This window comes from Thermobia domestica, chromosome 2 (genome assembly GCF_964235325.1).
Source record: "Thermobia domestica chromosome 2, izTheDome1.hap1.1, whole genome shotgun sequence".
NCBI classification, from domain to species: Eukaryota; Metazoa; Arthropoda; class Insecta; order Zygentoma; family Lepismatidae; genus Thermobia; species Thermobia domestica.
Genome location: NC_137455.1, coordinates 134,450,563 through 134,731,464, shown reverse-complemented (window position 1 = coordinate 134,731,464; position 280,902 = coordinate 134,450,563). Strand labels below are relative to the sequence as shown.

Below are 280,902 nucleotides of genomic sequence, written 5' to 3'. Positions count from 1 at the left end.
TCAGCTTTTTGGCAGGTCCTGGGAACAATGAGGTGCTTTCTTTCTTTTCTTCTTTTTTTTAAATAGGTTTGGGCCTGGAAATGTTTCTTCCATGTTTCTCAATTTTCAGCTTCCTCTTTAACTCCCAATATTTTCTTCTATTTTTCAAATCGTCGTTCAGTTGTGTTCTTCTTCTTACTCCTCGTTTCCCTTCCACCTTTCCTTCTATGGCGGTATGAAGAGGACAACTTCTTCGCAAGATGTATCCAATTCAATTGGCCTTCCTATGAAGAATGCAAGCTAAAAGCGTCCTTACTTGCTCCTATTCGTTTTAAAACATCTTTGTTTGTTACTCGCTCTTCCACTTTATCTTTTCAATCTTCCTCCAACACCATATTTCGAAGCTCTCTAAATATTTCTTCTCTAACATCGTAATGTTCAAGTATATAAACCATAGACTCCTATAGAAAAATATATTCCATATATAGCATTTGACCAACTTCTTAACTAACTAACTCTATGGCCTATGGAACTCGGAGGTTCAATGCCGCGTTCACAAAAGCTCTCCACTGACTTCTATTCTTAGCCAACTAGATACAGTTTCTACTTTGTATTCCTATTTCTGCCAGGCCCGTATTTAGGTAAGTGCTATTCTGTGCTCGAGCACAGGGCAGCAGAATTTAGGGGGCGGCAAAATTTTGGATATTTTAAAAGATTCATAATAGTAATATTTAAAACTATAAAGGTAACTAAGAAAGTTCTGTCGCTTTTTTTGTGGGAGTATGTGTTCAATGGGTCCTCACACCGTGGGTTGAATGCGAATAGTGATAAGGCGAAGGTAAGTTGTTGGTGTGGTTATATTTAATACTACTTGGTTCTGGCAGTTCATCAGTTACACCGTGAACTTGCGTAAGGATAGGGTGAACATCGGACGTCCACAGAGCGTCATAAGGGCGTGTATGCTGTACGAGTTCAAATTGAGTCAAACGGGGTGGAAGATATGCCAGGCTTTTGGTGAGGGTGTCGTGACTACATGGGCAATGCAGTGGTGGTTTAACAAGTTTAAGAACGGTGACAAAACACTCGAAGACGCACCACGTGCCGGAAGACCAATACATGTACAAAATGAAGACCTTCAGGCAGCAATTAAGGCGAGCAGTGGCTAGACATGTGAGGAACTGGGACTACAGTTCAGTATGAGTATAGAAACCATTCGGCAGCACCTCCATCAACTTGGGAAGCACTACAAGTTGGGTCGATGGGTAACACATGATTTGACTCCGGGCTAGGAGAAAACGCGAGCAGACACCTGTGTTTCTTTGATGTCTCGTCTAAGGAAGGAGCCATTTCTGGACAGGGTGTTGCCATGTGATGAGAAATGGGTCCTGTACGAAGCTCCACGACGCTGTCATCATTGGTTAGCATCCCATGAACCGGTTCCAAATCAGCCGAAACCACCACTGAACCAGAAGAAGGCTCTCCTGTGTTTTTGGTGGACTGCTCAAGATATCGTGCATCGGGAACAGCTACCAACTAGTCAGAGCATCAATGCAACTGTGTACTGTCAGCAGTTAAGCCGTGTTCAAGAAAAACTCAAAACTCTGTAGACAGCACTTCTGAATCGCAAAGGGGTCCTCCTGTTGCAGGACAACGCTAAGCCCCACATGGCTAGGATGACGCGGGACACCATTCTACGCCTTGGATGGGAAACACCATTGCATCCGCCATATTCCACATACATTGCACCGTCCGATTATTCTCTATTCTATTCCTTGGACTTTCACCTTAGAAGATGCCAGTTCAAATCTCTAGTAGAGGTGCAAAATGCACTTAATACCTTCTCCGCTTCACGGCCCACCAAGTTCTACCGCGATGGAATCCATAACCTTCCAGATCATTGGCAGAAGGTCGTCAATGCTGATGGGGACTACTTTTGGTCTTTTAGGTACGTCTTAGATGATATAGGTACACAATGTTCGAATGTGTTCCATGAAAAAGCGACATAAGTTTCTTGGTTACCTTTATAGCGTCCCGCATTGTCCCATGAAAATGCGAGAAAATGTTTAATTCGCTCTAATTCCAGTAGTTACTAACTAGTTAGCTTATCTGATTATTATTTTTTAAGGCATCCTCTTCCACCCCCACCTCAAGGGGTGAGGATGACATTGAACATCATGAAAACTGATTGCGTTAAACTCAGCGACCTTGAAAACCATGAATTCAACATTAACATTCTCGTTTTCGATTACTTTTAAAATCTCGCCCCCTCCCTGGGGAGTGGAATATGACCTTGAAGTTGAATTGGATTAAAACTGTCACTATTCATCTGAGAGACCCCAAAAACTATGAATTCAATTTTAATATTTGTCGTTTTCGATTATTTTAAAAATGCTCCAATGTTAATTTTGTTGGAACTTTGCACCTCCATAACTCAGCCCAGTAGGAATATTGGAGTTTGTGCTCAAAAGTAGGAGAGGTATTAGAACAATGGATAGCCGACAAACACCATTGTAATCGTAGCAGATGTTTCTTTTGGAGCTGTCTCGTAATTTCATCATTGTGTCAATTAAGGAAGTAAGAAAGTGTCACTTAATTATGAGATATGGATGTTGCACAATACTTTAACTGTTGGAAGGCAGAGAGACACGTCAAATAAATTTTAGAAACATGAGAAACATGAAAGAAAAGGATGGAATTTGAAATTGACAAGCTTTTTTGTAACACTGTTACAAGTGGAACCTTGTGTCATTAAAAGAAAGAATATATTGTCAATTTAATGTGACATATGGGTGTCTGAGAAAGTTTAACTGTTGGAAGCCAGAAAATAGTGTAACAGCAGGACGTGAGAAAGTCATGTAAGCTAAGAATGGCGTAGGAGGGAGAGAGCCCTTTGATGGGTGAAGAGTAACGAAAGGAACATACACACCTGCTTGTATGTGTGTGTTCCAGGTTTTTTGCAGGTGGGAGCGAAGTGTACTCTCCTGGGGGAGTAAAAGACACTGCTTAATTGGGGGACTGTAACTTGCACCCTATGGAGAGATAACAGACATTATACTGAAGGAGAGAGAATGTAAGAAATACCTTGAAAATGTTACATTGCCACATACTGAGAGACATGGCACAAGATTGCATAAGGGAAGTGTAGTGTCCTTTTGAGCAAAGGACCAGTTTAAATTAACGTGGGAATAGTTAAGGAATTTGGCATGTAGAGTTAAAATTACTACAATAGAAAGCGAAACTTTTTTGTGCAGATGAGAAAATGTCATGTTGGTTGCGACACACCTGTATGTCTAACTCTTTTTAGAAAAGAAAGAAAGAATTGAAATAGTTGAAAAAAGATCTTTTGAGTTGTTAGGATGTAGAAAGTTATCTGAGAAAATGTATGTGACATTTATTGTTGACGGTTGAGACCACCTGTAATTTCGAGTTGAACGTAACTCTTTTTAGAAAAGAAAAAAAAAGATTTTTGTGACTTGTTAGAGAGAAAATTGTTTTCTACTCCGATAGAATGAAAAAAGAAAGAAAAGAAAAAAGCCCTTTTTCTGGAAAAGATTCTTGTTAACTTTAAAGAATAGCTATTGTACTTGTTTTTGTGAAAATCGGAAGGGTGTGTGTGAACGCTGGAACCACCCAGGTTAACGAATATATATATATATATATATATATATATATATATATATATATATATATATATATATATATATATATATATATAAGGAAGTTGAAATGAGACCAGATTATATAGTGTACTTTGGGCGTTGTGGAAACTTGGCTTCTGTATTTTTTCTGTGACTGTGTTGTTTGGAGAATAATTTTGGAATTACGTGAAGGGAAAAGGTAAGTTAAAATTTATTATTTATATAAATAAATAAATATTGAACTTGGATTTTAAATGTATTTACATGAATTAAAATGACTTGTGTTTGCTTTTATTTATTGCATAAATGTCAGATAGAACCGTTGTTACGGGAAATTTAAGATAGAAATACGCAAACCAGAAATGCTGTGTATTTTCTGAATGGTTTTTATAAGGGTTTACCTACAATTTAAAACCATAAGAAGTACATAGGGTTACTTACCTAGCAATAAAAGTATGAACTGGAACGTGTAAGAAAGCGAAAGCCAGACAGAGAGGGAAAAAAAGAAAAAAAAAGTTTGCTTGAGTGCAGGCTAGGGATCGCAGCGGAGGTGTTGCGGGAGGGAGGTGTTTTTGTAGTTTGAAGGAAACAGTAATAGAGACGTGAGGGGAGTTTAACGACAAAAGTGCATGCGAGAGAGAGAGAAAGAGAATGTGTGCAAGGATGGATCAATACGATCGGTGCGTGAGAGGAGAGGAGAGGTGCGGGGCAGTTTGGTTGAAAGAGCAAGAGAGGTAGAGGGAAGCATGCATACGTGCGCTGGTGAGCGGAAGAGAAGGGGAGGGGTGTAGTTAACCTGAATGCTGCTTGAGGCCTTTTTTTATTCTTAGCTGAATGGAATGGAATTTACAAGGAAAGAAGCTTGATTTTGAAGCCATGAGAAAACGAAAACGAATAATTTATCTGTTGATATCAGTGGCGTATATGCACGCGTTTATTAAGATTCTAAGTGACTATTTTTTTAAAAAAAATATATGTGTCAATTGAAATAATAGAAATGGATTTATCAGATATACCGATGTAAAGCTACATTATAATGTTATGATATGTACTAAAAAGTACATGTAAAGTATAGAAATGTTAAAATGTTGATACTTACCTAGGATAAATTGTTTTCTCTGATGTTTGAAGCACATACGAAGCACTAATATATGGCGGGAAAAAAAGACGGGAAACGGCAAAATGATTTGTCGGTAAGCGTATGAGGAAATGCCGGTTGTAGAAATAAGACGAGACCGATACGGATTGATGTTAACCGCACAAAAGCATGTATGGTACTGACATGTGCTGGTATATAGGTGGCGTTGATGCAAAAAGACTAAGATTTTTCCGTATGATAACTTTAAATGAACATAAATCGTAAACGATTGATTATATGATAAAATGGAATACAGAAATTGATTTGTCAGGTCAAAATCTATATAGAAAGACACCCTACATGATACATTTGAACAATTTTTATTTTTTTTATTTTATACAGGGTGTTTCAAAAGTTTAGTTTTTTTATTTTTTCGCTTTTTTGGACAAACTATTGGTCGTAGAAACAAAAGAAAAGTATTTTCTTAATTGTTAGGACCTAAGGAACATTACTATACAGATTAGAACAATGTAAATTGAAAATAATTTTAAATGGTCATAAATCGTAAACAGTTGATCGTAGGTGAAAATGGACAACAGAAATCGATTTATCATGTCAAAATCTATATAGAAAGACACCCCACATGATACATTTGAACAATTTTTATTTTTTTCGATTTTATACAGGGTGTTTCAAAAGTATAGTTTTTTTATTTTTTCGCTTTTGACGGCCAACTATTGGTCGTAGAAACAAAAGAAAGGTATTTTCTTAATCGTTAGGACCTAAGGAACACGACTATACAGATTAGAACACTGTAACTTTAAAATAATTTCAAATGGGCGTAGCTCCTAAACGAATCATCGTAGAACAAAATGGACTACAGAAATCGATTTGTCAGGTCAAAATCTATATAGAAAGACACCTTACATGATACATTTGAACAATTTTTATTTTTTTCGATTTTATACAGTGTGTTCCAAAAGTAGAGTTTTTTATTTTTTCGCTTTTGACGGCCAAGTATTGGTCGTAGAAAGAAAAGAAAAGTATTTTCTTAATCGTTAGGACCTAAGGAACACTACTATACAGATTAGAACAATGTAAATTGAAAATAATTTCAAATGGGCGTAGCTCCTAAACGAATCATCGTAGAACAAAATGGACTACAGAAATCGATTTGTCAGGTCAAAATCTATATAGAAAGACACCTTACATGATACATTTGAACAATTTTTATTTTTTTCGATTTTATATACAGAGTGTTTAAAAAGTATAGGTTTTTATTTTTTTGCTTTTTACGGCCAAGTATTGGTCGTAGAAAGAAAAGAAAGCTATTTTCTTAATCGTTAGGACATAACGAACATTACTATATAGATTAGAACATTGTAAATTAAAAATAAAAATTTAATGAATTTACATAAACAATATGGCGTCGATTTTTTTGAAACTTTGGAAATATGTTTATTAAAGGATATATTTTTATATGAATAGATAAAATGAATAATATTAGTAAAATAAATACCATTTTTACACGTTTTTTACCGCAACCGGTGCGCGCCGCGCGTTTTTTACCGCGACCGGTACGCGCCGCGCGGTATTTGCGCCCGGAAAAAGGTTTTCGCGACGCGGGCCGCGTAAAATATTGATGCCCGGAAACTGCGCGGGGTATTGCCGGTTATAAAAACAAACAACACTCGGTAACTTGCTATGGCACATGTACACACACGCACAGTCTTATACACACTAATGTGAATGTTATGGTACAGGTGGCGTTGTTTGAAGAAACAAATATGGCGGATGAATTTTAATGTGTTTTCTTTGCATTAATCTAGTATACATTATTTTTAAAACACTAATAATTAAAAATTTAATCAAGTTAACACGAACTTAACCGAAGTTTCCCGAACATTGCCGAACATAAACCTAAGAGTTTATTTAGAATTTTGTACATATTGGTTAATGTACCATACAAATGATTCCGAACTTAACCGAAGTTTCCCAAACACTCCCGAACATAATCCTATGAGTTTATTTACAATTTGTGTACATAATTACACAAACATTAACAAACTTAATCGAACATAAACATAAAAAAATGTATTATGATTTACCGTACACGTTTTGTATACGTATACTTTGCATGAAATATAATTTAATTACCGTCCCAAATAATAATTATAATATTAACATGAAATATAACACTACTACCTGTATAGAATGTAACACCGTTTATAATCTCGTACCCAAACGCATTTCGTTTTTTGTAGTCTCGTACCCAAACGCATTTCGTTTTGTAGTCTCGTACCCAAAAGCATTTGGTTTTGTAATCTCGTACACAGGTGCTTTAACATATTTTAAATTTAGTAACAGTAATATTACATAATATGATGTAATTTGTACCTTATGTTAGTGGGTTTAAAAATTCCTTTGTTAGTATTGCTAGAAATTTCTTTTGTTTGCTTTGCTACAGGTGTTTAAACTGGTTTAAACTGGTTTTGTTATTTTTTCTTAACAGAACATTCATAGAGTGTGATCGTATTTAAATTGCTAAGCAAACTCATTATTTATTTAACCTCTCATATATTTTATTGTATCGTTTCCTTTGGAATTTTAGTTGGATCGTTTGTTACTCAAACTCATTATTTATTTATTTGTTTCCTTCCAGCGTAAGCTCTGTTTATTTGTTGGTTCGTTTGCTGTGCAAACTCGTTGTTAAATTTGATTGTGAAAATATAAAAATTGCTAAGCAATCTCCTTATTTATTTAACCTCTCGTAATATTCACCGGATCGCTTGCTAAGCAAGCTCCGAGGAATTATGTTTCGAAAAATACTAAAATGTGTGAGCATACCAAAGATCATTACTGGTATTTGAAGCACAAAGGGTATCACTGTGGTATAACCCATGTACATATAGATATATTTTCACTACAACAGTATTCTAATCCTTTACTTACTTCTAAGATGCTCTTTCCTTTGTAAAAACCATTATGCCGACAACATAATTTCCAACTTGGGATCATTTATATGAAGCATAGGTATTCTTTCTTTATCTTATATAGATTACAGATACTGCGTATGATATCAATATTTGTTTGGAGGAATAAAACATAATATTATAAATTGTAACGCTTTATTGTATTTATATAGTCTACAATATTCTATATTGGTATATTGATATATATATTTAAATAAGATATTTACATTATATATACGTAGAAGTACCAACGGATAGGAAAACTTATGGACATATTTGATGATATTATAACATCATGATACCTTTAGACAGTCTACTATTTACATATATACAGAATACCAATCATTTCACGCACTTAATACTTTGATAACCATATGGCAATGTTCTATAGTCAGTAATACTGTTATGATTTAATCGTCGTCTTTTATTTTGAACTTTCTGATATGTTTTAGTTTCAGACTTGGATACGATGACAAACCCCGGCTTACGAACAATTCTTCCTGGATTGTGTAACTGTTTTTTGTCAGCTTTATCTTGAACTAGTTGATAAAAATGATCAAAGTTAATTTCTTGTCGTGTACGATGATTTAAAGTTATTCCTCTAATTTTAAATACATAATCTACTTTTCCTGTTTGAACTTCTTTCATTCTATAGGCATAATTTTTTGGTCCTAAGCCTATAAAGGCATCAATTTTCCAGCCATCAGGAACTTCATTAGTTAACTGACCTAAATAGGAACCCAAAGAAAGTGGAGGCTTTTCATTACGTTGCTGCACAAACATAATACTATCAGTGTCGCAGTACAATACACGCTCAGAATCTATAGCTGTTAGTAATTCGTAAAGTTTTAGACGCGCCCAAGAGGTGATAAAGGCTGCAAGGACAACATTGGAAAATTTCCATATCTTGTTTTTATTTTTGGTGTTCTTATATGTTGCTCTCCAATAGGCAATACAGTTTGTACCTCATATTGTGGTGCCCATAGATAACTTAAAAATTTTTCTGGAGTATCTACAATTACAGATTGAGATAAATCTGTTCTTTGTCCCCATTTACCGTATAATGAATTGAGAAATATTTTGGAAATATATCTTAAACCAGGATTTGATTCAATGTTATTTTCCGTTAACTGAATGCATTCATGTTCATAATAGTCTGCAATATATTTTTCTTGATCTTGTTTACTTTTGCACCAGCTAGGAAATCCTGAAGACTCCTGTTTCATTTTTAAGAAGGAATTGACATAATCTTTAAACAGATTATTTTCTGAATCGGATAATTTGAATTCCCAAATTTCGATAATTTGTAGAATTTTGTATCCGAGATCTAAAGCCATATGAAGTTCAGGAGTACAGTATGTACCAGTAAGCACACGCTCGGCATCATTATGCATACACTTGTTGTCACTTTGTTCCATAACCCAAACAAAAGGCAATCATTACATGTATATGGTAAAATTGGAAAATATAAGTCTTTGGGAGGCAAGATACTACATTTCACTAATCCATGAATACTTTGCACTTGTGGAAAGTCAGGCCCCTTGTATATTATAGGTTTACCTATAGGCAATGGCTTACGTGCCATTACCCACGGATAAAGACTGGTAACATCATAATATGACATACTCTTCACTGGTACATTCGTACAACGCATTAAAACATTCCCCCATGAAAACTATCTTTAGGTAACAGATGATCAATACTTTTTTCAGTATTTTTTATTACTTTGTATTATGCAATTTCAACTTTATAACTTTTGGCATTTGTAGTACATGTTTACTAAAAAATCTTTTTTGTTTTCACTAATGTAATACTTTTAGGGAAATATTAAAATAAACTGTTAACGAAAATATCAATAGCATAAACCAATAACGTTCATAATTTCTCGTGAACTTTTTGTAAACGTTGTTTCTTATTTTTTCATTAATAATTATTCTCTTGCGTAATAAAAAGTCATTGTAAAAAACTTGTCCTAACAATATTTGCGTGTACTAAAAAACAAACTCGTTGTTAAAAATTTCTTGTTATCATATTAAAGTATTAATATAAACATTAGTTCTTTTCTACTTTCCTTTGAAAAGTTTTTTTCTATGTCTGTATTTCAAACATGATTATTTTTATTCTTTTTTTTCTTTACAAATGTTATTTCATTTTTTATAATTTACCTAATGATATTAAAATAATTATGTAATTCAATTTTATGCACAAATATAAAATAAATTCCAATGCATTCAAATTAGAACTAAATCCGTTTGCACATAACAATGCAAACTATTTGTGCGTACAAAAATTACAAACTAGGTATTTTTTTAAAAAAATCAAATAAAAAATAACAAAAATACTTTTATAGAAATAATATTTTTATTTTTCACATAATTTAAAACTGATTACATATAAATAAAAAATTTGTTTCAAAGTATATAATATAAATAAATATGTAATGTTATATTCTATTTTAATTTTAAATTCATATACATGCAAACAATTTCATCATACTAAAATTTTCTATTTCAAATTATAATAAGTATTGTTTTCAAATTTATTGTATTTACATTGTATAACTTTTACTTCGTTTACCTATATCACTAACACATCAAACAAATTAAAAAAAATTATAAAAATTGTAAGCAAAATCTTTTTCTAAGAAAAGCTCTGTAATTAAATCAACATAATTTTTGTTTAATAAAATATTATATAACATACTAGCAGCGTTCACCCCGCTTCGCTGCGGTCACCCCGGAACGCAATAAACTTTGTTACTTAGATAATTTTTACTTTTTCGCTTTCAAATTGCAGTATATGTTAACATTATAGCGCCTGTCATTTATGTTAACCCGCCGAGCGACACGGTCATGCGGGTTGCATATACATACGTTTATTTTTATACCTATGATGAACTAACAAAGGATTTGTACGTATGGACACTTGAATGGTCAATTATCTCAAGACACTGGTAATTAAAAATTAAAGTGATATGATAAAAACCATCTAGGGTCCAAATCCTAATAACCCCCCAAAAATGAAAGAAATTGGTCCAGCCGTATTAGCGTGATGAGGGAACAAAGGATTTGTACGTTCTCTTTTATAATATAGATAAACAAAGGTCCAATCATCTATTTCAATATCATGATATGATGAAAAAATTTCATACAGTTCATCAAAAGTACGCCCTCGTACCATAACACGCCACGCATTAAAGCACATCATTTCATATTCACAAGTAATACAATCATGGTGTTCTATAATATGAGAGTTTTCGAAACATCCTTCACACACAAGTTTATATTCTGGATTCCATCTTGAAATACAATCCAACACGCACTGTTCATTCACAAAAAAAGAAGTGCAATTATACAGACACGGTCTGATTCCTGTAGACATTTTTGTCACTTTTTAAAAACACTTCCACTAACTCAGAAATATAAGTATCACAAAATGTAAGTGATTCATATGATAAATTAAATCTATTTAAAAGCGTTTTGTTTTGTTTGTAATTATCGTCTAAACAATGTTTCTTCAAATACAGTTTAAACACTATGTCACGAGTTGTCTTCTTAATTACAAATTCCCACACAGCACGATTCAATCGATTATTACATGCTAATAAACATAAATGAAGGCGCTCATCTGGTATTCTTAATGAACATGCAGAACAAAGTAGTGGTTCATTCAGTTTATAATTTTCAAAAAGTTCTTTTATGCACAACTTACTTACTTTAAAGCGATTGCACTTACAGTTTACAATATCTAATTCACGAATTTCAATATCTGTATTAGGATACACTTTTTCAAATTGTATTTCATCGTCATTTCGATAAAATCTTCTAAACGAATTACAATGTTCTTCATTAGGATATAATAATTTCACTTCACAAATAACTTTCTTCCTATTAACAAGTTTAAGTTCTTTCTCTCGTTGCGAAATATACTCGGAATGGAATACTTTTCTACTACACATCTTCACAAATACTATACTATTTAAGTATTGTTCCTGTGTATACATAAATAAATTTGCGCATGCGTATAAACTTTTAACAAATGCGCATGCGCATTACAAACTTGGTATTTACTTTCCATTGGTTAGCACAGCTTTCAACTGCATTATGTGTTTTCCTTTTTATAAATAAATTTGCGCATGCGTATAAACTTTTAACGATTGCGCATGCGTGTTATAAGTTGGTATTTTACTTTCCATTGGTAAACATAGTTTCCATTGGCTAACAGAGCTTCCAACTGCAACATATGTTTTTTACTTTTCATTATGCAGGTATGTATGTATGTTTACATGTATTTTTAAAGTATACTAACATCAAACAAAATAAAATTGTGTTGTATATCCAAAACAATAAATATTAATATATGTTTTGCACATTTTATTATTTCAAATCAATTTTATTAGTTCACACAACATGGTCGTATAATTTATTACGCAATGTTAAATAAATACTTTTCGTAAAACAATTCTGATAATAATATGTAAGTTTAAAAATAAAAAATTAGTTAGTAAAACAAATTCTCCAAACATTTTCTACATAATACAAAAAAAAAGTTTATCCAAAACAAACAATAAAATACAAATGTAAAGTTTTGTTTGCAATTTTTAACACGGCAATACAAAGTGTTCAAGTAATTTAGTATTTTCAAAAATCAATTCTTTTTAACATAAATTATTTAAGTATTAAACTTTTATATACGTATATATTTTATTATTATTTCTATTTATCTTTAAATATTTTCTTAAAATGTAAAATAATATTATGAAAAATTAAAAAAATGCAAACGTGTGAAACAATACTAATTGTAAAATAATATAAGTAAATGCAAAAGAAAATAAATATCAAACAAATGTTACTTGCAATCATTTTCAAATTTTTCTAATTATTTATTTCATTAACCATTTTAAAAAGAAAAACAGCAAAAATTATTATAATGCATAAGTTTATTTCTTTATATTTTCATCACAATACAATACAATAAAATTACATTAACAAAAAAAAACTTGATGTTATTTTCATTCAATACATAAAATAATAATTATTATTTCTTCTTTGTATACAATACAATTAATGTTATAAAAAATTTTAGATATTACAAAAATATTTTTAATACATGTAATTTTTCGACACCTTTACAATAAAAGGTTGTATCTTGTTTTCTAACAAAAAACGTAACTTCAAATTCGGTGTTCACGCATTTTACGTGTAAAGTTTATACTTGAAATTTCACTATCATGTTCTTCATATAAATCAATCAAAGTTATATCATTGGATAAATATTCTACAGGAAAAGTTCCAATATCATAATGAAATAAACATTGTTCACAAGAAATATTATTATTATTAAAACGTAAGTATGCAGTTGTATGTTGTTCACTATACAATACACAAAAAATTATTTTCAAAATACGTAATATGTATACATATATAGTTAAAAGTTTAAAATTTAATTCTTTCTTTCACTTTTATATGTCTTTACACAAACACAAACACAAGGTTCACTTTTCATATGTAGATCAGTTCACACATGTTTTCTGTCTTTCAGTCTAAAAATTTCAATTACATCACTTAAAAATGTCTTATCCCTTTCTTCAACCAAATCATAGTATAATTCATAAAACAATTCTTGAGTACATATGCCTATTATATGCGATTTGGCATATGTATAAAACAGTTCTTCAACTTCTATATCTATTAAAGTTGATATGGCACGTTCCATCAATTCTTCATCACTCATAAATAAACACTCATCGCCCATTTGATTGTTAACACTATCATAACATCCGCTACAAATTAACATTTTATCTGTTTCCCACTCTTTAATCGATTTCACAATGCACTTCATGTCCACTTTATAATTATTACAGCGGCAATTCAACCTCCAAAACCTTGATGTCCTCGATAATAAGGATGGTGATCCTCCCACAAATTCTTCATCTTCTTCAATATCAATATCATCATCATCCGAAGATGATGATAAATAAATAGTTTTTACACTGTCTGGAGAGTCTGCTCTGCTGTTTACCGATAAATTGCTATTCTCGGTCTTCGGGTTATTCTCCACACATGGCGCAGAAAACAACGTCTCTTCATCCGCGTACACAAAATCTTCTTTCTGTATAGCAGCCATAGCTAAAATACATACAACATTTTCCAAAACTCTCGTATTTAAACAGTTCAAACAAACAAGATGGCGTCCTCCAGTACCATCAAGTTCATACAACTCACCTATTCCTTTTCAAAACAATATTTAAACATGTCAATAACACAATACAAAAACATAAAAACTTTTCTTTACATTAACAAAAAATCCCAAAATTCTTTTCATATATATATATATATACATTCAAGGTAAATCGTCCTCTCTTTTACTTCATTTTCAAATTTATTACCATCCACGCCCAACCGTTCGCGCCCGCACCTTTTCGCGCCGCGTCCGCGTTTCCGCCGCCGGGTTAAAAATCTTTTTATAACAATCCGGTATTGTTCAACACCTAAATTATTATTCTTTAACGCATACAGCTGCAATGTTTCTCTTTACATACACCTGCAAGGTTTCTTTTATTATTCTTTATACCCTTGTTCTTCAATTTTCCCAAGGTTTCTCTTTTATTATTTTAAAAGATACACCTGCAAGGTTTCTCTTTACATACACCTGCAAAGTATTCTATAGTTCTATTATTTCTTTATAACAAACTAGCATTGTTCGTTAATTTTCCAAGGTTTCTCTTTTATTATTCTTTACGTACAGCTGTAAGGTTTCTCTTTTATTATTCTTTATAACAAACTAGCATTGTTCGTTAATTTTCCCAATGTTTCTCTTTTATTATTCTTTACGTACAGCTGTAAGGTTTCTCTTTTATTATTCTTTATAACAAGCTAGCATTGCTCAATTAATTTTCCCAATGTTTCTCTTTTATTATTTTAAAAGATACACCTGCACGGTTTCTCTTTACATACACCTGCAACGTTTCTCTTTTATTATTCTTTATAACAAAACACCCTTGTTCATTAATTTTTCCCAAGGTTTCTCTTTTATTATTCTTTACATACACCTGCAAGGTTTCTCTTTTATTATTCTTTATAACAAGCTAGCATTGTTCAACAAGTTTCCAAGGTTTTTTAAAATCATTTATCTTTACAACTTTGACATCTTTTATTATTCTCTTTTATGTCAATACTATACATAGAATAGTAGAACAGCCATTACCTGTCATCATATATCATTTAAACAATACTGTATTTCTATACAACTATACTCTCTACCCATTGTCTCCCGGCGCCCCGCTGGTGCTTCTCTCTTACCAATACAATAGGTTCCTATTGTCTCTTCCCTCCCCCAGTTTTGAGCACATAATCCAATATTCCTACTCAGCCCAGGTGTAACTTAGATACCTGGAAAAAGTCATTTGGATAATTTCTCTGAGAGCTTTAAAACATTAAAATTTCATGTTTCTATCTATTATGGTTGTCGAGTTGAAAAGTGGTACAGACAGACACCTTATTGTATTAACATACATGCTATTAAACCATTAGTAACGATGAATAATGTAACAATTATTTTTTTATTATTGGTGTCTCACAGTAACGTCCACCAATAGTCACCTACCTTCGGGCAGAACACATCATAATCATCAGTGAGAGAATTATGCCACTTAAAATTACGTCGTTACTTTTGTAACTTGTAATACCTAAATTGCTACGAAACAAGAGATAGTGGGCGGTATTCAGAGAGAATTCGTTAATCGAGGGTTAGTCACAGAATAGTTAGTGGCATACCAGATCTTTACTAAGGAAGGTGCACTTTTTGGTATTCAGAGTATATTTTGAGTACAACTAAAAAGTTGATTTGGGTATGATTAACTTATATAACACAAATGCATCGGGTGAGAAAAATAAATATGGCAACTACGGAAAAGTAGGCCTACATGAGCGCATGGCTTGTCTGTAAAAATGAAAACACATGAAATACGAAATGTGTCGCACACTAAACTGCGGGTAAAAGATTAGCCTCTGCTCTAGTTAATTAGTCACATGTGATTAACTTCGTCAAATACTACGTCCTAATGAGAGACTCTGAATACAACTTTGATAACAATCCGTTAGTCAACCCTGTAGTATGGCGTTAAGCAGACATCGAAACGACTCTGCATAAGGCCCAGTATGTCTGCATAATCACGTCTTGTTTTCTTATTTGAGACAAAAGAGTGTGCGGGGAGAGGCAAATTATTTAGAGCACAAGGGCGCACAATCCATAAATACGGGCCTGATTTCTGCGGTCTTCCCATCTGCACCTAGGTCTTCCTAATAGTCGTTTATCGATTGGTCTTCCAGTGAAGACTTCGAAAACGTTCCTACTTTCTTCCATTCTGGCTACATGACCTGCCCACCTAAGCCTCCTAGATTTGATGACCCTAACAACCTTTGAAAAACCATATAAATTATTTAGTTCCTCCATAAATTTATCCTCGAGGATAAATTTTGCTCCATCCCACTTTTTTTTTTTATAAAATAATTTTAGATATGGGATGTTCAGAGCACAAGGGATCCAAGTACATTTTCAGAAAGGTTTACTTTTGCTCAGCAGACGTAGTATCTTCGTAACCAAAATACGAAATAATGAAACAAAAACCACGTGAAAGGATGTGGGCTAGAGTTTTATAGGACAACCGCTAGACAAGGGCGTTAATAGAATGAGGGAGAAGGGCTAATTTCCACCCTCCTTGCTCATAAATTTAAAATATTAACGTTATATGTGTACGCTGCAGCTTGGGAATAATTAACAAATTAACCTCCGAATATCATAGTCAATGACGCATAATTTCGTTATATAAATGTAGGGTGTGACCAAAAGAATACACCTACGGAAAACGTCATATTTTCACAACCACGAATCCGAGATGAAAGAAAGAAAAAATACATGACAAGATGCAATCTAGAATTTTATATAATTACCGCTAAAGAGGAGCATTCGCCTAGAGATCGTCCACCCCTTATCCTGTATTTCAGGTTTTGGCGAAAGTAATGCAGATTTAGAAACCTTTTGCAAAGTCAAACATAAAAAAATTGAAGTCCTTACACCAAATAAAAGCGGATTATGATCAGTTATAATCCATTTCCATTAGTCGTAAGGAGCTATAGGACTATATTGCTCTCTTGTATATTTTTTGGCCCAAGGATTCCAAAGGTGGATCTACTTTCGAGTTTCGGGCCTGCTTGAAATTCTGGAAATTGGGCTTAAGCAACTTTTTAGTTTTAGTCATCTGTATGTTCTCCGTATTTATTAGGTGTAAGGACCTCAAGCTTGTTCTATTGGACTTTGCTTATCAAAAGATTTCTAAAACTGCCTTACTGTTCCCAAAATCTGAAATCCAGAGTGGGGATTGAGGCGGTTGCCCTCCTGTCCCACTGACGCCCCTGTCTAGTTGCTGTAATATGAAACTATCCTACGCCCTTTCGCATGGTTTTAGTTACATTTGGTTTGGACTCTTGACTGCGAAGACATTACGTTTTGAAACAGAATTAATTTGCTGAGCAAAACTGAACCTTATTGAAAATAGATTTGGATCAATTGTGCTCTGAACGCCCAAATATTACATTTCTTCAATAAATTATTGACTCAAAAAACAACCAATTTCCTAGGCTTGCAGAAAATATTCTAAAGTTAGCACAACATGAAGTGTGCTTCAAACATTACTTTTCGAAAATTTATTATTTTAAAATAATTTTATTAGCATCAGTGTTTTGAAATAGTAACCAAATTTTGCAACAAAAAGCTCACCCGCCTCCACGAAACGCGAGCTTATCCCCTAAAGGCTAACCAGAAAATTTTCAGAAGCAGTAACTCCGAAATTACTTGCTTTAGGGATGAAATAAGCGCACAGCCCTATTTCTGGTAAAATTCTAGCCTTAAAACATGTAACATGACTCCCTTTACATTTGAAATTTCGAATAGTAATCAAAGATGTCCGCCATGATGCTTGATAGCACCATCTAATGTGTCAGACCACTTGCAAGTTTCATGATTATCCCTCAACCCGTTCTCAATACACAGGGATGGTGAAGACTTTTGTTTTGCCATGTATATTGGCAAATTGTGTGAAATCTCTATAGTAAGTAGATTTTAAAATCTATGTAAAAAGCTTATTACAACCATGAAAGTACTTACGAGAGTCACTGGCAATAGGGTGTAATAAAAGGGGGCCGTGATATGAAATAAATTGAGAATTAGTAATCTATACTGAAATATTCTGTACTCAGCACAGTGTAGTCTTAACGAGATTAAAATAAATGAAAAGATCGGTTGCAAGAGCAAAAAAGTCTTAATAAATACGTTATTACACGATTTTGAAATATGTTTAAAATAATGTTTTAAACTGTTTAAAATATGTTCTTATTCGTATGTGTTTTAAAACATGTTTAAAACATTTTGAACACCTTTTTTATGTTTTAAATACATGTTTTGTTCTTTTTGAAAAAGAACTATTTTTTCCAACCCTGATTCCTACAATACTGAATCCATTTATTAACTTTATTTTAGTTCAAATTGATCTGATCCCATGTAAAAGATAGTGAATTTTGTTTAACATATACCAAGTACTATATTGTAATATTATGGAGTGGATGTTGTAGTAATTGATAGGGATAGTTGAAGCTAGCACCAAAAATGTATACATACAGAATTCTCACCTACATCGTTAACCCTACAATTTACTTTCGCCCCAGCCTCACGGGAGTTCTTAAGTTGACATAACCACAGCAACAGGACATGACGTCACTTAATGTCGTCACTACCCTGGAACACTTCATGCGCAGTGTATCCATAAGCAAGGCAGCTCTGTTGACAGTATTACTGCTGAGATATGCCAAGGTGGATTATAATTTAAGACATACCTGGAATTTGTTCGTATACTGGTGGACAATAAAAAAACATTATGTCGTTACAGCGGTTGTGTGAGCTGCGTTTTACATTCAACAAACGAACAAGATTATACACAAACAATGCACTGAATAATGCGTAAATAATTGCGGCTTGTCCCATCAAAGGCGGGAAGAACGCCGGGATTTTTTAAAAAAATCTCATTTCGTGCTGCGCACTGATACGTGTATCAAGATTGAAATTTCAGGTTTCCTCAGTTATGTTCTATTTTATAAGTGTTCTGACATTCATGATATATCAATTTATTTTAGCACCAAATGAACTCTTGTAGGTTTAGTAAGTGTTTTGGAGTGGCAGAAACGCGATTAAGAATACGTGGACATTTTTAAAATTACAATTTACAAGTAAAAGGTGTTAATTCAGAACAAAAGACAAATGTTTAGCGAATTTATTTATGAAGGCGCAGAATATGTAAGTCATCTGTGAACATAGATACAGCAATAAAATGGTGCTTTAATTCTATGAAACTCTCCATAAGGGCGTTATTCCAGGGCTGCAAACTAATGTACAAGGGACTTGAAATATGACTATTTCGCTGCCTGCACCTACCCTAACCTAACCCAAACTACTGCTACTCTACTGCTACTAGTATACTATTATTACTACTACTACTCAACTACTACCATTACTGCCTTACTATACTACTCCTCCTCCTACTACTAGCCTATTATTATACTATCATTGCTACTACAAGGGCCGAAACCAGCTACAAAGGTTTGGGAGGACCGTGAATATGGTACGGGGGGCCAAGTCTTTAAAATTATCTTATAAATATCTAAAGTGTGTTTTTTGTATTAATAATAAAATTTTGTATTGAAGTCTGGAGGGGCCACAAAAAGTTTAGAGGTACCTGGCCCCCCTCTGGTTGCGGGCCTGGCTACTACTAAACTACTACTCTACTACTACTGCCTTACTACTACTATACTATCATTACTACTATTACTACTACTAAGTGTGCACCCATAAATTAAAAAAAATGAAATTTTTGAACAATTATCTCTTGTAGCGCCCCTGAATTTTACCTGTTCCTGGTGGATCACTGGCATGCGCCAACACATGTACAGTCTAGAAGGCGTGATGACACTATTTTCATCGAGAAATGTGGGTTTCAAACTAATATGAATTTGTCCACGTATTATTGATCTGAACTGAGGAAACTGCTCTATCCCAATTTAAGGATGCACATTAACACTGATGTAATAAAGTAATTATGCAGCATATACCTAAGCTACACGAGGTTTAAGTTTATGCACCCACCGTTTCAACTTTTGAAGTATTTCGTTTTATTAGCTTATCGACGTCGACCATACCCTAAACGCCGCATGGACAAAGTCGTACATAGTACGAACTATTCGCAAAATCAAAGTAAGCGAATCACTTATCGACAATTTTCGCATTTGTTACTGCCTTAAAATGGGGAGGTCCTTAAGTGAAATGAATTCCCGCCTATATCTGTGTGCGTTGTGGATTACACGCACAACATTTAATGGATTTATCAAGAAATACTGAACCCACAGGTTCAGCACCCACATAACTGCATTACTTATGAACAAGGGCGCCCATCAAGGGGGGCAAGGTGGGACGCTCGCCCCCAAGAGGAAATTGTACTTGGGAATACTGAAAACCCAATAGAATTTTTTACATTACTTACATCAAAATTTGAAACTATATTTGAAACGTGGCTTATACTTGCCCCCCTTGGAAACCACAACTGGGCGCCCTTGTTTATGAACTGCACACTAAGAAAAATCCGTTCTCCGGACAGCGGTATATAGTACAAATATACGAAATCATCTTGCTTACTACAGAAATCAGTATGGAGCATATGCTACATACGCACTGCCCTTAGATGTTACGGTACATCATGCCATTGCAGGATGTCTGACATCTAACAGTTTTCCGTATATCACCTATGTTACATTCTTCAGCTATATTCTATTCTACTATGGACATTCTGCGTCGATTTGTATGAGATCCTGACCGCCTATATTGTTTCATACGGAAAGTACGTATAGATGGAACACTTATACGGAAAGTAAGTATTATAAAACATGCGTTTTTAGTTATACGTTTGCTGTACGTTAAGTCCAAAAACTACATGAATTACGCATGGAACCTACCGTTTTGAGTACGCTACCTACAACTTTTTTTTTCTCAGTATGTGCTTTGAAAACTAGGCATATGTCGGATTACTGGGAGAAAGCATTTTTTGTTGAAAATCATTGCTGTTTTCTTAAATGTTTTTGAGGTTAATCTACCTAAAGCCAAACATACCACTAACTAAAGAGTTTCAGACAGTATTGCTGAGCATGAGTAGTCGCTAATGCTCTCGCCTTTGGTCCTGGGCTCGATTTCCTGCAGGGTCAGTCGGTCGAAAAGGTGTAACAGTTTTTTCAGGCTAGCTATCCTATGAGGTTTTTCCTGAGATTTCCTCATTCACACCAGGTAAATGCCGGGATGGTATCTAATTTACAGGCCTCAGGCCGCTTCTTTCCTTATCCGTTCCTTATATCCCTCCGCCGTACCGTGATTGTGTGCTCGCCGAGGATGTCATCCTTCCAACCTGACGTGCTTAAGGCCATAGATGCCGGTAATGGCCATGACTTGTATCAATAAATAAATATTGACGAGCGAGCGCCAGCAAGCGAGGTCGGGTTAGAACGCCGCAATGCACGTTATATTTGTCCATTCTAATTAATAGCAAATAGTAATTGCAAAATTTTCCATTCAGCACACGGCATTTCCAGTCTACTCAGTTCACAAATTACTCACATAACAATATCAATTATCTTACCGCAACATGAACTCATTCCACCTATAAACATTGTGTTTTTACGTAGTTTTGGTCTCCCGTAATTCTACAGAACCCGAGGAATATATTACATACTTCTTTCGTAAATTTTGCAAATTCAAACTCATAAAATAGGACAGCACAATCGTTTTTTACATACAGTAAACGTTATATAATTTTTAAAAATTAGTAGTACAGTCCTCTTTCACACGCAGTCATTCATTTTAATCATAAATTATTATTTTTATGTTTATGTATTCTACACCTGCATCCATTTATCCAGCGCCGTAACTTAGATTGTTTTCTAGGGAGGGGGGTAAGCATTAATAAGCGTATTTGGTGCTCCTAGAAAAAAGTTGTTTCTCTAAATCTTGGGCTCCCTCTTTCCATCTTTCTCTTACTCTTTATGGGCCCGGTTCGTTAGTTACATCTTTGATCCCGTTCCATACATGGCAAATGAATTAAGGGGGCAATATTGACAAATATTAAAGCCATACGAATAAACATTACTTCTAGGGCCCTTAATAGAAACTTTTTTATTGAAATGGGCCCACGACTCATTTTTGTTTTATTTACCTTTTATGTGTTGTTTTGTTTATGTAATATAGTGAACATATTCGATGCTTCATTTATAATTTCATGTTCGTATCGTATACGGAGTAAGAAAATTTTGTCTTAAAATGGGTCCCCTCGAACGGCGGGGAGCTTCCTTGGGGAAGCATTTGCCCTCTCCCTCTTCAAGTTACGGCCCTGTCACTTATCACATACTAGGCTGGTAGCCAGCCCTAAAATCTAGGGGAAGCCCGGTAGAAGTTTGGGAGGGAGTCCTGATCCAAACGTATTATAGTTAATCATCATATTATAGCTCAGCGTACAAATTTTCGACTAGAAATTTAGAGCTGGCGACCAGTGTTCAGTATTAATGGTTTCTGCCTGAACTCACAGGGCAGCGCATTTTCTGTTTCGTAAGAGAATAATTGTCACTGAGTGAGAGAAAACACGGAATGTGAAGTCTTTCTTTGTCAAACCAAAGGCCGTTTGGGGGGGGGGGGGGACATCTCAATTTGTACGTGAGAGATACTGGCGACCATTATTTTTGGATTGGCGAGTGCGTCTGACTTTGAAATTTTGCACCCTGTTATAGTTCATTAGCAAGCGTACTGTGAAAATTTTAGGAAACCAGTACCGTAAAAATTTAGAGGGGCCCGCCCCCCTAGACCCCATGGATAAGGGCCTGTCACATATTAATACGATGTAGACCTATCATTAATTTTTATGTCAATTATATATTGTGGATCTCCAAATTTTTTGTGGCAACAAATCTTTCGCGGAGAACATCATCAAATATCGCGTGTGGAAATGCTATGTTTTCATACAAATATACAAATATCTCTTTATGTATATTACTTCATTAACAGATAATCGTTTTTAAACATATTTTCTTTACCGGTCTGTTACTCTAGTATAAAATTAATAAGTTGACACCAAATCAGTTGCAAACACTGCTCAACTTACTATCACATTTAGTGACGTCATATTGTGTGGTGCTCTGGTTTTGTCAACTTAAGATCTCCCCAGCCTCACAAATGAACAGAATGATACTGTGAATAGGCATGACTAAGGAACAGAGGGAGAAAAGCCAAGCTGTTATTTTGTACCTCTATACAAATCCTATTGATGTGTATCAATCGTTGAGGAACCGTGCGGCTTCTAAATCTACTATGAGAAATTGAGTTGCAGATTTCCAAAAGTGTCAAACGTTCATTGAGGATGAACTTCGCTCCGGTGCACCTTCAACGGTGTCTTCCCGTTCTGCCAGCAGCACTTTGTAGAAAATATTTTTCAAGATCTTATCTTTAGGCAGAACGGGAATTCCCGTTCTGCCTAATTTATTGAGACGAGGAATTCTGTGCAGTGAGGGATCTTTTCTAGAGAATTTTTCTTTAGTAATTCTAATAGATTCTGTAAGAAGAATAAGGCGTGCTATACACCACGAGATCAATCCTAGGAAATATCTTAGGATTTATCTTCGGAAAAATGTTATGACATATCTTGTAGGAAATCCTACCCTTTTGTGCCATACACGTGAAGAGTTTTCCTGTCTGACCGAATGACGTTTATCAACATTGTGAAATAGTTCTGCTTAATAAAAAAATAAAATTGAAGAATTACTATGCTAACCATACTGCACATCCCACTGATATTAATAACAGGCGTTATATTGTTAAATTGGATACCTCTAAAAAAGAACATAAATGTCAGAAGGGTGCTGGTATACTTTTGGTGTACCACTTGTTAGCAGATTTACAAATAAAATTTAATACTTTGCATGAAAAGATATATTTATAAGGATCAAATTTCTGCAAACAACAGAATTAAATACAAAGTAATACACCTGTATTTTATGTTTACAATTGTAGGGTTACTAGTGTAAAATTATTATAATTGTTTTAACGACGGATAAAATAGGTGAGAGACAATATTTAGCAGAAAGGATCCAGCTAATTTTTCTAAGAAATGTTACAATTTCGGTTGTTGCTATTTACATTAGTTTAGTTTAAGCTGGTTCAGGTTAGTTACGGTTATGTTATATCAGATTGTATTAGTATATGGCTCCAGCTAATTTTCAAAAAGTGATAGAATTTCGCTTACTTCTATTAATATTAGGTTAGTTTAAGTTAGTTAATTTCATTAGGTTAGATTTGGTTAGGTCTAAGTACTTGCATCTTCCATTTCTCCTGTAAATTTTGTATGTTTTGCCTACTTTTGGACCCCTTCTGCGAAACATTTACCTAAGCGAATGCATATGAAAGATGACCGGTGATACTATTTCCCACCGCCGATTTATTTCTGTATAGTTTACAGAAGCTATAGTTTAGGTTTAGAAGTGGAGCGCTACCACCACGATACCATGACAATTCCTATTCAAACTCGTATCATTGCCGAAACCCACTCGTTTTCACTACATTAACTGACGCGCCTGCTTCCTTCGGTCATTCGGAACTTTTCAGATTCCACCTAGCACAATTTGGTTAGCGTTTTCTGCACTATAGTTTTTATGCTATATATCCGGACCCCGTATTTGTGCGCAAATCGTAAAAGAATTGTAGGTTATCATTAATTGCTTTTGATGGTTTTCTTGAGGGATTTTATTTATGCTATGTGAATGATTTTCATGTCGGTTAACGTAAATCATTTAGGAAACAGTGATAAATTATAACAATTATTTCGAGTGGTACACTTAAAGTTAACCTGTACGATCAGACGATACCTCATCAGTTGTGTTGTCACTTGTTTTGTTTTCACTTTCTCTCACCTGATGTCGCTTAAATCGAAATCTTACGAATTTTCTTTCCGAAATAGAGCGTGCTCTAAACAAGAGAAATCTCATAGGATCGTTCAGAACACAGGAAAAGACATGCGATCTGATGTCATACACGTTGAGATTTTGACTCTAGGACAAATCGTAAGAGATTTCCTAGGATCTATCCTATAATGTATAGCGGGCCTAACTATTTCTTCAAGTTTCATCATATCTTTTAGATGTTATTCTACTTGTTCTCGGAAAAATGACTAGGTACAGTTCTGTTATTAGCAGCGTTATTCACGTCTACTTTAGTAAAGATATGATCTTTTAATACTTACAGAGAAATGGAAAATTAATTGATTCAGTTACAAGAAAGTCGTTTGACATTGTAACTGAAACGAACATAAAATAAACTTATTTTGGTCTGATATCAAGTCATTTCACAAACAAATTTTATTCAGTTTTTCAGTAGTTCATCTCCACCATCCTAAGGCTCGCAGTACGTAAAAAGTGCTACAGTTCACATCCTCAAGATATGTTCAACCATATATTAAACAAACAATGCAAGAAGATGCATAATTCGGTTTGTTTTCTTTTTCTAAAAAGAGCCTTTGTCTTCTACATCACAGTTCTATTTCCGGCATCACCTCTATACATAATCAGGTGCTTTCTCCTCTATACATGATTCTGTATTACACGCAGTATGTCGTTCTTATATTGTCAAAAAAAAAAAAAAAAAAAAAAAAAAAGGCCGCGATGGCTCAGGGGTAGAGCATTCACCTCTGGTGCATGGGGTTCATGGTTCGATCCCAGCTCGAACCAGGTGAGTTTTGTGGTGGACAAACACCGTGTGCGTGGGTTTTCTCGGTGTTCTATCGTTTCCTCCCACTTCCCGCTATTTCATTCATTTCTCATCACCGTCTCCTATAGCCTAGCCGGCATTACCGTGAGCATTACGTAAAACTTAAAGATTTCATTTCATTTCATTTACACTGTCAATGTAAATACTAACAATACTAAATACCACATATCGTTAATATAGCCAATACAATTTAAATAAAGATCTCATCATCACTGTTCTAAATTGTAAACAGTATGCAACCACTCTATGTAAGCCACCAACCCTATTACACGTGAGTCCAGCCTTCTTCTGAATGATTTGATTTTCTGTTCAACTCGCCTATATTTAAGCTTCGGTTCCTTCGGCTTCTTTCCTACCTCCAATATTAACATAAAAACTTCATGATCTGAACGCTGATTTGCTACTGGTGGACCCAGTAGGCAATCACCTTCAAAAGTTGCAAATTGAAAGAAAATCTTACAAATTCGTTTCCCTTCTGACCTTTTGATTTGATTACAAGTCTACAAAAACATACACGTATTTCAATATGTGATATTGATATTTTGTATTGCTGCTATATACAGAATACAAATCAACTGATAAGGTGATGCCGAAAAAGGAGTTGTGATGTAGGGGACTAATACTTTCTTAAGGGCCGCCTTATGGATCCTCTTACATTCTTTGCTTAAATATAACCAAACAAATCTAGAGAATATAAACTATAGTAGGCTATATTTAAATACTGCGAGCCTTAGCATGCTGGAAATAAGTTAGTGGAAATCCGAATAAATTTTTGCTGTGAAATGACTTGATAAGTTATTGTTGTGTTCGTTTCAGTTACAATGTCAAATCGTTTTCTTGCAAAGAGTCAATTTTCCATTTCCTTGCAGGTATTTTTTTTTTTAAATCACACTTATATCTTTTGTAAAGTAGATACAAATAACACTGCTAGTCACAGGAGTGTATCTTAGTCATTTTTTTTCGAGAAGAATAAGTAGAATAACATCTAAATTTATGATGAAATTAGAAGATATAGCTATTCTTCTTACAGAATCTCTTAGAATTCCTAAACAGATTATTACGAAAGCAGGAAAACATCTAAGAGGACAAAACCAAGGAAAATTCTGACAGAACGGACATCATTCAAGAGACAGAATCATAGACACAACCTAATGAAAGGATTATTATTTTTTCCTCAACTATCATGCATGTAAAATGTTGTGTAATTCTTAACTTTAGTGAAATAACATTTTTTTTAAATACTGAAAACCCAATAAAACACGTAACAGTGTTTTAGTAAGTAGCTATATATTTCACATTTTGATCTTTACTTTAAAAAAGTTGATCAATATTTCAGAATTAAAATAAGTAAATATTTATACAACACTCAAAAAACTGCTATATGCTACCTAGCGTAAGGATGAAAGTCCTCAAAAAATCAAATAACATCACAGTTACTTTTTGTAATGAAAATGAATGGTCAGACAGTGATATGTTGAACGTATTTCAAATGTAATATATGTATAATAAATAAAAGTACCCAGAATTTATCATATATGTGTGTGAAAGTAATTAAAGCCAATCTACCCTTTTTATTATATTGGTTTTAATAGGTTTTCATTATTTTTTTTAAAAAAAAAAGTTATTTCGGGAAATTGAAAAATTACAGATAACATTTTTTAGAATATATGACAATTGAAGGGAAAAATAATCATACAGGGTGCGCACTGGTACATCCAATATACACTCCTATGATTCTGTTCCTTGTATTTTTTTTTCATCTCGTCAGAATTTTCCTTGGCTTTTGACCGCTTGGATTTTGTCTCCGCCTTCGTTATTACAGCCATTATATACATGAGTTCCAATCTGCATAAAAAGAGCTAGGAATCAAGCATTTTGGTGCTGCATTTCCCTCAGAGATCCCTCCCCGCATAAAATTCCCTGTCTCCAAAGATTAGGCAGAACGGGATGTAGGCAGACGGGAATTCCCATTCTACCTAAAGATGAGATCATTCAAAATATTTTCTACAAAGTGCTGGAGGACCTTTAGGCAGAAGGGAAATGAATATCTTCAACAATACTGAACGAGAAACCATTGATGTATCCATGACATGGTATATCAGAATCGCAGACCTTCGGTGTGTTATAGAAATTATAAATTACACACACCTGGGCTTATAACATAGATGAAATTCTATATCTTCCTTAAATATATTTTGTACATATATTTCAAGTCACTGTATGTTAACTTTTACTAATATGGGAACAATATTAAGTAATTTTCGGGGTGTGAGTTCGCGGACCATGGTGGTTAGCATGGAAAACACATAATATCAAATATTTTTTTCTAACTCTCTATAGTACTCGCGCCCAGTCGTGAAGCTTGGGCTCTAAACCAATCCCAGCAATATTTTGCTTGAGCTCCGATGCATCAGAAAACTTCGGTACAATTCGCGGAGCCGCTTCCCGAGCACACATTTGGGGAAACGTCAAACACCTGAAATTCACCAACAATGTTGCCAAACTTTGAAGAGATAGAAAATGAGTATTTAAAAAAGCATTTAAAAATTACCAATAATAACACTGCACAACAATAACCACTGTAACAATTATTCTAAAACGGTAACAATAACACGAATAGTCACAACGAAAATATAACGTAACAAAAAAAAAAGTAAAAACGGAACTTGGCGCCAATCCGACAACACTGTACTCTCGGGAGATGTTTTCCGTGTAGTGCGAGAGACGACACTGACAAAATTTGATGGGTGGGGGTTGACGACTGGAACACCCCCTCGCGTTCTATTGGGTGGTGAAATCGGTAGATCTAGGTCAAGCTTCACGACTCGGCGCGAATACTATAACAAAACATACAAAATACTTGGTAAAGTTTGGAATTTATCTCCAAAGTTACAATGTTTGTGTATACATCTCCGTATTATGCATATCTACAATACATCGTATAGTTTATTACCAATATATTATTACAAATATAATTCTACGAGTATTATACTCATACTGGTGAAGGAAAACGACTACTTAAATATATTTGGTTTTGGGGAGAAGGGAAACGAGTCCTAAAACTTAATTTTGAGATTGCTGACAATAGAATGTTGTCCCTTAATATTTCATATATACATTGACTAGGGTTGCTATAATTTTTCGATCCAATATACGGACAAGCCTTAAAATGACGACCCATCACAGGTGGCTGCCATTTTGAAAACGGTGACTCATATGAACAATCTTTTGTCACAACGCTGTTTAGTGTATGAAGATCTATCAAACGAGGTATCACTTGACTCATATTTTCGTTTAAAATTTCTAAGTTGGGCCTGTGCCCCCATGGAAGGCAGCCCTGGGGGACACCACGACAATATCATTCGATTTGCACCATGGCTTTCCTATCTGAGTTCTTGTTTGGTTCATTTATGTTCAACCGTTTTCATAGGAGTGGTACTGGACGTTTATCTGATACAGGTAACATATCTTGGTGGCCATTTCGAATACGGTGACCGATATGAAAAATCTTTTGCCACATCTCTTTTTAGTTTTTAAAGATCTATCGAACGAGGTGCCACTCGCCCCATGTTTCTATTTAAAATTTTAAAGCTGGGCCACGGCCCTCTTGAACAGTAGCCCTGGGAGCACCGCGACATCACCATTCGATTTGCCCCATGTTATTTCCTATTTGAGTTTTTGTTCAGTTCATTTATGTTCAACTGTTTTCGAGATATTTCCGTGGAAAGATTAAAATGGGCTACCCTCTCCCTTCTCCCCTCCCCTAAGTTTCACCATCAATGTGAAATGATAAAATCCGTCCTAGGTTTGAACTTCATCTACGTGGCAAATTTGATCGAGATCGGTCTCATGGTTAAAGAGTTATTAAGTTATATATATATATATCCCCTCCCCTACGTTGTATCGTCAAAGTGAAATGATAAGAACCATCCCAGGCCCGAACCTTATCAATGCTGTAAATTTGTTCAAGATCGGTCGGTGGTTCAAGGAAGACAAAAACATAGTCGCTTTCATTTTTATACAAACAGATGGATTGAAATAGCTATAGTAGTAAAATTACATAAAATTAACACACTTATAAATAAATATATAAGTGCATTTTATAGAAAATTATAAAACATTTTGACGCTGTAATTGCCAGTGAGTTTGTAATGGCATACTAAAATCTAAATACTACAATTTCTGTGATATATGCTTTGCACATTCGAATCAATGGTAAATTTCTGAAATGCTCCATTCTAGGCGTTCATATAATAATAAGTATCTTTGTCGAGTATTTACCATTTTTTCATTAAATTTAATTAGACTCAAAAACAGCGCCGTAACTTAGATTTTTTCTGGGGGGGAGACAAGCATAATATGTGTATTTGGGCCCAATAGAAAAAGTTTTTCTAATTCTTGGGCCCCTCTTTCCATCTTTCTCTTACTCTTTATGCGTCCCCGGAGCCTGTGGGACCTCCCGCACGGCAAGGTCTGCGGGGCCGGTAGTTACGCCCCTGGGCCCGTTCTATATATGACAAATTAATTAAGGGGACAATATTGACAAATCTCAAAGTCATACGAATAAGTATTACTTCTAGGGCTCCTAATAGTAGACATTTTTTTTTTTTTACTGAAATGGGCCCACGACTCATTTTTGTTTTATTTACCTTGTGTGTGCTGTTTTGTTCATGTAATGTAGTGAACCTGTTTAACGCTTCATTTATAATTTCATGTTCGTATCGTTTATGAAGTAAGAACATTTTGTCTTAAAATGGGTCCCCATCGAATGGTGGGGAGATTCCCTGAGGGCAGTTGCCCCCTGGCCCCACAAGTTGCGGCCCTGTTCAAAACCGAATTATATTCATATAGAGCTTTAACCAGTTGTTGGGGGCTCCACTAATTTCCTACTTACTGTTTTCTAAATGATTTGTGCTGAACGACATGAAAATATCTCACATGGCATAGACAAAATTCAAAGGGACAATCAAAAGCAATTTTTGAAAAACTAGAATTCTTTTACGATTTCTGTATAAATACGGAATTCAGATGTATAGTATAAAAGCTATAGTGCAAAAAACACAAACCAACCTGTGCTAGGTGGCCATTGAAAAGCACGAATGCTATCTAACCGAGTCAGCGCAGGGCGAAGCCGGGGCCCAAGCGTTAGCGAGGTGGTGCGTCCGAAGGAAGCAGGCGCATCAGTGACTATAGTGAAAACGAGTGGATTTTGGCAATGATACGAGTTTGAATACCACTGGTCATTGTATCATGTTAATAGCGCTCCAGTTGTAAACATAAATTACAGCTTCTGTAAACTGCGCAGAAATATATTGGTGGTGGAAAATAGTACCACCGGTCATATTAGGAAAATGTTTCGCAGAAGTGGTCCAGAAGTACGTATAAAAGACAAAATTTACAGGAGAAATGGAAGATCCAAATACTTAGGCGTAACACAACCTAACCAAATCTAACCTAAGGAAACTAAACTAACTTAAACTTTCCTAATATTAATAGAAATAAGCGACATTCTATCATTTTTTGAAAATTTTGGTGGACCCCATACTAATATAATCTAACATAACCTAACCTAACCGTAAATAACCTTAACTAAACTAATGTGAACAGAAACTACCGAAAAACTAGGTAACACTAGTAACCGTACACTTATAGACATAAAATACAGGCGTATTACTTTGTATTTAATTCTACTTCTTTCAGAAGTTTGTTTTTTATAATAATGGTTTTTTATGCAAAGTACTGAATTTTGCCTGTAAATCTTCTAAAATGTGGTGCGCCAAAAGTACACCAGCACCGTTATGAGTTTTTAAAAATATGTATCCCATTTAAAAATATAGCGCCTGGTATTAATATCAGTATAATGTAGTTAGCATAGGAATTCAATTTTGTACTTTTATCAAATAGAACTATTTCATAATATTGAAAACCGTTAGACGGGAAAACTCTTTACGTATATGATACAGAAATGTAGAATTTCCTACGAGATATATCGTAACATTTTTCCGAAGATAAATCTTAAAATATTTCCTAGGATTTATCTCGTAGTGTATAGACGACCTTACTAAATTATTAAACAAAGCTTTGTTAGAATCAACTGATCGAAGTTTGCTGCATTTCTGGTAACAAAACCTGTTTGTATGCACATTTTACTGTACAATCCACGTGATTATTGAATGCTTATTTTGAATCCAATATTACACCCAAGCCTTAATATAATTTATCTTCTGAAGTAGCTGTTTATGCTTGGTACTACTAAATACAATATAATTACACTTCTTAACATTAAATTAAAGTCTATTTCTTGCCGACCAGTTACGGTATATAATTGAATAATATCTTTGGGATTTTTTTTTACTTCGATAAGTTAATATCATCAGCGTACACTAGACAGTTACATATATAACCGTATTAAAATATCATTAATATATAATATAAAAAGAAGAGGTACTAGATTCCATCCTGAAGTCCTTTGGTTTTACATCTATACTCGAAGTACTTAAATTGTTTGTGTAATAGATATTGCTTTCGATTCTAAGATATGATAGAAAAAGTTGTATATATTCTGAACATAATCCAAACTTATCAAGTTTAATTCTTTGAAAAGTCAAAATAGACTGAATGGACAGATGAACGCCTATGAAGAACAGTATATATGTACTGGACGTAATTTATTAAATTTGTTCTGTAGATCTGCCAGGGTAAAACCAATGTTGAAACTCTGATATATAAGGTTTGGCATGCTTTAAAACTTGATTAAATAAAATCTGTTTAAATATTTGTGCTATTGCACATAATATTACTGTGAGTCTATTTTTTTTTGTTATTTTTACTATCTCCAGATTTCAATACAAGACATATCCGAGTTACTTTCATAATGTTGGGAAAACACTATAGTTTTTATTAATCATATTAAAGATAGTGTATGATGGATTGATAAGTAGTTCAGAGCATGCCTTAAGTATATAAGGAAGTAACTCATCAGGTTCACCAGCCTTTTTTGGTTTAAGTTTTTCTATAGTAATTCTATATTCATTAAAAGATATAGTATTTAAAGTTTAATAGATTTAAACAAATATATTTTCACTATCAATAGTGCGTAAGGCCATAGGGTTGGAATAGGTCTCATATACAGGTTGAAAGATTTGGGCACATCGATCAGCTATACTTTATCAGTTTTCAATATGTTATTTTGATATTTTAATATACTATTATTATGTTTTTCCCTTTTTGTTCTTAACTAAATTCCAAAAAGATCGAATATTACATCTAAGGTTTTCCTTCATTTGCTTTACAAAATCAGAATATTAAATATTTATCATTATCTTTAATTCTCTGCTAGTCTCTGCTAACATAAATTAGTATGTCCAAAAAATATGGTTCTTTATAATACTTTTTAATTCTAATTTATCTATAACATTCTTTGTGAACCAACATGGATATTTCTTTTGAGCATATATCCTTTTCTTGAGAACAGTTACATCAAATAATGAGTTCAAACTCTGATTAAAATTATAAATTGCGTCCTCTACACTACCATAGGTTCTTACAATATTAAAGTTAGCTTAGGAATTAATATGATTGCATAAATTCCGCTCTTTTAAAATTTCATTCAAAAGCATAATCATTTTTATATAGTTAATTACTATCTTTTATTTAATCTCTATAATTAATGGAGGGTGGTGTTTAACAAGTTTAACCGTTGCGTCATTTTCTTTGAGGTTATCGATTATTGGTTCAAAGTAAGCGTCAATGAACCACAAAATTACTTCCCCAAAATGTATTAAATCGCCTATATGCGTAATGTGTTTACATTAAGGTGAGTCTAAAAACGCATTAAACAAGTAAAAAATGTACCCCAGGGTGAGCGCGAACCATCAACCTTCGGATTACTAGTCGCGTACTCTTCTGACTTGGCCAGGAGGAGATGAAGAGAACATCGCTTGTAGAGGGATAAATTGTTGAGGTCTTTTGAATTTGGCTAATCAGAGTGCTCCTTTAACCGCGTATGTTCGACGATAACCGTTTGGGATCAGATAAAATCTGCTTGCCATGTAATTTTATAACAAAATGAGTGTCTATTTACTTTATTTCATGGTCCTTCCATATTCACTTTCACATGATCGGCGACAATTGCCATCTAATCAAGTTTATGTGTTTGTTGCTTTTAGTACACAATCGTTTAGGAAAAAAGCAACAAATGTATCAAATGCGGGAGATGAATTTAGAATACATAAATGGCGCATGCCTAGCACATCTTGTGTTGTTAGGGTATCTGAAACAGTATATACCTAAAGGACGTATCTAGAACATGACAGATATATGTCCCAAGTGACGACATAAAGACAAATGACCTGGCACAACTGAGCCAGGTATATAAATGCTATATTTGTGGTAGATAGTTGCAAATATCAATTAGGTGTAACAAGTACCTAAAACTATAGGTAGCTGAAGTACACACTTAGCACATGAATATCATATGTGCCAAGTGTCCGGTACCTAAAATGTAGCTGGGACACTTAAATGACACATGCCTACCACATCTGTGCTGTTAGGGCTGTAGTAAGATCATAGAATCAGTGATTAAAGGAAGACTCAAATCTACACAATTACATTTCCATTAAATCATTTATAACTTATTTCAAACAAATTATAAAGATATGTAACTTTCAATTTCAGATGCTGAACAAAAATAAATTCCAAAATGTAATATACTTGGTGGCTTAAAACTATTTTAACACAGAGAGCTTCATTTTCATAATCCACATCAATTCTATAAGACACATTATCCTGTTTTACTGCAGTCACTGCTCCACCACCTCTTTTATTTAATATATAATTTCTATAGACTTTATAAGAATCAGTAAATAGTTTACTATTTATAACACCATCATGGAATCACATTTCCGATAATACAATAATGTTATATTCACAAGACAAACTATTCAGATAAAACTTATTTAGTATTCAAACCATTTACGTTTTTATAATATAGATTCAAGTTATTATTATAATCCATCTATTATATATTTAAGACATCTTCAAGTGTTTCCATACTAATATATTCTTATCATCGGCCCTTTTTTTAGTTTCATTATACTTGCATCATCCATCCACAAATAAGCATAATCCTTTTCCCCTTTAACTTTCCTAGTTTCTCTCATAATGTCCTTTTACACAAAGTTAAACTTTGATTGATATATACGAATTACTTCACTGAAACCAACCTGAATTGAGTTTAAATTTCTTTCAATCTTCCGTTTTCGTAAGAATTCTTCTTTATTAAACCTCCTAACAAACTTACCAACAATACCACTTTCAGGCTAACTTGGAGTCTGTCAACCTACTACATACATCAATGTTCCTTTCTTTTTTACATCTATATCCAAAGCACATGACCGACATTTTTTACCGGTAGCTGTGGAATTCCATACATTTCAATAGTATTTATCCTATTATATTGATCTACATCATCAAGCAATAAGCATACTTTTACTTAATTTTCCTGCAGGAAAAAGCAGGTAATAAGCATACTTCATTTTCCTTATATTGAGCTGTGAGCATTCGCCAAATTTACAAACACTCCAAATTGCTATAACAGATCGCTCTCAACTCTAAGCAAAATGTTAGTTTTTTCAAGTAAGTTTAGTCACTATCCTGAATACACAAAGTACAAAATTGCAACAAATTAATATTTACAATATGAACAAGTATCATTTCATACGATTTTATAGCACATTTTGCTGTTTTATGCCTACACTAAAGGCACAAGTGTTCCTTGTCAGGAATCCTAATTATAAAAGGGAAATATGTCAGTATATGTGTCACACTATCCTGAAATGTTATACAATTATGTTGTATAGAGGGGCGAAGAGTTGGTTGCAAATACTATCATATGTAAATTCAAAAGATCGAATAGGAGAAAATCATTATTTTTAAAGAAAGTGAAATATCTCGCTACATCGGAAATTGTATTGTGAGTTTGCAGTACTGTTTGCTTAACTTACAGTGCGGCATAATGAATGGTAAGTGCTTTTTATATATTTAAAATTATATACGTTTAGTTTTGAAGTTTAAAGCTAAATATTCTTAATCAGAGTGCTAAATCATCTCAGTCGACGTTTGTTTCGACATAGAGAGTTGACTGGTACGTTTGATTATTCATAATTATTATGACATGTTTGATCATTTATAATTATTACATGAAATTGTTCAACACATGATAATTAACTCGAACTTCTTGTCCCATCCCATTAGCTCACCTGCTAATTTCATACGAAATACACACGAATTACTGAAATTAGACTGCGAAATTCTGACATTAATATCAATTTATTCACATCGGCTTCAGAAACTTTTTAATAGGGATAATTTTATTTCAAATATATTAAGTAGGAAGAATTCCCTCTTATCCTCCCAGGAGTTCACATCCTGCTCACGTCATAATCTTTACACTTATTTTGGGTAAAAGATTTCTTTGTTGCAGACCTTCATTTTCGAGAATAGTAAGTACGAATTCATTGGGAAAGAGAGACAGTTTTGAAGTTTTGCAAGAAGCGACAAGGATTGTACTTTATTATCATTATAATTATTATTATAATCAATCAATAAGACGTTACCCGTATCTTATTTCTTTTAATATCGGTAAATAAGATGTAATTGAAATTGCGTACTTTTAAAGCAGATAATTCACATGTTCATCTTGAGCTCCAAACGGTAAATCGAAAGAATAATTTCCCCCAGAAATGCCGTGAAAGAAACAGTTAATCCTATGACAAGCAAAATGACACTGCCAACGATATCGTAAAATGACAATGGACGCAATGGCTCATTTTCTATTTGATTTTGGTTAAGTAACGGCAATATATTTTCTTTTGGAAGAAATTGATTAACAACTTCCTTTTCCCATTGTGCAATTATACCAGAATCACGCAGTCTACTTAACAATTTATTAGCATTGTCTATTAAAGGAGAACTTTTAGGAAATGTTAACGCGACCAAAATTTTGAGAATACTCTGTTTCATTAAACGTAACTCACGAAAAACATTTAAATGAATTAGATCTGCGTTGCTTAGGTGTCCAGAAAGAAGCTTTTCCACAACTACGGCAATTTTTCTCTTTTCAAGTAATTCGTTAAGTTTATTATAGTCATTAAAAAACAGGTATCTTTCATTTATGGCACGTACTTTAGAATCAATGGATTGATTAAGAATTTGTACCCAAACCATATCCCCTATTCCCCATTGCAATTTAGACGCCAGAAATTGATCCATATTGTCTATAGGTGTTTCATATATAGGGAAAGTTAGAAACGAGACTAGATTACTGTCATAGGCTGTAATTAACAATGTTGAAGTAATTTCAAAGCATATAATCAAATGCTTAAGGGAAGGAAAACGGCCGTTTGGAATTCCTGCTCCCACTATTATACCAACAGAGTAAAGAAGGGAATATCCGTAAAGAGAATATGGATTTCTTCGCATGCTTGGAAATAAATTATGATATAAAATAGAGAAAGAGAACAATAGTAAAGAACAAAGTATAATGAAAGCTAAAATCGTCAACCACAACGAATTTTTGAATGGTGTGAATATTGACCATAAAAATTGTTCACGTTGCGGTTTCGGGGTAAGGAAATTAATTCCACATTCTGAGAAGAAGACAGTAGGTTCAAGAATTTCAAAAGCAACTCCTAGAATGTATCCAGCTGGTATTCCTGCTTGATATTTGAGACTTAAAAGTTCCGAGTAAAAAGTCAAATTGGAGTCTAAATCATCTGAAGTACCCCACAAGGGATCTACTGCATGGATGTTCCATGTAAAGTTATGCTTTTTAGAGAATTCATCTATTACTCTGTAATCTATTCCCTCATAAAATCCATTTTGTATTATTACACGAGGACTATAAGGAGCAACAAGTAAATTTAAATACTTTCCATTTAAATTGGATAATTTATCGACCATAAAAGACGGATGAGGTATGAATGTATCATTTTTCAACTTCGCGACAACTTGAAGATTATCTGGTTGCAATCGGTCACCTATAGCAAACGATAATATATTGTATTCACCATTTCTTATCATTTTGTTTGTTGTATTTGGTATAACAAAGTATAGAAAAGGAAAACATGTAACCCAATTATATCGCCTAACATCAACAATGAAATCACTGACATTTTCAAACACAAAAAACAGCTTATTGTTTCGCCTTTGAATAGCATTTGTAGAAGCTTGGTAAATGTACTGAAATATTTCGCAAGCATGTGTATAAGTAATAATAATAACAAAGGTGTTGCAACTTCGATCCATTGCCTGGAGCAACAATTCGTACGGTTTTATCGTCTGCAAAAAGCTTAAGTTGATAATTATTTTTGGTTTGTCGAAGTTCAAGTGATTTTCAGTTTTTATAAATGAGGAATTATTATCTTCAATAATAGTCACACAAAAGTCTTTTTCGAAATAATTTTCTGTGAATATTTTAAGAAAATGTTCTATTCCCACATTTTTCAAAATTGAGAATGGGCGCTGATGTGAGGTAAGTACAAAGCAAACCACAAAAATAGACGTTCCTTGCATAAATATTGATGTAGAGAACAATCTGAAAGAAAAAAAAAATAGTTGAGATGAATAGCATATCTAAAGTACAACACATATTTTAAAGTTTATTTTTAATTTACATTTACCAAACTTAGTCAACCACCTGTACTTACAATGAAAATATAGGGCTGAAACTAGAAATGCATTAAATTTGTACTCAGAATGGGCTTTTAAGAGGTCACTGAATATAAATAATCATTCGCCTTTCTCGGAAAACAAAATGCAAACCGAAATATATTCGGTGCAAAGTTGGGAATCCCTGAGAACATAACTCCTTTAGTATTTCCTATGTTACGGTTATGAAACGTACATATTAAGATTTACAGATCTTCATTTCACATGTTTTCAGATCACTCTTAAATATATTCTAGCGCTAAAATAATACCGAGTTAACACGTATTTTGGCTTCACAAAATAGTTTATCTCGTGCTTTAAAAAAAGCTCCGAATTTGCATGAAACCTATTGAAATAGATTCGGTTTTAAATTTTTGGTTGCTGAAAGGCACGTCTCGGGAGTGCACGTGGATGCACAGCTTAGCGATCTTGCTCTGAGTCCGTGTCTTTAAAAGGTAGCAACCTTGAACTTCAGTCTCAAGCAATAAAACAAATCCAAAAATTATCTCAATTTTTTCTTACTACTTTTTGTCTCTTCATAAATATTAAATGATTAAACTTTTAATAATATAATTAAAGAAAAGTTAGGCTGCATAGCAGGCTTTTGCTAACTGTTGTTCTATAAATGATTAAAACAAGCGAAAATGAATGAGAAAAGTTAATTAGCTGGTTCCTTATACATAATAATAATAAAGGAACTTTATGGCTCAGCGATAAAGAGCTCACCCCTAGCGGAACAGGCCCTGCTTGGATTAAAGCTCTTGCTAAGTGGATTTTATTGTGATAAGCACAGTGTTAGTGAGGTTTTTCGGTGTTATCCCATTTGCTCCATTTTCTTCATTCACATTTTTTTTAAAAATTATCATAATCACTTTGTTTCGGAGCATATTTGAGGGGGGTAAACTCGAAATAATAATAATAAAGCAAAGAAAAAGTAAAGTAGTAATATGTTGAACTATATTAGGTCTATTAACCTAAAATATTTAAAAAGCCAAACAGTTTAAACATTCACCAGAAACTCGCAATTTCATTTCTTTGAAAAATGTCACTCCGTTTTTCTTCTTGGATGCAATGGCTCACTAGTGCTCTCTACTGATAACATTTATGCCACTACATAGCCACGTCTCAAAACTTATGACTGAAAATGTGTTTCATCCTTAGCAATTGTCAACCAGTGTTTCAACATATATAAAAATTAAATATTATATAATAATTATTAGAAAGTGCAAACACACAATGCAAAATTTCACATCGACATCCAGAATCTAATCAATCAAGAGCATTTTACTTCCTAACGGAAACGTCTGAGAGAATAAAATTGTAAAATTGTAGGAGTAAGAGGAGTTTTATGCATTAGTCAACACGTCTGAAAGGAACATGTTGATATCCTGATACTTTTTTTTGTTTTTTTTACATTTTCCTATTAATGTTTGCTCAATGCTAGGATCTTTCCTCTCCAAAACTACTCATTCTCTTTCCTACCCCCTACCGGAAACATTTACATGATCCCCAGTAGCCGATCTAGGTAAAAAAAAATGGAGGGACCTCCCAGAATCCAGACTATGATAGATATATAATGAGTTTACTATAAACTTTCAAAAGTATTAATTATTTTTGTCAACCAACCCCAGGCTAGATCCTCCACTGATGATCCCTGATTCAAAAGTAAACTCAGAAATTGACTATAAACTTGTGTAGCGTCCGCAAATATCATTCAATATCTGTCCCCTTTTTTCTTTTTTTCTTTTCTTTGCATTTTATTGTAACAGAATTCGCTTCTCATTCACTTCTTTTAAACTCCGAATTCTGTTGGGAAGTTTTGCTGTTATGAAGCCAGACATTCTGTCTGCCTTCACGTCTCGCCATCGAGTTCCCCCTTTCTGACCTGTAGGTCAAGAGCAGTTAAGATAAACATTCTCCCCTATTGGTTCTATACAAAAGCCTGTTTCTTTTTCTATATTTATGTAATCTTTTAACAAGTTAGATTATTATTATTATTAGTGGTAGAATACTGTTAAGAAAACCCATATAGTTTTGTGTATCTTTTAAATGTCATTTTCTGCTTCTAAAAAGAAGATTCTTTTTCGTTCTTCGGAACATTAAATATATATGTATGTCTCTGGTCGAAAACAAGCAGATAAACTGTCGAAGGGTCTTGAGTTCATTATGTATAAAACCTTTCAAGTTTATTACTTGAAATCTTTTACGTTTAGTATATGTTTTATAGTTTAAGATACTGTTTGTATAATTCTCTGTAAAATCTAGATGTAACATCATTCTTCCAGAGAAAGGGGCTCACACACCTAAACTCAAGGACTACACATCACACGCATACGCATGCGCACACCCAAAATCTTATCTTTTGCCTGGCTCCGCCCAAGGCACCTTGTTCTAGCCAATCTAGATGTTAATGGCATGGCTTGTTCCAATAGCTAGTGTCTCCACCCCTCAGAGTGGAACTCTTCCGAGCACTTATGCACCCAAAATCGTGTGCAAAACCAATAATCTTCCTTTTCAGGACACTGGTCCCCCTCGGGCTCCGCCCTAGGTACTTTTTACATCTCCACGCATGCTCAACCTCTGACCTTACGGTCTTGGTGCAACGTTTGCTCACTTTACTATTTTGCACACAGACCGTAAATTGGTGCCGGTTGCACCTCCGATCGAGGCCCTTAAAAACGCATGTTTTGGGCTCTCTCATCGGACAACGTCCCTCTCCTGAACCCCTCAGAGACGTGCGGCCTACGAGGAGTACGCAATTCGTTAAGTACGTCTCAGTTCAGGAACTTATCACGAAGAAGTCTCTAGTTGTCCAACCCTCTGCCTTCCAACCTCTCTGCCTCCACGGAGGCCTGCCTACTCACTCTCTTGGTTACCTACCTCACTCTCTTGGTTTACCCAGTACTTGGCAATCTGTTTCTGAAAGCTCGATGGCTCTGCCAGGGTTCTCCCATAATTGCTGGTCGGCTTAAGAAACTGACGGTCAAAGTACTACCCTACCTAATCCTCACGGTAACTTGGCAATCTGTTTCTGAAAGCAAGACGGTTCAGCCAGGGTTCTCCCATAATTGCTGGTCTGCTTAGGAAACTGACGGCTAAAGTTACCTCCTTCCGAACTTGGCAATCTACTTCCACAAGTTTCGCTACAGCCCGGACTCGCTCCAGAAACTGCTGGCAAGCTTAGGAAGTTGACGGCTAAAGTTCTGTCGCACCCTATTTGATGTGTGTTTTGACAGACTCTAAGTTTATTGCTTAGCTGGCCTAAACACACGGGTAATCAAATAGTTACACCCTGTTTGATGTCTGTTCGCAGACCGGTAGATCAAACGGTAAACCCTTACACCTTCCTTGTTTGATGTCTGTTCGCAGACCGGTAGATCAAACGGTAACCTTAATTCCTTCTGGTAACCAACTTTGTTTGATGTCTGCTTAGCAGACCGGTAGATCAAACGGTAACCTTTACACCTACCCTGTTTGATGTCTGTTCGCAGACCGGTAGATCAAACGGTAACCTGTTCCTAACCTCTGGTAGCCTACCCTATTTGATGTCTGTTCTGCAGACCGGTAGATCAAATAGTATACCCCTTACCTACCTACCCACTAGGACTGATTCGTGCCCTCCCAGTCTAGTGCAGCTTTGTTTTATTTTGTCAGTGGAGTTATTTAGTGAGTTTATTTAGTGAGAACTATCTTTGGAACACCGCCATGTAAGTTAAACTCTTTTTATATATATGCACAATACTTACACTATCGCCCCGGCTCTGGTTCTTGTAATTTGCTTAGAGCCAATAAACTGCAGGCTTACTGCAAGGAACATATTTGTCGAGTTTTGTTTCAAGAGATATCCCAAAGGATTGTTTGGTTATCAAACCTTAATCAAGATAACGATTCCATTGTTTCCACTAGAAGTTAAGTCTTGGCCCAGGCCAACGCTACCGTATAATACTAAGATTCTTCAGACTGTTTTGTTAGCTGAGTTCCTGTTTCCAGTATAACTTTGCCGCTCGAGTTATAGTTGGTGTTTTGCAGAAACTTTGGTTGACTAATTAGAAGTATTTTGGTAAATTACAAAACTCTCTTGTGTGGGTGCCGGTCTACGCAAACGCCTACCGCCGGCCCGCCACACTTGATATTAATTTTTATATGAGAGATCTGTATCTAATCATTTGGTTAGCACATAATATATAGTTAACACATACACATACACACACACACATCCAAATACACAAATTTAACTTACGATTTTAGACTACAAAACCAACCACGCTCACTTTCACCTTTAACAGTGTGGACAGACGCTGATATTCAGTGATGTAACTAGGAGCGAGGCAAATGGGGCCTCTGCCTCGGGCGCCGGATTAGAAGGGCGCAAAATTGGGCAAATATTTGGGGGAGCGTTTTGGTTTGGTTGGTCAGGGGGCGCTAAAGCGAGTTCTTGCCCCGGGCATCACTAGCGTATTTTTGTCGCTGATGGTATTGCGATTAAACAGAAGCTGAACCTAGATCGTGGAAGATGTATATGAATTACTGGTATCCATAATACTTTTAGCAATTGTTAAGGTAGTTGTTGAATTTAGGTTTTTGTTTCCTATTTCGTAATAATTTTCCTTGAAATATTACTGTATATCTAAAATCAAGAGTGAAAAGTATGCTCGATTTAAAATAATATCATTGGACTAAGATCTATCAGATTATGTCTGCTAGTGAGAAGCCACATAGCCACTTACGCACGTCACTTTCATGTGGAATATCCACCGATTTGTTTGGGCCACGTTGAGAGAGAGACATACGCAAGGGCGCCCATCAGGGGGGCAAGGGGGCGCTTGCCCCCTAGAGAAGATTGTACTTCAGTATATCGAAAATCCAATAGAATTTTTACATTAGTTACAGCAAAATTTGAAACTATTTTTGAAACGTCGCTTATACTTGTCCCCCCTTGGAAACCACAATATGGGCACCCTTGGACATACGTAGTATTTCTTGATGTCTCTATGTAGCCTGTTTAACAGAAACAGAACTTTTGCTCCCTGCTTTTGAAAAATAAAATTATTTACAAATTTGATTCTACCTATTGCTATTAACCAAGCTATTGCCCACCCTATTATTTCTATATTTTTTCTACACGAAATGCATATTGATTCTTATTAATAAGGAAACTCAAAACTATGTTCTTTTAATTTGAAAGGGTAAACAGTGTCTCAATGTCTTATAGGACTTTACGCTACTGTAAAAGGGTTAACGTTACTCAATCATCAACATCCAGGGCAAACTACTATAGCGTGTTTCTGCCTAAAAACGTGAAATTTAGACAGAAAATCTTCCTTTGTTACGAAAGGAAGTTTTTTTCTTTAATTTTTAAACATGTACTTAAGGACATGAAACTGAGTTTCAGTTTGTTTACCTAAATATACTATCTCGAGAATCCCTGAATTTAGGGAGATGAACTCGGCTTATAATCTCCTCATTACAAACTGAACGAGTGATACAGTCCGTTTTCGAAAATCCCGTTTCTAAAAACAGGAAATGGTGGCAATTTTTACAATTTTTACATTTCCGGTTTTGCATTCACTAAACCATTTTTTTTTTCATGCGAAGAACGGGCATTTCTCCCAGTAACATTCGTAAATTTTAAAAAGTGAATTTTCTTTAAAAGGGTTCTTCGAATAAAACTTTTTTTTTTCCTTTCAATCATTCCAAACTTAGAAAGTTCCAATCGCCAAAGCTCCACTTATTCGTAATCCATTTTGTTAGGATAACAGTGTAAGAATCTTCTATTTTTTTTTCAAAAAATCCTAAATACTAAATATACAAAATAACAATGAAACAAAGTGCATCAAACATAGTTGTCCAATCTTTGTGTATCAAGTATACCTACGTATTGTATATACTTTATAAGAAAGTTCATGCATTTTTACGCCTCAAGCAATTTTAAACCATTTGATTACGAAATCTTTGAAGAAAATTCGGACGCTATTTACGTTAGACACATTAGTATATATTCGTTGAAATACTACATACAGCTCTTCATCCACGATGGTTAATAATTCTAGAATTTTGATGTTTGAGGTTAGCTTCATGCATTGAAGAGTCGTTAACCGTATCTAGTAGACTAATGCGACATGGCCTGGATAAAATAATTTAATAGTAAATAACACTGGAAATAAGAAAGAGAAATTATTTTACATGTGATATTAATATTTCATTCATATTGGAGTAAGATTAACTCACCTCATTACGCTGGTATTTAAAATATTTTTAATGAAGTGAAGTTCAATTGTAGAGCTTCAAGGAATTACAATACTTTTACTCTTCTGAAGCTACACAATATGCAAAGCTGGACAGTCTACTCTATTTTCATTGCACAATAAACTGAGAGATGATAATTTATTAAAACCTGACTCAACTGCATCGACAAACAGGAAAACAAGGTTACAAATGCTGTCTTCTCGATCCTACTAGAAGTTAAATACGTTAACAACAGGAGTCGTTCTATATATATACCATTCCAAATAATAAGGGGGTATTGACATGTCTCTAATCATTGACAGAAAGATAGATATACTGTATGACACACACACATATATATATATATATATATATATATATATATATATATATATATATATATATATATATATATATATATATATATATATATATACACCTATGACAAAATATTACTCTCTTGAGAATTCCAGACCAAATGTGAGCACGGAAACGCCCAAGTTTAAATAACTATATCTTCCACGCTGTAATTTTGTTCCTTCATTGTGTTCTATCAAGTTTTCTGGGACAGAACGATTCAGCATACAAGGTTCCTCTTTCCCTACACGTAAATATCAATAATCACTCAGTCAACAAAGAGTTCCTGTCTTATAATGTGACCGGTTAATTGTTCTGTATATTCGAACGATGTGTTGTGTCTAGTTAAAGTTGTGTTAAAACAAATTAGAATTGTTACGCAATTTTAGTTATAATTTCTACTGGTTTCTTCTTATTCTTCTTTTTAAAAGTATAGTACTGTGATAAATGATTTCAGTGTAATTATGTGTGTGTATAAATCAAACATATATATGTGCCAATGCGTTAATGTCTCCATTAAGTAATAAACAAAGCGTTACAAAGTCAAACAATACAGTAGACAGAAGTTAAAAATAATGCTTCCAAGTTTTTTAGTTACATCAATACTAATTCTTTATTTCAGGCCGAATGACGAGTTTTTTAATGTAGTAAAACGTTTTACGTTATGTTTTAGACATGTTAATAAGTGTAACGGTCATTAAGTGCTATTAATATTATTCTATTATTAACTTTTGTGTATCTGTTCGTTACAATAACTAGTAATTGGGTTGTTTAAAGCACAAGGGACTCAAGTCTAATTACCAACGTTAATGAGAATAGGAGACATAAAGTTTGTATGCTTCGTTTAAATACATGGAAAAGTGAACGGCGTTTCTTTCATTATAAGAGTTATTTACAATATCTGAATATTAGAGCTTCTCCGTGGCTAAGCGGTTAGCGCACGCGCCTTTGGCGTGGCAGACTCGGGTTCGATTCCCGTCGGGATCTCATGTGGTTCGGATTCCACGTTAATCAGTAGGTCCGCGTCTCATATAGCCTCGCTGCGGAACGGGACGTTAAACCGAAAATCAACTCAATATCTGTATATTAATCCTTTAAGCACAGAAAGTAACTTCAGGCAAAGATCTTAAATATGCCCAAAATGACCAAAAGTGGAGTTGAATTCTTTGAGTACTTAGCCTAACAATTGTTGATTCCGGAACATAATGCCGAAGGGAAGGAGGAGCATGGTGCCAAATACGTAAGGAATACTATTCCATACAATCATTATCTTAAAAGGCAAAAGAGAGTCTAAATTATCCTGGATTTTTGTGTCTAAAGATGATTCCCTTCATTTTGTGTACAGAACTACTAAATTACCCAAATTACCCAAATTACCCTTGTTCCACCGGTGGAATTTCGATAATTTTGGTAGCATTTTGTCTCGTCACATACTACAAGAATCAAGCGAGGGGCCTAGTTTGCTTCCTTCTAATCAATACAATATGCAGTCTTATATGGAGTATTTTCTTCCTTTTCTTTTCAGTAACTTGTCTCTCTTCCTACTCGGAACACATTGCGCTTCTTCTAATACTCTCTTAATAAAGTTTAAACGGGCCCAATAACTTGGCACCCCCACCAAAGAAAATCTCAAATATACCTATTGCATTCGTTTGAGTTAGTTTGGTCTGAATTAAATAATATTCTAGCGATCAGCTTTAATTAAAGTGGGATGTTATGTTAATGCTTTTGAATTTTCGAAATTTAATATACGTAATCATTTAAGCTGGTTTGAGCTAAGGAATTAACTTTTGAATTACCAGCCTCGATTTATGATTTGATTTGATTAGGTATTTCTTTCATCAGCGAGGCTATGTGAAACGTGAACCTATAGCTTAACGTAGGATCCGAATCACATGTGTTCCCGCTGGGAATCGAACCCGGGTCTCCCGCGCCAAAGGTGTGTGCGCTAATTGCTGAGCTATGAGAGAGCTCTTTGTTCACGATTTAAACTAAAGACTATTTCAATGCTGGCACCCTCACTATTCAATTTTCAAAATCTGATATACACAATTGAGGTCCACTTGAGTTGGTTTAAGCTGATGGAAATACTTTTAAGCTATCAGCCTCAGAGAATTATTCACGATTTTAAGTTGGGGTGTTAAGTTACTGCTGATATCTCCACTTCTCAATTTTTGAAATCTAATATATAGAATCGTTTGAATTACGTTTGAGCATGTTTGAGCTGAAGAAATAATGAACCTAATAGAGATTTTTAAATTTAAATTGACATACTAAATTAATAGTTCATAGTCTGATTGCTGAACTTTCTCGGACAATGGAAGTCACAGGTGTGCGTGAGCGATTGCACTCTTGAGGGTGAAGAACTTCTGACGTCCACATTCTACTTTGTCAACTCTGAGTTAACTCCCTTCTATGCTAGTATGCTAGATGTCTCTCTCATATCCAATTCTGCTTTATACAATTTACTTGTAAAAGAACTTTTCTAGTATACTTAACATTGTCATCTATCCAGTGGTAAAAGTGGATCTGAAAAGATAGGGGAGCGCATGACATCACGCCATTCCCCGTGCCTATCTTTACTCATTGTAATTTCTTTAGAAAGTAGGGGACGCCACAGAAATTTTCTGGAAGTTGGGAGACGGCTTATAAGCGCGTTCCCCCTCACTTTTACCAATGCATCTATCTATATGTGTGTGTGGAGGGGGGTATAAACGTGATTGACACAAATTCGCTTTGCCCAATATGTGAAGAAATACTTATGTTCCTGTATTTACCACTTATGTGCCATAAACCTTTTACACTGATTTTCGGCTGCATTAAAGCTCTTCAGTTGCGAATTAACAGAACCTCATCATAAACTAGCTTTATGGCTGGTTTGTTTCTTTTTTTAGTCATCATTGTCCATACAACTACTAGATGCTGAGCACATGACGACAGCTAATCAACAAACAACGCTAGCTAATCTATATATATAAAAGAGAACGTACAAATCCTTTGTCCGCTCATCACGCTAATACGGCTGAACCAATTTCTTTTATTTTTGGGGGGTTATTAGGATTTGGACCCTAGATGGTTTTTATCATATCACTTTAATTTTCAATTACCAGTGTCTTGAGATAATTGACCATTCAGGTGTCCATTACGTACAAATCCTTTGTTATAAGTGAAAAAGTTTGTAAACAGAACGCTGCAGCCTAGTTGTTGCGCACCTAATCCTACATTTCCCCACTCCCTTCTCCGCAACGATGATGTTTTGCAGTGTTGCAATCTGGAGGGAGCGGAATGGTCTGAGGATTTTCTACGACATTTAAGTGTAAATGCTGTATATTGACTGCACTAAATTTTTAATGCATTTTAATATTTTCTCTTTGAATAGTAAATGAATTAAGTATGATTAGGGGTATTCCTTACCAATGTAATATATGAATTAAAAGGTGGAAAATTTCGCAATGAATCTTGAAAAATAAATAAATAAATGATAACAGAAATCACCTTCTAAATGTTTTCCATTTCTCCTTCAGTTTCACTCTCCCACTCATCTAAGTCTGTATCGGCCGATGAATCTGAGTCTGAATTGGTTTCACCAAATCCAGTTATCAGTTCATCTACACGCTCATCCATAAGTCCGTCTCTTTCAAAGTAAGAATCTTCAATTTTTTCACGTGTTCATAACATTTTACCCATTTCTGTGGTGAATATTCATTAAATACTTTCCCAGTAATTCTTTCTTTTCATCCAGTGAATCGGAAATGCATTGCCTTGCTTTGCTCTTGATCCCCTCCCCCACACACAAGTTCAATAGGATTTAAGTCTGCGTGGTAAGGTGGAAGTCTTACTATAGTGTGCCTCGCGTTTATAAATTTCTTGTCAATCGCGTATTGTTTCACATAAGGTACATTTTGAATTCTTAAGAAAAATTGTCTTTAGTTCATTCTCCACAATGTATTTACTCTATTCTCCGCTTCAATTTCGGTTTCGTTTAAAGGTTTGTCTGTCGCTGATAGCCACTGTATCATGTCGCTTTTAAGTGAAGACATAGTTGGTCTTTTATTGATTTGAACATTGTGATAACTGGCATTATCAACGACAACAACGCTGTTTTCGGGAAGATTAGGAAGTAGTTTTTCATCGATCCATTTTGGAAATTTTCTACTGTTCATGTCATCATGATAATCTCCACTTTTTTGCTTAGATTTGAACAATAATAGAGCATTATCAACAAACCCAAATTCCCCTCCTGCATGGACAATAATAAGACGTGGCCCTTTTCCAAAAGTTTCTCTTACACCTATTTCACTCTTACTTTGCCAACACGCCGGTACTGAATGTGATGCGTGAATGTAGGTTTCATCTCAGGCCGGGCCCGTGAATTAATAATGTAAGGCCCGACTCGAGTTAGTATTTAGGCCCGACCCATTGCAACTACACCAACTATTTTGATCCGCACTTCTGGAAGAGGAACTAGCTGAAATAAAATAAATCGTTGAACAAAGTTTTCTCTACTAGTTATCAGTTGTTATAGTTTTTTTTTTTTTTTTTAACACAAGTTGTATCTTCGGCCTTGGAAGTTGAATAATTATTCATTCTTACTCAGAAGGATGGGGGGCGCAAAATGTTAAACATTATAACACTTGAGACATAGTTTGTACTAACAATAGACTGAAAGCAGCTTATTTGTTGTCTTATATTGACAAAAATACTTTTGTCAACTCGTCTCATTGAAGTAAGACAGAAATATTTCTCTTTCAGAAAGATGCGCCTCCCGTTCTGTATTCGCCCCTGGTTCAGTATCGTAATGTTCTAATAGGCTCGGCTGTCAGTTCAGTCTTTAATGTGGAATCCAGAAAATTAAGCCATTCGCCTTTTGGTTTCTCTTCGTTATAAAGCTTAATAAGGAGCATACGCAGAATATACTACCGTAGAATACAAAGTGCTACCACCGCAACGCATTTTCAAAAGCGGGATTAAATGAAATGGACCACTGATATGAGAATTACGAGTCGATACTGTAACGCTACATGGTAATATTTGTCATTTATTTTAGCAGGTGATATTTGTTGTAGCATAAGTTTGCTGAGTTAGTATCACTGGTACTTTCAAGGCCAGATCAGTGGATGGAAGAGTAGTGGGGAGGGTGGTGGAATACGAAGTGCTCCGCAGCGATCTGCGCATCTTGGTTTGAAACTTGTCGAGTTATAGTTCATCATAGGTATAAAAATAAACGTATTTATATGCAACCCGCATGACCGTGTCACTCGGCGGGTTAACATACATGACAGGCGTTATAATGGTTTTTATCATATCACTTGAAAGCGAAAAAGTAAAAATTATCTAAGTAACAAAGTTTATTGCGTTCGGGGGTGACCGCAGCGAAGCGGGGCGGGTTAACATAAATGACAGGCGATATAATGTTAACATTTACTGCAATCTTCTATGGTTTTTATCATATCACTTGAAAGCGAAAAAGTAAAAATTATCTAAGTAACAAAGTTTATTGCGTTCCGGGGTGACCGCAGCGAAGCGGGGTGAACGCTGCTAGTCTACAATATATGAATCTTTTTAATAGCGACTGACTCTATGTCCAATATAGTTAAGGTATGGGTCGCTCGCAATCTTATATCTAATATGTAAGTCTTATGAAGGAGATTTGATCAACCTTATAATATCTTAGTAGTGTAGGCAGGGAGAGGGGCAGTCGTACCTAAATACACATGAGCCGATATCTGCAACCGACTACTGCCATGAGGTAGAGGTCAGCACAGGCCGGAATTTTTAGCCAGAAAACAGCCCGGCCCGTGAATTTATAATGTGAAGTGCGATCAGAGTCCGAAATATGTTTTAGAGTTTAGACCCGAACCCGGCCCGAGTCTATGTGATAATCAAATGAGCCCGAAATAAGCCCGAATTTCAGAAACTTAATAATTAGTGCAAAATTGTATTTTTATATACAGCTATTAGAGGCTTAATTTTATAGTTGTGCTTTAATGTTCTTCAGAAAGAACGATCCGATAAATAACGTTGTACAGTATATTTACAAAGTTAGGGCCGAAAAGGCCCGAGAAATATGGTTGTATATTTAAAAATTTACGGCCCGAGCCCGAAGTGATGCATGCTTTATAGAGCCAAGTCCGGCCCGCGGGCTCGGCCCGAGCCCGCAGACCTCTACCATAGTCCTTAAATGACACAGGCAAACTCATTATGATTATTTTTTTTAAAATCTCATTTGTACAGTGCTAGTATAAAAGATTTTGAGAGTATACTAGCGTTCAGCAACGTTATTTATTCATTTGGATCAAGTTTGACCTGAATCTCCCTCGAAGTAGATATATTCAGTAATATACAACTCCTAGTACATTTGCAACAATGGAGCTTCTGTTGTTTTATCGTCGACAGCGTCACAAAGTGTCGTATCTCAAAAAAATCGAAAATTGAGATATTTTACTATGTAGTTGTATACACTGACTTCTACAATTTCCCAAAACGACACATCTGTAATGTGCGTTGTTTAGACGGTGGTGATGACGTCACTGTGTCGTATCTTAAGATGAAGCATATAAACCATTCTCACAAACAGTCGTATCTTGAGTTACGACAGTTTGTGAGCAACAGATATTTCGCAACTGGACAGATACGCCTATATTCAAAGAAATTTGTTTATATATACAAAGTGGCCCAAAAGTAGGTATACAGTCCCGTACTGATAAACTCATTGCTTTTTATATCATTTCTTATGGTTATCTATCAGGTAGACTTAGTTTCTTTATCATTTGTTCCTAATGTATTTTTACTTATATCTTAAGCTCGGAACAGCCGAAGCAAATAAACTTATAAGCTAGAATGTTATACTTGATCAATGCGGTGCTGTATACATATATATTTACACGGCATGGGGCGTCCTCAGGTTACGGATCGACCTGACATGACATTTGTGAGTTTTACGTCCCACGGTTATGCCGGTTAGGCTAAAGGAGACGGTTATTATGAGAAATAAATGAAATGATGGAATGAAGAAAGTGGGAGGAAATGGGCGAACCTCGAGGTAACTCACGCACACGCTGTTTGTCCACCACAAAGTTCACTTGACGGAGCAGAGTTGGACCCCATAAACCAGAGGTCAACGCTCTACCACTGAGCCACCGCGGCCCCAGGTTGCGGATCGAGGAGAAAGCCTTTAGATATAGAGGTTAGCTGCGAAGATAATGAATAAGCAGTCGCGGGCACACAAGGAGTGGCCCTGCAGCTTGGGGATTTGGGTGAGCCTAACAAACTCATCCTGTAATAGAAAAAAGACACCTTTTCAGAAACAATCACAGAAGCCTCGGACCAAGACTGATAACTTGGCACAACATCAGCAAAAGAAAATGGACATGAGATTTGGAACATGGAATATTAGAATTCTTTATAGGGAGGCGCGTTAAAATCCGTAACGAATAAGTTATAGAAATACAGGATGGACCTAGTAGGAGTTCAGGTTGGTTGCTATGATGGGGTATGCGGTGCAAACACGTAAGAACATCAGAGAAATTTCTCTCCGATTCTTTGAATCTAGGCATGGACAAAATGAGGAATCTAGGCATGGACAAAATGAGGGAGATTCAGTCCACAGTGCTATAATTACATCTATTAAGCACTGTGGCAGTAATTTTGTACCCTCGCAACTTGAACCGATTGTTAAACTGGCAAGGAAAAAGAACTCATATACCGTTCATTGTGTTGACAGAAGCGATGTATGAGACTAGATCTCTGTCCCAATGTCTTTGTATTCTGTCAGTTAGACGTGACGAAAATGGAGATCCAATCAATTGGACGGAAATGCGCAAAGTGAAAGTGAACAAAGACTATCCAAACTGCATTCAGTTTAAGACAAGTCGTTTTGAGGACACTTACATAACTATTTCCCTGAAAAGAACGCAGATTGAATCCACCAGATAGAAGTTCCTACTTTGCAGACTTGGCAAAAATTATCGTTCCAGAGAAGTACGAGGACTCGTTTTGATTGATTGATTTTTAACGTCCCTTTCAGCAGCGAGGCTATATGAGACGTGGACCTACTGATTAACGTGGATTCCGAACCACATGAGCTCCCGCCGGGAATCGAATCCGGGTCTCCCACGCCTACGAGGACTCGTTATCATTGTGTCCGGGCCCAACTCCAATCATTCGAAACCCTGAACATATTCTTTACAGAAACTTACCACATTAGCCATCCTTCTCAAGTGCAATATCAAAGCATGCAATTTGCAAATTACTTTGCAAGATTTTGTATATTCTGGCAATGACAACTTGATAGCATTATTTTATGTTATGGTTAGTATGCTCTTAAGGGAATGTCTACCCACTTGCAAGTGTTTCAGGATCCCTATAAGATAACACGTAGATATTTCTATGTGAATATTTAACAAGATATTGCACTTACCGTCTCAAAATTTTCCATGATATTTTCCAACAGCAATACCTATATGTTCATGGTTTCTGTTTTTGATTTAATGCCCCAGATCAATTTAGATTAATTATAATGTATACTTCCGTTTACACTTGGCAACGTAGAGGATAGAATTTCTCCAGGAATTGAGAGCTCTCTGCTGAACCTCTAGCCCTAATAGTCTTCGCGTCACGTGGTAGTGATTTATGAGCGCTTGTGGCTAAAAACAAATGTTGTCTCTCTTTCTTCCTTTTTTTTTTTTTTTTTTTTTTTTTGTCAAAAACTTGTTTTGGGCAGCTTTGTCCTCAGTTTTGTCCACTGCTTCTATCGAGATAGCAGTTATACAATGGAGATCGTTTGCAGATCTCATAGCAGATAATGTAACATTCTTTGAAGAAACTCGAAGACTGACATACGAACCGCGTGACAATTTGGGTAGGGAATCTGGAGCGTTGCAATTTTGTGTTCTGAAGTCCGCCTTATCACACAAGACGAAATGACCATAAACAAGAGACTTGTGAAGGAAGAAGGAAAATGTTCTTAGTAATTGTATCCAATTGTTTCCACATTTTTCACCTTTCCCCCCGAAAGATCCCTTCGAAAAGGGAAAGAGGGGAGGGTGATTTTGTGACCCTTGAGTTTTAGAATAGTCTTGAAACGAACTGCAAAGTGCACTTACTGGAAATTCTACTGTCGTTGTGCTATAATATCTGTTGCAAGAAGTGTGACAAAATGAAGGGATCAAAGAGGAAAAGAATTTGGTACTCTCTCCTTCCAAAAAAGAAGTCTCGCCAAGCTAATTCATATGTGTGGTCGATCTCAGAGTATGGAGTTCAGAGACTGGATAGTTAATATTTACCATTCAGGATTACCTTACAACCAATTAAATTCCATTTTCACCTAGCTTGGGCTGGGTTTGGGCAACTCCCTCTTGTGCAGTCGCCTGGACCCAGATCAGGCTCGTATTTATGGACATATGTCTATTTCCGGATCACTTCGGAATTGATCCTTCGTTAATAACCATTCAAGTTCATTACTATATTTCCTGAATTATCCAGTAATCCTTTCTCCTCCAATCCTTTATCTTTCTTCATTCTTTCTCTTTTTCTTTCCTTCTCTGCCTCACTCTGCTACTCTTCTTTCTCACTCTTCTTTTTCCTAACACTAACAAAACTGAAAAACGGTGTCGTGACGGGGAGTAGTCGCTATCAGCACGGTCAATAAGTTGTTTCGATAGTTTTTTTTTCTTCGGGAGTCCGATATGGAATGATTAACTCGAAAATGAACATATACAGAAAGAATAATAATAATAAAATTTATTCATGATTTCAATTATCAGATAGGAGAGTATTGTATTTCTTCCTTACTTCGGGCGACTCCTCCTTCCACCCACGAATAAAATTACCCGTATACATGACAATAGGAAGGTATTTCGTTGAAAAATATGCTTTTTGTAGGATCATTTTAATTTCAGGCATATAGTCATTCTACTCCTTTTCATAATGTAATTAATATAGATGTATGCACAGTATAAATGTAATGTGTTAGAGATGTAATAAACTATTTCGTTGATAATTGTTTTTGGTAGAATCATTTGAATTTCAAGCATAACGTCATACTAAGGGGTTCCATAGTCTTGTGGTTAGAACTTTTGACTCCTGTTCGCGTGATTCTAGGTTCGATTCCCTACTAGAATACTCAAATCATTGGCGTTTGCTCATCGTTGTGAGCCAAGCTGGGGAGCCACGTGATTAAAAGACGTGACAGTCTATAGAATTAATATAAATGTATACAGAGTACAAATGTTGTTTGACAGTAGTAAGGTATTTCGTTGATATGTATATACTATTTCTAGGATGTATACATTTCTTTGTATACGACTTTTATAATGTATTCTTATAATCAAGAACGAAATTTTAAAATTATTATTATTATTATTATTATTATTATTATTATTATTATTATTATTATTATTATTATTATTATTATTATTATTATTATTAAGTATTCTGCCTTTTGGCCGGTCCTGGGACTGATGAGATTTTTTTCGTTTCTTCTTAATTTTCAGTTTGGACCTTGAAATATTTCTTCCATGTTTCTCGATTTTCAGCTTCTTCTTAATAATAATTAATTATTAATGGTTAATAATAATTAGGTATAACAATGTTAGAAAACTGAAATATTTTAACAGAGCAGTTGATTTCCACGAATGTCTAATAACAAATTTTACCACCCAAGTGAGATTTATACCACTTGACACTATGGTTCGGAACTCATGACAATAGGCGGCGATTAGGGGGGGCAAGAGGGGGCAGTTGCCCCCTCACTTTTTTAAAGTGACCCTTAAATTACATAATTTCATTTGGAAATGTAAAGTTTGTGTATATTACTGCTTCATAGAAAAAATTGCGCCATATAATATTTGCCGTTGCGTGAGTACGTATGGGTTATTTGTCTTCCCATCGAGTTAAGAAAGCTACACAAATTCCGTTTCAATTGCCACGAAAAATGACCCAAAAACAGCGACGTAACTTAGTTTTTTTTTTGGAGGGGAGGCAAGCATTAATACGCGTATTTGGGCCCCCTAGAAAAAGTTTTTCTAATTCTTAGGTCCCCTCTTTCTATCTTTCTCTTACTCCTTGTTGGACCCCGGAGCCTGTGGGCCCTCCCGCACGGCATGGTCTGCGGGGCCGTTAGTTATTCCCCTGGGCCTGTTCCGTACATGACAAATTAATTAATGGGACAATATTCACAAACCTCAAAGCCATATGAATAAATATTATTTCTAGGGACCCTAATAGTAGACAGTTTTTACTGAAATGGGCCCACAACTTATTTTTTGTTTTACAGTATTTACCTTTTGTGTGCTGTTTAGTTTATGTAATGTAGTGAAACTGTTTGATGCTTCATTTGTATTTTCCATGTTCGTACCGTATATGGAGTAAGAAAATTTTGTCTTAAAATGGGCTCGCATCGAACGGCGGAGAGCTTCTCTGGGGAACAGTTGCCCCCTGCCCCCCACAAGTTATGGCCCTGCCCAAAATTTAACCTATTGGAGCGCAACAATTCCTTCTTACAAGGACTCCATATGTTAACCGCTTTGAAACTAATTGAGAGAACATTTCGCAAAAGAAAAAATAAGTCGTTCACAAGTTATTCTTAAATTGCACAAAAATCGACAGTTCCTAGAATGTAATTCTTCATTACTATAATTAATATTATTATTTCCATTTATTTCTTTTGCAAATTTGTTATTAAATAATCTGATCATACACTTTTTCAGACAGAATTTTAATATGTCCATGAGCAAGGAATCAAATCTCTTCTTACACCTTCGTTGTTTAGACTACAAAGGACTAGCACCTATTTGGGTTGCCCTTGCCAATTTACTTAATAAAATATGAAATACAATATACGATATTTTAATTGAAAAAAAGAGAGTATCCTATTAGTTATGCAACATTTCGGCAAACAAAGTATTAGAAACAACTAGGAAAACTGACGTTGATTTACAAAAATTCAGATCAGATCTTGCCCCCCCACTTTTAACGTCCATTCGCCGCCACTGCTCATGACTATCATATTTGTGTTACAAGGTTATTTTCTAAAGACAGCTGTTTATTAGTCTAAAATCTAAACTCAGCAATACAGCCCATAGGGGCCTGGACATGCCAGCTGGTAAACATTCACAACCTAGAAGATCGTGATCAGTGCAATGACATCAAACAATCCTTTCGTCTTTCTTGGCCAGAGATCGCTACCACTTTATTCGGATAGTTCTCCATTTCTTTCACGATGTTGACAACTTCGGAAGTTGTGAGCTTACACTGGCAATCGAATCCTATTCTACGTACAATGGAGACACAATATAACGAGATTTAGCTAAGGAAAAACTCCTAAATAGTCATTAGTAGGAAAAGAAGCTGAGTACTATTCAGGAATGAATTGTTGATCATCTCTTAGGGGGAGGATATTTTCGAGAAAATGTACGCATGGAAAATAATAATAATAATAATAATAATAATAATAATAATAATAATAATAATAATAATAATAATAATAATAATAATAACACAGCTACACAAAAAGAATAAAAGTTATGTACACCAGGCCCCAGGGTATGGATTCAAAATATTTTGGTACCCAGAATCCAAATTTCGAAACCCCAGGACGATTGACCGTGATATTTTTTTTAAATGGGCGATAAACATAAGCAAACGTAAAACAGCACTTACGTTCTTCGCCCATAAAACAAAGTTGACACGGTCAAATCGTCCTGGAGTTTCGAAATTTGGGTTCTGGGTACCAAAATACATCGAATCAATACCCTGGGGTCCAGTGCACAGAACTTTTATTTATTTTGTGTGGTTGTGTAATAATAATAATACTGTATAAGGAAAAGGAATGAAGACGTACTAAAGGAAGCTAATGAAGGACGACAGATCATGAAGATAATAGGGGAAAAAAAAGAAACAGCATGCTTGGACATCTTATTCGACACTCCGATTGGATCACCGTGTTGATAGGGGAAAAGGCAGAAGAAAAACCAGGAAGTGGAAGATCAAGGATAGAAAAATCTATAAGTTTTACGTCCCACAGTTCTTTGTAGGCCCGAGCACGTGCAGACCTCTAGTGCAGAGGCGTTTCAAGTGGTGGGCGACTGCCCACGGCCTTGCATTTTGAGGGACCTCGCAAAGACCAACGAGCCTAAATCGATTTAGCACTCACTTTTGTCGATGCAACAATAGAAACAAATATGAATTCGAACTTAATTACAGAAAAACAATACGCTTCAAACTAACTTTTCATCTATTCGTATATATTAGATCGCTAGCATACGCGACAGGCGGCGAGTTTATTTTAAAATTGCAATAATGAATGTGTATAAGTCTTTATCGTTGAGATGAATTGTTTTCGATAAATTTTATTATAATAACCTATTTTTAAAAAAGGGGACAGGAAGGACTCGTAAACCTTATTCGCCTTCTGTGCAGATGGTATGGTAAAAATCAATACTGGATAATGAAAGTGTAAGTGTAAAGGCTAATATGGAACAGAGAAACAAAAGAGAACTTCTTCAGAAGGGAATTGGGAGGGGAGGGGATGAGAGTACAATGCTGTGACACTTAAAATGCGTCTTGATTTGTATACTTCAACAAACTTTTCTTATTAGATTACGCAATTTCTAGTTTCTTACTCCGATTATTCAAAGTATTCAAATGTTCTCGGAGGGAGTGACCGCCCCTCCCTTTAATCCGTCCGTGGTGTCATTCAGTTTGGCTTTTCGCTACTAATTCAAAGTGCTTTCCGAAACAAGTTGTCTTCTTGTGACAGCAGGGGGTGGAAGAAACAAACAAACCGTGAAAGGAAGAAAGAAGAGGTTTTGGGCTCTTCCAGTCCAGACCATTCTAACCACTGAGAAGTGAGAATCACAACGTGATTTTTCTGGTAAGAGCGTCCTTTTAAAAGCAGCTAACAAGCAAACAGATGGTCAGCCCTCTCCCCTCTGCAGCATACTTTTTATTCTCTGTTGCCAAACTTACTGAAGAATATATTGCAATTAATATAACGCATGTAACGTAAATTGGAGACCGTGGTTGGATTTATATGGGTCTTGTGTATTTGTATTAAAAATTTCAAGTTATTGCCTGCAATACTTTGTTAGAAATTACCATATTAAATTTTACATGTTATCAAATGGAGAGTTAGAAACCTAAGCGGAGATGGTAGAAGATCCCCGGGAATGTCTACCCACTTGCAAGTGTTTCAGGATCCCTATAAGATAACACGTAGATATTTCTATGTGAATATTTAACAAGATATTGCACTTACCGTCTCAAAATTTTCCATGATATTTTCCAACAGCAATACCTATATGTTCATGGTTTCTGTTTTTGATTTAATGCCCCAGATCAATTTAGATTAATTATAATGTATACTTCCGTTTACACTTGGCAACGTAGAGGATAGAATTTCTCCAGGAATTGAGAGCTCTCTGCTGAACCTCTAGCCCTAATAGTCTTCGCGTCACGTGGTAGTGATTTATGAGCGCTTGTGGCTAAAAACAAATGTTGTCTCTCTTTCTTCCTTTTTTTTTTTTTTTTTTGTCAAAAACTTGTTTTGGGCAGCTTTGTCCTCAGTTTTGTCCACTGCTTCTATCGAGATAGCAGTTATACAATGGAGATCGTTTGCAGATCTCATAGCAGATAATGTAACATTCTTTGAAGAAACTCGAAGACTGACATACGAACCGCGTGACAATTTGGGTAGGGAATCTGGAGCGTTGCAATTTTGTGTTCTGAAGTCCGCCTTATCACACAAGACGAAATGACCATAAACAAGAGACTTGTGAAGGAAGAAGGAAAATGTTCTTAGTAATTGTATCCAATTGTTTCCACATTTTTCACCTTTCCCCCCGAAAGATCCCTTCGAAAAGGGAAAGAGGGGAGGGTGATTTTGTGACCCTTGAGTTTTAGAATAGTCTTGAAACGAACTGCAAAGTGCACTTACTGGAAATTCTACTGTCGTTGTGCTATAATATCTGTTGCAAGAAGTGTGACAAAATGAAGGGATCAAAGAGGAAAAGAATTTGGTACTCTCTCCTTCCAAAAAAGAAGTCTCGCCAAGCTAATTCATATGTGTGGTCGATCTCAGAGTATGGAGTTCAGAGACTGGATAGTTAATATTTACCATTCAGGATTACCTTACAACCAATTAAATTCCATTTTCACCTAGCTTGGGCTGGGTTTGGGCAACTCCCTCTTGTGCAGTCGCCTGGACCCAGATCAGGCTCGTATTTATGGACATATGTCTATTTCCGGATCACTTCGGAATTGATCCTTCGTTAATAACCATTCAAGTTCATTACTATATTTCCTGAATTATCCAGTAATCCTTTCTCCTCCAATCCTTTATCTTTCTTCATTCTTTCTCTTTTTCTTTCCTTCTCTGCCTCACTCTGCTACTCTTCTTTCTCACTCTTCTTTTTCCTAACACTAACAAAACTGAAAAACGGTGTCGTGACGGGGAGTAGTCGCTATCAGCACGGTCAATAAGTTGTTTCGATAGTTTTTTTTTCTTCGGGAGTCCGATATGGAATGATTAACTCGAAAATGAACATATACAGAAAGAATAATAATAATAAAATTTATTCATGATTTCAATTATCAGATAGGAGAGTATTGTATTTCTTCCTTACTTCGGGCGACTCCTCCTTCCACCCACGAATAAAATTACCCGTATACATGACAATAGGAAGGTATTTCGTTGAAAAATATGCTTTTTGTAGGATCATTTTAATTTCAGGCATATAGTCATTCTACTCCTTTTCATAATGTAATTAATATAGATGTATGCACAGTATAAATGTAATGTGTTAGAGATGTAATAAACTATTTCGTTGATAATTGTTTTTGGTAGAATCATTTGAATTTCAAGCATAACGTCATACTAAGGGGTTCCATAGTCTTGTGGTTAGAACTTTTGACTCCTGTTCGCGTGATTCTAGGTTCGATTCCCTACTAGAATACTCAAATCATTGGCGTTTGCTCATCGTTGTGAGCCAAGCTGGGGAGCCACGTGATTAAAAGACGTGACAGTCTATAGAATTAATATAAATGTATACAGAGTACAAATGTTGTTTGACAGTAGTAAGGTATTTCGTTGATATGTATATACTATTTCTAGGATGTATACATTTCTTTGTATACGACTTTTATAATGTATTCTTATAATCAAGAACGAAATTTTAAAATTATTATTATTATTATTATTATTATTATTATTATTATTATTATTATTATTATTATTATTATTATTATTATTATTATTATTAAGTATTCTGCCTTTTGGCCGGTCCTGGGACTGATGAGATTTTTTTCGTTTCTTCTTAATTTTCAGTTTGGACCTTGAAATATTTCTTCCATGTTTCTCGATTTTCAGCTTCTTCTTAATAATAATTAATTATTAATGGTTAATAATAATTAGGTATAACAATGTTAGAAAACTGAAATATTTTAACAGAGCAGTTGATTTCCACGAATGTCTAATAACAAATTTTACCACCCAAGTGAGATTTATACCACTTGACACTATGGTTCGGAACTCATGACAATAGGCGGCGATTAGGGGGGGCAAGAGGGGGCAGTTGCCCCCTCACTTTTTTAAAGTGACCCTTAAATTACATAATTTCATTTGGAAATGTAAAGTTTGTGTATATTACTGCTTCATAGAAAAAATTGCGCCATATAATATTTGCCGTTGCGTGAGTACGTATGGGTTATTTGTCTTCCCATCGAGTTAAGAAAGCTACACAAATTCCGTTTCAATTGCCACGAAAAATGACCCAAAAACAGCGACGTAACTTAGTTTTTTTTTTGGAGGGGAGGCAAGCATTAATACGCGTATTTGGGCCCCCTAGAAAAAGTTTTTCTAATTCTTAGGTCCCCTCTTTCTATCTTTCTCTTACTCCTTGTTGGACCCCGGAGCCTGTGGGCCCTCCCGCACGGCATGGTCTGCGGGGCCGTTAGTTATTCCCCTGGGCCTGTTCCGTACATGACAAATTAATTAATGGGACAATATTCACAAACCTCAAAGCCATATGAATAAATATTATTTCTAGGGACCCTAATAGTAGACAGTTTTTACTGAAATGGGCCCACAACTTATTTTTTGTTTTACAGTATTTACCTTTTGTGTGCTGTTTAGTTTATGTAATGTAGTGAAACTGTTTGATGCTTCATTTGTATTTTCCATGTTCGTACCGTATATGGAGTAAGAAAATTTTGTCTTAAAATGGGCTCGCATCGAACGGCGGAGAGCTTCTCTGGGGAACAGTTGCCCCCTGCCCCCCACAAGTTATGGCCCTGCCCAAAATTTAACCTATTGGAGCGCAACAATTCCTTCTTACAAGGACTCCATATGTTAACCGCTTTGAAACTAATTGAGAGAACATTTCGCAAAAGAAAAAATAAGTCGTTCACAAGTTATTCTTAAATTGCACAAAAATCGACAGTTCCTAGAATGTAATTCTTCATTACTATAATTAATATTATTATTTCCATTTATTTCTTTTGCAAATTTGTTATTAAATAATCTGATCATACACTTTTTCAGACAGAATTTTAATATGTCCATGAGCAAGGAATCAAATCTCTTCTTACACCTTCGTTGTTTAGACTACAAAGGACTAGCACCTATTTGGGTTGCCCTTGCCAATTTACTTAATAAAATATGAAATACAATATACGATATTTTAATTGAAAAAAAGAGAGTATCCTATTAGTTATGCAACATTTCGGCAAACAAAGTATTAGAAACAACTAGGAAAACTGACGTTGATTTACAAAAATTCAGATCAGATCTTGCCCCCCCACTTTTAACGTCCATTCGCCGCCACTGCTCATGACTATCATATTTGTGTTACAAGGTTATTTTCTAAAGACAGCTGTTTATTAGTCTAAAATCTAAACTCAGCAATACAGCCCATAGGGGCCTGGACATGCCAGCTGGTAAACATTCACAACCTAGAAGATCGTGATCAGTGCAATGACATCAAACAATCCTTTCGTCTTTCTTGGCCAGAGATCGCTACCACTTTATTCGGATAGTTCTCCATTTCTTTCACGATGTTGACAACTTCGGAAGTTGTGAGCTTACACTGGCAATCGAATCCTATTCTACGTACAATGGAGACACAATATAACGAGATTTAGCTAAGGAAAAACTCCTAAATAGTCATTAGTAGGAAAAGAAGCTGAGTACTATTCAGGAATGAATTGTTGATCATCTCTTAGGGGGAGGATATTTTCGAGAAAATGTACGCATGGAAAATAATAATAATAATAATAATAATAATAATAATAATAATAATAATAATAATAATAATAATAATAATAATAATAATAATAATAATAATAATAACACAGCTACACAAAAAGAATAAAAGTTATGTACACCAGGCCCCAGGGTATGGATTCAAAATATTTTGGTACCCAGAATCCAAATTTCGAAACCCCAGGACGATTGACCGTGATATTTTTTTTAAATGGGCGATAAACATAAGCAAACGTAAAACAGCACTTACGTTCTTCGCCCATAAAACAAAGTTGACACGGTCAAATCGTCCTGGAGTTTCGAAATTTGGGTTCTGGGTACCAAAATACATCGAATCAATACCCTGGGGTCCAGTGCACAGAACTTTTATTTATTTTGTGTGGTTGTGTAATAATAATAATACTGTATAAGGAAAAGGAATGAAGACGTACTAAAGGAAGCTAATGAAGGACGACAGATCATGAAGATAATAGGGGAAAAAAAAGAAACAGCATGCTTGGACATCTTATTCGACACTCCGATTGGATCACCGTGTTGATAGGGGAAAAGGCAGAAGAAAAACCAGGAAGTGGAAGATCAAGGATAGAAAAATCTATAAGTTTTACGTCCCACAGTTCTTTGTAGGCCCGAGCACGTGCAGACCTCTAGTGCAGAGGCGTTTCAAGTGGTGGGCGACTGCCCACGGCCTTGCATTTTGAGGGACCTCGCAAAGACCAACGAGCCTAAATCGATTTAGCACTCACTTTTGTCGATGCAACAATAGAAACAAATATGAATTCGAACTTAATTACAGAAAAACAATACGCTTCAAACTAACTTTTCATCTATTCGTATATATTAGATCGCTAGCATACGCGACAGGCGGCGAGTTTATTTTAAAATTGCAATAATGAATGTGTATAAGTCTTTATCGTTGAGATGAATTGTTTTCGATAAATTTTATTATAATAACCTATTTTTAAAAAAGGGGACAGGAAGGACTCGTAAACCTTATTCGCCTTCTGTGCAGATGGTATGGTAAAAATCAATACTGGATAATGAAAGTGTAAGTGTAAAGGCTAATATGGAACAGAGAAACAAAAGAGAACTTCTTCAGAAGGGAATTGGGAGGGGAGGGGATGAGAGTACAATGCTGTGACACTTAAAATGCGTCTTGATTTGTATACTTCAACAAACTTTTCTTATTAGATTACGCAATTTCTAGTTTCTTACTCCGATTATTCAAAGTATTCAAATGTTCTCGGAGGGAGTGACCGCCCCTCCCTTTAATCCGTCCGTGGTGTCATTCAGTTTGGCTTTTCGCTACTAATTCAAAGTGCTTTCCGAAACAAGTTGTCTTCTTGTGACAGCAGGGGGTGGAAGAAACAAACAAACCGTGAAAGGAAGAAAGAAGATGTTTTGGGCTCTTCCAGTCCAGACCATTCTAACCACTGAGAAGTGAGAATCACAACGTGATTTTTCTGGTAAGAGCGTCCTTTTAAAAGCAGCTAACAAGCAAACAGATGGTCAGCCCTCTCCCCTCTGCAGCATACTTTTTATTCTCTGTTGCCAAACTTACTGAAGAATATATTGCAATTAATATAACGCATGTAACGTAAATTGGAGACCGTGGTTGGATTTATATGGGTCTTGTGTATTTGTATTAAAAATTTCAAGTTATTGCCTGCAATACTTTGTTAGAAATTACCATATTAAATTTTACATGTTATCAAATGGAGAGTTAGAAACCTAAGCGGAGATGGTAGAAGATTCCCTTAATATTGTGTTTCTTGTAAGTTCTCAGGAATTTCGTTTTACCTTCAAGAATCTCAGGAAGAATTTGTTAAATTATTTTGTGTAATAAACACGAAGTTTTTCAATAAAAGTGCAATATATTCCGATTGTTCATCTATTAATGTAGTACTCAGTATAAAAATTATGCGTCTTATCTTTCATACAAGAGAGGATTACCATCGTCACAAACTGTCGTATCTTTTTCCCGCCAAATTTTCCACAAGCTTTTACAGCCAAATTCCATAAAACTTTCTACACTGATTTCTGATGATTTAAGTTATAACTTGGTAAATTTTCTCTCCTTTCGGTAAAATAGATTTTGAGTTATGGCTATTCAAAGTTGTGTGAAAACCTAAAAATCGCTCTCCTGAAAAGTTTAGAAAACTGAGATACGACAGTTTGTGACGCTGTCGACGTTATGTATTAAGTACCTTTTGCGATATGCGACGGATCGTTCTCATATGTTTAAAACACTTTCCTTTCAGCTTGAGTTTCGAGAGAAGTCCAGGGGAACCAATTTTTGTGAATGAGTGGCAACGCTAAGGGGAGGCATGGGGGCGGGCGCCCTCCGGTAGTGTCGACCATCTCTCCTTCGACTGTCCCCAGACATATTGTAATGAGGGTCAAATAATATGAAACTATTGTTTTTTATATACTGAAAAACTGCGTCCTCAAGAAAGCCTGTCTCTCAGTCTGCTCCCCAAGAAATTAAACTGATGTCATTGGGTGATATCAATAAAAATAAGTAACTACTCCTGAGAAGTCCTGCTCGAGAATCGGAGTAACTACACCTGGAGTAATCTCCTCCCTCAATTTCGTATCAATAAAACAAGCCACTACTCAGGTCTAGTCTGCTCCAGATTTATGAACGTTTACTCGCGCTTCCTCTGCACGTAGCACTGAGTCGTATCAATAAAAGAAGTGATTACTAATTTCTTCCATTCATCGCGCAGTCATTTCGTTGTTTTTAACCTATGGCGTGTATCTTAAAAGCCATGAAACGGGCAAATAGCAACGATAGCTTCAATCAAAGTGCATTTGTGGATATTCTAAAAGAGTTTCCAGTGGTACTTTCAAAGTCACAGCTACCAGGAAGTAAACGAAGGAAAGCCGAAACTTTGAAGGTAATTACAGTGAAATGCAACGAAATATCAAATACATCTACGACTGAGACACAAATTCAAAAGAGAATCTTTAATATTCGAGCGAGAATAAAACAAAAATAAAAAAAGAAGAAAAGAAACGGGAAAGAAGAAAGTAATATTGAAACCATGGGAATGAACCTATTTGAGCTGACGGATGTTGATTGGAATCCAGCAATATCAAGATTAACACGACAAGCGCATATCACGTGTTGTCCAAGGTCTTTGTAGATTGTTTGGCTTTAAGAACGAAATCAGACACTTGGCTCCTTTGTTTTCTTTTTAATAAAGTCCAGCCACCCACGTCATAAATCACGTCCATCTGATTGCGTTTTCCACACCATACGTGTCCCCTTTCGCCTTGACATAAACAAAATACATTCTCATGTATACACCCTTTCTATCAACGTTGAGTTGAGTTGATTATTAGTTTAACGTCCTTTTCAGTAGCGTGCTTATATGAGACAGAACCCACTGATTAACGTGGAATCCAAACCTCATGAGCTCCTGCCGGGAATCGAACGCGGGTCTCCTATGCCAAAGGCATGTACGCTAACCGCTTAGCCACGAAATAGCTCTTCCTATTAACGTATTACTCTCCAAAATACTAGGTTTCTTTAATGCCACTTGTGTATAGTCAAGTGCTCCGATAGCACCCGGAAATGTATATTGTTCTTGCCACTCTGCCTTTGCTGTTTGTATATTACGCAAACTTCCGGAAACAATCCATTTTCAGGTAGTCATAGACAGTACTTTGAGCCACACCAGAATCCCCTGACATTCGACCTTGAATCCCGGATCACTCACGTAACGCAAGAAAACCAAGGGCACCGATTTCTCTGTAAATTGGGGGGGGGGAGGACATTCAGATGTAGAAGGTATATATATCAGGATTTTAAGACAAATTGCACTCTAATTATGCCAAATATTGTATATTCATAAATACAATAGGGGGCCCACATGAGCTTTGGGGGGTCCGGATCCCCTGGCCCCCACAGGACCGGCGCCCTTGAAGAAAACCCGCATCTTTTCATCATTACGTAGTCCACCACCCCGAATTTCGGTTGATTCTCCTTAAAAAATGTTGTGCTAATCACTACATTTTCTTTCATAAACTTATAATTCTTTTTGTAATCTCCATTTCCAACATTTCTATACAGTTTATAAGTTTTTCTACGTAGTAAAACAATCATATACTCTGTCATATTTCGCACGGAGTCACCTATTTAGCTTGCTCCACAAATTTGGAGAAGTTACTAGCATCATAGAGGAGTCTTTGATTTTTATTGATATCAAACGCGTAGTAGTTACTCGGCTCGAGAACAGAGGTGTAGTTACTTGAAAAGGGCGGGGCTTCTTCGAGGTCAGCCGAGACGACTAGTGCTCAGTTCTCTTTTTATTGATACCAATGCGAGTAACTACGTCAAAATTAGGCGTAATGAGTAACTTCTCCGTTTTATTGATATCACCCATTGTGATGAATATGCTGAATGAGGAAGGATGGTCATGGTGTCAAAGCCGGAAAAACTTTCGAACGTTCTGTAAGAGCATTTTTCGTGATGAAACATGGAAATTTCCCTCGCCGTGGTTCAACATCTTTTGAACTGAAGGGCTTTCCTCAAAAGACTCAGAAAAGTAAAACTGGAAAATAGAGGTTGAAGAGGTGATTCTATAAGACGAAACACAAATTGTACTCGATTCTAGAAGAAAACGATAAGAATGTCTTTAACGCGCTGCTGACAGCTATCCTTCCTTCTACACCTGCTAACCTGTAGACGAAGATTCTGACCGAGTTGGCCACTGGGCGTCTTTCTCACACAATCACGTGCTTCAATTTCAATGCAGTGCATATTAAAAATATTGAAGTAATTTCCTGAAGCAAAATCCTGAATGATTCTTCGGTAGTGTTCATGTATAGGTTCCCTACACACACGTAGTTTTATATATTAGTATAAAGGATAATATAATTGTCATACATTTCAATTTTGTATAGCGCCGTACAAATGCACGTGTTGAACATAAAGCCGGTCCTGTATATAACTAATACTTTGATTTCAGTTAATTGGTTCTGCTACATAAAATTTGCAGCACCCTTTTCGTTTTTGTGTGTCATTAGAGGTCATTTGTTCACAAATCGTGAACGGACGAAAATTTAATTTGAACCAACGTTTACAAACGGTAAGCAATCGTTCTGGATATTTTATTTTATTTTATTTTATTTTTTAAAAAAAGTGTTCTGCTACGTGAAATTGCCTAGGTGCTTTTCTTTTTTGTATAAATTCTTTACAAATAGTAAAGAGACGGAGTGTTTATGTGAACAATCATGAATAAACGATAAGCAATAGATTTCCATAGGGGGTCCACAAAATCTGATCCAAGCCATTTTCTCAGAAATGTTAGGACTTGGAAATTTCTACTAACACGTAGTGCATATACTGTGTGGGTCGACTGATTGAAATGTTCGTAATAAGTGAGCCTGGGAGCAGGGATCATTTCAAAAATTTCAAATTGAAAGAATGTCAAATTGTATGGCATTCGAATTCTCGTAAAAGAATTTTCAACCACAGAGTACATTATAATCAGCAGAAGCTCTACTCAGTAAGTAGTGAACAAATCGCATCCACCATTTCCAAGTTCCAGTGTAGGCATCAAAGGAATTATTTCTAGTACGTGCTTTTTTTCTCTCTTTCTTTTTTGTCAAAACGTATTGCCGTCAGGCACACACACGTGCTTGCCAGCACACTTACACTAATGTCAACTCGAATTTATTTGTCAGTTGTTAAGTTCAAGAGATAGTAAAATCTGAATTCAGTTGTAAATTTAACCTTAGGTTAATTTCACGGCAGGCTAAACCCGTCTGAAAATTCTTGCACTTGGTAGATATCATTCCGTTGGTGCCTACATAGGACCTAGGAAATTGTGGATGTTCTTCGTTCATTACTTCCTGAGTAGATTTTCTGCTGGTTAAATGTACTGTATGGTTGTTTATGCCGACATTCTTTTGCGAACTTTTGAATGCTATCAAATCCAATTTGGCATCATTTTTCATTTGCAATTTTTGAGTTGTCCCCTGTTTGTAGCCCGAGGGGGTTACCCACTTACCACAACACTAGAAACACTGGTCCCCAAAGTACTTGCACGTGTTAGGAGAAATCTCCAATTCCGAACCGTTTCTGAGAAAATGGTCCGAGGCCAGACTTTGTGGACACCATGTATATTTTTTAAAGAATAGTTTCTGCTACTTGAAGTTGGCACCTTTAATTTCTTTGTATATATTATTTATAAATTGTGAACAAATAAAAAAATATGAGGACAATCCTAAACAATGATAAATACTGTATCTCCATATTTTATTTTTGATTTCTAAGAATGTTATTCGACGTTAAGTTGGCAGTGTTCATTTTGTTTTTAGTATAAATTTTTATAAATTGTGAACAAGTGAAAACATTATGTAGGCAATCGTGAACAAATAATGAACAATCAATTATCTAATTTTCAAGAGTGACTTCTACGTGATGTTGGCAGCTCCCATTTTGTTCACGAATCGTGAACAAACGAAATTTTTATGTGAGCAATCGTGAACAAACGAACTACTCACTTTATTTCTTATTTTGAAAACTGGGTTCTGCCAAGTTTACACACGTGGATTTTAAAGCTAATTAAGGATAGTTCAACAAAGTTACAACTAGAAACATATGCAATACAATAATCCATTTTCATTTGCTGAGATATATTTTATTTATTTCCTGTATATAATGATCAGTTAAAATAGAAAATATAGTTAAAGGAGCAAGAATATAAAGTTTCTATTGTTGGCTTGGCTGCGGGAATCCTCTATTTGTGATTACTTCTTTGTAGAATCGAGCAGAATCCTTTGCTGTTCGAGGTCTTGCTGGGTCATTGAAGTCAACATGGTAAAGGCCATATCTCTCACTGAAAAATAGTCAGGTATTCTACTATAAATGACTACAATTCATATTATTTCAAATAAACCAAGAATTACACACGATAAAACATGTAATTTAAGAAGAAGAACTAAATATACAGTAACTAAAATAACATTTTAAAGTTAGATAAATTTTTATATAGATTAAAATAAAATCACGATAAAGTCTGCATTGCACTTACGGCGGCAATGTGTATTGTACGTCTGTATTGTACCGGACGCACACACTACAAATGCATACAAAATTTTAATTATCGACAAGACTACTTAGTACACTTCACCAGCACATTTTGATTTTAGGAAGATTGTCTCTGAAGTCTCACGTAAAATTAGCTGAACGTTTATGTTTGCTATTTTTGTTTTCTTTTACAAAGATTATTTCTGACGTCTCAACAATTTTGTATGATTTTTTCTTTATTTTATGAATCAAAATAATGATATTATTATTTTATATAGAAATTTTATGTTGATTGCATGTATGAAATAAATTCATGAGCTCGGTTTAACGCATATTGCAATGATTTTATAGGTAGAGATTAAATGACGGTCGGGGCTAGTCTGCCTTTCACCAATTTATTATAAAAATTGCTAATTACAAATATCTTTGATTACAAAGATAAAAATAGTGTCTATATTCTTATTGACCAGATGAGAGAAAATAGCTGTTTTGCACGTGCCTCTTCTCTCAAAACAGTCTCCAAGGCACCTGCAGGGTTCTGGCGAGTCTTCAAGGAAAGCCCCCTAAGCCCAAGGCAGCTTCGTGAGGCTTGGTTGTAGTGAGGATCCCTAGCCCAATGCGACCTCGGGTAAGGATAGGTGTACCCCTAGTCCAATGCGACCTCAGGGCAGGTGTTGGTTAGTTGATCGGTTGGTCGACTGATGCCAGGTCCTTCGAGGGCTGGGCTTTTATTTGTCCTCTTCGGGTCCTTTCGTGAGGTCCGTCTTCTTTCGGCTTCCCTTGTGTGTCTTCCGTGTCGGTTTCTTGCCTGCTACACTGTTTACAATCAATAACAGTGTTGTATTGACATGTGCTTCTGTTATGATGTGGGGATCCTTACACCCCCTCACTAGAAAAAGATAATCTCCAAGATTATTTTTGAGAAAAATATATAATAGTTAGTAATAAAAATTATTTGCACCACAACACTGATACATTTGGAGACACTGTATAGACACTATAAAATACTATAATGCACTGTAAAATAACTATGATATTTTGTTGTGATATTTATATGTATAGTGCTAAACATTATAGTTCCGTCCCATCTAAGCAGGATCAAAGTAGTCACTATCGTTTCCCTCAGAGTGAGTAGAAGTGTCATCACTGTAATTAATAAATATAGACTAGTTCATTAATTGTTGGTTTCTATGTGTATGTCACATCCGGTGTTTATAGTCTTTATCGGTTGGGTCTCGCTTTCGTAGTATTAGGTGCTGACTGGTTAAGTTTTGTTTTGTAAGGGATTTATGAAAAATGAGGCACAAACTAATTGTTATTAGAAGTAATGAAAGGATAATAATTAGAAACTTTTCTTTTTTAAAAAGAGAAGTAAATAGAGAATGTGAATATTTGGTCACTCTGTATAATGTTATTAAGAGCCTGATTTTATGAACATCCTGTATAAGGAGAAAAATGACGTAATAAGCATTCATGTACTTTGTATTGAAGAAGCGATGTTGGAAATAAGAAAGCATTGTATTTTGACCTTGCAAGGATTAATGACTTTTGAAACTAAAAAAGAGAAAAAATGTTGATCTTGCATTTTGCGAGAACGGAAATACTAATGTAGCGAAGTTAAATGACAGAATGAGATACAATTTAAAGTTGAAATAAAGAAGTGCGATGGTTGTCAGTGCATCTTTTTTTTTTCTGTTGTTAGTTCATCTTCTGTTGTCGGTTAGTACTTCGAAACTCGTTATATTCCTCGTCGTCCATTTGTGCCTCTATCTTCTTAATTTTGTGTTCCCTCAGTTTGGTTTCCGTAGAATAGTTTCAAGTGGTCCACCGCAATTTCTGGAATTATTTACTTGAATTTAGGTGGTAATTCGACTCGATACAAATTTGAATTAAGCTTCTCTACAATTCGAGCTGGCCCTGCGTAGTGAATGATAAAGTGTGCAGGTAAACGAATCTTTCTTGTGGAGTAGTATACTAAAACAAAGTCCCCTGGTTTATAAGTTGTCTGTCTATGGCGTCTGTCATAAAACTACTTTTGTCTGTTATATGCCTGTTCCAGGTTATTTTGCACTTTCTTCCTGATGGCTGCTAATTTATCTCTGTCAACTTGTATATGTTGTTTTGATTCGAGCGTACATTCTGTCGGGATCCTAGGTTCTATCCCAATAATAAAAAGATTGCTGAATATTTGGTCCCTCCTTGTACGTAAGTATTAATGCCAAAAATAACTTGCTGTAACCATCTCTCCCAATCCGTATGGTGTTCTTGTACGAAAAATTTGAGACAATTTTGAATAATTTTGTTGGTTTATTCTTATAATCCTATTGAAGCATGACTATATGCGGGTGAGTATTTATGGGTGAAATCTTATTTCTGCGCTAAATGTTGCAAACAAGTTGCTCCATATACTGGGTGTTGGTCCCAACACTGCGTTGTAAATGCTTCAAATTTGAGAATAATATCATATTCTAAAAATTTATCTATATTTTCCGCATTTATTGCGTCCACCGTTTTTGCAATAACATAACGTGTAGCTAATTCTGTGGCTACTAGTGTATACTTATTTCTTCCTTCTTTACTTGGGAACTGCCCGAAGTCGTCATATACTCATGTTGTTGCTATCTCACCCACCGGGTGCTGTAGTAGTTCGACCTGTTTCTTTTGTGGTAGCTTCTTTAGACGTTGCCAGCTCTGGCACGTAGTATTTTGTGAGGAAGGTAGTTTTTGAGATGTGGCATATAAAATTTCTTTATGGCGGTTTTATACGATTTTGAGAAACCGAAATGTGGGCCAGTTGCTTGGCGGTGGAAGGGTGTGAACCACAAGTTTGCTAACGATTTTGGTATGCATAGAAGATGTAATAAACCATAATCAGGATGGTTTTGTTTTCTACATAATATCTTGCCGATTTAACTGTAGATATTTTGTTCGGTTCTTTCCATTCTAAAACAAAAATTATGTTCTTATAATAGTCGTTCCTACGTTGCTCTATTGCTCATATTTTGGAGAAGGTTGTTATTTTCTACCTCTAGAGTATTAACTTAAATTCCAGGCAAGTGCTGTGCAAAGTCGTATGCGCTGCTGACAAGGTCGTCCGCAAAGCTTGTAATCCTATCTGGTAGGCCTTCGAAAATCATCCTCGTCGTGATACTGAGACTTTGAGAGCTCGTCTTGTGCTCCATTGTGCATTTCAAAAATTCGAATGATTTTCTGTTATGATTGAGTTCGAAGGTCATATATTTGCGGCTCTTAGGATGCAGCAAAATTTGGAAGTATGAACTGGAGAGATCAATAGTTGTTATAAAGGTTTTCCCCTTTATAGGGTTCAGGACATCCTCTGTAAATTGAAATGGTACCGATAAATACTTGGTATAACTTGTACATTTCTGTAGACTAAGAACATTGGAGAAAGTCAATTCCTATAATTATTGGCATTGTCCTGTCGATTACTCGAAAGTAATGAGTAAATGTTGTTTGACCTAGTTTAAATGTTATCAGTGCTATTTGATTTAAACAAATATTTTCCCCGAAATTCCTTTTACAATCGTCTAAATGGAATGAAACTCGTCCCAGGGGGTAAGGTATCGGACGGCCAGGCCGATATCGTACTTGCGGTGTCAATTATTCCATTTTGAGGTCTGATTTGGTTTTAATTGTTTAATGTGACCGGGTATTTCCCTCTTCTAGGGCGATGTTTTCTCTTCTCTCTGCCAATTGCTCTGATTGCTTTTCTATCATAGGAATTTTCTTACGCTATGTCATTGTTGTTGCTAGTTTCTCTTTGGTCTTCATGTTTTGGATGCTGATGGCTGTAAGCCCGCTTGCCAAGGCGGCCTTACACGTTTTTTTGACGCTTATAACAAACGGACGCACCGTGTCCCTGCTTCCGGCATATCGCACATACTACAATTTGATCCTCCCTGGGTGTGGCCTGCTGATTGTTCTGGACTTGGCCCTGTTTTTCTCTTTCCGTTATTATTGTTATTCCTCTTTCTGCATCCCTGATTTCAATTCCTCGGTTGTTTTTTATAACTTGTCTGCGCTATCGCGAGTGACAATTCTGTCATTTTATTGGCCAAGGTAGATAGGTCATTTTGTGGAGGATTTTGCTCGTGGTGGAGAAGGGTCTTTGGTTCTTGAGTTGTGTTCTGATGTTCTTGGATGTTCTTGGGGCTTTGATATGTAGGTACATAACTGCGCGTTGATTGTGTGACAGGTTGCGTTTGTACAGGATAGGCATGGTGATATAATTGTTGTAGAGGATACACTATTTTTGGTTCCGTTGACAATTCATAGGATATATTCTACGGCTTAGGTATAGGATTTTGGCCGTATAGCATGTGCAGTTTTTGCGATAGCTCTGTGTGCTCTCTTTTTCTTAAAAGGTCATTGGCGGCTTCCAATGTGTTTAATTTAGTTTGTAAGGCGTCTACTGTTGCAAACCTCTATCTTATTAAGGAAATCCATTTGTAATCCTAAGGATAAATGATGGATCTTTTGTTTCTCTGTCGCTTCCGGTAGTAACTGCCTGATTGCTCAGAGTTTACGTAAAAAATATGAATCTATAGACTCCTCTATTTCTTGTTGGACTTCTATTCCAAATAACTCCTGTTCCGCTTTATACGATGGGACCTTCTGCCTACTTAATGATACTAATTTAGATTTTAAAGCTTCATAGGACATCGTTTCGAATTGATTTTGGTTTTTAAGCTGCAACACGAGATCTAGTGCTGTGTTTTGTAGATATATATTGGTAAAATTTCCTTCTTCTTAGCTGGTGACCATGCTTGCATGTTTGCCATATGATCGAATAGCATGAAAAATCTGTCCGGGTCCTCGTGCTTGTGTCCCGAATACTTCGTCAAATGTGGCATGTTAAAGGATATATTAGATGCACTCTCTGTCATATTTGTATTATTCTCTCCTGATCTATATGTTTGTTTACCTGATCTAGTTTCCGGGATAAATTGCACACGGGAAAGGTAAAAGAAAAGAGTGGAGGGATAGCGAAACTTAAAAAAATTTTGATACTGATCTTATCAGTGCCTGCTAAAATGTTAATAAAAAGAGCGCCCCGTACAAAACTCCGATGCCTATCACCATGTAATGATTTTATAGATAGAGACTAAATGACGGGCCGGGATTTGTAGTGAGGATCCTAGTCCAATGCGACCTCGGGTAAGGATAGGTGTACCCCTAGTTCAATGCGATCTCAGGGCAGGTGTTGGTTAGTTGATCGGTTGGTCGACTGATGCCAGGTCACTCGGTAGTTGGGCTTTTATTTGTCCTCTTCGGGTCCTTTCGTGAGATCCGTCTTCTTTCGGCTTCCCTCGGTGTCTTCCTTGTCGGCTTCTTGTCTTGTACACTGTTTACAATCAATAACACGTGCTGTATTGACATGTGCTATGTTATGATGTGGGGATCCTTACAATATAAATGAAGTTTGACATTACACTTACTACGTGCTGAAAATATCTTTTATAAAAAAGTTTTATGTGTCAGTCATTATCGAAGGATGATGCGATATTGAATTGAGTTGAGTTTGAGTTTAATGTCCCTTTCAGCAGCGAGACTATATGAGACGGGACCTACTGATTAACGTGGAATCCGAACCACATGAGGATACGGTATTGAGTATGATTATTTCTCAAATACAGCGCTGACAACCATGTTTGCATTTCATTATTGGTACTAGTATTATATAGAACTTACGTGTAGCCTGCCCCCCATTCGAAGTTGTCGATGACACTCCATGCTGTGAAACCTTTTACGTTACAGCCATCAATCTTGACTGCCTTCAATAACTCGTCAAGGTAAGACTGAAATTTAAAATAAGAAATAAAAATTAGTGAAATGGAATAATAGTATATAGGCATGCTTTAAAGATGCAACACTTACATCTTTTTCTATCAGAAGTCCTTCTTGCGCTTACGTGACGTTATACCAGCGCTCGTGTGACATCATTTTCACCGTCCTTTTGTTTTTAATAATTATACCGAACGTTAAATGATATAAGTTTGTTTCTATTATTTTTATTTAATTTTTAGTTTAGCATCCCTTTCAGCAGCGAGATTATATAAAACGTGGACTTACAGCTTAACGTGGGATCCGAACTCTATAAGCTCCCGTCGAAAATCGAACCCGAGTATCCCACGCGAAAGGAGAGTACGCTAACCGCTTAGTCACGAGCTAGCTGTTTCTATTATTATTGTTCAAGAGATTGACAGATGTTACCTTTAAAAGATGTGTATTAATTCTTATAGGTGAATGATTTTTGACACATTGAATTGTAAAAAAGACTAACTGCCAAAGAGTATTACTGTATGAATTGGTAAGCGGAAAAGAGATAGCACCTTATTTTTGGAAACTCAACTAAAACTGCTCACTAGAAATAGCGTTACTCACACAAAATATTTGTATAAGGCATTTCTAGCGTATGTTAAATCCTTTCATTTGTCAAAATACCATAAACGTTATGAGGTTGGATAATTAGTTACATAAAAATTGTTATTGCGGAATGTTTTCCATTCTTTTAAAGATTACCCTTTTTCCACTTACGGATTCACAAGCTACCTTTGTTGCTTTCCCATCTAGTAGTAAGAACATTCTTCGAATGCTCGCATGGGAGGCATTTACACTGCCTTTCCAGAAATAAATACGCGCAGTGTTCCACTGGATTGGCTTAGATTGATGGATATCCGGTTTTCTCTAGTTGACTATTAACACAACAGATAATGCTGACCATGTTAGTGAAAGCAAGGATGTTGAGTAATCTTGAGTTGCAATAATTACTAAAAAGCTGAAAATTCTTCCGCTGGTATAGCGTCACTACACGGAAGCACCCGAAGGTTGACATGACATATATATGTATTTGTATTTGTCTGTCTGCTCTACGATAATTTTTCTGAAATTTATAATGTTTTAACGAACTTCTCGTGATTTTTATTTTACACTTTTCAAATAGTTCTAGTGGGGGTTGCACTGTAACCGCTTACCAGATTTGCTCCTGTCATCCAACCATTGGATATTCTTGAAATATCTTACCTTCCTGGTCAAAACATCGAAGAACATCTCCAAAAAGGAATTACAGAACTCCTACCTGGTCGTTCTCAGGTCTCGATGATAAACGAACATGAAGCATCGAGAGGTTCGGATATCTCGTTTCAAAATCCTCGTGGACGCCCAGAGGATTGCTCAAAGCATAACACGCAGAGATACTATTAACACATGAAACGAAAACATATTAAATAAAAATAATAATACACTTATTTATTAGATGCACTAAAAATTATGCAGAAGAAAATAATAACAACACGAAATACCTGTATTAGTGTGGATAATTCACTACTTCTACAAGCACTAAAAATATACAAAAACTTACTTCACATCTCGTTAACACTAAATAGCCCTTTTAAATTCTTGAGATATATACACGAATAAGAGTTTATATTTTGAAGATCACTGTATGAGCTTTTCTTACACCACTACATAATTCACACTGGGGGTAGCACTGGGAGTAGTCCCACAGAGTATGTTTTAGGTAGTTACTGCGCTAATCCAACAAAAATATTCACAGTAGTACTTCACTAGAATAAATGCTTAAGTTCACTAAACATGGGACTGTAATTAGTTCGCAATGTAGAAATCCAAACTGCTTATGTAAACCGATGACTATATATGCACTTGGTCAGAGGACCGGGGGATTAGCTGAATAGGGTTAGCCGCTAATAGAATCCTTGGGCGACTATGTTATAAAGTATGCCCCTTCATGCAAATGTATAACGAACCAAACGAGCATAGTTGCTACGTAAACGTATGGAGTAAAACTCGTCGAGCTGATGTACTCGTGGTAGAAATTGGACTAACCAACTGTTCAAGATTGATAGTTCATTTTAAACTGTAGTCTGGTTTAAATAACCTGCATGAACATGTAAATCAAATATTAAAAGAATTTGCGTTAACACTGGCCACAATATAGAAGAAAATGAAATTAATTCAAGCCTGAGAACTTTGAGATAAGAAGCTGCTTATCAATATTGGCTGGCGTCTAACAGTCTTTCGGTGCACCTGTGTAGTTAGTATTTCCATATGAAATCGAAGAAACACATAATTTAGTTCTTAATAATTATTTAGCACAGTTTATGCATATTAATAAGTAAGGAAGCAACACTGAATTGTCCAAGCAGTCGTAGCACAATTTTCACACATGCAGTTGAGAAAATGGATTTTGCCTTTGTTATTCACTAAAATATTTTCACTGTGAAATAATGTTTTGCGCATATGTATTGGTGAATGATGAAAAGTTCTTTTGTTCTTGCTAGTGGGAAAAAGTCAAATTGTCTTCTGTTTCCATCGAAGAAAAGAAATGAATTTTGTTGCAAGAATAAAATGTAAATCGAAGAATGATTTCTCTTTTAAAAATATACAGATGTCCCAAAAATACTTATACAACCCGGCAACGGCTATAGCAGCAAAATTATTTTCCACGATGACTTTCCTAAAATTTATTTGATAGTGATGAAATACGACGTATGTTTCCTTTGAGGCTCCTCAACCACACCAATGCTTGAAGTAGAGAATAATTTTATAAAGAACCAGGGTTCCAATCTGTGCTTCGGTTCTGAGCGCAGCTCTGGAACACACAATCGTGTTTAGAACGTGACTGGCACTAAGTGATTCAAAACAAAGCGTCTCGTAGGTAAACCCGAAGTGTATATTTAGGCTTCGTCTCAATAGCCCCACTCATACAGATACTCAGGCTTGGGAAGATCTGGGTTCGTTCCTTGACGATATCTTCTTGAACCAAATCACAAGTTTACAAATTCATTGCAAGCACAGGATTTCTAACTCCGGTGGTTTAAAGTTGGTGTGTTTACTAGCCCAGCAAAATGACTGAAGAATAATGGTATCAATACTCCAATAGGGCATCGAACTGGACACATATATAAATCACTTATTATCTTGAACGTCCATAGCTTCGCATAGTAAGATCTTACACTAACATACACATGTAAATAATATTTTACACACACATAAAATTAAAATATTTACGTGCAAAAAATAATAGTAGAACGAAAATGTGTCAAACAAATGGAAACCATTTAAATTTTCCTATAAGATTTTTTCTATCATAATTATTTCTATCTTATTATTATTATTATTATTATTATTATTATTATTATTATTATTATTATTATTATTATTATTATTATTATTGTTATTATTATTATTGAATTATTCAATATAGAACATCACAAAATTTTCTATCGAATGAAAATTGTACAAGTATTGGTATTATTAATTTCACATGTTAATATTATTTATGAATATCCAGATAATTATGAACCTACTTTTGTTAGCTCTTTTCGTTATAGATGTGCCCCTATATTGAACATGCAAGCGGGCCACGTATACGACGAATTTTGAGACCAGACAAAACAGGTTAAGATCCTTCGAAACTACTAACATAAGATACAGGGTGTTCAGAAAGTAACTATGCAGTTAATAACTTGCCGTATTTTATTTTCCATAAACCACTTTAAACAACTGAAATTAACTCGAAGCTAAACTTTAATGTCATGGAAGTTGTAAGAGATGCTAGAATTGATCCCATTGCACTTGAAGACACAGTTGTACACGTTTCTGCATGTTCTTGAAGACGTTGTGCAGAACATCGGGAGTGATGTTCCGAATGTGACGTGTCAGTGCAGTTTGGAGTTCTTGCATTGTGTGCGGACTGCCTTCATAGGCCTTTCCCTTCAACGTACCCCATAGAAAGTAATCCAGTGGAGTCAAGTCGGGTGAATGCGGAAGCCAGAGTCCTCGAGAGATGATGCGGTCACCGAAGATGTCCTGCCTTGTGGAAGGTATGTGCAGTCGCCCCATCCTGTTGTAACCAGGCATTCTCAATTTCGTCCTCATCCAGTTCACCTAGGAAGGGCTCCAGAATGCAGATGCAGTACCGTTCTGCATTTATGGTGTCCTGAAAGAAGATGGTCCCAATGATGCGTTTACGAGTCAAGGCGCATCAAACACCAATCTTTTGATCATGCAGTGGGGACACATGAAATTCATGCGGATTCTCCGTACTCCACACACGACTATTCTGGCTATTCACGTAACCGGAGAGGTGAAACCATGCCTCATCTGTGTAAAACGTTTTGTCAAGAATCCCCTCACCATTGTCCTGCAGGAAAGACGGAAACCAGTTGTAAAAGTTCACAAGCGCCGGGCGATCGGTGTCTCTCAGCTCATGCACGACCGAAGTTTTGTTCGGATACATGGACAGTGACTTCCGGAGAATCCTGTGAGCGGAACCCACGGACATCTGGGCCTGCTGAGCTAGTCGTCTAACCGATTTCTTTGGACTGTGCAGCATCACGTCTTGCACCTCCCCACCTTCTCTGCGAATGTGGTTGTGGATGGCCTTCCTGATTTTGGAGCATTATGAACGCTTCCGGTCTTTCGAAACTTGGTGATGAGGTTCTATACGGCATTGCGGTTAGGTATCTTTACTCCTGGGAACTTTGCTCAAATGCAGCTTCTACTGCTGAGGTAAACTTGTCTCCATTGCGGAGCACATGCTCCACAAGAAACACTCTTTGTTCGATCGTCAGCATGATGACCTGGATCCCAATGATGTCACACAAGACGTTGGTCTTCAATCAAACTGGACCTATGAACAAATACAAATACCTGGTCAAATATGGTTTAAATATGTTTCAAATATGTTAAACAATGGAAAATATTGTATTACTAAATGACAATCATATCAGTCATCACTTAGTACAGCACAACACGGCACTGCATAGTTACTTTCTGAACACCGGGTATTATAGATTTATTGTAGAACTGTGTGATTAAGCACTGTATTCTTATGAAGGAATACGCAGGATCTTTTTTTTTTTTTAATGATGCGTCACTTATCACGAAAACCAGTCAATTCCATAAGTCTAATATAAATTATTATTTATTCATGCTTTCGTGTGGCTTCGTTTGTTCTCTACAGGGTGCCCAATATACAATGCAAGCCGGAGTTTGGGATAGTAGAACTTTTGAACCGGAAGCGGTACGCAAATAATGGTTATACCAAAATGAAGCCTTATTCATGCATATATTTTTAAACTAGGAACCACACAGTGTTGCCAGATGCAACCAAAGGTGTAAATCTTTTTTTTTTTTTTTTTTTTTTTTTGCAAAACATACATTGACTCATAACTCATACGTATAGATGTTCTGTCGTTAATTTTTAGCTCGTATAGTTGGAGTAGCTTGGAAACTATGGAATGGGAAAAATATTTTTTTCATTTCCACCGATAACTGATTGGATGAGGCCTCTGTAAGCGGTTACTAGGGAATATGTGGTTTTCATAAATTAACATTCTGAATTGGCAACAATGCTGATGTTTCAGTACATCAAAATGTGTGTTAAGGATCTGTCTACATTATGCAATTCCTGAAAACAATGAAAAAGAAACTTTGAAACTACCGTGATAAAACTTTTACTTACATGCACCCGGCACACTGTTATTCATTGAATCAAAACGGGGACACTTCCAGAACCTGCCGTAGAACTGATAATTCAGTTCGTGATGAATAGCAATGTTGCCGGGTGCATGTAAGTAAAAGTTTTATCATGATAATTTCAAAGTTTCTTTTTCATTGTTTTCAGGAATTGCATAATGTAGACAGATCCTTAACACACCTTTTGATGCACTGAAACATCAGTACTGTTGCCAATTCAGAATTTTAATTTATGTAAACCACGTTTTCTCTAGTAACCCCTTACATAGGCCTCATCCGATTAGTTATCGGTGGAAATGAAAAACTCTTTTTCATTCCATAGTTTCCAAGCTACTCCAACTATACGAACTGAAAATTAACGACAGAACATCTATACCTATAAGTTATGAGCCAATTTATGTGTTTTGCAAAAAGATTGATTTACACCTTCGGTTACATCTGGCAACACTGTGTGGTTTCTAGTGTACTTCAATCGTTGCTTAGTAGTTTAAAAATATATGCATGACCAAGGCTTCATTTTGGTATAATCATTATTTGTGTACCGCTTCCGGTTCAAAAGTTCTACTATCCCAAACTCCTGGTTGCATTGTATATTGGACACCCTGTAGTATTGACTGTTCTCTTCACGCGAGGCGTATTTCCAAGTTCGTGTGTCAAAGTGTGTGAGTGACTTGGGTGATCATCTGAATAGGGACAAGAGAGAAAAACTCTTTTAGTTTACACCAGTGAAATATAAAATAATACAAATATTATTTTAGTTTGTATGGGATAACATGCACATTATTACATTATACTATTTATTGGATAACCTCTTACTTATTTTATTTTCCACAAACGCACTATTTTTGCATAACAAATCCGTATCTTGTCTCAAGAAAATTGACTGAACTTTTGGGACATCCCCTTATTAATTTCTTTAGTTTTAAAACAAGAGGTGGTACGACTTTTGGGCGATTCTCAGCGTGGCGCACGGGACATTTGTACACAAAAACTGCTTTTTCAAGCAAAAATGTATTTTCAAATAAAATAAAATGTATGTCAAAATTAGGGGGAAATTATTAGTGCACAGTTAAATAAAATTAAACACTGAAAACAATTGCAGATTTGAGTTATAAGCCAAAATTAAGCGTTACGGACGGGACTCAGACAAAAATCTCATTTGACAACCTCAATTTCATTGAATATTCTCTGCGATTTATGGCATCATTTTCATTTTATATGCCATCACTTATGTCCTACATTCATTCTCCTTACTGTGCATTATATTTTTAAATTGGAAAATAGAATTTAATTAGCTTCACATTATGTTTTCTTTTTTGACTCACCGTTACGCACGGGACAGAAAAGTAACCATGCAATTGTTTGGTTGTTCTAAGACTGTTATTATGCAATATCCTTACTAAAGAGATTGATATTTTAAGATTAACATTTGGACATTAACAAGCATAAAAAAATTTGCATCTATAATTTAATTTGAATGAATTAAATTACATTCCAAAGTATCAACTAGGAAACTCGCCTAGTGTTATTACTATGTCTTTGGGGTATTTGTCTGAGCTGTGATTTGTGGCGTTCAAACCACATAATGTTGCGCAACTGTTGAGCTGCTCAATCCTCTGTGCTACCTACCAAACGTAGAGTCTTTTGAATGTTGACATTGTCAGGTGAAATGCGGGAAAGTGAATTGAAGGGAAACAGTTGGTTTTTGGTTATTTGGTATTATCGATTATTACTTCACAGTGAAGATTTGCTTTAGTGTGAATTTTTTTAAGTAAGTAATATATTCACAGGCAAGTCACTCTGTTCCAAGTAATATTGTCAGTGATGAACTGAATCGATCAATAAAAGCAATAAGTGACGCTGAAAGGGCTAGAAAATTTAGACTTAAACATAGGAACAAGGTGAGACTGAAAAATAAATTGAGAATACAGTGTTATAGGCAAGTTAAAAAATTAACTCTTTCTTCTCACGCCCCTTTTGTGAAATTCATTCCGCATTGTTTCGTTGTTGACCATTTGGAAGAGGAAAACACACTAAAATGTGAAGAAGAACAAGGTAATTCAACTTAGATTGGTTCAAGGAAAACGAAAAGAGTGCCAGTGTGATATATTTTTTATTAAGTGATGAGAGCGACATTAATTCAGAATACAACTTTGAAGACGATGTTGATAATGATATTCCAATCCTCTAACTGTCGTGCTCAGAATAGGTAATATTAGAGCAGGTGTATTTCTCCTAGTGAATTTGATTGTGGTTCTTCCAGAAATAGGATTAAATAGTGGTATGTGTGTGTGTGTCTGAAAGTGATGTAGAAGAAGATGAGGACACTAGAGTAATAAATCTGAAATGCATGTACAATAGATGTACAAAGTCTTGTTTTGATGAAAAGAATAGGTCTTATGTCTCATTTGATCAAGTTTTAAATATACTTCAAGCACCTAGTTTGTTGATAAAGGGTGAAAGAATGTACTATAAAGTTCTAGAACCAATAGCCGTTTTTGTAAAGAGCTTTGAAGAAAATCATTTACCCGCTACAAGACTGTCAAACCAACTTAGATATCTACCTTTCAAACGAAAAGAAAAAAGTATAATTCATCATGATAATTTGTTTTTAAGCCACGTGGTAAAGGTTTCAATGTAAGTTAACGTAGACGTTTTTGGTAGTTATGCTTGCTTTAGTTTCTCTCAGTAAATTCATGTTTCTTTGAGTTAATATAAAAGGTTATTGTTCATTATTTAACCTCGATAACAATAAACAGGTATTGAAAGCTTAATTTTATTCATTTCCTTGCATAAATCTGTAAATGTCCCGTGCGTAACGTTAAGCACGGGACAACATTTCTATAGCTCACGAAATAAATAAGGAGGAAATAAACAAATTTAATAAGTACCACTAACAGGCTAATAATAATTCTACTTTGGAGCAAAAGTTTCAATACTTTATCTTCTACAATTACAAAGGAAACACGAAAAATACATGTTTTCCGTTACGCACGGGTACAGCAAAACATGGCATGAGAAAACTACGATTTTTGCCTATCAGAATAAAACATTAATTAAAACAAAATTGACAAATTTTTGCCAAAGGCGCACTTCATATTTTTTGCTATTGTTCATATAATTATAGATTTAGAATTGAGTTTGAAAATTATTTGAAAATTGGAATATATGAACAGCAATGAGCATGGTGTAGAACAGTTAAAGTCTATGTGGTCAAAACCTAGTAAATATATTTTACAAAAAGATTTTAAATGTCTCAGTAAACATCATAGTTTCAAATTAATTTTGAAAATTTACTGACAATGGACCACTTGCCAGAGAATCGCCCTTTTATATATGAAGTAACTGCTAAAAATAACTTCGAAGGATCACAGAAACCTTCTATAAGGAACACATCTTTTTCTTCACAGCTTGCTGAACTACTTGAAGCATGTCTAAAGCAAAGAACGAAACAGTGGCGTAGCGTTCAATGAACCAGAAAATCACATATAGCAATTCTACATCGTTATAATTTATACCATCTTAATAAATAAAAATGTATGTTCCACGTCAATTTAATAAAAAAAAAACAATATCCTATGGCTCAGTGGTAGAGTGCTTACCTCTGGTGCGTGGAGTCCCTGGTTCGATTCCCGGCCAAGTAAGCTTATGGCGGACAACATCGTGTACTCTCGTTTCCTCCCACATTATCATTCCACCAATTCTTCCATCATCATTCACTCCGTCTCAAGGGACATAATCCTTAAACTGAAAGATTTCATTTCATTTCATTTTCTTCCAAGAGAATATCATTAGCCGAGAAAAAGATGAGTCATAGATCTTGTAATATTTTCACAATCCAAACTGCAAGCGCGTATATACGCCGTGACCGACAGTAAGTACAGAGTTAAGCTGGCTAAATGGTCGTGTGGCAAACGAACTATTTAAAACGAACGCCGCCATTCTTTCGGTATTTTAAGAACACTTTGTAGTGACCGTGACGATGAGTGATTAACAACGTCGGATACGGATAACCTAAAACATTAGCCTAATATTACATTAGCCATAATAAATTTATTTTTTAACTTCTTTTCTAAAATTACAATACTTCCCATGTAGGAAAATTTAATCTTAATAATTTAATATTCTGTATTTAGAGGAATATTATATGCAATGTATTGACTGAGAGAATAATGCCAATAAATAAATAATAAACATAAACAATACTCACTCTCAAATAGTCAATTCTGCCAGTGTCATTCAACTCTCCTCGATCAGCATATCCACACTCTGTTACGTAGACTAATGGATTATTGTATTCAGCTTTAATCCAATTGAGTAATCTTCGGAAAGCCCACGGAACAACCTAGGCACAAAATTAAGATAATAATATCAGTCTCACAATTATATTGACTACTGATTGATTCCTGAAAAGCAAATAACACCATTTATCGTCCCTTCCAGCAGCGAGCCTATTTGAGAAGTAAACCTACAGTTTAAAGTGGGACCCCAATACATGAGCTCTCTCTGGAAACTCGGTCTCCGGAATCAAAAACACGTACTCTAACGATGTAGCTACAAGTGAGCTCAAAAGTAACAAGAATAATATATAACGGAACTGTCGGGAATGTTCCAGAAAAAAAAAACTTGTTTTATTTAGTAGAAACTTCAAGTTCGAAATATTCATATGTATGTAGTGATATTCAATTATTAAAATATGCTATGAAAACGTTCCAATTATTTGAAAGGATAAATAAATTGTTACTTACATAAGTTTATTTAGAAGGAAAAATGTTGATGACAGTAAACTTAATTTATAACTATTTTATAATTGGAATCTTAGTGTGTGGAAGTCTGGCAACACTGTTCATATGAGTAAACTTACCCTAAGCCAACCAGCTGCTGATCCTGGCCAAGAAGGGTCAAAACTTTGTATGTGAGAAGAATCTCTATCGTAGCTTGGGTCAGCACCAGTCACTCCGGCTTCTACTAGATACGAAGTATAATGGTTCAGACCGAAGAAATCACCAGTACCTGTCAAAGCATAAAGCTCTTAATGTCACAAAGCACTGAGTGCTCGTAGGGAGAAAGATGGGAGAGACCAAATCAAGAATTTAACACATTTTCTAAGCATAGAGTAGATCAGCGTTTCCCAACCTTTTTCAACTTGCGGCACACTACGGGTGTAACTTGAATTCTCGCGGCACACTCATAGATATTATTATTATTACTATTTGCAAATATAAAATACCATGTTTTTTTTGTGATTACTGATCTTCTCACAGAGATGAAAGCTCGATCACTGATTTTCCCCTATGCTAATTCATTATGTTTATTTTTTTATTCTAATTTTAAAATAGAAAATAATTGCAATGAAATATAGGACTCAGGTTTTTAAAAATACACTTTCTTTTTCGAAAACTGTATCCAACCTTTCACTAAGAACGAAGATTACTAAATAACGGACGAACAAAGAAATGTCTTGTACTTTTAATTTTGCTGTTTTAACCAAAGCCGGTGCATATTATTCCAATCACACAGCTTACGATGCCTCGGTCAAAACACAGCTGTTGAACAAAGTGTTGTTCTGTCTTTCACGTGCGAATGAGTGTTCTACGAATTTTCATATGACGCGTACAGTACAAGTGCTTCCATTTCTCGGTGTTAGTATGACTCTCAATTGAAGCGTAACATAGTAGCTAACGGTGGAAACGTGTACGAGCCGAAATACTGTCTGCTACACAGTAATAGATGTAGAATAATATATTACAATTACAGTATTTTTTTCCATGGTAGGAATTCATAGTAATGTGAAATACAAAAGTATACATTTTTTCCTATGTCTTGCAATTTGGTTGCTATAGAATTAATAATTTTGTTTCGATTTCCTCGCGGCACACCAGCGGCCCATTCGCGGCACACCAGTGTGCCGCGGCACACCGGTTGGGAATCGCTGGAGTAGATTTATGCATAATATTATAGGAGAAGTTTATTTAATAACATATGGTCTGTAATCTTTTATAACATCTATTTTTTCAAGCTACTTTCTGATCTGTTTGAAGATATAGGTCTATCCCTATATTTGTCATATATTGTTCTTTGAATTAAAACCTGGAGAGTTAGTTATCTCTTAAAGTTTATTGGTAAATATAATTACATGAGGAACCAAAACCAAATTAAAAATATGGAATTCGCAAAAATAGAACAATTGTCATCTAGACTTCGTTCCGCTTCAGTTGAATTCAATTCGTCGTCAACATCAGAAGTCGTTTCGGTAACAATAATGCTCGTTGAGTCATATACAGGGTGTTTATGAACTATACTGACAAACTGAAAGACGTGATTTCTCATATCAAATAAGAAATGGCCAATACGATATATGTTACTGGCAGGGGCGTAACTAAAGGTTTGGGGGCCCTCCCGCAGACAGTGTAGGGTGGGGCCCCTTTCTAGGTCCCACTTCGCAATTTGGGCCCCTAATTGCTGGCCCCCCGCAATGTGGGGTCTGCGGGGCCCTTTTTTACGCCCCTGGTTACTGGGCATTGAAACTGGAACTTGGCCTTGAATTTTTGAAGAAGAAAAGTTGTTAATTATCATATTTAGAACAAGAATTAGCAGAAAATATGAAACAAACCTGTTAGTTTCATATTAAATATGAAATAAATGCAATGTACTGTATACTTATAATCAGGGGCGGACTGGCCATAGTGGAGCTGTGGAGCTTTCCAGAGGTGCCGGTCCATTACAATTTCAAGGGGTCGGTAGACCTAAAAGACTTTCAGACAGAACAGAATGACCAAATCAAAAAATTTAGGCTATATCTGTAAAACATTTTTAAAATGTAGACCTATTGAACAGTCAAAATAATGAATTTCTAAATTTCCAATTCAAAAATTGATTCTTTTCCTGAGGTAATAGGCCTCCACTTTCGAAATACAACAATGTTCTTTATTTTGCATAACGCTCAGGCAAGAGCTGTAATATAAAAAGAAAGAAAAAATAGACTAATGTGTCTATACTGATATTTTATCTCGAGTCAGCGGAAAGAAGGTAAACGTGGGATGGAAGCGATGAAACCCTTAGAACATATTGGAGTTGGAACAATTAGAAAAATTAATATTCGATAACAAAAAAAAAAAAAAAAAAACTTTTTTCTTAAGGGGCCGTTTGGTGGAATTGTTCCACAGTGAAAATTTCATCCCAGTCCGCCGCTGCTTATAATAAAGATTTGCTAAAGTCAATGAAAGATTTTGAATTCTTTCCGTAATCGTGAAATTCATTAGTAGTTTCTGACTCTATTTTAAAGTAACTTAATTACCTGTTAGTACTTTACTTTTGGTAATCGTCATTAATTCAAAAATATTTCTGTTCATATATGCTTTGAAACAAAAGATCACTCATGTATATTAGGGTGCATCGAATTTCCACTTTTTTTGAAATCAGCTTACCCTTAGTGATATTTTTTGCGAAATGGCCTCCATATAACGTGTAAAAAATTGCAAGTCTATTGGTCAATATCTTTAGGTGCCACCAACGGCCAAAAGTTTTAAAATTTTGTTAAAAATTAAATATTATTTTAAAAAAATGTAAAATATCTAGTTTTATGAAATATGGTTATCCTATGTGGTTTTGTTTCTGTAAAAGGTCAATATTTTACGTGAAAAAAAATTCAGCTTGATGAGTCAAGTCATTCAGGTGCCACCTGTGGCTTAAAATATGGACGAATGTGTCCCTACTTTTTCATTTTTAAATTAAGTTGCATTGTTTGTGATTTATCTGGATCGTTAATTAGATAAGAAAGATTTTGTTTTACATCTGCAGCTATTTGCTTATTTCCAAACGTTAATGATGGAAATAACCCAGAACTCACCATGAGGAGGTGGCTGTAGTTCGAGTTCTGCCCACCCGTATATACTAATGTTGCATATGGTAGTGCAAGTCATATTGTTACTCTTTTACCTCAAACTGTTTTTCTTTTCTTTTTTGTATGACATTCTGGTATGTATTTTCTTGATTGTAGTGTTGATAGGACAAATCTATGTCGTGCTTCTTGCCCACATACCGTTGATGCCGCTTCTGTCCCCAAATTCACCATTCTTTCTACCGCGCGAGTGTGAAAGGGTAAGGATGTAATATATTCATTAGCCATTGGAGCCTTCTTTACATTTTCTCTTTGCTTCTGCACGCTCAAGTGTTGTGTCAGTGGTGGCTCCGTCAGCGTCATGTTGACCAATTAATCATATCACCAATTAATCATCATACACACGAATGAGCTCCCATTTCGACATTTGATTGAATTTATAGACGGCAAATCTACTGGACCAAATACATTTAAAGGACCGATAGGATCAGCACTTCCAATCTGCGAAAGAGTTGTCACTCCAGATTTTTCAGCCCGTTCCAGTAGACTGGGATCTCAACTTTACTGAGGATTCATTAAACACGGATCAAAAATATATGCTGAATATCTGCCAAGCGCTTTCTTCAGGAGAATGGCCTATTGAGTTAGCTCACATGAAGCCTGGTAAAATTCATCAAGTCAGATGGGTAATTACAGCAAATAGAGTCTTACGTTTGTGCGTGGGAACAAAAGAACCCACGAATGAACCTAAAACCATCGTCCAGTACATCATGATGGTCTACGCGTCACTCTGGTTTGCTGTGATCCGTAATACATCGTGTGCAGAAGAAGCTCGTCATTTGTGGCAACTCATCACGACTTCTCGCCACATGGAAGCGAAATACAGGAAAATAATTGATCCAGTGTCCGTAGAAATGCGTGGTACGGTCATCCTGAGAACCTACTTCTATCAGTGTTGACTGACCAAGATGCTAACGTCGAGAGCTCGGCTGGGGGCGAGTCCTAAAAGCAAGACAAACGACTCAATCTGGTGATCGCGTACCGGTACGAGAATTCGTCATCCCTGAAATCAACTTAGAAGCGACAAACTATGTTGATATGATTAATTGGTCAACATGACGCTGACGGAGCCACCACTGACACAACACTTGAGCGTGCAGAAGCAAAGAGAAAATGTAAAGAAGGCTCCAATGACTAATGAATATATTACATCCTTACCCTTTCACACTCGCACGGTAGAAAGAATGGTGAATTTGGGGACAGAAGCGGCATCAACGGTATGTGGGCAAGAAGCACGACATAGATTTGTCCTATCAACACTACAATCAAGAAAATACATACCAGAATGTAATACAAAAAAGAAAAGAAAAACAGTTTGAGGTAAAAGAGTAACAATATGACTTGCACTACCATATGCAACATTAGTATATACGGGTGGGCGGAACTCGAACTACAACCACTTCCTCTTGGTGAGTTCTGGGTTATTTCCATCATTAACGTTTGGAAATAAACAAATAGCTGCAGATGTAAAACAAAATCTTTCTTATCTAATTAACGATCCAGATAAATCACAAACAATGCAACTTAATTTTAAAAAATGAAAAAGTAGGGACACATTCGTCCATATTTTAAGCCACAGGTGGCACCTGAATGACTTGGCTCATCAAGCTGAATTTTTTTTCACGTAAAATATTGACCTTTTACAGGAACAAAACCACATAGGATAACCATATTTCATAAAACTAGATATTTTACATTTTTAAAAATAACATTTAATTTTTAACAAAATTTTAAAACTTTTGGCCGTTGGTGGCACCTAAAGATATTGACCAATCGACTTGCAATTTTTTACACGTTATATATAGGCCATTTTGCAAAAAAAATATCACTAAGGGTAAGCTGATTTCAAAAAAAGTGGAAATTCGATGCACCCTAATGTATATTTATGCAAAACGCTAAATGGGTTGCGTACCAGTCAAATTAAGTAGTAAGAATATGTAAAGTATTCACATAAGGAAGAACAGTTTAATTTCAGGACTGTACTTTTCAAACAGCGCAAGTACATAGCATTAAATGTTGTCTATTAAATTTTTTATGGGCGTTCTAGCACATGCATACCCTTCTGTGTAGTGTTTATAATTCAATAATTGGACATCTACAGATCCATTTGGCGTTTAATACTTTTTTTTTAACCTTCCTTACATCCCAACTGTTGACTTCTATATTAGACTCTCCATCAAATTTATTTGGAGAGTTCAGTTTAGTTCATTTAATACGGAACAACAACAATCCATTCTCACCTCTAATATATTCTACTTCCTCTGGAGTGAAAACCGGGAGACGTGATCGGTTTCTTCCTTCGTTGAAAGAATTTTGGTCGATGATTTCTCTCATTAACGCAGGGTAATCTCCTTCTTCACTGTAAATTGGATGTGCATACCAACCAGACTACAAAGTTACACAAAAAAATAAATAAATAAATAAATAAATAAATAATAATAATAATAATAAAACAACTTATACAACATGTCACACAGTTGTAAATATGAATTAGGAGCTAATGAAAATTACCAGATACAATAGGAGAGATTTGTCAAATACAAATAAATGGAACTGGCAGGCAGGCACGTAGCCAGGATTTCGTGAGGGAAGGGTCCGTGACATGAAATATTGTGTTCATCCACCAAGGGCTCGATCATTCTAAACTATTTTACTGGAACATATATTGGTTCGTTTAGCCAGGATTTCGTAACGGTGGGGGTGGGGGGGACGTGATATGAAATTCTGAAGGCTCAGGAGCTTTATCAATGTAAACTACTTTACTATCAACATATATTGGTTTGTGAGGACAATAAAATGAGGATATGTTGGTAAGTATTTTAATAACAAAATATGAAGAAATCTCGAGTAATAAAAGAATAAAAAAATATTGAAAAAGATTTTACAATATATACGTTCCTTTCTTTGTTAATTCAAATATAACAATTTGCCTTTCATTATGATCTCAATTATTATGAAAAGTACATATTCACTATTATAAAAAAAGTACATAGCCCTACTCAATAATGTCTTGTAAAATATTTTACAATATCTGCGTTCCTTTCTCTGTTGCATCAAATGCTAATAGAACTTTTCATATAAATTTTTGTTTTTATTATTCCGTCAACTACTGCCGGTTCCAAATGACAGGTTAAAGGAGCAGATGGAAATTGTTTTTGAAATAACATGTTTGATTCTGCAAGGATGCGATAAAAAATGTCCACGTTGTTACTTAAAGGCACTATGCTTTCGGAAGCTTGAAATCTCCCTGACTAGTAGCAGAAATTCTGTGAATTCTGTAACTTTTCTAGAAATTTCAAATTCCCTGACTCTTCCAGGATATCTCGCTCACCTCGCCACCATGTATCGCAAGTAATACGAATCTCCTCATAAGAAAGAGTAACCAAAAGCTACCTGTAGTTTTTTTGTTTTTAATTTTTAACGCTGACCCTTCTTTTCTCATTTCATTTTGTTTCATCCTTAATTTTTTCATTTCTGGTGTCGAAGGGGGTGGTCCGGACCCCTCCCTCTTGGCTACGTTCCTGCTGGCAGGAGAATATTGAGCATAAATTATGGTTGATAACGTATAAATGTAAGAGGGTGCTTCTGGGATGAGAAACAGAACATGAATATCAGGGAGTTTGTTTAGATGGTTAGGGAATCCCACCAGATATAATTGCTTATGTGTTCAGAGAGAGAAGTGGACATATGGTATGAAATAATATTAAAGAATTAATCTTAATTTTGTCAAACTTGTATTAGATACAAGAATGCTAATTTCACAACAATAGACAATCGAATTTATATTATTAAAATTTAACTTAAATTAACTTTAACTAAACATACTTAACACTTGCAGTTAAACAATGTATTTACAGCTTCATTTCAGGATTTTTCCTTTACGAAAGAAAACCAGAAAGTTCTTGCCCTCATCATGATAGATATTAGCTAGGAATCTGCATGTTTGGTGCTCGGTCATGTCTACATATTCATCTCGTATTGTTTTACACTTCTCACATCTATGGATCAGTCCCTTAATACTATATGCATCAAAGATTGGGGAGTTGGAGGAAAACCAGGATTCCACTGATCTTCTTCAAAACGCCTATCCCGCCATTGTTCATTTATATTTGGGAAGAATCAGCCAGAGCCAGATAGGATGAATGCAATAGATGAGGCGAGAGTTAGTAGCAATATTGTCGCACAAAAGTGAGTGTTTCTGTTGTTTGGTGTGCCTCTGCTTTGTCTGCTAGCAGCAATACAACTCTGGAGATCAAACCCCGTCTTTTTGCTTTGATAACATGCGTAACTTTTGAAGCAGATTTCTGTAATATGTTCCTGTTATTGTAATCCGTTTTTGTAAGCAGTCAGTCAATATCACATCTTTATAGTTATAAAACATGGATAACGTTACCTACCTGAATACCTGCATACATGAGGGTAGGATATCTGCACATTTCAACCTTTGGAAAGTGAGGGAAGACCATGTGTGTGTTCCATATTTCACTCATTTCTCTATTTTCAGGATCAAACAAGTACACCCAATATACATCTATAGTCACTGCACTGTTTACAAAAGCACCCTTATCTTTGCAGTAAACCTAATGTTTTGTACAAATTGCATATATAGCTGTTTCTGAACAAGTGTCAACTACCGAGGAACCACCTTGCTACCATTTTGCTCATATGCAAAATGTCATGTAATTAATGTGAATGGATTTTCCACTAATATTCACCTCCCTGACTAAAATAATTAAAAGTCATACATCTATCTTCAAGCACTAGCTGCTTAATTAAATTTGCCACCACATTTAAATCTGTAGCCGTTGAGTGACTATATTCTCTTGGGTCATCCTGTAGATTTGTGCAACTACATTTGAATTCTCTATTCCAGCGTTCACCGTGTCATAAGATGGGCATTCCTAATCATACACAGCTAACGTCTTTTCGTGCCTTTTTTTTTAAAAAAAAAAAAAAGATTGACGAAACTAATTATAACTCTGTATTTGATTTTGACCAACATGCTGCCTCCACCTAGTTTTCTGGTTGTAACATCAATTCAAGAGGACCTAATTGTTTCGATATAAGATACACTCACTCATATTAGTAAGTTGCCAATCTTTCAAATTTTTACATTAGTTTTCTCATGTTGAGGGTAAGAACTTTCTGATTTCTCCTTGTATAAACAATATTTGTCTACTTACAGAAAATTGCATTGAAATTTCTGCAGCATGTATATCTTCTTCCGAGTCCGTTTTGGGCTCAGACCATCCAATTCCCATTGATATTCCAATAAGACCTGAAAAGAAGTAAATTATTTAGCATGTGTTTTCTGGGGTATTTTTGTAATTAAGGGTCTAGTTAACTTTTAAAAGACAATTTCAGAAACCCCTTTTGTTGAAAATGATTTAACATTTAATAGGACAGTACTATTTATATTAAGATACAGCATCAATGTGTATAAAGAACGTACACATACAAACGCATAAACACATATACACACACAAACATACATATATATATATATATATATATATATATATATATATATATATATATATATATATATATATATATATATATATATATATGGCCGGATTTAGGGGGTGCACAGCTTCGTTGCAAATATACACCATCTAAAATGAGAAGCTAGTAGTAAAAACAGCAACACTTTCCGAAACTTTCTGCCATCATGTTTTCGTTTGGGGCTTAAAGAAAAGAGTTTTGCAAAAGGTATAGTTAAAGTTGATTTTCTAAAGGTTGAAGGAAAAGGATTCACCAAGCAAAGCAATATAACTTTTGCCTAGTAGGGAAGAAAACAGAAGCCAGGATGAGAAAACAATTTTTCCTGCATATCACTTGCAACCTCCTTGAAAATACTCCCCCCGGTCTATGTATCAATTGTCAGGCGTAAAGAATATTGTCACATGTCACTTTGAAGAGTTTCAATGAGACTGATTATTTTGGTAGTTATGGTGCACCCCCTCAGAAAAATCTGGATCCGTCCCTGTGTGTATATATATATATATATATATAACCGATAAATGTGGTGACCCAGAAGGATTACTTGTGGATAAAATTAAGGAAAAAATCAGGGCAAAAATTTTCTACATTAAACAAAACGAGATGAGACTAGAAAAGCTTTTTATAGAAAGTCGAAACGAGACGAAACTTAAATAAATTTACAAGACGAGACGAGTAATCCTTATTTCTCATCTCGTCTCGTGAGCAACACTATAGATAAGAAACAAGTACTCTCAGTTGATAATTTAAGAAAAAGTACTTTCATCTAAAGGGACTAAAGTGACAATTTATAAATATGTGAAAAGTAGGAAAAGTAATTATGTAAGCTTTTGAGCAATAGAAAAAATTGAATCACCTGTGAAAATTTGTGTAACCAAAATACTGAGTATGTCAAGCTTTAATACTATGCAAATAGGTTGAATAAAGAGTAGTGGCAACACTGTTCTAACATCAGAGAGCTGTGTCCCAGTACTATATACAAGATTTGTATAGCTCTTAAGTAGGGACGTACGCAGGGGGTGGGTCCTGGGGGTCCGGATCCCCCCTCGAAATTTCGACTTTTGTGTAAATTTAGCCTAATTTTAGGGACAATTTTAGGAATTTTAATATAAAATAACCTCATATTGAGTTTGGACCCCCTTCCCGAAATAAATTCCTGCGTACTCTACTGCTGATAAGGGAATGTTAGGTGATGAAGTGTAACAACTCTGTGTTATTCAGTCAAAAGCAGCAGTGCTATAAAGTAGAGAAGGAATGTGAAAGCTCCATAACAATATTTTTTCTAAAGACGAACAACGTATGTGGATCAAGATTGAAATAGCGCGTTGGCAGGGCTGGATTAACCCATCTGGAGGCCCGGGGCTAGAAAAAAAATTGTGACCCCTGCTGACTTTACCTAATACATTTCTGTGAAAGTACAGTAGGAAAGTTAAGGAAATATGTTTCATACTTTTGGTCATATTTTATTTTATGATGACGATTGTATCTTCATGGTTCTTTTTAGATAGATAGTTGAGATTTTGATCTGAATGGAGACCCTTGTCAACCTGGAGGCCCGGGGCTATAGCCCCCCTAAGCCCCCTCAATCCGGCCCTGATGAATTATAACAATGTTGCTATTACTTTTTATCCAGTCCTTCTAATTCACTTTTACTATCGTTATTATGTTTCAGTACCTTGTTGGCTTTCCCTGAATTCTCTGTCGTATAGATGATATACGCGTGCGTGTCCCTTAATGACATTATGACCCACAAGGTATTCCCCAATGCCATGAGCATTCAGCGCTGGCGCATGACCGGTACCTCCATACCCAAATACAGCAAATGTTCCTGGTTCGTTGATTGTTATCCATAGTTGACCTAAAACAATACGCATAACAGTGTTAGTGTTATTTAAATGCAATTTAGAAAATAATAATAATAATTGAACTTATATATATATATATAGTATATTGCGATAACTTTCGTAAAAAAAAAAGTATAATTAGTTCTTGATGAAATATGGTGAATATTGAATGTTTCTTGAAGCTTCATGATCATCCCCACTACTTAATCAAGAACGATAAAATTAATTTATCTCCTCCCTCCCAGTTTAAAAATAAGTTCTACTATAACTCTCCTAAAAGTTACAATAATTAGACAAAATATGACGACTTACTCGTTATTTAGAACTGAAACTAGTAAGTTTGATCGCTTACACATTGCATAGAATTATTAGTAATAATAATAGCATATGTTGTGAATGTTCCATACATTATGGATAAACTTTAAGAAAACAGGGTTTGATTTAAAGAAGCTCATTATAACAGTATCTCGGATGTTAAGAATGGATAATAAGGTTAAGAATGGATTTTTCTTAGAATTCGAAAATTTAACTTCACTCTCTGTCTGCTATGCGCAGTTACCACGTTATTGCTATAGAGTTAACAGTTATTAAAGAATATCACACTATTCACTCACTAATTACTTTAAAGAAGCTACATACGCTCAACAACTAAGCATTGATAATTTTCACATACAACTCATGCCAGTCAATGCATAATTTGGCTTCATGAACGACACTCATAGAACAATTACATTCTCGAGTCTATTGCATTAACATGTACACCCATCCGCAAAAGTATCTCCCCCCGTAAGTAAGTGCTCTAATTCCATTACTTGCGGTCCAGGTAATTTGCAGTTGTGAGAACACCTAGACAGATGCAATCCAACTTACACTAAACTTTTCTCGGCACTGACAGCAGCTGGTAGCCCTGATCCAGGTGTTTATTCAGGTAAAATTATAAAGTAGGTGACTAACGAAACAGTTCTCCATTCTAAGACGAATTTCTATGATATGGATCGTGTTTGCCGAATAACACCATATTTTAATCTCAATATTATTGTGTATGTAATGGATTATTTCTTTATATACTGTATGTTTAGAGAAATAAAAATACTGACCACGCATGAATCAGTAAATGCTTGAAAGTAGCTGAAAATATCAAATCTAGAACAACTACTGGAAATAAGTTTGTAAATGATTGTCTCCATTGAGAGACCGTCTCCTCCTTCCAACATCTTTTTCTTTTTGGACGAGAGAAAATCTTGTTTGTTACACTTGAAATAGAAATTGAAACATTTGAAAAAAATTGAAATTGGCCGGGATTTGAACCTGGGTACGCCGAATAGAAGTTCAATGCCCTAACCACTTATCTACCGAGTCACTTCAACTTCCATCTAAATTATTAGCTAGTTAAAATCGTTACATCGCTGTCAATTAAGAGGGGGAAAACTTGGTGTGAAGTGTCTTAAGCAAATTGCACGCTTTTACCATTTCAATATTGTAAAACTCTTGTTTCGATTATAATAAAATAAAGAGTGTTATGTAGAAATAATAATCAAGAGAATTCAAATCTAAATTGTCCAAGTAAATTGTTGAAATAAAGGATTGAAGTAGTATTAGTGGATGTTGTTGCAACATTTAGGTAGTTTAACGTCCTGCTTGAGCATCGAGGCTAATGTTATGTGAAACTACAATTTAAATATATATCTCTTTGAGTATTTCTTTAAAATTATATTCTTTCACGAGCCAGTAATAAACATTGCAGATTGACGAGTTCAACGTTTTATCCACATTACTCGATATTGAGGAAATACAACTCTCTAATTGTTGGTCCTCTAAGACGTGATGTGTGGCCTGAACACTCAAACGTATTTTTATATATTTTTTTCTCTTTATTACGTTATTTTGTATGGAAGTTCATTTGTGAAAAGTAGAAAAAGAAAACTAATAATGTAAACAACCTGAAACTCAAGGTATCCCATGCTGAAAGCGTCGGTGGACCAGCGATGGACAACTAGCGACCTCTCGGCAAACATTAGATGCTCCGCAGCGACGATCCGCTGTGGCCCTACTTCCGTTTTGAAAATTATACCTCCAGCGTTCCACCAGTGGCAGAGACGAGACGAAACGGCAATGAAGCACAAAATTACTCCCCCAAAATATGTTAAATCACCTATATGCGTGATTTGTTTACATTACAGTGAGTCTAAAAAAAAAACTTTAAAAAAAAGTACCCCGACGCGGGCGAGAACCACCAACGTTACAATCCGAAGGCGCGTGTTCGTCCGACTTCGCCACGAAAGAGATGAAGGAGACGTCGCATGTAAAGGGATAAACCATTGAGGTCTTTTTAATTTGGCCTATCAGAGTGCTCCTGTAACCGAGTATATTCGACGATAACCGTTTGGGATTAGAGGAAATGCGTTCGCCATATAATTTTATAATAAAATTACGTGCATCTATTTACTTTATTTCAGAGTTCTTCATATTCACTTTCTAATGATCGGCGACAGTTGCCATCAAAATTCATACTATTATACGCACTCATCTCAATGTTTTTCACTTCATAATGTAGAGGCAGGGCTTACTCCTGCCCTTGGAGCTCACTTTAGAAACAATTCGTCTGGAAAAGTAATATATAATAATAACCGCATGCACGTGACTGCCACAATGACTTACTCGAGATTTCCTTCTTTAACCCCAAAACAAGATATATAGACGTTCCTCAATGAGGAACATATCAAGAAATATTCTTCAAGTTAAGGCTACGTCATCGGTTTCAGGGATGGTTCCGATTTACGTTACAATTCTTCTGTAACATAACCTCTAATTTCAAAAGAAAAAAAGACGGTTGAAATTATATTTACATTCTTTGAATTATATCAAATAGAAATAGTGTGTGCTATGTTTATCTAACATAACTACTAGTATATTTTTTGTCTTTGTATGAGGAATTGATGGCAAAGTGTGAAAGCAAAGAACTGTCATTACAGCGACCCGCGTTCGAATCTGTGGTGACATTTATTATTTTTATAGGAAGGTATTGTTTACGTAATTGATATTGTAATTTTGTTTTTCCTTTATTATTATTATTATTATTATTATTATTATTATTATTATTATTATTATTATTATTATTATTATTATTATTACTAGTGTAAAGTCGAGACTTGGGCACATATTTTATATTTTATAAATTCTCTGATTGGATTTCAAGTCTTTTTGTCGAATAATCAACACACTCTATTGTAGGGCGTTTGGGAGAGGGAAATATTTTATTTGTTGCTTTTTATTTGTTTACATGCACGCTACACCAAGCCTGGATACTACATTTCACCTTTCTATATCTATGGGAAGTACCCTAAAGGTTGTGATGACCATAAGAGAGTAAATGAATAAGTGATGAGGTCAATGAACTTTGAGTATTAACAACAATTTGCGTGTTTCGGTAAAATATGACAAATGATGATTTGTGGATATACTAGAGTTATTCGGATCATGCAATAGTTATGTTATGAATAGTTAAGATATTGAGCGTTTTGCGTATTAATATTGCTTTTTGGTTTGGTTTTCAGGTTTGGCAACACATAGAAGATTGAAGTCCAAAAATTGCATGCTCAGCATATTTTATTGTTTTACTTCAGGCAAGGGATGAACGTGTGAATAGTGTTTGTGATTTTTACTGTCCTCAATGTTTCTGTGTTTTCCCCTGTTGTTAAAGAGTTACTGGAAACACTGTAAAAGTGAGTAAAACGCGTAAAAGTAGGAAATATAAGGTACTGAGGAAGGTTCGTTAAATTAGTTAACTTTTTAAAAAAATAATCCAGTACCCTGAAACACCAGATTTCAATCAATATGAGTATCTGTCCAGTGCCGTTCCGTAAAAAATCAGGGCCCGAGGCGAGAGCATATGGCTGTGACTCCGTACATATGAGTGAGGTCTCTAGAAAAGCTGGGAAACGCCACCATGATTGTCGTAAGAAAATTTTCAAAAATAAATCCTGTTTTTCCTTGATTTTGATCACTTTTAATACTTTTCCTCCTTTTCTTTTATTTATTTCTCCCGAATTTGGCACTCCCTTACTTGGGCGCCCGGGGCGATAGCACCGCTTGCTCCCTTCACGGCACGGCACTGAGCCTATCAAGGGTCCGAAGCACTCTAAAAGCCAATTTCTCCTTTATGGCCTTGCGTGTTTGTACGTCTTTTTAGTTGTCAATATAAAATTGAATTCTCTGGGCTGTTCTTTGTGCATAATATTTTACTATTTTATTATGACTGAAATCAGAAAGTTTCACCATTATTAAAATTGGAATCGTAAAAGTGTGTAAGCACTGAATTCACTGCACATCCTTCTCTTAGAAAAGTGATGTCTTAGAATAGTGGTTTAAGCGTTAGTTTTGTAATGTTGGGATCGCGGGTTCGATTCCGGCTGTGACAGTTAGGGGATTTTTTTATAAGTTGCAATATTGATACTTTTGATGTATACTAACATGAATAATATTCAATTTCTCTGGATCTCAGAGTTGAGACGATTTCCTTCACAGGTGAAATGCCAACAACACAAAATTACGTTATCCGTTAAACCTTGTTTCGTACTTTCTGGGAACGCAACTTGTTTGGATAAGAATTGATGAATACATAAGGACCAAACACGTTCTTATTGCTGCAGTATGGGCCAAAAATGAGTTCCTAGCTGTGCACAAATTGAAAATAGTGATCGAACTTACAACTCTAGTCACGAGAATGATCCTATTTAAGATGTCACATCACGTTTCTACCTGGACGAAGGGCGAAACAAAATGCATTACTGTTATCAGCTAACAAACATTTATATTTCATTTCTTGTTGTCATAAAATGATATATCAATCTGTAAATCCATAAACGTAATAATATTATTGCGTTCATGTGTAAACCTAAGAAACGTCTGACATACTGTATATCTTTTCTGTTCCTATGAATAGCTTCGACTATGACTTTCTTTCCTCCTGTGGTAATACTAATAATAATAATAATAATAATAATAATAATAATAATAATAATAATAATAATAATAATAATAATAATAATAATAATAATAATAATAATATAAAAGAATAACAGAATTACAATACCAATTACATAAACGTTACCTTCCCATACAAAAATTAATAATTACCACGACGGGATTTGAACCCAGCTATAAGCTTGCATTTATAGCTGCAATGGGAGTTTGCTGCTTTCACATTTTTAAAAACAAATCGCCCCAACCGGCGTATTGTTCGCCACTGTTACCTCATGTTCTTTCGACGTATTCCAAACACTACAGAGACACAAACACAGAATTACCGAGGACAGTTAAAATTCCGACCTTGCCCTTTAGGGGAATTCGAACCCCCAGTGGATTGCGACTCATGATCTGAAGCCGAACGCCCGAGATCACTCGACTAGTGCCACATGCTCAATTTGCCACAAATTTATCATATGACTATAAGAAAATAAACTAGTAGTTATGGAACATAAACATAGAACTGTCTATTTCTATACGTGTTGATACAATTCAAAGAATGTAAAAATAATTTGTCTTTGTTTCTTCTTTGGAAATTACAAGTTATGGTAAAGAAGAATTGTAATGTAAATCGGGATCATCCCTGAAACCGATGACGTAGCCGCAACTTGAAGAACGTTTCGTGATATTTTCCTCATTGAGGAACGTCTATATAACTTGTTTTTGAGTTAAACAAGGAAATCTTGAGTAAATCATTGTGACACTCACATACGCATTAGTATCTTATGTATATTTTTCCATGAAACGAGTTTAACTAAGTATTAGTTTGGGTGGAAGATGAAGTAGGGCGGTAGGTAAGTGGTTAGCACATTGAACTTCTATTCGGTAGACCTGGGTTTAAATCCGGGCCAGGCTGAAACTTTTTCAAATGTTTCAATTTCAATTTTAATGCATACTTGCTGTGACAAGCAAGATCTCTTCCCTAGAAAGGAAAAAGATTTTGGAATAAGGAGAATTGGAGAAGGTCTGTCAATGGAGACAATGATTTACAAACTTATTTCTAGGAGTTGTTCTAGATTTGATATTTTTTTCTACTTTTAAGCATTTTTTGATTCATGCGTGATCAGTATTTTTATTTGTTTGAATATACAGTATATAATGTAATAATACATTACACACACAGCAATATTGAGATTAATATATGGTGTTCATTGGACAACACGCTCTGAACCAGAGAGATTGATCCTAGAATGGAGAAATATTTCGTGCGTCATCTACTCATAATTTTACTTGCATAAAGAGCTGACTTAGTGCTACCAACTGCTAACAGTGCCGAGAAAAGTTTAGTTTAAGTTGGGTTGCATCTGTCCGGGCGTTTACAAACTGCAAATTATCGGGACCCCAAGTAATGGAATTAGAGCACTTAGGAAGGGAGATACTTTTGCGGTTGGATGTACACATATGTTTTACTGAAAATGCACTGAAGACCAAAAACATGCTCCAGTGAGAAGTGGGTCATATAGAGTCTCATCAATTCTAGTCATACTCATACCAGAGAATTAGCTTTAAAAAAGATTCTTATTTTCTTAATCTGAAGAAGATTATAAAATTCTCCATGTAGTGTAGTGGAAATTATAAAATTCTCCAAAATTTGTAAGTATAACAAAGTAAATATAACTTAAAACACACACGCACTATGTTTTTTGGCTCCACTGACAAGCTAACTTGCATAAAAAATGAAACTCTAGAATGTAATCGTGTTTAATGATGCATATTTATAGGCAGCATATCGCTTAATGCAATTAGCATTCTGTATATAATAAAAAGTAAAGCTGCTCAATCCAAGGGCATAATTGTGGGACGTTAAACAGAATTATTTTATTTAATTTCAATCCATAGTGTTCGATACAGATTAGTGTTTTTAATGTGACATGTTAACCAGACTTTGTTATTTTACCTTCTAAAATGTTTATAGTTCATAAATTTTATCTTTTCATAACATTAGTAGAAAAAGTGTGATATGCGTAAGGATATATATCCTTCTTAAAAAGCGAATGAAAGAGAAATAAAACAATATACTCACTCTATCACCGAATTCTGTGAAGGCTACTTTTGCAAAATCTTCAAAATAATCAACAATAATATCATTAGCCCATCCTCCAAGATCTTGAAGCGGTTGTGGCAAATCCCAATGAAATAATGTAATCTGAAAATATATACACAGAAAATTAAATTTCAATATGTTGATTTCAAGGAGAACTGATCTTGTAATTTCTTCAGTAGATTTTAGTTTTTTTTTTTTTTTTTTTTTTTTTATGAAATACTAGAAAGAACGATGAACAGTTAATTTAACTGGGAATGTTCTGGGTTTATTCTGTTCGGAAAAAGAGCAGCATAATGTGAAATCAGTTAAACAATTACTACCTTTACAAAATTATTCCAAAGGTAAAGTGAAATTTACAGACAAGAAGAGCTGAAATACATAAAAAGTTGCAGTTTCCCCAAGTGTTCTGATTGAAACAGAGAACTTCATTTTACAATGAGATGCACTGAAATACTAATATACAACTTACGATGTTACATCAAAAGAATGTTAGTAAAAAAGTCACCCGAACGTTGATAACCAACTTCTGGATGAAGACCTCTCTAACTCTTTTCCATTATTTTCTCCATTGTTCCATGATTCCATTATTTTGCATATTACTCTGCTTTTTGATTTCTTCACACTAACTTCTATCAGCTATGAGGTAGTATTCTAGTTAATCATTTTTACTTGAAATATTGCCCAACCACTCGCTTCTGTGCCTAATTTTCATGATTATATCTTTATTCCTGTCATTTTTGTGAGCTATATAATTCTTTGTCGGTAATTCCCAGCATAAATGTATGCATGCTTTGTGTAGTCTAGCTCGTTTTAGTAATGTCCACGTCTACGATTCATATTTTGAAACAGGCAGAATTGGGGCGGACCTTGATATGATTATTTCTTAGACCGGAATCCTCACACAAGCTTAGTGACGAACCAAAGTTCTTAAGTTTGCTAAACAAAACAATTCTGCAAATCTTAGATTGTAATTCGAGTGCCAAAACCACAATCAGCTATAGGAAGTCAACTATTAAACAATCTGGTAATCTTAGCTTTGCTAAGTAGCTTTAGCCTCAGCCAAGGGTTAAGTTCAGACAATTGCAAATCGTCATCCTAATAAAGACGGTAGTTACCGACCCAAGGTGGATATTTTAGCAGTAAATTAAAGAGATTGAATTCCTTGCAGAATGATTGCTTTTATTAGTCCTAGGAACAATATAGATTCCAGAAGCAAGGTGAATGAACTATATGAGTGAGTCTCTGATGTAGGTAATGTAAAGATAACGTCAAAACACAAAATATAAATAAACTCTTCGGCAACTTTAAGGAAGTGCATCAGACCGAAGATAAGTAAGACTTCTTGTGGAATTTGGGCAGAGTAAAGTTTCCTAATATCTGGCTCTAACGACGAAGGCACACTGTCTATGCAGGTCGGCACTATTTACAAGACTAAAGTCTAACCAAATTCTCTAAAATGTGTTCAAAAAGTGACGATCTCAGGCTAAAAGAGGTTTGGCTAAGGATGTTACCTAATACCTGGCTATGAGGAGAAAGTCACCTGTCTATTCAGCTTGGCACTATTTTCAAATACTGTTAGTGGCCCTGAATTGCACTCCATTTCTGTCGCTTTCGTTTGCAAACGAATAATATTTGAAAATATGATTCTTTAAGTAATTCTTTTCTTTTGTATTTTCCTGTTGTATTCGACAACCCTTATTATCAACACGAGAGCTCGTTAACCTTGAATTCTTGATATGTTGCCCTTTGTTGACTCTCGTACCAAATAAGGTAGGTAAATTGTCCTTCTTTTCCCTTGTACAGCCAGAAATTAGAAATTATAAGAAATATGTAAACTTATTACATAAAAAGTGTTTCCATGTAAGTACTATTATTAATATTATTATTCTTAATATTATTAGTGTTGAGTACTCTTAAAAAGGATTTGTTTAACTTTTAATTTAATGGCTTCGCTTTTGCTAACCGAGTAAGATAAAGAATTATATAATTAGATTTCCTTTTTTATAACTTGTATGTTTATGCAGTATGTGTTCTTATTTTCTTATGTATACGGACAACGCTCCACTTCTTCCACACACGACAATGCCTACTTGGTTCCGTCTTTTGCTTTTCTCAGATCACATGTACCAACTACACTACTTCTAAAGATTGTAAGAACCTTCTTTGGTCCACATGAAGAGACTTTTATTCCGTACACATATATGAACTGTTTACCCTAATGCAGGGTGAAAACTAATTACCGTCCTAAAGATTATTCCACCTTCTTCATTCCACTGGAAGCGTTCCCCAGTTACTGCGAAACCCCTACCTCTGAATTTTCGTGCCTAGCGCACTTCTGCGCTCGTTCCAATTTTGCTTCCGGCTCGTAGATTGATGTCTTGCATCTCTTTGTTTCCGATACATTAATGCCTATATAATCTCCTGTTTCGACTACCTCAGCAGCTTATGCCCAAGTACACTGGGAGGAGTATACGATTAAGCCTGGTTTCTCCCGCTGCCCACACTCTGTGAATCCTTTAAGCTTTGACTAGGTGCATAATCTCCTTATCCTTTAAGCTGCGGGCAGGTATCAAGGTAATCTCCTTACTCTATCCGTTAGGCTTCGGCCAGATAACAAGATAATCTACTTATTCTTTAAGCTTCAGCCAGATCAAGGTAAACTTATCCTTCAGGTTTCGACCAGGTATCAAGGTAGTCTCCTTACCACATCTTTAGGTTTCGGCTAGATTTCAAGGTAATCTTATTCTTTAGGTTTAGGTCAGATATCAATGTAGTCTTTTTTTTTTCCTATTCTTTAGGTCATGGCCAGATATCGAGGTGATAACCAGTGGCGTATTTATAATTTTGTTTCGGGGGGCTTTGCTAATTTTAGTCCTGGAAATGTAAAAATTCTGCAAGATATTTCATTTACTTTAATATATTAAATAAAATTTCGAGGGGGCTTAAGCCCGGAAGTCCCCTTAAATACGCCACTGGTAATAACCAAATCCAATTAATCTGGCTGCGGTAGGGCTTTTTGTTCATTGAACAAGTATGCTGGTTAGTGCATTCCTATAAAAGGATGCTCAGGTATACTAGGAACGAAGGCCGCTTGAACGAGTAGTCTGGTGGATGTTCTCCCGAAGTGGAATGCGAACTACAATCAGGGTTAGTTGATTTTTAGTTGAGTCACTTTGAATGTGATATATCAGAATCTAAGTTAGATTTCGGTCTTGTAACACTGCTTCATAAGTGGATGTAAAAAGAGGATGCTACTTAATAAATTTCTATGAAATGTTTGGTTTGATGAGTAGAACTTTTTGTAGATTCTTCACCATAAGAAGTATCTATTGTAGAAGTTGTCCAGTCCGTATTCCGTATTGCTGTAAAAGTTCCACAATCTTTTAAGCATGGCCCATTAATACACAAAACATTACAGACGATACTAAACCTATTTTTGTTTTCATTTGATTTAGAAGTTTAGTGAGAATGTTATTTATCACAATAAAACCTCTTTTCACTCTGTGCAAGATACTATTATTATTTATATTTTACCAAACAATGTGTCTGTATTTGTATAAACAATCAAACAACAAATCGCTTTATTTTATTCTCATCATCTGTATAGGAATATTAACTTCTTTTACACAACACTGTAATATGTAGTATACATATATGACAGTAGAGAAATATTTCGCTAATAAGAAAGAAATTCTCACTTGATCACATGGGGAAATTCCCCTCATCCCCGTTGATTCGAACCATGCCTTAATTATATTTTTAGTTCTGTGTTGGTGTTTGCTAAAAGAACAAAGTTATCAGCAAAAATGGAATGACTAAAGTTCCTCAATTTATACGTATTTTCTTGTACTTCTAACTGAGACCAAAACACATTTAAACCACGTTTGTAAAAACTTTGGCAGAAATGTTATCACCTGGCATACCTCTACTCTTTCTGACATACCTGACATACGTACCTTTGTATGAACAATCAAAGGGTATTATATTCTCCTTTATAAATGCTAGAGATAACTTTGATACGATGTTCTTCGAACTCATTCTATATTTTTTTTCGATAATCAGTCACTTGATGTTGCCTTACAGGCTATTACTCTAGGACTTTAAACTGAACATATCATTTTACTTCTTTTATAATATTTAAGCCAAATGTAGTCTCAGAGCGAGTACAAAATGTTTCCTCATTCTTTGATTTATTTATTTATTTTTGGTACAATGTTCTTGTTTCCGTAGATGAATTGACTTGCTAAATACAGATTTCTAATTTGGAGAATAGATTTCTGCTAGTTCGCAATTATATATACGATTGTTTATGAAATAAACGAAATTTGACATGCTAATGTGATTGTTTGAAACTTACCATGGGTTGGATGTTATTTTCAAGTAGAGCATTAATTAAATTATTGTAATAATCAATACCATCTTGGTTGATGACATCAATAGCTCCAGTTGGCAATATTCTTGGCCATGAGATTGACAGTCGATAGAAGTCCACCTGAAAAATTGCAACGCAAACTTCATGTCTTTATTCTTCCTTAACAGCAACAGTAATAACAATAATACATACTGATAAAAACATCTCAAAATATATTCAATCAGACTGAAATTCACTTTTTGGTAGGACTCATTGTCAACTGGAAGATTCAATTTAAAAACTGAACAAATAAGTCTTTCATAGAAGTCCAATACATACTATACAATGTACTGTAATGTGAATAAAATTACTCCTGAGGTTGCAATCTGGTCTAACACTGAAACTTTTACGGATTCATCTCTAGCGCACTTCCTAGGACAGCAATTAGGACCTTTTCTCATCTGGAACAAATGAAGATTCTGTCCCGTCCCTACAATTCAATAAATTTTGGATATATTACAGAACAACTCAAAGAATAGTTGATATATAGTGGAAGTAGTTCAACAATGAAAACTTCTTTTTTTATATTCTTTTTTACTACGGTGCGTATGTTTATGCAAAGCTAAAAAATATATGTACCTTATAACTACTCTTCCTATTGTAAAAGTCACAAGGATATTATAGCAATTAGAAGTATACCAAATCAATTTTTTCCAAAAAGATAATTTGATCCCTTGACAAAGAACGGACATGAACCTGTCATTCGGACATCCAAATCAAACCTAGTAAATTCAATAAACATAACAAAACAAAAATATGTTCATGCACAAACAATTAGGTGCCACGGATAACGGAGTAAGTCCCTGGAACTTATTAACCCTGTTAGTATAAAGAAAACCGTAGACTCGCAGTGAACTAGCTATTGCATCAACATTGTTCAGTTCATTCTCTTCAACATGACACAAGCTTTCCAGAGGTGCTATGTATTGGGACCCATAACGTAATTGAACAGGGAAAATTGGGAGAATGTAGGGAAAATTCCCTCCAGAAATCCCTTCCATCAACTTTGGACTTTCTGGAGTAGCCCCGCGTAAAAACACAATCCAAATGCATCTCGAAAATACTATAGGAGATAAAAAAAATGTGTATACCAAGTTTTGTATTGCTAGACAAAATAGGTATGAGGGGAAAGTTTATATTGGTATACATGCTTTTCCATCATATCTATTCCGTCTATCAATACAAAACTTGGTATACACATTTTTTATCCCCTATAATATTTTTCGAGATACATTTGGATTGTGTGCTTTTACTCAGGGCCACTCTAGATGGGTCCAAAGTTGATGGGAGGGATTTCTGAAGAGATTTTTCCCGACATTCTCCCAATTTTCCCTGTTCAAGTACGTTATGAACACCAATATATAGCACCTTTGGAAAGCTTGTTTCATGCTGAAGAGAATGAACTATATACAATGGATTTACAATGAATAGTGTTGATGTAATAACTATTTTACTGCGAGTCTACGATTTTCTTTATACTAACAGGGTTAATAGGCCCCAGGGACATACTCCGTTGCCCATGGCACCTAATTTTTTGTGCATGAATATATCTTTGTTATGTCTATCGAATGGACTAGGTTTGCTTCGGATGTCCGGATGACAGGTTCATGTCCTTTCCTTGTGAGTACGTACGAAACAACAAAGATTGTTGTACCTAGGTATAATAAATCTAGTGATAACCGATTGTTTTCAAGGGGTAATTTTGTGAAAATAAACACTGTACAAAAGTCCATGTCTGCTTTCTTATTCCCATTAAATTTTGATTTTTGCTTTATTAAGTACTAACTTCAATAACAAAGGACATGAATAGTATACGTAGAAAGAAATAAACAATGTTGCAGTTTTGTCAAATTATTTGTTGCAAGAACATGCAATGAATATCGGTCTAGGCGTCTTGGTTTCAAAACTAGATATTTTCATAAGATCACTACACCCAAATTATTGTCCCTTAGTATATGCAGAAAAAGTAGATAGGCATCTTAAATATACTGCAGTGTTTGCTTGTTACTTCCGCTTATATGCGGCAAGCAAAATATTTCAAAATGTCGAAAACAAAAAACAAAAGTTTATATACTAAAAACAGAAATAGTTTCTCGAACTTGTTTCGTCTCTGTGTACGATTATTTTATGGTATACAAATCAGTCTTGAAAGAATGATTTCACTAGATTAAAGGAAAAATATGTACAAAAGGGCTGTAGTGCTAGTGGTATTTATTTTGATGTAGTAAGGTATAATACCGTACATCGATTGTGTTAGAATGGTGTAAGAGTCAAGAAAGAAAATAGCATTTTATTCTGATATTATTAGCGATATGTCATTTGTTAAAATTAATAATGATACTGTTTCTAAGACCATAGTAATTTCACACTTCGACTCTTATGCGTATAAAGGAAGACCTTATATTTCTTATTGCTCCAGCGTTTTGATCGGTGTATATTGTAAAATCACAACCAAATGGATACAATTACAAGATTTGTAGATTTATTTCAGTGCTCCTTTAAATTTTTCTTCATTCTAAACACATTTTTTTTTGGGGGGAAGGGGGGTAAACCTTGTGAAGGATTTTAGATGTACTTGCCCCCAGTTCTGCCAGCACTCGAACATCTTCTAGATATAAATGGTATGAATCAGCAGCTACGTCACCATTTGTACCATCGACTATTTTCTCTGGATGTTCGTGGACCAGTCTATCCCAAACACTCTCTCCCTTTCCTGCAAAATAAATATTTTCAATACTTTTTACTTGTAACAAAACAAGCTTCCTTTTTCGTTAATTGGAGTAGATAAACTGTCAATAATATATTTCTGCAAGTAATAATCTAGCACTAACGTTAATTCACAAAGCACATGCTTTAATAAGCTTCAACTTCAATCGGCTTTAAAAAATTAGTCTGAAATATTACCTAGTTGCTGATTTCGATGCTGAATCAAGGTAAAATAACTTTGACTACGCAAACTTTCAAAGTCTTGCTTAAATTAATTTCCTCAAAGTAAGATCTAGCTAAATCGATTTTTCTCACCCTAAAATAGTGGAAGAATCAGTCTCTTTTCGAGCTAAAATTTGCATGCCCCTTTCAGAAATGCCCCTAAATGAATTTTTCCCAAAGTTTGAACCCATTTGAACAGCTATCTTGCACCTGAGACAGATATATAATAAAAATTCTTAGGCAAAATCGTTACTAACCCTTGGAAATTAGATTTGTCAAAGACGCTCGTTAGCTCAGATTTTTACTTTCAGGCACGGCAGCACAAACCAGAAACATAGCCAAGATATATAAACAAACTTTAGATGTCCTATATGATATATATATATATATATATATATATATATATATATATATATATATATATATATATATATATATATATATATATATATGTGTGTGTGTGTGAATGATAAGGTCAACGCATTTGTACTTACCACTGGGGCCGCGGTGGCTCAGTGGTAGAGCGTTCACCTCTGGTGCTTGGGGTCCCGGGTTCGATCTCAGCCCCCGCCAAGTGAACTTTGTGGTGGACAAACACCGTGTGCGTGGGTTTTCTCGTTGTTCTCCCACTTTCTTCATTCCACCATTTTCACTCATTACTCATTATCACCGTTTCCTTTAGCCTAACCGGCATAACCGTGGGACGTAAACCTCAAAGATTTCATTTCATTTTCATTTCATGAACTTACCACTAACGTTCCATGCTCCTTCTACTTGATATGAAGCCGAAGCACTTCCAAACAGAAAATCGTCAGGAAATGTGTCGTAGTAAAATTCGTCGTCTTGGCTGTAGCAAGTTTTAAAAATGCACACAATAAAGAGGATAGTAAGCAAGGACATGTTTATTTCCGTACTGTGAAATTTGTTGCTTTACCATTTAATATAAACAGTTCTTATCAAATGATTTAAAGGAGACAATAATATCTATTTGATATTTTGATATCGTACGCTGACCTACATTTTGTTGTACTAACGTCCAATATAAGTAAGCAAATCAACAAAATCTAAGATAAAACTACTGTATGGACAAAGATTGAATAATCTTTGAATATTCATATTTTGTCATCAAATCGTTTCAAATTCAATATATAAGATTATATATAAAAGTCATTACTTATCTAATTACTGATAACACATCAAAACGATTATGTGATGTCCTATAGATATTGAGAGATAATTTTTGAGAATCCAGTATATGAAAGTGAGTATGATATTTCTGTTTGATCGCATCAGGCAATAAGTACTGAACCAACTGAAATGACATTACGTATGATTACCAAACTTAAGTCTCCCAAGGGTAATATAACATTAAATTGATTAAAATGTATATCCTAAGAGGGAGAAAAAGGTTCATAATTTGTCAAAAATTAAGTGCTAACCTGTATAAATATCAATCGAAAATGACTGGTATTAGTTTCCAATCCACCATTATTGCATTCATAGTATTTTTTACTTTTATTTATTTATTTATTTTACAATAATTGCACTGCTCATGAGGAATATAAACACTGCTCTTCGAGTACCTACTCTTCCATAAGTGCGGCAGTCTTAGAGTAATATTTCATGTTGGATATTTACGTATATTGTTGCTTGTACTGATTGATTTGGTAGGTTCAATTGAAGTTTAGCGTTTCGTTCAGCACTGACACCATATAAGACGTGAATTTATAGCTAAACGTGAGATCCGAACCGCAAGAGCACCTAACGGAAGTGAACTCGAGTATACTGCGACAAAAACAAGTACCTAAATACAGTAACCATCCAGCCACGAGGGATCTCTCGCTTGTACAGAATCTCGTCTAGACTTCTTTTCCTACATTGACGCGAGGAAACCATTCATTCTGCATTCGTTTTCAATCATTTACTCAGGTTGTGCACTTGTGTGCGAATATGGAAGACTAGAAAGGGTGTAAACAGTATTTGTCTTGCGGATTTTACAATATTCGTAGAATTTTCATTGCTTATGCGCATTTTTCTATATTATTTTTCTTGAGTTAGTGAATTTACTTCAGTATGAACTGCTGAAGAAACGAAGAATGAAATGAACAAAAAGAAGAATGAAAGCAATGTGCTCAATTTTGTAGCATCGAAAAACATGAATTATTTAACTTTACAGAAATATGAAGTCAGTTTATTGGATGTAGTGTTCCAGATGCAAAAAGGCAAAGTGTTGTAGAAATTCCTGGTGATTTAGCAACGAAAAGCGAGAAAATCGAGGAACACATTATCAATATACATAAAAGAATAGTGCAAATGACTCGTTCATACTAAAGAAATTAAAATTGAAGAAGTGTACTGGCGGAATGAGTAGAAAGATCTCAGCAAATGAGCATGATTTTCTCATTGGACAGACAAAAGGATGGTTATGACAGGATTGTACGTACTATAATAAGACGCAAGAAACGAATGGAAAGGAAGAAAAGAAAGTTGAAAATACTGTGACTCAGCTGGAAACTTGGTCAAATGTAGTCTGCCTACTCTATGGCTTCTTCGTCTTCTCTTTCTCAAATAGAATTAGAAGATTTCAATTTTCTGACTGAATTTCATGTATAGACACTACCAGAAGCTCAGAAGGAAACATATGAATCAGAGATACCAAATGTTATTTCTTACATGCCCACTAGTCGCATTTGCAAGTCCATGCGACTCGATAGGAGTGTCTTCCAGGGATTCATCTAAAACTGCAAGTACTCTGTTAAAAGGTTAGTGGTTAGCAGACTCCGTCGACTAAAGAAAATGTAATGAAGGTAATTGACAGAAGCAAAATACCAAGAAAAATGCAGAGAAAATGTCGTAAAGTTAGTGAAAAATAATTTGATAAATTTATCACAAAAGGAACCTATTTAGATACACGGAGGAATAGGACTATTAAAACTTAAATATTGGAAGAACAATTCACATGCATGTTGTAAGTAAGATACTCTACTTGAAGCACTACAGTCAAAATACATTGATGACGTTATATCGCTTTCTGTTACAAACATCGTTATTAAAATCAAATATTAGGCCTACGGACTATTAAAAGGATATTAGAAATCTGAAAATTTAATGGTTGTTGGCTGCGATGGGGCTGTAGCAAACATAAAATCAAAGGGAGGTGCTGTTCGATTAATAGAAGAAGAGACGGGATACCAACACAATGGAATATTTGGAAACTACATGGCAATGAATGTCCTCTCCTTCACCTATTGCATTATTTAAATGGACATTTAATAGAGCATTACTCATTTTCATGCTTTATCAGTAAAAGAACGGCTAGAGTGATGTGGGAAACTGCTGATAGTCAAATTCGAAAGAGTTCAGCCTCATTTTGATCTCAATCTATCTTGATAAATTGTCTGATGTGTGTTCCGAGTTGTTGATCAACTCATGCCTCTTGGGTGAAATGATAGTTGACAACTGTAACAAAATATATACTTGAGCACGGATCAACCATAATGTATATTTAAAATTGAAAGTGACTATATTTGTGATTCTTAATCCCTTGAACCACACGACCGATCTCTTTCAAATTTTCAACATTGATGAGGTTCAAACGTGGGAAGATTTTTATCATTTCGCTTTGACGGTAGATCTTACGGGTGGGGAGGGGAGGAGGGGAAATATATGAAAATGAATATAAAATCTTGAACCACCCAACCGATTTCGATCAAACTTTCAATATATATAAGATTCAGGCCTGGGATGTTTTTGTCATTTCGCTTTTATGGTGCAATGTAGTGGAGGGGGAGGAGGAGATATATGTAAAAAAAAAATAAAAATAATAAAATTGGCTCTCTTTGTGACTTCATCACGCTTCAACCACCAGACCGATCTTGATCAAATTTTCAACATAGATGGGGTTCAGACCTGGGGTGGTTTTCATCAGACCACTTTGACGATAGAACTTACGGGAGGGGAAGGGGAGGGGAGAGATATATAAAAATAAATAAAATTTAATAACTCTTGAACCACAGGACCGATCTCTTTCAAATTTTCAACATAGATGAGATTCGAGCCTGAGATATATTTTTTATCATTTAACTTTGACGGTGAAACGTAAGAGAGGGGGAAGAGGAGATATATGTAAAAAATTGAAATGAAAGTGACTGTCTTTGTAACTTCATCACTCTTGAACCACCTAACGGATCTCGATTAAATTTTCCACATAGCTGAGGTTCGGGCCTGGGATGGTATTTATATATTCTCTTTGACGGTAGAACTTAGGGGAGGGGATGGGAGGGAAAGATAAATAAAAATAAATAAAAGGTAATAACCAGGGCCCGGATTTTGTTGACAAGTCAACTTTTCTCTGTTACGCATAAAACAAGGCAAATTCTAATAAGAAAGTTATCCATCAACTCTAGGCTCTAAAAGTATATATTTTTAGGGTCAACTTTGAAGTTTCAGATCATTTTTTAATATTTTAAGGTAAATTTTAGGTCACTTATGGTCTTTTTATTCTTTTTCTTCTACATAAGGAAATCTTAAAATGAACACTGTTTACGGATGTGAAAAAGACGAAGTTTAAATAGTCTCTTTTTATGCTTCCTGACTATTCGGGTGGAAAAACTGCATTCTTAACAAGCTAATGAAAACTAAGCTGTAGCTGGTTGACCAAAGGTGGAGGTTGGTAGGTGGCCGAACGGATAGTTTTGGGTTGTTGACCACAAAGGATGTGATCACATGAATAACTAAAAATGAATTAGAAGGCGTACAAAGATTTTAAACAGGGTTTTTATCTATTATTCTCATTTAATCTACACTTGCGAACTTTTATTGTTTAAGAGTGCTTCCTAGTTTCAACTCGGGAGTGAATTGACGCTTTCAGTACGTACAATGCCGTACAATGGACTGATCAACGAACATAAATGATCAATGGACTGCAACTAACTGAAACAAAACTTTTTGAATATGAGTGACAAACGTTAATTAAAATCCAATGGATATTTAAAAAATGTCAATGTTTTAAGAAATAAACATTTTAAAAAACGCAAGTTTTAAGGTCAATTTTTGTGAATTTTAGGGGTATTTTACAGGAATTTTAGTGTCATTTTATAGGCCACTTTCTAGAAGATTTTAGGTCAACAAGATCCGGGCCCTGATTATAATTATATCTCTTCCTTTAACGTAAATAGGGAAGAAATCTATTTAAAAGGCGTAAAACAAATGCATTGGCACCAGGATCTTGGCCAATTATCTGTACACTTTGTCTGATGAAATCAAGAAGTATAAATAGTTGGGAAAACTATTACACATGAGCTGTTTTAGTAAAACGTTGTGCTTTTCTCAGAGATTGTTTTAATTGTACTTTGAACTACATTGTATTGACCGTTTTGTTTAATTTCGTATTACCTAATCGTCTTTAAAATGATAATATTATCTTCATTCTATATTCTTTATTAAGGAAAAGATGTAAACTCATTACGCAAGCAGGCGATTTAACATATTTTGGGTAGTAATTTTGTGGTTCATTGGCGCTTACGGCATGGTGAACATACCTAGGACATACTAGGCACGTTCCCGAGGTACACTCAATGTCCAAAATTATTGTCGTACGTATGTTTTTACGTAAATATGTAAAAACATACAAATAGTACAATGATTTCGTGGGTGAAACGGATTAATTGTATTTACATTAATTTCAATTGGAAAGATAATTTCGGATTGCGAACAGTTACGGAACCAATTAAATTCGTAACTTGAACATGCACAGTACTTGATAACTAACCAAGAATAGTTCAATTGTTCAGTAATTACATCTAACAACTAGAAGTCTTTTTTGATTTGCTGAGATGTATTTTATTTATTTATTGTACATAATGATCAGTTAAAATACACAATATAGTTAGAGAAACAAGAATATAATCTAGATCTATCCTTGGCTTGGCTGCGGAAATCCTCTATTTCTGATTACTTCATTGTAGAATCGAGCAGAGTCTTTTGCAGTTCGAGGTCTTGCAGGGTCATTGAAGTCAACATGGTAAAGGCCATATCTCTCACTGTAAAATAATTAGGTGTTTTTCTATGAATGGTCAGAATTCATATTATATAGTATTACAGACATTAAAACATGTCAACACAGATGAATGCAAGGAACTAATTACTAAAAATAAGAATTCTAAAAAGATTTTAAAGTTGGACATTTTAATATCAATTAAATAAAATCAAAATAAACTACGTATTGTATTTATCAGATAAATGAGTAAAATCGATAAAAGTTTCCACACAAAACAGACCGAAGACAAAGTTTATAAAATGAGTTTCTACACATCATTATGCATCAATTGCATGTTTACTACATATCATAAATGTTAATGTATTGTTGAAGTCACTTACGTTTTGTATGAATGATATATATATATATATATATATATATATATATATATATATATATATATATATATATAAAATTTTTTTTAGCTTTGACCATTAGATTTTCTCTCAATCAATGTAGTTATAATTAATAGCTATTTAATAATTGGTATAAAGAACAGTGAAACCAGCTTTGAAAAAAGAACAGACTCTCGCTAGTTCTCTGAAAATCTTCAGTGATACTCTCAACGATCTGAGTGTTGTACCTGGTGACAAGGGCGAGTACCGGTACATTTGACGTAAGTGTGTTCACATTGTAATTGCTAATCCAGATTTGGGAAAATTGAAGGACATCGCTAGTGTTATGGAAAGTAATGCTGATACAACTGTTGACAATGATATGTCCTTCCCAAATTACATGTTTCAAGTATGCTCCCGTGACACCTGTAGATGTGGGAAGATCATTTTCACATCTAAAGCGAATTCTTTCTGACAGGAGACAAAGTCTTTCCTTTGAAAATCTTAAAAAGATGTTAATAATTTCAGAGAACAAAAATATGAAAAACTTTTCGTAAGTGAAAATAAACTACTAGTGAATGTAAAATGACTTCACTTTAGTATTTCTTGTGCTTTGAATGTTTGTGCTAATGTAACCGCGTGTGAATAAAATGTGATAGTGTTTTTAAGTTATTGTTTCATTGTTACTACTGAAGAGTGGCGAATGAATTGTTAGATGTCGTTCCTTCACGGGTGCGGAAGTTTCCAGAATTTTAAGTGGTAAGTACAAAGTGCAAAATGAAACATTTTATTCGATTAGTAAACGAATTATAGCCTTTTATAGCTTTTATATATTTTAGTATCTATTTTTCCCCAAAGTTCGTGGTTGCTTGTTTACTTTATTTTGCCATTTTACCTGCCATTTTTGGGTGTTTATTTTGGAATTTTGCCAGCCACTTTCGGGCTTTTGTTTCGCCTTTAATTCCGGGCTTTACTTATGACAGAAATAAAGCACTGACTATAATGTCCCGTATTTATCTACTGCCACTATAATATAAAACTTACGTGTAACCTGCTCCCCATTCGAAGTTGTCGATGACACTCCATGCTGTGAAACCTTTTACGTTACAACCATCAATCTTGACTGCCTTCAATAATTCGTCCATGTACGACTGAAATTTAAGATAATAATTAAAAGTTTGTGAAATAAAATATAGTCATGTTTAAAAATCAAACACTTGCATGTGTTGTATAAGAAGTTTTTTCTATATATCCTCATCTCTAGATCTATAAACCAGTGACGACGCCAGAGGGGGGCAAGGGGGCGAGCGCCCCCCTAGTAGCTACTTCTGCCCCCTGACTGCCATCTGGACTGCCCCCCAGACTCATACAACCTTTAAACATTCTACATGTAGTTTTTTATATCAGTATCATAACCAAAACATTCTACATGTAGTATTTTATATCAGTATCATAACCAATCTCATTGTCAAATTGTAGTCTACTTTCCATGCATTTACTATGTGGCACATTAGTCCTCAAGCTTTCTTCTTTGAGCTTCTAATTTAGCGCCTTTTGAGGTAAATTTTAGTTATACTTCTTTCTTATGATTTTTAATTATTGTGCCTAGCGAACAATACTAGATTTGGTCGACTTCAAATTCATTGGATCAACTTCGATTGGAAACAAAAGAAATGTAAAACCAGTTACGTAACTTGTTTGTATTTATCCAGGTTTGGAGTTTTCAGTTTCATATTTTGTTTTATTTCAAGGTCCTATACTTCTTTTTTCTGAAACATTATTCTCGGCTTTTAATATTCAGAGGATGTGCTTATAACAGTTTAGTTTGTAACTACCAGGGTTTAATTTTTTGAAGGGGATAAAAAGAGTTGTGTTTTCCCTTCCTGCAAATGATAATGATAATAAATTTATGGAATTAAATTGATTCCCAATAAAACGTATTGTCAGAGTGCTGATCTTTAGTTAGTAATTGGTTTATGCTAGTGCTCCTTTACTTATTTTGTTTCAAAGTACTGACGTGACGTCTACCATATTGACTAGGAACTGCTGAAAAATTCGTAGCCCAACCCAGAAGGAGTGCACGTGGAATGGTGAAGTTTTACTTCTTCTACACTTTCCCCGAAAGTCAATATACTACCTTGAGTAGTGCTCCAGTTTTTGCAGAAAAGTTAAAAAATCTGAAAATTTCCTCGCACCACTATTCGTACCACTACTCCTATCAGATCTAAAATGGCGTCCTTTCCAGTGTTATTTAAGTTTGGGAAATAAGTACACGTAATACTTAGACGGAGCTAAATCTGCGGAATAAGAATGATTATCTAGACATTGAAATCCTAGATTATGCAATGTCAGTTATGTTCGCAGGGGCTTGATAGACAGGTGTATTCTCCTAAAGGAACAGAATTCCTTTCTTTTCATTTTCCGCGGCGTTGAACTTCGAATTTTTCTTTCAGTTTTGTATGTAATGTAGAGATTCTGGATTTAATATCTGACCGTTACGGAGGTAGTCTATAAGTACCACTCCATGCTTATCCCAGAAGAATGTTGCAAACAGTTTCTCAACCTACTTCTGTGTCTTGAACTTCTTGGGGCTATGGAGAAATGAGTGCTACTACTCCATTGACTATTTTTTCTTTTCAGGATCATAGTGGTACAACCATACTATTCGTGAGCGAAATTGATCAGCATTACGGTCAAATGGGAAGAAGACTTCTCTTAATGCCGTCACTCCTGACAGATTTTTTGGGAACCCATTATGCCGAGAATTTGCGCATACCCAAGCCATTCTGAATTATGCTACCGACGAGTTCCAAAGAAATGCCCAGAATCTCTGACACAAGTTTTGCTGAGAAGGTAAAAACTGAGAAAGCGGGGTGCAGCCAGACCTCAGACTATAATAAGTATATCGTGAGTTTACTATACACTTTAAAAACTATATAGATAATAGCTTAAATTATTTTTGTCACTCAAAAACTAATGTGGCTTAGGCCCTCCGGCCCTGGGCTATATCCACCACTGGCTGAAATGCTACAATTTTCAAGAATAATGTCACAAATTGCATCCATGATTTCGGGAAGACTCATTGCTTTTAATCATCCTGGATGTAAAGCATAATTTGTTGAGAAATCGCCACGTTTATACTAAGCCACTCACTTCTTCACCGCTGTATATAACGATGGAGAGTCCCGTGGTGATTCACTGATTTCCTAATTAATTTACTTCGGTGACTTTCCTTGGTGAAACAAAAATGTTATAACAGTTAGGATCTGGATGTTCGTGAAATTATCTGTTTGGGCACACATAATCACTTCAGAGGCCTGAGAAACAATAAGAATTTCATTATTAATATTAAAATTTCTATTGCACATACAGAGATATGTTTTTTCTAAACTACAGTTTCATTTATATATATATATATATATATATATATATATATATATATATATATGTGTGTGTGTGTGTGTGTGTGTAGAGAGAGAGAGAAGATATATACGTAGCATATAGTACAGGCTTCAAAAGTTACATTGAAAAATATTTCATGTGCAGACGTTACTTACGGTATTTGTTAGTTACAAATTTACTTGAAATAAGTTTAATTTATAATCATATAGGTCTAATACGAAAACAGCAACGAAATACACAATGTAATGTAAAATAAGTCAAATGTAATAAATATGTCATTTTTGGTATGGCAAATAGCCGCCCCCCGAAAATGTACCGGTATCTGCCCCTCTTTTGCCCCCCTAAGAACTTAAAGCTGGCGTCGTCACTGCTATAAACTCTTTCTGTATATCCTGTAACAAACATATCGTATATTCTTTGAATTTTGAAGTCCTTCTTGCAAGTTAATGGGTCCTAAGCACTTTAGCTATGAGAGTCAGGACATAACTTTTAGATTTTTTTCTAAAAAAGTAGGTTCTCGATAAAGAAATTGATAGTAGGTATAAAGACATTGATTCTGAGAAAACAGTTAGTGAGTCTTTCCTTGGCTTTATAGAAATGAAAAAGAAGGATACAGGAAGCTTGATTGAAGTCATTGTAAAACAAGTAGAAGTTTACAAAGTTAAGGTCGGTCGATCCCAGTATTATGACAAAGCTATTGTGGCATTAATCAAAGAATTAAAAAGAGAAGTTATCTGTCAATATTTGTAAATTCTGTCGCTCACTCAACTTTGCGGGTACACGTGCCATCAATGATGATAACTTTTTCTTTTTTTAACCATGTACTCTACATTTTGTTCATTTGTTTAATATATTGCTGGAAAACGCGGGAAATTTCATTTCTAATGGCTCTAAAATCGGAATGCACATGTAGAAATTGTGATGGCCATCTTTAGCTTATTGCAGAGGTTATTTCAATTCTTCAAATGATAGTAGATTACGACAGAAAGAGCAGTGAAACAGGAAGTTAAAGTCAAGCTACAATCATATTTAATAAGGAAGTAGAAACAAAAGATAGAACTGAAAAGAGGGGTAATTAATATGAATATTGCTGTGATTGATGGAAAAGGTAGGTAGGGTGCAAATTGTAATATTGCTCTCAGTGCTGTTAATGCTAAATACGCCACTGTATAAAATATACTGCGAACTTTAATATTCTGGTAATATCGATTAGAATCCCAATTAACCGAATTTGATGAGACCGACACTGCTTCAGTTGAACGAAAATTCTGTTGAACCGGAATGAAGTGTATTTGATTTGCAATACTTATTTCAGCGTGAAAAGAAGTTGTTGGAAACATGTGATGCCTTCAAAACTGAATTAGAACTGAATGTTACTAATCTAAATCTGTACAATTAAGACAATTAAGTTTAACTCAGCTTATGAAAAAAGAAAATTTAGCAATTCGGTTAAGCTTGAAACTCTGCCAGTCAGGATTCAGTTTAACGGACTATAGTGTGATTACAATATTTCAGTTGTCGGGTAAACTCTCTTTCTTTTCACCTATTTTCTTGTTTGTTTTCCTTCTGAATTTCCACAGGGCTTGAGGAAAGTAATGTTGGTAAAAATTCAAATAGTATCGCTACAAACTAAGAGAAGAAGTCTTCATACAAGTTTAGAAAGGAGTATACAAGAATTGGTATACTAGGTTAGTTTCTCTCCTTAGTTCGTAACAATAAAATTTAAATTTTTACCAATGTAACTTCTGAAGATTCACAACTGCATGATGATAAAATCCGTATACAACGTTTGCTTATTAATGTTTACCACAAAATAATACAGTGTAACTGTTGTAAGATATTTAGTCCACATGAAATACTGTAAGATTAAACAAGAATGACGCTTTAAAAATCTAGGTAACAACTGTTGAACGTTGACTATACTGACTTCAGACTGTGTTCAATTTATAATAAAGCTTGGGGGCACTTTTCACTACGGGGCACTTTTTGACGTTTTCGTTCACTTTCAGTTCAGTGTTGAATTCAGACATTTTCACCCGGGGGGAAAGGCAACTCCTCGGGGGGAGGGTTGTTTTTCTGTATTTTTGAAAGAAAGCAGCATATTTAAAAATTCCATTCACATCCACATCTTACCTAATATTGAGACTAATTGCTGATAAATATTCAATGTGAGATTATAATTAAAAAAAAAAACAATCGTTTAATTTTATCTACAACATTAAATAAAGACTGGCAAAAATATTTTAGACTAAACTTTAACTGCTATTTAGAGTAGCTATTTTTATTATTTCCTGTATTCAGTAGTTACTGATTGTTACTAATGTAGAAGTTTTTAAAAAGATTTAAATTAACTCAAATATTTTTTTGTCCTAAAACAAACATACATAGGAACATCTTAACAAAAAAATTATCATTTTTTCTCACACTTCTGATTCTAAATCAAGCATATTAGCCTTGGGTTCTTTACTGAATACACATCAATAGTTTAGTTTACGAAATCTTCAGTAGGATTAGTGACGTGTCGTGGAAAATCAACGCTTGGCGCTAAAGTATACGACGGCACCCCCGTATATATGAGTGAGGTCGACAGACCAGCCGCGAAAGGTGAGAAAATTTTAAAAAGTAAACCCTGCTTTTCCTTGATTTTGAGCGCTTTTCATTACTTTTTTCTTTTCATTTTCTATATGTGCACATGTTTCATTCCTCTGTTTTCTTTCATTTTCTTTTCTTTCTCCCTCCCGAATTTTGCGACCCTTACTTCGGCGCCCGGAGCCGTCGCCCCGCTTGCCCCTCCCCCATGGCATGGCACTGAGCAGGATCTTCATCACCTTCAATGGCAATCTTTCACTTACATAGTACTATTATATTGATAAATTCTATATAAATCTCTAACCCAGGATGGATAACTGTTCCTCCCTGATCCCTCTAAATGACGCCCTCTGAATCTCACCCTTTACCTGAATTATTTTTAATTAAAGAAAGGTGTGTTTACTTTAACAATCGTAAAACACATTTACGTCTTGCGTCTGTTACTTCCGATGCGAGAAATGGGATTTAGGCGCTCTATTTCAAATAATGCAAGAACTGTACATTTTCAAGAACTGAAGTCTGCTGACATCAGAGATCATATGGAATGATCGAAAGATCTTCCCTATCTTTCCTTTCCTATCTCAGTCTGTGCTACTGCTACCTACTAATATATAATATAGGGCGAGAGTATAGTACCTACTAAAATACAAACCTTTCTTCAACAGTTGACAATTTCATGTTCTGCCAAACTCGGTCATAGCATTAAGAACTACAAATTTTATTGACTATTTGGTATCCTATCTTAGATGTTACATGTTTAATATTTATATAGAATGGGTCTGCGTCATTTATATGTATATTGAGAGATCGGATTTCGTCTGCACGTGCACGGAAAGAAAGCAAATAATTGGGTGAAGTAATTTCTACATTTTGTGACTGAAATATTTTTCTCCGGGGGGGGGGGAATGAATTTTCTTCGGGGGGAGATTCCCCCCGGGCTACCCCCTGAATTCAACCATGTTTCAGTTAATGAATTATAGATCAAAGACTACTTATCCGATTGATATGGTTAAGATCTTGTTATTTTAGAAGAAGAATCTGGCAATTTTATGGTGTAAGTTTTATTGCAGTGTTGAAAAAGGGAGGGAAATGTAGGGGTGAAAAAAAATCCCTAACAGAATTTTAAGATCTTTTGGAGCTGGAACCACTATTACCACATAGGTCTAAGTCATCTCGAAAATGCCTTGGTCTGTTGATAACACAAAATGAAAGCGTGAAGTCGTTGGCTGTCACATAAAGACTAAAAAAAATCCCTCACGTCGTACACACGAAAATTTTACATTTTTTTTCCGTCTCAGTAGCAAAAATCAAAAGTTATGCAGGTGCTGCAGCTTCCCTAATTAAATATTGAAACTTTGTAAGACATTGTGTAGGCCAAAGACAAGGTTTTCAGATGCTGGGAAGTTTGTTCCAATCTGGCCAATAAGACGGAAATTATAGAGGGGAAAAATGGAATTTTCTTCTATTTTTTTAACCTAAAATTGGCAACTAAAGTTTTATATGGCTGAAACACTGCCACTAGATAGATGCATGCCATCTTAAAATAAACTTTGGTACACCACTAACATACCCTAGAAGTTTCATGTCGATATCTAAGAAACGAAACTTATGATATACTATATCCAAGGAAGTTATAATAATAATAATAATAATAATAGAGGAGAAGGTCTAAATACGGGCAGTGGTCTAAATATGGGCTAGGTGACGTTCTAGACTTCTGTATGCTTGTGTAGTACTACCACCTAGTGACAAAGGTGTGAAAGCATTATTCAAGAACGGAGGTGGTGGCGTGATTCAGTTGGCGACGAACAGTTGGGTCTGGTTGATCAACTTGTGTGTTTTGCCTGTGTGCAATCGTGGGAAAGTTTTATCAGGTATGTATTTTGCATTATTTTTGACCATAAGAAAACTCAGTTTGAAAAATTGTAACAGGTAAGTTGTATTATGCAGGGATAGCACTGGTAGATAGTAGAAAATAAAAGGTAAATAATATTGTGTATGAGTACTGTTGCGTGACAAAGCAAAATCTACGAATGGTCTAAATACAGGCTACCTTGTTAGGTCTAAATATAAGCCCATATTTGGACCATCATTGTAAAATTCTCAAAACTATCTCTTTTGTTTCAGCATGCCAAGATCGAAACCCAAGTACACTCCAAAAGGCGAGAGAAAGATGTGGAAGCAAGAGGACATGGCGAGTGCTATTTGCGCCGTAAGAGAAAACTGCATGGGGACGCTGAAAGCAGCAAAGATTTTTAATGTGCCACGTACAACTCTGCAAACGTTAAACAAGAAACACAATCTAACTCCCATTGAAGCAGCAACGACAAAACTTGGAAGAAAACCGATATTAGGGGACGAGCTTGAAAAGCAATTGGTAGAATATCTACTCCTCATGGAACAAAATTTCTTTGGATACACCAGAAGCGACTTGCAACGTATGGCGTATCAACTAGCATCACGAAATGGTCTTCAACATCGATTTAGGGACACAGAGGCTGGAAGATGGTGGTTTGATCTTTTCCTTCGTCGGCACAAAAACGTTACTTCGCTTCGTAAACCATGTGGAACGTCTTTTGCTCGCGCTTTTGGTTTCAACAAGGAAAATGTTCAGCAGTTTTATCGTCTGCTTGAAGATGCTTACGAAAAATTCAAATCACCGGTTCTGTTATTTTTGATGGACACTATAGTCACGTTCGAAATATTGACGTCATTGAGATGGCGCGTAATCATCACGTTACCATAATTGCATTGCCACCACACACAACTCACAAACTTCATCCACTAGACAAGATGTATACGGGTGTAGGCTTATTATAGTGAGGAATTAAGGCAATGGCTTCGTCATTCGCAACGACCAGTTACACTTTATGACATCATGGAGATATTTGGAAGAGCATACCTTAAAGTCCAAACTGGGGAAATAGCTGTAAATGGTTTTAAGTCCACAGGAATTTTCCCACTGAATCCAAATATTTTCAGTGATACAGATTTCATAACTTCTGAAATTGAAGCACAAAAAACATGCAACCCAACCCTTAAACCTATTGCGGCCCAAGATCCGAGCCAAAACAACAATGCTCAAGATCCTGTCCCTTCTACATAATCGTTTGAAGAGTTTCCCTGCCTTACATCTCAAAGATACTCACAACACAGTATCTGGTACTTCAAATCTAGTAAATCCATTTCATATTTCAACAGTTCCTATAATTAAAAAAAGGCTCGGCAATCGAGGTAGAAAACCAGCACGTGCTACTGTTATAAGGGGTACTCCTCACAAAGAAATAGTTCTTACTTCCTTACACACGTCCCGTAAATGCAAGAAGTCATTATCGTTGACTACCGTTGACTACAAATCTGCAAATGTAAAAAGGAATACATCTGAACAGAAAAGAAGACAAGGATCTCTGGAATTTGCAAGACAATAATCAGATTCAAAAGAATGTAGGATGGTGATTTCTGATTTAAATCTTTATGATGATGAAGATACTAACTTAGATAGGCCCGTTGGACACGAAAAGTCTGATGACGAAGACCAAATTGTATATTCTGCGATAGGAAATTCTCTGAAGATACACAAGGGGAGCTATGGGTAAGATGTGTAATGTGTTCAATGTGGGCACATAACGAATGTGCTGGTGCGGAAAAGGAAGACTACATCTGTGACTTTTGTAAATAGACAGTCATCACCTCTATATTATTTTTTCGCCTTATTTTGTACCTTCAAGCATTTTTCTTAGTTCTTTGTGGCAAATTTCGATGGTAGCCCATATTTGGACCATACTTTCAAAACTTAACATTATGGCCTCTCCCAGAAAATTGTGTTTATTATTATTAGTCTTGAAATTTTCAGCTATATTTGTAACTCTGATATAAAGTTAACGTCTCTCAACATATTTGGAGTTGTTATTTCGTACATTCCTTAGAATATTTTATTGATATTCGAAAAATAAAAATGGTAGCCCGTATTTAGACCTTCTCCTCTAATAATAATAATAATAATAATAATAATAATAATAATAATAATAATAATAATAATAATAATAATAATAATAATAATAATAATAATAAACTATTAAAAAAATTGTAAAGTTCCGACTTTTTGACTTTCGGATTCAAGTTTGAGATGAAAATTGGAGACAAAAGAAAAAAAACATCAAAATAAACTTTGGTCCAACAGTATTTGGCATAGAAAAAAGCTTCCCGATATCTTAGTGCTCACAAATTAAATTTAACTTGTTATTTAAGAATGGACCCAAACATTTGCAACATTTTATGGGAAAGTTTCTTGGTATATATTGTCAGATATGCGCGCAGCTTTATGTACACGCAGTTCCGGATTGGATCTGCACCTACTGTGAGGATCCATTTTCACGTAATTTGAAACCCTTGTTCAAGTGTAACTTGAAATCTCGTATCTCCATTTTTCAATGGAAGCTCGCAATACAGTGTCAGTACTAAAAAGACCTTTAACTCAAAGTAAAGAAACAAAATAATTTTATTGTGATTTAGATCAGAGAAAGTTTCATCTCTAAATTACTTAAGTTTAATTCCTTAGTTCTTTGAATCTCATAATTCTGTCTACTTAATTTGTGAAGAGATAATATATGGATGAAATGTTATTCTCTGTTCGATTAAGAATCATTTGGTATCTACGAATTGTACCAACGATTCAAAACTAGGGCAGATTAATGTAGGAAGTGCTACTAAGTATACAGGGTGGCCCAAAAGTAGGTATACAGTACCGTACTGATAACCTTATTGCATTTTATATAATTTCTTATTGTTATCCATCAGGTAGACTTAGTTTCTTCATTATTTGTTCTTAATGTGTTTTTACTTACGTTTTAAGCTCGGAAGAGGCGAAGCAAATAGATCCATAAACTAGAATATTATACTTGATCAATGCAGGGGTGTATATCTACTTTTTTGGGCACCCAGCACATTAGCCTAATGGAACATTACCATTTAATAAAATTATTTATTTCCATGTACGACACTTTCATATCTATATTTTGATATCTGTATTTCAACAAAGATTACACGTATATGCAGTGTACTGACTGAAAGAACAATGACTAAATAAATAATAAACAATACTTACTCTCAAATAGTCAACTCTAGCAGTGTCATTAAGCTCTCCTCGATCAGCATATCCACATTCTGTTACGTAAATTAATGGGTTATTATACTCAGCTTTAAGCCAGTTTAGCAATCTCCGGAAAGCCCACGGAACAACCTGCACACAAAATTAACATATCAAATAATATTTCTCATATTTATAATGATTACTGATTAATTTCTGAGAAACAAATAACAACAATAATGTATAACAAAACTGTTTGTCGGGATCTTATGTAGTTCGGATCCCGTCTTAAGTTATGGGCCCACGCCTCAAATCGCCTCGCTGCTGAACGGGACGCTAAACTCAAGCACGATCCAAAACTGTCTGAAACTTCAGTAGCCTTTTTACTTGATCTACAGCGGTGACAATGTCTAATTAGGCAGGGGCGTCATTTCAGACTTCGCTTGAGGGGGGCAAGAACACCACCGTTGTAAAACTTCCACGTTTTGTACTAGTATATATTAGTAGACAATCAATTAAAGTATATGTATTCCTCAAACTCTTGGGGGGCAATTGCCCCCTCCTACCCTCCCTAAATGACGCCCCTGGTATTAGGGACAAGGTAAGACCACAACAGGTTGAAAAATTGAATTTATTATTTTTTTTTAAATAATTACATTGCCCTGCGCTTAATGATAGTATAAACAATCACGTTGTATGATTATATTTAAAAGCTATTATTTGTTATCAAATCTTTCTTCAGTTCACCAAAGTTGTGAAAAGCCAACGAAACAAATAATCAGCAGATTCCATAGGTTTGAAGTTGAAGTGTCCATTCTGAGTGAACGTTTCTATATTTTGTAGTTATACCAGATCAACTTTAAAATGAAATATTTTCAGTCGATGATCTGGCTGCTTCAAGCCTGTACTCTACCCCGTCCTTCGAAGCGCATTGTCATCGCTTTTCTTAAAACTGAGATTATGCAAACTGTTAAAAAGTCTTAATTATAGTAGGCCTAATAGCTAGGTTAGGAATTCGATTATTTTGCATCTTTCTCTCCGATAAATATAAACGTTGCTCATTATGGCATAATTTTGTTTCATTAAGATTAGCTGAATGATTTAAAGCACATTTGTTGTTGCATTCTTTTAACAATATTTGCACATAGATGCTTTTTTTTTAATGACAAATTTTCGTTCGCTTTTAGTATTTGTTCATTAATTTAACTGCATATCTTCAAAACGTTCACAAAAAACAATTAAAAATGAAATAAGATAGCTCTATAATATTTTTAAAACGAATTAACTTCACGTAAAGAAAAGAAAATATTAAGCCTCTTACTTTTCGAATTGTGCATTGTTGAGAGTTTGTGATTTTTGTATGAATCACATCTCTCTCTTCCCTTTCCCCCGTTCGACTTCAATTCTGTTCTCTATTGGAAGGTGTGTGATACAGCAGTTGCAAGTGAAAGAAAATTTTACTGTGGAACATCGTATACAGAGAAAGAAACATAAACGTGGACTTTTAAGCTAAATTTGAACAAAAAAAAAAAAAAAAAAAAAAACCTTCTTCGGCAGTCTGCTACATCATGTTATTCTGTGGTTTTCGGAGATTTATGTGAAGCATTTATCTGTGCTGGCATTCCTTTGACTAAAGTGAAATTGGGTGCATTTTAGAAAAAAAAAAAAAACTTTTAACTTCCTCCCCGATTCTTCAACATTAAGGAAGAACAATGTGAAAATGATTTACGAAAAAAAAAAGATGAATAATAGACATCCAGTGGGAGGAAGAAAATATGGGTGTCCGTAGTCGCAGGACACAAAAGTGTAAATATTATTGATATGATGCAACGTAGTAATATATATGTATATATATATATACATATATAAAGGTACTGAATCGATCTTAATTACATATATTCTTTTTATTTCTAGAAAGAAATGTGTGGCCCCGCGTAGCGTAGTCGCTATGTTGCTAACGCTCTCGCCTTCGGTGCAAGCGGTCCCAGGTTCGATTCTTGGTGGGGGCATTCGGTCAAAAAAGTGTAAATCAATTATTCTTTTGTTTAGGAACGATCGAAATCGAGTGCATACTTGAGTTTCAATGTATCTTGAAATATTACCGTGATTCTATTTTATGAGTTAATAAATATTGTAAATATTCGAAAAACTAGTTAACTTTTTACCTTAACTTAGTTCTTTTATTAGTTAGGGCTATACTGTTAATAAGTTTATGTGTCAATGGGAACGTTACTATATGATTTTTACAGAGTCGATTGAGAAATACAAATTGAAGAAATAGGTTGAGCAGCGTGGCAAGATCAATTGTTTTTCACTGTTTAAATAGCTAGATTTCTTTGTGTTAAGTTAATTATTTAAAATTAAGTTCAATAATCCTATACCTAAGACATATTACTGGATATGGCAAATTATTGTTAAATTTCCTGTAATATTTGTGCCTCACATCCAAGTGCGCCCATCAGGGGGGTAAGGTGGGGCGCTCGCCCCCCTAGAGGAAATTATACTTCAGAAGATCGAAAATCCAATAGAATTTTTACATTACTTACAGAAAAATTTGAAACTATTTTTGAAACGTCGCTTATACTTGCCCCCCTCCCTTTGGAAACCACAACATCGGTGCCCTTGCTCACATCAGAATTTAAAGAGCGCCTTAAAGGTGAAAAAGGCCCCAAAACTGAAAGGAGGAGGGATAGCTACAAAGTTGGTTTCGCCATCACTGTCGAAGTAATATCCTTCCAGAACTCTGGAGCCACGTCTATAGCAAAGATACACCTTTATTTGATGCATATTTATTTGATATACATGCTTTACGTATTTAAAGATGATACAATTGAAAACAAAATAATATTCGCGATAATATATTTTAGAAGAGATCAGAAAGCCTTGGTGCGAGTGGTCCCGGGATCGATTCCCGGTGAGGACACTCGGTCAAAAAAATTGTAAGTTTTTTTCAGGCCAGCCATCTTGAATGAGGTTTCTCCTGGGTTTCCCTCATTGACACCATCCAAATGCTGGGGTGGTACCTAACATAATGGTACTAGGCTTCTTCCTTCCTTCCCTTTCATTATATAGTGTTGTTGTATGAACATATATTTACTGTTATTTTTTCTTTTTCTTTTTCTTATTTTGTTTATCACCTTCGATGCACCTCCCCTCTTAGCAGTACTTACCTGGAATGTCACTGTACATAGTGTATATAAAGGATCGGGGTTCGATTATAAGTTAGTGTATTTTATAGTTGTTATATTATTTTTGAAGTCAATGTTAATATTGTATAAAAGACGAATCTTTATTCTTTAAGCTATTGATAATGTGCCAGCCAAGAACAGGATGTAGGGTCACTGAAGGGTCACACATATGTGATGATAGTGTATGTACTTTCAAAATACTCTCTTTTGTAATGGTTTCTTTTTCAAGGAAGTATGATAATGTACGCGCGTGTACATCACGCAGTGAGAGCATGGATTACTAAGTCCAGTTTCAAAGTCTGTATGATAGGTCTCCACGTGCGTCCACGTGTCGACCTAAACTCATGTGATGATTCGATCTTTGTGCTTACGATAGTTTTATATACTAGTGACTATACAATGTTTGGCACATTCCAGGGATAGACGATCATATTATCATCTTTCGTTCTGCGGTCTGTATCTTAGGGACGAGAATTAAATAGTAAATAGTATCTTAGTTCTATATACATATATCTTTACATGTAACTAGAATCTTGGAACAATATATATATATATCTTCGAATTCATATATTTTTGTATTTCGTCGTATCTAGTGTTTCCAATCTTTATCTAAAGTGGAACTTTAATAATTTTACTGAAAGAACAGTCAGTGAGATTTTGTAGTTGTTTGTTGTGGAACTTGTAACTTCTATTTTTCTTATTAACTTCAATAAACTTCTCACGCTTACCAAAAGGAGATCCTATTTTATTTGAAGAAAAAGAAGAACCTGCGCGAAACGCAAACGTCAATCATACAACAGGAAAATAAAGTGGTGGCAGCTAGGCAGGATCTCAACCGAAGTACTCGAAGTTCGATTCCAGTGCACGTTCCACAGTTACCAAGTTGAACATTCATCATTGTAGTCAGAGTTCGTTCTTCGACACGAAGCTGATACGTTTTAAAATATCGTTACGTCCAGATACAGACCGCACTTCGTCGAGAATACCTTTTTTACTGTGAGTGCAAGAAGCTTGCCTGTTCAAGGTGTAGCGGATACCTCGGCGTATACACCGTTCCAGTGTTCCAGTTTTATTGCATCCAGTTCCAGAGATCCAGTAAGCAGTACCATTCTCAAGTGTGGCTGGTCCCAGTTGAGCAGCATTCCAAGCCGAGATCTTGTGGAAATCCAGAGGCCTCATCTTTAAACCAACATCAGGAAAGTACCAGGATCGACGCCAGCAGCACCCCCCATCACAGGAAATTCAAGGTGGGTTACAATTTTCATTGCTTGTTTGAACTTCCAAAATTTGAAAGTGTTACGCCTGGAGATAGAAAAGATTTGTTCTTTGGTCACCGCGGTTGTTGTTTACTTGTGAAGTGAATAACGTAAAATCAAGACAAGAACAGTCTAGGATAGAAGGCTTTAGTATTCACCGTTCCTCTAGGGAAGGATTAAAATATTTCATTCGTTTAATCTTGGGAATACTTGGCAAAACAGAAGGTGTAAGAAAGGTATTGTCGCTAACAAAATTTTTGTAAATTTAAATTGTATAGTTTAACGTAAGTACTAATTGCCAATGGCTACCACTGGTAGTGCTGATTCTTCTGATACAGAAGTAGAGTATTGTAGTGTGTCAGAAGCACTAAAGTTAATTTCGGTACCATTTTCGGGAAAAAGAGAAGCATTAGAAGAATTTCTGTCTAATGTAGACGCTGCTTTTGAATTGGTTGACCCAGCTAAGCATAGTACCCTTTTGAAATTTGTTAAAGCCAAAATAACTGGGGATGCTAGATCTAAATTGTTAGTTAGAAAAACCACTACTACGTGGGAAGCTGTTAAACAAATATTAATAGAAAATTATTCCATTAGACGAACTATTGATTTTTATGCATGCCAGCTTTTTAGTGCTAGACAAACCAAATCTGATTCAATTGCATCATGGGCAAGTAAAGTAGACACTCTTCAAAGTCAATTACGCGAAGCCGTTGCTCGTGTTATAGATGCATCTAAATTGCCAGGAGCTATAGCACTTGTTGAAATTTTAGCTAAAGCAAGTTTTATTCAGGGGCTAACAAATGACAGAATTCAAATGATTGTAAGATCTAAAAGCGATGATGATACATCCTTAGGATATATTATCGAACTCGCTCTAGAAGAAGAAACACAGATCACTTCCCACACTTCTCTCCCCTTTTCTAATGTAAATAGTAAGAAAGCTCAAAAGAAAGAGTTAGTATGTTACCTATGCCATAAGCCAGGTCACACCAAAGCTCAATGCAAATTACAGAAAAGAAAGGAAAGAGGAAATTCTTCTAATCAGTTTATGAAAACGGTACATGTTTGTGAAATTTGTCCTGAGATCGCCGCGAGAGGCACAGGATGTGTTAATGGTAATTCTCCTGAGATCGCCGCGAGAGGCACAGGAGGGGTTAATTGTAATTTTTCCGAGAGCGCCGCGCGAGGCACGGAAGGTTATAGCAATTGTTTGCATGTTGCTAGTAAGGTAAATACTAGTGGAAATACTAGTAGGGTAAATACTAGTGGAAATGAGAGAATTTGTGATAAAGAACAAAGTTCTCTGCATTTTAATGAAGTAAAAGCCTGCAGTAGTCAGATGTGCTCAAGTTGTAATGGTCAGGGAAACCGCAAATGGATGTAAATGAGCAACCTGTTTGCATCTCAGATAACACGAAGGGTTGCATAGTAACAAATCAAGAAGAAGGTACTATTACGGCATTCATTAAAGAATTGCATGTTGATGCAACTTTTCTCTTAGATACAGGCAGTGATTTAAGTCTTTGGCAAATCCATGCACTTCCATGCAGTTTTAGAAAGAATATTAATACAACACAAACTGTGACGTTGAAAGGATTAAACAATGTTAAAACTAGGTCACTAGGTACTATTTATCTAACGTTAGTGATAAAAGGAGTAGAATTCTCACATAAATTTCATGTTATTTCTGAAGGATGCTTATCAGAAGGCAGACACATTCTCGGTCGTGATTTTTTGAAACAAAAAAATTGTTTGTTAGAATTCCATCCTCCTCCTCCTCCTCCCTTGTCAACACATGCTTGCCAGAAACTTGACCTCAAGGGCAGCGATAAGCTTATACTACCGTTGACATATAGTATTCCAGCTCGATGCGAGAAGTTAGTTTTTGTTCCCACAAACAGCACAGGAATTGGAATTGTAGAAAAACGAGAGATTAAACCGGGTGTTTTTCTTTCTTCTTGTTTGACAGTAGCGAAAGAAAATAAATGTATAGCTAGTGTGTTAAATGTGAATTCTTCAGTAGAGAATATTACTTTAGATCCGATAGACTTAGAGAAATTAGAAGAAAACCATGTTTTAAATATTCAATGTGAAAAAGACAGGGTCCCACAAAAGTCAAATTCAGAAAGTTTAACTGAACGTTTAAAATTACTTCATAAGCTTTTAAGGCTAGGTCATTTACCACCCAAAGAAAAAGAAAGTATACTTGAACTTTGTGATGAATTCAATGATGTTTTCTTTCTACCAGGAGACAAACTAACTGCTACAAATGTTCTTGAACATGAAATTATTATTGATCCTAAACATGTAGGCAAAATTGTTAACAAAAAGAATTACCGAGTGCCTGAATGTCATAAGGAAGAATTAAATAGACAAATAGAAGAGTTGTTAAAACAAGATATTATAGAAGTTTCAACTTCTCCTTGGAACAGTTCTATTTTCCTTATTCCAAAGAAACTCGATGCATCAGGAAAACAGAAATATAGACTAATAGTCGATTATCGATCTGTCAATGATCTATGTGTCCATTCGTCCTTTCCGTTACCTAACATAGACGACATTTTGAGTAATTTAGCCAATGCGCGTTACTTTTCCAGTTTAGATCTCCATAGTGGGTACCATCAATGCTATATTAGGGAAAAGGATAGACCTATAACTGCATTCAGTACACCTGAAAATCATTATCAATTCAAGCGACTTGCTTTCGGTCTGGCGACAGCACCGGCCACTTTTCAAAGATTGATGAATACAGTGTTAGCAGGGCTGACAGGTACGAGTTGTTTCATCTACCTGGATGATTTAGTGGTCTTCTCTAGTTCTTTAGAAGAGCATAATAGTAGATTACGTGAGATTTTGCAAAGATTTCGCAAAAGCAACCTGCAGTTAAGTGTAGATAAGACTGAATTTTTGAAGCCAGAATTAACATACTTAGGACATGTCATTACACCTAACGGAGTAAAACCAGATCCAAGATTAGTAGAGAAAGTTCAGAACTTTCCTGTTCCTCAGACTAAGAAACAAATTAAGGGATTTCTAGGACTTACTGGATATTATAGGAAATTTCTAAAAGACTACAGTAAAATTGCTTTACCCTTAACGTCCTTATTAAAAGAAGACGTCCAGTTTTCTTGGGGAGTCAAACAACAAGTTGCATTTGATGCTCTTAAAGAGAAATTGACAACTCCTCCAATTCTGCAGTATCCTGATTTTAAAAAGCCTTTTATAATCACATCGGATGCTTCGGCATTTGCCTGCGGAGCTATTCTCTCACAGGGTGAAATAAACAAAGATCTTCCAATTGCGTATGCTAGTAGAGTTTTCAATAAAGCAGAGAGATCGTACTCAGCGACTGAACGGGAACTGGCGGCTCTAGTGTGGGCTAGCAAAGTTTTTAGACCATACATTTACGGAACAAAAGTAACTTTTGTCACAGATTGCAAGCCACTAACGTGGGTTTTTAGAGTACAAAATCCGACATCTAGACTTTTAAAACGGAGAATACTTTTAGAGGAATATCAATATGAAATTGTGTATAAGAAAGGAAGCTTAAATACAAATTCTGACGCCTTGTCACGAATGTATTCTTTAGATGTTATTGAAGAAGAAGATAGGGTATCAAATTGTGATTCACAACAGAAAGAAAAAGCTGAAGCTTTAGACTTAGAAACGAAAAACAAAATTTTAGAAGAGTTTCATACTCAAATTCTAGGTGGACATATAGGAATGAATAGATGTTATGAAAAGATTAGGAAGTACCTTTCTTTAAATAATATTGACATTAAAGAATGGCCAAAACTGAAGGAAGATGTTGAAGATTACATAAAAGGGTGTGAAATATGTCAAAAGAATAGAAACACACAACAAAAGGTAAAAATGAAGATGGTAATAACTGACACGCCCAGTACAGTTTTTGAAAAGGTCTCTTTAGATTTAGTCGGGCCTCTCCCAGAAACCTTAAAACATAGAAACAAATATTTATTGACTGTACAAGATAACCTTTCAAAATTTGTTATTGCAATTCCCATCCCTTCTCAAGATGCTGATACAATCAGCAAAGCCTTTGTCGAGAATGTAGTGCTAAAATTTGGCATTCCACACAGTATATTGTCTGATTGCGGAAGTAATTTCTTAAGCGATGTCTTCACGCGTATTTGTAAATTGTTACAAATAGAAAAACTGCATACTACCCCATACCATCCGGCATCGAACGGTGGTATAGAAAAATTCCATCAGTCTTTAAAATTTTTCTTGCGATGTTATGTGGCAGAAAATCAGAATAATTGGGACGAATTAGCATCATATGCTACTTTCTGTTATAATACTACTCCTCATAGTTCCACTCAATACACTCCCTTCGAACTGTTATTCGGGAAACCTGTAAATGTACCAGGTGTATTACAAAGAAAACCTTCTGAAGTTGTATACAATTACGATGATTATGTAAAACAGTTGAAACACAAATTGCAGGAGATGCGCGGATTAGCTAGAGCAAACCTCATTGACAAAAAGGAGAAAAGTAAAGAATATTATGATAGAAACGAAAACGAATGCATTTTTCAGAAAGGAGATAAAGTGTTATTATATGATGAGTCAGTCCGCCGCGGCAGATCAAAGAAACTTGACAGTCTCTGGCGCGGACCGTACGATATAATCCGAACAAAAGGTGTAAACTGTACCTTAAAGGTTGGCAAACAAGAGATGACTGTGCATGCCAATAGATTAAAGATGTATTATTAAGTAACTCAAATTCTTCATGTTATCTTGTAAAAAAAAAAAAAAAAAAAAAGTAAGGAAAGTAAAATAACGTTTCTATATTTACAGGATTGTTCAAAATGATAGGACTTAAAGCTATTCTACTGGTTTCTCTTATATGTAGTAGTCTAGAGCTTGGAGCACGCATAAAGAAATTTGAAAATACGGCAGGTATTTATTATGACTCTTTAGGAGAGGTTCAGTTATATAATACTTACTGGCAATTGGTCTCTTACGTTAACTTAACTAAGCTAGATATAAGCTTTCGTAATTTGGAAACTTACGTAGATAGGACACAAAACCTGTGTAGACACTCAGTGGTGAAATCAAATAAAACAAGTTGTGCTACAGTGTTCGTAAATCAAGTTTTGACTAAGGTATCTGATATCAAAGAGGTTAAGGAAATAATAAAAGAAGTAACAAAAATTTCTTCGCAAGAAAGCAGAAGAAAACGAGGTTTAATAGATGGTATTGGTCACCTTGCTAAATTTCTATTTGGCACCTTGGACGATGAAGATGCCAATTATTACACTCAGAAAATCAATAAATTAGAAAAAGAACAATTAGATTTCTTGAAATTGAGTAAAGAGCAGATGACTATTGTTAAATCTACCCTACAAGGTATTAATAACACTCTTCACACAGTAGAGACTAACGAAAATATTTTGAGTCAAGGTTTAGAGCATATAAGTAAAGAGATATCAAAAAGAGAGAGACATTTAAATGAAGCATTTTTGGATTTAAATTTAAAGTATACAATAAATGAACATATCGCAAAAGTTGAAAGGTATTTAAGAGATTTAAAGGATCAGTATGAAATTGTTTTGCAAGCAATTTTAAATGCACAGAAAGGTGTATTACAGCCTCACATAATCACTCCTTATCAAATAATCCAACATTGGAAGGCTAGTCAAAGTGACCTCCATAGTGCGTTATCTTTACCAATTGGGACAAGTACTAGGAATAGTTACTTGTTATTGAAAATAATTAATTTAGATGTGTTTATCAATAATGGAATATTAGCCTATGTAATTCGTCTCCCTTTGACAGATTCCATTCGTTATCTAGTATATAAGTTAACTCCCTTCCCCACTAAAATAAAGAATACAACAAATAAATTTGTTTTTATTCAACCTGAAAAACCTTACCTTTTAGTTGATTCAATTAAGCAATATTACGCAAAAATGACTGAAATTGAGTTCAATAAATGTAAGATTCTTAAACAAGATTGGTTTTTGTGTAAACAAACGTTTCCTATCTTGTCTAGCCATATAAATCAAGAGTGTGAAATGAAATTATTACAATATGTTCATTATGTTCCCATGGATTGTAATAAACATGTGATACAAATTGATCATTGTATATTCGTAACCTTAAATAATAATGAGTGGATTTTTGCTGCTCCACAGGAAGAGAAAATGACAATATTATGTAATGGATTTGAACCTTATGATTTAATTTTAGCAAATTCAGGTATTATTCATCTAGATAATAATTGTAAAGCTTATGGTTTGAAGGCGATCCTCCAAACACAAATGTGGTTCGAAACCAATGTTACAGGTAAAGACTTTACTCCGAAATTAAATCTTACTGATAATTGTTGTGAAATATTAAATTCTCATATATACCTGGAAGATATGCAAATTAACCTACCTATTCAGCATGTAATTAATTCGGTTAGTGACTTAAAGGTAGCAAGCCATAAAATTCAGGAAGTAGAAAAGAAAATAGATGATGAACAATGGAAACTACTTCATTCCGAAAAGGTAACCCATCTCTCTTGGTTTTCATATTTTGGTACAGTTCTGATAGCTCTAATATTAATATTTTGTTGTTGTTACCGATGTAAATGTTTTCGCTTTTTCAAAAGGTATTTTGATGATGATAGTTGTTGTAAACAAATATGCATTAAACCTTTTATTATTACCAAAATAAATCAAAAACAAGATACCACTGAGCCTGTAGTCATGTCAAGAATTGCTGAGCAGGTTACTGAAATTACAGATGAGTTACAGGTAGCTGTCTCATCTAAGAAAAGTCCTAATCTACGTAAGGAAAGGTAAAAAAAAAAAAATCTTTTTAATGTTTCATATCAGACTGTGAATTTTCAGTATCCAAATTCGCAACCAAATTCGCAATTTGATATGAAAATTCAAAAAAGGAGGGAGGTGTTGTATGAACATATATTTACTGTTATTTTTTCTTTTTCTTTTTCTTATTTTGTTTATCACCTTCGATGCACCTCCCCTCTTAGCAGTACTTACCTGGAATGTCACTGTACATAGTGTATATAAAGGATCGGGGTTCGATTATAAGTTAGTGTATTTTATAGTTGTTATATTATTTTTGAAGTCAATGTTAATATTGTATAAAAGACGAATCTTTATTCTTTAAGCTATTGATAATGTGCCAGCCAAGAACAGGATGTAGGGTCACTGAAGGGTCACACATATGTGATGATAGTGTATGTACTTTCAAAATACTCTCTTTTGTAATGGTTTCTTTTTCAAGGAAGTATGATAATGTACGCGCGTGTACATCACGCAGTGAGAGCATGGATTACTAAGTCCAGTTTCAAAGTCTGTATGATAGGTCTCCACGTGCGTCCACGTGTCGACCTAAACTCATGTGATGATTCGATCTTTGTGCTTACGATAGTTTTATATACTAGTGACTATACAATGTTTGGCACATTCCAGGGATAGACGATCATATTATCATCTTTCGTTCTGCGGTCTGTATCTTAGGGACGAGAATTAAATAGTAAATAGTATCTTAGTTCTATATACATATATCTTTACATGTAACTAGAATCTTGGAACAATATATATATATATCTTCGAATTCATATATTTTTGTATTTCGTCGTATCTAGTGTTTCCAATCTTTATCTAAAGTGGAACTTTAATAATTTTACTGAAAGAACAGTCAGTGAGATTTTGTAGTTGTTTGTTGTGGAACTTGTAACTTCTATTTTTCTTATTAACTTCAATAAACTTCTCACGCTTACCAAAAGGAGATCCTATTTTATTTGAAGAAAAAGAAGAACCTGCGCGAAACGCAAACGTCAATCATACAACAGTGTGCTCTCCGAGGGACGTCATCCCTCATATACGTGACGGGCTGAATGGCCATAGATGCCGAGAATCCAGAAATCTAATTCCTAATTCCCAGAAAGCCTTCGTAAATTCAGTAAAAAATTCTTCAAGATTGAAATATTCCCGACTACATTTATTATTCAGTTAGTAAAATAAGTGTTAAAATCGTTCGAAGTTATTGACAATTCGGAAAATTACAAACTACCTGTACATAAGTTTATTTAGAAGTGAATTATATTCTTGACTGTAAGCCAAATTTATAATTATTTTATTACTGGAATCTTAGTATGTGAAAGTCTGAAAATATTGTCCATATATGAGTAATAATAATGATAACCTTACCTTAAGCCAGAAAGCTGCTGATCCTGGCCAAGAAGGGTCAAAACTTTGTATGTGAGAGGAATCTCTATCGTAGCTTGGGTCAGCACCAGTCACTCCGGCTTCAACTAGATGTGAGGTATAATGGTTCAGACCAAAGAAATCACCTGTACCTATCAAAATAAAACATGAAGATCTTAGTACTGGATGTAAGTAGAAATGAAGGTGATATTTCCGCTAAGCCAAATTAAGTATGAAAAACAAAATTTTCTGATCCAAGTATAGATTTGTACATAATATTATATGAAAGATTTATGCTCTGTAATTATATATATACAGTGCGACCTTTTGCAATCAATAACAAGTTAGTTTTGTCTTATGGGTCGTTCTTTGAAGTAAATCCTGAAAAGATTAATATCTATAAACAATTTGGAATAAAAATCGTTTTAGAAATCTATTCACAGAAAATTAAATGATACATTGACTTCTACATTTTATTCCGATTCAGTTTCAGGTAATTCCTCGTTGGTGGAAGAGGCTGATTTCTAGCAATAAACAAAATAAACATCACAATTGTTTGATAAGAACGTTCCGAGAGTCATATGTTGATCATAGATTTGATGTTCAGCAAAGGGACATTTTTTTCTGTTTTCCTATCGTCGTTTATAAACACTATTAATTATTTAAATTAAGATTTTTACACAATAACACTCGAAAGAAAACAAAATGGAACATGAATAATTAAAATAATGTTAAAATATACTGATAAAGAACTTAATTTATTAAATTTGTGTCCAGCATTCACACAATGAATTTTTATCAACGTACGGTACATATATAGCTTTTTTCGAAATTAGAAATAGTTTATCAAATTAATCAAGTGATTTTTAATTTATTTTAGACCTATTGAAAGCCTCTGTTTTTAAATTCACTTAAGTTTTAATATTTTCTACAAGCAAACCATTTAACTACTTTCTTCTAGTTTCAACTATTTGATCTCTATAACTCAATGTTTTACTATCCTGAAGACCACAATATATTCTTACAGCTGCATCCATTAATCCTAATATTTTCCCTACAATATTCTTGAAACGTATTAGAAATCTCTCTCTCTCTCTCTCTCTCTCTCTCCCTCTCTCTCTCTCTCTCTCTCTCTCTCTCTCGATATAAATGTTCTACTCTTCTCCCTTTTGAACTTCGTCTACTAATTCAGATCCATTTCGTTACCATTTCGTGAGCTTAAACGCCTATTAAATGAACTTCTTCATTTGTACGACTCTCATATTTTATTTCAGGTTGGAAATCATGTTTCCATTAATTTTCTTACAAAATTTATAGTTTTAGATTATTTTTCTGTTTCACTTGTTAGGGAAGAATACTTCTCTAATGTTCTAGGTAAGTTTTCTTCCCTAGCTTGAAACGATGTGACTTTCCTCAAGGATTCCCATTGCTCCCAATCAAGCTTCAAGTTCAAGCTTCAAGCTGCTGCCCAATCAACGGCAATGGCATTTTTTGTACATTTAGTGGACTTTAGTTTACTTTATGTGTGACACAACAATTTTAATTATTGAATTAAAAGAACTCATTCTCACCTCTGATATACTCTACTTCTTCTGGAGTGAAGACAGGAAGTCGTGATCTGTTTCTTCCCTCATTGTAGGAATTACGGTCGATGATTTCTCTCATTAATGCAGGGTAATCTCCTTCTTCACTGTAAATTGGATGAGCATACCAACCAGCCTACAGATTCAAACACACAGAGAGTTGAAAGAGTTGAAAACATGCTAGACAGTTTGTATTAAAAGTACGTGGATTAGGATCTAGTAAAAAAAAAAAAAAAAAAGAAAAGAAAAGAAAAAAAGAAAAAAAGAAAAGAAAGTATAATAACAGAAGTATGTCAAATAACAGGATTAGTAAGTGGACTTCTGTGATGGAAAAGAGAGCATGAGTGATTGTCACAGAATTGCTTTAGATCGCTAGGGTCACACTGGAATGCAATCACCTAAGATGTGCATGTTCAGTACGGAAAGAAGGAATATATACGATAAGAAACAATATTAAAGATACTTTTCTTCAAGTAATATTAAACTTTTTAAAATAATTTTCAATTAGGTATGTGAAGGCCAATTTTTCTTTCATGAACAAATGCACTGCTTGGATGACAATGATATAACTCTAAACTTCAAATTTTCCAGCAAATAACTTTGAACTTCAATATCTCACGAAAATCACATCAAAAGAATGTTATTGACTACCAGCATTAGAAAATAACCATAATCAGTTTTGGTTGAAATCATAAAAATAAATTTTTCACGATATATTGAAATTCAAAATTGTCTCTTGAAAAATTCGCATTTTGGCATCCAAAAGGTCCAAATAATACTTACAGTAAATTGCATTGCAATTACTGCAGCTTGTTGGTCTTCTTCCGAGTCTGTTTTGGGTTCAGACCACCCAATTCCCATTGATATTCCAATAAGACCTGAAAAGAAAGAAATAATTAGCATTTATTTTTCAAACTAAGAGATTGGTATCAAAAAGATAGAAAGTAATTCGTGAGTGTTTTCCGGAATTCTTGTTTCTTATAAACACTTTTTATCCTAAGCCCCGATAGGACTAGTAATAAGTTTTTAATGCAACTGGACGTAGCCCGAGTCTATCTCGGGCGGTAAATATGTGTCTCTTAGAAACCTCCCCCTCGTAATGGTTGTTTTCGGTTGTGTGGAAAACTTATTCGGGCTCATACCTAAAGTAAAATATTATTTGCTTGATATATAGCAATTAAATTATGAACACCTTGTAAACTGAAAGCTGTTGTCAGTTAAATACAATATACGTACAATATAACGTAAGTATTTTTACAATTTTGGTCCGGAGACCGTTTTTTTTTTTAAATGGCGGATTTTAAGGCTTAGGAAAGCCAAGGGAAAGAAATCTGCAGAGCCCGACAAGGTAAGGAGTTACAGGGAAGAGTTTCTAGTGCCCACGCAAGCAAAGGGAATGTGGACAAATATTTACAGAGTTCAGGCAAGCTAAGTCAGCAAGGAAACTTAGACCGCAGGCAACTAAGAGGTTTAGAATAGGTAAGTTTCTTTTAGAGTCAAGGCAAGCTAAGAGGTTTGGAATGGGTAATTTTTTTTAAAGCCAAGGCAAGCTAAGAGGTTTAGAATGGGTAACTTCTTTTAGAGCCAAGGCTAGGAGGTTTGGAATGGGTAACATTTTTTAAAGCCAAGGCAAGCTAAGAGGTTTAGAATGGGTAAGTTTTTTTTAGAGCCAAGGTAAGCTAAGAGGTTTAGGATGGGTAATTTTTTTTTTAAGCCAAGGCAAGCTAAGTAAGAATTGTAGGTGTGACTAGCTAAAGATTGATAGCTTTTGTATTGGAGCAACCGCTTTTAAATCCAATTTTTTGGTTATTTTTGTGGAGGAGTGATGGATGATATCCTCTTTGTGTTATATTGATGAAGGCGATACCCATCGTTTTGCTTGCCTGTAGTAATAGTGGAGAAGCACGTAGTTCTGTTGACAAATATAAGGCATGTGTAGGATATAACAAAATTATTTTGACAAGAATAACTTTTTTTTCAGGTAAAACATCCAAATTTGTAGAATTGTTGTGGTAGACCTTGAGGATTGTACGTACTCACAGGGGCGAACCTACATCTCTTATTGTGCACATAGCCTAAAGTTACAGCCGTATCTAGTGATCAATTTCCCTCAGACATTGAATGAACATCAGGGAAGAAAAGCAAGTCCGTCCACCATTCCACAGAAGTATAATACTTCCTCGTTTTCCCTATAGGAATTTGTCAGTCCCAGTTGATCTATCTTACTTCATAAATTTTGCGTTAGATGGAGGAAACAACCTGTAAGTCTATATGAAGATCCAGTACAGAGGCCAAAGCGTTCGAAAGTTTTTCAAAATCGACATAACTCTGTGTGGATCTGGAAATATTTGGTCTAGGAATTAATTCGTGCGGGTGGACAAGAGATGGCGCAACGAACGGAGCGTCCTACAGTTCCGTGTATCCACACATGTGTTGCAAACCCCTGTCATCGCGTATCGTTCGTAGTATAGGGCAGTGGATTAAAGCGTCAACAACACCAGTTTGTAGTTAAGTGAACATGGCGCAATTTGTGCCTGATAAAGTGTTTTTGCGGGGTGTCCTGCTGCATTACTTTAACATGCAGAAAAGTGCGACTGAAAGTCATCGTATTTTGGTGGAAGTGTATGGTGACCATGCTCTAGCTGAGCGAACGTGTCAGAAGTGGTTTGCACGATTTAGAAGTGGTGATTTCGGCTTGGCAGACCAAGAGCGAGCTGGACAGCCAAAAAAATTTCAAGACGAAGAATTGACAGCATTGCTCGAGCAGGATTCGTGTCTAACGCAGAACAACTTGCAGCAGCATTAGGCGTTGATCAAACAACAGTCTCCAAACGCTTGAAAGCCATGGGAATGATTCAAAAAATGTCACATTGGGTTCCACATGAATTGAAAGACGAAAAACCATTTGCGAATTGCTGCTTCAACGACAGAGCAGAAAGGGGTTTCTGCATCGAATTATTACGGGTGATGAGAAGTGGATCCATTACAAGAACCCTAAACGAAAAAAGGCCTGGGTGAAACCAGGTGAACCAGGTCCATCACAACCAAAACGAGATATTCACTGTGCAAAGGCTATGCTGTGCATATGGTGGGATATGAAAGGTGTGGTGTACTATGAGCTGCTGCAACCGGGTGAAACTATGAATGGAGAACGTTATCGACGACAGTTAATGCGTTTGAAGCAAGCTCTGGCCAGAACACGACCAGAATGGGAGAACAGACATGATAAACTTATTGTTCAACATGATAACGCTCGCCCACATGTCGCAAAACCGGTCAAAACCTATTTAGAAAATGTCGGATGGGAAGTTTTACCCCACCCGCCGTATTCACCAGACGTTGCTCCTTCGGACTACTACTTGTTCGATTGCATGAACAACGATTTGATTGGACAGCGGTTTACTTCTTCAGAAGATATCGAAACATGGGTCTCTGACTGGATCGCTTCCAAGGATGAGGACTTCTTTCGCCACGGAATCCGTACATTGCCTGACAGATGGGCGAAAGTGGTGGCTAGCGATGGACAATATTTTTCTTAAGGTATTTATGTATTTTGTGTTTGTACTACAGCTTCAATGTGTGCGTCCCAAACCGCACGAATTAATTCCTAGACCAAATATATAAATCTCGTCACAACGATTTAAAGCTACCCTTAAGATTTCCTCGTTAAGTTGCTTGTGTCTTGTCAATTACCAAACTATAAACAAACTTGCAGCAAATTTCCCAAGATGTACACGTACATCTTTCAGTTTAACGACCCACGACTATGTCCGTTAGCCTAGGGGAGGCAGATGATTAAAGAAAATGAATAATGAGAGAAGAATTGGTGGAATGAGGACCTGGGAGGAAACGGGAGTACCCTGAGAAAACCCACGAGTACGATGATGTCCACCACAAATTTACTTGGCCGGGGATCGAAAGAGGGACCCCACGCACCAGAGAGAAGCGTTCTACCACTGAGCCACAGTGTCTCCCAGTGTCATACAGTTGCGCTGATTTTAGTATAACCCTGAAGTGGGCCTATTCAGGTATATTTCTTTGACTGGTGAGTTTCATAGTCAAAATTCTAAACAAAGCTGTCCAGACCTTGGAATGCTTAAACAACTATAGGGGTGCCCGGATACCCTTAGCCATGTATCCGTATCATACACATGAAAAGTGACTACATCATTTCAAAATTCTCGTCAAAATTTCAGATTTTTGCTTCGGACAATAAACGTAGGCTCAGGGGGAAAATCCTATCTTTCTTCCACACACTATTGTAAATTAAGAAACGTAATGGAACATTACCTACAATACATCTCCACCTTTCAGGAACGTCACAAATTATTCAAGAAAACTGTCACTCTTGGCAAATTGCCCCTTCTGTGTCTTACAGTGCTTTGATTCAATGTCCTTATTAGCTGATTCTGCGAGTGAAATTAATATGTAGACAAATACACTGTGTTCAAAAATAGATTAAAAATCCCAGCATCGTGTTTCTGTTAAACATGTTTGAAATAAATAAATTAATCAATAAGAATTGCAATGTAAATAGGCATGCGCATATAATGTAAACGACTACAATATTAAAGTATGTAAACAAAACTAAAAAGAAGAAAAATATTTGCCTTGCAGTGCAAGGTCATAATAAGAATTTTTTTTCTGCTAGTACATGAAGATCAGTGCATGAAAATAAGTAGCTAACAATTTTTTTCTTTCTTTAAATTGTAAGCTATATGTGTCTTCTGTGTAGAATGGTATTTAATTTGTTTTCTCTGACTCAGGGGTGCTCACAATGGAGGAACGACGCCAATAGTGTCGTTAGAATTTTTTTTGGGGGGGGAGGAGATATCTAATGTAAAATAAAAGTGCCGCATTTCACGCTAAGACAAAAAACCAAAACTAGTTACTCAGGTAATTACTACATTATTATACCTTCTTGCTCTCCCTTCCTCTCCCCCGCCGCCATAATACATAATCATTTTAATGAATGTTTTTTCTGCCTTGTAATCTGATTTTTCCAGATTAAACACAGAACTATATAACAAATATAATCAAGCTCCTTCCCCTCAGAATTTTCTAAATCTACCAAAAATTGTTGTCAATACGGATAGGCAATAATCTTGAAACACATACATGACGAAAATTCACTTAATAATTTATATAGGAGTGAAAATTAATTTTGCAAACAGGAAAACAGAACTATTTTTAGTCAAGTACGCGGGACTACCACCACTTCCCTTGACTCGCCTCGGCTAAATAAAGGCGAATCTTAACATAAATATATGTATAAAAAATCAGTAAATCACTTGAGAAGAGGGTTACTATCTATGAAGAGATAATTTGAGATATTCATTAATTTTGTTGAGTATTATAAGTAAATATCGAGATGCATAGAGAATTTTAATTCAGTTAAAAAGTAAAATTAAAATAAATTTCAATTAAGTGTACCGGAGAAAGAGGAATTGTTCTGATTAAAAAAAAAATAGAAGTTTAAAGTCAGGAACGAACAAAAAAATTCTTGTTCAGGATAGTCGAGCATCACAGAAAAGTCGTTACCAAGAGAACAAAACCAAGGATTGCATCATTCAAAGTTCATTAATATAATAAATGTGTTGCCTATCAAACTACCTATCATTCTTAGTGTCTAGTTTTAGTATTATTTTAAGTTTGTGATGTATAGTTTTTAAAAATAAAAGTAATTAACATTGAGAAATTGTATTTTTGCCTAATTTTACGAAGTTAATCAAAGTGTGCAACCTCTAAATATTATCCAATATTCTTGAAATTTGTTATATATGTCTTTTACATCACTGAGACTTTTTCATCAGTAGGGCATAAGTAAAGTCTGCAAAAATTTTGCATCTTATTTTGTGATTACAAAATGAAACATCCTAAAGTGCACAAAGATTAATTATCAATTTTACGTTGAAATCAACTACATTTAAATTTAAAGTTTAATTGATTGCAATGTGAGTCTTGAGCTCCTTTTTTTTTACCAATGATCTCACGTATTGTGGTAGGAAGAGGTGTAAATTAAATGTAAGGAGTTTGGCGTTACAGCCTTTAGAGGGGAGGGGATTAGGACCCCTGCTCTGACTAACATAAGGAACATCGACGACAACCTCTCTACGTTGTCACAGATGTACTGCAATATTCCAAGTCTAATACCAATTTTATTAAATCGATTATTTATTTGATAATGAGGAGTGAATATACGGGTATGACTTACGTTCAATCATCCAAGTGGAAATCTCACGAATCCCTACAACCACTAAAACCAAAACGGGGTAAGACCAAAATGAAACTAATGTTCACTTTGTTTTCTTCTAATCATAATAGTGTGGTGCCACGTACCAGAGACAGCCATTTTTAGCGATACTTATTCGAGTTTCCTCGTAGGACTCACGTTCGCTGTCCTCAATGGGGTTCACGCTAACTAGTTTCAGTAAGGCTGACGCTAAGAATCGTTTTCACGGACTCACAATTCTTAATGAGACTCACGCTAGCTCGATCTCTCGCTCATTGAGCTCATTATCCCCCATGATGCTCGTACTCACTAGTCTCATGATGTCATAAACTGGGGATATCTCAGTGCGGGAAGTCTCTTTTTAAGATTAACATCCCATGTTTGTACTCCGAGGCTAAACGAGACGGTGATGATAACGTACAAAATAGTGGAATGAAGAGAGTTGGAAGAAATCGAAGAACCCCGAGAAAACCCACGCAAGTGATGTTTGTCCACCAAAACTCCGCTTTGTGCCAGCTGGAATCGACCCAGGCAAGGTGACCAGACGTCCCGTTTAAGCCGGGACAGTCCCTTTTTTCCAACCGTTGTCCCGTTTTTTTCTGATTCTCGAACGGGACGCCTAAATGTCCCGTTTTTAAGTAAAAATGACCCAGGTGTCCCGTAATTATTATTCAAAATATAAATTGTCAATGCAAATTCTACTCTCTTCCGTACCAACACTCGTTGCTAAGGTTCAGCCCTGTCTAGAACTTCTGAATTTTCATATGGGAATTGAGTGTTCGTGGTTCAGGTGGGAATTGAGTGGGAATTCTGAGTGTTCAACTAGTTAAAAGAATTGTTGGGTAGAACTTGCAATCGGGAACCATTATTTGTGTGGTACACGCAAAGTTAGAAACTGTGTGTTATCACTCTTACTTGTGTATTTTGTAAGTTGAGAACACTGCTGAGTCCCAAAATGCAATCTGGAAGTCAGATATCCCTCCTCCCCCCCCCCCGTAGCCGATTCGTATGCGTCCCGTTTTCGCAAGTGAAAATTCTGGTCACCTTGGACCCAGAGATCCCACTTACCAAAAGTGAGTGCTTTACACGGCCCATCAATGGACAGGAGAAAGGATTTCATTCCCAGTGTATATATAGAATCTGTCTTCAGCACAGATAAACAAGCTTGCATTTTTTCTCTAAATTCGTTTAATCCTCTTTCTTGAGTTGGCAAAAGCAAAAGACGAAAAAATAACGATACAGAACTTGAGAAGCATCGACTAACGGGGGTTTGTATGGAATCAAACACATCCGGTAAAGCATTGTATCCATTTGTTGCCACGGCTATAAGGTGAATTACGTGCAAACTGTAAATCACGACTTTGACATGGTAGACTTCCGGTGCAGATTAAAGACTGCAACAACTCCTACGCCAGCAAAGAAATCGTGAAGGATGTTTACTCGTTATGTGTGTTACTCATGTAATTATTGAGCCCGATAAGATAAGCACAACGTACTCAAGTGGAACAATAATAACAGAGCTGATGTTTATCTTTTTCATGAATCAACGTACATTACCCTAATGACCGCGAATAGTTGTGTGATAAACTAACAGTTATGTAATCCACCAAGCTTTAAATAATATAACGCTGATTATTTTATTGATAGAAGAAAAATATCTATGTGGGTGTATCAGTGGCGCCTATAAGTTTTAAAATAAACAAATCATGCATAGGCCTAATATTTAAATTATAGGGAGTGAATTATGTAATATTTACAAAACGTTATTATATAAACTCATAGCGTTTTTTCTCACAGCTGCCAGAAATGACTGATCAGTTTATTATGCTATAGACCTAATTACTTTAGCGTAGTGATTTCTGCACTATTGCTTAGTTTGGATACTAATATACAAGTATTAGTTAATTTAATAGCATTTTATAAGTAGGGGAGAACGGAGTAATCCCAGACACCTAAAGAACAACTGCAAACAATAATGAAAAATGCCTGAAAATGAACAAATTTGAGGAGGATATCGACCAATATATTGGCTATGTGATATAAATGTTAGAAATTCTCAGGATGAAAGAAGCTTTTTTTCATAGCATAATAAAAATTTTAAAAAATACATTTGGTCGGCATTCCTTTATCCGTGGGGTAATGACGATCAATTAAATTTCCATGTTATTTAAATAGGGGAAATGAAACCCTAAATTACTTTTATCAAAATAAGAAAAAAAAATGTATATCAAAATAAGAAAAAAATACACAGTAATATTAAGGCTATTGGAGGCTACTTATGAAGCTTACGAATTTGTAAGTCTAATGTAAGTAAGAAATAATAATAGTGATACAAAATTATTTTTCCTGGGTTCACAAGTAAATAGGAAACAAATAGTACTGAATCTACAATACCGTTTTACAAAGCACGACATCTGTCACGTGCAAAGTCCTCAAGAGCAGTGCTATTCAACCTTTTTCTCTCTCGTACCCCTGGACACAGTTCGCCATCCAATTGCACTCCTAAAACTGTTTAAAATGAATTATATCGAAATGAACTTACTAAACTTAATATGCATGTTTTGTTTATTGAGAAATGTAATAAAAGGACAATCAATGTGCCAATCTAAAGACTATTTACAGGGGTATAAACTGCACATCCGAAAAAAATTAACACTGGAAATTTAATTTTTTTTTTTTTAATTATGATCATTCAGTAAATATTGGAAATATGCTTATTTTTGGATTATGTACCCCAGAAAATCTTCGCGTACCCCCGGTTGAATAGCAGTGCTCAAGAGTATCGAAACCACTGCACAGCCCACAACATAAGCATCGATAGCACTCTTCTCCATCTACTCCGTATTCCTCACAAATGAAACAAGACTTCTTCAGTGTTTCTAAGATATCATCACACTCATCATCGTCACATAAATCCTTTTCATCAATTCTTTTCATCTTCGGTGTTTAGCAAAGTTTAATCATCGCCAAATTTCTTTCCTTTTTGTGATGGCATTCCAGTTTTGTTACGTACATGTCTCTTAATTTCTTTTATCTTAATTTGACAGGCCCTTCCCCCTTTTCTGTATTTAACTTCTGTGCTTGTTGTTGTCTCTTCTTTGACTTCCCTTCTATCTGCTTTCTGCATGGAGTTGATGTTAATATCTCAGAATGTTGTTTAGCTGGCCCTTTCTTCTGATTTTGCAGCGCTTGCATTTGGCTTCTTCCTCTTAGGCAATGGAACTAAATCTGCTAAACAGTTTCTGGATCAAATAGCTCGCAGAGCTTTTTGTAAACTCTCCACACAGAATTGCCGTCACTTGTTTGAGTGTAGTTTTGCAGCTTCATCAATATTTTTGACACGCAGGTTTTCAACTTTACTTCAACTTCAACTTATCAAGGTTGAATCCATGGTTTTCGAGGTCATTGAGATGAACAGTGACACTTCCGATATTGTGCCTTGCAACATGAGGGAGGAGGAGATATATAAATTTATTTAAAATGACCGAATGACCGATATTAGTGCCAATTCCATAGTTTTCGGGGTCTAAGATAAACAGTGACACTTCTGATGGTGTTTAAATCCAAATTCAGCCCTGCAACATGGGAAGGAGGAGGCGAGAGAAATATAATAACCATCGAAAATGACGGATATCAGAGAACGCTTTAGTAATAGTAAAAAGTGACTGACTGTCAAAACATAGTGTTATTTAAAAAAAAAATTAACCCAACGAAGTGGGTAATTGATGCTAGTTATCCATATTCACAAATGAGACTGATTTTGTCCAGTTATTTCAAATAACTTGTGGTTTGATGCCCTTATCTTGTATTTTTAATATAGGTCAAAAGTATTTATTTAAATTGAGTTTATACAAAATATATAGACATTTGAGTCGTTTTCAGTTTTCACTCAAATTATTCTAAAATATTAAGAGTTTTGATTATAATAATTATTATTTTAATTTTTTCTCTCTTTTTTTGGTGAATATTGCTAAACATATCATCATCATAGCTATTCTGCCATTATTGGCAGGTTACTTGCTACAACTGAGAAACTTCGATGTACAGTGGTCCTCAGCTAGTCTCTTCGTCTAAGCGTAGCAATTTTTGTTTTAATACCTTCCTTCAACTACAGTCTCCTGCGCTCCTTCCCTCTCTTTCCTTCCACCATACCTTCTAGCACGTCCTCTGCCGTGTCGTGACAAAACGCTGTAACTTTGGCGAAGAAGTTTTGCGAAAATGAGCCTTAAAGTTTTCATCCGAAAATGTGATCTGTATCGTGTAGAACCAGTGTAACTAGGCAATAATGGTGAACCAATCAATTTTCACCAAATTTAATCACAAACATGCCTCTACGTAACATTACATGTAACCACGTGTTTCCAAAGTCAAGATACACTGGTTCTATACGATACAGATCACATTTTCGGATGAAAACTTTAAGGCTGATTTTCGCAAAACTTCTTCGCCAAAGTTACAGCGTTTTGTCACGACACGGCAGTCCTCCTCAGCCAATATTCCAACCAGTTCCTCTTTCTCCTCTTATCAATATCTAAAATTCTTCTTTTGTCCCCTATTGCTAATATTTCTAACACCTTCTCATTCGTTTTCCGTTCAACACAGCTAATTCTCTTCTTTTTTCTCCATGCTCACGTTTCGAAAGTCTGCAACTTTTCATAATGTCCACCTTTCTGCCCCATAGAGTACATATTCGAATCAGTAAAACAAAATCTCAATATTTAATTGGAAGTTTGTTTAATGCAAGAATTAGCTAATCGTGGTTGAAAAGAAAACTCCAACACCTTTAGAGTGTAAAAATAATTTTGCAGTTCATGGTATCTCAATAATCTGTGCGTTCTTGATTTGCTTTCATGTTTCTCAGAGGTAGCCCACCCAGTTTGGGAACCACTGGAGTGTTGGATCTGTTAAAAAAATGAAAAAAGGTAACGAAACGTTGTGATTTATCTTATAAGTAGTGAAGCGTGAACACCCATTTAAAAAAATAAAAGTCATCGTCTATGTTGTATACTACCATCATACTTACAAGAAGGTAAACTATGTTACATTTAGAAACACATTGTATTTCTGTTATTATTGGCACATTGTAGAATTTATTGTCCCTTATGTCCAGAGTAAAATTTACCTATGTAAAGTATAAAATCTTTTAAAAGCAAGACTTGCAAGACTCTTGCAAGCAAGACCAAGACCAAGACTGGCTGTGCAAGACTAAGACCACCCCGGTCTTGGTCTTGGTCTTGCATTTGCTCATCACTAAACACGATTTGTGTCTGAATGGTAGGTGTCGCTGGGATCACCGGCACATCCTGTGAGGTATACAATCTGGAGGATCGAATATATGGGCCAGTTACAGTTCAGCGACCGGTCCGTGCAGCAGGGCCGTTTTTAACCTCGCTGGCGCCCTAGGCCCTTCAAATTATTACGCCCCCTATAATTGCTGCTACTTCAACAAGTAACAAGATAATCCCATGCATGTACAGGAGATTGAAATTTATTGGGCACGCTTTTAATAGCAACACATTAAACTCATCAAAAGTATATTATAATTGTTTTTTTAAAATTCTTTAATTATGATGTTCAGTTTATCATATATTGCATTTATAGGTTTCTCGTAAATTATTATAATTAAAAAGTGCACAAGGAATCATTTCCATAGTTTCGGTTTTTGTCTGCTAATAGCAGAAAACATGTATTTTTCCTAATATTAGTACAGTTAACAGTTTGTTTCCACCCCCAGTTATCCTCAGATAACTGTCCGTAAGTATTCTTATTTATCAAGTAGGCTAATATAAATCTCTATTTTCAATTAAGAAAGTAAAATTATACGTATCATATTTCGGCCATTCCATTCTTACGGACGGGACATTTTGGCTCACGATTGTAACAAAAAAACAAAATTCTAAAAAATATACAGGATTGTTTATATATCTTAAGATTGGTAGCTGGGCTCTTTTTATCTAGCCTTATTTTTTAATAACAGAAATCGATTTTACCGTCTTTATGATGATCAGTAACTAAACTTACGGACGGGACATTTTTTGGACACATGTTGTTGTAGACGTCAACTTGAGCGTCATTTCCTGCGAATTGCAAAATTTTAGCAAGCTTATTCTTTTTTTCTGTTGGGTTTAAACTATTTACCTACACGTTGCCCACGTTTCATCTGAGAAAAGTTATATTTCACTCAATAAAAAAAGAGTTAGTAATCTTACGGACGGGACCAAGAATTATCTTACGGACGGGACAAAAAAATAATTGCTAAAAAGGACTTCTTGGAACACTCTTTACTGTCTGAACTTAGTTATTACCCACAAAAGAACTAAAACTAGACATAATGTTTACAGGTTCGGGAAACAGAAAGGAATTATGCACTTGAACTCTTTTAAAAATTAACACAACTACATGTAACAAGTACATAGCATATTACTCTTTTAAATTTGCAATATTACTAGAAAACTACAAATATTTTGTCTGGCCTACGATATTAAGACAATGAGATTGGATGAGACTTGTAACTTCACAGATTTTTTCACTTGGATGTAAACAGTTGAATTTACATTTTAAAATATTTAGCAAACTCGGAATCACGTACAAAAATTCAATAACATCATTCTTCTCAACACCACCTTAAGTGACAACAATTGTTTGTGTGTGTGCGTAATTTCTTCGAACACTTTAACCAATTTGGCTACTTTTAATGTCACTCTGCTTTACTTATTGGGGGTTATCACATTATTATCCGGAATCCGAGTAAATATCACTGAATTTCACTCGCGTTCCTTTCGGACGAACTTCAATCTCTTCACTTGGATCTAAATCTGAAGATTCTAGCTCAGCGTGCTTCCACACTTCGTAACAACTTGTCTCAGATTGAACAGTTCTTTCGGTTTCAATCTGACGCTCATCAACAGGGCGAAAATAATGTCAAAACTGAACTTGCGGGATACAACAAACGCGGGTCCACCTTTTCTCGAGAATATCCCTGTGTTCACTCACAATTTCTTCACCAACGAAGAATAACTAAATTCCGTCGGGCGTACAAATCTCAGTGCAGCATTTGAAAAATTCCCTGGCTGTAGAAACATCTATCTGTCAAGATTTAACCCTTTCCCACACCATTCTCTTGAGTGAAATTCGTAGAACTACTTTTTTTTTACTTTAATTTCACGATACTCTGTACGAAACAAAGCAAATGTTTCTTTTACTGTCATTAAAAGGTGTCTCTTTTGTTTTTTTAATTTTTCCATTATCAGTTTTAACGCTCTTGAAATCGCGCTTTCCAGGAGCTTGCCTACTTATGTCGTCACGGTTGTAGAAATCTTGAACCTTTTGTATAGTTTCATTGCTGACGATTGTAGCCCCTCTTTCAGTGATGACAACAAATAGTAACTGTATTGAGTACATCTTACGGACGGGACACATTTTCTTAATTCGTTTATTTGTTAAATATGAATCACTGGTTGATCACACTTTGAAATTAAATTGAAATGACATTTCTTCCTTTACATATGTGTTTTCAGAACGTTATTATTTTTCTACAGAACATAAAAAGAACTTCTTTACCTTTTTTCTTACGGACGGGACATCCGAAACACTTTTAAGTGCTGAGCTATTTCTAGGAGAATCAGAAGTGATAATCCACTGCCGAACACTGCATCATACACACAACAGATAATGACTTTTTCCCTCCAAGCGTTTCTTTCTCAAAGTCAGTAACATGGATAAATAAGTGTTGCCAAACAAACGCCTGAAATATTTCCCGGCAATGCACAGGCAGTTCAGTAAATTCAAACTGCCAAAATTGGACAAAACAAATTTTAATTGCGTTTATTTTTTTTTTCACTCAATGTTGCACATTCTTCGCTAACTTAAGGCACATTTTCAGTTAAATACCAACAACATGAAAATTTCACTACAAGGTTTACTTTTGCATGGAATGGCCGATTTACATTAGCCGCTAGTTTGTAACCAGGTAGCTCAGCCGGAACGGAAATGGCGTTTTTTGCACCAGTGTATTTTAAGTTTTTCTCTTTCTTTGCTCTCCAATTTTTTGCGTCCTAGGCACGTGCCTAATGTGGCTTGAGCGGAAAGGCGGCCCTGCCCTGCAGGTTATCGTAAATCATGTCTGAGATAACACAGTTTCAAAGAGGGCAAATTGTGTGTGTGTGTATGGTGGGAGCTTCCGTAACGAAAGTAGCGGAAATGTTTGTTGTATCAAGAGGCACAGTCTCGAAGGTCATGACTACCTACGAGTGTTCCGAAAAAAACGCATCAGCGAAGCACCAGTGTAGACGAGTGTGTTGCGTGACAGAGACAGACGCACATTGGGTAGGATTGTGACCAAGCGGAAGATCACCATGCAGAGTCACAGCTGAGATGAGTACAGTGCTTACAAACCCTGTTGGGGTCAAAACAGTCAGAAGAGAACTCCAAAGCAGGGTATTTATGGTAGATCTGCAATTCCCAAACCACTCTTGACTGTTGACCATGCTGCTATACGGAGATAATGGTGAAACACTCATAAAACTGGAGAATGGAGTAGTGGAAGATTGTCATCTGTCGGATAAGTCTTTCTTTACATTGTTACCAATTCTGGCCGAGTTTACACATGGAGAACGCCAGCACAAGCGTACGATAGAGACTGTCTGTTACCAAGAGTGAAGCATGGCGGTGGTTCAGTGATGATTTGGGTAGTTATATCCTGGTATTCTGCCGGACCCATCATCACCCTGCATGGACATGTCACTGCCAAGTACTACGTAGCCATTTTGAATGATCAGCTGTATCCCATGGTGCAAACTTTGTTTCCAGATGGTAATACTGTGTTTCAAGATGACAGAGCCCCTGTTTATACAGCTCACATCGTCCAGGACTGGTTTGATGAGCATGAAGATGAAGTGTCACATCTGCCATGCCCTCCACAATCGCCAGACCTCAATATCATTGAGCCCTTCTGGTCAGTTTTCGAGACTAAGGTGCGAGCCCGCTACCCACCACCATCGTCTCTACAACATCTTGCAGCTGCTTTGGCGAATTTGCTAATCATACGCAACCTGTATTTCTCCATTTCCCGTTGACTGCAGTCCGCTTTACGTGATAAAGGTGATCCAACTCGGTCTTAATACAGGTAAAGTGCAATTTTCAGGTGTTTCCATATTTTGTAAATATAGGGTATATATATATAGTGTCTGAAAAGTCCCTTGACACAGAGTAACTCTGTTATTATGAGAGTTACAACAAAATGTAAGAGGGAAAACCGTCTCCAAATATGATGTTTTCAATCCAAAGTGAAGGAATTGTTTTAAGTCGGACCAGCCATTTGGGCTGTACATTCTTTATGCACCCAATGTTACATGAAAATGCAACGTTACCATTTACCTGAACCCACAACATGAAGTTAATGGTGTCATGTTTGAAATTAAGTTTCATTCGCTTATGATTTAATAAGTTTCACTGATCCATATCTATGATAGTGTCGGGTTAAAACACATAAAACTTGTGCTTAAAAAACATGAAGTGAGAAAAATGAAAATAAATGAATCAATAAAAGAGACCAATTTAGAAGGAAACCCATGTAAAAGACCAGAGAAGTTTAAAAAAGAAAGAGAGAGAGAGAGAGAGGCAGAAAGAACTAAACAATTTGAAGAATGACAATTCGGGCGGGGAAGGGGGTTGAGTAAGCAATAAAACATTATCACAGCAAGGTCTTCTAAAAGGTTCTTGCAATTTTCGGGAGCATGGGGCATGTTCCCCTCACTGAGAAAAATATCCTAGTTACGCCAGCCCTCTCCCTGAATTTGAAAATTGCATGTTTTAATAAATTGTATACTAATTACCAATAATAATAATAAAAAAACATGAAACTTATGTCGGAGAGAACATTGCTTCCCCTTTCTACCCCAGGCAAAATCTGAAATGACACTGCTGAAAATAAGTATTTCTGTAAGCGTGCGAACAGTTTAACTGTACCAAAAATTCACCATCGATGTAAATAGACGTTAATCAGAATATTAAGTTAGAATATTAGCCTACATGTATACAATTCACTTTTACCTTGTTGGCTTTCCCTGAATTCTCTGTCGTATAGATGATACACACGTGCGTGTGCCTTAATAACATTATGACCTGCAAGATATTCCCCAATGCCATGAGCATTTAGTGCCGGTGCATGAACAGTACCTCCATATCCACTTACAGCAAATGTTCCTGGCTCGTTGACTGTTATCCACAGTTTGACCTGAAACAATTCGCGAAATAATGTCAGAATTGTTTGAATGGGACTTAAATAATAATAACATGCGTTATGAATGATTCTTAAAAGATAGTCTACAAGAACATACAGCTTGACGTAAGAAGCTCATTGATTTAGTAACTTCGAGGTATCAAATTCGACATGAAATGGTTGAGAACAGATTTTTATTAGAACTAGAGAGATTTAGTTTGAGTCTCTTGGCATCTAAACGATCAGCTATCCGCCGTGCGGTGTTTCCACGTAATTGCTATAGACAGAGTTGACGATTGTGACAAAATAATAGGAATGGTGGCGAGACCAAGCTCTAGACGGATGTTTGTAAATCGAGACGAAACCGAGACTCAACACCGAGTCTTACTCGAGACGTCTCGGTATTGTCTCGAATTACAAATGTTTGTCTCGATCTCAGTCTCATCTCGAGCATTGTTACGTTACATATAAGATGGTGGAACAATTGCCCTTGGATAGCCGTAGTTATAGGAGTATATATGGGAGAAAGGGAGCAAATGCTTCCTCTGATCATAATATATCGAAAGTGTTTTAAACTGAACACAATTTTCTTTTAGAATTCAATATATTTTATTCTCTTTCCAGTCATTTTAATTACTTAAAGAGCATGTTTCTAAATTTAGTATTCCGAAATTTAGTTTAGTAAAGCAAATAAAGAAGCTCCTAAAATAGTTTATTCACACAGTTCAGGAATACTCCAGGGAAAGATGCTTTTAAAATTTCTTGTTGTTTTAGTACAACTGCTCGTATCAGTAATGGTACCAATTTTCATTTAAAACTGATGGTAAAATCTTTAAATTGACATAAAGTAGGGGATTTTTTTTTGAATAAGCCAAGACCGTGGAGGGAGAAAGAGAATGAACCAACACTTTACATTTAAAGTGTATGAGGTAAAACCGTATGTTAAAATTCCTTTAATAAATACTTTCACTAACCCATGAAAGTGTTACAAACATTTTCGTTCTTTCTCTTTCTTTACTTCTACACAAAATGTAGCTTTAGCTCCTAATATTTGTAGTGAAGATACGAATTCAGTATTAGGCATCCTAAAACTATTTTCACAGCAATAATGTAATCCCCACCACATACGACTGACTCTACATGCCTCGGTCATAGTCTCAGGCTAGTAGCCAAAAAGGCTGGAGGCTCTTAGCATAATTTGTTCTTTATTTTTCTAAATTATCAAGGTAAATTTAAAGTGCTGTATGCTAAAATATTTGTGGTCCCTGTTTCCTAAATATTTGTGGTTCCTGCTTTGTACTGTAACAGTTTCAAGTTAATACAAACTTTTCCTATGATTTAAATTTATTTACAGAGGGACGCGGTGGTTCATGGTAGAGTGTTCACTTCTGGTGCATGGGGTCCTTGGTTCTATCCCAGCTCGTGCGACGTGAGCTTTGTGGTTTTCCATAACCGTGTGCGTGGGTTATCTCAGGGTTCTCCCGTTTCTCCACTTTCTTAGTTTCACAATTTCATTCATTTGTCATAATCACCGTCTCTTTTAGTCTAACCGGCATAAGCACGGGACGTTAGACTTAAAGATTTCATTTCATTTCATTTTCAAATTTATTTATATTTTTATACAATTTTAAAGAGAAACTTCACTTCTACCAAATTATATATACGGCTCATACACATGCCGTGTGGGCTAAAATATAAAGTGATTATGAAAATGAATGAAATGAAGAAAAGGAAGGAAACGGGGGAACTCGGAGAAACCCACGCACAGAGTGTTTGTCCAGCACAAAGCCCCTTTGACACGATCTGGGATCGAACCAGGAACCCTACGTACCAGAGTCGAATAATCTACCACTGAGCCATCACAGTTTGCTGTAATTCACTATTTGTAGTTCAGAATAGATACACGTTGAAAAACGTTACTTGCATGAAAATAGACGATACAGGTATGTTTTCCATTTGTGTCAGGCTCAAGGACAGTAAGGCTTTATACCTCCATAACCTCGGTAATGATCGTGATTAATGTGGTCAGCAGTGTTTCTTCCAGATCTGTTTTTTTTGGGGGGGCACTGCCCTCCGGAGCTTTGAGAGTGCCCCCCGGAGCAGACCAAAATAATACGTTTATAATATAATAATAAATAGAACAGTATCAGCAGTGCCCCCCCAGAATACTGAGTGTGCCCCCAGGAATATTATTTCTGAAAGAAACACTGGTGGTCAGCACAACATTTCAGCACCCTTTACCATCAGGTTTCCCCAGGTATCCATTTCACAAAGATTGAGTGAATTCCTAAGTCACAATGGAACCAGGGTAAAACGTGAGAATACGTTTCCTTCCTGTTACTGTTACTAAGCAGACGTTTTACTAACTATACCGTTATTATTATTATTATTATTATTATTATTATTATTATTATTATTATTATTATTATTATTATTATTATTATTATTATTATTATTATGTTCAAAATCTTTTCTCGTCGCGAATACTGTATAAAATGATGGTATAATCATGCCTATTGTGCGTATGGTTGCGAAACATGGTCGCTTACTCTGAGGGAAGCACGCAGACTATCAAGACGAGACCGACACCAGGTCCTCGAGACTGAGGTAAGCATTTGTTAATTGTGACGAGACTGAGAAGGAGACGGCGATTTTCAAGTCAAGACGAGACCGAGGTCGAGACCACTATTTGTCAATCGAGACGAGACCGAGAATGTTTGAAATCTCGTGTTGTCTCATCTCAATTCCTTCCCTAGACAAAATGCAACACCACACACTCAATAATCTTAAAGCCGCAATGCATGGCAATTAAGATTTTGATTGAATGGTTTTGAGCTCAGTGTCTCTTTCAGCAGCAAGACTATATAAGACGAGGGCCTACAACTTAACGTGGAATCCAAACCATATGAGTTCCAGCTAGGCATAGAACTCGGATCTCTTGTGCCATGCACGACAACTAAGAGTTGATATTTTCCACCATATAACAATTGATAATTTGAATTCCATTGGCGCCACCTATTTGACAATAAAGCATTTACAAGTCCACTGGATTAACATGTATATAAGTGTTCTCGAAAAAAATATTACCAAGTGTTTTAGTGGCAAATGGGTCAAATAAAGTCGCGACAATCTGCTCCTGCTCATATTAGAAAGACAGCAGAGACGAAATGATGAAAAAAAAAAAAAAACTTTTTTCTTGCTCCGAACAAAATAAAATTTTTAATATATTATTATAAGTCGAAAATTCCCACCCGCAAAAGAATAATGTAAATAGAATAAGAATTTGTTATTATAAGCAAAGTTTACAGTACATACAGATCTTTTGTTCCACTGGCAACGGCAAGCTAACCTACATAAAAAATGAAAATATACAATGCAATTGTATTTAATATCATAGGAAACTCACTTCTTGCCTAATCTAACATTCATATATTTACTATCATAGGAATAGTTGAAAAGTCAGTGAATCCATACGGGGTTCAATACAAAATAGTAATAGTTTTTTTTTCAAAATGATATATTAACTGGGCTAAGATAATAAATGTCGTTTAACTTATGTAGAAGTTCTTGAAAGATCGTGAATGTTATCTTTTTAATAACATCAGTGAAAACGCGAGCATGTATGTGCATATACATATATAGGGTATACTATATTTTCTTGAAAAGCGAATGAAAGAATAAAATAATATACTCACTCTGTCACCGAATTCTGTGAAGGCTACTTTTGCAAAATCTTCAAAGTAATCAACAATAATATCATTAGCCCATCCTCCAAGATCTTGAAGCGGTTGTGGCAAATCCCAATGAAATAATGTGATCTAAAAGAACATATTCAGAAAATTAAATTTCAATATTCTACTTTCAATCCAAAATTGGCTATCTTATTAGATTTTAGTTTTCATTCATGTTAATAATAAATAGTTAATTTATATGCGAAATTCTAAGAAATAATATAACACTTAAATACCTCGTTTTTACTGTATTATGCATTAGACATAGTGCTCTCTCAGCTTCTGTGATTAGAGCAACATATATGTAATTTAAATTACGGTAAATAACATATACAATTATTATTAAATAACATATACAAATAACATATACAACATATATATATATATATATATATATATATATATATATATATATATATATATATAACTTGCTTAAATATAAGAGTTACTCAAATGAAAAGGAGTTCATATAGCGGCATTGTATCCAATCGAAGTGCAAACAAAAATTTTAGGAATGATCCCAAAAAATGGATCAGAAAATTGCGATCTTGGCCAGGGATTTTATAATGATCAAAAAAAAAAGCATCAAAATATTGCGATCTTGACTAATAATTAGTTTTTGGATCAGGCCACAAAATTTTTGAACGGCTCCTAAATCGAGTTTTCTATTTTCTACAGAATAAGCACACCATACTGAGCTAAGTTCTAGTTTCGGTTTGGCTACACTATATGTAGTTCTCTAGATATAAGGCGTACAAGAGCATTTTTAATTGAAATGTATTGGATCTTTTGATGGATTTTTGTATCAGGGGACACAAAATTTTTGAACGGCGCCTAAATCGAGTTTTCGTTTTTTTTTTTTTTGAACGGAATAAGCACATTATACTGAGTTAAGTGATAGTTTGGGTTTGGCTACACTATATGTAGTTCTCCAGATATAATGCCTACATTTTTTTTTTTTACTGAAATATATTGGATCTCTTGATCTAAAAATAATGTTGCTGATAGATGGCATGTAGTAATTCTCAGTTTGCAATCGTGAACGGTGCCGCCTGGTTGCTGTTTTCTCAGTTGGGGAAAGTAATTAGGGTTGTCGGGTACATTATTGATTTCTCCAGATCAGCTCAACGAGATGTTATCCAGTTTCTTCGTGGAGAAGGCACACATGCTTGAAAAATTTATGAACGACACTGTAATACGTTGGGGAGGCTTTAAAAGGCATAAAAAAACAAGCAGATAGAAGCTCTGGAACTGAGTACTACTACTCCAGGACAACGTCAGGTCACATGTGGTCAAGAAGATCCTCCATCTAGTAAAAACATTTCGATAGGAAGTCCTCAAACAGCCTCCGTTCAGCCCTATGTAATTGCCATATCTTCGGCTCCTTAAATATATCACTGAAAAATCAACGTTTCACCTGTGACAGGGGAATTCAGAACACCGTGGCCACGGAACAATGGATTCATCAGCAACCCACGAGTTTCTACCCTGAAGTCAGCAACCTAGGAATTTCTACACTGAAGTGTGCATTAATATAAATTGTTATGGATGTGTTCAGTGCATAAGGTAATCAAGTCTTCATTTGGTCATTCTGGACATATTATAACCAGTATATATGAAACTATGTCCTGGCTAAAGAGAGATAATTTTGTAACTTTTTACCAACAGAATATGAAATATTCTGGGTTTAGGAAGGCATTTCGATAACCAATATACAAAACATTGGCTAAGAAACTTTACTGATAACTAACTAACTAACTAAATAAATAAATAAATAAGTAAATAAATAAACTGTAAAACAAGATATGAAATTAATGGGCCGAAATATTGAAATAAAACAATGAAAAAATTAAAATAAATATTCGGCTTGAAATAAAAAAAAATATATATCATGTTCACTTTCATTTAGTGATCGGCTCGAAAAATACACTGCACATTACGTAAGCAGATGAACTGTCTGTTGCTACTTATAAGGTACACTATTTTCCATTCCCTTCACTACTTGGAAAGGAAAACTCAATTTCGACCAAAATGACCTTCTTGGGATATGTTTCCTACTAATTCAAACTCCAGCAGAAAACCCACGAACACAGTGTTTGTGCACCGCAAAGCCCACTTGGCGGGTCCACGATCGAACCAGGGACCCCATGCAGCAAAGGTTAACGCTCTAGCACTGAGTCATCGAGCCCCTTCGTTAAACTGAAGATTTAATTTTTCTCAATTTATCTTCTTTCAGCCGAATTTACTGGAAGCGAGATCGAAATGTTTTCTCATTCTTTTTATTTATTTTCGGTATATTGTTCCTGTTCGAATAAATAATATAGACCTTTCTAGTTCGAAGAATGGATACGTCTGCTATTTCGTAATTATTGGCGATTTTAATATGTAAAAGTAATATTAGTTGAAATATAAGATGATGGTTTAAAACTTACCATGGGTTGGATGTTATTCTCTAGCAGCGCATTAATTAAGTTATTGTAATAATCAATACCATCTTGGTTGATGACGTCAATAGCTCCAGTTGGCAATATTCTTGGCCATGAGATTGACAATCGATAGAAGTCCACCTGAAAAATTGTAAGAAAAACTTTATTTCTTTGCCTTTTTTTTTAGAGAAAATATAAAAAATAATAATGACCACTCACTTTCAGGTAAGTCAAATATATATTTCTATCATATTAAAATTTGACCCATTTAATAGGGATCAATTATCAAACCCAAGCAATAAAAAAATGAAAAATAATTTTCTTCCATAAGGAACCGGTACATATTGCAAAAGTAATATGAACAAAATTGCTCCTTGCTGGTGTTGCCCACGAGACGCAATTTGGGGCAGTCTCGCTTAGAAAAGATGTATGTCGGCGTTTTTCTTTTTAGTAAACTCACTCAGGACAGTAATTGAAATCTTTTGTTATTCGGGATAAATGAAGGAAACAGCTATCTCCAATTCAATTAATTTGGGATATGTATTGATACCTTTAGAGTGGGAGATCCGGGTTTGATCCCAGGCGGGAGTTCATGTGGTTCGGATTCCACGTTAATCAGTAGGTCCCCTCTCATACAGCCTCACTGCTGAAAAGGACGTTAAACTCAAAATGAACTCAACTCAACCTGGAGTTTCCTCGTGGCTATATGGTTAGCATAAGGTCTCTGGTGCGATAGGTACGGGTTCGGTTCCCGGTGGGAGCTCATGTAGGTTGCATTCCACGTTAAGCTTATGTAGGTCCACGTTTCGTAAAGGCTCGCCGCTGAAAGAGACGCTAAATTCTAATCCACTACGGATTTAATATATTTTAAAACTGTATTCAAGCTCCAAATCGTTCGAATTCCAAGACAAATTTTTCCCCTTTAAAATCCTTTCCTGGAGTTATTCTATGAACTCGAATTTTCACGACTTTAACAGTAAATACAGTGGCATTAAGGTAAAATATTAAATAATAATAATAATAATAATAATAATAATAATAATAATAATAATAATAATAATAATAATAATAATAATAATAATAATGTATAATACTTAAATAAAATAATCTTTTCAGGGCCCATGGCGAATACATTAAGTTACTATTATGTAAATTAAGTCAAGTATAAAAGAGAAAAAGCTAAAATGAGCTAAAATGTTTTTTTCCATAGCTTCCCACAACGAACTGAACGACATAGTGTATGGACACACTCACTCTCACACACACATCCACATACACCCCCACACACATCAAAAACACGCTGGGCGTTCGTATTCCAAAGCAGCGTTGGTATTCTTCGGCAAAATTTGCTCGAATTTTTCGTTCCTACTCCAAGTTATTCGACTTCTAGGACGTTTAAATTCCAGAGGCAATACTGTATTTTTGAGCTTTCTCGTGGTTATATGGTTAGCGAAGAATATCTGAGTAATGAAGTCATAATTACTGAATTCTTGCTTACACCGTGCTATAACCTATAGGCTACAATCCTCATATTAATCCCAATATTTAATGAGCTATATCCCTTCGTTTCAGCTTCTCGTATACCTTTTGAATTACAAGATAAATAAACTTAAAAGTCAAAAACTTTCTATATGTTATTTAGTTATATGTGAGGAAAACGAATAGACAAGTAATAAAGCATAATAATTTAATGAATGAACTGAGATATGGTGGTATTTTGATATATTATTGTGTCTCGATATATTATTGTGAATCGATTGTGTTTCGATACTCTTCCGGTTACCTAGACACAGACCCCGGTTACCTTCACATTTGTTGAAAATAACAATGGTACTCGTTCTCTCTCTCTCGTGGTCACATATTTTGAATCTTAGAGGAATACGTCACATATAGTGCTTACTGACTCCAACACTTTGTTCGGTATATGTAAAATTGGGCACGGAAAAGCAGCTTGCCACGCACTCGCACATACTCTTTCCCATGAAATGAGACAACAGAGAGTATTACTGACCAGACAGAGCTCTTCAAATAGAAGCAAGTACACTTTGCGAGACGAGATAGGTCCTATTACTTTTACCACAACTTTTCGAGACAAGACAACCAATACTCTTGTCATGTATATAACTATACTGGCACGTACATATTACTCACAGACAATTACATATTGAAGTCCTGCTAGATGTGATGCGCCAAACTTATAATAGTGATATAGAAGCCGGCTTCTCTGTGCTTGATGCAGTTTGGTACTCATTACTTCGCTTATTCTTATGATTCAACGTTTTCGTACGAAGCTTCAGGTTTTCATCGTATATCAATGAACCTCTTTTTAAAATTATAAATACATGTTTTCATTTTAAACTTTATGAAGGTACTTGACTCTCTACTTACGCCAAGTTCCTTGAGCACTCGAACATCTTCTAGATATAAATGGTATGAATCCGCAGCTACGTCACCATTTGTACCATCAACTATTTTCTCGGGATGTTCATGTACCAATCTGTCCCACACACTTTCTCCTTTACCTGAAAATCAAATTTTCTTAACTTTTTTTCTTGTAACGAAATAACCTTTATCCTTATTTGGTATAGATACATTTTCGATAATATATTTCATTTAGCAACAACCTAACACTAATTTTAAGACACAAACTTCTTATTTTAATAAATTTTGTTCACTTTAAATCCATGTTAAGAACTTAGTCTGAAATAATCGTACGTAAATATACAGAATGCAGAATTGAGCTGAGCGAACTTGTCAAACAAGCTTGACTTCGTGTAAATCTTTCTATTGGCCGTCTATTTTCGAGTTAAATCTGAAACCTCTTCAGAAGTCAGTCCTGAATAAGTTTTCCGGAAGTTCGGATCCAGTTAAAAAGGTTTGTTGCATCCCAAAAGACAACCTAACTCATGCATTAACCTACTTTATGAAAATTGTTACAACTAAACTCCTCCTCCCAAGAAATGTATTTTACCAAATACTCCTGTTGCCACAGATTTTCATTTACAGGTACGATCAAACAGGCCAAAAAGTAACATAAAAATATGCACGAGTGATGCTCTGTATTTAAGATGTGAGCGAAAGTTTTTTTTTTTTTCATTTTTATACATCGTCTTTCCGGTTCTGTTTTTCAATTTTACATTTATGTCACCTTTTCGTTAACCAATTTCAATTCCAACTAATGGAATTTCAAGAAAGCATAGACTTTGCATAACGAAATACTAATACTACTACTACTACTACTACTACTACTACTACTACTACTACTACTACTACTAATAATAATAATAATAATAATAATAATAATAATAATAATAATAATAATAATAATAATAATAATATTTGCAGCTATTTATCATAATGATGATACAGGGTGCGGCACGTAAAACCACGTAAAGTGAACACGCGGCACGTAAAGTGAACACATAAAATGAAATGTAATGTATTGAATATGATTAACTACAACACATAAATGAAATGTAATGTATTGAATATGACTACTCACCTTCACAGCAGCCTTCACAGCGGGTGCTGAAAGTGTCCTCCGCCCACTTCAACACACATGTGAGCACGATTGAGGAGATTCATATATACCCTTGTCAGTTCTTGTGTTGTAATGCTATTGGTGACATCCTGGATCCTGGTCTTGAGTTCTTCAATTGTGTGTGGATTTGTTTCGTATACTCTTCCCTTTAACAGTCCCCGTAAGTAAAAGTCACACGTGGACAAGTCTGGTGACCGAGGAGGCCACAAGCCTTTGCTGATTGTCCTCTCTGGTGTAAACATCTCATGCACAAGGAACAATGATGCAGCTGATGTGTGGCATGTTGCACCGTCCTGCTGAAAGTAACATAACTGACGCTCCTCTTCGGTCAAGTGTGTATAAAACTCCTCCAGGATTCCCATATACACGTTACTGTTCATTGTCGTCTCAAAGAATATGGGCCCAATAACGTGTGTGGCGGAAATGGCACACCAAACACCAATCTTCTCATCATGCAAGGGTACCTGGTGTATTGCGTGTGGATTTTCTGTCGACCAATATCGGTCCTTTTGGGAATTTACGTACCCAGACAGGTGGAACCACGCCTCGTCACTCATGATGAGCATTAGTGGATCCAAGAAACCACTGGCAACATTGCTCAACAGCCATGAACAGAAATGCACCCTCTTCTGCAGGTCAGGCTCCTTCAGTTCTTGCACAACACTTATCCGGTACGGTTTTAACTTCAGTCCCCTTAAAACACGTCTGCAACTTCTCTCACTGGCATGAACCTGTTGACTCAATCTCCTGGCTGACTTTCGAGGACTTCTTGTCATTATCTCCTCCACCTGCATCTTTAATTCAGGTGTGCAGACAGATGGTCGTCTGTTCCTGGGAGCATTTTGAACCGATCCTGTACGCCGCCATTTTTCAATCAATTCCTGAATGGTGCTTTTTGCTGGCACAGAACGTCCTGGAAATTTCTCCCGAAACAAATTCTTTGTTTTCACAAAAGATCCAGTGAGAATGAACCCTTCAACAATGGCAACACGCTCGGGTATCGAATACGGCATTACCACACACTGACACTCACCCAGCTTAACACAACGAGGCCTTTTTCTCAACTGGTTTCGACAAGTTTCAGTGGCTGCGGCTGCACGTGACTGCTGCAGGTCACGTAAGTCGACCCGACCTCGACACGCCATCTCTTGGTAGGAAGGTAGATTATTTAAGTGTTGCCAAAAGCACAATATATCAGAATATTACGACGGGCCGGTTTTACGTGCCGCACCCTGTATTAATGTGAATGATAATAATGTTACTTTTATGGCCAATCAATTTTGTAGTGATCAAATATTTTTTTCTACCAAACAGGTAACACATGTTATTAAATCTTTAAATGTTAGAGCTTCTGTAGGTCTTGATCTAATTCCGATTTTTATAATTAAAGGTATATCCGAAATAATTGCATCAATTTTGACATCATTGTTTAATTAGAGTTTAGCACCTCATTTCTTTCCTAGTGTATGGAAAACTGTTGTTGTAACTTCAATTCCGAAAACTGATTCCAATTCCAGGTAGGTCTGTAACTGATTATAGACCTATTTCTATTCTTGATGTAATACTGTACCAAAAATTTTTGATCAGCTCATTTACAATTATCTTTATAGTTCCGTTGAACATTCTATTATACCTGAACAGTATGGCTTTTTGAAGGGTAAATCAACTGAACTAAATTTGAATAAATTTCTGACTTTTGTTTCTCCTGTTGTATATAATCGTGGTCAAGTTGATACTATTTATTTTGATTTTGCTAAAGCCTTCGATAAAATATCCCATCATGTGCTTCTTAATAAACTTCATTTCTTTGAAATTTCTAAATCCTTGATTCATTGGTTCGCTTCCTACTTGTTTGATCGTAAATTCGTAGTTAGTTATATGGGTTCTAAGTCATCTGTTTACAAGATTTCTTCGGGTGTTCCTCAAGGATCCAATTTGGGTCCATTATTATTTTTAATATATGTGAATGATATTGGTAATTATTTGAAATGTCCTTTTTTATTGTACGCTGATGATCTGAAGATATTTTCTGAAATAACTAGTAATCAGGGTCACCTTAAATTGCAAGCCGATATTTCCTCAGTTTACCAATGGTCTGTACAAAATTCACTTCCATTAAACATGAACAAAATAAAAAGTATAGCGTTCTCCAGGAAAACGAATATATCGTATTTTTCTTACTCAATAAATCAGTATAGAATACAACCTGTTTCAATTAACAAAGATTTAGGTGATATGATTGATTCTAAATTACTTTTTGACCATCATGTTTCAACCATGGTTTCCAAGGCTAGAAGGAATCTGGGACTCATCAAATGGGCTGCTAGAGATTTTAAGGATATTACAACTTGCAAAATTTTATATTGTGCATATGTACGTTGGAATTTGCTTGCTTGATTTGGAACCGTAACCTCATTAGCATTACTCAAGTTTTGGAGTCAGTCCAGATTTCCTTTCTGGCCTGGTTAAAATATAAATTTAAACTATACGATCTGCCCAATAGGGAGATTCTCGCTAGATTGGATTTACTTGCTCTTGAAGTTCGACGTAATTTAAGGCAAATTAAATTTATTCATGATATAATACATGCGAAACTGAACTTAATTGAATACTTGTTTATTAAAGTTCCCTTGTATAAATCTAGGCTTTATTGTCCTATACTGTGTAATAGTAATTTAGTTGGTTCGCCATTATTTATTTGTGTTGACAACATAAACAAAAAGTCACTCAAAATTGATTTCTTCGATTCGAATTTTTTAGTGCTTAGAAAACAGTTTTTGGATTGTTATATTTAATTAAAATACTTAATTTAACCTTTTTTGTATATTGTCTATTGAATTTTCATGTCTTTCTTTTATCCATATGGTTTATATTTGTTCATGTGTTTTATTACTAATTTTTTTAAAAATTTGTTTATTTTTATGTTTTACATATGTAAATTTTTAGTGATATATCCTACTTAATTGAATCTTTACTGAATTGAGGATATATTTGTAATTTTATTTTGTAATTTAGTTTGAATTCAACTCGTGTTAATGTTTTTCTCTTTTTCTCTACTTGATTGTCATGATTTCATGTATTTTAATTTCTTTGTTTTGTTGTATTTTTTCTTGTAATATCCTATTGTATATATTTGTATATATGACCATTATGGCTTAGGCTGTGGTCGCAATCATTCATAATAAATAAATAAATAAATTATTATTATTATTACGGAAGTTACCCAGAAAGATAATCTTAAATTTGGGGTGAATGTGACTACTTACCCTTTATTAATTTAATCAGCTTAAAGGTCTAACTCGAAGCCCTTAATTTTTTAAATTTAACGTCCCACAATTGAGGAATATGGGGATAAACAATGGCAGTCCGCAGTTGAGAAAGGAGTGAGTTGAGTACAGAGAAAACAATGATAACACTCACATAAACTGAACTGTAGAAAGAAGTTTCAAACAACATATTTATCATGCTGTTGTTTCTCCCTTGAACTGTTTCCACAGTTTACCTCAAATGAGTGGTATCATTGTTTTTTTTCTACATTCAGTTCATTCGTTTTTAAAATTAAGGTTAACATGTGTTTCCCCATATCCTTCAATTCTGGTCCGAAGCTAAGGGAAATAGCGATGACAAGATGGATGATAGTGTTGGAATGATAAATGTGGGAGAAAACGGGAAATCCCAAAGGGAACCAACGAGCATGGTGTTTGTCCACTACTTGGTGGAAGTCCAGAAAGCCCATTTGGTTGAAGCTTGGATCGAACCATATGCCAAAAATGAGTGCTCTACCACTGAGCCACCGCGGCTCCTCGAAGGCCTGAAGAATATATGCGTCATGTTGCATGAAAATCGGGTATTTTTTTTAGTTCAATGAATACATACATCATATTTTATAAATATTGAATAACTATGAAAATTATTGTGGATTGCCTTTTAAAATATCAAGAAGGAAGAATTCTTGACTGACTGTAAATCTTTACAATGAGAATGATTGGTAAGCCTCAAATAAAATACGAGTATATATCTTATTCGATCAAAATTGAATTACCGTATTTTGGTGAAAGGTATGAGGAGAATTTTCTTATTATTATCGAAGTTCGGGGAAAGTTGATCCTTTCACCCGCGGATGGCCTATTAAATAAAATATGCATTGTGTTTTGTCAAAATTTTCAAGTTGTTTTTTAAATATGTATGTGTCATTATGCAACTTGTAATGGGTTTTCTTCCTCATTCTTGAAGGATTTCAACCCCAAAAGATGGAGTTATTTCGAGAGATTGGGAGAATCCACACACTAAGTTTCATAAAATTTTACGAGGGGTATCATGAAACAGTCAAACAGTCAGACATACAAATGAACAGGAAGATAGACGGAAACACAAATATCAGTTTAGTTGAATGATAGAAGCGCGCTACGCTCGCTTCAACTAATTTCACATGCTTTTGTGAGTTGTCAAGTTTTCAGCTGATTCTCTGTTAAAATTACTTGTATAATAACAAAATATATATTTATATGATAAAATCAATGCATTGAACTTACCACTGACGTTCCATGCTCCTTCTACTTGATATGAAGCCGAAGCACTTCCAAACAGAAAATCGTCAGGAAATGTGTCGTAGTAAAATTCGTCATCTTGACTGTAGGAAACTTTCAAAATACCAAACAGAAAGAGGATAGTAAACATGGACATGGTTAATTGGTATTTTGTGAAATTTATTATCTTACCTATCTTTTTAATATAAACTTTCCTTATCAAATGATTTAAAGAAGATAATATTATCTATTTGATATTTTAATATAATACCTGACCTACTTTTCGTTGTACTTATATTCACTGTGAGGAAGCAAATCAAGAGAATCTAAGATAAAACTACTGTATGAACAAAGATTCAATAAGCTTTGAATATTCATATTTTATCATCAAATCGTTTGAAATCCAATATATAATATTTTATATATAAATTTTATTGTTTATCGTAATTACTGATAATACATAGCAACGCTTATGTGATGACCTATAAATATTGATTGAAAGATAATTTTTGAACAAAAGGTGGTAGCAAAAACGTAAAATGGAAAACGACGTTACCTCTTCACTTTCAGTTAGCAATGGAAAATTTTAGATCTTAGAAGAGTGTCGTAGCTTAAAAGTAATTTTCATTACAGAAAGAATTAAAAGTTCTTTATTAATGAATATAGACATTAGTTAGAGATGCTCTAAATATTAAAACGATATTCAGTTAATTTATGATTGAAATAAACACGTTTTACAGGGAGTTATAACGAACTATCGTATCGTAACAATTATATATATCTAAAGCCGTAGATTGCGGTTGATGTATATAGATAATGTGTAGGCGTAACACTATTTGTTCCAAATAGAGATGTTAATTAACAACAGAAGTCAAATCGTATTGATTATATGTGGGTTATAAGTTGAGTGTTGTTTATCCTAAATTTAGATTGGATAATATCTAAAAATTCAGTAAATCATAAGAAAGCGTATGAGGAAAAAAACGAAAACGTTGCACTAAGCTTCTTCTTCTTAACATCTATTCAAATATCAACCTTCTACAAAGAGAATTGAGATCATACGAGAAGTTGATTCCTAGGATACGTGAACATAAATTTCTTCAACACACTTCACTTCCATTAACAATATCAGTACTTTCAACATATTGTGTTAGTTTAACTTAATGATTGCTAACTTCTTTTAACAGGCGGTGCTCTGCCCACGACATCATGACACTTAGGTTAGATACTCCACTATTGATTAATATATACAATTGTGAAGCCTCCGTAGAATAAAGCCTCATGGTGGGTAATTCCCTTCGTATGTAGTAAATTGTTTAGGATGTAGAGCCGTTATTAACACTTTCGCTTCTACACTTATATAACAAACATCAGTTTCCAGTTTATACAGTGCAATTTTTCAATGATGTGTTTCAGTTAATAAAAACAAGATAGGTAAATATTTTGAAATACATTTCAATTAAGTCTATTTTAAGATGAATACATTTATTTGTATTGTTGGGTGAAATTACTACAATATTGCCAAATTAGACTTGAGTTTCGTCCGTTTGCATTAATAAGATACCCAGTAGAGTCATTTCAGGTTTTATGAGTGGGGAGCAGCAAGATTGTCTACTGATTTTCAGGTCTTTTTCTTAGTATATTACTACATAATTTATTAAAGAGCACGTTATTTCCAAAACTCAGTTGCAATTGCTCCCCTCCCCAAATAACGCCCCTGAAGTTAGCCTGAGTCCTGCTCAGGCTTAAGTTCTGAGTTCCTTATCGCCACTTACAAATCATACCTTCTCTTCTTAGCACAGCTTCTTTTTCTGTAACAAGAAAACCCGTTTATCCTTATTCAGATGGAAATTCCAGTCAGAAATATTTATATCTACGTTATTTTAGTTACTCATTTTTCAGTTTTAACATATAGTTTGAATATCGTGTGAGTTTGTGACTTGATGTGGCTTGTTTTCTTCATACATGTCGTCGTTTGGAATAACCAATTGCGATTTTGAGCTTACGTCGATACCTTATATGATTTTACGAGCACTGTCGATTACTGTAAGAATCGTAGGCGACGAAGACTTCTTTCCTGATATATCGAGTTGATGAGGAGGCAGATGTCAAGGCGAAAGAATACTCAGCGAATCATCAAAAGGTGTAATTTGAGATACGCCCAGTAAAAGTTTAAGATACATTTATTGCTTATTCAAGTGACGAATATTTAAATTTGTAAATTAAAAAAAAAATGCGTTAGAATCATAATGAAAAGGTGTTATTTAACATTGTTTCTTAAGGAGTCTACAGTACTACGATAATGATGAGTTTTCACTCTTTTTTTCTTTACAATTAATATATTGAAGTAATAAGCTTCTCTATTGAAGAAAGTAAAATAAAATTAATTAAAAAGAAATATTCTTCATTGATTGTAGCACATCTCTATTATAAGTACCTAAGCTTGTAATTAAGACTAACGATTAAATTAATCGTTGAAAATGTTGATAATTTTTAATTTAATCGATTGAAAGTTGAACTTTTTAATTGATAGTCATTAAATAAATTGGTAACGATTAAAAATTTAATTATTTTTCTCCGTCAGAACCAAAATAAAATGTGTCATTACATTATAAATATATATTTATTTATTAACCATTTCTTTCAAAGCAGTAACTTTTCATAATAAAAAATAATCTTTCCCGTGCGTTAATTTTATCTATTAAATTTTACATTAACTTTCACAATTTCCAATAATTCTGGTTTGCAGTATTGTAAATCGTTATTTTTAATTTTCATTTTAATCAATTAAATTTAAAATTAATTTTAATTTTAATCAATTAGCTTTAAAATTAATTTTAATTCTAATCAATTAACTTTAAAATTAATTTTAATTCTAATGAATTAACTTTAAAATCAATTTCAATTTTAATCAATTAACTTTAAAATTAATTTTAATTTTAACCATTACTTTTATCTGACATTGATGTGTAGTTTAACCAATTACTTTTTAGTGGTCTTTTTAATTAATTTTATCCCATTGTCTTTCTAATTATTTTTTTCAACTATGAAAGTACACACTGCGTTTAAACATAGTTAACCAACCGTATCATCATTTACTTTGTTATGCCTCAAAGTAATGTAGCATAATTGATTTGTTTAATATATTTTGGTTCTAAGTAGCAATCATAGTCGTTTTTTGTTCGTTTGTTTTCGAAAATTTTTCTAACGGTTAAGTCCAAACTCCACCTAAGCAGGCCTAAACAGGAAAGTGTTTGATATGCGTACTAAATTGGTCAAGTGGTATCACCATGCAAAGTTTGATGAAGATTGGATTAGTTTATCCGAAGATGAGATTTTGCTGAATAATGGATTAATTTATCTAAGGATGTTGAGATTTGTCTATTTATTTATTTGCGAAAATTTCACTGAGTCCTGATCCCAGCTTTGCTGTCTCATAACTCGAGAATTAAAGATCTACACAAGAAAATAATTCACATGCGTACCAAGCAGCTTAAGATCTATCATTATACTTTGTTGATCGCTTTACACAGTTCTCTAATAGAGTAGCAGTAACTGACTCTTAACCTAAACAATACATTGTGGTGGGTGTGATTCGTGAATAATACATTGTAAGAAGTGATTTTGTAAATGGTTTTGGATCTTGATTAGATTTGTTTCTAAGCCAGTTTACTATGAATAAAAAGTTATCGAAAGATACTTGTGTTTGTACTTCAAAAGTGACTACAAGTATCAAGATGGGATTGAATTATTTTGGACTTCTCTGTTTGGGAAATAATGCTGCAGACTTTTCTGAATAGAGAAAAGAATAAAATAAAAACAAATCTATATAATTTAAAGGAGCGTATTAATAGTGAATTTGCTTAGTTATAACCCAACAACATTTGTGATGTAATATGTTTTTCTGTGCTTAAAAAATGTAATTTGTGCATTGAAAGTGATGGAAAACACTTTGAATATTTGCCTTAGGGAACCTAACATAATCTTATGACACAACTTTTAATAATTCCTTTATTTTGTGGTTGATAAATAATGATTTCAAATGCATTTTTATCAAGTGGCTCATGAACCATCCTGTATATTGTATTCATGATTGAATCTTTAAAAAAAACTAAAATCAAACGAATTACCAAAAAATAACAAAATGTTAAAAAGGAATGGTGCAGTTTAACAGAAATAAGGGATCTCAGAATTGGAATTCAACTCATTTTAACCGGATCATTTTCACAAGAATATTAATCCATTTTCTTTTCCAATATTAACTTGGCCTAGAACAATATACAGTACTTTACCAATTGAAGCATTCCCCCGAATAACGCTGTATGATATATTTCAGTGAAGCCGAGAAGAACGAAGAAAACTATTGTATGATTGCATATAGAATACAGCAATGTTCGGCTGAGAGGTTGCGAACATACTAGAGCCACATTTTGTACAATAGTGTTTGGGATTATTTGTGTGTTTAACAGTGTGTGTGCCTTTAGCTGGCAACAGTGTTCAAGTTGCTTAACGCTTTTCTATTGTTTGGTGAAGTGTGTGTGTGAGTGTGGAGGCAGCAAGAACATGCAGTTTTGGTGGACCATATATCATGGTCGAACATCATACAATATAGCACAAACAGTAAGCCATCGTGTTACAATCACTTACAACTAAAGACCTTGTGTATTTGTTTATTCTCGTGTATTATTTTTGTGTGCAAACTGAAGTTGTAATCATTAAATACAGTGAAATTATATTTTGGTTGCATTCATGTGGTATACGAATCAAGCCTTACAGTCCACTGAACATTGTTTTATAGCATTGTCATTGTACTTTAGTGAAGTTACAAATATATACATTCAAATTGTACAAATAGAGAAACAATTCTTTCAGGATATGTCAGTCATATCCTGTCCAACATGATTCAACTGATTTCTCAAGAAAGTCCAAAATTTGCCATAGTGTTATTCGGTGGAATGCTTCAATTATACAATTTACATCTTTCAGTTCTTACTGATATAAACTTTGTTGTAAAAATTTGAATTACACTCTGCAGACAAATGTCAGGATTTCAGAAGGTCTCCAGCAAGATTGAATTCTGCACAATTAAGGAACGAACACACAACCTAGAATAAATAGTTCATAAGTAAGAATAATTCAGTTGACCATTAATAATTATAGGTAATATCGAGAAGGAAGTATATATATTCATCATTTGCTAAGATATTTTTATTTATTTTCATGTACTCAATGATAATTTAAAATATACAATGCAAGTTACAGAAGTTTCTTCTATTCTTGCCTTGGCTGAGGAAATCTTCTATTTGTAATTACTTCATTGTAGAATCGAGCAGAGTCCTTTGGTGTTCGAGGTCTTGCTGGGTCATTGAAGTCAACATGGTAGAAGCCAAATTTCTGCCAGTAAAACAATCAGATGTTAACACAAATGACTAGCATTCATACCATGTCAAATAGGCAAAGGATTAGATATGTTAAAACGTGTAATTACAGACAAGAAATAGAATCAATGTATCAACCGGAAAGCATTTTGAAGCTGAATAGAATATACTATCTTATATATATATATATATATATATATATATATATATATATATATATATATATATATATATATATATATATCAATATGTATTGTAAATATTGTCACACACAAAAAACAGAATGAATAAGTTTTTCACATGATAGCACTAAGTACATCACTATTTTTGTATCTAAGTGGATGTGAGAATATTTTATGCAATTACTAAAATTGAAATAATTGCATCATTGAGGGGCACAGTGCCTCAGTGGTAGAGAGCTTACCTCTTGCGTGTGTGGTCCCTGGCCCCTGGACAACATCATGTCCATGGGTTTTCTCGGAGTACTCTAATTTCCTTCTACGTTCTCATTCCACCAATTCTTCCATCATCATTCACTTGCCTTAATCATCCTAACGGGCATAATCGTGGGACGTTAAACTGAAAGGTATACAATTGCATCATTGCTAAATAAATAAATAGAGTGAAAAGAGAATAGTAGGAGAAGAAAAGGCACATTGATAATTATGTTTATCACACTAAGAATCTTGTTTCTTAGACATTCATGAGTAGCGAATGAACTTTCTGTATTTTTATTTAAGTTGAGGTGAAGCATAGTCAGAGAAGTGTTCCTATGCGCTAGATACAAACAGTTTTGTACAATAATTTATGTAGCACAATTCAAAAGTCATTCACGCTAAACGCTATGCTGGTGTGCGTGTAGTGGTGGTGATGAGAAATGAATGAAATGGTGGAATGAAGAAAGTGGGAGAAAACGGGAGAACCCCGAGGTAAACCACGCACACAGTGTTTGTCCACTACAAAGTTCGCTTGGCTTGGGAGCAGGGTTCGAACCCGGAACCCCATGCACCAGTGGTGAACGCTCCACCATTGAGCCACCGCGGCCTGCGGCCACTGTAACGTGGTTCAGCACTTTAAAACATTAAGCCGGCGATTGCAAAGTCTACCTGTCACGGATTTGAATCCTACTCTGGACATGGGTGATGTATATTGTCTATCTTGCGCTTTCCATTGCATTCATATCATAAAGGAGAATGGGACGTAAAACTAAAAGAATGCAAAACAATACAACACAAAATTTTGTTAACACAAATTTTACCATGATAAAATGATGCATAACTAACGAGCTCTGCAGTATCCATTTAAATGCAGTTAGGCAATGTGGTCTGAGATTCGAAACAGACATTTTTCGCTCATTGCGAGAAGAAAACATTATACCTAGGTATAAGAAAAGGTTTGTGTATCAGAGAATATCAAGAAAAAGAATTATGAAATATTGGATACTCGGAGCAATAGGGATGGGCACGAGACAAGATTTATGGCTGTCTCGTCTCGAAAATGTGCTGTAAAACTGATGTCTCGACTCGAAAAATGTATATTTCTCTATTGGAAGAGCCGTGCCTCGACTCGAATTTTGCCAGGAAAATCCTGTCTCGACTCGTCTCAGTGCGCATCCCTACGGAGCAACGTAATGCTTAAATATGAATTTGACTTCAACGTTTCATTTTTAAATATTCACATATGCACAGTGCAGGAGATTCTATACCGATATAATTGCAATGATGGAAAGGTACGCATTTTGTTACTTGGAAAGCCCAGACGCAGTCAGATCCATGACAATAGACCTGGTGACCCGGGCAGATTCATATATCGATCAAGTTTCTATATTTTGATGATAGGGATGGGCACGAGCGAGTTCAAGCGAGTTTTCATTGAAACTCGACTCGACTCGAAACAGACATCTTTGAGATCAACTCGAGAAGTCGGTTCGAAAAATTTCCTCCAACTTGACTCGAAACTTGACTCGAATTTGACTCGAGTTTCGAGTCGAGTCGAGCCAAATCGAGCTAAATGATGTGTTTAGTTTGAAGTACTTTCTTCAAGTATCCTATATAGACAATGTATTTATTATCAATGATAGTTACTACTACTATTACAACTTATTATTATTATTATTATTATTATTATTATTATTATTATTATTATTATTATTATTATTATTATTAACAATAACAACAACAACACCGTGTATAAACATGAAAGATATGTGGTTTGTATCTGAATATTAAAAACTAGTTGACAGATGATTTCGGTAGTCGTGAAGTCTAGGAGGCAAGGGCATCGTTCACGAGGTTCTGGATTTGAGATCCGGAGAAGCAAGTATTCGGGCTTGAGCCAAAAATTCTTAAAACTTGTAGGGCGCCGGCCAAACATGTTCAAACCTGCTCGGCCTGGATTTAGGATTGTCAACGACTCAAGCAGCTCGGCTCACATCTCATTCACTATCGAGCCAAGCCAACAACTCACCCAACCGAGCCAGCTCGAGCCGATGGTTCACCTGAGCCGAGTCGGTGCCTCATTCCAACAGAGCCGCCTCGAGCTGTTCGCTCTGTTGAACCGAGCTGAGCCGGTTGGCATCACTACCCGGATTGGGCTTCTGCTTGGGCTTGGAAATTCGACCGTACAGGTCTCAGCCTTGATGATAAGAACTACAGTATATACTTATATTGGTGCTCACGACATTTGAGGATGTCTCGTTATAAAAATTCATTGTCGTCTCGTTAATTGAGACGAGACGAGATGCGAGCAGTGTCTCATCTCGTGAGCAATACTAAAAATATTCCACATTATTGCTTACACTTCTCATGGCTTTCGCTTTCCAGTCTAATCAGGCCATGACTTCAGAATGAGTTAAAACGAGCTGAATGAGCGAACCATTTATCAAAATCAACTTGATTCGAAACTCGACCTCAAAACAGTGGCTCGTCTCGGAACTCGACTCTAGAAAATTACCTTCGACTCGACTTGAATTCGTTTCGAATTTCGAGTCGAGTCGAGTTTTAGCTCGACTCGTGCCAAACTCTATTTGTCGATATCGATTTTTAATATTCAAATAAGAGTATCGCACATTACATATAGTTTTGCAAGATCCATTAAGTCATAGAATGACCTCTGGACGTCCTGGACTCTAATGGTATCCAAAATCCTCGTCACTGCTTCTAGGATGGCCAACAGAAAGGCCATTCATCAGTGGTGCTTTTAATTTGGTGAAAAGAAAGCAATCATAGTTAAACAGATCTGATGAGTTTGTGGGATGTGGTTGCACCAAACATTTCCCTTTCAGCAGCAGTCATCAGTTCTTGGTAATGTTGCACTTCTTCCGTTAATAGGAAATGGGATACGAAACGTGCACACAGCTTCCGTTTCTTTAGATCCTCCATTGTTATTTGGCGAATAGTCTCCTTATTCGCTCCTATGAAGTCTGATATTTAGAAATCTGCATTTCGATTATTCAAAAAATACCCGAACTTTGTCTATCACTTCAGTTGTTCTGACCGGGTAGGCCTACTTGTAATCTTTCACTGGTTTACTGTCGGCTTTGAACGCCTTATATCATTCAAGATCGTGGCAACGAAAACGGCAATTGTCTGCATAAACTTTTTTCAACATCTCATATATTTCCATTGGAGTTTCCCTTAAGGCCCACAGAACTTGATATTCATTCTTTGTTTTATTTTTGGAAGGGTAACGAGTATCACAAAAACAGTTCCGTACCACACTGAGACTGACCAAGCTGAAAATTTCTGCACGTGTTTCTAAGATAAAATGCAAGTTTCACCACAACGAAAAACTGTGCCAAGACTAACTTTGCAGTGAAAATATCAGTCTCATTCCCTAGTTTCTGCAATGAGTAAATAGGTATAATATAAACTTACGTGTAGCCTGCTATCCATTCGAAGTTGTCGATGACGCTCCATGCAGCAAAATCTTTCACATTGCAACCATCAATCTTGATTGCTTTCAATAACTCGTCCAAGTACGACTGAAATTTAAGATATTATTTAGAAGTTAGTAAAATGAAATAATGAACAGTAATGTTTTAAGGAAATAAATACATAATTCTACCTGTATCAGAGTCCTATATCTCCCCTTCTAGATAAAAAGGCGACAAACATAGATCATAGTTGTCGAAGTCCTTTTGGAAAGCGAATATATCATTGAAACATCCTACGATTGCGAGTAAGTAGCTTTTGACAAATAACGTTTGCGTTTACTTTTGAATGTGACGTCACACACAAATAATAATAATAATAATAATAATAATAATAATAATAATAATAATAATAATAATAATAATAATAATAATAATAATAATAATAATAATAATAATAATAAATCAGTCCAGGTGTAGTAGATTACGGAAATGTTTAGCAGTATATCTATTAAGTCCTATGTCTTTCTCATGTGAGTGGATCACCCAAAAGGAGGTTCTAGTAGCAGCTCGTTTTGCTTATGATTCAAAAAATAAGTCTATATGAAAACTGAAAATTATGGTGCTGGAATGGAGTGATTAAGGATTAAGGAAACCACTTATGCAAGAACTGAGTACACTATAACCCCGATTTAACGAACTGATGGGAGATTTTCCCCCTCAAATGGGAGTTCTCGCTTAAATAGGAGTTTAGTACAAAAGAGGTGCGCGTCATAAAGAAAAAATTCACAAAGATGTGTAATATGAATTTTAAATAATTTGTACTTGTAAAGTAATAGATGTGAATGATTTTGATTTACATTTTTAACCATTGTTCATTTAAAAAGGTTACAAAATTAACATTTTTAATTAATATAGAAAGCATCTTGCATCAAACAGACTGTTAGATGATTCAGGATAAACCACTGAACCTAATTTTTTAAAAATGTTGACGCTATCAGTATTTTCACCTTCCCAAGGGTAAAACACACTGTACAATCGTAGCAAAAATGATACAACAGATTAAAATGAAAAGTAACAAAAACCTGAAGAAAAAGAATTGCTAACATTAATATTTTTGAGCTCGAAGAGTAATATCGACCGTAGTGTAAGACATTAGTGAAGAAAATATTGACCTATTTTTTGTCGATTGTTGTCAAAATACCCACAAACAACTGCACTTGTCGATTCTAGTAAATGTGGCGTCCTCTTTACTAACGATATAACTTTCACATTTTTCCCTAAATGCGGGATATTTACGAATATATTTTTTACTTAAAATGCAGATTTAAGTGCATTATGTAGTGTCCTATTTTTTCGAACTAAATAAAATCGGAGACTTTTTTCTTTCTTTCACTTTTTCTTTTATTAGCTGCGGAAACATAAAATTGGGATTTATTAAGCCCAATTTTACACAGATTTACACAGACATTCAGTTATATATGTTCTACCGACATAAAAGCCCTCTAATTTATTGTCGTAGTATCAAAATACCTTACATTAACATGGTACACGCAGATCTGCTACACAACGATATGAAAGTCATTAGGAGCATTCTGTATATTTAACGTTACCCCTTTCAGAGCATTCAAAGAAACGATGTTCCAAGTTTAAAATTAGTTATTACTCATTCGCAGTAAACTGAAAAGAACCTGCAATTGCATTTCTAATTCATAGAATAGAAACATTAGATTATTAATCTACAACAAAATTTAAGATATTATTCCCAAGTTACTTTATTAAACCACCGTAGTAAGATTTCTTCACCTAAATTACAGTGAATAGATTACTAAAGTGCTGCTATAATACGAGGGAGGGATCAAATATAAACGGGATTTTTGTTCCTGAACATCAACAGTTGGTAGGACTGGCCGCGAGCTTCTGATATGTTTAGGCAGGACCGCTGGGAGTGGAGAGAGCGTGCTGTTAGATATTTCCCGCCATTTCGTCAGTACCGCTCATGATGTCGGAGCAACAGGTGCACCTCTCCACTGCGCAACGCATAATTATAAAATTTCTTGCTCGTGAAGGAGTTACAGCGGCAGAAATTTGTAATAGATTGATTGCACAGTTCGGGGGTAAAACATTGTCAAGGACGCGTGTGTATGCCTGGTATAAAAAGTTCAAGGAAGAACGAGAACGTGTGGAAAATCAGCAACACGATCGCCGTCCTCGGACCAGCATTACGGACTAAAACATTCATGCGGTTAAAGGCATTATTGACGACGATCGACGAATAACAGTATCAGAAATTGCAGAACAAGTCGGAATCAGCTATAGGAGTTCTTAAGCAATCATAAAGAACGACCTACAGTTCCGTAAAGTGTGTTTCAGATGGGTCCCTCACCTTTTGACCGAAAATCTGAAGTTGAGACGTTTGGAGGTCTGTCAGAGGCTTAATGCAAGGTTTGCGGAAGAAGATGATGCATTTTTCAGTCGGATAGTCACCTGCGACGAAAGATGGGTTCACCACTGCACTCCTGAATCCAAACAAGCCAGTAAGGAGTGGAGGAGGAAAGGAGAGGCAGTACCAGTGAAAGCGAACACTCGACTGTCATCTGGTAAGGTTCTTTCAACAGTTTTTTTTTCGATCGGCGAGGCATTTTGATGATTGACGTTTTACATGAGCGATGCACAATAAATGCTGAATACTACTGCTAGCTGTTGAACAAGGCGAGAGTTGCATATCACCGCAAAAGACGAGACCAATCAATTCGACAGATTCTTCTCTTGCACGACAATGTGCAACCCCATGCTGCAGCTCGAACTGTCTCGAAGCTACAGAAAATGCACTGGACTACACTTGAACATCCTCCTTACAGCCTGGACTTATCGCTCTGCGATTTCCATTTGTTCGGACCGCTTAAAGAAGCTCTAGGATGGCAACGATATAAAGATGACGAGAGTGTAGAAGAGTTCGTACGCAACTGGCTAGTGACATGACCCTGTTTTTTTTTTACGATGAGGACATCAAAAAGCTACCCATACGCTGGGTCAAACGCATTTACAAAGGAGAAAACTATGTGGAAAAATAAATTGTAAGTGTCTTGTGGTTTTCAATAAATAAATTTAAATAAAAAATAAAATCCCGTTTATATTTGATCCACCTTCGTATCATTGTCAAGGGGTCAAACCAAGATGAGTGCATGATTTTAAAATAAGTAACTATTGTTACCTTAATATATTATTATTATTATTATTATTATTATTATTATTATTATTATTATTATTATTATTATTGTTATTATTATTACATTCTTTGTTGGTTGATTAGATTGCAGTTTTAGTGTCTCGGTCAGCACCAAAACTATACGAGACGAATCTACAACGTTACGTGAGATCTGAAGAACATGTGCTCTCACTGATAATTAAAGTCGTATTATACTTCCACGAATAATACTAATTATAACTCAAGGAAGTACATTTCTAAGGATTACCCATTTCTAATTTTACTAAAGAGAGTTTACACTATTTAACTATTGAAACACATAAAGGCTTTAAATAACATGACAAAGGAAGTCTTAAATTATAGTTCAGGATTTATTTGTGTGTAAAGATAAAGTAGAGAGTATACAGAGTAACCTTATGCAGACTACAAAAATAAAATCAGATGAGACTTATTGTATAGCATTCTTGAGTAAAATGACATTGAATCTTAGGTAAACATCTTCCTTTTCACTATTGTCAAATTACAATAATTCGTAAAACTCGATTTATGATCATTGCACGAATAAGAATAGTAGTACCATATAAGTGTGAATATGGTATTAACGTCTACCAAAATTATGCAAATGAGCTTGATCATGTTATGTACAGAAAGTGTACTTACTGTACATATATATTTCAAACATTCTGGTATGTCAATCCTTTGGTTCGTCTGCAAATTACACACACGCCAACGACGTTTTTTGGTGTCAGACCGGAGATAGCGTAGCTAGCGACAACTATTAGCCTGACTGTGAATTATTAGAAGTGTCACTGATAGACTGAAACGGCTTGTTTCTGTAATAAGGATAAAGGGCGGTTTATAGAAAAGTTTATTATTTGTATCTTTTCAAACGTAATATTTAGCTAACATAAGTAAAAATAAAATTGCTTTTTAGAAGTGCTGTAGGACTATTAAACACACAATTAGTACGTATCAAAAACTTGAGGAAGCTCGAAAAATGCTCTTCAAGTGTTTAGAGACAAAAAGAGGTTATATATTAGACTTATATAAATACCGACTAAAATAAAAAATAAAGATAGACATAAATGATACTCACTCGAAAATAATTAATTCTAGCAGTGTCATTAAGCTCTCCTTGATCAGCATATCCACATTCTGTAACATAGACTAATGGGTTATTGTATTCAGCTTTTATCCAATTTAGTGTTTTCCGGAAACTCCACGGAACAACCTGAAGAATAACCAAGGTATAAAATGACGTTGAGATAGCCACATAAGATATCCATCTTATCTTACAGATGTCCAACCAACCAACCAACGCCTCGTTTCCCCCAACCTTACTACTCTATTAACTTTGTCCACAAACCTGACAATAACACCTATGTGGATAACATTGGTCTAAAAAAAAAAAAAAAAAAAATCGTATCACAAGAACCAAAGTTATCAAGATTAAGTGTCTTCATTATGAATTCAAAAATGTAATTAGAATTTTTTTCCACCAGGCAAAGTTTAATTGTGGCAACCATTTTTCACGCTTATATATGCGATATGAACCGTATTTCCTTAAAACATGCATGTACTCGGAGCGATATATTTAAGCTATTTCATAACATACGAAAATAATTTGTGTGTCAGATTATTATGAAAGAATAACATTTGATTTGGTATGGAGTTTGCCGGCCCCATAGGAAGGTGGAAGGGGTCATTGAATTTCGGTAAAGTATTGTGAACATTGTATATTTTCAATTTGGCAATCCCCCTTGCCACACTTTAACAATTTTTGATATCAGGAGAACGAACTGCATTCACTTCCTTTGTAAAAAAAATGTAATTACGCTCATGTAAATGTAATTAGCCTAACTTTACCTTAAGCCAATCAGCTGCTGATGATGGCCAAGAGGGATCAAAACTCTTTATATTAGAAGAATCTCTTTCGTAACTTGGATCAGCACCAGTCACTCCAGCTTCAACCAGGTTAGCAGTGTAATGATTCAGGCCAAAGAAATCACTAGTACCTGTCACCAAATAAATCATGCAACTTCAGTTTTAAATGGTAAGGGCTAAATGTTTGTAGAAACAAAGGTCTTATATTTCTTGAGGTCTTAACTAAAAGATTTTAAACACAAAATTTTTCTTGTCAAAATAGACATTTATGAGTAATATGAAAACTTTACTTCAAACACATGCTGCTTTTACATTATTAATTTACATAAGTTTACATAGAGCATAAGGCCTTATTTATGCAACGTGATTGTCGTTCGAGTCAAGGAACATTGAGTTAAATGATCCGTAACAAATAAACTCTTTCCTCCACTCGTGCTACAATTGCATTGCAGAAAAAAAGGCCAAACCAACCAAGTAAATGGAAACCAACCAAGAGTGTTAATAGCAATTTAAAATAGGGAATGAAGACCAAACGATAAAACAAAATTACTTTTTGTATTCTATATTATCTCCTACATCATTTCGAAGCTTCTTTCTATACGTGAGTGGTATAGCGTATAGTTCTCAAGCTAAAGTACAAGTTTCGTGGTTATTGAATAAAAACTCTATCGACCTATACAGTTCTTTTCTTTTGCTTCTCAACATTTTTATCGTCGCACTTATTCCCTTCTTAACATTTATGGTCCATTTGAAAGGCTTGGGATAAGTTAATAAGCCACATTTGGACATTTTCAAGATAAATTAAAATTAAGTTTCAAAAATTCCATGAATAATAATTTCATTTTCTTTTCGGAAAAAGATATTTTAAAGGAAGTTTCCATATTTCTTCTACCAATAAAGTTCTAGCTTGAGTCGATTTAAACGTAGATTAAGAATAAACTAAAAAAAAAAAATAATAATAAGATTAACTTTGAAAATTATGGTACCGGTATAGAACTATATTGCTCCTAGACTTTATTATACATAGAAGATGGACTCGGGATAATATAGTGATATAATACATCAGGACGATATCGGGAAGAATATTAATGAATGTTCCAGAATATTCAATAATTACCAATTTAATACGTTTTCTTTATATCTTCTTGATATATTTTTAAATTTAATTATTTAAAGTGAAATAAATATGAAGAAAATATTATGAACACTAAGCTTTTTTATAAGTTAAATAAAATCATAGTTTCTGTTCTTCGTAAGTTCAGCAATATTTTCAAAGTAAAACATTTTCTCTTAACACTACAGAGTTATTTTTTCACATATTTTTAATAAATTTTAATTTCCATCTTTAACGATAAAAATATTATTCGCCGATTCATATCAAACTTCTTGTTGTAAGTTTAATGAAATACGAAATGTGTTATACGTAGTTGAAATGATTTATTAGACAACGCATACTAATATTTTCAAGGTATACTAAGAGTCGTATCCTTCAACTATCTGTAACCTAATTACGATTAGCTCTGAAATATAATATTTTAATAGCTTGAACTGACGAATAAAAACGGAAGAAGGAATTATTTTTGTCAAAGTCACACGAGAGAAGGAAAAATGATGTTCTTAAACATTGTTTGGGTTTTCAAACGCTCAACATCAATGTTAGTATCTTCACCTTAACTCTCAAAACAACCCTTTTTGGGCCTACCTAAACTTTTCTGAAAATGTTTCTCCTCTCAATCACCCCTCGTAGCATATTTTTCTGCAGTCCTGCTAATAAAGAAAAAGTCTCTGTTGGATTTGAACTCAAGACCTGACGATTGGAAATCCTGCGCTCCACCAGATTAGAAACATGAACACACTTACAAACCCATTTTGAAGGAACTTGGCTTTGAATTTCCGATGTTCGATAACAATAATATTCATATCCGTTGCAAATGTTGTATTAAACTTAGGATGTTATGAAACGCCGAAGTATCGATGTAGTAAATCTATGAACAAACTTAAGCACAAATAACCATGAAAATATTCGAATTTACTTCCATTACTCAATTAGTGAAAATGTGGATTTATATAATTTCGTCCCTTAAGCCCTGTCAAGGTTTTATTTCGTGTTTCGTAATTTTGAGAATGGGATTTTCACTATCTAAAAACTGTGAAATTCCCAAATCCCGAAAATTCAACATTCTGGAATTCGGAAATTCAATTAACGACTTTCTAGTGCTACCTATTCGACCACCGCTGGCTGTTATTCAAGATATGGCACAAAACATCAGGCTGGAAGTGTTTAACAAAATACAATCATGTATATTTCAGTCTCTCGCGTAAAATGAGGAGAAATGCTAATAATTTCAAGAGTAGAGCAAACAGCTTTAGTCAACTTATGCAATTAATAGTGCATTTTATTCTGCATAACTATGAACATGCATTAGAGGAATTATTATATATATATATATTACACAACTTCAGCAGAGAATTAAATAAACGCCAGATGGAAATATCTTATTTAGCGATTATACAGTAGGGTCTACTATCTTTAAGAACGTATATCTCATGCTGTAATGAGAATATTGAGAAGCAACTTTCGTATGATAAATAGCTGCAGACAAATACACAAACGCACTTATGTATTGCCATTACAGGTATTACTACTATTTGTAATTACATCTTCATATAAGATACTGACGCTCCGTCAACATCCACCACCTCTCAGATACTATATTTTAAACAAATAATTACTTATATCTTGAAATGATTGTACAAATTGTTTACCGTAATATAATTATTTATGTATTGAGGAAAATACCATGACATACTTAAACGTTTGCCTCAAACGGGAATGGAACTCACGACTTCACAATTACCAATCTCGAGATTTAGCACTTCTAACATGAACAAGATCCCAAGGTCCCTCTTAAAGAAAAATACCTGAATTAGCAAGACAATGCCATTCATGCTTTTGCTTTTCTCCTTTGTCTTTTTTCATTCTACTATGAATGCTAGGACTATGTTTGCTGTCTTTCCTTTCATTGGAAATGTTCTTTTACATATATAAACGTAGGTAACAAAACTAGCATGTGCTCATATGAAGATACGTAGTTTCAGGATACTATATCATTACGTATTTCAATTATGCTTAAATTTTTTATACTTAATAACATTTCCATGTCTTAATAACACTTCTGCACAATTTTTTCTCATTGCGAAGGCTGGCTTCGGGTCTCGAACCTGGCATCGGTGGCTTACTGTTTCCGAAGGTACCTGAAGTTGGATTTAACAGAATTTTCAGGTCAAAATAGCCATAATTAATGCGGTCGTACTTTTAGAAATAGGATGTACTCCCATGCGCAAAAAAAAAAAAAAAAAAAAATGCGCGTATACTGTAACTCACGGTTTTTCGCAATTATTTCATTTTCCATATGTTTATGGGTAAAATTTAGTTATTAGTAAGTGGAGATAATAGAAAGCAATCCATCTAAGGAGATATTTCCAAAAAAATATAATAAAATAATAAAAATATAAGCAAAAAACAAAATTATGTTCGGTTTTGTGTATACTGGCAATAATGTTTTCGAGGGAAGTTTTGGAGTAGCACAGCACGATTGCAGAGGGAATAACAAGATTGGTAGGAGAAGAGCTGAACCAAGGAACTGGAAATTGGAGTAAAATATTGCATTTATTGGCTTAAATCTAGGGTGTAAATTGTCTGCCAAATATAAATTAGCTTCTGTAAGCAAGATGTACGGAAATATATAAACAAAGAGAAAAACTGTTGTCTTAAGTTTGGAAGTGACATGCTCTATAGCCATGAGCATTTATTTCTTAAGAAAAAGATAGGCAACAAAAGAAAATCTGTGTGGTCAAGTGGGTAGAGTGACGGACTAGTAATTCTTATACTGTTTTGACACCAGATCGAATCCCATCCGGTCCTGTTCAATTTTTTTTCTTTACAAAACATTGTGGAAAGTGTATAATTTTTATGTTAATAAAACTGAAACAATACAATTAGGAAATAACTTTTTGTTTCCTCTGATGACGTATTTATTTAGAATTAGTGTACTATTAGTAATACCGATTGCTTTCAGTTTATGGGGTTGTATAGCTTCCTTTTATCATCCTCTTTTCTTGAAAAAAAATTGTCTTCAATAAGGTATGAAAAATATATATAGTCAGAAACAGACATCTTAGTATCAAACGTGATTTATCGTGATGAAATAAACAAGTTTCCCGTTATTAAAAAAGAAAACTATAGAAAATCATTGAATTTGGTCTTAAGGTTTTTATTATGCTATATATATTCTTTATAAGACTATACTTTATAAGGCAAGATGAGCGATCATACCCTCAAATTTAGCTAGTGAGTGAAAGATGTTTTCGGCACAAATATTTTACAGGTTTAGGTGCATGGAACACCAATACACCATGGACTTGACCTTCGTTTATTTCACATTATTATCCGACATATCATAGCAGGTAAAAAGCAGCATCAATCGGCAAGAAGAACTGAAAGTTGTGGTCTTAGTCTGTTTTTGATGCTCCGGACTCGATCGCCTAGCACGCTCGTATATACCTTGACTCATACGTCTATCATTCAGTGCAGGCACATATCCAGCTTTTCTTTTCGGAGGGGGCCCAACACGAATCCTCGTAAGCATGTAATTCTAATGTTTCAAAAATATCAATAATAATAATAATAATAATAATAATAATAATAATAATAATAATAATAATAATAATAATAATAATAATAATAATAATAATAATAATAATGCAACAGTTCTGTATTTCTCTTAAACGTTTCTTACTTGTCATTTATGAACCGGTCAAACTTAATTCTAACTCACATGAAATCAAAAAATATTTTCTAGAGACATGTAAGGAAAACTGTCTGCTACGTATATCACATAACAAAAATATCAAATGGCAATGAGTGTATCGTTCTAATACAGTAATGTTATAAACAGACCGGAAACGAAATTGTAATCCCATTTAAAAGTGTTCTTTAATTCCACCTGCTATCAATGGCATTACGGTATATTCTTACAAGTAACACTTCCCAAGTGTAACACTCCGATTTTGATAAAATTTGACAGGCAGATACTACACATAAAATAAACGAATACATGTTTTTTTTATTTTCTGCGGAAAAACTGTTTTACGGGGGCAAAAGCACTCATCCAAAATTTTGAAAGTTGACGCCCGAAAGACAAAAACAAGTGGACCAAAGTGTACGAAATTGTGCACAGATATGGCAGACGTAAAATGAAGGAATACGTGTTTTTTATTTTCCTGGAAAAAACGGTTAGGTAGGACACAGACCCCTCCAAACCTTTGATCATGAAATATCAAAAGTGCTAGTAACAATATATCTGATGTGTGTAAAGGACGAAGAATTCCGATGACCAGGGGCGGACTGGCCCACCCTGCTACCCTGCAAATGCAGGGTGGGCCCCCCAAACAGGTGGGCCCCCACCAGGGACGGCGCCAGGAACGCTTGATGGGGTGGGCGGAAAGAGGCGGACCTAGTTGCTGGGTAGGCGTATAACGACTCACTAAGAGTAGTCGTCAACCTGGTTCGTCTAAGTAAGATATACAAATATTGAGTGGTAGTATTTGTTTGCATGTAAAAATTATCTTTAATAATTATATAACATTATTCTCACCTTTTCTATTAGAATGATAACGTCGATAAACGTTGCTAAAATGGTTTATTAGCTGATATACTTTATAATATATTTTCCTTCAAACTGTCAAGCACACAAACTTGCTGACTAGGTATCCATAAACATTTACATAGCAACAACTATCCCATAATAATATTAATTTTACATATCTTAAAAACATTCTTCTTTTGTTATTATTAAATTAACATTCTATTAAGTATAGTGCACATGTATGCGCACTTTCTGCCCACGGTACAGGTAATTATTACTCTATCCAAAGTATTTTGTTATATAAAAATGTCGCCCGACAAATGGACTGAATATAAAAGTCATAAGCGAGTTTGGCTTTTATGTTCAAGAACCACTGGTTCGTTTACAATACTGTTCTTACATTGCATATGTTCATCACATTTTGATCGCACCTCATATATATCTTCATTACATTTCATATATATATATATATATATATATATATATATATATATATATATATATATATATATATATATATTTATAACAAATATTACACTTCATCAATACTTATTTTTAATTACATTCATTATATTATTATTATATTTTCTTATTAAAAATATCGTCGCTCATTTATTTAATCGTTGAAGGGTGCGAATTCAAAAATCGTAAGGGACAAACATGAGTTACAAATAGTCAGGGCGCATTATATGATAATCATTTTAGGTGATATTTTAAAATAAACATTAGATTAATAAGGCATCACAACATAGAAGAATCTCATTCAAGATAGTTGTCGAATATTTAGTTTTATAGAATAGATCTTCTTCTTAACATAATCTTTGACAGTTAAGTTTTTTTTACACAAATCAATCTAATATAAATAACCTTTGCTTTTAATCATTTATGAATCGAATTATAATTCTTACATATATTAAAAACATTTGAGAATTATCATTGATTAATGAGAATTAAAGAGAATTAAATTGAATAAAAATAAAATAAATGTTCATGAAAATCTATAACTGATATGAATTTAACTTAATTTCATTAACGGTAATCAGGTTACATTCATACTTGCATATGAATTTAATAAAGTACATTGTACTGCACAATCATTATTATGTCCCGTATTATTGTTCTGTACAGGAATTACTTCAATACCTGGATCCGGATGTGAAGTGCCATCTCTTGATCTCCAATTATGTCTATCCGCGTAGTTTGCTATATTCCTAGAATTTCGCCATACATTTCGTCTATTTTTAAACCTATTTTGATTATATGGTCTAACATATGGATTGCTACGATTAATTAGGTTAGGCGGATTCCCTACATAACTTTGTCTATTTTGCTCGTTTTGACTGCTAGAATTTACTCGGCTTAGGTTATGTTCCGTATTGTTCACACTTCGGATATTCAAATTCCGAACAGGCACAAAATGATCTGAATTATTCTTATTTTTACCCATTCCTGCTTGTTGATTCATAGCATGGTATTGAGTTTCATAGCATTGGACAAGCATTAATAAATGGTTGAAACTCATACACTGTGTGGAAAATAAGATCTGTTGTAACTTAAATGGAAGCAAATTTCGAATTGATGCTATTATTCTCGATTCCGATTGCAATGGATTAACGACTTTTAATTCGTTGTATGTATTTACAACAAACTCTACAACAGATTTATGCAATCGAGGATTGAAGTGTTGATTTCTAATGGTGGCATCTCTATTTGCCAGCAAAAAGTCATTTTCATAATTCGCGATCAATGCCGCTTTGAATTCATCATATGTACTGATGTGATCACGTACTGCTTTAAACCACAGTGAACAAGGTGGGAGTAATACATGAGGGATTAATTTCATATATTGTGATCTATCTATACACATTATATTACACTCATCCTGGAATTTCTCTAAGAAAGAAGTAGCATTCTCGTTACACTTACCACTGAATTTACTCATGGCTCGTATTTCACTCATCTTAACACTTAATTTTACCTTCCTTTTATCATTCCATGTAGCCATTGGGTGATAGTTCCTATTCATGACGTGATGTGTCGTTACACCATCTATGTTTCGTCCATCTGTACTCTTCGGATGACTTTCTTCTAAAATGATATCCTCATCAGATACTGGCGAAGGTGGGTTCATCTCTGGTGAGTGTGGAAACTCCAAGCGACCATCACACGGGTTATTGTAGTATGTGTGGTCCTTAACCTGTAGCATTCTAATTTCTTCCTGTAACGTAGCTAACAATTGCGTATTTGCACGTATATTGTTAGAATTATTGATGACCTGGATCTTTTGTTGTTGAACAGAAGATTCGGTTACTTCTAAATCCTTTTTTATATCGCTGATTTCTTGGCTCAGGTGGTTGTGATTGTCCTGGCATTCCTCCGATATTCCTTTTAACTTTTCCTCGAACTGCGAGGTGATATCGCTCATCGTCTGGATAATTAATTGTTTCGTTTCATCCGACTTCTGTTCCATTCGTCTGCTTAATTCCTCGTATTGCTTGTTGGATGTTTCGGAGTTCTGTTCTATCTTCTGTTCTATTTTCTGTTCTATCGTCTGCTTCAATTCTTCGTATTGCTTATTGGATTTTTCTGAGTTCTGTTTTATGGTCTGCTTTATCTCGGTAGACATCTGGATCAATTGTCGCTGTAAAGCTAACAAGATTCGATCTTCTGACGATGTCATTTCTGGTGCTACACTATGCTCACCATTGTCACTATTAGTGGATTCATGCTCCATTGTTTCATTGTCCATTTTTCTTACAATTATTCTACCACTTCTCAGTATGGTCAAATTTGTATTCATTAACTAAATTATAAAAGTAAATTCACCCTTACTTTTCTTCGGGGTACAAATTTACAGCAAATCCCGGGTGAGGTAAACCAAAATTTTTAGCTAATCCCGGTGTGAAGGCACCAAAATTTTTATAACGACTCACTAAGAGTAGTCGTCAACCTGGTTCGTCTAAGTAAGATATACAAATATTGAGTGGTAGTATTTGTTTGCATGTAAAAATTATCTTTAATAATTATATAACATTATTCTCACCTTTTCTATTAGAATGATAACGTCGATAAACGTTGCTAAAATGGTTTATTAGCTGATATACTTTATAATATATTTTCCTTCAAACTGTCAAGCACACAAACTTGCTGACTAGGTATCCATAAACATTTACATAGCAACAACTATCCCATAATAATATTAATTTTACATATCTTAAAAACATTCTTCTTTTGTTATTATTAAATTAACATTCTATTAAGTATAGTGCACATGTATGAGCACTTTCTGCCCACGGTACAGGTAATTATTACTCTATCCAAAGTATTTTGTTATAGGCGGACAACGAAAATGAGAACTGGGCAATGTAGACGTTTTTTGACAATAATTAAATTTCAATTTTTATACTCTTTAGTTAGCTAAGGCTCAGACCGAAATAGGGGAGAAACAAGGATGTGGAACATCTGTGTTGGCCTTATAGAAGGTGCCATTCCAGCATTCACCTGGTAAGACTGAAGAAATGCAGGACTTAGGATGGGCTGCGGGAGTTCGTGACAATATGCTCGACCTACCGAATTCCGCGTGGCACACACACTACCTCTACTTTCAGCTTTTTAAATAATAATAACGGTGTGTTCTGTGTAGTCGAAGAAGTTCAAGACTGCTTTAACTCCTCTCCCTCCAAGAATGCACATGAATGCATAGAAATAAAAGAAGGTTCAAACAACGCAGACTAACAGATAATACTCTACTTTTCGTTAATAACATAAAATACACAATAAGTAGGTAAAGTAAAACAAGGATAAAATAGGCTGCTGCAAACATTTTTATCTTTGAAGTATTTATTACGAGAAAGCAAGAGGCAAAAAATATAAATGAGTAACTTCAGAAGCAATGCTGTCGTCTTCGCTCTCTCCAACATCTAGTTCATTTTCACTTTCCTCGAAATCGAACACTTCAAATTGCGAATCCTGGTTGTCACATGTATTTGTATTTTTTGTCTTTTTCCCCATTGAAGAAGAAGGATTATCACTAACATCAACGGATTGAAAATCGCGCTTCTTTGAACACGAGAAAGACACCGAGCCTGAAAAGAAATCGCTAAATTTTTTCGACATATTAGCTGAACAAGCACCGACCGCCAAGACTTCTGAACGCAACAGAGATCAACTCAACAATGCTATAATAAGGGTTTTTACAAATCTGTTTAATGCCACACGGGTAAGACATGTGGTACATTGCTGTAAACAATTGCAAGTTGGAACCCTCTTATAAGAAGCTATCGCGCCAACACAAAGCAAGGGCGCCGATTTCTCTGTAAATTTGGGGGGGGGGCATTCAGATGCAGAAGGCATGCATGAGGATTTTAAGACAAATTGAATTCAAATTATGCCAAATATTGTATATTCATAAATAAAATGCGGGGGCGCACATGGGCTTTGGGGGAGCCCGGGCCCCCTTGGGCCCCCAGGATCGGCGCCCTTGACACAAAGCACTACTCTCCTCCCTCTCTTTCTCAAAATAAGACAATAGATAATACTGGCCAGCTCTGTCCATTATTTAGTTGGCTTTTTAGAAAGCACTTTTTTTTCAGTGCAGCACATACAAACACTGGCGTTTCAATAGCACGATTGTGCGTGTGTGTTAAACTTCAATTCATTAATCACGACTTTTGGCATCCATTATATTACTACAAGTATCTGTCTTAAAATCATTGTCCATTGCAGAGTTAAACAGAGTCATAGAACCTATTACATTACAATCGAAAGTAATACCTATTGCTTGTGAACTACAGGATGTCACCTTCACTGCCGGATTTGCGTATAAGCTAAACAAGCTATAGCTCTATTGGGGGCCCCAAAAATTTTAAAGAAAAAGTGGCTGTAATGTCATTTCCAAATAATAAGAAAAAGCAAATAAGATAAAACGCACATACAACAACGGTGTTCTGTACTGTTATATATTAAGCTCTCATGAAGCAAGTAATAAGGCCCTGTTTTCCAACGCGCCTGCAATGGGATTTCTGTTGCCCAGTCCCGCTTATAATGGAACCCTCGTTTCCCAGCTCCGCTTGTAATGGGGATTTTATTTCAGAGCCCCATTTGTAATCGGGACCCTGTTTTCCAGCCATTACACTTAGCTACTTTAATAAGACTTCACAGCATAAGTGATACAGTATCTTGTATGCGGATAGAACTCTAGTGCTACCCTTTCTTGTACTATTTGGAATTCGACAAGAAATTGAGTCTGGTAACAGTGGATGCTTAAGAAGAAGGCATAAAACGACAAGCTCGCGAAATAATAGTAAAATATAAAGGAATTACAGCCCTAAGCGGCAATAATCTTTACATCGCGAAATTATAGCTATTTTATTTCGCTGTACGTAAGTATGAAAAGTAGTTTGCAGAAGTATTTTCATAACTTTCAGAACTTGGCACTGATTTTCATAGTGATCTATAGAGTTGAGTTGATTTTGAGTTTAACGTCCCTTTCAGCAGCGAGGCTACATGAGACGGGACCTACTGATTAACGTGGAATCCAAACCACATGAGCTCCCACCGGGAATCGAACCCGGGTCTCCCACGCCAAAGGTGCGTACGCTAACCGCTTAGCCACGGAGGAGGTCATATAGTGATCTATAGAGTGCGATAATGGATCACTAACGGCAGGGGCGGATCCAGGTGCGGAGAGGTCTACGATCCCAGTTTTTTGAGTGACAAAAATAATTGAAGCCATTACTTACATATTTTTGAAAGTTTAGAGTAAACTCACGATATATCTATCATAATCTGGGTTTTAGTTGCCCCTTCTCCAGTTTAAACCTTCTAAGTTCGCCTCTGATTCCAGCGAATTTGTGTCGTATTACACCTTGTGTAATCTTCGAGGGTTGCATTCCATTTTGAGTTACTCCAGTAACCTGACCTCGAAAAAGCTCACACGATTAGTTGAGCTTCAGGCAGTAATTACCAACCCTGGATGATATTTAGACTGTATTTACTTACACGGATCCCTGGAAACGTTTCAAACTTTACCAAACTGAATAGAAACAACTTGAAATGAGAAATGATGCGGTCTCCACATATTGTAGAAGCATGGCGTGGAGCGTGGATCATAGTTGGTGCAAAAAGATCGGCAAGGGACTTTATTGGTACCAAATTAAACTACCACTAATTTTACAAATTTTACAGTTTTTCTGTAATGTATTCAAAACAGTAAGTTAAGTTAACGAAATATACACGAAAACGTATTTACTTAATAGATATGTATTAGGTCCATAAATTACCATATAGCATATATTCAAACAGAAAAGGCGAAATTTTGTCGCTGAAAAAGAATGCTAGAAATAAATTGGCCCCATTATCTTCAATAGCTTAGGGCCCCATCAAACCGAAATCCGGCACTGGTCACCTTTATTCTTCTTCTTCTGTTGCAGGGGTGTCATTTCAGACTTCGCTTGAGGGGGCAAGAACACCAACAACATAAGACTTTCACAGTTTGCACTAGTATATTAGTAGACAATCGATAAAGTATATGTATTCCTCAAAATCTTGCGGGGGGCAATTGCCCCCTCCTGTCCCCCTTTAATGACACCCCTGTTCTGTTGGGGTGGGCGGATGGGTGGGCGAGGCCATCCATCGGGTGGGCGGTTGCCCACCCCCGCCCACCCTTAGCGCCGTCCCTGGCCCCCACCACCAATTTTAAAAAGATGTGCTCAATTAAACCTACCAACATCAAAAACATGGCAGAGTAACTCCCGCAAACTTGTGTTTTGCATAAAAAAGACGTAAAGTTAAACTTTCATGAACAGACTTTATTCTTCTTCATGTTTATCGACTTGAAAAGGTTCCGTCTAATAGACAATCAGGTCCTAAAACATTGCGGGGTTTGTGATACAGCAGCTGTTAAAAACGAGCACGTTAACTACTACTTTTTTAAAGATAAGAAACACAGTAGATGTTTTAAAGAAACAATAGTTTCGTAGATATTGTTATTGTGGAAAGTGGAGGTGGAGCCGGAACGATTTTGAACTGCATTGTCCTCAGACCAAGCTTCGAAGAAAGAAATCGGATCAGGCTTTTTTTTTTTTTTTTTTTTTTTTTTTTAGTGCGGTAAAGTGAAAAGAAATTAGTCTACACTATCAACGATTGTTTTATACAAACCTCAAGCAATTACTATGAAGTTGCTGCCCTCGGCTCGTGTTTTATTTGTATATTACATCGAAGAGCAAATCCGATAGTAGCAATTCAATTATTGGAACACCAGTTACGTGTCGTTTGTCGTGGAAGACAGATGTGGTTGTGGCAGTATGGGTGGTAGAAGTGATTGTAAGATTACTGTAAAGAAAAAATATAAAAGTGGCGCTAAAAAGCGAGAACACAAACGAAGATGTGATTTACAAAAAGCTGCATCTGACCCAAAACAACGTAGGTTATTTGAATCTATGAAGCCCCAAGAAACAAATGAGCGTGATGTGACTCATTCGAGTACTGCAGAACAGTTGTCGGTTTCTTTTTTTTTCTTTTTTTTTTTTTTTTGGTTTGTTTTTCTGTCTAAGGTGTTTATAAATTATAATGTATACACCACGTCTTTGGATGATTTCAGTCAATTGTAGCTTATCTTTTATGGCTATTTTTACTTGAAATTACACAACTTTAACAGGCGAACACGAAATTAACTGAACTGTTTGCTGCCGCGTAGTGCTTTCAAACGGGTCAGATCAGGCTTTCGTGGGTCAGGGGTCGAGTCAAGCCTGCTTGAGACACGGGTCGGGTCAGGTTATCTACGCTAGGATCAGGGCTTCTCTAGCCACGGGTCGGCTCGGGTCAACTTTCTTATGCGCCGTTTCGACTAAATCCTTCTCGGGTCAAGAGGGTCGGGTCGAGTTGAACATCAACCCGACCCGACTCATGACCCGAATAGGTTTTAGCCGAAACGACGCATAAAAAAGTTGACCCGAGCTGACCCGTGGCTGTAACTGAAATTGTGAGTGTAACTGGGGCATAATGAAGATATTAATATTAGGATACATTTCTGGCATTCATATTAATATTATATTATATTAGGTTACAGTATGCAATTCAGTAGAAAATTTCAACCAATTTGATATTAGAACTGATTTATGAGGAAAGAAATTTACATTATTTCTGTCAGTGCTTTAATTATTTAGTGTTTCAAAGTTGATTTGAGATTAGTTTTTACTTATTGCACATGTATATATTTTGTGTTTTCTAAAACATGACACTCATTTGTTTAAATAAATGGTTTAAATTCATTACATAAAAAAACAATAGCACTATATAAATAAGTGAAAGCACCAATTCCGGTATTGTGTGTGTTTACAATAAAAAATGATAATGCCAATTACACACTGTATGAGTTACTATTAAAATGTTCCTACTTCAGATTTTTTGTAAATAATGTTTTGCTTTTGTATGATATATGGGATACTATTTATGGTTTGAATATGGACTTTTATATGTAATACATATGAAGAATGCCAAGTACATTTTTTACATTTTTATACAGTGGGCCCTCATTTCACTTTAGCAGGGTGGGCCCTATGGTTGCCAGTCCGCCCCTGCCGATGACACTTTGTGTATGGACAATACGCAAAAACTAAACGAATGCCTGTTTTAGGGTACAAAATCCCCCATCCAAAATGATGAAAGTTGACGCCCGAAAGGCAAGAAGAAGTGAACCGAAATGAATGAAATTGTGCACAGATATTGTAGACGAAAAATGAGGGAATATGGGTTCCGTATTTTCCTGAAAAAAAGAAAAACGTTTCGGTGGGACACAGACCCCTCCAAAACTTCGATCGTGAAATATCAAAAGTGCTAATAACAGTATGTCAGAAGTGCTTAAAGGACATGAAGAATTGGAACGACACATTGTGTAGGGACAATACGAAAAAAAAAAGAAAGGAATACGGGTTTATTTTCTGCGAAAAATTGGTTTTAGGGGGCAGAATTCCCCACCCAAAATTTTGAAATCGTGTACAGATATTCTAGACGTAAATTGAGATAATTGTGTTTCGTATTTTCCTGGAAAAAAGCGATTGAGTGGGACACGGACTTTCTAAGCTGTTGATTATTAAATATCAAAAGTGCAAATAAGTATGTATACGTCAGAAGTTCCTAAAGAGTATGGAGAATTGCAACGAAACTTCGTATAGGGACAATTTGCAAAACAATAAATGAAATGCATTTTAATTTGTATGAAAAAACAGTGTTGGGGCCTAGAGCCCCTCCAAAAAAAAGTTAATATTACTGTAAAAGTGCAGGAAGGAGTGGACCGAAGCAAATGAAATTGTGTGTAGATATTGTATAGACTGTATGTAAAATAAGGACTTTCGTGTTTTAAAGATGTCCCTATCAATTTTGGCACATCAATAGCAAACAGGAAATTAATCGGCACGTGTTTTTGTTTATGCGGAAAAACATTGAAGGGTTAAAGTTGCCTCGGGAAATACTACAAAATACGCTATACTGTTTGTGCTTGTTGTTGATCTGCCAAATTTGAAGAAATCTGATGGAGACACTTGTAAAACACGAGAGGCTTTATTTTTCATATCCAATATCTACAGACAATTTCATTCGCTTCGGTCCAATCCTTCCGACACTCAACGCCTCGGTCCACTCAAAAGGTTTTTTTCTCTTTTCAGGAAAATACGAAGCACGTATTTCCTCATCTTACCTCTACAACATTTGTGAACAATTTCATTCAGTTCGGTACATTTTTTCTTGCCTTTCTTGCGTCAAATTTCAAAATTCATGGGGGGGGGGGGACCTTTTGTCCTCTAAAACCGTTTTTTCGCAGGAAATAAAAAAGCCGAATTTGTTTATTTTTTGCTTATTGTCCTAACACAAAGTTTTGTTCCAATTCTTCATGTAAATTTAGGCACTTCTGATATACTGTTATTAGCACTTTTGATATTTCATGATCAAAGGTTTGGAAGGATCTGTGCCCCACCTAACCGTTTTTTCCAGGAAAATACAAAACACGTATTCCCTAATTTTATGTCCGCAATATCTGTTCACAATTTTGTTCACTTTGGTCCACTTGTTTTTGCCTTTCGAGCGTCAACTTTCAAATTATGGGTGAGGGCTTTTGCCCCCTAAAACCGTTTTCAGCAAGAAAAAGAAGCACTTATTTGTTTATTTAGTATCTACCTGCCAAATTTTATCAAAATCAGAGTATTACACTTGGGAAGTTTTACTTGTTAGAATTATAACAACAACGCATTGTCCACAGTTTGGACACTGACTCAAAGTAATCTGACATAAAAAAAAAAAAAACTCAAAAGGGAAAAAGTAGGTTTATTAAAAAAGTGCTTGAGGTTTGGTAAGGGACAGCTTCCAGGACCTCACGCTGGATACGTCACTGAGTCAATGCATTATATTTGTTTCTTGCAAAGATTATAATTAGATGCGTAATGTGTAAAATTATATCATAGTTTGTCTTTTTATAGGTCTTTCCTTAACACATCCATATTATCCGGCGTTCTGCCTGCCTGTTTTATGTCGGATAAGCGAAACTCTACTGTATTTTCAGATAACATATACACAGGAGCTAGAGGTCTGCACGGGCCGGAATTTTTAGAACGGACCCGGCCCGTCCCCTTTAATTTATAATCTATAGGCATTAGCGGATTAAGGGCGGAGCCAATAGAGCCCAGGCCCCCCAGCTCAGGGGGCTCTTAAAAATCCCTCTGTTTAATACTTACGCTCGCGGTATCGCTAGATTTAAGTCTTTGCATCAACAGCATTTACCTGTTAATAATGAATGCAATTATTTAATTGTTAATAATGAATTTAACTAAACTAATTATTGTAAACTTGGAGCACATTCAAATCTTACAGCATAGTTTGTGAGCGTGTGGCCCCCCTCACTCCCATTCCATTTTAAATTTCCCAGTTTCTCTTGGCTGAATTGGAATGAGGCTCCATGTTCTGTTCGTCGACGCAAATTGTGCTCTAGTTTTATCTTTTTGTAAGTTGGCAATCCTGTGAGTGATGATTCGTGCTTCCTGTTCACTGAACAAAGGAGGCGTAATACGGTTAAAATGATGCAAAACATAGTTCGTAGAATTCAAACATCATCGAGACTTACTTTTACTGTTTTTAACATTTCAATTATTTTGTTTTAATGGTGAACTTATTTAACGCCTTTTAATATGCGTATTTCTGATAAAGAATATTTACTATGAACATTTGTAAAATCTTTTCTGGTGTGCTCGGCGCAAACATACTGACGCTGAGGTAAAAAAGCCGCGAAGGTGTGCTAAGCAGCTATGATGGTCTAGATTGCTCTATTTTGTGGCGGCTGTGAATAATATCCAAGTTTTTCTTCGCAATCGATCACGATTTTGTAAATTCGACTATGGAAAAAACAAGATAAACCTACGCAAATGATAAACATAAAATTAACATAAAAATCAACGTTTGCGTGCTAAAATAGCGTATAATATGTGAATGTATGAAATCCACGAGGGATGAGTAAGGAACCAACACAGGTAAAAGGACGAATTGCACTCACAACTAAAGAGTAATAACTATCATGGAACCTAAATAATAACTGTTCGACGATCAACAAGAAGCACCAAGGAATCCTTCTTTTTTTTGAAGAATAGCTACATGATTCCCCCCCCCAAATCCATCAACTTATAGTGTAGTCAAGTGTGATACGAAAATAGCGTGTGTTTAATGCTAGTGCATCGTGTAATGCAAATTTCAGCCGGCATTCGTAGTGCGTCATTTTCTTGAAGAAAAAAAATAAAAATATATAATAATTTCATCGCATAAATTCCACATTAATAAAATTTTGGGCTCATGGTATTTTGGTACATGTTAAATAAAAATCACTAACAAAAGGTTGTAATGTCATAAAAGTAAGTATTATACATAACTTGTGTTAATTGAATAAAATTTACATACAATCTATTTCTTTATGTGCAATTATCTTTACAGCATCTCTGCACAATCACTACCCAAAATGGAGGATGTTATGTTTAGTAACTTGTACTCATTCCGCTATCACCAGCGGGCGTGGTAATGAAGGTGGGTGCTCGTAGTCGCAACCTCAATGGAATAGTATTTTGGTTCGCGATCCAACTTGGAGGTTTGCGCACTCTCTATTGTAGTATTATCATTTTCATTGCGAATGCCTTCTTCATGCCAATTACTAATATCCACCACAGGTAAGCTGCATTGAACGGGAGTTGTTTCCAGCAGAGTTACTAGACTTGGTTATCCCGAATGGGATCAGGTAAGGATCAGACTCTGCCAGTTACAAAAGTGGTTAGCTCGAACAAGAATCAGACCCTGCAGGCCATTAGAACGGCTGCCCCGAACTGGAACCGAACTCAACACGATCCAATCGTGTTACAAAAATGGCTTATCCCGAACAGGGACCAATGAGAACCGAACCCTGCATGTTACAAAAATGGCGCTCCGAAACAGGAACAGAACTCCTTCACCGTACATGTAAAAAGTAGTGATTTATGTGTAGAAACGTAAAGGTATAAAGTATCTGACTCGTATTTAGAAATTTTATGTAATGGTACAAAATGGATGAAAGCAATGCCAAGTTGTTGGACGCCATTAAAGGCGAAATACAAAATTTACGTGAATCTTTAGAAAATAAAGTTGAAAAAGTTAATAAATCTTTGGAAGGAAAAATAGTTGAAATAAATGAATCTTTAGAAAACAAAATAGGAAAAGTCGGTAAACAAGGTAACGTATGGAAATCTTTAGAAAGCACAATAGATAATTTTGGTAAATCTTTGGGAAGTAAATATGTGGAAGTTAATGAAACAACTGTAAAGCATGTTAACGATAAACTCCAGGCACAAATAGAAGTTGCAAAGAAAGAAATTTGGGGTAAAAGTGAAGAAAAGGGGGTCCAAGCACTTGAAAAAATTGAATCAGTTGAAGCTCCAATTGAAAAGGCTAGTTGTGCAGATGTAGAACAAGGGTGCCAAAAGGTAGTAAATGAGGCAGTTTTTGTTAGCGCTTGCAATGGTAAAGAAAAAAGTAGTCAGCCAGTATCATACAAATGTAAAGGTTTAGTTAGCCAAACTGTTACGTCATGTAGGCCTAGTGTTCGTTCGAAGTGTAAACAGAAAGTAAATGCGTTAAACAGAAAATATTTGTCATGTTACGGAGGAAAATGCACTGATAGGTTTTGTACGTGTAATTGTACTAATGTAGTAATTTTAATGAATGGAGGCAAGAGAATGCGCTCTTTACTCATTAGTCATATGTTGAATTTAATGGAGCTAGGATGCGTCCAAAGCACGTCACAAACAGATAAGTTTGCATGTATTCCAAGTAATGACATATGTTCGTACTTCGTGAACATAGTTAGGGTTCAGATTGACAAGAAGGAAAACAGTGGTAACAGTTCTCACTTGGTGGTGATAAATATGTATGTTGTAAATTTCAAGCGCATAAGGTTTTATTGCTTTCTATGCACCCAAATATGTGTAATGAATGATGAAATCAGTTCAGGCACTAGTAGCATCAAAGAGAATAATGTTAGTGGAATGTCATGGCACAAACAAGTTGAAAGTTGTCGAAATAATTTTAGTAAGTTGCAGTACATTTTGAGTAAATCCGTCAACAAGTATAAATATTGGTCACAGTGTAGTAAGCACACGTCCGATAAGAAACGAAAGTTGTGTAAATTGAAACGAAAGATAAAAGGCATGCACAAAATATTGCGATCTTTTGAAAGAATGTCAAAGTTTGTCCGTAGGAATTTTAAGAAAACCCAATGTAAGCACAAAGGCAATTATATGGTGGTGAGTAGTAATGAAAAAAGCAATGTAGTCACTTCAGAGAAAGCACAATCAGAAAATGTAAGTGAAAAGCGAAATGAAAAGTTGAAATCTAGTAAATCTTGTAAGTTGTTCAAAAAGCCAAAAGTCAATGCGAAAGGAAAATATATGCAGAAGTTAGTTGTTAAAAATCATGATGGTGTCCGTGAAACATGTAGAAATCAAGTGAGAAAACCGTGTCGTAGCCAGGCGTCGAAAATTCAAAACAAACGCGAGAAAAAGGCAAAAGTTAGGTTAGTCCAACGAACTTGTGCTAGGTGGCACGAGCATTCAGTAACAGCACCTACGCGTAAGCACACAGGGAAAATGAAAAACTGGGCTGATCATAAAAGCAAATTCAATGCTTCATACAAAATTAGGCAGAGAATTTTCCGCAACAAAATTTTTAAAGAAAATAAGTGCAGTAAACATAATTACAAAATACGTGAAAATTGCAAGTTCGTGAAGCAATGTGGTAAGTCGAAAGTCAAAATTTCTGTCAATATACGATTTGTTGTTGCTACTGACAGTGAAAAATCACACGCGTATGGAAAGCCAGTGATTATTAAAGTAAATATTTGTTGCAGAAAACACACAGGCAATTACGAAAACATGTTTATTAAACGTTTTGGAATAAAATTCAAAATTCTTGTTGTACTTGAAAAACCAAGAGTAGGAATTGGATAAAAACATGCTTGCGAGAAAACTGGATGGTGTATATTTTGAAAATTTGACCGTAGCAATGTTTAAGATTCTTGAATATTACAAAAAAAAAAAAGATGAATGCAAGATTAAATATTTTGTTTTTAGAATGTAAAGAAATTAGAAATTGAGAAGATTGGTAAATTGTTAGATCTTTTAACTGGTAAATCAATTGGTTCACATTCTGTGGATAGACTTAAGGTGTGGAAACCTACGAAACAAACTCGTAAAATTTGGTTAAATCTCGCAGTAAAACATAGTTCTGAGAAATACCATGATGTAATTTCAAGCGAATTTAAGAATTCAGATCTAGAAAGCAGTGTTGAAACTGTTCTTTGCAATGCATTAACTACAACACCAGTATGTTTATCTCAAAGTGTTCAATCCAGAAGTAATAACCAACGAATACATAAAATCTTGGAGAAATTGCTAGATATTGATAAATATTTGAATTTTCTGTACTGTAAAAATTTGTGTTCATCTGATGTATTGGAATTTGCGTTAGTAAATCTACAGAATCCTTATGTGGCACTAAATAAACAAGTACAAGGAATGTAAAAAAAAAAAAGTCGTTTCATATGATATATGCAGGCATCTGTGACCCGCTATGCGACTTCCAGATGGCCGTTGATATTTCTTTTCCAAAGCAATGGAAAAACCAGCAAAGAAATATGCCAAGTCATGGAGATGAGGTTCCCCCCCCCTTATGTGTATTGGGTAATGTAACATGTTTTTAATGCTCGGAGTAAGCTATTTTGGTAAATCCCATTCTTTATTATTTTAAGTTTTTAACCTTGTATTCTTTAATTCGGCCTCATCTCGGGGTGGTAGAACAGATTATTCATTGTGGGTAGGTTCCTTTGAAATTTAGCCAGGCAGATCCCGTCGAGTGATCAGAGAGAGTCATAACTGAATTATTACGTTGTAAAAATTTAGCTGTGAATCTTTAAGGCGCCGATAAATTTTATTAAATCTCGACAAAACGTATATTACTCAATATTGTGTGAAATAAAGTTTTTAATATGTAATATGTTTTAAAAATTTGTTTACGAATGAAAGATTTCATTTCATATATTCGTGTTACTGTATTATTGCGTTGTGTTTGAAGTTAACTAACTAATTAATAGTGCTGTTTAAATGTTGTATTTTAAAGGTTTGAAGAATGGAAATATTACATTATTAGGAGTTATTTTGAGAATTAGTTATAAGGAAGCATATATTGATGAAAAAGGTTATTTTTGCATTTCATGTGTCATTTTTCTCAAAATATTGAAAATTTCATGTGTTTAGTACGATAAGAATATTTAGTGTAAGATGTTAAAACACGAGTCAGATACTTACAAAAAAAAAATTGAAAATTTTATGATTTAAGTAATAATGTAAGAAATATATTGGTTTGATGTTAATAAATAGAATATGAATAGGATATAATATAAAATGAAAATATAATAGATAATTAATATTATTCAACTTATATTGAAATATTGTATTATGAAAACACATGTAATCTTATATTTACACATACCAAAGAAGAGCCCATTTAAAGTATATAGCCCATAAAATAAAAAGCCCATCTACGTTTGTGTAAAGTGTTAATGAACCATAATGGATCAAATGTTAATAATGGAAGAAAGAAGAGGAATAATAACCGGAAAAATAACTCTAAGAAGAGGAAACCCAAGGTCCCAGGGTTCTGATAATCTTCAAAGAAGATCATCGTCCGTGTCGCACGCCATTTGTGAGCGTGTGGCCCCCCTCACTCCCATTCCATTTTAAATTTCCCAGTTTCTCTTGGCTGAATTGGAATGAGGCTCCATGTTCTGTTCGTCGACGCAAATTGTGCTCTAGTTTTATCTTTTTGTAAGTTGGCAATCCTGTGAGTGATGATTCGTGCTTCCTGTTCACTGAACAAAGGAGGCGTAATACGGTTAAAATGATGCAAAACATAGTTCGTAGAATTCAAACATCATCGAGACTTACTTTTACTGTTTTTAACATTTCAATTATTTTGTTTTAATGGTGAACTTATTTAACGCCTTTTAATATGCGTATTTCTGATAAAGAATATTTACTATGAACATTTGTAAAATCTTTTCTGGTGTGCTCGGCGCAAACATACTGACGCTGAGGTAAAAAAGCCGCGAAGGTGTGCTAAGCAGCTATGATGGTCTAGATTGCTCTATTTTGTGGCGGCTGTGAATAATATCCAAGTTTTTCTTCGCAATCGATCACGATTTTGTAAATTCGACTATGGAAAAAACAAGATAAACCTACGCAAATGATAAACATAAAATTAACATAAAAATCAACGTTTGCGTGCTAAAATAGCGTATAATATGTGAATGTATGAAATCCACGAGGGATGAGTAAGGAACCAACACAGGTAAAAGGACGAATTGCACTCACAACTAAAGAGTAATAACTATCATGGAACCTAAATAATAACTGTTCGACGATCAACAAGAAGCACCAAGGAATCCTTCTTTTTTTTGAAGAATAGCTACATGATTCCCCCCCCCAAATCCATCAACTTATAGTGTAGTCAAGTGTGATACGAAAATAGCGTGTGTTTAATGCTGGTGCATCGTGTAATGCAAATTTCAGCCGGCATTCGTAGTGCGTCATTTTCTTGAAGAAAAAAAAATAAAAATATATAATAATTTCATCGCATAAATTCCACATTAATAAAATTTTGGGCTCATGGTATTTTGGTACATGTTAAATAAAAATCACTAACAAAAGGTTGTAATGTCATAAAAGTAAGTATTATACATAACTTGTGTTAATTGAATAAAATTTACATACAATCTATTTCTTTATGTGCAATTATCTTTACAGCATCTCTGCACAATCACTACCCAAAATGGAGGATGTTATGTTTAGTAACTTGTACTCATTCCGCTATCACCAGCGGGCGTGGTAATGAAGGTGGGTGCTCGTAGTCGCAACCTCAATGGAATAGTATTTTGGTTCGCGATCCAACTTGGAGGTTTGCGCACTCTCTATTGTAGTATTATCATTTTCATTGCGAATGCCTTCTTCATGCCAATTACTAATATCCACCACAGGTAAGCTGCATTGAACGGGAGTTGTTTCCAGCAGAGTTACTAGACTTGGTTATCCCGAATGGGATCAGGTAAGGATCAGACTCTGCCAGTTACAAAAGTGGTTAGCTCGAACAAGAATCAGACCCTGCAGGCCATTAGAACGGCTGCCCCGAACTGGAACCGAACTCAACACGATCCAATCGTGTTACAAAAATGGCTTATCCCGAACAGGGACCAATGAAAACCGAACCCATCGTGTTACAAGTTCTCGGTAGTTTCATAAGTAATTTCAGAGACCACGGTGTTTCAGTGGTAGAGCGTTCACCTTTGGTGCATGGAGTCCTTGGTTCGATCTATGCTCGCGCCAAGTGAACCTTGTGCTGGACAAACACTGTGTGCGTGGGTTTTCTCGAGGTTCTCCCGTTTTATCCCACTCTTTTCATTCCACCATTTCATTCATTTCTTATCATCACTGTCTCCTTTAGCCTATCCGGCATAATCGTGGGACGTAAAACTTAAAAATTTCATTTCAAATCATTTCAATCAAAAAACAGTTGCAGGAAGTATGTAATTTCGAATAAAACAAACTACTATATACAATTCTGAGTATATTATTCTTTTATGAAATTCTCGCGAACCTCATTTCTAAATTGAAGGGTAAGAAGACTAAATTCATTCTCTTATTATTATAGATCCAATTCAATTGAAGCAGTTGGAATAGTTGAAAAAAAAAACATACCCTATATTCCAGTGTGCCACAATCGGTATAACGCGCCACACCGGTGTGTCCAGCAAAGTGAACAGTGTGACGCAAACTTTTTCCTATTATTTGCAAGAATATTTGTCGAGTTCCTGTTATTTATTATTATTATTATTATTATTGATTTTTCCATGGATCAGCTGTCTGTATACGGTTAAGCAACCACAAGTATCACATTGAAGAAATGAGTGTAATTATTTACTTTAATAGTAATACAAAAGTCTATTTGCTTGTATATTCTACCGGTAATAACTGCATCCGTCTAGAAAGCTAGGACTAACAACAAAGGGATGCGAAGTTGTGACCACACACCGCCCCAGATCGTGGATGCCACAAGTTCTCTTCTACGCCTTAGAACAATAAGGGCTGTAGCGTTCAGGCAGAGAGAGAAACAACTTAATTCCATTGCAGTTATATGCTTATTAATTGTTAACTTATATTTATAAATTATGTAAGTGATCGTATCGTTTTCTGTTTATTATTATTATTAATAATAATAATAATAATAATTCTTATTATTATACATTTCTTAATACGTTGATTGCCATGTGTATGTAATTCCATACACACGGCTATCCTGTACAGTAGAGCGTGATTATTTTCCATACACAAACAATGTAGATATTCCAAGTTTGTTGTGTTCGTTCTATAGGTGTGTATGTAATTAGATGCATATGGCGTAGAAATCAAAATTTAATGTCCATGCCACGTATATGCAAAACCATACACAAAGACATTTATGAACAAAGACATTGAGTTTGAGTTTAACGTCTCGTTCAGCAACGAAGCTATATGAGACGTCGGCCTACTGATTAACGTGGACTCCGAACCACGTGAGCTCTCGCCGGGAATCGAAGCCGGGTCTTCCACGCCAAAGGCGCGTACGCTAGCCACTAAGGAGCTTATGAACAGAGACATTTATGAGCTAAAACAAAGGCGAAAACAAAGATGTGTGATGTGATTTTAAATTTATCGTCCCTTTCAGCAGCGAGGCTATATGAGACGTGGACCTACTGATTAACGTGAAATCCGAACCACATGAGCTCCCGCCGGACGAAAACAAAGACCTTTGGAATTGACAATTGTTTGGACATTCCAGTTGAACCTACCTAATATTAACAACGTTTCTACGATAATTTCGTAACATTGTATTATTTCTTTTGTTGATTAGCTTGGTTAGGCTTATTTAAACACTTTCTTCTTTGCACCGACGTGTCACATCTCTTGGATGAAGATACACTAGCTCTCACTGGAAATCTAATCCAGAACTAATGCACTTGAACCATTTGACCACAACAAGGCACATTTAAAAAGAAGTTTCGATTTTGTTCGGAAAATTGTGATTAGGTGTAACATTTAAAAATATATTTAAGAAAGGGTACGGAGTAAACGCACTGTACTTTCTCGCTCGAATTTTTTACACTGACTTAGGCTGCAACTGTTATTGAAACATTTATTTGGGAAATTGCGAATAAAATAATGTTTTGGAAAACTTTGCTAGAAGAAACTTCAGGCCCAAAAGTAAAGTACCCATTGGTCATATTTCCGTTAGAAATAACTTGATCCATATATTAGAATTATAAAGGATATAATTGTATGTGAACTATAAGCAAAAGCGTCTGAGTAATTTCTGAGAAAACTATGCAAAAAGTCACCCCCAAGAATAAATTATCCCTTGTGGATCTTTTCAGTACAAACGAGCTATGCTATATTGTTAGTGTTTTCATAAAACATTTATTTATGAAATACGAACACAATCGCCTGAGTCGTTCTTGAGAAAATCGCAGGGTAAAACTTACTGTCAAAAGTAATATACCATTTCTAGATTTTCCGGATGAGGGAATTATACCATATAGCTAGGTTATTTATGTAACACGTATTTATAAAATATGAACAACAAACATCTCCTGAGTTGTTTTTAGGAAGGTCATCGGGGAAAGCTTACCCCCAAAGGTAAACTCTTCTATCTGTAATTTTGACAGTATATCGAGTAATTTTTAAGCAAATCGTCGGGAAAAATTTCACTGTCAAAGTAAACTATTTCTTTTGGATTTTTCTTTTCGGAACAAGCGAGTTATACCATATTGTAAGATTATTACAGAAACTATTTTTACTGAAATTAGAACAAATTTGTCTCAGTTATTACTGAGACAATTGTCCAAAAAAATCAACCCTTGAGAAAACCAATTCTTCTCTATGTTATCGGAATAAACTATTTATGATCTATGTTAGTTTATTAATGAAATATTTCTTTACGAAATATGAACAAAATTGCCTGAGGCGTTAATGGGAAAACCATCTGGGGAAAGCTCACCCTAAGATTAAGCTACTCCTTCGAACGAGTTGTCATATTGTTAGGTAATTAATGATACGTTTATTTATGAAATGTGGTTGAGAAAATTGTGCAAGAAGAACGCATACCATACAGTAAATTACACCATATATATTTTTTCAGAAAAATTATTCATATGTGGTGGAGATTTGTTAATAAAATATATATTTATCAAAAGTAAATAAAATCGTCACAGCTTTTTTTTATTTGAGAAAATTGAATTATTTTAAATTTTAATCCTTCAGTAAATTACCCTTGCTTTTAGGTGTCGAAGGACATAAAATTCGAAAGATATTATGTTATTAAAACGTTATGTCTAGAATTCGGTGCAGATACGTTGAACAGTATGGCCTCTATTTGAGTGCGTGTAAAAGCGTGACAAACCGAGAGACAAATAGATGGACAGACATCGAAAACTCATTTTTTTTCGATATGTAGGAGCCATGTAACTTGAATTTATTGAAATCTGGTATTCGGTTTTTATAACTATCACCACACTTTCTTCTTTCGTCGCGCGAATGTGAAAACGAATAGGCCTACACCGACACGTAATGTGATAATTTGTAATCCCAAAAATTTAATTTGTTATGTTTAATGTGTGGTTACTCTAGGAAAAAAAGCTTATGCATGTTACATCATTTTATTATCAGTTTTTCACGCTACTGTATAGTTCGGTACGATTATAGTTAATATTCATGGCATCTTTTGGAAGCATTCGCGTTCCTCACAAAGAGAGCTGTAAAATTTAGTTTTGTTTAAAGAAAGCACTCTTGATTTTTTTTCACACAGACTTGCATTTGTTGCACTTGTGGATATGAAACAAAAGGAGAGAGAGAGAGAGAGAGAGTCAATACTTTAAAAAGAAACACACACACAGAAACACTAGAACAGTTTTTTTTCTTCATGACAACGAGCTATCGCTATGACTGTGTTCCTCACGCTGTGTGTAAAGCTGCAGGTTGCTCTTGTTTTGTTTTTTCCAGTTCCTGACTCACAGACACTCGCAGTGAGTTGAAGCTGTGTAAAAACGGAGAGGGAACGGTTAAGCATACCATACCATAAACTAAAAACAATCGCTATTAGTAATAAATAGTAAGCTAATTCTGAATAAATACGTCATCAGGAAAACAAATAGTTATTTCATTATTATATTATTTCGTTTCTTATTAACATAAAAATTATACACTTTCTACAATGTTTTGTAAAGAAAAAAAATTGAACAGGACCGGATGGGATTCGATCTGGTGTCAAAACAGTATAAGAATTACTAGTCCGTCACTCTACCCACTTGACCACACAGATTTTCTTTTGTTGTCTATCTTTTTCTTAAGAAATAAATGCTCATGGCTATAGAGCATGTCACTTCCAAACTTAAGACAACGGTTTTTCTCTTTGTTTATATATTTCCTTATAACATCTTGCTTACAGAAGCTAATTTATATTTGGCAGACAATTTACACCCTAGATTTAAGCCAATAAATGCAATATTTTACTCCAATTTCCAGTTCCTTGATTCAGCTCTTCTCCTACTAATCTTGTTATTCCCTCTGCAAACGTGCTGTGCTACTCCAAAAATTCCCTCGAAAACATCATTGCCAGTATACACAAAACCGAACATAATTTTGTTTTTTGCTTGTATTTTTATTATTTTATTATATTTTTTGGAAATGTCTCCTTAGATGGATTGCTTTCTATTATCTCCACGTACTAATAACTGAATTTTACCCATAAACATATGGAAAATGGAATAATTGCGAAAAATTGTGAGTTACAGTATACGCGCAATATTTTTTGCGCATGGGAGTACATGCGGAAACTTGCAGCATGGGGTTGATTTTATCCCCTTGTTCATGATGGATTGCGAAATAATAGGGTTAATTCTGCCAGTGGAAGGAGGGCACATAATAAGTTTAATCAGAATTGGATAAGTATTACGAGAGTTATCGAGCAACATTCGGACGGACAGACACAAAAATTACAATCGAGTCGAATAGTAAAAGCTTCACTAACTTCAATAAATAAACAGCTTTATGATGTTCCTTGCTGTGTCTCCTTGCCCCTTCAGTATTAATTTCAATCCCCTCTAAGAAATCGGATTGAATGCAGGCCTGATGAATAGGATAAATTTGAACAAATTATTTATGGCAGCTCTTATATATGATGGTCCTATTGGCCACCAATTTTGACGGCTTCTTCTAGATGCAGTAATTGGATTTTGCAACACAAGACACAACAAATACTCAACCATCGTAATCTTTTTACCTAATTACGTATCAACCACTACTATGACGTTTATATGAGTAATTTTCCTCGGTTAGTTTTTAGCCCTGAATATCAAATGTTAATCCTAAATTTTGTACAAGCTTATAAGTAATAGTAGTAGTAATTGTAGTAGTAGAAGGTAGTAGTAGAAGGTAGTAGTAATTGTCTCTCGTTTTCAATGATCGCAATTATTATACATATATTTTTTAAGGAAACTAGCTGATCTTGCGCTCTCTACACAGCGCATCATTCACATATCAGCATGAATCTCCTTGTCATTTCTCACAACATCTGTATATGTCCCTTTACAGACATAAGCGAAAGACGTCTTGATAAAAATCGGCAAGGGATCCCAGAAATGGCAGATTTTTTCGTTTATTTTTTCAATATCTCGCACCGTTTACAAAATTGAACCTACTTCCGGTTGGAGTTTCTAATTCATGTGTGATCAGTGTTTTCTTTCTTCTTGCATGCAGTATGTAATAAGCAAATACATTACATACACAATTAATTATAATGCCAGTAATATATGGTGTTCACTGGGCGAAGCACTCCAAACAATAAAGATTCATCTTAGCCTGGACAAATGGATATCCTTCTTTATAATTATAATTTGACCATGAAACAAAAGCCTGAGAGATATACAAGCCCTGTACACAACTATGTTGTGTTGGAATGTATAACTCATAGGATAAGATTTTTTTTTTAAATTTTCAACACTTCCAGTGTACCCCTAAAAAATGTAATAAAGAAATAACAGCCACGTTTCTTTAAAAATATTCGATTAGAACTGGACAGTCTACACAAAATTCGGAATAGAGCAGCGAAAACGGCACGTTTCTAGCACTTGTGGTTTATCGAGATCTCATTGTCGAAAGGATTGGAGACAGACGTATAAATTTTTCTTTGGAGACAAACATATAAACCTAGAATTTTAATATATAGATAGTATCATAACGAAGAGAAGTTAAGAGAAGCAATTGTTTGTAATTAGCTTATGGGTCATTCCATCTCAGATCGACCAATTTTCAAAGGTCTTCCCGGTGACCATAATCGATTTTCATGAAAAGTTGTACATATGCTGAGTAGTATCAAGAGATAAAATACCAAATTTAGAAGCATTCCTGTAAATAAACTCAAAGTTATAATAAGATATGCGCTACAGTGCGTAGGCCCAATATTTCCGAAATGAGCAATGTTGCCCGCGGCACGTTTTCACAGTCTCACAACTTCCTCATTATGAATGGCATCAAACTGAAACTTACAAGATTTACAGAACTGAGCACAAAGTTTGTACTAACAGCATCAGAATGATTTTCCAGCAACAATTCTGGCTGATATATTCATTTCAAACACACTTTTGGACCACCCTGTATATATAACTGCACGTATTGCAGCAGGGGTTCTTCTAATCACTTTCGCAGTAGTTGCAATCGATTTAGAAAGGACAATTACTTATAGAACGATAGACAGACGTTTTTCAACTTCCATTGTTTGGGAATAAACTATTTTTGTCCGCTTTTTCCAAGTTTCCGACCACTGTGCGACGACTTGGTGCATTATGTTTCCGTTCGAGATTTAAATCAATTAGTTATGTTTTACAGATTTATAACTCTCACATACCCTGCAGTAACAAGATGTAATTTATATGACATTTACAATATGATATGGTCTTCATGCAGTGTGCGAATTAGATAACCTATATTGGGGGGGGATAAAATTAGGCCAAAGGACATAGTCTGAAGGTTCAAATTTCAAAATGAAACAATAAATGCCTTACTCCCCATATATATATATATATATATATATATATATATATATATATATATATATATATATATATATATATATATATATATATATATATATATATATGTGTGTGTGTGTGTGTGTGTGTGTGGCATGTGTAATAAATAAGAGATTTATTAATTTAATAAATCTACCGACAATAACTATGCACATATATATTGTGTGACATACACACACCCCACTAAATCTTTCTGAACGTGTTTTAATGTTGTACTCACTCTTGTCCCCGTAGCTCTCTAAGGTTTATTTAGTTAATAATTCGGCTCGAGCGATAGCCATGATCACAAGCATATGTTAATTTTTTCACTCATATTGAAAGCTTCCACTTTGCATTAATACATACAGGTTGCGAAAAGAAACCTACTTCAGTCTTGTGAAAACCACTAAAATTATCAGTTAAACCGGACATTTTTTTCTTTTTAAAGAAAATCTAGATGTTAGCCTATCAAATAAGAAATGGATTGTTGCTGGTCCCGATTTCTCACATCAAGGTCAAATCGAAGGCCAAATATTTAAAATCTCTCAATTCAAATTTCGAGCTTGTGCTTCTACTTCCCGCTAAAGCTGTGCTCATCACGACTTTTTTCTCCAAATATCGATTCCATGATGGGCACGGAAAGTCAACACTTAAAAATTACTTTACTGTTAGGTTGAAGATGAGTTGATTCACTATGGGCTACGTTATTCAAATAAAGTAAAACATTACACTGAAGTTTTTCAGACAACATTAATCGCATGGACAGCAAACTGTACAGCGAAAAGATGGAAAAATGAAGGGTTAACTTTAAAAAAACCCGCTCCAGTTGAAATGCTTATACAGACATGGACAATGACACGGAGAACCAGTCGTATTAACAAATGCTGAAACAAATCTTAAATTATTCGCTTATTCACCTAAAAATCACCTTCATTAATATGTCTGCTCACTAGGAGCATATCCCCCAGCGTGTACGTTAACATATACTCACGAGAGAATACCTATATCTCAGATTTTGAGTACAGTTTCAAAAGTTCATTTCCGTAAACTGTAAAAGCAGTGATTACTATGCTAATTATCACAAATTAAATGCAACTTTTGAGTTGCATACACCTACTAGGGAATGAAGACCATGTACTAACAAAGAGTACACTGGAAAATGAAATAACATGTTATAACAAAAATTAAAATAAGATGATAATCGATACAAATATAGAGGATGAATATGACATATCCGAACTTCGCCAAGTATGGTAGAAGAAGCTATTTGTTTACTTCTTCTTGGCCAACCGTTAAGAACATTTATAAATCTATATGTGGCTTTGTTATACGCAATTAGTACATTCAAATTCACAAACGATGACGAACTGAAGGGTACGAAGGTACAGTTGCAAGTAACAACCGTAGTCATCAGGGGCGTGTAGTGCATATTACCGCTGTTACCGGCGCTAACAGTAAAAATGCGGCAGTTTTTAGTTGTTTTCATATGTCTCTAAATTTCATCATCAACATGGGGAGATGTTTACATATTTTCCTTTTCTTTCTTTCTTTCTTTCTTTTTTTAAAAAAGTTCGGACGGCCTATGCCACATTTACATTGCCAGCAGGGCCGGCGCTAGCAGTTTTGCCGCCCTGGGCGGTACTTTCAAATGCCGCCCCTTTAATCCGCAAACCTTATTTTGACAGAAGACGTTCAGGTATTAAGAAAAAGTAAGATACCATATTTAAAAACATGTATGAAAAGGAAAAGTAAACACAAAATTGAACTACCTCTCTCGAATGCTTATGTAATTTAAACAACTCCATACATGACACAATATTCAGTATGATCGATTTCGCTGTACGTGATATATAGCAGGACATACAGGATTTTTTTAAATGTGCTTTAGTCGGACTTTATATCAAAAGGTGTTTCCAATAGAGCAGCGTTTCCCAACCTTTTTCAACTTGCGGCACACTACGGGTGTAACTTGAATTCTCGCGGCACATTCATAGATTATTATTATTATTATTATTATTATTATTATTTTATTTGCAAATATAAAATACCATGGTAATTTTTTCTGTGATTACTGATCTCCTTCTCACAGAGATGAAAGCTAGATCACTGGTTTTCCACCCATGCTAATTCATTATGCTTATTTTTTATTCTAATTTTAAAATAGAAAACAATTGCAATGAAATATAGGATTCAGATTTCTAAAAATACGCTTTCTTTTTCGAAAACTGTATCCAACCTTTCACTAAGATCGAAGATCACTAAATAACGAACGAACAAACAAATGTCTTGTACTTTTAACTTTGCTGTTTTAACCAAAACCAGTGCATATTATTCCAATCACACAGCTTACGATACGTCGAAGTCAAAACACAGCTGTTGAACAAAGTGTTGTTCTGTCATTCACGTGCGAATGAGTGTTCTACCAACGTTCACTTGACGCGTGCCGTACAAGTGCTTCCATTTCTCGGTGTTAGTATGACTCAATTGAAACGTAATATAGCAGCTAACCATGGAAATGTGTACGAGCCGAAATACTCTCTGCTACACAGTAATAGATGTAGAATAATATATTACAATTACTGTATTTTTTTCCATGGTAGAAATTCATAGTAATGTGAAATACAAATATATATACATTTTTTCCTATGTCCTGCAATTTGGTTGCTATAGAATTAATAGTTTTGTTTCGATTTACTCGCGGCACACTAGCGGTCCATTCGCGGCACACCAGTGTGCCGCGGCACACCGGTTGGGAAACGCTGCAATAGAGTATGGAGCAAAAAGATAATATAGTGAATCAAATATTACGGTAAAAGTAAGTAATTAGCTTAAGACTTATTATGTACTAAAACACAATAGAAATACACAAATTTAACATACTTTAATTGCAAAAACTTTTCTTGTTTTGGTATGAGCAAATTCCTTTATCCCATTCGCGTAGTCCAATGTTTCAGCCAATTAATGTTCCATTGATATCATCACTAGACCACTTAAACGTGTTTGAGATATGGACGAACGTAGATAGGTTTTAATAAGCTTAGAGTAAGTTTCGAAAAATTTCTTTCTCTACTTGCCACGGTTACTGGTAGGGTGAACACAATCATAACTGCAACACTGACATAGGGAGCAAAGTCATATTCCTTAATTGATTTTAGTCTCTTTTGGTGAACTTTTAGGCTTAATTATAGCGGTTAATAGTTTCAGTTCGTCTTTCAAATCACTGGAGTTAATATCTTTTGATTCTTTGCATATTAAAATGCAGGCACTTTTCAGACAAATGTTCAGGTGGCATATCGTTCAGATTACTTATATCGTAAAGGAAATCGAAATATTCGCTGTAATGTTTAAGTTGCTCAAGCCATTCTCTTAAAGCTAACACAATCACGTGTAGAAGTAGTAATGAAAATCGATCTTGTATTTTGTTATGTGGATCTTCAATAGCTTCATCCTCTGCCTCGTACTGAATCTCTCTTTTTCCATATCCGTGGGTCATCCATATCTAATGCTGATGCCAAATCATATCAACTAAGATATATTGAAATTTTGCATCATTTCAGCTCCTTTCAAAGTACTCAGATATATTTTCAAGAAACCCCGACTGCATTCAACACACGAGAATCAATGTTTTGGAGATTTTTGCTTACTATGTTTAGGTGGAGTAAAAAGTCATACCAAATAACGAAAGAGCAAAGGAAAGTAACGTCACGCAGCTGGTTTGCTATACACAGAGCATCATAGGTGACCATTCTATGTATTCTATTATCGTTATTTATTAGAAATAAGGTTTCATAAACCTCTATTTGATATCTAAGTGAAGTCAGAGCATCAACTCGGCTCTCCCAACTTGTGGTGCTGAATGGTTTTAAAGTGAGGCTGCTAATATATTCCTTTAGTATGACCCAAGGTTGAACTGACGCAGAAAAGAAGTCATATTTTTTTTAAGTATACAAAAAAAAAAAGAAAAGAAAAAAAGAAACGGTGGACTGAGATGTTTTGGCTGCATCGTTAACGACAAAGTTTAGTAAAGGAACATAGAAGGATTGGGAATTTGGTTTTGCTTTTCATATTGGAACTATTGTCATATCTTTGGCCCTTCATGTCTTCGATATAAGTTCATTTCTTTTAGCTGTTTAATTATTACTTCTATCAGTTCTAGATCAGTGATGCCTTTTACTGGTACGAAACCAAGAAAGTGTTCGCAAATTTTTACAAGCCATTCTCCATTACTATATGCAATTTGTACAAAACGAACGATCCTTTGCTCTGTACCAGAAATATCTGGTGTACAGTCTAGTGTAATGGTACATTACAGTTTTCCCCGGCCCATTAACAAAATTTTGTTACAATAACAAAATGTTGCTAATTGGGAATACTAACTACTGATGCTTGTTAAGTTAACACACTCATTCATCCCATTCAAACGTTACCAGTCACACTAGGACAGTATATTACGTCTACTTGGGGTATTGTGCAAGTAATTCGCTACGTTTATCTTCTGTACAGTTGAAAATCTTTAAATTCCGAAAATTGTGAGTTCCGATACTTTTTTTTTTTCAGTGGTGTTCACATAGCAATAGAACGGATAGAAGTTCTAACTGAGAAATCGACATACACAACTCGTAAGGCTTCACCCGTCGACTAGCACATCAGATGACATTAGGATGTAGTTTCTCGACTATTACTCCCATTTAATATTACTCTAGGTTCACCGTTACCACGCACTTGCGAAGGGACTGAATTCTGGGGTCGATTTACATTATTGTTACTATTACTATTATTATTATTACCCTGACTATTACCGTTCTCCCTTCTTCCGTACGTCCTGTTAAAATTCCTCCGGGTGTTATCGCCTCTATCCGGGTTCGATTCCATGTTGGTACGGTCATAGGGACGATAACTCCGGCGATTGTTGAACATGGGCCGATTCCTGAATAGTCGCCGGCCATTATTGTTGTTTTCTGAGCCATACCCACTAGGATAACGAGATCCAGCTTGGGTATAACTCAGGAAATCTGTCTGACAACTTGCCGTTACCTTTGTTTTCTTTGGTTTTAAAATCTTGGCCTGTCGGGCGAAGTATCGTTTTGGTGGACCACCAACTTCCTTGCCGCACAAGGCAGCCAGACGTGAGGTGACTTCTCGCACCGTTTGGAACAAGTGGGACGCTATGGCCCGGGACTCATCGGGTGGAAGAGCGTTAACTATAATATCTACCAGTTCGGCCTGAGAGGGATGTTCAGCTATCTGATAATATAGTTCAATGATTTTCCAAGCATAGTCCAAGAGGGACCCATACTTGGAGCGATCATACCGGAGTGATTGTAAGTTTCTCTTTTGGAGCCGCTTGATGTGCTCATTACAATACTCTTCCTTGAAAAGAATCAAAAAATCACTGAACGTCCGGATTTGGTATTTAACAGAGGCAAACCATGCGCCCGAAGCGGCGATCAAACATTTTTCGACTATTTGAAGACGTTCCCCATCAGTAAGTTTGTACATATCGAGTTTTCCTGCGAAGACTGCAACACTAGCATTATAGTGTAAGATGTTGCAGCTCTCAACAAAAACAGTATTTTACTTTCAATTTACTCACTAAGAATTGGAATAAAAAAAAAAAAAATGGACGTCTTTTCGTAGTGGTATTTATTTTGTCCTCCCATGGTTCTTTTAATGTGTTCGGCCATGACGCAGTCAAACTTGTATTGTTTAAATATAAAAACAATTATATATAAATATATATATTGTTGATAAGATATGATAATGAAAAAATTTGTAAATTGGTTAAAAACTCGCTGCTAGAACCTAAAAGTCTCTAGAGGTGCTGTAGGCTAGAACGGCATGTCTCAAGCGGGAGTGTGTCTTTTGAGTACTTGGAGTGGAGCATTAGAATATTGCTGAATAGAAAAAAATATAAAAAAACACTTGACAATCTTATCTGTCCTAGCTGAAAATCTTGTCTACGCCGCTGCAAGGGAAATCTTGAAGAGATACCTGTGGCTAGTAGTTTGATAATTGGAAATGAAGGGGAATGCTCTGAATTTCCTGAGTGAGTATTTTCCTGAATGTGAGTGAAGTAAGTTTAATTACATTCTCAGGGAACTCAATTTTATTTTTCCATGTGGGCCTATTACGACAGCATTATATTTTAATAGTATTCTTTTCTTTTTCAAATTTTGCCGCCCACTAGACGTGCCGCCCTGGGCGGTGGCACGGCTCGACCCCCCCTCGCGCCGGCCCTGATTGCCAGCACCAAATAGGAACTTACTGTTGTTGATACCGTAGATTTCAGAGGTAACGCGAACCCCGATAGCGGTCATTCACTCCAGAAGCACCTTTCAGCGTGCTAGCCAGAAGCCTCCTGCGCGCTCGTATTTGGACGTTCGGAATGACCCTTATGTTACCGTTCGGCTGAGTGGAACAGGAAAAAATAGGAACTTTCCCTGTCAAAACAAAGAGAATCTAGAATATCATCAGCGTTTTTACTCTACTCGCTCTCCACTCGCTATAGGATCGAGCTGGCAGTGTGATCCAACTATACTGTTTCGTTTGCTTCCTAATCCAAGTATGGAAACTTGGCTGTGATTTCCGTATTCGTAAAGTTATTTCATTGTGTTAACAGTTTACAATTTCATAGTAATGATAATTAGAGTGAAGTAAAGATGTTTCCCGGTGCTCCTTCTAATTCGTATATTTATTATTATTTAGGATTTATGCTAATTAAGTTGAAAATATTTTGTTTTTAATTTAGTATAGAATACTTTCGATTCAGCAAATTTCCAGCTCTAGCCTCTAGCCTACTAGTTGAATTAGCACTTTGATGCAGTTTGATGTGTTGAAAAAGAACTGTGCAATCGTCTTCATACCATAGTTTAACTGTCCCAAATTATGTTTGACAGTTTGACTAGTTTTCAATACGGAAAACTTGTTTCTCAAACATACGATGGAGCTTCGGTTATGGTTGGTGAGGTAGGAAGCAGCAGCCTCTTGTTAAACAAAGATATACAGAAGTCTATTTTTTTTTCATTATCATGCCCATAGGCTTAATTTAGTGTTAGAAAAGTCCGTTGACTGTACAAAAGGGTGTAAGTTCTTTTCTAAAATTATATCGTGACTTGCTTCTTTATTCTCGAAGTCTTAAAAAAAATGCTTTGGACTATGTAGTCACATTCCCGTATCCAGGGGGGTTTACGGGGACAGGTCCCCCTAAAATTTTCACGGTAGGCTTGCAAATGAACTATAATATGGTGATGAAGTATGAAAAGGTTGGATCGCCCCCCCCTACATTTTTGGCCTGGTTACCGGCCTGTGTAGTCAACAAAAATATCCCAACAGCCTCAAACACAAGGTGGAACTATATAAGTAGGATAAATGATGTGCTGTATAGCTTTAAAGATGAACTGTTAGGACTCTTTAAATCCATGGCGAAAACATCGACGAATGAGATTCTCAAACTAGAGTTCGTGCAGCAAAATTCTACCAAACCCTTCAAAGTTTTGACTTCAATCTTTTACTTGAACTGTTTTATGTTATAGGATCAAGATAAGAAATCTTCTTGTTCAAGATCTTACAAAAGGAAATTCATGATGTAAGTTTTTGCAGAAAAAAAATAGGTGATTTTGAAGAATATATAAGATTATTGAGAGACGGTTTCGATTACATTTAGTAAAAAATGGAAGAACCTGAAGAGCCACACTTTTCAAAAAGATCAAGGTAAATGAAGTGGCATTTGACTCCCTCCCTAAAAAATCGTTGCCAATGCATTTAGTCTGAAATGATTGATACACTAAAAGAAAAAAGTACTAGATTCTCTGATATTGAAAAACTAGATATATATCAACAACCGGTAACAACTGTGAAAGTGTCACGCCACGCCACTGGTAGTCATAATAATATAGTTCTACTAAACAACGTTGAAAATAGTAGGTAATTAGGTGGTAAGTAGAAATGACCAAAACTGAATAGTTTACATCGATCATTTCGAAATACAGCTAGAAGATTAAATTTACAAGAAACAACAAAAATCAGTGAAATTTGGAGTTATACTAAGCATAGTTTGAGGGGGAAAGCGAGCATCCCCGGTGGGGATACTTCAGCTGACTTCTTTGGGGGGGAACAAAATGTGATTGAGGGGGAAAATCCCCCTCATCCCCCCCGGTAATTCGCACCCTGTCTTCATGTATGCAAGTATAGAACGTCGTACGAGCTACCAGAATTGTGCTATTCCTTTTTTTTTTCGCTTTGAAATGAATATATTAGCCAGAATTGTTGCTGGAAAATCATTCTGCTGCTGTTAGTACAAACTTTGTGCTGAGTTCTGTAAATCCTGTAAATTTCACTTTGATGTCATTCATAATGAGAAAGTTGAGACACTGAAAATGGGCCGCGGGCAACATTGCTCATTTCGACAAATATTTGGCCTACGTACTGTGGTGCATTTCTTGTTATAACTTTGGTTTGATACTACCCAGCTTATGTGTATACCTACAACTTTTCATGAAAATCCATGATGGTCACTGGGAGAGAGTGGACGATCCGAGGTGGAATGACTCTTATCTGAATGAATGTTTTAACGAAGTAATCATTGTTAAAAATTCCATCGGTAAAAACATTTCTTGGTATTTTCAGTCTTGCAATTGTCAAAAATTGTTTTTTTTCTCTTCAATTATGATTAAAAACAAATGAGGAGCCTAGTATCAAGAGCCGCCTTTTTTTTTTTTTTTTTTTTTTTTTTTTTTTTTTTTTACCGAAATTGAGTTACGTATATATTGCTGGTTATATAAGGAATTTCAAGGAAACAGAATTTTGTTTAAAAATCTTAATATTTCATACTAAAAAAATAGTTGAAATATGAGACTTTGTACGCGTTTATATGGAGCTTTACTGCACGTTTTGCGAGATTACTCGAAACTAATCGAAATGGATGTGGCGGATTTTAATACCAGGTGCCTCAAATACGTTCATTTACATGTCTTGTGACTAAACTTAGATGATATGCTAGACTTACAGTGAAAATAGAAAAAAAAAAGCCCTAATAAAGCATTTGGAAATAACAAAAGCTATAAAATAAGTTACAACACAACTACGTTCCTGCAAATCAGTATCGTCCACGGAACATCACATGAGCGTCTACAGAATATGGAACTGTCATCATTAGAACTAAGACAGAGCTGAATTTTTAAAGATGTTGATTTGACATCAATCGACTTTAATCGTATTCCAGTGTTCCTCTTTTTTGGACTTAGTGAATATTCCAACAGTTAACGCTCATATTGAGACATTCAATTATGCCTTTAATGTCTGCGAATCTGAATTAAGGAGTATTTAACAATTCTGTTTAGATTTTTTAACGTATGATACAGTAAAGCACCAATTACTATTGACTTAATTCATTCTTACCTCTAATGTACTCTACTTCTTCTGGTGTAAATACCGGAAGCCGTGATCTGTTTCTTCCTTCATTGTAAGAATTGCGGTCGATTATTTCTCTCATTACCGGAGGGTAATCACCTTCTTCACTGTGGACTGGGTGAGCAAACCAACCAGCCTAGAAAGTCAGGAAATCAATCAGAAAACATCGATTCTAATGTGGCGAAAACGATCATAGAAATTGCCTATTTCTTCCCATTATAATCGTAATTTTGGAAACATGGACACGTGTGGTAAATTGAGAATATGATCGGCAACTCACTTCTCAAACCCATGCCGACAGAAGCTGAACTCGAACGTGTCACTATAAATAACGACGAACAATCCACGGCAACTTGGGACCCCGAAAACTATGGATTCGACATTAATCGCAGTCACTTTGGACTTTTTATTTTTCATTTCCTTTCCCGCAGGGTTGCTAATAAGATTGAATTTGTTAGCATCGAGATTATCACTATTCATCTCAGCTTCCCTGTAAATTACGGATTTGACTGAAAAGCCCTACCGGTCGTTTCCGATTATTTTGACATATCATCCTTCCTATCCCCTAGGGGTGCTATGCTTGTCTTATCTCCTCGACTACACTGTAACTTAAATGTATCTGGACTGAAACCAATCAGCTTAGTAACCCCGAAAACTATGGCCTCGACAATAATATTAGTCGTTTTTAATAATTTTCGCATGCCACTTCTTTCCCTCAAGGTGCTAATGGGGGGTTGAATCTGTACTTTAACGGCATTGAGAATATCACTATTCATCTTAGCTGCCTCCAAAACTATGGATTCCACACTAACATAGGTCGTTCAAGATCATTTTTACATGACATCACCTTCCTACTCTCCTCTAAGGATGCTCGGAGTCCTACCCATAAAGTATTCTTTTTTCAGATTGTAAATAAGTTTGGTTGAAATTGATTCAGGCGCTACGTAGTTGTTGGAACACATATACATGCATATATATATTCATATATAAAAAAATATTTTCTTTTATATTGAGATTCCAGACATCATTTCGAGATTTTATGTTTGTACTAGGAATGCAATGTATATACCCGATTGCAATGAAATGAGCTGAGCGAGCTTAAACTACGTAATCATTCCTGGTCATTATGCAATAATAAATGCCATTTTTAATTGTTGACAAAAAAATCGCGTGAAAACTTTTTCCCCATGTTAAGTCTATGCAAGCGTTTTTCGGTGATTATTCCTCGATGGTACATCGGATTTTTGATTTCGACCTATGTTGTCACTCAGCACGACATACTCTATCAGCGTGCTAAGTTTGGTTGAGATCGGCCAAACGGTCTAGGAGGAGTTCGCGGACAACCAAACGGCTAACCCGAGTATAAGAGCTTCGCTTCGCTCAGCTCAACTAGAATACGAAAGTCAAAGTTCTCAAGAACAGAACTTCAAATTATTAACTCGTAAAATCTTAATTTCGATCATTTGCGTTTAATGAAATAAACTTCAACATCTTTCTAATTAAAATTTCATTAGCATTATTTTTGTAACCGAATCTTACTTACAGAGAACTGCATTGAAGTTTCTGCGGCTTGTTTGTCTTCCTCCGAATCTGTTTTCGGTTCAGACCACACAAATCCCATAGACATTCCAATAAGGCCTGAAAAGCAGTGAATTATTTACATTTTTTCAACTAAGCGAATAGTAAATATATTATTATTATTATTATTATTATTATTATTATTATTATTATTATTATTATTATTCCTCCATTTGTCATCTTTTTAGTATTTAGTTTGTTATATTCTACTTTTCTCCTAGTTGTATTTTTCAATTGAATATCATTTCAGTCAGCTTCAACTTGTGATCTGACAAGATAACCTTAAGCCCTAGCTAGAACCTTTGAATTCCTTTAATATTTCGAAGCCCTTCTTGTATAGAAATATAATCTATTTTATATACTGTATCGCTTGATTTATTGAATACTTTCAGGTTCATCTTCATTTATTCTGCTAGTTAAACATTTCCCTTTTACTAGTGAGTTTTGACAATAAAATTCTATCAATTAGGAATGCGCACGAGTCGAATCGAGTCGAGATTTAAGCCTGTCTCGACTCGTCTCGAGAAAATGTTGTTTCGACTCGTGTCTCGACTCGACAGTTTCTGTCTCGACTAGACTAGAATTCGAGTCGAGACAAAATATACGAATTAAAATATATGCACAGATCAGCCAGGCACGGATAACAAGGGCAACGCGTCTTGGCATGGACGCAAAGATCCTTGGTAGATCGCTGGAGAGAGTTGGCATCACATGTGCACACATAGTCCGTAAATTCCGGGAGGGGGTGATGCGCTCTGAAATATTTACGAGACTTTCAGTGGAGTCGAGATTTTTACGAGGAGTCTCGACTCGAATTTTCGAGTCGAGAAATACGGTTGTGTGTCTCGATTCGAAGTGTATCTTGATTCGAATCTCGACTCGAATTCGAATCGAGTCGAGTCAAGATTCCAGACATTTCTCGACTCGTGCGCATCGCTGCTATAATTCTTTCCCTTCTTTCATTCTTTTGTACTGGTATTACATTACTGGTCTTCTCCCACAACATTAGAATCCTCTGTTATAATTATGTAAGCACTTGTAATGTCTATTCTAATTTTAGGTATTGAATATTATTCACAATTTATTGTTGATTCAACCTAATTCAATAAGTTACTTTATAACTGAATCTGATCCACTAAATTCTTATCTAAATCAATGTTGTTACAAAAAGAGTTAATTTCACATAAAAAAGAGGATATAATCAGCTGCATGTTGAAATAGCAAACTAAAAGCGTTTCAGTGCACTGACCATGCGGTAAGATATTATAATTCCAACCCTACTTCATAAGTATTAATTGCTTATGAAGGATATTTCATCGATTAATTAACACAGGAGGATTAAATTTTGTGCTGTTTAGTTATAGTTAATTTCAAATTTAACATCTTTTTCTAATAACTGGACCATACGACCAGATATCTATAAATTAACGTGAAACTACAACCACATTTAACCGCATTGGGCATCAAACCTGAAATCACATGAATACATTAGCTACTTGTTTGCTCACGAGGTCTCAGCAGTTATCAAGGTTTTCGTCGATTAGCTAATTTGTTATGGAATAATTAATATTTGATAGGCGTAATTCAAGATTAATATTTATATATTCTAAGAACTGAAAAATGTACAGTAAATTGATTTAAAAGACGACTGTTCATGTAAATCAGAGGTTGCTCATAATAATAACAGTAACTGCTCCTGCTTGGTAAGTTCTTGAAGTCTGCGTTATGCACTGAAGTAGCATTTTATCTTACTGTTTATGATTTTGTAAAGAATTTTAATTTGCATAAATGTTCGGTTTTCAATAATGTACAGATCTTGAATGGGAATAGGAAAGACAACCTGTGAAGTTTCCCAAGGCTAAATTATAAATTGTCATAAGAAGTGCTATTTATCGTAATAATTTTACACCTTATTTTTGTCAGTAGTTTGCGCCCCCTTTGCTTGCATTTCATGACCCCACTGAGGCCGCGATGGCTCAGTGTAGAGGTTCATCTCTGGCCACTTTCTTGGAAGACTAAAGATAAAAGCTCAAGGCAGAAGTATCGGAAACTACCATGAAAATTTTGATAAGTACTAAGTGAGATTCGAAATATTTTAACTTGGAAGCAAGTTATAAATCTTCCACAAAGTGATAGCTGTGCAAAATAAAAATACGTACTTAGAACTGCGTCTTTCAATTAGAATCTAATAAAAGCACGTTTCGAAACTTACTTTTTGCTGCAAATGAAAATATCCACCCTTTATGGTAGTTTTCGATGTAGCTAATACAGTCTCGCTATGTATTGTACTTCATTTATATACCTCGGTAATTGTTCCAGAATTTTCTTCAATTAAATTGTAATTCTTCTCCATTCCAGGAATCATCAAATGAAATCGACGTTCCCATTCCAGTATTTCATCATTTTGCCGAGGTATTCGGGGAAGAATCCCTGCTATACAATTTTCTGAGAGGGACAATCCTCTCCTGGACAATTTCTGGGGGGACTGTCCCCCTTATCTCCCGGCGGGCACGCTCGTGGTGAGACGTAAAACTGAAAGATATCATTTCACTTCATTTCACGCCCCCAGATTGAGAAGCAATGATGTAAACAATTGATGCGAATCAATATCCATTCGTCGTTAACATCAAACTATAAGAAGGTTTACAAACAGGAAAAACCATTTCCCTTGTACAGATACAAGGGATTTTGTACTAATGTTTTGATTGGATGTACCAGTATTTGCCATCCTTTAAAGACGGGAATTTTCATGGTAATCCCCAAGCCCTTATGAGTACGAGTCATAATATATATCTAAATATCAATGATATGGTACATTAATACGATATGGTGTCCTCCTTTTCGCTTTTGCTATGGAAGACTTCGGTTCGATGTACTGTAAGTTGAGATGCATGTGTCTCGTCTCCAGTATAGCCTACCCTCATACTGCAAGGATACACTCAAGTTTGAACAGGCAAAATTGAACTTACTGGGATTGTCGAACTAATAAGATATTTGCTATCGAGCTTATAAGATATTTGCTAAGGATCGCAAAATCTGTCTGTTGCGGGTTCGAATCCCGCTTAGGACCTGCGTGTTTGTATTATCCCTTACTATCCTTTTCGTTAATACAATTCAGCAACAAGAGCAGAACCTTGGGAGTAAACCCTAAATATGTAGAAATAGATAAAATTGAATATAGGAACAATAGTCTATGAACTCAACACATAGATATACGATATTGGCTGTAATAAAGTGTTAATCACAATAAAACATTAAAACGATGTCCAGATGGGGTATAAAGTTCATGTTGTTTAAGGAAACTAATGCGTTTCTTAGTGTTAACGTAGTGTGACGTCAGAAAGGTCCGGACAAAGGGGCAAATACAGAAAGGCCCGAGTCAATATTGTCCCAAGTCAAAAGTAACCTACGACTCAAAAGCCCGAGTCAAAAGGGCCCCACGGTAAAAAGGTCAGCGTCAAAAGGGGCCCGTAACAAAAGAGTCCGAGTTAAAACGGCCCCACGTCAGAGTACCCCGTTCAAAAGTGCCCAGGTGAAGACGACCCCACGTCAAAAAAGCCTGAGATCAAAGTATAAAAATGCTAATTGATATTAAAATATTCCTTGGAGAACACGTGTTTTTTCTTTGTTGTTGTTGTTGTGTGGATCTGTATACAGACTAGTCAAAAGTATTGGGACAGGTCAATAATAATGAAACGCGATGACGGAGGAAAAGCAAATGTTGCAAATGGGTATTGGTGCGAAAACTGCGTTAAATGGATGTGTGGCTCTCATGGCAGCCATCTTAGATTCCACCATATTGAATATCACACAATATTTTTAAATAGAACGGGTTATATATGACACATCAATTTTTGTTAGAAAGTTTCCAGAAATGATAATCTGAACACGCTTTTGACCTATCACCATTCCTTTACGAAATAATGTGTGCTATGTTAGACATTTGCACTAGTAGAAAAGGTATCGGGACACACTAGTAATAACGAGATGCACGGACGGAGGAAAAACAAATGTTGGAAGTGGGTATTAGTGCAAAAACTGCATTGAGTGGGAATATGCACATCATGGTAGCCATCTTGGATTCGGTCATATTTGATATTATATAATATTTTTTAAATGGAAAGTACATGCATAGATGCGATTTAAGTAAGAAACTTTCCAAAAACAAGAATCTGAACTCGTTTATGACTTCACGTCATTCCTTTACGAGATAGGATATGCTACATTTGACATTAAAAGATTAGAATTATCTGAAAGAAGGTTCACTACATTCTGTAGTTAACTGTACATTTCAAATTACAGAGAGCACGAACAAGAAAACGTGGCATTTACTTACAGAATGCATCGATTGTTTAACAATAGGACAACCAATCATAAAGATTGGAAAATGCAAGTCTAGCATATCCGGAGGAAGTTCTCTTGATTCGTTGGCAATGGAATGTCGTAAGTCATTCAGGGTGTGCGGTTTGGTGTCATACACCTTGCTCTTAATGCACACCTGTAGAAAGTAATCCATGGATGATAGATCGGGAAATCTTGCAAGCCATTCGATCACACGCGATTAAAATTCTGTGCAGAGACCTGGATGGCAGGGAGAATCTGTTCACGAAGCATTGTCAAATATTTCTCACCTATCAGCTTGTCGTCAATAAATGAGGGTCAATTATGATTCTCATCATTCGTACCCAAACATTCAGTTTCTGTGAATACTGGTTATCAAGTTCCAAGTTCCATCATTCAGTGGGTTTTCGTGACTCCAATAGTGACACTTATGATGGTTTACCTAAATATTGCTTCCGAGAATGCAATGCCGAGAATTAGAGAATGCAATGTCATTTACGTTAATGTTACTGTTAATATTTCGCATCATTACTTCGCAAAATTCAATATGGTGATCAAATTCAGTATAAGCTTTTTATACTTGATCTCAGGCATTATTTTGACATGGAGTCGCTTTTACTCGAGCCCTTCTGACGTAGGACCCTTTTGACTCAGACCCTTTTGCCGTGAGGCCCTTCTGACGCTGACTTTTTTCTCGCAGGGTCCTTTTGGTGCGGGGTCATTTTGACTTTGGCCTTTCAGTACTCGCCCTTTTGCCCAGGCCCTTCAGATATGAAATCAACCTGGACGTACTCTGTTGAGGCTGTTTCACTGAAATCGATTCATATATTGCTAAAGTTACAGTTAAAAAAACTGTAGAAAAGTTAATTATACAAATAAAGCCAAATCTTGTTAAATGAGCTTTGTACTGTGTTTGTCGGTTTGATAAACATTTTCCATTTTTGAAAATCATAAATTTTAGTGATTACTGAATCAAAGATCTCTGTTATGTACAAAAGTAATAAACTAGTCAGAACTATTGTCTCCAATGTTAAGTATTTTGAACATGCTACTACATTGTAACCATGTTGAATTTTTTTTCATTTTATATAGATACTTGGTTTGTCTTTTTCGATTAGCTTTCACGATATATACGATGGACTGGAAATTTTAGTTTATGTACTATACTTTAAAGTTAAATGCAATGTGATATAAGAGATAAGAATATGAGCTTCCATTCCCATATTAAAGAATCCCCCTGAACAAATAATTGTAATCGAAAAAAGTTCAATTTTAAAAGTAAGAATGCATAAGCATGTGTGAAGTGGAAAAAAGTATAAAAGTACGAGTAGCTTAGTTATGATGTACCATGCATACACCGTTCATGTAATTTTATTTAATCATAATATTGAGAGTAACTATAGTATATAATCCACTTGTCTCAACATTGTCTCAGTACCTTGCTGACTTTCTCTGAACACTCTGTCGTATAGATGATACACACGTGCGTGTGATTTAATGATATTATGGCCCACAAGGTATTCTCCAATGCCATGAGCATTTATCCCTGGTGCTCCCTCAGTACCTCCATATGCGTCAACGGAAAACAGGGTCGGTTCATTGACTGTAGTCCACAGTTTGACCTTTAAAAATTATATGCAACATATGTTAGTGTTAATAATAATAGTATCAATAATAATAATAATAATAATAATAATAATAATAATAATAATAATAATAATAATAATAGACTCAGCTTCGATTCCTAGTGGCAGATCATGTGGTTTGCTAGTGAATGACGCCAACTTTTTAAGGACAGTTTACAAGAAACACAAAATACAGTTAAACGAATAAAGCTTCTTGATTTAGTAATTGAGAGGTCCCAGATTTCATATCATCTTATTGAGAATTTTTGTTGCTTTTTTCACAGAGTTTATGATAAACAGAAAGTACTTGGCTTCACTGACAAGCTAATCTAAAATAGTCAAAATATATGATGAAATTGTGTTTAATTATTCATATTTGTCTGAAAACTCTCCTTTGATGTAATTGCGTAAAGGCATCAGTAAAACTATTCAAATTTAAGGGGTTCCATACAAAATAAGATATGAGTAGTTACTGAAAAAAAGGTTATAAATCTAAGCTTTTCCGTAACATTAGTAGAAAAACTTCCTCATGATTCTAAAATAAATTTTGTGGCTTCACTATAGCATCTTTACTGCTTCAATTCAAGTTGGACGTAAAATAATATACAATATGAATATGTACTCACTCTATCACCAAATTCCGTGAAGGCTACTTTCGCAAAATCTTCAAAATAATCAACAATAATATCATTAGCCCATCCTCCAAGATCTTGAAGCGATTGAGGCAAATCCCAATGAAACAACGTAATCTAGAAACAAATTCAGGGAATTAAATTTTAATCTATTATTGTCAATGCTGAATTTATCATGTACGTAGCTCATAAAAGGGTCTACATAGAATTGTTTTCTTGTAACTTACAATACAGGGTGTCCGAAAAAGATTGTAGTTGTTTCTTTAATTTCTCTAGGTGTCCAGTGTGTACAGAGAAATGTCAGTGTCTAGGATTGCTATTTGATACTCCAATACCCGCTGTTTTCAGAGCCACATTTTTTAAAGAAAGCAACAATATAACAACAGAAGGTATTTTGTGCTATGGAGTATGCAAAGACAACGTCAATTAACACAATTCAACGCAACTTTCGGTGACAGTTTGGGAATGATCCACCTGACAAGAACTCCATTAACCCTGCTACTACCGGAATTTTCTCCTTACACTGAATACCGTTGGGGTCACTGATGACCCCATTTCATTTATTGAAGAAACTCAGCCTTTTTTGTTTAAAAAACATTTAATGGTACCCACTTATACATTTTATCGTGTTTATTTATACATTATGTTATTAACTTAGTTTTTCTGTTCACATAATATGCTTAATTTGTTTATAAATTGATAATCTATTGCAATTATATAAATTAAGTACGGGTATGCACATAAGGAAACTTAATAATTTGGATGATAATTGGTAGTATAGCTAAATTTTCTAGTCTAATTCCCTATTTTAGATACATAATTTGATTCTAAAACAGTTCTCTAAATATTTGTTTACCTGTGAAGTAAAGGTTTTTTGCTCAGCAAATTTTGATCTGCAAGAAACGTTAAAAAAAAATACTCACAAAAGAACTTGTACAAAATTATACTTTCGTTTTTAGTCGCTGTCACATTTGAAAACAAACAATAACTCAGTGTTGCTTACACACGTATATCTTGAATCTTTGCGTATGTCTTCCATAACAGACCGCTCAAAGAAATGACAACGACCACGTTTTGATATTTATTGGCTTCTGAAGATATACACGGGAATTCTGAACGCCGAAGTCGGTTTTGTGTAGTTAGAGACTTGGCTAGTTCAAGAATATTCTCCTTCTGTAATTACTTCTGCTGTTCCATTCAGGATTGAGCGAAAACCAAAGATGAAAACGTTGAAAGCACTGAAGCTGATGACGGAGAGGGCAGCGTCGTTGAAATGACATTAATCGTTCATCAATAATAATGTTACCACCAGCTACATATGCATTCTGTAACGTACTTACCGAAGCATCGAAAACGTCTCTAATTTGAAATAATTTGTACGGACTACCATTTTGCGTCGTTGTTGAGTGTCATTGAACCGGAGGAGTCGGGCTGTCTGTGTAAATGTTTCTTGACATTGATTTGTTGGAAATAGGTCGATCAACTTCTTTATTCCTGAAATGTGTGCACAAATATTCATTGTGTGCTTTGTATACTTCCGCCAGTATAAGAAGCAATATGTAACACTGAAGTTCACCCTTATCAACATACACCCATTTGTGTCCATATGTGATAGAGCATTCCTTGTTTGTCCATTTCAAAATAGTTTCAAGACTATTGAGTTTCATCAAAAGCTCGAAAGCGGATTGAACCGTATCCACGTTCCTGATACTATGACGTGTAAGCCCTATTTCCAGTTTTGATAATATTGCGAGACGGAGTCTTATTCTGAAAAGTCCTTAGTGGATTACTATTGTAGATTTCTTGTTCATTCTTCGACCTGAAAAGAAAATGGGGGCTCATAGGATAAAAGAAAGGGAAATTGCAGTAACAAAAGATAACTAACACAAATCAAGATCAAAAACAGAAAAAGGATTGAAATATGTTTATCATCGTAGTTGATCGTGCTCATTAGGAACAATTTTAGTGGATTATTCAGAAACAAAATTGAATAATGTGCCCCGGTAGTTCATTGGTAGCACCTTCAACTTTGGTGCCTGAGATTCCTCGTTCAATCCCAGCTCGCGCCAAGTAGAATTTGTGGTGAACAAACACAGTGTGTATGGGTTTTCTTGGGGTTCACCCGTTTCCTCCAACTTTTTCTATCAGCTGTTACATTTATTCTCATCATCGCCGTCATCTTTAGGCTAGCCGGAGTATCCGTAGTCTATTTTTCAGTTCCTTTTTCTACAACATTGAATAAAGATAAGAAAAAGGAAGCAATGAAATGGGAAAATATATTATCAAATGAAGAAACAATTCTAAAATGTGTCTTTCATGAATCTTCGGAAAACTAATAAATCAGAACAAGAAATACAGCAGATATTGCAAGGCTACGATTTCAAGTAGGAGCTATTTCTCATTACTTTCAGGATCCCCGCTTTATCTAAAGGTTTGCACACTTACCTCCGACCCAGGTCCAGGTTCTATTTCCGGTAGGAGTACAGTTGAAAGAAAAACAATTGGTTCGGATTCCATTACACTCAGTAGGCCTAAGTCTCCTTTAGTCTCCACAGCATAACGGGGGACGCCAAACTCAAAACAAAACAAATCATTATTTTGAACTTTTATACTACGTGATAGTATGTGGGACTGTGTTTCACCATTTACATAAAATACTAAAATCAATTGACATTAATGATAGACAAAAATAGATATGCAACAAAAGTAGAAGTCCATTAGAATATACTTACCTGTAAATGGCAAATATTGAGGTATCATTTTTGCTTCTATCAAGCATACACGTATCTTTAGAGGCTAGATGTGAATCTGAATCATATTCATCTATATCATTATAGTCCCAATTTTCATGTATTTCACCATCGTCAGTAGATGAAACATCATCACCTGCACTATCTGACGAAAAGTCAGAATCAATGATTTCTTGATTCAAAACTTTTGCTATGTCTTCGCAATATAGATTCTTTGATGCCATGGTGCTTCTCATACATTCGAGAAAACAATTGAAGAGGGACTTGTCAAATTCCACCTCGAGTAATTAGTGGCATGTATCGGAAAAATAAAAAAAGTTATTAATAATTGCTGGGGTCCTATATGACCCCAATGGTACTCAGTGCAGGAAGTAGAGAAACTTGCGCGCACATACACACAAAAGAATATCACAATGTACAAAAATGAAGTTCCTAAGGAAACATGAAAATCCAATGTTTTTCATTTTTTAATATAATATAGTACGCGAGTTATACACTGTTAAACTTAGGTTGGGGTCATATAGGACCCCACGGTAGTAGGAAGGTTAAGCATTGACATATACAACTCATGGAGACAAATTGCCTATGCAAAGGCAAAAGCACCGATCGTCCTTCACATTCAGAGGAGACAGTGGACTGAGTTCGGCAATCTTTGAGCACCTCCACGAAATCAATTCGGAAAGCGGGCCGTAAGTTAGCATTGCCCCACTCAGCAGCCTCGGATATTTTTCATAAGCGTTTGAAATTCAAGGCTTACAAAATGCAACTTGTGCAAACACTCACCGAAGATGACAAAAAAAAAAAAAAAAAAAAAAAAAAAAAAAAAAAAAAAAAAATCGCACTGTCTTCAAGATGGACACGTTCGGATTTCTGGGAAAAAATGAAATCATTAAGTTTTATGTCTCACAGTTATGCCGGCTAGGTTAAAAGAAACCGTGATGATGAGAAATGAATTAAATGATGGAATGAATAAAGTGGGAGGAAACGGGAGAACCGCGAGAAAACCCACGCACACCGTGTTTATCCATCACAAAGCTCACTTGGCGCGAGCTGGGATCGAACCAAGCATCCCATCCACCAGAGATAACGCTCTGACACTGAGCTACCGCGGCCCCTCGGATTCCTAGAAAATGATGCTTTTCGGGACAGGGTAGTCTTCAGTGATGAGGCGATCTTCCATATCAACGGCAAAGTCAACAGGCATACTGTAATGTTCGAATCTGGGGTTCAGAACACCCTCGGCAAACATCCTGGACCATATTTCTTTGCAGAAATAACTGTAACGGAACACTTGCATTTTAATGTGCTACAGATGTGGTTGATACCACAACTTGAAAGGGACTCCCGAGATTTCATTTTTCAACAGAATGGAGCTCCATTCCACTTCCAAAATAACGTGAGTATTTGAATGAACATCTCCCACAGCGTTGGATAGGTCGTACTGGTCCTGATGATGAAGCGTTGTTGAGATAGCCCCCGAGGTCTCCAGATATGACACCATGCGACTTCTTTTTATGGGGCTTTGTCAAAGACTGCGTCTTTGTCACATCATTGCCTCCAGATCTGATGGAGTTGGGAAAGGGGATCACAGAAGCTTTTGCTGTCATTACAAGAGACATGTTGATTCGAGTATGGGAGGAAATGGATTATCGACTAGATATCTGCCGTATCACAAAAGGTGCCCTATTGAATATTGGTAAGATAGAAAATACTTTGATATATTACTTTGCTTTTGTGTATATAAAGGATTCTAATATCATATTAGGCGATCCGAAAATAATATTTTGAAAAGGGTATATTCTTTTTGGACACCCTGTACTAGGAGAAATTATAAATAGTAAATTCTACTGCGAAAAAAGGTCCAAGAAATGATATGAAAACTCAAATTACAAAGTGATCTCAGAGATGAGGTAAGTACAGAGGAATTTATTTGTGGGAGGGTGTCCAGAGCTTTTCGAAGAGAGTTCAAATTCAATGTGCGGATAAATTATATTAAAATTTCTAAAATCATTCCTGAAATTAGACTAAATTTATAGAAAATTCGGGATTTTGGAGGTCCGGATTCTCAGAACTCCACCCCCTGTGTACATCCCTGTCAGAGATCATGTAAAGTGGAGATTCAATTCGCTTTTATATTACGATTTGACCATATACTGTGAAGTAAGATCAAAATTTATTATATTGTACCAAACAATTAAAAAAAGTAAAGTTCAGTGTTAGGGAGAAAAATGCAAAAGTACGTAGTTTTCAGTTGATTCGGTGGCAAGAGAACACTGCATGTTACTAATAGATCCCCTTTTTGTGTATTTAAGTTGCAATTTAAATAGATAACTTTTTTGTGGCAAAGCAATGCTATTTGAAAACTGAACTATTATTGAGAATATATCAATGACTACCTTTTCCCCTTTTCTTCTTTCTAACTATACACTATATGAGGGTCAGCTGGATAGTTTCTGGTCTGATACGGAAGGCGACGTGGCAGCAAACTGAAATTCTGTGTACGTTCTATATACATTATCTCATTGTATTTGAATGCACTTTTCCTAGTGATACTTCAGTTTCTCTAACACTGTAAATTATACAAATTGAGCTTATAAACCTTAACAGAACTTTAGTTGAACCTCCTTCCCACATTTTACCATAAATTCACACGCATATACTTCCCACAATACAGTAACCAAGAGCAGTGTCTCCACAAACATGCTTCAACTTTCGATGAATATTAGCACCTTTTTCACAACACGTAAACAAAAACTTTTTATTAGGTACCTCTAAGGCGAAATCCTTCTTTCCCGGTCAGTATTTAAAATTTTTTCCTTCACCGGAGACAACAGTTAAACTTTAAAATAAATTAATGTATAATTATATTAATCTATTCTTAGTTTTTCAACTATGGCAAAACGGTACGTAATTTTGGTGTAGGTAAGTCTTATCACATATACTAATTATATTGATGATTTTAATAAAAAAATTAATATTAGTTGAAATATAAGATGATGGTTTAAAACTTACCATGGGTTGGATGTTATTCTCGAGCAGCGCATTAATTACGTTATTGTAATAATCAATGCCATCTTGGTTGATGACGTCAATAGCTCCAGTTGGCAATATTCTTGGCCATGAGATTGACAATCAATAGAAGTTCACCTGAAAAATTGTGAAACTGTGAAAATTGTGAAACTGTTTTTCAATATTCTTTTCTAACAAAATAAAGAATAATACGGAATGAAACTTCTAGTGTTACGTCCCATAGGTATACCCTTTGAGCTAAAAGAAACGAAATGATTAACGAAACTGAAGGATTATGAAATAATTGATAAAATGATAATGCAGAAGAACCTCGAAAAATCCGCGAACACGATCTTTTCCGCCATGAACTCACATATACTGGGATCGCGCCAAGGAACCCTCGCATCAGAGATGATCGCTCTACCACTGACCCAATGTGCCCCCAATAATAATAATCACATAAATTCATTCTTTAAGTAAAGATCTCAAAATTCACTCATCGGCATACTACCTACCTAATATCTGGTATGTCCACCTTTGGCTCGCAGGACAGCAGCAATGCGGTTTGGCATGGAAGCATTATATTAAGGACTTCGTAGCTAGTTGGAGGTATGGTATATCACATCTACACACATAAGTCGTGTAAATTCCGCGGAGAGGACTATCATCTCGAATCTGACGTTCAATGACATCCCAGAGGTGTTAAATTGGATTAAGAGTGACTGAGTTTGGGACCATTGCAGCAATTGTAATTCATAACAGTGCTCCTTAACCGTTACAGCACGACGTTGGTTTTGTGACAAGGAGCGTTGTATTGCTGAAAGATATGTCATTGTCAGCTGGAAACATAGCCGACATGAATGGCTGTACATGATGAGCAATAAGCTGCTGATACAAGTAGCTAGGAATCGTCGTAATAACTTCCACGCGTATTGCCTGGTCCATGTAATGTGTGATGATTCCTTAAATCATAATGGAGCCACCACCACTGGCTTATCGTCCTATTGTGCACGTTTCGAGCAAATATTCTCCTGGAAGACATCGGTTTCTGACTCAGCCATCGATGTGGTGAAGGAAGTATCGTAAATCATCGCATAGTACAATGTGGTACTGCTCGGTAGTCCAATGACGATGAGCGCGTGCCATTTCAGTCGTAATCGACAATCGTAATCGTATTGGTACAAGTGTGGGACGTTGGCTGTGGAGGCACATATCTGACAGTGTATGATGAATTGTTTGCTCAAACACACTCGTGCTTTGTTCACTGTTTGCGCTTTATCCTTGTATCAACCTTGACACTCTACGAAGACCAACATCTTTAATGAGGTGTGAGTGCCCACCCCTTGAAGTTTGTTTCTGGTTTCACTGTTATTTTCCCACTTTAGTCTAGGAGCCATACTACTGACGACTGTTGCACGGAGGTGTATAGAAAATTTCTCTTCAAAACTTGTTTCCTATATGCCTAAGGATAGTCTTTAGCTTGGGTACGCATTTCTGGTACGGGGAGGTTTCTCCCAAAATGGCCGCCAATATGGCGGCCAGCTAATGTTTAACGTTGGTGAAAAATAGCCTATATCTCCGAAACTATTGCTTTTAGCTCAAAATTCCAAAGGACCAAAATTAATCAGTACATATTTTTGGATAATGTGCAAACAGTTTTAAAAGAAAAAATAGTTTTAAAGATTATAAAAAGCTTTATTAATTAAAGCACTGCATTCTTTGCAACATAACTATGATAAAATATACATTTTGATAACTTACACAATCTTAAACGTAGGAAAGATTATAATTAGGCCTATTAAAACTAGAAGCAGTGAATGGTTATTAATGGAGTCTAATCTCTATATATAATATAACAGAAGCTAGCTAATTCCACTCATTGTGGCAATTTGAAAGTTCACAAGTACAGAATCTGGAACATGCTATTACATTCTTCTGATAAGTAGAAATGTGAGGGAAGTCAGGAGGAAGGTGTACGATAGTGCGGTAATTTGAGAAATACATCCTAATTCAAAATTCACATATCCATATTCAATAAGGTTATGTATACCGCGTAGATCTGTAAACAGACTGTATCATTAGTTAGATTGTAAATATGCCCTCTCGATATGTAATGCCGTACTAGAAAAGCTCTTCAGCATTTTCAGTTATTGAGTTTGATAGTTCATTTTTTCCGAAGTCTTTAATCAAGTATGAATAATCTTCTGCCAGCTTTAAAGTTGCTTGTTTTATACCAAATTTGCTGGTATTATCACATCCACTCAGAGAACGAATCGGGCCCGTATCCACGGGGAGATCTAGGGGGACTGGCCCGCCCCTAAATTTTGCTTGCTCCCTAAACTTTTCACGGTAGGCTTACAAATGAACTATAATATGGTTAGGTTGGGGCCCCTAACTTCTACCAGTCCCCTCTACATTCTTGGGCTGGCTACCGGCCTGGAACGAATTGCAAGAAGTACTTCAATAACTTGTATTGAAAGAGTTTGACATAAATCGTATACTGGGATATATCTTGTAGATTGTCCATTCCCAGAAAAGGTCCGAAATGCGTTTACGCCATTCGGTTGAAACTCCTTATGAAAATAATAAACAGCACAAACAAACACATCTGTGTCTACTAATGCTATCAACACACTCTCAACGGTACTTGCAATATGATTTATGTGAAGAAATATTCTTTCATCGGCTTCTTGAAGGGTACTACACTGAAATATTCTTCTATCGCATTGTTTTCTTCTAATTTGTGAGCTTGTTCTCCATCCATATCAATAAAATAAACTATTTTACTTGAAGGTCTGTCGTTTTATTGAATAAAATATTCTACAGAATTGTTGAAATTGTGTTTTGGTTTGAATTGAAGCACAAAATGCAACCATGTATTTAGGTAAAGGTGTAACACTGCTTGAAATTATGTTAATTGGGTCCTTTTTAATTCGTCTCAATCTTTTTTTCAGCTTTTATACTATCATCTTTGTAAATATAAAAGACAATATCATCCCTTTTGGACGATTTGAGAGGTAAATTATCTTCTTTAGCATACTCTCAGCGAAATTGCCAAAGCTTTTCATTGAATTTACAGCAGTAGCAGCTATGCAGCAAGCATGAACCATAAAATCAAATCCTATGCAGGATGTGTTTGGATGGCATTGGAACGTGTTTTTTTATTTTTATTTCAAGCTCTTTCACTGATTCTGATTTGTTTGATTTTATCAGATTGCCATTTTTGGCCATAAAGAATGACGCTGGTGTTAGCTCAAATGTTAAAAGTTTCTTAATTGAGTAGCCACGATATCTTGATATATCAATTTTGCTCTCAGAATTAGAAGTTTTCCGCTTCACATCAATAATGTTTGGCTTTCCTTTACTCTGGTGGCCTCTTTTCAGATTTCATGAAAAACTGTTGAAACTCGATTCGTTCTACAGCTCCTACTATTATGTTCATGTCACGAACTCCTCTATAGTAATGATTACCTTGTATTGCACTTTCGACCACTTTAGGACCAAATACTTCACCCTCCACTAATGCTTCAAATATTTCACTAGATTTGAGATATAGTCCAAGATAGGTTATTATGATTTTAGCTGTATGAAATTAACCCAGTCCAAAAAAAGATATTTTCAAACTTATTAGGAAATTACAACTGTAGTTCCTTTGTCACTCCACAGAGTTCCACACTCTTGATTTTCCTGTATCAAAAAGTCCTGAAAATTTACCATGGTTGTGTATATAGATGCTTGATTAGTGGCTGGAAAATGGGAACAGATGCTGAATAGTTTTTAGAAACTTCTTTTTAGTAATAAGTGAGCCAAAACGCTCCACGAAGATAGAGCAAGTACCTCAGAAACTGCTAGTAGATAAGTCGTAATTTGATGAAAATCGTGTCATTGACCATGTAAAATCTATTTTTGATGAAACTGATGTTCTCGTCCCTGAAAGTGTGTACAAAAGTGGGAGAATATGTTTGGTGTGGAACGAATGCCTCCCAGACGTGAAAACGTAAATCCAAATCATATTAGAATCTGCGTAACAGATGTAACGAAGGGGAAAAGATTAAAACTCCATGGTACGGCAATTAACCAACCTAATGTCTCAAAATACTTGTAAAGAGAAAGGAAAATGCGTTACTCACGATGAAATTTCAATATCTGATGCAGTAATACACATAAGCAACTGTACTTACTTATAATATAGTAAATCAATCTAAAGTTTTTTTTTTTTTTACCGCAAATACGAATTTCCGAAATAGTTTCTTGAACATTTTTTCAAAATGGTATTTACCGATAATTAATTTTTAAAAAAATGTTTCTCACAATGATTATCTTTGGAACAATAAAATTTCAGTTGCTCCGCATTAATTTAAAATTTTAGCTTGAGTTCTGATAGATGGACGAGGACAGTTTGACATAAATAGCAATTGTGAATCTGATCTAATCAACTTCCACATTTCCATAAATAAAACACAAATTACAAAATATACCTCAATTCCTGATAGAAATCTACAGTGTAGCTTAGAAGTTAGTGTTTCGGTTGTACTAGCTGCCTAATTTAAGTTTGAATTAATTTTTTAGAAGACAATGAACAACTTTAAGCCAGAGGCATCATTAAAGAAGAGCAGCGGGGGGTTACAATCGTCCTCATAAATTTAAGAAACATACAGTATTTTTTAAAATCAATTATATACTAGTGTACTAAGAAAAACGTGGACAAGCCTTCCCCTCCCCCTCCCTGGCAAAATTTGAAATGACGCTACTGCAAGCCTGTGTTTCTCGTTTTATAATTATTGTTTTTAGACCACTATTGCATTTTAATAATTCTTTGCTTTCAAGAAAATCCACAATATATCGAAATTCAAATGATACTGTCCAAATGTTATACAAAATTGACTCTTGTGCCGAATAAATTTGATCGTTGTTAATGCATACAATACTTTGTTTCAAATTTCAATGAATCAAATCTTTGCAGAAGACGTTGCGTTTGGAATTTATATAAAGTTTATAGTTATTGTGGGAGAGGCTAAATAAATTTAGTCAACACACACTTTCTTTCTTTCTTTCTTTCACACAAATGAACCTGCATAGCTCACCAGTGTCAGATGTTCAGTTCCCCTCTTTCTTTCACACAAATGAACCTGCATCGCTCACCAGTGTCAGATGTTCAGTTCCCCTCGCCCCCCTCCTCAGTGCGTGGCTGTGAACTTAAACCTCTGGTGATAACTTTTCTGTTGTTTGACAGGTTTATCGTCCTGCATTGAATAATTTTCATCTTTGTTTCTCGTACCAGAATTCTTTATCCCACAAGGGGAGGTCTCTTAGTTTAGCTTATCTCCAAAAGAGCAAAAGCATTCTACTAGAACAAACACACACATTTATACGGGGCACACAATATTACTACAATGAGATGTTACAGATGCTTTGAAGCATTATATAGTATGTGTGTGGTCAAATATAATTGTCCTTTCTGTAGAGTATTTTTATTAAGTAAATAGATACTCTAGTGGATTTCTTCTTAAAGGACATTTATGTAAATTTTCTAATAGAGTGCAGTTTTAATCTATACCAATACAATAAATTTTGTAACATGTGATGTCTGCACTTACGCACATATTTATGTAGGAGGTTCCATTCAAATCTCCCTAATTTCAATGAATCGTTGAAAAGAAAGTGAATGATAGGGCAATTAAATTTCACAGAACTCAAGAAAAAACTCTCAGATTTTCTACACACTAATACCACCTCCACATGTGCCCCATTAGTAGTACGAACAATATATTGTCTGTATTTAATTTTTGCCATGTTTTCTCCAACGTCTCTTGTTACTGTCGCAATCGTATCCAGTATCCAGGTTCACAACTCTGGAATGTTATTAACTAGAGCATGATTTCTCAACCTGGGGATCGCTACCCCTAGGGGGTTTCGCGAGAGTTTCATCGGGGTCGCGAAGATAAGCGGAAGATATAAATATTATAATTAGAATCTAATTATGTAATTTGTTCACCACAAAGCTCACTTGGCGCGAGTTGGGATCGAACCAAGTATCACATGCATTAAGCCACAGCGACCCGAAGGAAAACAAACCAAAATACTATACCGCAAATATTATACTTAAGAACTTTTGCTCGTAGAAAATGTTGGGTTTATACTAGAATTATATTTAGAAATATGCTGTGTATCTAGAAAATCTATTGCAATATTATTTTCTTACTAGCAACTACTATATCATTGCATGTACTACAAAATGTTATATTACAGGAAATTTGTTATAATTTAGCTGTCATACAGGACCTGCTTCTCATTCTATAATATTAATACATTAAATGAACAGTTCGTTATAATTTAACTATGTCATAAAGTGCTTCCTTATTGCTCTATTTCAATTTGTATTGCATTTTGTTCTTGAGGTGCAAAACGCGTTTTAAAAATATATATATATATATATCGCTTACAAATGTTTTTCTTTCACATTTTAATTTTCTATAAAATTGAACTCTACAAAAATTTTGCACTAATTGGAATTCTATATGTGCATTTGATGAATACGTTTAATATATTTGTTTTTTTATAGAACACAGAAACAGGAGTATTATATTTTATATAGAGATATGACAAACATATTGATAGCATAATTACTGAAAATGTCTATATCTTTAATAATATAGGCAACCAATGGCACACTCAGCATTTCTCAAGGAGGGTATTAGGCTTCTGTTCCTGACATCAATATATCACGATCGGTTGAAACTGCAACATGATCAAAACGGTTTTGACAGATGAAGGCTAAGATGCTAAAACCAAATTCTTAGAAGTAAGGTTAGGATGCTGGTTAGATAGAAGATAAAGACGCAACCTGTTCTATTTTCTCTGTGAATACTAAGTTATATCATTGGGTTGCGTTGTTGACAGTACGTGAGAAATCAGTTTCTCTAATTAAGAAAAAGGGTGCACGGTAGCTCAGTTGTAGAGCGCTTCTCTCTTGTGCGTGGACTTCCTGGTTCCATCTCGGCCAAGTAAGTTTGTGGTGGACAACATCATGTCTCTGAAGTTTCTCAGATTACTCCTGTTTCCTCCCATATTATCATTCTACCAATTCTTCAATTGTTATTCCTTTGCCTTAATCATCGTCTTCCTTAACCTAAAAGGCATAATCGTGGGACATTAAATTGAAGGAAGATAATTAAGAAAAAAACGCACTAACTTACGAAAACATTTTGAGAGTAACCACAACTATAATTTATCTTATTTAAATAAAGGAAAAAACATTTTAAGTAGAAAATAAAAACATAACGTAAAACTTATGGGAAAATGTAAGATTTGGCAACCCTAGATCTTTTACAACTACTGTAGACTTGTTATTTATTTCTTCATGAGAAAAAAACTTGCTCTATCTGTCCTAAACTTTGTACGATCATTTAACTATACATACTTACACCAACTTCCTTCAGCGCTCGAACATCTTCTAGATATAAATGATATGAATCCGCAGCTACGTCAGCATTTGTTCCATCAATTATTTTCTCGGGATGTTCGTGTACCAATCGATCCCACATACTTTCTCCCTTTCCTGCAAAATGAATTTTCCCAACAGTTTTACTTGTAAAATGTTACTTTTGGTTAATTCTTACAATCAAATTATCCATAATGTCTTTTACATAGTAATAATCAGGCTTTTATAATAATTTTGCAACAATCTCCCTATAAGCTTACCGTCAGATGAACAAACCAACCATCAGAAATGTTTGAAAATGTATAGACACTTTCAAAAATGTATATTGAGAAATCCATACATTTTTGACGCATATGCTATATGGGGTTGTCCACATGTTATGTAACGCTACAAAAGGGGGAGGGGTTAGTCCTTGTGTTACGAAGTGTAACAAGGGGGAGGAGGGGATTTACGTCTTCGTTACATAACGCATTTTTTCTGTAATTTTTATTTTTATTCTCAGGTTTATATCCAATCTTTTAAACAAATAATTTTATTCAGTTCTTTTCTTTATTATAAATAAGTCAATAAATATTTCTACTATTCTGGGAAATTGCAAACATATAGCCTATATAAATTGAATCATGCACAAGAGATTCGAAGACGTTACTAAATACCACTATGACTAATGACGAATCCTGCATGCATTACAGTAGTCTTGGTGTAATATGTAAACATTCCAATCGACGTGATACCTTTGTTAAATCAATAGGAATCTTTTGTATACGTAATTGAGAAGCTCTTATGGAACTGTCACGTAATTTCGTCATTCTGTCATTAAAAGAAAGAAGAAACTGTCACTTGAAAGTGACATATAGATGTGTGAAAATAGTCTAACAGCAGGATGTGAGAAAGACATGTGAAATAACTTTTAGAAACATGGGAAACACAATAGGAAAGGTTAGAATTTGAAATTGACAAGCTTTTTTGTAAGTCTCACGTAATTTCACTATTTTGTGAATAAAAGAAAGAAGATACTGTCATTTAAAAGTGAGATATAGATGTCGGATAATACTTTAACAGCAGGAAGTGAGACAGACATGTCAAATAATTTAGTTTCATGTATTTAGAAAACATGGTAAAATCTCGATAAAGAACAAATGTTAAAAGACATTGAATGTTAGGTAAGGATGGCGGGGGAGGGAGAGAACCCTTTGAGGTGAAGTAAAGAAAGGAAAGAGACGCAGCTGTGTTGTAATTTTGGGTGGTCCAGGTTTTTTGGAGGGGCGAACTCTAATGTCGTTTTTTGAGTAAAAGACCTTGTTTAATTTGAGCTGAGAATTGCACCCTATGGAGAAATAGCATTTATTATACTGAAGGACAGAGATTTTAAGAAAGAGATAGTTACATGTTACTTTGTAAAAAGTTATTGGAATGCCCCATACTGAGAGACGGGACATAAGATTGCATGGGAACTGTACTTTCCTTTTGAGCAAAGGGTTGGTTTTAATTGGCGTGCGAGTTGTTAGGCAATAGTTAAGGACCTTGGCACGTAGAGTGAAAATTACTAGAATAGAAAGCGAAACATTTTTGTGTGGATGAGAAAACGTCATGTTGCTTGCGAACCCCCTTGTATGTGTAACCCTTTTGAGTTGTTAGCATGTAGATGTCACTTGTGAAAGTTATTTGAGAAAATGTATGTGACATTTATTGTTGACGGTTGAGACCCCCTGTATGTGTAACTCTTTTTAGAAAAAAAGATTTTTTGACTTGTTAGACAGAAAAATGTTCCATTTAGCATGTTTTCTACCCTAATAGTATGAAAAAGAAAAACCTTTTTCTGGAAAAGATTCTTGTTAACTTTAAAGAATAGTGAATCTTCTGCTTTAAAAAAAAGAGAGGTTGCGAATAAGAATGCTATTATGCCATTGGTTTAACAGAGGGAGAAAAGAATGAAAAAAAAAAGAAAAAAAGTATTGTTGAAGTTAGGGTTACTACCGTGAATGGATTTTTGTCGTTTTGAAAAGGAGTGTGAGAAACTTACGTGGAAAATAAGAGAATATTTGTAGTAAAAATTTAGATATTTCGGGGTTATGGATTTGTTTGGAGTTTTAATTTATATGAATTTTTATGCCATATAGTGGAAAAGATGAAGATGAAAAGAGATAAGATTGGGTAGATACTATATTATAGTTGAGAAAAAATAGATTAAAATGTGGGAAAATATATATGGTGCGAGCTGAGGATTGAACCATGGATGTGTGAAACATTAAAGATAAATATTTTATTAGTGATGTGATAAATGGATTAATATTGTTGGGAAGAAACATGAATATTTTGAGAATTGGAAGGAACAAAATATGAATTGAATGGATTTTGACTTGACTTGATGTTAGTTTTGCGTTGGTTTGAACAGCGAAGCTATATGAGACATGGATTAGTGAATAATAAGGGTATAATACTGATGATTACAAACTTATATTTTTGTAGTTGGAATATTGAAAATGAAATCTTTGAGTTTACGTTCCATGATTATTCCGGTTAGGCTAAGGGAGATGGTGATGAGTAATGAGTAAAATGGTGAAATGAGAAAGTGGGAGGAAACGGGAGAATTGCGAGAAAATGCAAGATGAGAGTAGTTAAATGCTTTTTTTACACTGACGTAGTAGCTAGGGCGCACACCTTTGATGCGTGTGCGGGTTAGGCTAAAGGAGACGATGATAATGAGAGATGAGTAAAATGGTGAAATGAGAAAGTGGGAGGAAACGGGAGAATTGCGAGAAAATGCAAGATGAGAGTATTTAGATGCTTTTTTACATTGACCTAGTAGCTAGGGCGCATACCTTTGATGCGTATGCGGGTTAGGCTAAAGGAGACGATGATAATGAGAGATGAGTGAAATGATGAAAACGGGAGAATCCCGAGAAAACCCACGAGCACAGTGTTTGTTTATCATAAAGTTTACTTGTTGGTGGCAGTGATTGAACCCCTGCCATATTAGATGGAATATTGTATAGCATGAATTATAGATATGTATTAGTGAAAGAATATGATTATAATGGGTGTATATTAGGATATGTATATAATGCAAGCTGTGATTGAAGCTGAGACTTCAAGCACGAGAGCTGAACGCCTTAGTATTGAAGGAGCATGTTGTAATGGAATGTAAGTTAGATTTTTAGTTGAAAAAATGTTAACGTATGGTGCCATATTTACAGAGAGACGGAAAAGAGCTCTTGCAGTGGTGAATAAGATAATAAACTGAAAAGGGGAAACCTTTGGTTTCGTTTTCGTTTTGCAGAACCTAGAAAAAGTGTATTGTATTTTTTGGCTATTGTGAAATATCTAGACCCTACAAGCTGAATTTAAGGGGTAGAGTTTCTTTTATGTGAGAATTTATTGTTTGTAGAGAGATAGTTGCGTAAATTTTCTGTTGTATGGAAGAGGGTTTGTAGGTGGGGGCAACCTTTTAAAAGAATTTTGCCTTTTACAGAGAAAAAATTGCTTTAAGACATACAGTAATTGGACGTAAGTGTTTGCAGGGGACGCTAAGATTTGAAAAAAAGAAAGCGTAAAATGTTTGGCGTTAGTTTCACCCTTTTATTTGTGAAAAATATAAATATGCTGTTTTGGAGAACACGCTTATTTTCATTTAGAGTTTAGTTGGCGATAGTGTGTTTGTGGATAACTTGAGGAAACGAGCGATTAGTTGTTAGAAAATACCTATATTTGGAAGGTAAGTTGAATTTTGTTTTTCTTATATTTATTCTATAAAGAAATAATGAAAGAACTTAACTTTTATAGATGATTGAAGTGGGAATATAATATCATTTTTAATGTAAATTGTAATATGAAGTTATTTTTATTTGTTGACTTTTAAGAAAAATAAAGGATAAATATTGAAAAGCTGAGGATGGAATTAATTTTTAAAATTATATAATAGCATAGAACTTAATTGTAAACCACCCAAGTAATTTTTATTAAACTTTTAATATATATGCTATATAGAGAATAATATTATGTGTTTGCGCAGGAGGTGTTGAATTTATATTAAAATTATTTTTCTTATTTTTGTTTTAGATTTTTCCTGGATTGATTCTGAGAACATTTGGTAAAGGAATTTCTAGATTTGAGGTAAGAAATAAATTATTTTATTTATTTTTAAACTTAAGAGAGAAAAACTGTGGAGCTTATTATGTTTAATTGACTTGTTGGAAAAGATCACTTTTAGTTGGGAACATATTGAGTATAGTATGTCTAGCCTAGTTTATCGAGAGAAAAGCAGGAAACGATGGAAAGATAAAAGCTTATGAATGCCATACAAAATGAAATTTTTTAACTTTGACGTCCCACGTTTATGCCCTTTAGGCTAAGAGTGACGCACGATTAAGGCAAATGAATGATGATGGAAGAATCGATGGAATGAGAGTGTGGGAGGAAATAGAAATACCCGAAACAACCCATGGACCTTATGTTGTTCACCAGAAAGTTACATGTTTAGGGATTGAATCAGAGACCTTACGCACCAGAGGTGTGCGTTATAGCACTGAGGTACCGTTGGAACATATGGAGAGGAAAGCAGAAGACAATGCAAAGATAAAAGTTTATGAATGCCATAGAAATGAAATTTTTTAAGTTTGACGTTTTACGTTTATTCGGGTTAGGCTAAAGGGTAATAATGCGAGATGAGTAAAATGATGAAATGAATAAAGTGGGAGGAAACGGCAGTAAACCGAGAAAACTTACGCATACGGTGTTTGTGCAGCATAAATTTGACTTGTTGCGGATTGGGATTGTATGAGGGATTCGAAGCACCGGAGGCGCGCGTTATAGTATTAAGGTACCGCAACCTGGCCTTAATAAATATTGGAATTTATTATTAGAAAGAGGATATGAAATATAAACTTTTACTTAATTGATGAATTGGAAAAACAGAAGCAATGCTTAGTTGTATTTTAAATTTAAAAGCAAGGCTATGTAAGATAACGTGGAATTGGAATTAGTTGAGTTAATGTGATGAATTGAACTGAATTGTTTTTTGTTAAAGGCACCGTTAGATTAATTGTAAAACTGTAGATTGACATATATTTTTTGCGTGTAGATAGAAGGTTACGTAATAGTGGTATGGCTTTAAACACACTGTTATTATGTAGCAGTTTTGCGATGACAGTTTTTTAATATTGGAAACACTCACCAACATTTATGACATGTAAATTGCCATAGGTACAAGTGTACCATAATTATCTTTGCAGCGAAGATAATCGAATTATTAGTAACTCATTGTGTTCTAAAACCAATTATATTTGTTAGCTAAAGAATTGGGCAAAACCCGACTTGTGATATTAGTATGGATTGAACTATTAACGTGCAGAGAAATGTTTTAATGCCTAAAATTAATTTAAATTGATACCTATAAGGACTTTTATTGGGAATATCACTATTTTAGGGAGTGTTCTCGCGACTTAAATATTATTATTATTATTATTTTTGGAATATATAATGCGTTATACGTTTTGTACAGCTTTATGTAACTGACCTTATGGCAGAAACAATAAAAAATAAAAATGCAGGAAACATGAAAGCATTGGGAAATAAAGTATAATCACCTGCTTAATAATTATTAAAATAATGATTTGAATGTAGAATAGAAGATAAAATATTTAGTCAGACTGAAAGTAAATTCATGATTTATATTATAGAAATATAAGTATAGAAAAATCAAATGAGAAATATTGCATGACCGTATTTAAAATGTGGCTATAAAGAAGATTTTAGTTGAGTTAAGTTGATTATGAGTTTAGCGTAGCCTTGAGGAGCAAGGCTATATGAGACGTGAACTTACTGATTAACTTGGAATCCGAAGCACATGAGGTGGCGCCAGAAATTGAACCGAGTGTTATATGCAAAACGCGCGTACGCTAACCGCTTAGCCACGAAGGAGCTCATGAAAAAGATTAGTTTTTAGGAAAACTGAATTTTGTTTCTTTATATTTATTTATTGAAAATATTGAATTGTTTTTATGGCACTTAGCACTTTATATTGCATGGTAATGCAAGTTAGGGTAAAAGGAGATGATAATTAAGGATGTGAAAGGAAACGGAAGAATTTCGAAAAGTTTACGAATATAATATTGTTTATTATAAGATTACTTAACCAAATCTCTTGTTAAGCAATGTCCTAGAGGGTATGGTGGTGGAAAAGACAGGAAGGGGGGCGAAGAAGACTACAATTAATGAATGATTTTAAAACAGAAAGATTATACGCGAAAACGAAAAGGTTAGCGAAGGATCGTGGAGCATGGAAGCTTGTTAGTTGCGGGAAGGAACCTGCTAATAAAGGCAGAATACCTATGATGATGATGATAACTTAAGCAAAAAATAGAACTATGAACCAAATGTACTAGAGGAAATTACTTTAGGATTTGTATAGCAAAAGTAAAATAAAAACGTAATGATAAGTGAATATTATCTTGCTACTATTGTAAATAGGAATGTTTCCTAGGAAAAACTTTTGCTTAATTTTTTGTGAAATTTGATATAAATGATACGAATAAGTTCATACAATCGTAATAAGGACGTATGTTAATTGATATTTTGGATATCTAGGGAGAGGCAGACATAGAATTTTTTTGTTGGGAGGGTTACAAAGTAATTTTGTTAGAATATGATTGAAACTGGTGATTTTTAATGTCTTGTTCACAGTTATATGTAGGTTACTGTTAAAATTAAGGTAAAAATTGTAGAAAAAATTAGTTTGTTTATGATTGAAGGAATGAAATATTACTTTTGTTGAAAATATAGGTAAATTGCGTTATAAACATGATTTAGGGAGCTTAGCTCCCCAGAGTTTTTACTGATGGTAAATAAATAAATAAATAATAGCAGTTTGTTTAGAAGAGAACAAATAAAAAATAATTAGAGTCATTATTTGTATTGAAGATCCAAGTTTTAAGAACTAATATTTAAATAATGAAATAACTTTGACAGATCAAATTATAGGCGCTAAACGAATAACTATAAGACCGATAACTAAGTATTGAATGTACAGTAGCTATTTATTTTGAGAATAGAACAGTGAATTGATACTGATTGTTATATAATGGATTGGATGAATTGTTGAGAGACATAAAAAATAAGATGATACTTATTTTGATATATTTTTAACAGCACGCTTGCTTAAATATAATCTGTGACATTTTATATTATTATTTGATATTTATAATTGTTATTTTTGTTTCTTGCAGGATGGCACACCACAGACAAATTGAAATTATTGATTTGAGTAGGGAAGATATTGATGTGGTGGAATTAGATCACGAAGAAGAGGAGGAGGATGTGATGGAATTAAATCTCGAAGAAGAGGAGGATGAGGTGGTGGAATTAAATCACGAAGAAGAGGAAGATGATGTGGTGGAATTAAATCTCGAAGAAGAGGAGGATGAGGTGGTGGAATTAAATCCCGAAGAAGAGGAAGGTGATGTGGTGGAATTAAATCTCGAAGAAGAGGAGAATGAGGTGGTGGAATTAAATCCCGAAGAAAATGTACAAGAGGGGGAGGAGGGGGAGAATCTAAATCAATTAGTTGGCGAAGAGCAACAAAATATGCAAATATTAATTGACCAGCGTATTTGTAATACTCTAATTAATTTACGTAATTATTTACACGCAAACTTTGAATTTAATATTTCAAACTTGGCAGTGGACTGTGGACTAATAGAATTGATTGTTGAAATAATAAGTAAATATGAAGATTGAAATATGGACGTAGTGTGAATAAAAGAAAAGAAAAAAATGTAGAAAAAGAAAAAAATGTAAATATATTAAATAAAAAGAAAAAAAGAAAATTAGAATAGGCAATATAAGTTGTGTGTTTTATTAATTCCAATATAATTACTTTAGGCAATTTGAACTTTGAAAAATCAAGTTTTAAGGTTACTTGGTTGGTTGGAAGGCTTTATAGAGACCACATTTTTTTATGGTTTTCTCTTTCAGTTTTCCGGTGGATTCTAGAAAGACTGGAACTAACAAATGCAGAGGAGTAAGGTATTGTATATTCTTTATGAAAGACCCAGCGAAGGATATTAGTTTTACCGGAATTTAAGATTGTTTTGGTGCTAAAATTACAGGGAAAAAGTCTATAGAAACCTTATAAGAAGAACAGTGCTGAAAATATAATTTCCAATTGATGGTTAAAGATGATTTCTGAACTTGGAAAAAAACGCTAATAAAATTAGAAAATGTAGAAATAAAAGACAAATTTTAGGTAGTGCGAGCTGGAATCCAACTAAGCATTCAGCTATCTAAATATTTATTATTATTATTATTATTATTATACATTTGAGAGACTTGGAAAATAATTTTTACGCTTTATGATTTTGACTCATCTGTTTTTAAAATTATGCTTATCTTATTTTTCCTATGCAGTGCTTTCCTTTTACTTTTTCCTTTTATACTCATATGAAGAAAAAAAGACAATTTTTCGTAAACTATATGCAATCAAATTGTCAAACATGATCTCTTACTCTGAGGGAAGAACATACACTGAAAGTATTTGAGAACAGAATGCTGAGAAAAATATTTGGACCCAAGAGGAACGAGAATGGGGATTGGCAAAAGCTTGATAACGAGGAAGTACATAGTTTATACGAATTAAACAACATTGTTAGGGTTGTCAAGTCTAGGAGGCTTAGGTGAACATGTCATGTAGGTACAATGAAAAAAGTAGGAACGCTTTTAAAGTCTTGACTGGTAAACCCATAGGAAAACGACCATTAGGAAGACCTAAGCGCATATGAGAGGAGAATATTAAGATGAATCTTGTAGAAATAGGAATACAAAGTAGGATTCAGTTGACTAAGGATAGAAGTCACTGAAGAGCTTTTGTGAACCTTCGGGTTCCATAGGCCATATATATATATAGTTAGCTAGTTGGTTTTTATATGCAATGGAAATAATATTATTAACAAAAAGAAAGATAAATAAAACTCACCTCTTTTCTGCTACCCGTTTTTTAAAATAATTTTGTTTGTCAGTATATACAGATTATTTGTCCCCCTTAAAAACACTCTTGAAGCTTTATAGCATATGTATTGGTAAAGTATTTTGATCCTGATTAAAGGAACACTGAAAATCGAGATGAACTTCTTTCTAAGTGCAATATTTACTTAAAATGATTATTTGTTTGGCTATAGGGTTTATTTCATTTTTATTTCATAAAAAATTTTGGGGGGTAAAAGTAAAAAATGTAAGGCTGTTAGGTTTTAAAATTTTGTTAGATAACTCATGATTTCCATGGGATTTTTATGTCTCACAATTTAGCGATTATTTGCATATTCCCTCGAATGTTGCATTTTAATGGATTGATTTCAAAAATATCTCATAAAAAAGAAACTGAAATAATATTTTTTACTCTTTGTTTTGTATAAAAATTTTAATTGAATGGACATTACCAAGTATATTATCTAAGAGTACTCTATTATTAAATAAAGATATATATGTAAACCAAAAAATCATTAACTATAGAAGACTCCACTGAATATGTATGATAGTTAAAAAAAGGAAATCCTATGTACATTTTTCACTAGTGAAACTCATCACATAACGAACATAAATGGGGAATATTAAAATGATTGTTGCACAAAGTAAAACCTGAATCCATTTGGGTAAGAATAAAACTGAATCAAAAGCTTTTGTAAGCGTTGTTATGATTGAAAAAGACATTTAGATTTGTTTCTGAAGATTTTAAGATTGAAATACGCAAACCGGAATTGCTGTGTATTTCGTGGATAGTTTTTCGTTTAAAATGCATGAATGAATGCTATGAGGGTTGGAAAAAAATGGTTTAGCTACAATTTGAAACGCCAAGAAGAAGCGCATAGGGGACAGACAGGTTACCTACCATTGCAAACACCGAAAAGCGAAAGAGAGCGAAAGCGAGACACCGAGAGAGGAAGAAAAGAAAAAAAAGTTTGCTTGAATGTAGGCTACAATAGGAACTGGTAGAAGGGAGCGGGGCGGGAGGCTATATTATTGTTGTTAGTTTGACGGAAAGAGCGCGAGCGAGAGAGAGAGAGAGAGAGAGAGAATGTCTGCAAGGATGCATAAACGCGTTGGTGTGTGTGTGTGTGTGAGAGAGAGAGAGAGAGAGAGCGAGAGAATGTATCCAAGGATGCATAAACGCGTTGGTGTGTGTGAGAGAGAATGCTGGAAGCACGCATAATTGCGTTGGTGTGTGAGAAAAGTGAGGAAAAAAAGCATGAATAGCTCCGGTTACTACGTACGCTTCAGGCGATTTTTATTACTAGCTGAATGGGAAGGTATTTACGACCTTTGAAAGGAAGGAAGAAAGCTTGTTTTTTGAACACGAAAACTGCAAGTTCGCGAAACCCAAGAGAAAACGAATAGCAAATGATTGAATTAAATTAACGAAAAGAAATAATTTGTTTGATGATAATAGTGGCGTATGCCGAATTTGATTATGCGCGCGGCTTATTGAGATTGTAAGTGAATATGTAAATGCTTTTGAGTGATTATTTTTTTGTTTAAAGATATGTGTGCCATTTGAAACATTACAAATGGATTTAGAAGATATGCCTATGTAAAGCTACGTTATACTGTATCGGAAAGCACATGCACATTATAGAAATGTTAAAACGATGATACTTACCTAAGACAAAATGTTATCCTCTTCAGTGTTTGAAGCACATACGGGAACTGTATACGAACAACTAAAATATGGCGGGAAAAAAACACGGGAAATGACAAAATATTTTTGTCGGTAAACGTATGATGCATTGCCGTTTGTACAAATAAGACTAACCCGATAAGTTTTGGTGTTATTGCCACAAAAAACTGCTTACTACTGACAATTATGACTATATAGGTGGCGCTGATGGAAAAAACTAAGATTTTTTCGTATATTAATTTTAAATGATCATAAATCATAAACTATTGATCGTAGGACACAATGGACTACAGAAATCGATTTATCAGGTCAAAATCTATATAGAAAGACACCCTACATGACAACCTTGAACCATTTTTATTTTTTTCGAATTTATACAAGGGCTGTTCAAAAACTAATTTTTTTGAAAATACATTTTTTGGTTTTTTACGGCCAACTATTGGTCGTAGAAAGTAAAGAAAGGTATTTTCTTGAAGGTTAGAACCTAAGGAACACTATGATATTAGTTAGAACTATGTAACTTTAAAATAATTTTAAATGATCATATTTTGTAAACTATTGATCGTAGGACAAAATGGACAACAGAAAACGATTTTTCAGGTCAAAATCTATATAGAAAGACACCCTACACGATAAACTTGAACAATTTTTATTTTTTTCGAATTTATACAAGAGGTGTTCAAAAACTAAATTTTTTGAAAATACATTTTTTGGTTTTTTACGGCAAACTATTAGTCGTAGAAAGTAAAGAAAGGTATTTTCTTGAACCTTAGGACCTACGGAACACTACAATATCAGTTAGAACATTGTAAATTGAAAATAAAAATTTGATGAATTTGCATAAACAATATGGCGTCGATTTTTTGAAACTTTGGAAATATGCTTATTAGAGGATATATTTTTATATGAATAGATAAAATGAATGATATTAATAAAATAAATACCATTTTCGCGCGTTTTTACCGCGACCGGTGCGTGCCGCGTTGTATTTACGCCCGGAAAAAGGTTTTCGCGACGCGGAACGCGTAAAATATTGCCGCCCGGAAACTGCGCGAATTATTGCCGGTTATGAAAAACAAACAACACTCGGTAACTTGCTATGGTACATCTAGACACACGCACAGTGTTATACACACTAATGTCAATGTTATGTGTACAGATGGCGTTGTTTGAAGAAACAAACATGGCGGTTGGATTTTAATGTGTTTTGTTTGCATTAATGATATGTTGTATATGTAATAAGGTTTATAATATTTGTATAACTTTGAAATATTTACAATTAATCTAGTATACGTTATTTTTAACATATTGTATTATCTTATTATAAAACACCAATAATTGGAAATTTGGACAAGTTAACGCGAACTTTCCCGAAGTTTTACGAAAATTGCCGAACTTAACCGTACTTTCCCGAAGTTTTACGAACATTGCCGAACATAAACATAAGAGTTTATTTACAATTTTTGTACATGTTGGTAAATGTATCACACGAACGGTTCCGAACATTGCCGAACATAAACATAAAAATGTATTAACAATTTTTGTACACGTTTAGTAAATGTAACTTTAAACATTAGTAAAGGTATACGTATACTTTGCATTAAATATAATTTTATAACGAATATAATTATATCAACACGGAGTATAACACTACTACTTGTATAGGCTACAACACACTTTGTTACGTAATTTTGTAATCTCGTACCCAAACGCAATTAGTTTTGTAATCTTGTACGCAGGTGTTTTAACATATTTTAAATTAGTAACAGTAATATTACATAATGTGATGTAATTTGTAAATGTATTATTTTTTATTAATTCGATGTTAGACATGTTGTACTGATATTTTAAGTACATAGGATATTACTATGGTATAACCATTTACTTATAGATATCTTTTCACTACAGTATTCTAATGTCATATATTCCTACTTTTACTTACTTGTAAGATGCTTATTCACCTTGTAGAAGACAGTATGGCGTCAACATGATTTCCAACGGAGGATAATTTATTGTAGGAACATAAAATATAATAAATACGTATAAATAACCTTATATGAAGCATACGTATTCTTCCTTTATCTTATATAGAATACAGATACTTCGTATTATATCAATATTTGTTTGTATATAGTCATAACATATTATTGTAAATTGTAACGCTTTATTGTATTTGTATAGTCTACAATATTCTATTTCTAATATTGGTATATTTATATACATATATGGATAAGATATTTACTATACTTAGAATATTCTTAATAACTTATTGACATATTTACATTATATATACGTAGAAGTACCAACTGATAGGTCTTGTGAAAACTTATGGACATATTTGATGATATTATGATTATGTTACGACATCATGATACCTTTAAACAGTCTACTATTTACATATACACAGAATACCAATCATTTAACACACTTAATACTTTGATAACCATAGTTCTATAGTTAGCAATGTTCTATAGTCAGTAATACTGTTATGATTTAATCGTCGTCTTTTGTTTTGAACTTTCTGATGTGTTTTAGTTTCAGACTTGGATACGATGACAAACCCAGGTTTACGAACAATTCTTCCTGGATTGTGTAACTGTTTTTTCTCAGCTTTATCCCGAACTAGTTAATAAAAATGATCAAAGTTAATTTCTTGTCGTGTACGATGATTTAAAGTTATTCCTCTAATTTTAAATACATAATCTACTTTCCCTGTTTGAACTTCTTTCATTCTATAGGCATAATTTTTTGGCCCTAAGCCTATAAATGCATCAATTTCCCAACCATCAGGAACTTCATTAGTTAACTAACCTAAATAGGAACCCAAAGAAAGTGGAGGCTTTTCATTACGTGGTTGTACAAACATAATACTATCAGTGTCGCAGTACAATACACGATCAGGGTCTATAGCTGTTACTAACTCGTAAAGTTTTAGACGCGCCCACGAGGTGATAAAGGCTGCAAGGACAACATTGGAAAATTTCCATGGTTTGTTTTTGTTTTCAATGTTTTTATATGATAGAATGAGATGTTGATCTCCAATAGGCAATACAGTTTGTACCTCATATTGTGGTGCCCATAGATAACTTTAAAATTTTTCTGGAGTATCTACAATTACAGATTGAGATAAATCTGTTCTTTCTCCCCATTTGCCATATAAGGAATTGAGAAATATTTTGGAAATATATCTTAGACCAGGATTTGATTCAATGTTATTTTCCGTTAACTGAATGCATTCATGGACATAATAGTCTGCAATATATTTCTCTTAATCTTGTTTAGTTTTACACCAGCTAGGAAATCCTAAAGAATCCTGTTTCATTTTTAAGAAGGAATTGACATAATCTTTAAACAAATTATTTTCTGATCCGGATAATTTGAAATCCCAAATTTCGATAATTTGTAAAATTTTGTATTCGACATCTAAAGCCACATAAAGTTCAGGAGTACAGTATGTACCAGTAAGGACACGCTCGGTAACATTATGCATGCAATTGTTGGCACTTTGTTCCATACACGTACGGCATAACCCAAACAAAAGGCGTTCATTACATGTATATGGTAAAATTGGAAAATATAAGTGTTTGTGAGGTAAGATACTACATTTAACTAATTCATGAATACTTTGCACTTGTGGAAAGTCAGGCCCCTTGTATATTTTTGGCTTTTCTACAGGCAATGGCTTACGTGCCATTACCCAGGGGTAAAAACTGGTAACATCATAATATGCCACAAACTCTTCGCTGGTACATTCGTACAATGCATTAAAACATTCTGTACGTCCACCATGAAAAGTATCTTTAGGTAGCAGATTATCAATTCTTTTTTCAGTATTTTTATTACTGTGTAGTATGCGATTTCAACTTTATAACTTATGGCATTTGTAGTACATGTTTACTAAAAAATCTTTTTTGTTTTCACTAGTGTTATACTTTTAAGGAAATGTTAAAATAAACTGTTAACGAAAATATCAATAGCATAAACCAATAAAGTTGATAATAGTTTTCCATAAACTTTTTGTAAACATTGTTTCTTATTTTTTCATTAATAATTATTCTCTTGCGTAATAAAAAAGTCATTGTAAAAAACATGTCTTAACAATATTTGCGTATACTAAAAAACAAACTCGATGTTAAAATTTCTTCTTATCATATTAAAGTATTAATATAAACAATAGTTCTTTTCTACTTTCCTTTTAAAAGTTTTTTTTCTATGTACGTATTTCAAACATGATTATTTTATTCTATTTTTTCTTTACAAATGTTATTTCATTTTTTTATAATTTACCTAATGTATTAAAATGATATTAAAATAATTATGTAATTCGATTTTATGCGCAATTATAAAATAAAAACATATATGTAAAATAAATTCCAATGTATGCAAAATTATAAGTAAATACAATTGCATATAACATTAAAAACAATTTGTGTGTACAAAAATTACAAACTATATATTAAAAAAACAAATGAAAATAACAAAAATAATTTTATAGAAATAATATTTTTATTTTTTACAATTTAAAACTGATTACACATAAATAAAAATTGTTGCAAGGTATATAATATAAATAAATATGTAATGTTATATTTTAATTTTAAATTTATGTACATGTAAACAATTTCATCATACTAAAATTTTCTGTTTCAAATTATAATTATTGTTTTCAAATTTATTGTATTTACGTTGTGTAACTTTTACTTTGTTTACTTATTTCACTAACACATAGAACAAATTAAAAATTATAAAAATTATAAATAAAATCTTTTTCTAAGAAAAGCTCTGTAATTAAATCAACATAATTTTTGTTTAATAAAATATTATATAACACATAAATAAAGGTCCAATCATCTATTTCAATATTGTGATATGTTGAAAAGATTTCATACAGTTCATCAAAAGTATCCCCTTGTACCATAACACGCCATGCATTAAAACACATCATTTCATAGTCCCCAGTAATACAATCATGGTGTTCTATAATACGAGAGTTTTCGAAACACCCTTCACATACAAGTTTATATTTTGGTTTCCATCTTGAAATACAATCCAACACGCACTGTTCATTCACAAAAAAAGAACTACAATTATACGCACACGGTGTGTTTCCTGTAGGCATTTTTGTCTTTTTTAAAAAACAGTTCCACTAACTGAGAAATATAAGTATCACAAAATGTTAGTGATTCATATGATAAATTAAATCTATTTAAAAGCGTTTTGTTTTGTTTGTAAGTATCATCTAAACAATGTTTCTTCAAATACAGTTCAAACACTATGTCACGAGTTGTCTTCTTAATTACAAATTCCCACACAGCGCGTTTCAATCGATTATTATATGCTAATAAACATAAATGAAGGCGCTCATCTGGTATTCTTAATGAACAAGCAGAACAAAGTAGTGGTTCATTCAGTTTATAATTTTCAAAAAGTTCTTTTATGCACAACTTACTTACTTTAAACCGATTGCACTTACAGTTTACAATATCTAATTCACGAATTTCAATATCTGTATTAGGATACACTTTTTCAAATTTTATTTCATCGTCATTTCGATAAAATCTTCTAAACGAATTACAATGTTCTTCATTAAGATATAATAATTTCACTTCACAAATAACTTTCTTCCTATTAACAAGTTTAAGTTCTTTCTCTCGTGGTGAAATATACTCGGAATGGCATACCCGTCTACTACACATCTTCACAAATACTATAGTATTTAAGTAATATTCTTTGTATACATAAATAAATTTGCGCATGCGTATAAACTTTTAACAAATGCACATGCGTGTTACAAACTTAGTATTTACTTTCCATTGGTTACCACAGCTTTCAACTGCATCATGTGTTTTGCTTTTCATAAATAAATTTGCGCATGCGTATAAACTTTTAACGAATGCGCATGCGTGTTACAAGTTGGTATTTACTTTCCATTGGTAAATATAAGTTTCATTAACTAGCAGAGCTTCCAACTGCAGCATATGTTTTGCTTTTCATTATGCAGGTATGTATATGTATATATTTTTAAAAGTATACTAACATGAAACAAAGTAAAATTGTATTCTATATCCAAAACACAATAAATATTAATATATGTTTTTCTAAGTTTGCATATTTTATTATTTTCAAATCATTTTTATTAGTTCACACAACATGTTCGTGTAATTTATTGCGCGAACTTAAATAAATAACTTTCGTAAAGCAATTGTTAATAATACGTAAGTTTAAAAATAAACAGTTCACTTAATAAAACAAATTCTCCAAACATTTTCTACATAATGTGTTACTTCAAATAATAAAAAAAGTTTATCCAAAACAAACGATAGAATACGAATGTAAAGTTTTCTTTGCAATTTTTAACACGCCAATACAAAGTGTTCAAGTAATTTAGTATTTTCAAAAACATTTCTTTTTTAATAGTTCATACATAAATTATTTAAGCATTAAACTTTTATATACGTATATATTTTATTATTATTTGTATTTATCTTTAAATATTTTCTTAAAATGTAAAATAATATTACGAAAAATTAAAAAAATGCAAACATGTGAAACAATACTAATCACGATATAAGTAAATGCAAAAGAAAATAAATATCAAACAAATGTTACTTGCAATCATTTTCAATTTTTTTCTAATTATTTATTTCATTAACCATTTTTAAAAGAAAAACAACAAAAATTATTATAATACAAAAGTTTATTTCTTTATATTTTCTTCAAAATACAATAACATTACATTAACAACAAAACTTAATGTTATTTTCAATCATTACACAGAAGAATAATAATTATTATTATTTCTTGTTTACATACAATACATTCAATGTTATAAAAATTTTAGATAATACAAAAATATTTTTAATACATAGTGTTTTTTCTGTACCTTTACAATAAAAGGTTGCATCTTGTTTACAAAGTTGATATATAAGGTTACGTATGTGTAAAACAGTATAACAGCATTTATCATTCCATGTTAATCCGTGTAAGTTTAATGTTAACCATTCAATTTGTTTTTGGCAACCTAATGGAAGTACATTATATTCTACTGGTGATTTTATTAAACAATGCAAATTTACTGTATCATCACACGCAGTTAAACAAAATTCACGTATAATAAATTCATAATTTGAAATCTTAAAACCTTGTATGTAAATAATGTATTCATTAACACATGGTGAAATTTTATGTTTACGTTCTAACAAAAAACGGAGCAACAAATTCAGTGTTCACGCGTTTTGCGTATAAAGTTTATACTAGAAATTTCACTATGGTGTTCTTCAAACACTTCAAATAAATCAATAAGAGTTATGTCGTTGGATAAATATTCTACAGCAAAAGTTCCAATATCATTATGAAATAAACATTCATGTTCAAAATGCAGCAAACATTGTTCACAAAAAATATTATTATTAAAACGTAAGTATACACTTATAGTTTTTAAAACACAAACTTCACTAATATGTTCTTCACTACATGATACACAAAAATTATTTCCGAAATACGTAATATGTATACATACATAGTTAAAAGTTTAAAGTATAATTCGTTCTTTGGTGCCTTCCATCTCAATTCAGGCAGAGCATGTACCATCACCATATCAGATATTGTTGAAACTTTTTTTTATAGCAACTAGACATGTTTTTAAGAGACCCATATTTTTTGTTTTGTCGAAAAAAATTTTCCCGCCAAGTAATGGGGCATCAAAGACGGGGAGTACAATTTATGAATTGTAAAAGACATGGAAAATGGTCAACTTCGGAGCCCCACCATTTAGCTATGGAGACAGGTAGAGTTATAATTCTTGTTGTGGTATGTACATAGGGATATAAATAAACTATATTTTATTGTAGTTCGGTTTGCGCATGCGTACCTTTTTGTACATAAATTAACAAATGAACGTAAATTTATCTGAAAAGTCGAAGTTTGCGATTTTTTTTCGAGCACTTTCGGTTCGAATTTTAAAATTCTGTTTTCACGGTTGGTAAGACCTAGTTACCCGCTTTCCGAAAAAAATTTTGTATCGCTTCTGTGTGCAACCGTTTTGTCACAAAAAATTCAAGAAATTGTAAAATTCTCAAAAATTGCCATTTTTGGGCGCCATTTTCTCGAAAACTCCATCTTTTAAAATTCTGAAATTTTGTCAGATGGTTTAACTTTACATGAATAGTAAACACACCAAATACCATTCTCGACCAATGCTTCATGAATTAACTACAGCCTTTTGAAGTTAGCGAAGTTTCGTTAACTTTGATATCACAGTTAGCAACACTGGAAACAATAAAAATGCAATGATTTGATGATGTTTGTGGTTCACATTAATTAAATGAAGAATAAAAGGTTTTCCTGACTGTTTTTTTTATTTTGATCAAAAAAAGCTCTCTGAAATAGTAAAATGAGCCACCCCCTTACTCGTTCGTTTTCTTAAATCGAAGTAATCTGAAATGGAAAATTACGATTACGAAACACACAAATTTTAAGTTTACTTAAAATGGCCGTCCAATAAATTCTGATGATCTATAAAAAGCCTGAACTATTACCTCAGTGATGACTTGGAATGATCCAGACAAAGTCTCAATTAAGTGCGATGTCATTACAGTGATCGAAAAAGGACAAAAAGTAAAATAAATAAATAAAAATCGAAATTTCTTACGCGTTCCATCCAAGAAATTTACGGACTTTCTTTTAAACACAACAATCTCAGCATAAGAATGGGTCACTCGGAATTTTATAGTATTCGACTAAAGTGGGTCAGTCCGCAACCTGCTAGGGAAGTATGTGTGTGTGTGTATTGTGCAAATTTTAAGTTATCTGCTACTGCGTTGCAACAAATCACAGGTGCAACCTGTATTGAAGTTGTCATGAGTGACCTATTTCCTTTAGTAGTATGATCCGCTGAAAATGACAGCTCCCTTCTTCAAGAATGTAGTGAATGTCCTGGAAAGAAAGGAATAAGTATGGAGTCTTTGATCCTGCTGAAAATGAGTGTTACGTACCCCATATGGGAAAACAAGATCTCGTTAAAAAAAAACTGTGCCAATTTCCGTTTTCGTATCGTACATTGCTGGTTTAACTATAAGAATTGTAATTCATGATTACATCAAGAAAATCCAAAGAGCATCCGAAATAATTGCTACCGAAAAGCATCGTATAAAATTTCAAGATACAAATTCTATTTTATTTCATGTGGACTTCGTTGAAAATTGGACTGTTATTCTGCAAAGTGAAATTCAGTGGACTTCGCTGAAAACTGGACTGTTATTCTGCAAAGTGAAATTCAGTTATATCACCGGAATATAGAACAACTGACAGTTTTGTTGTAATAAGCGACGACAAAACACACGATTCGGCTCATGTACTCATAGCCATAGACAAGATTCTAAAAATACTCGAAGAAAAGCGAAAATATAGGTTATAGAAAAAGGTTCGAATACGTGGAAATAAGTGTCTACAATTTCCCAAATCGTGTCAGTGATTATGATGGTGCTGCATCCCACTATAAAAATCGCTTTCAGATGTTCGAGATGCAGACAGGTCCGATAAAGCAGTGGTTTTGCAGTGAAACCGGCCATGCTAGGGTCTCTGCGACAGTATTGGGGGGGATTGTAAAGAATGTGGCAACGCGGAATAACATTAGGCAAAAACAGATACACAGTGTTAAAAGTGCAGAATTCGTGAGTATAGTGCAAGTAAAAACTCCGGGTATTACTCTCGTTTTGTTGCCTGGAACTGAATTCGACAACTTCCGGAAGAAAGAAAGAAAGAAGAAAAAAGCAAGAATGGGAAAGTATGCGACCGGTAACTGGTATTCAACGAAGTCACCTTTGGCTTGCGGAAAATGGCGAAGATTTTATGGCAGTAACAGGTCATCATAAACTAACTTCATGCTTCCCCCAAAATCGAGCTCCTGCAATTCAAAGTGTAGATTTAAGACGTCTGTAAAAAGGAACTTTTGTTACATACATATGCGCAAAGGCGCCGATTTCTCTGTAGATTTGGCAGGGGGGGGAATTCAGATGCAGAAGGTATATATATGAGGATTTTAAGACAAATTGCATTCAAATTATGCCAAATATTGTATATTCATAAATACAATAGGGGGCCCACATCAGCTTTGGTGGGTCCGGTCCCCAACAGGATCGGCGCCCTTGCATATACTTATGATAACCAGTGGTGCGTAGCAGAATTATGAATAAATCATGAATTGCGTACAGTTGAAGTGCTGTTTATGCTTCCACATGGACTTTCAGCAGGGTACAGATTTCCAGAAAAGCATAAGAGAAGTGAAAATAAGTGTTTTGTGATTATCGACAATGTGCTACGCAGGGTCGGATCCAGGACGAACTTCTGGGGGGTGTAATACTGCTACTTAGAGCTACTTTTAAGAGCTCCAAACTCTGGAATGGGTTTTATTTATATATAAAATAAGAAAGTTTCTTCTGGGAGGGCGATCGACTCCTTGGATCCACCTCTGGACGAGTTGTGAGTGTACTACTGCTATTAGCGAAGAAGACACCAAGCAAGCAAGTGATTGGTCCATGTGAAAAAAAATCAGTGAAATTTTGCTTCCAAAGACCATTTTAAGTAAGTGAACTTAAAATTTGTGTGTTTCGTAATCGTAATTACCATCTCAGATTACTTCGTTTAAAAAAAAACTAAGGGGGAGGCTCATTTTACTATTTCAGAGAGCTTTTTTGATCAAAATAATAAAAAAACAGTCAGGAAAACCTTTTATTCTTCATTTAATTAATGTGAACCACAAACATCATCAAATCATTGCATTTTTATTGTTTCCAGTGTTGCTAACTGTGATATCAAAGTTAACGAAACTTCGCTAACTTCAAAAGGCTGTAGTTAGTTCATGAAGCATTGGTCGAGAATGGTGTTTGGTGTGTTTACTATTCATGTAAAGTTAAACCATCTGACAAAATTTCAGAATTTTAAAAGATGGTGTTTTCGAAAAAATGGCGCCCAAAAATGGCAATTTTTGAGAATTTTACAATTTCTTGAATTTTTTGCGACAAAACGGTTGCACACAGAAGCGATACAAATTTTTTTCGGAAAGCGGGTAACTAGGTCTTACCAACCGTGAAAACAGAATTTTAAAATTCGAACCGAAAGTGCTCGAAAAAAATTCGCAAACTTCGACTTTTCAGATAAATTTACGTTCATTTGTTAATTTATGTACAAAAAGGTACGCATGCGCAAACCGAACTACAATAAAATATAGTTTATTTATATCCCTATGTACATACCACAACAAGAATTATAACTCTACCTGTCTCCATAGCTAAATGGTGGGGCTCCGAAGTTGACCATTTTCCATGTCGTTTACAATTCATAAATTGTACTCCCCGTCTTTGATGCCCCATTACTTGGCGGGAAAATTTTTTTCGACAAAACAAAAAATATGGGTCTCTTAAAAACATGTCTAGTTGCTATAAAAAAAAGTTTCAACAATATCTGATATGGTGATGGTACAATTTTATATTTTTTTGCCTGAGCTGAAATGGAAGGCACCCTTTCACTTTTTCTGTGTCTTTACACTATTTACACAAACACAAACACAAAGTTCACTTTTCATCTGTAGATCAGTTCACACATGTTTTCTGTCTTTCCTTCTAAAAATTTCAATCACTTTAGTTAAAAATGTCTTATCCCTTTCTTCAACCAAATCATAATATAATTCATAAAACATCTCCTGGGTACATATGCCTATTATATGCGATTTGGCATATGTATAAAACAATTCTTCAACTTCTGTATCTATTAAAGTTGATATGGCTCGTTCCACCAATTCTTCTTCAGTCATGAATAAACACTCATCGGCCATTTGATTGTTAACACTTTCAAAACATCCGCTACAAATTAACATTTTATTTGTTTCCCAGTTTTTTCTAGCATTTAAAATGCACTTCGTGTCCACTTTAAAATTTCCACACGTACATTGTGTTCTACAAAATCGTACCGTTCGTGATAATAATGATGGTGATCCTGGCACAAATTCTTCATCTTCTTCAATATCAATATCATCATCATCCGAAGATGATAAATAAATAGTTTTTACACTGTCTGGAGAGTCTGCTCTGCCGTTTACCGATAAATCGCTATTCTCGGTCTTCGGGTTATTCTCCACACACGGCGGACAAAACAGCGTTTCTTCATCCGCATACACAAAATCTTCTTTCTGTATAGGAGCCATAGCTAAAATACATACAACATTTTCCAAAACTCCCGTATTTAAGCAGTTCATACAAACAAAATGGCGTCCTCCAATACCATCAAGTTCATACAAGTCACCTATTCCTTTTCAAAACAATATTTAAACATGTCAATAACACAATACAAAAACATAAAAACTTTTCTTTACACTAACAAAAAAAATCCCAAAATTCTTTTCATATATACGTTCAAGGTAAATACTATTGTCTTCTTTTAAAAATTCTATATCATCCTCTCTTTTACTTCATTTTCAAGTTTATTACCATCCGCGTACACACTTCTTTTACCGTTCGCGCCCGGGCATTCGCGCCCCGCACCTTCCCGCGCCGCGTCCGCGTTTCCGCCGCCGGGTTAAAAAGTCTTTTCTTTTTCTTTATAACAATCCGGTATTGTTCAGCACCTAAATTATTATTCTTTAACGCATACAGGTGCAAGGTTTCTCTTTTATTATTCTTTACATACACCTGCAAAGTATTCTATACTTCTATTATTTCTTTATAACAATTTACCCTTGTTCAATGATTTTCCCAAGGTTTCTCTTTTATTATTTTAAAGCATACACCTGCAAAGTATTCTATAGTTCTATTATTTCTTTATAACAATTTACCCTTGTTCAATAATTTTCCCAAGGTTTCTCTTTTATTATTTTAAAACATACAGCTGCAAAGTAATCTATAGTTGTATTATTCTTTATAACAAGCTGCCATTGTTCAACAAGTTTCCAAGGTTTTTTTAAAAATCATTTATCTTTACAACTTTGACATCTTTTATTATTCTCTTTTATGTCACTACTATACATACAATAGTACAACAACCATTACCTGTCATCATATGTCATTTAAACAATAGTGTATTTCCATACAACTATACTTTCTACCGATTGTCTGCGGGCGACCCGCTGGTGCTTCTCAATTACGAATACAAAAGGTTCCTATTGATTTAACAAAGGTATCACGTCGATTGGAATGTTTACATATTACACCAAGACTACTCATTACCATACAATAAAACTCCGTTTTTTGGCTATCGTAGCATTGAATTTACCGCATGTGCTTTTCTGAGTTAGTTATTAGTGACCGTAACCGCCGCTTGAAAATGCCCTCACGTTCGTACTGGTATCGCTATTTCTGAGAATATTGTTCAAAACTTTTGATTTGAATCATTACCCACGCTATTCTTCAACGGGATTTCGTATGTGAAACAGAAGAAACTCTTCTTCATAAGATAACATTTTCCACGCAACGGAACGATCCAGAATTTGAAGAGCAAAATAAGATATTTAAAACATAATTCGTTGGATATTCATCTCGTACTGAATTTTTTTATTTGAATATTTCTGAAAAAATCGATTTTATTTGCATTCTGGCGCTCATTTAGGGCAAGAAGAATTTAAAAAAGGGTAAACTAAAGTTCAAAGAAGATGCTCGAAAGCTTGTCCACAAATGAGATGTCGCTGCTTCTTCACGTGTGCAGCCACTTCGAATCTACTGTCGAATTGAAAGAGAACTTTGCATCGTCGACACTGGAGAACTTGAAATACACGAAGCACCCTGGATCCCTGAAAAAGAGGTCGATGTCAGTTTTTAGATGCTGTTCCATCTGCACCTTCCGGTAATATTTCCTCCTAGCCAATCATCGGTGACCTAAAAGGATGGAATCCAATAAATACGGGTTCATATTAGCTTTAAGCAATGTTTGATTTTATTTTAAAATAATGACTGTGTGCAGTTTCGCCAACTAAATTAACATATTGGTTTCATCACACACACTGTGAATCCAATATGTTGAGTTAGTTGGCGAAACTGCTGGACAGTTATTATTTTAAAATAAAAACAGATGTTGCTTTGTTCAGTGATTTGTATTTCTAGTTTAAGTTAAAAGAGGGTCGTTCTCCTTGGGGAAACGACATGGTTAATTAAACAACCTTATGATACAAACCAATTATTATTACGGTACAACCGTTTTAAAATACTTAGATTTATTGACGAAAAAACACTAATGTATTCAGAATACACGCATCTTGTAATAAAAAGTTCTAAAATTAAAAATAGTTCTTTTTATTGTAATAACCTTCAAAATAAGTAAAATTGGTGAAAAAAATAAAAAAATTGTTACTAACAAAGAGGGAGGGGTTCGGTCTTGCTTCACGAAGTGTGACAAGGGAGAGGGAGGGGGTAAAAATTGGTCAAAATAGCGTTACGTAATATGTGGACTGTTGAGTTTATTTTAAGTTTAACGTCCCGTTCAGATATGTGGACAGCCGCTACACACACACACATACATACACACACATACACACACACACACACACACACACACACATATATATATATATATATATATATATATATATATATATATATATATTAGAGATGCAAAAAAGCCGGCTTTTTTGGGGAAAAAACGAGAATTTTGGAAATTTTGGCTTTTTTCATTTTCATGATTTTTCTGTTTAAATAGCTTTCTTATAGTATACTCTAAAGTTAAATAAGATTCAATGACCTAAACACCATATTTCGCTCTGGAATTCACCATCGTGATGGATGGAGCACATGGTTTTGAATTAAAGTAAACATAAAGTACGCAGTATTTGAGGACAATTTAGGAAGCTATTTAACTTTATTTTAACTTCTGAGCTATCAACATTTTTTCTTCTCTAGATAATTTCTTTTTAGTCACCGGTGTTTCACTTCTTAGAGCTTAGTACTCTAGCTTCTAGCACATAATTAAACTTATGTTTTTCAATATATCCATCAGAGCGTACGTTTTTCAATATATCTGTCAGAGCGTACGTTTTTCAATATATCTGTCAGAGCGTACTTCCACATTTCCGTTATACTGTAGCTGTGCAATGATTTAACAATAATATTCCGAACACAACCTTGAATACCATGTGATAGAAATAATCAGTATCGGATTTAGAAAAATATTTTGGAGAGGTTTTTCTGAATAATGTTTGTTTTTCTAAAAATTCCTAACTTTTATTTAAGAGGAGCTTAAGTTCATGAGTACAGGCATAACAAATATTTCGTTTCGTTTGTATATTCAGCTATAATCTTCCAGATACAACCTTGAAGATCATTTTATACTGATAATCAGTGGCGGATTTAGAAAAGTATTTTGGGAAGGGCTTTTCTTATTAATGCTTAGTTTTTCTAAAAATTCCAAATTTTTTATTTCAGGACAGCTTGAAGTTTATGAGTAAAGGCAAAACTAATATTAGTTTGTTTTAGAAATTCCGTAATTTCGGGGTAGAGGCTTTAATCCGAAAGACATCCCCACCCTAACCCTCTTCGCAAATCCATCACTGCTGGTAATTAGTAATAACAAAGATTTAAAAACGATTAGAAAGGAAGTCAGCCAGAACTCACAGTACACGCACTATCTCTACATTCACAGATGAAATTAAGAAAAACTTTTGTCAAAATGGTCGAATGCGGGGTTGAATCCCGGACTTCACGATAGAAGCGCGACAGCTAACCACTTACTCATGCTTGTTTTGCAGTTGCGCTTAACTTAAATGTATTCTCTCTCTCTCTCTCTTTCTCTATGGCCACAAAAGCTCTCCATTGACTTCCGTCCTTATCCAATTCAATCCAGTTTCAACTCTGTATTCCTATTTCTGCTAAATCCATCTTAATATTGTCCTCACATCTGGGCCTATGTTTTCCTAATGGAAGTTTCCCGATTGGATTTCGAGTTAAAACTTTGAAAGCTTTCCTACTTTCTTCCATTCTGGCTACATGACCTGCCCATCTGAGCCTCCTAGATTTGATGACTAACGGTGTTTGGTAAACCGTATAAATTATGCAGTTCCTCCTTATGAAGTTTCCGGCATTCCCCATTCCCGTTCCTCTTGGGTTCAAATATTCGTCTCAGAATTCAAATAATTTCAGTGTGCGTTCTTCCCTCAGCGTAAGCGACCATGTTTCACAACCATAACGCATTACAGGCATGATTATCATTTTATATATTTTAAGCAATAAATTCCTTGACAGAATTCGCGACCACAAAATATTTTGAACTAAATAATAACAGGAATTTCCTGATTTCAGTCGACATTTAATATCTTTGTGGATATAATTTGGGTCTAGTAATACTGATTCAAGATATTTGAAAGTATCCACTGTGTCGAAAGTATTAATTGATATTTTAACGCATTCATAATTTGCCGTATTACGATTCTTGAGAACTTCCTTGTATTTAGATTTCTTTGCATTTACTCTTGTCCCTGCAAGCGTTTAATAAGGCCTCTGCATTTCTTTCGATTGTTCTCCTATCAGATTTACATCATCAGCATACACCATAACCTGGTGAATACCATTCAACTCTAGGCCCTGGTTCCTATCTTTGATTTTTCTTATAACGTACTCTGGAACAAAGCTGAATAATAACGGCGATAACGCATATCCTTGTTTCAGGCTAATCTCGACGTGGAAGCTAGCATTTTTCTACTCGAACTTTAGTCTGAGATTCATTTAAACACTTAATAAATCTCGCTTTTTCGGTATTCCAAATTCTGTAGGAATGTTGTACAATGTTTCCCTCCTAACCGAGTTGTAAGCCCTTCTAAAATCAATAAACAGTTGATGTACTGGGTAATATATTCCCATTTCTTTTCGAGTATTTGTCGAATGGTAAATATCTGGTCGATTTTGACTAAATTCACACTGATAATCTCCAATAATTTCATCTGCGTATGGAGTCAATCTTATTAATAGAATGTTAAGAGAAATGCCTCGATAATTATTACAATCAATTTTGTCGTCTTTCTTGTGAATTGGAACAGTGATTGATTCTTCCACTCTTTTAAATGTATTCCATAGTTTTTCTTTTTTTACACAGTTTTTGTAAAAAAAAAAAAAAAAAAAAAAGGTTCGTAACGATATGTTGAATTTTCTTGTTAAAAATTCAGAAACCTTCAGGACTGGGTAAACCGTGATGGTGGTTATATATTCTGCAGCCTAGGAAACCATACGCTCAGATGAACCGTCTATTACGTATATGATCCATGAACAGAAAATTCGATACTTTCCCGATTCTGAACAAGCTTAAGGAACAGTCAGTGCATTACAGAATTTGAAGCTTTACCGATTTTGCAGATCCGAAGCACCTGATAGGTAGTATCAGATTATTACGTATGTGATCAATCAGTGAAAAAATTGTTCGAAATATTCATACAATGTATATGAAAGTTAAAACAACTGAAAAATTTCAAGAATGTACAGAACCACCCGAAACGAAGCTCTTGATGTGCAGATTTCTCTCATGTTTTTATTCATTTTGCTTCAAAAAGAGGGTGTGTGATATTTTGAAGTAAAAATGCTACCTATAATTTTACTAGTTATTTGTGTATCATTTTTTAAGTAATCATTATATATAAGAGGTTAAAATATTATTACATATATTGGTTAATCCTTTGGAATTCATAATGTAAATATGTTATGAATTTAAGAAAAATCTTTTTGAAATTCATGGTTTATTTTTGAGGTTTGATATTATTATCTGCATCAACCACTAATTAAATGTTGTAGAGAAGCGAAACAAAGTATACTTTATCAGTTTAAAGCAAAATTTTCAAAAAAGCCCAAAATTTCCCAAGCAAAAAAGCGAAGCAGAAAAAACCGAGTTTTTTTTCAAAAAAGCCGGTTTTTTCCCGAGCCCTTGCATCTCTAATATATATATATATAGACAGATAGATAGATATAGATAAAGATATAAATTTTTCCTAGGCAATTTCCAATTTTCAAATTTTTCCAAAATGACAAAAATAAGGAAACGCTTGAATCGTTTAAAATTCGTTTTGGAGCATTGTTAGGACTTGGCTCGAAACGTTCCTTGTAAAATTTCATTTTGTTTCAAATAAGCATCTAAACGGGAAGGTGATTCAATCATACCTTTCAAATGTATTACATAAACCTACATTTCCCGTGCAAAGAACAACCAGTTCAGCTAGTATACATAACAAAATCAAAGTGTAAAACTTACCACTGATATTCCATGCTCCTTCTATTTGGAATGAAGCAGTAGCACATCCAAACAAAAAGTCGTCAGGAAATGTGTCATAGTAAAATTCGTCATCTTGACTATAGGAAATTTTAAAAACACATAACAGAAAGAGGATAGCACGCAAGGACATGATTAATTGATGTTTTGTGAAATTCATTATCACTATGTTTTAATGTAAACTCTTTTATTTTTTATCAAATGATGTAAAAAAAGCAATTTTTATCTGTAGATATTTTAACTTCTTATCCTGACCTACTTTGTTTTACACTTATATCGAATACTCACAAGGACCCCCACGTGTTACTGCCGTTTGGATACATAAAATTCGTTTGAACTCGGAAGTCGCGCACGAAATTTGAACATCTCTTCACTTCACTTTATATTTCTTTCTAGGTTAAACATAAAAAGAAAAACGCTTAGTGAATGGCTATTCCATGCGTTCGCAATGCGTTTTTATTGCTCATGCGTACGTTTGAAATACGCTGACCATGTATTTAAATGTGGGTGGCTAATCACAATGCGTTGCAAATGCAAAAGCAATAAAAGCACGCAGAATACGTCGGCTCAAGCGTATTTAGTGCGTTTCGGAACAATAAACTGCCTGCTGTTTCGGAATCAGTCCCAATCTAAAGGAAGGGAAAAAAGGAAAGGCGTGTTTCCATGCAAGAGGATTTTAGCAAGATCTTCATGTCTTCTCACAAGATACCAACTGAAGCAGGTCATTCTGATCCTACCCTTCCGGCGCGGGAAATGAAAAAAAAAAGATCTGGAAACCCTGACTGACTCACAATACGATTTATAACTCTGGCGAAAGTAAAATTACCGAGAAGTCACCTAGGTTGCGTTCGCTGCGGGGGTTAACGCATGGGAAACGCATCCTCGTATAGCCTCCTGGTTCGTTATTTAAATGGAAAGTATAAATGTCAATGTTCATGCCTCTATAAGAGATTCCGAAATATGAATATTTTATTATATTTGCAACCCTCACCTCTGTTCTTCCATATATATATATATATATATATATATATATATATATATATATATATATATATATATATATAACGCTGAAATACATGTTCAATCTTTTAATGAAAAATCTAACAAGTAAGGGTTGTAAAACACACCTTTTATGTACTCTGATTTGCGTATCAATATTTAAATGCAAGATATTTGCATATTAATATTTATATTTGCATATATTTTGATTATTTTTTTTATCTCTGTATATATGAAATCAATGAAGTTATTGTGTATGTGAATAGATGCAACATTAGTATAATTAATTGGAAATTGGCTGAAAAAGAGAGGAATTGGAGATATTATATAAGCAAACGAAGAATCTTGCATCTGGAACAAGTTTTAAAAAAGAAAGAAAGAAAGAAAGCCTTTCGGGCAACAAAGAAGTTACATCGTCAGAAGATGTGAGCACCAGTGTTAGCGTAAAAGAGTTACAGGCTGGAATTACTTAGAATATATATTACAAGGGGAACAAAAAACAGGGAGGTCTTTTGCTCTAAAAAGTTCATTTATTAAGTTTTTTTTTTTTTTTTTTTTTTTTACAAAATACTTTCAATCTCCTTTAAAGAAATCTCCATTAGATGCGATGCAATTCTCCAGTCTGCTTTCTCACAGTTTGAAGCATCTCCGGAACTCATCAACTTTGATATAGTCCAGTGCCCTCTGCCAAGTTCTTTCTACACCTTCCACATCATGAAAACGACTCCCTTTTAGATTTTTTCGTTTTTGGAATAGAAAAAAGTCTCATGGGGCTAAGCCTGTGAAATACAGAGGGTAGGGAACGATAGCCTACTCTTGAGAGCACGTTGGCGTGGGTCAATGAAAACTTGACCCACGACCCACTGACCCATGGCTCACCGTGACCCACCACCCTCGATGACCCACTATGACCCACCACCAACGATGACCCACCGTGACCCACCACCCACCATGAACCTTTCTCATCCACTGTGACCTACTCTGACTCACCAAAATCCATCGTCATCAACTCTAAACACGATTCATGGCCTCTTCTGTACTGAATAAAGAGTTTACACTTGTAATAATACAAGACTGTGAAATTGTCACTAATCGGAGTTTGAAGTTCTAGTCAATCGCTCAAGCACCACTCTATTACAATAACGGTGGATCTGACCTTTACGATATAATATGGTAAAGTGTTTGTCAGTGAAGAAATTGAAGCACTTCGAGATGGGGGGAAATTAGTGTGTGCTAAAATATACTTGTACTAAGAGAGCATTCTTGCAAGTGTTAATTTCCGAACGCATTCCAAAAGAAACTTCTATTCACAGGAAAATACCCTTGTACAATATGGAAAAGGTTATGGTTTCTCAGTTCACAGTATTTTTCTCACAAAAGACTTAAAAAATCAGTTTTTCATAGTGTATAAATGTGCTCGGGTACCCTATGTGAGAGCATCTCCATAAAGTATGCTCATAATTGCAATTTGTGTAATCACTAAAACACCACGTTAAATATAAGTTACAAATATGCATAATTGCAGTTATGAATATTTATTCAAAGTAGTTTACCTAAAGCAAAGAAGAGACTTACTAAAAATTAGGAACAAAGTTGAATAACACAAATAAGCCATTAGTAATACAAGTATACATTTTCCGTAACTCGTAATATTCCACCTTAAAACAAATCTGAAATCGGATTTATTTCTTGTTGGTAACTTTTTCGTGGTAAATCATCCGCAGCGGAATGATGTCCATCCTTCAGCCAAGAAATAACTAGCTCGTCTACTTTGAGCTTGTCTAGCGGTGGGCCATTAACATTGATGAACAACAAGTTAGACAATGTTTGAGCACTTAGTCTATTTCTAATATCAGTCATCTGAAAATT

General features: G+C 34.9%; 3 protein-coding genes and 1 pseudogene across 4 annotated transcripts; 1 reads left to right on the top strand and 3 right to left on the bottom strand.

The window, feature by feature from the left end:
* Positions 1-69,754: 69,754 nt before the first annotated feature.
* LOC145679186 (myrosinase 1-like) lies at positions 69,755-112,227 on the bottom strand. Its single transcript, XM_081749774.1, has 11 exons — positions 112,077-112,227; positions 110,979-111,112; positions 108,346-108,480; positions 103,964-104,090; positions 96,751-96,933; positions 94,757-94,851; positions 91,814-91,961; positions 86,538-86,686; positions 85,884-86,018; positions 75,863-75,969; positions 69,755-69,959 (listed from the first exon to the last, which is right to left on the bottom strand). The coding sequence occupies exons 1-11, from the start codon at positions 112,225-112,227 to the stop codon at positions 69,833-69,835; spliced, it is 1,491 nt and encodes a 496-aa protein (XP_081605900.1). The 3' UTR covers positions 69,755-69,832.
* Positions 112,228-116,973: 4,746 nt separating this feature from the next.
* LOC145675649 (myrosinase 1-like) lies at positions 116,974-173,826 on the bottom strand. The gene is made up of 11 exons (XM_081746216.1): positions 173,674-173,826; positions 167,989-168,122; positions 165,607-165,741; positions 163,139-163,261; positions 159,275-159,458; positions 143,776-143,870; positions 142,981-143,128; positions 141,413-141,561; positions 128,795-128,929; positions 118,744-118,850; positions 116,974-117,368 (listed from the first exon to the last, which is right to left on the bottom strand). Exons 1-11 carry the CDS (start codon positions 173,822-173,824, stop codon positions 117,242-117,244), a joined length of 1,488 nt encoding a protein of 495 aa, XP_081602342.1. The 5' UTR covers positions 173,825-173,826; the 3' UTR covers positions 116,974-117,241.
* LOC145675644 (uncharacterized) lies at positions 131,855-140,990 on the top strand. Its single transcript, XM_081746202.1, has 2 exons — positions 131,855-133,211; positions 138,042-140,990. Exon 2 carries the CDS (start codon positions 138,053-138,055, stop codon positions 140,033-140,035), a length of 1,983 nt encoding a protein of 660 aa, XP_081602328.1. The 5' UTR covers positions 131,855-133,211; positions 138,042-138,052; the 3' UTR covers positions 140,036-140,990.
* Positions 173,827-178,857: 5,031 nt separating the features above from the next.
* LOC145679184 (myrosinase 1-like) lies at positions 178,858-278,167 on the bottom strand (annotated as a pseudogene). The gene is made up of 12 exons (XR_014130489.1): positions 278,017-278,167; positions 249,130-249,263; positions 241,709-241,843; positions 235,941-236,063; positions 235,128-235,311; positions 229,314-229,408; positions 227,759-227,906; positions 187,991-188,139; positions 187,221-187,355; positions 182,921-183,027; positions 179,606-179,624; positions 178,858-179,070 (listed from the first exon to the last, which is right to left on the bottom strand). The product of XR_014130489.1 is annotated as a myrosinase 1-like (transcript).
* Between the last annotated feature and the right edge of the window lie 2,735 nt (positions 278,168-280,902).

Excerpts from the sequence above, each read along its gene's own strand:
- LOC145679186 (XM_081749774.1), bottom strand. The coding sequence starts at position 112,227 with ATGTCCTTGCTTACTATCCTCTTTATTGTGTGCATTTTTAAAACTTGC. Across the intron at positions 104,091-108,345 it reads AAAATAACATCCAACCCATG|ATTACATTATTTCATTGGGA; the intron begins GTAAGTTTCAAA and ends ATATATTTTCAG. Across the intron at positions 75,970-85,883 it reads GCAGAATTGACTATTTGAGA|TCTTACCTTGACGAGTTATT; the intron begins GTGAGTATTGTT and ends TTTAAATTTCAG.
- LOC145675649 (XM_081746216.1), bottom strand. The coding sequence starts at position 173,824 with ATGTCCATGTTTACTATCCTCTTTCTGTTTGGTATTTTGAAAGTTTCC. Across the intron at positions 159,459-163,138 it reads TCACAGAATTCGGTGACAGA|GTCAAACTGTGGATAACAGT; the intron begins GTGAGTATATTA and ends GAATTGTTTCAG. Across the intron at positions 128,930-141,412 it reads CAGCAGCTTTCTGGCTTAAG|GTTGTTCCGTGGGCTTTCCG; the intron begins GTAAGGTTATCA and ends TTTTGTGTGCAG.
- LOC145675644 (XM_081746202.1), top strand. The coding sequence starts at position 138,053 with ATGATAGGACTTAAAGCTATTCTACTGGTTTCTCTTATATGTAGTAGT.